The sequence below is a fragment of the Chiloscyllium plagiosum genome, unplaced genomic scaffold (genome assembly GCF_037043375.1).
Source record: "Chiloscyllium plagiosum isolate Xiang-an unplaced genomic scaffold, Cpla_swu_hap1 HiC_scaffold_6, whole genome shotgun sequence".
Lineage (NCBI taxonomy): Eukaryota > Metazoa > Chordata > Chondrichthyes > Orectolobiformes > Hemiscylliidae > Chiloscyllium > Chiloscyllium plagiosum.
Window position 1 is genome coordinate 123922486 of NW_028270144.1, and position 277063 is coordinate 124199548.

The 277063-nt window shown below is 44.6% G+C and overlaps 1 protein-coding gene across 3 annotated transcripts; it reads left to right on the forward strand.

The window, feature by feature from the left end:
* The first annotated feature begins 964 nt into the window (after positions 1-964).
* gucy2f (guanylate cyclase 2F, retinal) lies at positions 965-241848 on the forward strand. Of its 3 annotated transcripts, XM_043692449.2 has the most exons (20): positions 965-1577; positions 3572-4387; positions 14176-14244; positions 17555-17856; positions 25603-25957; positions 32236-32320; positions 34368-34464; positions 38863-38997; positions 41250-41330; positions 43924-44100; positions 49153-49309; positions 50268-50417; positions 55772-55920; positions 60670-60833; positions 61418-61610; positions 66831-67005; positions 71374-71472; positions 74090-74184; positions 81798-81883; positions 240225-241848. In XM_043692449.2, exons 2-20 carry the CDS (start codon positions 3643-3645, stop codon positions 240307-240309), a joined length of 3399 nt encoding a protein of 1132 aa, XP_043548384.2. In that variant the 5' UTR covers positions 965-1577; positions 3572-3642; the 3' UTR covers positions 240310-241848. The 3 variants fall into 3 exon arrangements, with proteins under 3 accessions (XP_043548384.2, XP_087844547.1, XP_043548385.2); XM_087988421.1 differs by lacking the exon at positions 240225-241848 and having other exon boundaries at positions 81798-81887; XM_043692450.2 differs by lacking the exon at positions 14176-14244 and having other exon boundaries at positions 967-1577.
* Positions 241849-277063: the final 35215 nt, after the last annotated feature.

Genomic DNA, 277063 nt, shown 5'->3' on the forward strand with positions numbered 1-277063 from the left:
TCTGTAATGAGCAGGTAATCTGGTTTTGTAATATTGACTAAGGGAGGAATATTTGCAAGCTAGCAGAAACTCCAGGTGGCACGACCTTTATGCTGAACAAATAATAATGAAACCTTCTCACCAACATTTCGCCATCCCCTTGAATTTCCACCCGTTTTCCACCTCCTCCCATCCCCTCCCATTCCCTTTACTGCTGTAAATGAATAACCGACTATGCCAGAAATAAACAGAGCCCTTGTCTCTGCAAGAGGCAACTTGGAGATTGAGATTAATCTTGGCTTTCCCGCGGTATTCGAGACTGTCCGTTTTAAACACGGACATTGTGTCTGACCGGATTTTGATGAGAGAACCGTGAAACATTCAGGAAGGAAAGGGGCCAGAGAAAGTCAACAGTCTTTAAACCATCCAGTGGACTGTGGAGTCCCAGCCGGACCTCAGACCAAGTGAAGCTTGAAGAATTTAATAATCTTTATCTAAACAATGCTGTAAATATACTGCTCTTCAACCGTGCGATCTGCAATATCCCCACTTCAGTGCATTTAGTCTAACAAAAATGTAGTCAGAATTAACATATTCATGCTTCTAAAAAAGCTGTGGGTACAATCAGAAACTTTCTTCATCTGAATCCAATCTGAAAGCCATCTGAATTTCAAGCTGAAAGCAGATCGACGACGATTACTGAGGAAACATGCGGGAACCAACAATAGCATTTACTACTAAGCAAACAGCAACTTTTCCTCCGAGTGTCCAGTTCAAATTCCACTCTTCCCTCACGATACCTGGCTACGTCTCCAACTCCTAACTAGCTTCACCTCTCTCTCTCTCTCTCTGTCTCCGAAATGGCACCGCAATTGGATTAGTAGCTATTTTTAAAAGTACATGATCTCTCCCGAGTGGAGATTAGATCCGTCTCAGAAGGCGCAGTGTAATTGGAGGTCACTTTCGGCAGGTAATCGCGGGAAGAATCTCCAAGCAGCAGAGAGTGAGACAGGGTGGTGAAGGATTGAAATGCTTTCAAGAACTTTAAATAAGCGACTACCCTAAACACTGATTCTTCAAGACTACCCCATAACTACCGCGTGTATTTCTGCAAGAGGGGAACGCGCTCACGGTGACCATAAGGGCCATGGTGGGGACTGTCCATGGTGCTGAAATACATGTGCCGCTGCCCGCGGTCCTGAAATCAGTGAAGCCGAGCAACAGTCGCACTGGGAATGTACTATTCATTTCGACAGCTCATGAAAAATGCTCTCTCCGAATAAGCAGCGTCGAAGGTGATGGATTAGCCTTGGAGGCAAAAAAGATGTTTCTTTTCCTCGCTTAGTGGAGGAACCAAATCGAAATACAAGCAGAGCATGTATCTTGTTCATTAAGGTGACATCTATCGAAGTCGTGTCATAAGGGAAAGAGTGATAACACATTAATGAGGCTGATGACATTTTTGTTATATTTCATTTAAAGTTGACTTTTTTTAACCCACGGTTAAAACTGGGAGAAAGTGGCAGTCCTGCACAGCTCCAACAAAAGTGTGAGACAAAGAAACTAGACTCTGCGCATCAATCCATCTCCACGGATTGGTAAGTTAATCCTTTGATAAGTGTAGCTGGAGGCAGCTTTTCTGAGTCTTTGTTACACAATTCTGTAAGTTGGATTGTTCAGGTCTCATCCATTTGTCTTTGTAATATTTATGGATCATTAGTAAAACATCTTCTGAATCATTCAATAAAGCTGAGCTGACAAAGCTTTATTAGTAACCACATTTCACCAATAATTACATCTCCTCTGAATTAAGAGTTTTATTAGAGCCATAGAGATGTACAACATGGAAACAGATTCTTCGGTCCAACTCGTCCATGCCAACCAGATATCCTAAATTAATCTAGTCCCATTTGTCAGCATTGGTCCATATCCCTCGAAACTCTTCCCACTGATATACCCATCCAGAGGCCTTTTAAATGTTGTAATTGTACCACTTCCTCTGGCAGTTCATTTCATGCACACATCACTTTATGCATGAAATATTTGCCCCTTAGATCCTTTAAAAATGTTTTTCCTCTCACCTTAAACCTATGCCCTCTACTTCTGGCATCTCCCACCCTGGAGAAAAAACTTTGACTATTCACCCTATTCATTCATGGTTTTATAAACCTTTATCAGGTCACCCCTCAGCCTCTGATGCTCCAGGGGAAATAGCCTCAGCTTATTATGCCTCTTCATATAGCTCAAACCCTCCAATCCTGGCAATATCCTTATATATCCTTCCTGAATCCTTTCAGGTTTTGTTACATTTTTCAAAACACCAGTAATCTATTGGAGCACTTGGGCAAATGGCTGACAGCCCAGGCTACAACAAAAGTATGAATTTCTTAAGAAGCTTTAAATATGGCACAACAATTTCATTACAGAAACTGAAGCTTTTTGTATCAAAAACACCAGAGTTTCTCTGCAAGATTTAAATGTGAACGTTTTTGATAAAATATTGATTTACAGATCAAAATGTCTCTATTGAATAGATACTGATCTTTAATACCGCCTTGTTGACTGATTTAGGATGAGCTGTGCTGATAGATTTGACCGAGGTTAGAAGCAGGTAATTTATATTGGACCTAAGTATGCTCCAGTCTCCATTTACACCTCTCCCACTTCACATTATCAATTAGCCAAGTAATTTCAAAGTCTCTTGTCTTTATTTTTAAGTACATACATTCCTCTTGTTGAAAATCATAAAACATCATTTTTGGGGGATATATATTACCAGCTGATTGCAATGTCTCAAGGTCACTTAACAGCTATAAATACATATAATACATACCTTTATTATCCGTAGCAATGTGCCTTATGTCTTTGCTCACTGCTCTTAACTGATTTGCATGGAACAAGGTTATTTTAATTAATATTTGTCACCCTACTCTTTTGGATGTGCTGCTGTTTACTTTCCATCCATCTATTGTTCCATATTGACTATTTGGCTAAAATTCAAACTTTAGTTGGATTAAACAGACATTGGATTTCTTCTCATTATTTGGATATCTTGAAATCCATTGGCATCGCTGCAAATTTCCGCTGAATCTCATGGTTGTTTGGAACAGAATTGGAGAATTTGGTGCCCTTATCCATTGATCAAACAGTGTGTAATATTGTCATCAGTTATCAAGTCAGCCAGTGGTTGAAAGTATGTTTAAAAGAACATCTGATAGTTCACACCTAGACATGACTGTATTTAGAAGGTCAAAGTTAAGTTTCAAAATTTGACCTAAGTTTCAAAATTTCAAAATCAGTCTCTTATATTGTAGTCCCAAAGCTCTCACCTAAAATGCCATTGAGACTGATGGGTCAATTGAAGATTTCAAAACTGATTTTGGTAGCTTATTGTGAGGTAAGTGTATTAAGAGATTTCCAGCACTTCACTCTCGACCCTTAAGCTCAGATCAGCTATGATCTAGTTGAATATTGGCACAATTTTGAGAAACTCTTGTTGCTATGTAATCACTGATCAATGATTACAGTAACATTAGGTATAATGATATTGAATGCATCTTTTTTGATTCAAATATGTTACTCATTTCTTCAGGGGCAGAGGTCACTATTCTTCGTGAATGAATCCGCCTTGTTTAGGATCCAGCTCTAAATGCTTCCAGGAAAATGCTGAGTCCCTGTTGGACAATAACAGGTTGTCTACTGGAGTTCATTAATTGTCCTCAATGCTACCACACACCAAAGCAAAGGTTCTTTATGAAGTTAAAGTTTTTTCCATCATTATGGTGGTTACTTCTGGGTTCATTAGTGTTTCCTCACTGTGCGCACACTTTAGTTTTCAAAGTTGGTGTTGTTGGACCATGGAACTGTGACCCAATTTTTTCCAAGGCTCTTCCAGGTATGGCAGCCAAGCTGGCAGTTGATCGAATTAACAAACATAGTTCCTTACACAACAGGTATAAGCTCGAACATGTGGTGCTTCAGGATGATTGCCAGACTTCAAAGGCACTCAGTAACTTTGTGGAGTTTGAAGAACATGCGTCCATATTTTTGGGTCCAGTGAACCCAGGCTATTGTGAGGCAGCTTCACTTTTGGGCAAGAACTGGGATAAGGGAATCTTTTCATGGGCCTGTGTTAACTTTCAACTTGATAATGCCAACAGCTACCCTACGTTTGTGAGGACCTTACAATCACCTGTCAGGGTTTTGTTTAGTGTGATGAAGCATTTTCTCTGGGCTCATATTGGTATCGTATCTTCAAATGAAAATATCTGGGTAGACACTGCCAACAAAGTATCCAATGCTCTCAGGTACAATGGACTTCCAATTGGAATTGTCACCTCGATGGGATTCACTGATGAAGATATGATGAAAACCTTAACAAAGATTAAAAATGTTCCTGACCTTCGAAGTAAGTTTCTGTTAAAGATAAGTTCCTTGGCCATATGTAAATGTGTGTATGTCTCTATCCATTGAAGAATCAGGTAACACATGAAAAGAGTATAAGACATACTGCTTCAAATTTGCTTAATTTCTACTTATTGATAGACGGCTCATTGGTTCAAATCAAAGAATGCAAAATATACTCGCAAGTATAACACTATTAATTATTGCAGCATTATTCATGTTTTTGATTGTGCAAAGGCATGTAGGTGCGAACGTTTACAGACGGTCACACACATACATACAGACACAGACATAAAAACAGAAGTAGTCTTGAAACAATTTTCATATAGATTGGAAAAGAGGCTCTAATATAATCACAAAGAATATCAATCTAAATATCCAAACACTTCTGAGGTAAAGAGTGTTTGACGGTAGAGACTTCAAACCAAGCAAACAAGTTCATGGTCCACAGGAGCACAGTGTTCCCTGACTTCCTGTATGCATTTGGAAGAAGACCATAAGATCATAAGACATAGGAGCAGAAATTAGGCCATTTGGCCCATTGGGTCTGCTCTGCCATTTGATCATAGTTGAGAGGTTTTTCGATCCAATTTTCCACTTTCTCCCTGTAACGTTTGATCCCCTTGGCAATCAAGAGCATATCTATCTCTGTTTTAAATATACTCAATGACCTACCCTTCACAGCCTTCTGTGGCAATGAATTCCACAGATTCCCCACTGTTTGGCTAAAGAAGGTTCTCCTTATCTCCATTCTAAAGGGTCTTCCTTTTACTCTAAGGCAGTGCCCTTGGTTCTCGTCTCTCCTGCTAATGGAAACATCTTCCCAACATCCACTCTGTCCAGGCCATTCAGTATTCAGTAAGTTTCAATCAACTCCCCCTCATTCTTTCAAATTCCATTGAATACAGTTCCAGAGTCCTCAAACGTTACTGGACTATGTACAGCAGACACCTCAAGTTCTTGAACAAAATATCATCAGCGACAACTTTACAAAATCCTGCAAAATTCACTGGCAGGATAGATGCTCCAACATCAGTGTCTTCTCTCAGCCCGACATCCCCTACATTGGTTAATATCAAACAGATGTATTGGGTGGTCTATTTTTTGTTTACATTCCTGACTGAAGTCTCCTAAATCAAAGTCTCTGCTTTGAGCTTTACAAAGATATTGCAAGGATTGGAAGGTTTGAACTATAGGGAGAGGCTGAATAGACTGGGGCTGTTTTCCCTGGAGTGTCAGAGGTTAAGCAGTGACATTATAGAGGTTTGTAAAATCATGAAGGGCATGGATAGGTGAGTAGCCAAGCTTTTTTTTCCTGGGGTAGGGGAGTCCAAAACTAGATGGCATAGGTTTAGGGTGAGAGGGGAAAGGGACTTAAGAGGCAACTTTTTCATGCAGAGGGTGGTGCATGTATGGAATGAACTGCCAGAGGAAGTGGTGGAAGCTGGTACAATTGCAACATTTAAAAGGCATCTGGATGGGTATATGAATAGGAAGAGTTTAAGGGATATGGACGAAATGCCAGCAAATGAGACTAGATTAATTTCGGATATCTTATAATTGTGGATGAGTTGGAGTGCAGAGTCTACGCTATAAATCTTTATGACTCAATTGGAGGATTTGAGCTATAGGGAGAGGCTGAACAGGCTGGGGCTGTTTTCCCTGGAGTGTCGGAGGCTGAGGGGTGACCTTATAGAGGTTTACAAAATTATGAGGGTCATGGATAGGATAAATAGACAAAGTCTTTTCCTTGGGGTCGGGGAGTCCAGAACTAGAGGGCATAGGTTTAGGGTGAGAGGGGAAAGATATAAAAGAGACCTACGGGGCAACTTTTTCATGCAGAGGGTGGTACATGTATGGAATGAACTGCCAGAGGGAGTGTAGAGGCTGGTACAATAGCAACATTTAAGAGGCATTTTGATGGGTATATGAATAGGAAGGGTTTGGAGGGATATGGGCCGGGTGATGGCAGGTGGGACTAGACTGGGTTGGGATATCTGGTCAGCATGGACAGGTTGGACCGAATAGTCCATTTCCATGCTGTACATCTCTATGACTCTATGACTGTATAACTCTATATCTCTATGGCAAGCACTTACTGCGGGTGCAGAGGAAACACTTGATGATGTCCTCAAAACCTCCCTGATAAAATACAACATTCCTACTGAATTGTGGAATTTCCTATCCACAACTACTCACGAAGAAGTATCTGTGAAGTTGCCAGCCATTCCAAGCAGCTCCAAAAGGCCCAGGCCCAGGTGGAGGCTGAGTGCAGGCGGAGGCCGAGTGCAGGTGGAGGCCAAGTGCAGATGGAGTTCGAGTGCAGTTGGAGGCCGGGTGCAGGTGTGGATAGGAAATTCCACAATTCAGTGGGAATGTTGTATTTTATCAGGGAGGTTTTGAGGACATCATCAAGTGTTTCCTCTGCACCCCAAGTAAGTGCTTGCCATAGAGATATAGAGTCATACAGTCATAGAGTCATAGAGATGTACAGCATGGAAATGGACCATTCGGTCCAACCTGTGGAGGCCGAGTGCTGGTGGAGGCCCAGGTGCAGGTGGAGGCCGAGTGCAGGTGGAGGCCGAGTGCAGGTGGAGGCCCAGGTGCAGGTGGAGGCCGAGTGCAGGTGGAGGCCGGGTGCAGGTGGAGGCCCGGGTGCAGGTGGAGGCCCGGGTGCAGGTGGATACCCAGGCCCATGTGGAGGCCCAGGCCCAAGAGGAGGCCGAGTGCAGGTGGAGGCCGAATGCAGGTGGAGGACCAGGCCCAGGTGAAGGCCCAGGTGCAGATGGAGGCCGAGTGCAGATGGAGGCTGAGTGCAGGTGGAGGCCAAGTGCAGGTGGAGGCCGAGTGCAGGTGGAGGCCCAGATGCAGGTGGAGGCTCAGGTGCAGGTGGAGGCCGAGTGCAGGTGAAGGCCCAGGTGCAGGTGGAGGCTCAGGTGCAGGTGGAGGCCGAGTGCAGGTGGAGGCCCAGGCCCAGGTGAAGGCCCAGGTGCAGATGGAGGCCGAGTGCAGATGGAGGCTGAGTGCAGGTGGAGGCCAAGTGCAGGTGGAGGCCGAGTGCAGGTGGAGGCCCAGATGCAGGTGGAGGCTCAGGTGCAGGTGGAGGCCGAGTGCAGGTGAAGGCCCAGGTGCAGGTGGAGGCTCAGGTGCAGGTGGAGGCCGAGTGCAGGTGGAGACGCAGGTAAAGGTGGAGGCCGAGTGCAGGTGGAGGCCAGGTGCAGGTGGAGGCTGAGTGCTGGTGGAGGCCCAGACCCAGGTGGAGGCCGAGTGCAGGTGGAGGTCCAGGTGCAGGTGGAAGCCGAGTGCTGGTGGAGGTCCAGGCCCTGGTGGAAGCCGAGTGCAGGTGGAGGCCCAGGTGCAGGTGGAGGCTGAGTGCAGGTGGAGGCCCAGGCGCAAGTGGAGGCCGAGTGTAGGTGGAGGCCCAGACCCAGGTGGAGGCCCAGACCCAGGTGGAGGCTGAGTGGAGGTGGAGGGCCAGACCTAGGTGGAGGCCGAGTGCAGGTGGAGGCCAGGTGCAGGTGGAGGCCGAGTGCAGGTGGAGGCCCAGACCCAGGTGGAGGCTGAGTGCAGGTGGAGGCCCAGACACAGGTGGAGGCCGAGTGCAGGTGGAGGCCCAGGCGCAGGTGGAGGCTGAGTGCAGGTGGAGGCCAGGTGCAGGTGGAGGCCGAGTGCATGTGGAGGCCCAGACCCAGGTGGAGGCCGAGTGCAGGTGGAGGTCGAGTGCAGGTGGAGGCCCAGGTGCAGGTGGAGGCCGAGTGCAGGTGGAGGCCGAGTGCAGGTGGAGGCCGAGTGCAGGCTGAGACACGGGATCAGTGTGTGACTGAGACACGGGATCAGTGTGTGACTGAGACACGGGATCAGAGTGTGACTGAGACACGGGGTCAGAGTGTGACTGAGACACGGGGTCAGAGCCAGGTGGAGGCCGAGTGCAGGTCGAGGTCCAGGTGCAGGTGGAGGCCCAGGTGCAGATGGAGGCCCAGGTGTAGGTGGAAGCCGAATGCAGGTGGAGGCCCAGACCCAGGTGGAGGCCGAGTGCAGAAGCCGAAGGAGCCTGTGAAAACGCAAACGGCACTCACAACCATGTCAGCAAACATGACCTTTTCCTCCATTGTAGCAGGGTATACAGATTCAGAATTAGAGTGTCTAATTACCTCAGGACCTACAACTCCAGAGTTGAAGCAGTTTGCCCCTAGTTCAGAGAGTCTGTCAAGATGAAGAAGAAACAGTAAAAATGTTAATTCAGTCTTTTTATTTTATATATGTTAACTTTGTCCCTTATTCAACCTCATCATATTAGTGTATTCAAGACTTGTTATGATCCTCACTAAACTTAATATTGGACATGCTAGGTCCCAGTCTAAAACCTCTCCTGATGGAATGTTGATTTTGCCTTCCTTTTTGTTAATCCAGAAGGTCAGTTACTGAACCTGTTTAGAAGAGGCTATACTGTACTTTTAACAAAAGAATATAAAAGTTTATTATCCAAAAGAAAAGAAAAAACTACATTGCACTAGATGAGAGAAAAAAAGAAAGATCTCATTGCAAACATCAGAAAAAATGATTTATTCTTTCATCCCAATAATATCCTCATAGACACTCAAGCCTCGTTGAAGAGTCACCCTCATCTCCACAATAATGTTTTTCGCTCAACTGGGAAAGTTGTAATCATTTTTGCTTTGGCAAATTGCTTCATATTCACTTGGTACAATTTTCTTAAGTTAATGTCCCTTGTCAAGATCCTTAAAGCAACTGCTAACTCAGGTCATCATCGTTTGACATACATTCCAGGATGCCTTCCTCTCTGAAATCTCCATAACCTTCAGATTCTAGACCTTTCTTCTCACTGACTTCTCAGCAACTCAAAACCCCTCCCTCATCCTGATGCTTGGAGAGTGCTCAAGGGCAGCACATCTGCTGTTTTGAGCTACCTCTGAACCTACTCTGGCCTCTCCCATCTCTCACTGTCTATGGTAGTCTTAAAATCTAAGTCAGCAAACACATTAGCAATTAGCTCCCTCGATTTATTGCTGGGTCATTTAGCTGAATCACATGGCTTCTCATCATTACTGCTTTGAACTGACTGTTTAAAAAGTCCAGGCGAAAGTGAGGACTGCAGATGCTGGAGATTAGAATCGAAAGTGTGGTGTTGGAAAAGCACAGCAGGTCAGGCAGCATCCGAGGAGCAGGAAAATCGATGTTTCAGGCAAAAGCCTTTCATCAGGAAGGAAAGTCTTTCTGACCTTTATAAATGCCAAATCAGATCTTCGCAGATTTGAAAACTAAACCCATTTCTTTCCTCCGTTTTAGAAGTGAAGTTTATAATGGTAATAATATGAGATTTTATTCCAGATTGCTTGGGCTAAGGTCATGTCAATGTCCTGCTTACAGTTGATTCATGACGAGGGATCTTGAGGTATTTATTCATTCATTGCGGAAGTGTCTATATTGAAATAGTGCAACTGCTATACTGTGTTATAATTACACACGGGGCCCCTGGGGGAATAGTTATATTCTGAAAGCAAAGGCTGATTAAAAGAATGAGCTAATAGCTTGTAGGAAAAATGCAATCATATACCCTGGATGACAAAAGTTATTTCAGTCAAAAAGATAAAGGAAACATATTAAAGGTGAAATATGGAATCAGGCCCTTGAGGAACATAAAGGAATCTGGAAAGAATTTAAACAAGGAATTAAGAGGGCAAAGAGGGGCCATGAAATGTCCCTGGTGAGTAGAATTAAGGACAATGCCAAGATTCTTTACAAAAACATCAGGAACAAGAGGGTAGCTAGGGAGAGGGTAGGTCCACTCAAAGATAAAGGAGGGAAATTATGCATGGAACTAGCAAATGTGAGTGAGGTCCTTAAGCATACTTTGCATTGGTATTCGCCAAGGAGAGTACACAAATGATGGCATGATTAGGAAGAGTATGTTGATATTTTAGGGCATGTCAATATTAACAAAGGGACCTGTTGGTTGTTTTGAAAAATGTTCAGGTAGATAAATCCCCAGAAATCTATCCCAGGATGCCGAAGGAGTCAAGGGAGGAAATTACTGGAGCCTTGACAGAGATCTTTGGTACAATTACAACATTGATAAGGTATCTGGATGGGTATATGAATAGGAAGAGTTTACAGGGATATGGGTCAAATGCTGGCAAATGGGACTGGATTCACTTAGGATATCTCATTGGCAAAGGGCCCGTTTCTGTGCCCTATTTCTCTATGACTCTATCATTGTATTCTCTTTAGCCATAGGCAAAGTTACAGAAGACTGGACAATAGTCAATGCTATTCCTTTGTTTAAAAACAGCGATAGCAACAATCCAGGGAATTACAGGCTGGTGAGCCTTACATCAGTGGTAGGGAAATTTTTGGAGAAGATTCTTAGGGCCAGGATTTACTTGCATTTGGAAAAGAATGGACTTATTAGGGATAGTCAGCATGGCTTTGTGTCGGGGAAGTCTTACAAATTTGATTGAGGTTTTTGAGGAAGTTGATGAAGATGATTGATAAGGATAGGTTAGTGGATGTTGTCTACATGGACTTTAATTAAACATTTGACAAGGTCCGTTATGGTGGGCTGTTTGAGAAAATGAAGACACATGGGATCCATGGTGAGCTGATAAGGTGAGTATAAAATTGACTTGGTGATGGAAGATAAAGGGCTGTTGTGGAGGATGTTTTTTGACTGGCCAATAATGTTCTGCAATAATCAGTGCTGGGATATCTGTTGTTTGTGATATGCATGTACATAAATGAGTTGGATAAAAATGTAGGTAGTCTGAATTGTAGAATAAAATAGAATAGAATATCCTTTATTGCCAATTCATTGATATGAGAATTGGTGGAGTTATGTATTATGTGGAAGGTCAAAGAAAACAATAAAATATAGATCCATGGAAAGTTGGGAGGAGAAATGACAGATGGAGTTTAATCTGGATAGGAGTGAGGTGATCCATTTTAGGAGGTCAAATGCAAGAGGAAAGTATACAGCATATGGAGGTACATTTAGGAGCATTGACATAGAGAGGGATCTTAGGGTCCAAGTCCATAGCATCCTGAAAGTGGCAACTCAAGTGGATAAAGTGTTAAACAAAGTGTACGGCATGCTTGCCTTTATTGGTTCAGCATTGAGTATAAAAGTTGGCTAGTCGTGTTGCAGCTGTATAACACGTTGAGAAGGTGAGATTTTTGTGGGGACCTCAGCTAGTGTGTGCTTTTCCAGCACCACTCTAATCCTGACTCTAATCTCCAGCATCTGCAGTACCCATTTCCGCCCATGCTTTTGAAGTCATTGTGCACTGCAAATCAGCCAACTGAGCTAGGTGAAGCCCAGTTGGGAAACACAGTGGTGATGAAAGATGAGTAATACACAATTGTTAATTTTGGAACTTGGATTTTTAAAATGCAATGGATTTTAGTTCGTTCTAAAAGATAGTTGCTAAAGGTGAAATACATCAGCATATGACTTCAGCCAACTGCTTAGCAGACCCATATGTTGTTAATGGATAAAATGCTTATAATCTGGGTTAATGACAAGCACAGTAAACACATTAAGACAGTAAGTTTCATTTTGACTTCAGAATAGCAAGATAGTTAAGAAGAATTTGGAGCACAGTCTAGAAGATAGAAGAGCTCCTCCGAGTAGAGAACCACTTTATCCCAGTTTGGGGGAACCAGTCACCGCAGCGGAAGTTGCTTCTAGCCAGTGGAGTTTCTAAGCCAGGAGAGTCAGAAAAGATGTGACAAAAAAAAGCTTCAGCAATTCCAGTGACTCCAGGGAAAGACATCAGGAAGCACCAGTTAAGTACAAATTAAAAAGGAGCGAGATGGTAATATTTCTCTGAGGTTGAGTCTCTGTAATAGATGGTGTTCGGCATCAGATTGAAGCTTTGTTTTAATTTTGTATTCAGCTCTTTCCAACGACCTTCTACACATATGTAGCTATGTTCATTTATTTCTTCATTTGGGTAAGAAACTTAGGTTCTGTTGTTAAGGGACGTTTGCAGCTTCATGTGAATATCTTTCAATAATTATGTACCGTGTTAACTATCTGCAAAATATTAAGTATTTAATCTATGAACCAGACTGATTCCTGGGATGGCAGGGTTGACATATGAAGAGAGGTTGAGTCAGTTAGGATTATATTCACTGGAAGAAAATGAATTTTTCAGGAAAGGCTTATGCCCGAAATGACAATTCTCTTGCTCCTCGGATGCAGCTTTTCCATTGCCACACTCTCTTATATTCATTGGAGTTCAGAAGAAACCTATTAAATTCTAAAAGAACTAAAGAGGCTAAATGCAGAAAGGATGTGCTTGATGGTGGTGGAGTCTACAACTAGGGGTCACGGCTAAAGGATACAGGGAAAACATTTTGGGACAGAGATGATGAGAAACTTCTTCCTCCAGAGAGTGAATTTGCTCCCAAAGAAAGCAATTGAAGCCAAAACATTTTATGAATTCAAGAAAGAGTTGGGTATAAAACTTGAGGATTAAGGGATCAAATGAAATGGGGAAAAGTGGGAACAGGCTATTGAGTTGGGCGATCAGACACGATTGTAATGAATGACGGAGATGCCTCAAAGGGCCGAATGGCCTACTCTTGCTCCTTTTTTCTTTGTTTCTATGAAGCCAGGTTTCATTCTGCAATCTAAATTAGATTAGATTAGACTAGATTACTTACAGTGTGGAAATAGGCCCTTCGGCCCAACATGTCTACACCGACCCTCTGAAGAGGGACCCACCCAGACCCATTCCCCTACATTTACCTCTTCACCTAACACTACGGGCAATTTAGCATGGGCAATTCACCTAATCTGCACATCTTTGGACTGTGGGAGGAAACTGGAGTACCTGGAGGAAACCCATGCAGACACGGGGAGAATGTGCAAACTCCATACAGACAGTTGCCCGAGGTGGGACTTGAACCCAGGTCCCTGGCGCTGTGAGGCAACAATGCTAACCACTGAGCCACCGTGCTGCCCCTTAATACATTAACAAACATAATTTAAGAATGCAACCGTTTTCTGACCAGGAATTGAATCCGGGCCGCGGCGGTAAAAGTGCCAAATCCTAACCACTAAACCACCAGGGAATCTTAAGATCAACCCAAGTTATTTACTTCATAGTGTTATAGTCCCAGACAATTACCTTTATGTGATATTATTGTTCGGAACCAGTAATATTTTTGCTTATAGTTGACAAAGTTTGAAAACCCAGCTACATACTAAAAGAATAAAGCCACAATATTCCTCAATTTTGAACTAAAATGAAAATAAACTTTACTGCAATAAATTAGAAAAATAGAACAATCGACAAGATATGAGTACCCTAACATCCAGAATTAACTTGAGGTACACATGGGTCCGTAGGCAAACTGTAATTAGATGTGGTCAAGATTTCTCAGAAATCCACCACACGTTAAATGACACTGTGAATCAGCAAATCGTATTAAAGCTGGCCTTCCTCACAAGGAATTTAAATTCTTCACTTTCTGAGATCTAACCTCAGTTGCCCAAGGCAGGAATTGAACCCGGGTCTCTGGCGTTGTGAGGTAGCAGTGCTAACCACTGTGCCACCCTAAATGATCCAGTGTTACCATTAGTTGGGACCATAACAACAGTTCGAAGAAACAGTTTTTGAATTTCAATATACAATTATGACATGAACCCTTGCCACTGAGTTATTTTTCCTCATGAATGACACATAATTTTGTTTGATGATGGATATCACGGTCTCTTTAAATGCTAATTAGTAAAATTTCATTTGTTCTCTTTCTGACTCTCAACAGCTTTCTTGCTCCTGAAGAAGAATCTGGCTCTTGATGGATCTAGTTCAATGAACGCCCCACTACTCTTTAGTAATGCTACCAAATACCTCTGTGTTGGCCAAGGCTTTTTTATTGAGGCGAGGGAGTGGGAAGGGTTAATCATTTGAGGCCTTCATCTGAGGGTCATCTGGGCTTCTCCAACCACGGTCATTGGAGACGAGTCAAGTTGTGATTCTGAGTGGAATTTTCTACTTTCCCAGTCTTGCTGTTGTTTTAGATTAGATTAGATTCCCTACAGTGTGGAAACAGACTCTTCGGCCCAACCAGTCCACACTGACCCTCTGAAGAGTAACCCACCCAGCCCCATTTCCCTTCTGACTAATGCACCTAACACTATGGGCAATTTAGCATGGCCAATTCACCTGACTTGTACATCTTTGTGACTCTGGGAGGAAACCGGAGCACCCAGAGAAAACCCACGCAGACATGGGGAGAATGTGCAAACTCCACACAGACAGTTGCCCGTGGCTGGAATCGAACCTGGGACCCTGGTGCTGTGAGGCAGCAGTGCTAACCACTGTGCCACCGTGCCACTCCATTAGAATAATTGGCATAGACTGAGAAATGAAACTCTTTTGCTTTGTAATGTTCATTATCACATTACCTGTTGAGGCACTGGGGACTGTTAAACTTTTCTTAATTGGCATTTTTCGGAAAAGAATTAGGCCAATCAAGCCTCGTTAGATCATGACTGATCATCTACCTCAACAACATTTCCCCATACCATCTCCAAATCACAGAATCTACATCACAGAGGAGACCATTCAGTCTGTTGTGCCTGTACTGACTCTTCAAATGATGATGGTTACATAGTCCTGCATGGTTACCTGGTGCCAATCTCCTGCTATTTCCCATATCCCTGCACACTATCTGCATCCAGATAATTAACCAATGCCTTAAGTGCCTCAATTAAACCTACCTCCAATACATTTCCAGGCCATACCCCAATTACTTGCTGTGTGAACAAAGTTTTTTCTCACAACATTCTTGCTTCTTTTGTGGAACAGTTGAAATCTATGCCCCCTTGATTTTGTTCCATTTACGAGTGAAAACAGCATCTCCCTATCCATTCTACCCAGCCCACTCATCCTCTGATGTCATTAGTCAACGGAAATCTAATAAATTTTGTCTTGGGCCTGCTCAGTGATTGAGTTTTCACAGCCCTATGGGTTGCAGAGATTTGCTGCACTATGAGTGAGCAAACCTCTCCTAGTTTCGGCCTGAAATTATCTATCATGGGATTACATCTCTGGCTTTGAACTCTGTAGCCAAGGGGAACATTTTACTATTTCCACCCTGTCACTTCCTGTGAGAATTTTGTAAGTTTCAATGAGGTCACCCCCATTCTGCAAAACTTTGAGAGAATAGAGATCCAGTTTTTCAATCTTTCCATCGCAGTGATTAATCTGGTAAACCTTTGGTGCACTATGGCATGTATTTCCTCACTTAGATAAGGAAACTAAAACTGCACACAATACTCCAGGGTGAGGTCTCACCAAGGCTTAATTTTAAATTGATTCCTGGGATTATAAAGGCATAAGACATAAGAGCTGAAAATGTGTTGCTGGAGAAGCGCAGCAGGTCAGGCAGCATTCAGGGAACAGGAGAATCGACGTTTCGGGCATAAGCCCTTCTTCAGGCTTATGCCCGAAACGTCGATTCTCCTGTTCCCTGGATGCTGCCTGACCTGCTGCGCTTCTCCAGCAACACATTTTCAGCTCTGATCTCCAGCATCTGCAGACCTCACTTTCTCCATAAGACATAAGAGCCAAAGTAGGCCTTTCAGCCCATTGGCTCTGTTCCACCATTCAATGAGATCATGGTTGATCTAGTAATCCCTAAATCCACTTTCTTGCTTTTACCACATAACCCTTGATTCCCTTCCTGATTAAAAATCTGCCTTTCTCAGCCTAACTATTCTTAAAGGACCAGAATCAACAGCTCTCTGCTGTAAAGAATTCCAAACATTCTTCCTCATCTCTGTCTTAAATGTGTGACCCTTAAACTGAAATGGTGCCCTCTGGTCCTGGACTCTCCCAAAAGGATTAAGGATCTCTCCTACCCTGTCAAATCCCCAAGAATCTTGTTTGTTTCAAAAAGATCATTCTTCCATATTCCATGAGTACACATCCAACCTACTCGACCTCTCCTTTTACAACAATCCCTCCATCATGAGGTATCAGCCCTAATGAACCTGCTCTGGACTGCCTCCACTGCTGATATATACTTCCTTAGATAAGGGGCCAAAACTGTTCATTGAAAAGGTTCAGAAAAGATTTACAAGGATATTGTCAGGGTTGAGGATTTGAGCTATAGGGAGAGGTTGAATAGGCTGGGGCTGTTTACCTTGGAGCATCAGAGGCTGAGGGGTGACCTTATAGAGGTTTATAAAATCATGAGGAGCATGGATAGAATAAATAGACAAAGTCTTTTCCCTGCGGTTGGGGAGTCCAGAACTAGAGGGCGTAGGTTTAGGGTGAGAGGGGAAAGATATAAAAGGGTCCTAAGGGGCAACATTTTCACATAGAGAGTGGTACATGTATGGAATGAGCTGCCAGTGGAAGTGGTGGAGGCTGGTACAATTACAGTGTTTAAAAGGCATCTAGATGGGTACATGAATAGGAAGGGTTTAAAGGGATATGGTTCAAGTTTAGAGTGGTGCTGGAAAAGCACAGCAGGTCAGGCAGCATCCAAGGAGCAGGGAAATCAATGTTTCGGGCAGGAATGAGGCAGGGAGCCTCTGGGGTGGAGAGATAAATGGGAGGGGAGGTGGGGCTGGGGAGAAGGTAGCTAAGAGTGCAATAAGTGGATGGAAGTGGGGATGAAGATGATAGGTCAGAGAGGAGGGTGTAGCGGACAGGTGGGAAGGAAGATTGGCAGATAGGACAGGTCACTCTCTCTTTTACTCATCACTAGCTAGGCCAATATTTGTTGTTAAGAGGGTGGTTGTGTGCCACCTTCTGAACCCAGAGCAGTCCATGTGGAGAAGGTCATCTCCCCCTTGCCCAGCGCTGGTGGTGAGGAGTTCCAGAACTTTGGTGTCAGTAATGATGAAGGAGAAACTGATATCTGTTGATGCAGGGATATTGTGTGATTCTCTGGGGCATTTTGGAGGGTGATTGTTTTAACAATCCACATTGTCTTTGTTATTCTATGTGGTAGAGGTTGTGGGTTTTGAAACGAAAAAGTCTCGACCAATGCATTCTGTAAATATACCGGTGGTGGTGGGAGTGAATGTCCAAGGTGGTGTTCAGCACTGATAGACATGGATGTATTTCTATTGCTGTCTGTTCTGTTTGTCTCTATTAGGAAATGCTAATGTGGCCATTCTGTATTCCAGTTATTATCATGTGCATGCACTCAGTCCTCATTGGAGGTGAGGAGCAGGCAGTCTTCCTGCAGAAAGCCCATGACATGGGGCTGACCGACGGGAGGTTCGCTTTTGTACCATATGACACCTTACTTTACAGTCTTCCTCACAAGAATACATCTTACTCCGTGCTGAGGAACAACAGCAAGCTGCAAGAGGCTTATGATGCTGTTTTGACAATAACAATGGCGTCAGAAGAGATGAGCTTCCATGAGGCATTCTTAAAGGCACAAGAGAACGGTGAAATAGAGACATTCCAGCAACCGAAGCAGGTATGCCCAATAAGTCAATTGTTTCTAAGCAAATTAGTCAATATCTGATAGCATTGCTGAAGGTTAGCAAGAGGGCACCGTCTTGCTATGGGCCACATTTCCGATAACATGCTGAGCAAGCAGCAGTGGCAAATTCTGCTGGAATTACTGCACATAAAGTCCTGCTGTTCCCATCGTCGCTATTCATGTCTTCATTTATTTGAGTGAAACCCCCAATTCGCCCATTGTGATTTCAATGCCCACTTGGCTGCCATTTTCAGGGAAGATTATCAGAGTAGCCACAATCTCATTGGTGCAGCCTCAATGGGCCAAATGGCCAGCTTCTGCTCCTACATCTTGTGGTCTTAAGTAGACGAATGCTTGAAGAAAATGCAAACACGCCTAAATGAATGCAAAAAATATCCTAAGAAACAGAAAGCATCCACAATTTATATCTTGGAATGGAAATAGCATACTGCATGTGCATGGTCTGCCATGCTGCTTACTGGGCTATTAGCACATGTGAGCTCATTGTTATTACTGCTTAATTTGTCATTTGATAATGGTAAGTGATGACTTAAATTCAGGAAGCAAGGATGTGCAAATGCTTTGGAGAAATGAGAAATGAGAAAAACAAGAAGTCCCTTGTAGGAATGGTGTACAACCTCCCTAACAGTAACCACCTGATAAGGTGGAGTGTAAAGCAAAAAATAATGAGAGTTTGTCCAAAAGGTATGGCAATAATTATGAGAGATTTTAGTCGACAAAGTGACTGGAGCTAACCAGGGAGCAGACTATACTAGACCTGGTATTTTGCAATCAGATAGGATTTAGGTAGCAGCAATCATAACATAATTGAATTTTACATTCAGTTTAGGGGCGAATGGAATGGGTCTGAGAACAGTTTTCAAAAATATAAGCAAGGGCAATTATAGAGATTGTGAAAGCAGAGTTGGCTAAAATGCATTGGCAAATTGGATTAAAGGAGGTCAGAAGAGATATAGTGGCCGACACTGAAGAGGATATTTCCAAAAATACTGAATAGATACCTTCCAAAGAGTAAGAAAAATTCCTCGAGTTGAACCCACCATCCAGGGTTAACTAGAAATGTTAAAGAGCTAGTGTCAACATTAAAGAAAATCATTTAATTATGCAAAGATAGGTGGGATGTCTGAAAATTAGACAGCATATAAAAAGAAGCAACAAATTAATGAGGGAAATAATAGAGTGAGAGAAAGCTAGCCAGAAATATAAAGTAAATGGTAAGAGGTTATATTATTATTTGAAGAAGAAAATAGTTCTCAAAGTGAGCACTTATCCTATGAAATTCAAATTGGGGAACTAATCATGGAAAAGGAGGAATTTACAGATGAATTGAACAAGTTTTTTGCATCATTCTTCTCGAGGACACAAGTAATATCCTAGAAACAAAGATAATTCAGAAAATGGAAGCAAGGTGGGAACTCATGAAGATCACCAGAGACGTTTTACTGAGTAAATTGTTGGGACTGAGGGTCAGTAAATGTCCAGGTCCTGTTGGACTTCATTCCTGAGTCTTAAAATAGGTCTCCAGTGAGAGAGATTTTGCATTGATTTTAATTTTCCAAATGCCCTTGATTCAGGAATGGTCTCATTATATTGGAAGATAAAGATGGAGATTGCAGAATTCTGAAATGCAAAGGGATCTGGGGGTCCTCATGCATGAATCGCAAAAAGGTAGTGTGCAGTTCCAGTAATGAATTTCCCGCTGGGCAATTAGGAATGGGCAATACATGCTGGCCTAGTCAACAACATCCATGTTCCATGAACAAATAAAAAAATTCCTTTATTCAAAAAGTGAGAATGAGCAAGCAATTACAGATCTGGGTGGGTTGTGCTTCGGCAGGTCGGTGTGGACTTGTTGGGCCGAAGGGCCTGATTCCACACTGTAAGTAATCTAATCTAATCTAATTTGCTATCAGAAAAATGTTACAAGCAATCATTAAATGAATTACAGCAGGGCAAATATATAACAGGGCAGCATAGTGGCCCATTGGTTAGCGCTGCTGCCTCACAACACCAGGGACCTGGGTTCAAGTCTAGCCTTGGGTGACTGTCTGTGTGAAACTGTGTGGGTTTCCTCCCACAGTCCAAAGGTGTGCAAGTTAGGTGGATTGGCATGGCCATGCTAAATTGCACTGTAACGTCTAGGGATGTGCAGGCTAGGTGGATTGGCTATGGGAAATGCAGGGTTACAGGGATGGAGTGGGTCGGGAAGGTTGCTTTTCAGAGGGTTGGTGTAGACTCAGTGGACTGAATGGCCTGCTTTCACACTATCGAGATTCTAATGACGTTCAAGATAATCAGGCAGAGCCATCATGGTTTTGTGAAAGTGAAAGCATGCTTGACCAATCCTTTAGAGATCTTTGAGGATGTGACACATGCTGTAGGAGAAAGCAGAGAATATACTGTAGGTAGATTTCCAGACATTTGATAAAGTGTCATATCTCAGGTTATTGTTGAAAATAAAAACTCATGTGGGGGTAGTATATTGGTATGAATATAATATTGACTGGCGAACAGAAGCAGACAATAGGCATAAATGGGTTTTTAATAGGTTGGCAGTTTTTAATGAGTGGTGTACCACAGGGATTGGTGCTGGTTCCTTAACTGTTTATAACTTTTATAAATGTCTTAGATGATGGGACAAATTTGCTGATGACACAAAGATATGAAGATAGAACATAGAACATAGAACATAGAAAAGACCAGCACAGAACAGGTCCTTCGGCTCATGATGTTGTGCCGAGATTTAATCCTAATGTAAAATATAGTAACTTAACCTATGCACCCCTCAACTCACTGCTATCCATATGCATGTCCAGCAGTCGCTTAAATGTCCCCAATGACTCTGCTTCCACCACCACAGCTGGCAACGCATTCCATGCATTCACAACTCTCTGCGTAAAGAACTACCTCTGACGTCTCCTTTATACCTTCCTCCTAATATCTTCAAACTATGACTTCTCGTACCAGTCAACCCTGCCCTGGGGAAAAGTCTCTGGCTGTTGAGTCTATCTATTCCTCTTATTATTTTGTAGACTTCAATCAGGAAAATAAGTTGTGAAGAAGACATAAGGAAATTACAAGAATGTGAAAATACGTGCAACAATGTGGCAAATGGAGTTTAATGTGAAATTGTCCATTTTGGCGGGAAAAATACATATTAAATAATGAGAGATTGCTGAGCTCTTGGAGGCAGAGGGATCTGGTGCAGGAATCACAAAAGATTGGTTTATAGAGGCAGCAAGTAACTAGAAAAGAATGTTAGGTTTATTGTGAGAGGAATTGAATACAAGAATAGAGAGGTGATGCTTCATTTATACAAGGTATTGTTGAGACCACGTCTTGAGTAATATGTGAAGTATTGCTGTTCACTGCCTCCGTATATACCTGGATAATGCTTCTCTCTAACTCACCTTCAATAGGGAGTCCCTCCCTTACACTCTATTTCACCCTCTTAAGTTGCAAGCAGAGTTAACCTCATATGCAGCAATTCCTACTTTAAAATATAACCTATAATTCCCAGAGTAGTATTATTTCATGTGCCAGGGGAGATGCAGAAACTGAGATTGTTCTCAAAGTGTTTCAAATTCTTTTGACAGAGTAGGTAGTGAGAAATTGATACCATTAACAGGAAGCACAATGATTTTAAAATAACTATAAAGAGCCAGTGGGGAGATAAAGAGAAATTATGATTCGGAGTTATTGTGATCTGGAATGCTCTGTCTGAAGAGGGCATGGAAGGAGATTACACTGTAACTTTCAAAGGCTATTGGATAAATATTTGAAAAAGAAAATAAAATACGGGCTAAAGGTAAAGGAGAAATGGGACTAAATAGTAACTGTACCAAAAGAACTTTCACATGTAAGATGGGCTGAGTGGTTGTTTTTTTTCTGCTGAAAATTTACAAAATACAAGTTGAGGTAACCCATTCAGACCCTTGAGGTGGCTATGCTATTTCATAAACCATAGCTGATTTGTTTATGTTTTAACTTTTCTAACTACTCCCTATAACCCTCCAGTCCCCTGCCTAGCAAGAACCTACCTGCCTTTGTCCTTAAAATATTCAATAGCCCACCCCTACCACCGTTTTTAGGCAGAGTCCCAATTTCATTGATTTGGAACAGATTTCTAATCAGATGATGTGGCGATAAATTCTTGAGAATAATCTCCGGAAGCTTCAGGAAGCAAAACAGCCAGAGTTTGCATAAGCTAGTGACCAAGTGGTGTGAAATTGACCTGAGTGTGTAAATCAGGCAGGATCTGTGAAGGCTTCCACAGCTGAATAATCTGACAACATAGTTTCAGCCAAATGTACTTATTGCTACGGAGGAACTGATAAGCCTATAAATTTGATTTTTTTGTAACATGTAGCTCGGTACAGTGAAAAGTTTCGTTTTGTGTGCAGTACAGACAGATCATGCCATACAAAGTGCGTTGGGGTAATAGAACAGAGTGAGGAATACAATGTTACAGCTGCAGAGAAGGTGCACAAAGAGCAAGATCAACATTAAATTTAAAATTGGAGAGGTCCTGTCAGAAGTTTAATAACAGCATGGAAGAAGCTGTTCTTGAATCTGTTTGTATGTGTATACAAACTTTTATATCTTCTTCCTCATGGAAGAGGGTGGAAGAGAGGATGACTGGGTTGGCGGGGGTCTTTGATGATGTTGCTTGCTTTCCAGCGGCAGCAGGAAGTGTAGATGGAGTCAATGGATGGAAGGCTGGTTTGTGTGATGGACTGGGCTGTGTTCACGACTCTCTGAAGTTTCTTATAGTCTTGGGAACAGCAGTTGCCAAACCACACCGTGATGCAACCAGTTCTGAGGAAGGGTCACACGACTCGAAACATTAACTCCAATTTCACTTGGCAGATGCTGCCACACCTGCTGGATCTTGTCCAGCGATTTCTATTCTTGTCTCAATAGTAAAACTTAAACTGCTTGAGTAGGCTGGAAGTTCCTTCCCTGTTGTACATCATTTGCCTAGTGAGGTTTTTACAATCCCACAACTTCCACGGACATTCTCCGGCAGCAATCCCTAGGATTCAATTTACTACCCATACAAAAAAAAACACATGTCTTTTGAGCCAGTACTGCCAGTCAGTTAGATTGTGTCTGGTTGGTATCTCCACTCCACTTCTGTCCTTTCCTTCCACATCATTGGTGAGCTTGTCTAATGAAAGCCCATTGAACTCAATGTTGATATTGACAAAGGCTCCCAGTCTACGCAGCCTTTTAGAGAACAGATTTTCATATAAAATAAAACAAAGGAATATGGATGCTGGAAATCCAAAACAAAACCGTGGCACAGTGGTTAGCACTGCTGCCTCACAGTGCCGGAGACCAGGGTTCAATTCCCGCCTCAGGCGACTGACTGTGTGGAGTTTGCACGTTCTCCCTGTGTCTGCGTGGGTTTCCTCTGGGTACTCCGGTTTCCTCCCACAGTCCAAAAGATGTGCAGGTCAGGTGAATTGGCCATGCTAAATTGCCCGTAGTGTTAGGTAAGGAGTAAATGTAGGGGTACGGGTGGGTTGCGCTTCGACGGGTCGGTGTGGACTTGTTGGGCCAAAGGGCCTGTTTCCACACTGTAATGTAATGTAATCTAAAAAACCAGAAATCACTGAAGAAACACAGGGGCATGGATAGGGTAAATTGGCAAAGTCTTTTCCCTGGGGTCGGGGAGTCCAGAACTAGAGGGCATAGGTTTAGGGTGAGAGGGGAAAGATATAAAAGAGACTTAAGGGGCAACTTTTTCACACAGAGGGTAGTACGTGTATGGAATGAGCTACCAGAGGAAGTGGTGGAGGCTGGTACAATTGCAACATTTAAGAGGTATTTGGATGGGTATATGAATAGGAAGGGTTTAGAGGGATATGAGCCAGGTGCTGGCGGGTGGGACTAGATTGAGTTGGGATATCTGGTTGGCATGGACGGGTTGGACCGAAGAGTCTGTTTCCATGCTGTACATCTCTATGATTCTATGACTATGTCTGTGAAGACAGAGACACAGAGTTAATGAGACAGACCAGAAAGCTTGACCGTCTCTTTTTCTCATATAGGTAGCAAAATTGAACTCTTGGGATTAATGCCAGAAAATGTCCATGAAAGCTGCTGAACTGATGTGAAAGCCTAAATGGGCAATAGATGTACGACAGGGATAGAACCTCTAGTCTTCTTCACACAGCTTCCCTGAAATGACCTGAAGCTTCCTGACCTCCCCCATGCTTGGCCAGCTCTCATTTTAAGGTTTTGCCTCCTTGCTGAAGACCACTATCCTTCTGCCACCTCCCCAAACCGCAACTCCATGGCCAGAAAAAAATACTTTATCTGGTCTAAGAAAAATAAACAAACAGTGACATTCACAGCTGACCTTGGACAAACCAGTGTGGGGGAGCTCACTGCATGGGCGCAGCTCAGTGGTTACTTTTAAAGTGTAACCTTATCTTTGTTGTAAATTTACGATAATGCGTAGAGTGGGTCCTTCACTGAAATTGGAAAGGGCTCAGAAATAATTTACAAGGATGTTCCCCGGTTTGGAATGTTTGCAGTGAAGGGAGAGGCTGAATAGGCTGGGGCTATTTTCCCTGGAGTGTTGGAGGCGGTAGAGTGACCTGATAGAGGTTTATGAAATCATGAGGGGTATGGATACGGTAAGTAGACAAGGTCTTTTTCCTGGGGTGGGGGAATCCAGAACTAGAGGGCATAGGTTTAAGGCGAGGTGGAAAAGTTTAAAAGGGAACTAAAGGGCAACCTTTTCACACAGATGGTGGTGGGTATGGATTGAGCTGCCAGAGGAACTGGTGGAGGCTGGTACAATTACAACATTTAAAAGGCATCTGGATGGGTACGTGAATAGGAAGGATTTAGAGGGTTAAGAGCCAAATGTTGGCAAATGGGATGAGATTAATTTAGGATATCTGGTTGGCAAGGACAAGTTGGATCGAAGGGTCTATTTCCATGCGATACATCGCTATGACTCTATGACTCTCTACCCAATCAAAAACTTGTTGTACATCTTAATTGGTTCATCCTTTAATCTTCTTTATTTAATGGACTAGAATAGTGTCATAGATATGTACAGTTCAGAAACAGACCCTTTGTTTCAAATCATCCATGCTGACTAGTTATCCTAAACTAATCTCGTCCCATTTGCCAGCATTTGGCCCACATCCCTTCAAACCCTTCCCATTCATGGACCCATTGAGATGCCTCTTAAATGTTGTAATTGTACCAGCCTTCACCACTTCCTCTGGCAGCTCATTCCATACACGCACCACATTCTATGTAAACAAATTGCCCCTTAGGTCCCTTTTATATCTTTCACCTCTCCATTTTCCACATGATTTAACCCTTTTCACCTCAATAACCTTCCATAACAGCCTCCAGCTCTGCATGTCAGTCCAATACATTAACCATTAGGATGCCAAACGTGACCCAAATAAGGCTGAAGCAGAGGATTAGAGTCTTATTCCAGTTTGTAACACTATCTGTTAAGGTAAAGAGAAAGAGATATGGTCGTGCAGTGGCACTGCTGCTGGGCTCATAATCCAGTGATCCACGGCTAATACTCTGGGCAAGTGGGTTCAAACCCCACCATGGTCGGTGGTGGAACTTAACGGAGCAGACTCAATAGGCTGAATGGACTATTTCAATTCTCCTGTCTTACAGAAGCCAAACCATGGGCTCACCTTCATACCTAAATTCAATCGGTTTCATTCACAGGTTTCACCTCTCTTTGGAACAATTTACAATGGCATATACTTTATTGCCAAAGCCATGGAGAATGTTCGGCGAGCCGGGGCCCATGTTTCAGGAATGACTCTTGCCAACTCCACCAGGAACCTGAAATTCGCTGGATTTAATCAGCAGGTTGGAACTAACGGCCAAGGGGAAGGGGTAGTGAACTACGTCATCTTGGACACTGATGGAAGAAGTCACCATCTGGTGCCCACCTACACCATTAACATGGCAATGGAAATAGTACAAGGCAGCAGTAATACCATTCACTTCCCCGGGGGCTCACCTCCAGGCGCCGATTCCAGCTGTTGGTTTGATCCAGATGTCACTTGCACAGGAGGTAATCTTGCAAATTCATTTGGGCTTTCATAAAAAGAAAACTGTCTTACAATTTGGTCTGAAAGGCACTAACTATGGCCAATTCCATGCATTTAAGATGGCTCACACTACTGTGGCCCTTCATTAAACATGAACGCTGATACTGAAGTCTCGGGATTGCCTTAAAGTCCATAGTTTTGATTTGATGTAAATGCAAAGTTAAAACTGGCATTGAAGACAGACATAACAGATCAACTCAAGGGGTTTGGCAAGATAGACATACAGGTCACAGTCCTTGAACAATCTCTTCAAGCTAAAATGGGACATTTAAGGGGAGGTGGTAGAATTGTGGCAAGGTCACTGGACTAGTAATCCAGATTAATCTACCCAGGAGCTGGGTTTGAATTCCACATTGCAGATAGTGAAATTTGAATTCAATAAAAAAATTTGGAATAAAAAGCAGGTCTAATAATGACTGCTGTGGATTTTGTAAATCCCGTTTGGATCATTAATACCCTTTAGGAAAGAAAATCTTACCTCGTCTGACCCACATGTGACTCCAGAACCACAGCAATGTGGGTGAGTCTCCATTGACCTCTGGGTAACACATGAAGGGAAATAAATGCTAGTCTAGCCAACTCCATCCAGCAGCCAGCACAATCCACTACCCATCTCCATCCAGCAGCCAGCTCCATCCACCAGCCAGCTCCATCCACTACCCATCTCCATCCACTACCCATCTCCATCCACCAGCCAGCTCCATCCACTAGCCAACTCCATCCACCAGCCATCTCCATCCACCAGCCAGCTCTATCCACCAGCCAGCTCCATCCACTACCCATCTCCATCCACTACCCATCTCCATCCAACAGCCAGCTCCACCCACCAGCCAGCTCCATCCACCAGCCAGCTCCATCCACCAGCCAGCTCCATCCACCAGCCAGCTCCACCCACCAGCCAGCTCCATCCACCAACCAGATCCATCCACCAGCCAGCTCTATCCACTAGCCAGCTCCATCCACCAGCCAGCTCCACCCACCAGCCAGCTCCATCCACCAGCCAGCTCCATCCACCAGCCAGCTCCATCCACTAGCCAGCTCCATCCACCAGCCAGCTCCACCCACCAGCCAGCTCCATCCACCAGCCAGCTCCATCCACCAGCCAGCTCCACCCACCAGCCAGCTCCATCCACTACCCATCTCCATCCACTAGCCCAGCTCCATCCACTACCCATCTCCATCCAGCAGCCAGCTCCATCCACCAGCCAGCTCCATCCACTACCCATCTCCATCCAGCAGCCAGCTCCATCCACCAGCCAGCTCCATCCACTACCCATCTCCATCCACCAGCCATCTCCATCCAACAGCCATCTCCATTCACCAGCCAGCTCCATCCACTACCCATCTCCATCCAGCAGCCATCTCCATCCACCAGCCAGCTCCATCCACTACCCAGCTCTATCCACCAGCCAGCTCCATCCGCCAGCCAGCTCCATCCACCAGCCAGCTCCATCCAACAGCCAGCTCCATCCACCAGCCAGCTCCATCCACTAGCCAGCTCCATCCACCAGCCAGCTCCATCCACCAGCCAGCTCCACCCACCAGCCAACTCCATCCACCAGCCAGCTCCACCCACCAGCCAGCTCCATCCACTACCCATCTCCATCCACTAGCCCAGCTCCATCCACTACCCATCTCCATCCAGCAGCCAGCTCCATCCACCAGCCAGCTCCATCCACTACCCATCTCCATCCACTACCCATCTCCATCCACCAGCCAGCTCCATCCACCAGCCAGCTCCATCCACTAGCCAACTCCATCCACCAGCCATCTCCATCCACCAGCCAGCTCCATCCACCAGCCAGCTCCATCCACTACCCATCTCCATCCACTACCCATCTCCATCCAACAGCCAGCTCCACCCACCAGCCAGCTCCATCCACTACCCATCTCCATCCACCAGACAGCTCCACCCACCAGCCAGCTCCATCCACCAGCCAGCTCCATCCACTAGCCAGCTCCATCCACCAGCCAGCTCCATCCACCAGCCAGCTCCACCCACCACCCAGCGCCATCCACCAGCCAGCTCCATCCACCAGCCAGCTCTATCCACTAGCCAGCTCCATCCACCAGCCAGCTCCACCCACCAGCCAGCTCCATCCACCAGCCAGCTCCATCCACTAGCCAGCTCCACCCACCAGCCAGCTCCATCCACCAGCCAGCTCCATCCACCAGCCAGCTCCATCCACCAGCCAGCTCCACCCACCAGCCAGCTCCATCCACTACCCATCTCCATCCACTAGCCCAGCTCCATCCACTACCCATCTCCATCCAGCAGCCAGCTCCATCCACCAGCCAGCTCCATCCACTACCCATCTCCGTCCACCAGCCATCTCTATCCAGCAGCCATCTCCATTCACCAGCCAGCTCCATCCTCTACCCATCTCCATCCAGCAGCCATATCCATCCACCAGCCAGCTCCATCCACTACCCAGCTCTAACCACCAGCCAGCTTCATCCAACAGCCAGCTCCATCCACCAGCCAGCTCCATCCACTAGCCAGCTCCACCCACCAGCCAGCTCCACCCACCAGCCAGCTCCATCCACCAGCCAGCTCCATCCACCAGCCAGCTCCACCCACCAGCCAGCTCCATCCACTACCCATCTCCATCCACTAGCCCAGCTCCATCCACGACCCATCTCCATCCAGCAGCCAGCTCCATCCACCAGCCAGCTCCATCCACTAGCCATCTCTATCCAGCAGCCATCTCCATCCACCAGCCAGCTCCATCCACTACCCATCTCCATCCACCAGCCATCTCCATCCAGCAGCCATCTCCATTCACCAGCCAGCTCCATCCACTACCCATCTCCATCCAGCAGCCATCTCCATCCACCAGCCAGCTCCATCCACTACCCAGCTCCATCCGCCAGCCAGCTCCATCCACCAGCCAGCTCCACCCACCAGCCAGCTCCATTCACCAGCCAGCTCCATCCACTAGCCAGTGACACCTACACTCCATGAACGAGTGAATCCTATGGTCCCTCCAAGGGACCCTGCAATCCAGAATGGAGGCCTCTCGACTTGTCCTACATCAGCTTCCTACATGGTGTGGACCTCCTCCCACTGCAAGTAAAATACCAGCATCAGTGAGATCAAGCCCTTATGTGACCAGCAGGAGGAGATGCATTTATTGTGGGGACACCACAACCATGGGATTCACAAATAGAGTCAATAATGAATTCAGGAGAAATATCTTCTCTCAGTCTGGTTAGTTAAGTTATAAGTCAAATTAAGTGCACCAATTGTTTCAATATTGTGTGTGCTGAGAGACTGGGAATGCTGTGGTGAGTAACTCACTTCCTGACTACAAGGCACAGATCAAGAGTGTAACTGTCTTCACTTGTCTGAATGAGTGCAGCTCCAAACAGCACTCATCGAGCCATAGAGATGTACAACACGGAAACAGACCCTTCGGTCCAACGCATCCATGCCGACAAGGTATCCTAGATAAATCTAGGCCCATTTGCCAGCATTAGGCCCACATCCCTCTAAACCCTTGCTATTCATATACCCATCCAGATCTCTTGTAATTGTACCAGCCTCCACCACTTCCTCTCTAGCAGCTCAATCCATACACGCACCACCCTCTGCATTAAAATGTTGCCTCTTAGGTCCCTTTTAAATCTTTTCCCTTTCACCTTACACCTATACCCTCTAGTTTTGGACTCCCTCACTCAGGAAACTCAACACAGCCCTTCAGAACGTTCCTATGAAAGAGCAAAGCAAGAAATATATGAGAAGTGTAATGGCCACAATATACTCACTCTTACCTTAGGACCACCAAATTCAATTAACAACAAGATTCAAGCCCCATATATTTCAAGATTGGATATTTACTCGAATTAGAATAAGGAATGGGCCAGGGGAGTGGCATTAATTGGTAGCTTTTTCAGAGGCTGGATAGTTACCCATTGCTTCTGTGCTAAATGATTCAACCCAGTGCTGGCTGCACTTTGAACAAAGGAGTTGGGAACTCGAAGAGGCAAGCAGTGGAAAAGAGAGACAGAAATTCAAAATCCTTAGATGGATGCATTCTTGAGATTCCTTGGAGACAAACAGTAAAGCTGAGAACAAGTGTCCTGAATGTGTGCAGTAAAAGACAGGCAGAATGTAGGCTCCTACTGTTAACATAGATTCATCATTCATTGGCCATCCCAGTGCATTCGACTCTGGACCCAGGAAGACAGTCATGTCTTCTCAGTTACAGCTAATGACTTTTAAAGAATGGAATGTGCCATCCTTACCCTGTCTGACCTTCTTAGAATCACAGAGTCATACAGCCTGGAAACAGGTCCAACCAGTCCATGCCAACCATAATCCCAAACTAAGCCAGTCCCACCTGCCTGCTCTTGGCCCATATCCCTCCAAACCTTCCCTGTTCATCCAGATGTCTTTTAAATGTTGTCTAGGAATGCACGCCACACTCAAACTACTTGTTGTAAAAACATTGCCCCTCGTCCTTTTTAAATATTTCTGCTCTCATCTTAAAAATATGCCCCTGGTTTTGAACATCCCCAATGCCTGATGAAGGGGTTATCTCCAAAATGTCGATTCTCCTGCTCCTCGGATGCTGCCTGACCTGCTGTCCTTTTCCAGCACCACATTCTCAACTCTGATGTCCAGTACCTGCAGTCCTCACTTTCTCCTAGTTTGAACACCCCTACCTAAACGACCCTTCTCATTCTACCTATCCATGCCCCTCATGATTTTATAAATCTCAATGAGGTTACCCCTCAATCTCTTATGCTCCAGTGAAAAAAGTCCCAGTCTTGTGAAATCCAGTCCTATAGCAATGTGATTGACCCCTATCTGCCCTCTGAAATGGCCCAGGCTAGTCACTCAGTTGAAAGGCAATTAGGAATGGACAAGAAATGCTGGCTTTTCTAGTGATGTCCAATGGGACATAATTCTTGACTTCCTTTATGCTCAGTGTTCATTACATTGAGTTAAGCCTTTGCATGCCATCTGACTGATTATTACCTCTGAGTTAAAAAGTCAAGGGTTCAAGTCCCACCCCTTAGACCTGAGCCAAGAGATCCAGGCTGAAGCCACCAGTGGGGTACTGAGGGTCAGCCCAACTGCCATTTGGATGAGGGATTAATAGGAGTTTGCACAGGATCCAAAGCAGTTCTCAACAAAGAGCAGGCAGCTCTCTCCATTCTCCAGACCATTATTTATCCAAGGGCAGCATGGTGGCTCAGTGGTTAGCACTGTTGCCTCACAGCACCAGGGTCCCAGGTTCGATTCCAGCCTCAGGTGACTACCTGTGTGGAGTTTGCACATTCTCCCCGTGTCTGCGTGGGTTTCCTCTGAGTGCTCCGGTCTCCTCCCACAATCCAAAGATGTGCAGTTCAGGTGAATTGGCCATGCTAAATTGCCCATAGTGTTAGGTGCATTAGTCAGAGGGAAATGGGTCTGGGTGGGTTACTCTTCAGAGTTCCAGTGTGGAGTTGTTGGGCTGAAGGGCCTGTTTCCACACTGTAGGGAATCTAATCTAATCTAAAAAAAAGATATAACTAAGGTGGATTATTGGTCATTTATCACAGTTCTGTATGCGGGAGCAAGTTCGGTGCCATATCTTGCCGCAGTGCGTCAGAGCTGACACTCCAAAAAATCATTAACACTGAAGCACTTGGGTGTTTTGAACAGGGGAAAGGTGCTACAGCAATGCAAGTTCTTCCTCTTAACCTCCTGATGTTTCTCTTTTCACCTCATCATGATGCTGTGCCTTTACCTTAATTAGCCATCAAACAGAAGAGTGCATTTCCACAGAATCCCCACAGTGTGGATGCAGGCTGTTCAGCCCATCAAGACCACACTTTCATCCAAAGAGCATCCCACCCTGACTCACCCTCCTAAACTATCCCTGTACCTCTGCAGTTGCCATGGCTAATCCATCCAGCCTGCACATTTCGGGACTGTAGGAGGCAATTGAAGCAGCCGGAACATTCCTGGGCAGACAGAAGGAGAACATGCAAACTCCACACTGACAGTCGCATGAGGGTGGAACTGAACCTGGGTCCCCGATGCTGTGGGGCAGCAGTGCTAACCACTGAGCTACTGTGCCATCATACATTCTGTTTACATGTTGACTTGAGACTGTCTCTGACTGTAGAGGAATCAGTGTTAGATGTGCCAGTGATGAAGACTATGTGGTGAACTAGTGGTCCTGCCCTGGAATTACAATTTCCTGTGCATTCATGTTCATCGTGATCTATCTCTCCTCTCTCTCTTCAGGCATTGAGTTAACAACTGTCATACTGGCTTTTGGATTAATCTGTGCTCTTGTATTATGTGGACTTAGCCTCACCTACATCATCAGGTAAGATATTTTCAACATTTTTAGTACTGGCTGGATATACAATTATGAAGGGAGGTTGTTTCCACTGGTGGGTGAAACTAGGACTTGGGGGCAGAGCCTCAAAATAAAGGGGGAGCAGATTCAGGACTGAGTTGAGGAGGAACGTCTTCACCCAAAGAGTTGTGAATCCATGGAATCCTCTGTCCAGTGAAGCAGTTGAGGCTTCCTCATTGAATGTTTTTTAAGGCCAAGATAGATAGAACAGTAAAGGAATTAAGGGTTATGGAGAATGGGCAGGTCAGTGGAGCTGAGTCCATGAAACGATCAGCCATGACCTTATTGAATGGTGGAGCAGGCTCGAGGGGCCAGATGGCCTACGCCTGGCCCTGGTTCTTATGTTGTTGTCTTTCTCACTAACTCACTCTCCACTGAGTCGGGGCAGTGACTTTAAATGCGACCTATATTCTAGAGATTGCAGCACATTCCAACATATAGATTAGGAGCAGGAGTAGATCACTTTAGACTGTTCAGCCATTCATAAGATCATGACAGGTCCTAATTGCTCCCCATTCCCACCTTCCCCGATCACCTTTCATCCCTCAGCTTATCAACAATATATCTCCCACAACCCTGAAAATATTCAAAGACTCTGCTTTCTCTTCCTTTTGAAGAAGAGTTTCAAAGACTCAAAGGCTTCCCCTCTCCTCACAGGAGACTGAGGAGGGACATGATTGAGATGTATAAAACTGTGAGGGCACAGATTGGGTAGATGGGAAGACATTTTACCTTTTGGTGGAGGGATCAATGACCACGTGCCGAGATTTAAGGTAAGGGGCAGAGGTTTAGTGAAGACCTGAGGAAAACCCTTTTCCTGAGAGGGTGGTGTGAATCTGGAACTCACTGCCTGTAAGGGTTGGAGAAGCAGAAACCTTCGTTACTTTGAAATAATATATAGATGTGCTTTTGTGATGCCAAGGCATACAAGGCTATAGGCCAAGAACTGGAAAATGGCATTGGAATAGTTGGGTGATTATTTTGGACTGGTGCAGCCACAATGGGCTGAAGGGCCTATTTCTGGGAGAAGGAAGAAGAATGGGGTTGAGAAACATATCAGCCATGATTGCATGGTGGAGCAGGCTCAATGGCCTGAATAGCCTGAATCCTGCTTCCATATCTTATGGTCAATTTGCCAGATATTTACCCACTAATTCAACCTACCTGCATACACTTTTGTAGCCTCTTTAAAACTTACTTTCTTCTAGCTATTTGTGTTTTCTGTGAATTTTGCGCCAATACCTCTGTCCCTTCAACTTAGTCACAGAGTCATAGATCCATAGAGATGTACAGCACAGACCCTTCAGTCCAACTTGTCCATGCCTACCAGATACCCCAATCTAATCTAGTCCCATTTGCCAGCACTTGGCCCATATCCCTCTAAACCCTTCCTATTCATATATCCATCCAGATGCCTTTTAAATGTTGTAATTGTACCAGCCTCCACCACTTCCTCTGGCAGCTCATTCCATACACGTACCACCCTTTGTGTGAAAAAGTTGCCCCTTAGCTCCCTTTTAGATCTTTCCCCTCCTCACCCTAAACCTGTGCCCTCTAGTTCTGGAATCCCCCACCCCAGGGAAAAGACCTGGGCTATTTATCCTATCCATGCCCCTCATGATTTTATAAACCTCTATAAGGTCACCCTAGTCCTTTACACAAATTGTTAAAAATTGAGGTGCTGGTACTGGTCCCTGTGGATCACCACTTGCTACATCTTTAACATCCTGAAAATGACCCAGTTACTCTCTGCATTCTGTTAGCCAGGCCATCTTCCATACATGCCAACATTTACCCCCTATGCAATGAGCTTTGATTTTCGGTAATAATCTTTGGTTGGTGCCTTATCAAATGCCTTCTGGAAATCTAAGTGTTGTATATCTGCTGGTTCCCTCTTATTCACAACATAAGGAAGTTTCACAAAGAGCTACAGTAAACGGTTCAGCATAATACTCCTTTCACAAAGGCAAGGTTTGCAGTGCAGTAATACAGACTGAAACTCTTCTCACTCCAGACGCCGAATCCAGATGATCCAGATGGTGAAAGGGCCAAACAAGATCATAATGACCCTTGAAGATCTCACCTTCATCAATCCACAGCTCAGCAAGAAGGTTGGTGTATTGCGTTGGTTCTGACTCCTGATGCTGCTTTGCAGTATGGTGCTGGAAAGAATATGAACATTTCTATCCATTGTATGGAAACAGGCCATTTGGCCTAACTGGTCAATACTTGTGCTTATACTCCACATGCTGGGTTTGTTATAGGGCGAAGATACCCATTGGGATTAACAAATTCAACTTTTGTTTTCTTTTTTGAGTTAATAAAAATCAGGGACAATCCCTCTCTGGCACAGTGGCTCAGTGGTTAGCACTGCTGCCTCACAGTACCAGGGAACTGGAGTTGGTTCCAATCTTGGGCGACTGTCTGTGGAGTTTGCACATTCTCCCTGTGTCTGTGTGGGTACCCTCTGGATGCTCCAGTTTCCTCCCACAATCCAAAGATGTGCAGGTTAGGTGAATTGGCCATGCTAAATTGCCCATAGTGTTCAGGGATGTGTAGGTTAGGTGCAGTTGTCAGGGGTAAATGTACAGTAATAGGGTAAGAGGTTGGTCTAGGTGTGTTATTCTTCAGAGGGTCAGTGTGAACTTGTTCAGCCAAAATGGCCTGTTTCCATACTGTAGGGATTCTATGATTCTCCATGGTCATGTCTTGACCAATCAGATTCAACTTGCCAACTAACTAGATCCATCTCTCACAGAATATAGATTGTTGTTACTTTTGAAATTTGGCATTCTTGCATTTGTCCTGATGAGTGCAAGATGAAAAGCTCCAACAAACAGTCTGCCTCCTGTTTCAACAATACTTATTTTTCTTTTGTTGATCTTGCAATGTGAGCATCACTGGCAATAGTAATATTTAATGTTGAGTGTGGTGCTGGAAAAGCACATCAGGTCAGGCAGCATCCGAGGAGCAGGAGAATCGACGTTTTGGGCAAAAGCCCTTCATCAGGAATGCTCTTTCCTACATTGATTCTCCTGCTCCTCGAAACCTGCCTGACAGGCTGTGCTTTCCCAGCACCACATTCTCAAATCTAATCTCCAGCATCTGCAGTCCTCACTTTTGCATAGTAACATTTAATGTTCACCCATGATTGCCTTTGAGCTGCCTTCTTTAACCATTGCCATCCATGTGCAGTTTGTACACCCAGGAAGGTGACCCAGCAATATTGAAGGGACTGTGACATACATCCACATTAGGAAGCTAAGTGGTTTGGAGATGGTGGTGCTCCCATGTATTGGCTGCCCTTGTCCTTCCAAATGGTAGAAGTTACAGGTTTGGGGGGTGAAGTCAAAGGATCCTTGGTGAGTTACTGCAGCGTATTGTTTGGATGGTACACACTGCTGTGACTGTGCATTGGTATTAGAGAGAGAATAAGATGGTGGGTGAGGTGCCAATTCTTGAACCCATCCAGCTTTCAATTTTTGCTGAAAATTGTACATTTTCATCCCATGCCCCTGGAACCCATTTTATTAGTTTCTGAATGTAATAAAGGGGCAAGGTCCACATGGCTGAAGAATGATCTCAGATGTTGAGTCCATTCATTGCTTCAGTGATTCGAAGCTTAGGTTTGAGGGGGGTTTGAGGGAAGGTGAGGTAGGAATGTGATTACAATCATAAGGATGGCAGGACATGCTGATGGGTTGAGATAGAGGGGGTTTAGAGAAGGTACCGTGCAGTTGGGCCAATTACCTGGTTTCTATGGAAAGGTCCATAATCCTCTGTTCTTTCTGGTGGTGAGATTGAAGGCAGGAAGGGGATTTAATCAGTGGGAGGGCGGATGATGATAATCCTACCTAACCCCTGATCAAGCTGAGACCCTGGAGTAGATAATTAGTGACCATGTACAGACATCATTGCCACTGCAGCTGGTATTAATTCAGTTCCAGGCAGGCCTGTATCCACTGCAAGCTTAGAAATGTTCAGAATGAAAGAGGGAATGAAGGTGAAGGAAAGTTTGAGATTTCCAGCTGTTTGGGCTCCTGAGAATAAATGTGTTGGAGTAGGAGGCAGTGGGATGGATGTTTAGATGAGAGTTTAGGAAGGTGGAATAGCCTTTCCCTCTTTGTGCCGTTACCCTTTTCTGGTCGATTATTCTGCAACTTATTAACATCGGAATGCAAATCTCAGTAAGCCCTCACTCTATAATGAACCATCTGCCACTATTTGGGTCAATTTTGTCCATCCTTTCCGAAGAATGATGTTAGTGAACCAGATGGGTTTCACTGTAATCTGATAGCTTCTGATCCCCACTCCCTTCATTCCAGATGTATTGAATGAACTGCATTTAAATTCGAGACGGGTGGTGATGTCCAAGTTTGGAGTTCAGTCAATATGGGCAAACTGTTTCTAATGGCCGGACGGCCAGTTGTTAGAGGCTCAACTGGAGGTTCAGCAGCAAAAGAACAGGAAGGAGAAAGAAGGGATTTTTTTCATGCTGCAAGTTATGATTATCTGCAAAGTACTTCCTGAAAGTCTGGTGGAAACAGATGAGAAAGGAATCGGATATATAACCCAAAAGAGGAAATAAAAACATCTCAGGACTTTGGGGAAAGTGGATTAACTGGAACCAAAAACAGAAATTGCTGGAAACACTCAGCAGGTCTGACAGCAGCTGTGGGGAGAGTTAACGTTTCAGGTCTAGTGACCCTTCTTCAGAACTGGACTGAAAGCATTCATTCTGCTTTCTCTCCACAGATGTTGCCAGACCTGCTGAGCATTTCCTGCAATTTTTATATTTGCTTCTGATTTCCAGCATCCATAATTCTTTGAGGATTTTTTTGGATTTATTAAAAAGCTCTTCTAAAGAGCACTGTGAAGTATATGGCCTCCTAGTAGAGTCATAGAGATGTACAGCACAGAAACAGACCCTTTGGTCCAACTCATCCATGCTGACCAGATATCCCAACCCAATCTAGTCCCACCTGCCAGCACCCGGATCATATCCCTCCAAACCCTTCCTATTCATATACCCATCCAGATGACTTTTAAATGTTGTAATTGTATCAGCCTCCACCACTTCCTCTGGCAGCTCATTCCATACACGTACCACCCTCTGCATGAAAAGGTTGCCCCTTAGGTCTCTTTTACATCTTTCCCCTCTCACCCAAAACCTATGCCCTCTAGTTCTGGACTCCCCCATCCCAGGAAAAAGACCTTGTCTATTTACCCTATCTATGCTCTTCATGATTTTATAAACCTCTGTAAGGTCACCCCTCAGCCTCCGACGCTCCATGGAAATGTGCTTTTTCATTGTATTTTGGACCTTAATGTCCACTTTCTGAAGTGAATGCATTAGTTTGACCGTGAAAATGTGTCACACCAACATGGTTCATGGTTAAGGTCAACACAGTGCTTAATGAAAGGTGACTGACTGATCACTGGTAGCTGCAGTCAGTCACAGTCTTCAGGTGATGCTTCGATCTTTTATGGTGAACACGGACCTTCTGCAAGATCAGGAGGATTAGACTTTGGACACAAGGAGGTTGTTGATGCGGAAATGAGAACAGATCTTCTGGAGATTTTGTTTTGCTCTTTTCTTTGTTCCAGTCAAGTCACGGACAAAGCCATTCCCCATCCAGCCCACGCATAGAATCCCTACACTATGGAAGCAGGGCATTCAAACCATCGTGCCCACGCCAACTCTCTGAAGAAATTCCCACCCAATCCCTGTAACGCTGCATTTCCCATGGTTAATACACCTAGCCGGCACATCTTTGGACTGTGGGAGGAAACCAGAGGAAACTCACACAGACATGGAGAGAATGTGTAACTCCATGCAGACAGTCACCCAAAGTTGGAATCAAACGCACGTCCCTGGCGGTGTTTGGCAGCAGTGCTAACCCACTGATCCACCATGCCGCCCTCTGACACCCGCACAGGGTAGAAACTATGAGGTCAACCATTAACCACCCTACTGGTGCACAGCAACACAACAGCAACTTTAAATCTCCATAATTGTCTGGGATTGTCAAGAACCTAAAGATTTAATCTCTGGGATGCTGCTAGGAGTCACACCCCATCCCAACATAGGGACATATTGGCTGAGGCAGAATCCTGGAACTCCTAACAGCACTATTGGTGTGTACCTTTGTTACAAAGTCGCAATGGTTCAAGAAGTTAAAACTCACACAACGCCAGTTTATAGACCAACATGTTTAATAGGAAGCACTAGCTTTCGGAGCGCTGATCCTTCATAAGGTAGTTGTGCCGAAAGCTAATGCTTCCAATTAAACTGGTTGGACTATAAACTGGTGTTGTGTGATTTTTAACTTTATCCACCCCAGTCCAACACCGGCATCTCCAAATTATGGTTCAAGAAGGCAGCTCACCACCACCTTCTCAAGGGGCAACCGGGGAAGTGTAGCAAATGTCAACCTTGCCAGTAGCAACCCCCACCTGAAAAACTACTTTTTATTAAAATTCATGTATCTTTTTATATCTCAATCTAGAAAATAAATCTGGACGAGTTGAGTGATGGAAGAAGTGTATCTGAAAGGAAAAGTCTCATATCTGGAGCTCACTCAATTTCGGACAAAAGCCTCAGTACAGTTAACCATGAGAATTCTAATGTAGCACTGTATGAGGTAAATTCCTCTTGCTCTCAGGCTGTTGGTTTGCAGAATGTTACAAATATGTTTATGAGCATGTATTTCACTCTGGAATGCCCTATTGGTGATAATCTTTTGATATTAGATTGAATTTTGCAACAGGAACTAGGCTGAGGCTTTCGATACCCATCATTATTAAGGAGTAAATCAGATGGTAATCTCCCTTATCCACATACATCTGATTAAAATGGGCACAAAATTTGAATTTTCTATTTTAGTTTCCCTGTCCCTCCATAAGCCTCATCATAACTGCATCTCTCGGAGAAGCTCAGCACTCAAATACATTGCTGCCACTGAGTTATCATACCTGTATATCAGTGAGATGGCTGCATCTGCTTCTCTCTGCAGTGTCTGAGAGAAGAGATAAGCTGGACTTGCTTTCCTTAGAGCACAGAAGGCTGAGGGAGAGTCTGATTGAGATGTACACGTTAAACATTAGAGGAAGTGGAACACTTGTCCACTGTGGGGTTAGCTCTAAGGAAGGGCCACTGCACTCAAAATATTATCTCTAATTTCTTTCCACGGATGCTGCTGAGCTTTTCCAGCAATTTCTGTAATTGTTGTTGTAGTGTAAGCTCATTTTCAACAACATGATAAGTCTTAATTATTGCCAAACCACGTCTCTCCTGAAAACTAACTTTATCAGTGTGGAGTTTCATTCCTTTACCTACATCTCAGATTCCCTGTCGTGTGCTGCATTGTTAAAAACTCTCAAATGATTCCAACTTCCTCTGATTGAACCCACAAACCCGGCAAGTACAGTTGTAATGAATAGCAAATCCTGAACTCCATTCTCACCTTAACTTCAAGTGATATTTTGTGCCACCTTTTTCTGAGCTCTTAGCAATCTAGCATAATATCTTCCAAACTTCAAGCCATAAATCACCGGGATGTATCAATACATTAAATAATAACCCTTGTTGAGCAGGGTTGGCCTTCTGGGTAGATGACTGACCCTGCTGAGGGAAGCAGATATATATACAGCCTCTGATATACCTTTTCTCTTGAAAAGAAAAACATTAGAACTGTGCAGCGCATTCATATGATGAGAATTATATAATATTAAAATTTAATTGGAGTTGATGGGAGGATGTGATTACTAATCCATTTTTAAATGGTTCATTTCAACCAATGATGTTTGAGAAGCACTGACTAAATGTTATGCTGAAGGTGACGTCTTAGTCAGCTCAAGGCAGATTTTGACATTGTCCAATCGTGTAAAATGGATGAGAAAGGGACATTTTATCTCACAACTCTCACAAAGCTTTCAGTGCTGAAGTGTCTCTCTTGCTTCTTAGTAACCAGAACTGGATGTAGTAGTCAAGGTGAAGCCTTATTAGATGCCATCAAATTGATATCTATTCTACACCACTGACTACTTAGCCCAGTGTTTGAACATACAAATAAATAAATTAGGAGCAGTATTGTTCATTTGGCCATCAAGCCCATCGTTCAATGCGATTAAGGATGATCTGTTTGTGTTTCAAATTCTATGTTTTTACCTATCCCTAATAATCATTGAGCCCCCTGCCTGACAAGACTCTACCCACCTTTGCCTTATAAACAGTCAATGATCCAATAGCCGAGGAAGGGAGTTCTAAAGTTGCACGACCCTCTGAGAGAAAAACATTTGTCATCACCTCTGTCCTAACAGGGTGTCCCCTGGTTCTGGACTGAGTCACAACAGGAAACATCCCTTCCATGTCCACTTTGCCAAGACCATTCAAGATCTTATACACTTCAATCAAGTCACTCCTCACTCTTCTAAGCAGACACAAGCCCCATCTGCCCAAACTTTGCTCATAAGAAAATCCACTCATCACAGACACCAATCTAGTAAATGTCCTCTGAACCTAACATCCTAAGATTCTGTCTGTTACTGCTCTGTAATTGATGGTATGTGCTTAGAATAACATCTATAAGATTGTTGGTCCTTGTTTTGCTTTCTGTTTGGATTATTTACCATTTATTTTTCAGCTATGTCTCAGTGTATTTAATTTCCATTCTCAGATGCAATAGAAGGAATCAGCAATTCTGGGATGAATACAGAAAAGTGGAGTTGAGGGTTATCAGATCAGCCATCATCTCATTGAATGGCAGAATGGACTCAATGGGCCGAATGGCCTGCTTCTGCTCCCATGTCTTTTGGACTTTTGTTAATTTCAGTTCACGTTTTCATTTGAAAGATGGTTTGCACTGTGTGAAATGTATGTTTCTTGTTTGAACAGGGGGATTGGGTCTGGCTAAAGAAATTTGCATCTGGAAGTCTCTGTGAGGTACAGAAATCTACAACAAACATACTGAGAAAGGTAAATCCATGGACATAGGGGTACATGCCCTGTAACTGAGCCTACACAGATATTTTAAAATTCTCATTTCTTTAATCAGTTCTCTTCTTGGCATTATCAGTCCCTGTCTCTGAATTCCTTCTCCAAGCCTATAACCGTCCATGTTTCTCCAATAGTGGTCTTTGGTCCATCTCTCACTTGCTTCTGTTTATGACTATGCCTGGCTGGAAGCCCTGCAATTCCCTCACTTCATCTCTCCACCTCTTCCTCCTCCTTTAAGGATCTTCTTAAAACCTGCTCTTTGATCAGTTCTCTTCCGCTAACCAAAGAAAAAGTTTCTGTGTGCCGATTCAGTAAGGTTACTCGTTTTTTTCAATAGTCTCTGCGGGAATTCAGTACAGTGGGAATGGATGTAGTGCAGTTGCATGCTCCTCCTGTAGAATGTGGAAGGTAAGGGTCACCATCTCAGAGAAGTGCACCCGACTCCAGCTTCTCGGAAACCGCGTTAGGGAACTGGAGCTGGAATTGTATGAAGTTCGGATCATTCGGGAGGCAGAGGGGGTAATAGAAAGGAATTACAGGGAGGTAGTCTCACCTCAGGGACAGGAAAAAGGTAGATGGGTTACAGTTGAGAGTGTGTTGCTGGAATGCACAGCAGGTTAGGCAGCATCCAAGGAGCAGGAAAATCAACGTTTCAGGCCAGAGCCTTTCATCAGGAATGAGGCTGGGAGCCTGGGGGGTGGAGAGATAAATGGGATGGGGGTGGGGGCTGGGAGTCTCAGCTACCTTCTCCCCAGCCCAATAGCAGCAGAGGGATAGAAGAACAGATTGGACACAGATCTTAGAAAGATGCAGATGTAACAGTTGTTGTTATGGTTGACTTCAACTTCCCCAATATTGATTGGAGCCTCCTTAGTGCGGATGGTCTGGATGGAGCGATTTTGTCAGGTGTGTCCAGGAGGGATTCCTGACTCAACATGTAGATAGGCTGACTTGGGGTGAGGCCATATTGGATTTGGTGCTTGACAACGAGCCAGGCCAGGTGTCAGAGCTCTGAGTGGGAGAACATTTTGGTGACAGTGACCACGAGTGTCTCATAATCATGGAGAGGGAGAGGAACTGACAGTATGAGAAGGTATTTAATTGGGGGAGGTGAAATTATACTGCTATTAGGCAGGAGCTGTGGAGATTAAGTAGGAACAGTTGTTCTATAGGAAATGCACAACAGAAATGTTGAGGCTGTTTAAGGCACACTTGTTGTGAGTCATAGGGTCATAGAGATGTACAGCATGGAAACAGACCCTTCGGTCCAACCCGTCCATGCCGACCAGATATCCCAACCCAATCTAGTCCCACCTGCCAGCACCCAGCCCATATCCCTCCAAACCCTTCCTATTCATATATCCATCCAAATGCCTCTTAAATGTTACTATTGTACCAGCCTCCACCACATCTTCTAGCAGTTCATTCCATACATGTACCACCCTCTGCGTGAAAAAGTTGCCCTTTAGGTCTCTTTTATATCTTTCCCCTCTCACCCTAAACCTATGCCCTCTGGTTCTGGACTCCCCGACCCCAGCAAAAAGACTTTGCCTATTTATCCTATCCATGCTCCTCATAATTTTGTAAACCTCTATAAGGTCACCCCTCAGCCTCCGACGCTCCAGGGAAAACAGCCCCAGTCTGTTCAGCCTCTCCCTGTAGCTCAAATCCTCCAACCCTGGCAACATCCCTGTAAATCTTTTCTGAACCCTCTCAAGTTTCACGTGCAAAGGTCCTTCAACGTTGCCACCCTAGTTGATAGGGTTGTTAAGAAGGCATATGGCCTGTTGGCTTTCATTAACAGGAGGATTGTGTTTAAGAGCCGTGAGGTTTAGCTGCAGCTCTATAAAACCCTGGTTAGACTACACTTGGAATATTGTGTTCAGTTCTGATTGCCTCAATATAGAAAGGATGTAAATGCTTTAGAGAGGGTGCAGAGGAAATTTACTAGGATGCTGCCTGGATTGAAGGGCTTGTTTTATGAAGAGAGGTTGAGTGAGTTAGGGCTTTTCACACTGGAGAAAAGAAGGACGTGAGGTGACTTGATAGAGGTGTACAAAGTAATGAGAGGCATAGATAGAGTAGATAGCGAGAGACTTTTCCCTAGGGCAGAAATGGCTGTCATGATTGGAGGAAGGTAGAGGGGAGATGTCAGAGGCAGGTTCTATACGCAGAGAGTGGTGGGTGCGTGAAATGCCCTGCCAGTGGTGGTAGTAGAGTCAGAGACATTAGGGACATTTAAGTGACTGCTGAACAAGCACAATGACGGCAGTAAATTGAGGGGTGTGTAGGTTTAGTTGATCTTAGATTAAGATAAATGCTCGGCACAACATCATGGGCTGAAGAGCCTGTACTGTGTGTACTGTTCTATGTTCTATGTTCTAAATGTATGCTACAGATGCCTGCAACCCAACTGTACACACATGCTCACAAATGTATAGTACATAAATGTACAGTCATCCCTCTGCACACCCAGAGACAGATGTGCTCCAGTATTGAACCAGTGAGCTGTTTGCAGTTCCAGGTCATCCGTATTCAATTCTAATGCACATTGTTCACCTTGTTTTTGAAGATGAGAGACTTGCGTAATGAGAACGTGAACCCTTTTCTGGGCTTCCTCTGTGACAGCGGAGTGTTGGCCATTGCGAGTGAGCACTGCTCCCGGGGAAGTCTTCACGATCTCCTCAGAAATGATGATGTGAAGCTTGACTGGATGTTCAAGTCCTCCCTCCTAATGGATTTAATCAAGGTAATTTCTCAGGGAGCTGCATTGAGGGGAAATTGAGAGGGAAACCATCAGTGAATGACCATTTGTGGAACAACCTGACGGAGGAATTGCCCTGGTCTTGATTAAAAAGTTTTTGTTGCAATATTCTTTCGAAATTTCTAGCTTGATCATTTATGCTGGTACTAGATCAGAAAAGAGGAAGTAAAATAAGAGAGGGAGTGACAGAAAAACAATGTAAGACCTTCCATAGTAGCCCAAAGTGCTTCACCAACAGTAAAGTGATGGCAAATGAATCACAGTTATATACAGGGAGAAATGTGATAACTAATTTGCAAGACCCAAAAACAGTAAGTGATAATTTGGCCTCATTCCTGATGAAGGGCTTTTGCCTGAAACATCGATTTTCCTGTTCCTCGGTGTCTCAGAGGTCTCTGGTCTCAGGGAACATTGACCAGAATGATTCCAGAGTGGAGAGAGTTTAGCAACAGGGCTAAGAACCTTGGAGAAAGGAAATCGAGGGAAAGTTTGACTTAGGTGCACAATATTATTGCAGGTTTGGATAAGATGGACAAAAAGAAATGAGTTGTGGCTAAGTGGTTAAGGTGATGGATTAGAAATCCATTAGATTCGCTCCTGCATAGATTCAAATCCTGCTGATGATCATCTGCAGTGCTGCTGCTTTGTGGGCGGCACGGTGGCTCAGTGGTTAGCACTGTTGCCTCAGTGTCAGGAACTGGGTTCGATTACAACCTTGGGTAACTGTCTGTGTGGAGTTTGCACATTCTCCCTGTGTCTGCGTGGATTTCCTCTGGGTGCACTGGTTTCCTCCTACAGTCCAAAGATGTGCAGGTTAGGGTGGATTATTCTGCCAAATTGCCCATAGTGTCCAGGGATGTTCTGGCTGGATGGATTAGCTGTGGGAAATGCAGGGTAGTGAGTCTGGATGGGATGCTCTTTGAAGGGTCAGTGTGGACTCGTTGGACCAAATGGCCTGTTTCCAAGCTGCAGGGATCATATGAAATCACTGTTCCTCTGAGTTGATGGCACAAGGATTTAAGATTTGAATGAATGATTTAATTGTCACATGTATCTGGGAAAATACAGTGTAAAGTAGCTTGTCACCACAGTTGGGTGCTGTTTTGGATTTCAAAATGAATAAAATGAAATTGCAGGTGTGCTGCAGCCAATACCCCTCTGCCATTCCAGGAGACCAGCCATTGGGGTCTATACACCAGGGGTCACGGCCAACACTGCTTCAGCCTCCCCACAATGTCAGGGTGATGGAGAAATGAAAAAGACAAAGAGAAAAGATGAAAAGAAGAGAGAGGAAAAGAATGTGGCCAGCCTGGGGTGGATCGACCTGAACACTGCTTCCCATGCAGGCACCCATCATCCTGGTGACAAGAGCATGTCAGAAGCTGGGAATTCTCCAACCTTCCACAAACCTGCCCTTTATCTACAAGACACAAGTCAGATGTATGATGGGCTCCCACTTGCCTGGATAGGTGCAGCTCCAACAACACTGAAGAAGCTCGATTCCATCCAGAACAAGGGAGCCCACTTGATTGGCCCCACATCCACAAATTTCCACTCCCTCTGTCACCGACGCTCAGTAGCAGCAGTGTATACTATTGACAAGATGCCCTGCAGAAATTCAATAAAGAGCCTCGACAGCAGCTTCCAAAACCACAGGTATCAGATCTTGTGGTGGGAGAGCATTTTGGTGATAGTGACCACAACTGCCTCACATTCTACATAGCTATGGAGAAGGAGAGGATTAGGCAAAATGGGAGGATATTTAATTGGGGAAGAGGAAACTATAATGCGATTAGACATGAGTTAGGAAGCATGGACTGGGAGCAATTGTTCCATGGTAAAGGCACTATAGACATGTGGAGACTGTTTAAGGAACAGTTGTTGCGAGTGATGAATAAATATGTCCCTCTGAGACAGGCAAGAAGGGGTAAGATAAAGGAACCTTGGATGACGAGAGAGGTGGAGCTTCTCGTCAAAAGGAAGAAGGTAGCTTACATAAGGTGGAGGAAGCTCGGGTCAAGCTCAGCTCTAGAGGATTACAGGCAGGCGAGGAAGGAGCTTAAAAATGGTCTGAGGAGAACCAGGAGGGGGCACGAGAAAGGCTTGGCAGAACAGATTAGGGAGAACACAAAAGTATTTTACACTTATGTGAGGAATAAGAAAATGGTCAAAGAAAGAGTAGGGCCGATCAGGGATAGCATAGGGAACTTGTGTGTGGAGTCTGAGGAGGCAGGGGAAGGCCTAAATGAGTTTTTTGCTTCGGTCTTTATGAAATAAATGAACTTTGTAGTGAATGAAACCTTTGAAGAGCAGGTGTACATGCTGGAATGGATAGAGATAGAGGAAGCTGATGTGCTGAAAATTTTGTCAAACATTAAGATTGACAAGTCGCCAGGCCCGGACCAGATTTGTCCTCGGCTGCTTTGCAAAACGAGAAATGCAATTGCTTCGCCACTTGCGAAGATCTTTGCACCCTCGCTCTCCACTGGAGTCGTACCTGAGGACTGGAGAGAGGCAAATGTAATTCCTCTCTTCAAGAAAGGAAATAGGGAAATCCCCGGCAAATACAGACCAATAAGTCTTACATCTGTTGTCTGCAAGGTATTAGGAAGGATTCTGAGGGATAGGATTTATGACCATCTGGAAGAGCATAGCTTGATTAAATGCAGTCAACACAGCTTTGTGAGGGGCAGGTCATGCCTCACAAACCTTATCGAGTTCTTTGAGGATATGGCTAGAAAAGTTGATGAGGGTCGAGCTGTGGATGTGGTGTATATGGACTTCAGCAAGACATTTGATAAGGTTCCCCATGGTAGGCTCATTCAGAAGGTCAGGAGGAATGGGATACAGGGGAAATTAGCTGTCTGGATACAGAATTGGCTGGTCAACAGAAGACAGCGAGTGGTAGTAGAAGGAAAGTATTCTGCCTGGAAGTCAGTGGTGAGTGGTGTTCCACAGGGCTCTGTCCTTGGGCCTCTACTGTTTGTAATTTTTATTAATGACTTGGATGAGGGGCTTGAAGGATGGGTCAGCAAGTTTGCAGACGACACGAAGGTTGGAGGTGTCATTGACAGTATAGAGAGCTGTTGTAGGCTGCAGCGGGACATTGACAGGATGCAGAGAGGTGGCAGATAGAGTTCAACCTGGATAAATGCGAGGTGATGCATTTTGGAAGGTCGAATTTGAAAGCTGAGTACAGGATTAAGGATAGGATTCTTGGCAGTGTGGAGAAACAGAGGGATCTTGGTGTGCAGGTACATAGATCCCTTAAAATGGCCACCCAAGTGGACAGGGTTGTTAAGAAAGCATATGGTGTTTTGGCTTTCATTAACAGGGGGATTGAGTTTAAGAATCATGAGAGCTTGTTGCAGCTCTATAAAACTTTGGTTCGACCGCACTTGGAATACTGCGTCCAGTTCTGGTCACCCTATTATAGAAAAGATGTGGATGCGTTGGAGAGGGTTCAGAGGAGGTTTACCAGGATGCTGCCTGGACTGGAGGGCTTATCTTATGAAGAGAGGTTGACTGAACTTGGACTTTTTCATTGGAGAAAAGGAGGAGGAGAGGGGACCTAATTGAGGTATACAAGATAATGAGAGGCATAGATAGAGTCGATAGCAAGAGACTATTTCCCAAGGCAGAAATGGCTAACTCGAGGGGTCATAGTTTTAAGCTGGTTGGAGGAAAGTATAGAGGGGATGTCAGAGGCGGGTTCTTTACACAGAGAGTTGTGAGAGCATGGAATGCATTGCCAGCAGCAGTTGTGGAAGCAAGGTCATTGGGGACATTTAAGAGACTACTGGACATGCATATGGTCACAGAAATTTGAGGGTGCATACATGAGGATCAATGGTCGGCACAACATTGTGAGCTGAAGGGCCTGTTCTGTGCTGTATTGTTCTATGTTCTCTACGTTCTAAACACTTCCATCTAAGGACAAGGACAGCAGATACATGGGAACACCAACCCTAAAAGTTCCCCTCTAAGCCATTCACCATCCTGACTTGTAAATATATCACCATTCCTTCATTGTCACTGGGTCAACATCCTGGAATTCCCTCCCCAAGAGCATTGTGGGTCTACCTACAGCACATGGACTGCAGCGGCTCATGAAGGCAGCTCACCCCCACCTTCCCAAGGGGCAATGAGGGATGGGCAATAAGTATCAGCCCAGCCAGTGGTGCTCACGCCCTATGACTACGGTTACTTGGAGTTGTTGGAGACTGCCATAATAGTAGCATTTGTTTATTATGCCTTTAGTGTAATAAAATATCTCAAGGTGATTGACAGGGTCATAATCGGATAAAATTGGACCCTTATCCACCTTATAAATGGTGATGGTGGAGGTAGCTCAGTTCATTCAGGAAGCCTGGTTTGCTGTTGGAGCATGAACATTATAGCCTGAGGCTTTGGAGAGTGACAGTAGGGATTCCAATGTGGTTCCCTTCACTTGGTGCATTAGGAATCTCTCTCACCCTTACTGCCTGCCATTGATATGTGCTGGAAGGAGCTGCAGAATTATTCAAAGTGTTTGGCTGTGTTATCAAAGCACCTTGTTTGGTCATTGAGTCCTCAGGTAGCACTTAAACCTAGCACTTCTTCCCTGTAGGAACATAGCAGCGAGAGTATGCCAATCAGACCCTTGACCAGGCTACACCATTCTAGATCATGCTTAATCTTCTAGCTCAAAGCCATATCTTCATACAAATCCCATATCCCATGTTGTCATTAGCAACTAGACATCTATCAATCTCTGTCTTGAACAAGTTAATGACTGAGCATCCTTGAAGGCAGGATACTACTTGCTATGATGAAGACCCCCAGATTTTAGTGCAGGTAATCAACAGTTGGGACAAACTGGTAGTCTTTAAGGAATATCTTAAAAGAGGAGGAAGAGGCAGTGAGGTATTTAGGATGAAATTCCAGAGGGGAAGGCCAGGCACAAATGGTGGGGCAATGAAAAGGGACAATGCAGAAGGCAGACTGGTGTCGTTGGGCTGTCTGATCTCACAATGCCCCGTGTTTATTCATGGACAGGGAATGAAGTATCTACACCACCGGGAATTTCCTCACGGACGCTTGAAATCGCAAAACTGCCTGGTGGACGGAAGGTTTGTGCTGAAGATTGCTGACTACGGTTACTTGGAGTTGTTGGAGACACAGAAAGTTCCACAAGGGAAACAGCCAGCAGAAGGTGAGCTAAGGAACATGGGAAGCACTTTTAACACCAGTCACTTCGAGAAAAGGCTACAGGCTGTTGTAGGGGTGAGACAGCGCGGGCAAAAAAAATGACCCTATCGCCACATCTAATTGGTCAACATCCCTACCACCCACCCTCACCCTTGAAATCTTGCAAATTATTCTTTTAATTTGGGGCGTTGGAAAACAAGTGTTCAGAGACCTGTAATAGCCTCTCTGAATAGAAAACAACGTCTATCTCCCACCAATGGCTCGCAGTGTCTCCTCTTACTCAAAAGATTGAGGGGGTCAAGCCTCATTTCGGAAATCTAACTGGACCATTGATGTCCTTGGGAAACCTCTGTCTGTGCTGGCTGACACATCTACGCCTCTTGGTTTGCTCTTCATATCCTCTGAATTGACACCACACGGTCACTTCACTGGAAAGACAGACAGAATGAATTGCCTCTATCCCGAGAGCAACTTTCATAACAGAACGTTGAGCTCCTTCAGTTTTATAGTTATGTTTGCTGCTTGGATCTTAACTTTCTCTCAGTTCCATTCACCTCTCAGTCCTTTGCTTTCTGATCTACTTTGGCTCCTTGTCTGGAAACACCACATTTAATCATTCTCACCTTTGATTCAAATCCCTCACCCTCCCTATCTCTGTAACCTTGTCTAGGCCAGGGTTAAGACCATAAGATACACGAGCAGAATTAGACCACTTAGCCCATTGAGTCTGCACCACCATTTGATAAAGGCTGATATGTCTCTCAGTCCCATTATCCTGCCTTCCCCCCTGTACGAATCAAGAACCTATCTATCTCTGTCTTTGTTTTTACTGTGTTAAAGTTACTACATTAATGCAATTTGTTGTTGTTTGCCTCTGAGCAACTGAATGTCTAGCATGCTTTGCAGTTTGGTAGATCTACTGAAATAAAGAAAATACACTGTCCACTTCTTTCTATTCTCAGAATTATTCTGGACAGCTCCTGAGTTCCTGAGAGATCCCGAGTTATCCAAGAAGGCAACGCTGAAAGGAGACTCTTACAGTTTTGCCATCATTTTACAGGAAGTCGTGGTGCGGGGGTCTCCTTACTGCATGTTAGGCCTTAGCCCTGAAGGTGGGTTCAGTGTTATACTCCAGCATTCCTTCACAGTGATAAGGAATCTGTGTAAATATTGACGGGTTACCTGTTTCCATTTACAAGTACGTTTCCAGGGATGGGGGTTTCGAGCTATAGGGAAAGGCTGAATAGATTGTGGCTGATTTCCCTGGAGCGTCGGAGGCTGCGGGGTGATCATATGGAGGTTTATATAATAATGAGGGGTAAGGATCGGGTGAATAGACAAGGTAAATACCCTATCGGGTAAATACCCTAGGATAGGGTATTTCAAAACTAGAGGGCAAAGGTTTAAGATGAGAAGGGAAAAATTTAAAAAGGGTCTAAGGGGCAACTTTTTCATGCAGCAGGTGGTGTGTGTACAGAACGAGCTGCCAGAGGAGGTGCTGGAGGCTGGTACAATAACAACATTTTAAAGGCATCTGGATGGGTACATGAATAGGAAGGGTTTGGAGGAATATGGACCAAACACAAGCAAGTGGGACAAGTTTAGTTTGGGAAACTTGCTCGGCGTAGACGAGCTGGACTGAAGCATCTGTTTACATGCTGTATGACTCTGTGACTTAAAAAAGTAAATATGAAAATGAAAAGTGTATATTAGATAGAGATTTCAAGGGAAGTTTAGGCTCTGGAGTTGGGTTGGTCACTTATGAGGTTTAATGTTTCAAATTTAGTGCCAGGTTTACATTCTTGAGATGGTTAGCAGGAGTTGGGAACATTCCTAGCCAAGCTTCAGTGTACTGTCATGGCTGATAGCCCAGATAACCATTAGAGTGTTGAAACAGCTATACTCCTACCTGCTTGACAGCTCTGTCTGTCTGATTCCTCTCAATTTCACAATGCTTGTTGTTTAAAAGTTTAGGTGGTTTCAGATACCAAAATTTTAACGTGCATTGATGATTGATATTTCTGTTGCACTGTTATGGACAGGATTTGGTTTGCAAAATAGTGAAAAGTTATGAATGAATCATTTCTGTTTTTTAAAGATTTATTTTTACATAATCAACTGTCACCATAGTGCTCACTACTTCTGCACAGCAGGCAGTAGGTGAGTAGGTATGAAAGAATCATACCTTTACAGGATGGGGCATGACCTATAAGACCATAAGACACTGGAGCAGAAATTAGGCCATTCAGCCCATCGAGCCTGCTTCGCCATTCGATCATGACTGATAAATTAAAGCTTGAGATATATTTCCCTCCCCACCCCTATCCGCTTTCCATAAAGACCGTTCTCTCCGTGACTACCTGGTCAGGTCCATGCCCCCCCCCCCCGCCACCAACTCATCCTCCCCTCCTGGCACCTTCCCCTGCCACTGCAGGAATTGCAAAACCTGTGCCCACACCTCCCCCACTCACCTCCGTCCAAGGCCCCAAAGGCCACATCGATCAAAGTTTCACCTGAGCTTCCACATGTCATTTATTGTATCTGTTGCTCCCGATGTGGTCTCCTCTACATTGGGAGACGGGACGCCTACTTGCAGAGCACTTCAGAGAACATCTCTGGGACACCCGCACCAACCAACCTCACTGCCCCGTGGCTGAACACTTCAATTCCCTCTCCCACTCTGCCAAGGACATGCAGGTCTTGGGCCTCCTCCATCACCACTCCCTTACCACCCGACGCCTGGAGGAAGGCCTCACCTTCCGCCTCGGGAACCTCTAACCCCATGACATCAACGTGGATTTCACCAGTTTCCTCATTTCCCTTCCTCTCCACCTTATCCCAGTTCCAACTTTCCAGCTCAGCACCGCCCTCATGACTTGTCCGATCTGTCCATCTTCCTTCCTACCTATCCTCTCCACCCTCCCCTCCGACCTATCACCTTTGCCCCCACCTCCATCCACCTATTGCACTCTCAGCTACCTTCCCAGCAGCCCCACCTCCCTCCCATTTATCTCTCCACCCCTGAGGCTCCCAGCCCCATTCTTGATGAAGGGCTTTTGTCTGAAACGTCGATTTTCCTGCTCCTCGGATGCTGCCTGACCTGCTGTGCTTTTCCAGTACAAAATTGCCCGTAGTGTTAGGTGAAGGGGTAAATGTAGGGGAATGGGTCTGAGTGGGTTGCTCTTCGGAGGGTCGGTGTGGACTTGTTGGGCCGAAGGGCCTGTTTCCACACTGTAAGTAAGCTAATTTTAAAAAAACACTCATAACTCTAATCTCCAGCATCTGCAGTCCTCACTTTCGCTTACCTGATAAATTTATCAGAGATGGAAATGTGTTGCTGGAAAAGCGCAGCAGGTCAGGCAGCATCTAGGGAACAGGAGAATCGACGTTTCGGGCATTAGCCCTTCTTCAGGAATGAGGAAAGTTGGTCCAGCAGGCTAAGATAAAAGATAGGGAGGAGGGACTTGGGGGAGGGGCGTCGGAAATGTGATAGGTGGAAAGAGGTCAAGGTGAGGGTGATAGGTCAGACTGGGGTGGGGGCGGAGAGGTTGGGAAGAAGATTGCAGGTTAGGAAGGCGGTGCTGAATTTGATGGATTTGACTGAGACAGGCTGGGGGGAGGGGTAAAGAGGAAACTGGTGAAATCCGAGTTCATCCCAAGGGATGAACTATCTATCTCCTTCTTAAATATACTCAGTGACCTGGCCTCCACAGCCTTCACTGGCAGTGAATTCCATAGATTCCCCACCCTCTGGCTGAAGATGTTTCTCCTTATCTCAGTTTTAAAAGGTCTTCCCTTTACTCTAAGGCTGTGCCCTCGGGTCCCAGTCTTTCTTACCAATGGAAACATCTTCCTAACATCTACTCTGTCCAGGCTATTCAGTATTCTCTAAGTTTCAATTAGATCCCCCCTCATCCTTCTAAGCTCCAATGAGTATAGACCCTGAGTCCTCAAACGTTCCTCATATGTTAAGCCTGTCTAAAGACCTGTCATGTGGATTGTTGATTGTAGCATTATACACTGACATCGGAAGTGCAATTGGGTCATGGAATGGGAAAGTGACATCTTTGGTACATGGGTGGGGGGGTATGACAGGCCTTGAGGAGTAACATATTTTGGCATAGCATGGATAGCTGGCCAAGGAGGGTTAGAATGGAATACACCTCGGTATGGGGGCCAAGAGGGATGCATCAGGTATTTGAAGCTGCATACCGTACTGATTGTAACAAGGTCAGCCAGGTGGACCTCAGAGAATGTGAATCCAATCAGGGAGCCCTAGCTGACAGATAAGAACAGGAGTGCCAGGGAGCTGGATCAGTGTCAAGGACTCTCCAAGTGTAAATAAAGGGTGACTTGATGATGGGATACTGGCCTTAGTGGAGTTATTTTACATGGCTTGACACAGAAAGGATGGTGAGCTATGATTCCCTCATGTAGGCATTGATTCATGTCGGACAGTGTGGTTCTGGACAAGTGTAGCAGGTCAGGCAGCATCTGAGGGGCAGGACAGTTGACATTTCGGGCATGCGCCCCTCATTAGGCATGTCATGTGGCGTCTGTGATGTCATGAATGCAGCCTCTTAAAAACCTGGCCGTGATGATAGAAAAATAGGAGCAGGAGGAGGCCATTCGGCCTTTCGAGCCTGCTCCACCATTCAATATGATCACAACTGATCATCCAACTGTTCCTGTTTTCTCCCCATACTCTTTCATCTCTTTAGCCCTAAGAACTATATCTAATTCTTTCTTGAAATTATTCAATATTTTGGCCTCAACCGCTTTCTGTGGCAGAGAATTGCTGGGTTGGGAAACTTGCTGAATGACTGCTGAGGTTTAGGGTACAGAATGGTCAGGAATGGCCTTGGAATTCTATCTGAAAATTGGAAATGTCAGGAATGTGATTGGGAATGGGGTCCCAGCCTCCACTGTTAACATGTTCCTGTGTCAACCTGACTTGAGGACAGTCTAGCTGTTGGACTACATTATAAATTCTGTGACCAGCCAGGTTTCTCTGGATGACAGCAAACCTGGCAGTTAAAGGGAGGTGATGACTGCTGGATCGAGTGTGAAAGGATCTAGCGCAGGATCTCCCCCAGACTCCCTCCCAGTCACCATCAAACATCCCCTACAGCCTCAGTCTCTAATAAACTGACCCTGGTGATCTCTAACCTCAACATATCCCTCCCAATGACTCCTCCAGTACTGTCTGTGGTCATTATGATGGAGACCTCCAACTCCCCAGGTACCTCTGAGCTCTGTCCATCCTTTCTTTTTCCTCCCTCAGTCAGAGACTCAGACATGTTTCCATCCGCTCATTAGCCCCAACCCCTGAGGTCTCTATTCCTTTCATAATGAGCTCTGCTGTGTAGTACAATTCTATATGACCCCTCAGTTGGTTTTTGTCCAGTGAATGTGACCTGAGTTGAGGGAGTACTCAATGAATGGCAGGACATGAGGAAGCTCAAAGGAACAGAGAGATCTTGAGTCGCTTGTCCTCAGATCCCTGAAGGTGGCCGGACTGGTTAATAGGGTAACTAAAGCATTTGGAATGCTTGCCTTTATTAGTTGTGGGATAGATTCTAAGAGCAGGGAGGTTATGTTGGAATTGAACAGGACTTTGGTGAGGCCACAGCTGGAGTGCTGTGTGCAGTTCTGGTCATTACACAATAGGAAGGACGTGATTGTATTGGAGAGGGTACAGAGGACACTTGTCAGGATATGTCAGGAATGGAACAGTTTAGCTATGAAGAGGCTGGATAAGCTCAGATTGTTTTTTTTTAGAGCAGAGAAGGTTGAAAGGGCACCTGATTGAGATATATAAGGTGAGAAATGGCTTGGAGAGGGTGAATAGAACAGAAAGCAATTAAATAAAACAAGTAACTGCAGATGCTGGAAATCTGAAACAAAAGCAGAAATTACATGAGAAACTCAGCAGATCTGGCAGCACTTGTGCAGAGAAAGCAAAGTGAGTCCAGTCAACCTTCTTTAGAAGGGATTCCTTCCGAAGAAGGGTCACCAGACTCAATATTAATTCAGCTTTCTCTCCAAAAATGCTGCCAGACTTACTGAGTTCCCCCAGCAATCTCTGGATAGAAAGCAGCTGTTCTCCTGAGTTGGAGGGTCAGTAATAAGGGGGGGGGGGGGCACACTTTGAAAGGCAAGATGGTTGGAGAGGATTTGAGGAAAACGATCTTCACCTGGAGGGTGGTGGGATTCTGGAATGCACTGCCTGGGAGGGTAGTTGAGACGGGAAACCTCACAACCTTTAAAAAAGTGCTTGGATGAGCTCTTCAAATGTCATAATAATCAAGGCTATGGGCCAAGTGCAGGAAAGTAAACTCGTAGATTTAAAGTAGTTTTGGTAGTACAGGCTTAATGGGCCAAAGGATCTCTTCTGTACTGTATGATTCAATAATTGAGTCATTTGATACTTTCCAGTAATGACTAATTGTTGGTTTCTTTGTAGAGATTATTAGGAAGGTGAAGAAGCCACCCCCTATGTGTCGACCCACTGTCTCTCCGGACCAAGCCCCATTGGAGTGCATTCAATTGATGAAACAGTGCTGGAGTGAACTACCTGAGAGGAGACCGACCTTTAACGAGATCTTTGACCGAGTGAGTAGATCACACCCGAGCCCTGAACACGGAAGAAGTGCTGAGTGTGAGATTTCTGAAGGTGGTAGAGGTTGTAGAAAAACATTGCCAGGGTGGGATGGATCTTTGAGAATGCTGGTGGCCTTTCTTTGACAGCGGGCCTGGTAGATGGATTCTACAGATGAGAGGTTGGCCTTTGTGATTGTCTGGGCCAAGTTCACCACTCTCTGTAACAGTCTCCGATCTTGAATGGTGCAGTTGCCATACCAGGTAGTGATACATCCAGACAGAATGCTCTTGATGGCGTACCAATGAAGGTTGACAAGGGTATTCACCGTCATGCCAAATTTTCTCAGCTGCCTGAGGAAGAAGAGACGTTGTTGGGTCTTTGTAACCAGTGCGTCCAAATGAAGAGTCTAAGAAAGCTTGTTGTGGATGACCGCTCCCAGGAGCTTGACACTTTCCACTCACTCCATCCCTCTGCTGTTAATGTGTAGGGGGGCATGCGTAACATCCTGGTAAAAGTCAGTAATGAGTTTCTTGGTTTTGCCGGCATTGAGAACTAGGTTGTTCTCAGTGCACCATTTTTCCAGGTTTTCTATCTCCTGTCTGTTGTCTGTTTCATCACCATCTGAGATTCGACCGACTATGGTGGTGTCATCAGCGAACTCGTAAATGGCATTAGTCTGATATTTGGTGACATAGTAATGGGTATACATGGAGTACAGTTAGGGGGCTGAGTACACACCCCTGGGGGGCTCCAGTGTTGACTGTTAGTGAGGATGAAATATTGTCCCCAATCTTCACTAATTGTGGCCAGTGGGTCAGGAAACTGAGGATCAAGTTGCAGAGAGTGGAGCTTAGTCCGAGATCAGTATGTTTAGTAATCAGTCTCGAGAGGATAATAGTGTTGAAGGCGGGTAAACTGACCATTTTCCACTTACTTTCAGTTTTCACTTTTCTTGCCCATTGGGAGGGCAGGTAGATAGTCATTAGGTTGGCTGGGGTCCTTCAGTAGCTGTTAATGGACCATTTAAGGGCTTTAGTTACTGGTGAGTTGGAATTGCCCCAATGCTGCTGTTAAACAACACTTAATTGATGAGGAAATGGGAAGCCAACCTCACCCAATTATTTCACCATCTCCCCATTTTTCCACTCCCCAGGGAGTGGAAAAGCATGTCCTTGATCCCCAGTGTTATTCCTGGGATTCGATTGATAAGAGTTCAAGTAGACTGAGCCGATAGAAGGCTTTATGGCATCGTGGTTGTGTCCTTTCCTCTGAGCCTGGGCTCAAATCCCACCTGCTTCAGAGGTGCATAATAACATCTCTGATCAGGTTAAAGACCAGGCCTATAGCCTCTCAAGTTTATAAGAGTGATCACGCTGAAACGTGTAAGATTCTAAGGGAACTTGATGGGGCTAGGCTGTTTCCCAAGACTGGAGAATCTAGTACTAAATGCTATTGTCTCGCAATAAACATTTTGGATGGTAAAGTGAAGCTTTGGAGGGTGCAGACTCAATGGGCCAAATGGCCTGATGAAGGAATTGATTAGCCCATCTTTTAAGGTAGAGAACACTATAAGATGCTCTGTAGGTGTGATTCAAGTATTCCCCAAGACGTTAGAGATAAAAATTAATTGTGATTTTGGTTTAAATCTTTTAATGGCATCAGTTGACCCTCTTATTAAATGTGGCAACTGTCCTTTGATGTTAATCATTAGATCTAATAGAAAAATACGGCCCTTATTTAGAACGACTGCATTAATCTCTTCGTATAAATGACTTAGTGTTACAGAGGAAGTCCTGGTCCCCACTCCTCCATTATCTTTGCCTTTCAGCAGACCGTGTGACATCTAACTGTCTATTCAGACCCTGGCTAACTATAGAATACTGATTAAACTGTGGCTCAGCATTATTGTGCAGGGATAGAAATAAGCTATTTAACCCCTTGAGCTTATTCTGTGACTCAATTCTGCTACTCATGTTCGACCTGTATCTAAATCCCGTGTCTCCATGTCCTCAGTCTCTTTACTGAACAAAAATCCATCAATCTTGGTATTAGCACCTCAACAGTTTTTAAGAAGAGAAAGAGTCCTCGATTTCCACTTCCTTTTGTGTGCCTGATGTCAACAACCTGGCTCCATTTTTAGATTATGCCTGTTGTTCGAGAACTTGTGCAACAGAGGAACTGGTTTCTCCTTTTAAAGAATTCTGAAATCATTTTAAACACAGGTCGTTCTGCTTTAACCCATGTTTCATTAATGCAAACTCGCTATAAAGCGAATTGGGGACAATGTTTCTTTAGCGCAAACCTTTAAAGCTTCTATTGATTATAATGTGATTCCAGCCCCATTAGTTTAAATGGTGCTGCTATTATGCGATTTTTTTATAACACAGGATTGCACAAGAATGGAACTACCACATTATAGCTGAACTGACTGCACCTCAACAGGGGCAGCACGGTGGCCCAGTGGTTAGCACTGCTGCCTCACAGCACCAGGGACCCGGGTTTGATGCCAGCCTCAGGCAACTGTCTGTGTGGAGTTTGCACATTCTCCCTGTGCCTGCGTGGGTTTCCTCCGGGTGCAGCGGTTTCCTCCCACAGTCACAAAGACCTGCAGGTCAGGTGAATTGGCAAAGCTAAATTGCCCATAGTGTAGGTGCATTAGTTAGGGGTAATATAGGGTCTGGGTGGTTTACTCTTCGGAGTCCAGTGTGGACTCATTGGGCCGAAGGGCCTGTTTCTACACTGTAAACTTACAAAATACAAATTTAATCTGCACAAACTATTCTTATCATTTAATCCCTTTAGCCCCAGTATCAAGTGAATCTGTACTCCCTGGGGTGACACATCCAGAACATAGGCCTTGTCATGAGGCAGACCAGACTCTCTCAAAAATGTAGCCTCGACCCTAACTTATCTTCTTTTGAAGAGAAATGTTAAGTGTCTATCCAAGATGCAACGCGACTGATCAAACTACTCAATGTTAAACAAAACGCAATTTATTTAAACACTAGTTAAAATACAATCAAAGGAAGAGGAATTTATAATAAGTTAAATCTACTGGAAACTTAACAGAATAATAGATACAGTAACTATTCTTAATTAACTGTTCCAATATAGTAACATCCCATAAACACACCCCCTTGGCAAAAAAGCAAAATTCAGACACAGATTCTCACATGCAGTTCTCCAATCCAGGAGGAAACAACATCAAGAGGAAGTTCAGAGACAGTAGCAGCCAGGAGACATTCAAATTGAAGCTTCCAACTCTGTTGAGAGTCCAATAGCTTTAGGTGCTACTCAGAAATCCTGATCTGTGAGAGCTGGTTGCACCCATTAAAGCTGTTAAACAAAAACCCAAGGCCTCCCAAGCTGTTTAGCCCAGACTGCTCAGTACCTCTGCCTTACAACCTCTCTTCAACAAAACCAGGACAAAATAACCTCTAAAAGCCACAGCATTGTCACAGACTCCAGAAGGGAACCTGAATGAGGGACCCATTATCTTGGTGACATACTGCAGGTTGCTCAGGGAGCCTGTGTTGCTGTGGTCATTTGTATGTTTTACATTGAAGTGGACAGTGATAGTACAGTGCTCCATACTCTTTCTAACACATGGCTGTGACCAGGACTCTAACCTGTTCCTAATGTCTGCCATTGGAGTATGTTGGAAGGATGTACAAGGAGGATCTGTCTGGGTGCATGTCCCTTAACCATCAAGCATTGGGTGGGTTTCAAACCCAGGGCATCTGGATCAAATGAAGGGATGTTATCCCACTGCACTGCAAGAACAGCCAAGAAATTTAAATTCAATAAATGTGTCATAAAAAGAGAGTATGAATGGCAGCAATCCATGAAACTAACAGATTGTAATTAAAAATCCAACTGATTGACTAATGTCCTTTAGAGAATTATCTGCCATAATGACTTAGTGGTTAGCATTGCTGTCTCACATCACCAGGGACCTGGGTTCAATTCTACCCTTGAATAACTGCCTGTGTGGCATTTGTATGTTCTCCCTGTGTCTGGGTGCTCTGGTTTCCTCCCACGGTCTGAAGATGTGCAGGTTAAACGGATTGGCCATGCTAAATTATCCATAGTGTGCAGGCTAAGATAGGTTGAGGTGGGATGTTCTATGGAGGGTCAGTGTGAATTTGATGGGCTGAATGGCCTGCTTCCACACTGTAGGGATTCTTTGATTACCTGGTGTAACTCCAAACCCACAGCAATGTATCTGACTCCTAACTGCCCTCTGAAATAGGCTTGCACACTACTCAGCTAGCTCACTGCCATATTCTCAAGGGAAATTTGAGATTCATTTTGAAAAAAAAATGTTTTAAATAACTGAAGCATTACTTCTGGCTTTTTGTATCCAACAACTCTTGAGAGAACCATAAAGTTCCACTGGACTTGAGTATTCGTGTGTTCCTGCTTTTCACCAACAGTGAGCAATGGTTGCTGACTTAGCCCCAGGAACCACACAACAAATGTATCAAAGGAACTAGTTGCTTCTATTTGCCTGTTCCTATTGGCAGGTGACTCAATCAATATCCCATTACTGTTTGAGGAAGCCTCCTCTGCACAAACCAAACTACTACATTGTCTGACATTGCAACAGGGTCTACACTTTAAGAAGCATGCCATTGGGTGTAATGAGTTTAAGCTTATCCTGAGGGTGTGAAGGGAGCCAGATAAATGCAAGTCTTGCCTTTCTAATGATTATCCCAGAGAATGGATATTTGATGGACTCCTTGTTGTCTCTCCCGCAGTTCAAAACCATAAACAAGGGGAAAAAGACAAATATCATTGACTCAATGCTTCGAATGCTTGAACAGTACTCCAGCAACCTCGAGGATTTAATCCGTGAACGTACTGAAGAACTAGAGGTCGAGAAACAGAAAACTGAGAAACTTCTGTCGCAGATGTTACCTCCGTGAGTAAATTACATACTAAGCAATCGCTCGAGCTGAGGTTTCCCATGGACTTTGCCAGTGCTGAAGGTGCAAGAATGTGCACTCTCACTGTCAATGTTTCTATGAAGATTCAGGGAATGCTCATGATAATAGAAGGATGTGCTGAAGAAACTCAACAGGTCTGGCAGCATTTTGTGAAAAGTAGAGAGATAGAGTTAATGTTTCCAATCTGGGATGTCTGTTCCTTTCTGCCCCCCTCCCCCAACCTGATTTTTTTAAGCGAGTTTCCCAGTTCATTTTAGAGTAGGTAAGAAACTCTGACATGCTTGTGTTTAGTACAATGATAAAGTTGGTTTCATCATCCAACTATGTAAGCATCAGAAAACTAGCTTAAAACAAGGAACTGGAGATCTGAAGCCAAAGCAGAAACTGCTGGAGAAACTCAGCAGGTCTGGCAGCATTTGTAAGTGAGGGAACAGAGTCAACGTCTTGAATCCAATGATCCTTCAACAGAAGCCAAACTAGCAATTTAATTTCCTATTGCAAAATCTAAAGGTTGTAATTGTCTATCATCATGTTACTTTTCATTCTCTTTCTCTTCCAGATCTGTTGCTGAAGCTTTGAAAACGGGTGGGAATGTAGAACCTGAATATTTTGACCAGGTGACCATCTACTTTAGTGACATTGTTGGCTTCACAACCATATCGGCATTGAGTGAGCCTATACAGGTCATTGACCTCTTGAACGACCTCTACACTTTGTTCGATGCTGTTTTAGGCAATCACGATGTTTACAAGGTAAGGAATCCTCTGGCGACATTTGAGACAGGAATGTCAATGTGGTTAGGGATCAAAGAAGAGCTAGTCCCATTGGTGCTGCCTCTGAGACTGCCTTCACTGTCGCTCAGTGGTTAGCAAGCTTGTGTTTGAAGTTAGAAGTTAGAATGCAAGTGCTAGGTAATGATGTACATTGAATGAGCTGCTGCAGGCTCAATGGGCCAAATAGCCTCCTGTGCCATTACAAGTGAGATTGCTAATATGCTCCCTCTGGTTTTCCAAATGTTTACTTGAGGACAGAACTTAAGGTAATCATTAAAAAGAAATATAAGAAAAAAATCTTCACAGGGTGATTAAAATGGAGAAGTGCAATTTAGGAGAGAGAACATGGTATACATTGAGCTCCCTGGCAGTGAGGGGAGGTGATGGTCTAATGGTACTATCACAAGTAATCCAGAAACCCAGGCAATGTTTAGGGGACCTGGGTTCAAATCCCTACCATAGCAGATGGTGGAATTTGAATTAAAAATTCTGGAATTCAGAGACAAATGATGTCCATGCCAACCCGCTGGGGTGGGAAAATCCATCGAGTTCATTACCAGCCTTTTAGGGAAGGATGACTCCAAACCTAAGTGGTAGATTCCTAGTTTGGGTTCAGGAATTACATTTTTAAATAAAGAAATGAGGAAGTGTGGCACTATCAGAGCTGCCACCTTCTGGATTACACATTCAGTTAAGGCCAATCCACACAAACATACACACCCACACTCACACTCACAACCATGAACACCGACCCATACACTCTCACATACGTTAAAGAAAAATCCCCAGCTACTATTTTGGAAAAGCAGGGGAATTCTCTCTGGTTTACTGACCTAATAACCACGAAGATCAAATAGTCGACTCTATGATCACAAAACCCTGAGTGGTGCACTGATTGGCTGCTGTATTTCTTATATTACATCAATGATGCAATTCCAAAGTATTTCATTAACCTTTTCATTGGACCATCTTGTGACACAGTGGTAGTGTTCCTATCACTGGTCCAGGATCAAGTGCCACTGCTCCAGAGGCGTGTAATAACATTTCTGAACAGATTGATCAGAAAAACAGGTTAAATAAAAAGACATCGTGCACTTTGGGACATCTTTAGGTTATGAAATGTGTTCTCTAATCTTGGTTCTTTCAAGCAACACTCAAATTCCCTCTCCAAACTTGCACATTCCCGTTTTAATCATCCTGTGAAGAGTTTTTTTGCTGTAATTCTTTTTCACAATTATCTTAAATTTTGGCTTCACATGAACATTTGGAAAACTAATGGAAACAAGTTAGCAATCACAATTGTTATGCCACAGAAGGAGACCATTTGGCCCATTGTGCTTATCCAATGAACATCATTAATAATCGCCAATCTCCTGCCTTTTCTCCACACCTTTGCACGCTATTTCTATTGAAATAAGCAACCAATAATCCCTCAGTTTGAACATCACCCTTAAACCTCCTGGTCTTCAATGAAGAAAACAAAGCTCTGTCTGCTTAAGTCTCTCTTCATAATTCTAACCTCTTACTCTCTGAGAACACTGCTTTGAAGTTCTTCCAGAATGTATTGGCTCCTTACTGAAATATTGTTTCAGGGAACATAAAAATCCCTTGCTCATTTTTTATGTGTGACCCATGATATTCCAACAAACAAAGACATGAACATGGTTGAGGAGCAGGAGTGGGTATCTGTTCTCTCACTTAGTACGATCTTGGCAGATTCACTTGTTGCCTCAACTATTCATTCCCACTTCCATCAATAATATTTCAGCCTCTTGCTGACCAGGCATCTATCCATTTCTTACTTAATAATATTCAAACGTTCTGCATTTGAGGAAGAGAATTCCAGACACACAACCCTCTGAGAGAAAAGCATTTGCCTCATCTCTGTCTAAACGGTTCAATTCAATTCCTCTCCACATCCGCTCTGTGAAGACCCCCCTCACTGTTTCAGATGGTTCAATCAAGTTGCCCATTACTCTTCTGAACTCCAGTAAATAGAAGCCTAGTCTGTCCAAACTTTCCTCATAAGACAATCCATCCAACTTTGACAGCAAGTGTCAGGGGGTTGATGGATCATGGTGAATGTCACACGGAGTTTGAATCTGCCTTTAGTTGAAGATCAACAAGGGTTGCTGGTATAACATGATCAGGAATTGGAAACATTTCCCTATATTTTGCTTTTGGCCTCAAGGTTACTTTAGCCAATATTAAAGATTAGATAATGCATGAAAGATCTGAGATATAACCTTAGCTTGTGAAATAAAATAGATAAATAATAGCAAGGAGGCCATTTAGCCCATTGAGTCCATGCCAGCCAAAAATAAACAATCCAGCCTAACCTCACATTCCAAATGTTGGTCTTTAACATTGTAGATTACAGCACCTCAAACTCACATCTTGTGTATTTTAAAAATGTAATGAGGGTTTAAAATGCAAATTGCTCAGTGGTTGTGGTTTGATTATCAATTTCTGGAGCTCTCTTTGGGTAATTTGTAGCCTGTTTTAATCAGGAAGTTTTTCCTCGATTTATGAGAGACCAGGGTCTGACTCGGGTAGGTTCCATCTCTCTGCTGGACAGACTATTCTCTCTTCTTCTCAGAGTCTTGCTTGTCATTGGTTTAGTCACTATTACATCATTATAAGACCACAAAACACTGGAGCAGAAGTAGGCCATTCAGCCCATCAAGTCTGCTCCAGCATTCAATGAGATTTCAGCTGATCTGACAATCCTCAACTCTACTTTCCTGCCTTTTCCCCATGACCTTCGACTCCCTTCCTGATTAAAAAATCAGCCTTGCATATACTTAATGACTCAGCCTCGAAGCCCTCTCTGTGGTAAAGAAAATTCATAGATTCACTACTGTCTGAGTGAAAAAAAAAATTCTATTTCTCCATCTTAAATGTGTGACACCTTATTCTGAGATTGTACCCTCTGGTCCTAGACCCTCCCACAAGGGAAACAATCTTTTCACATCTAATTTGTCAAATTATCTAAGAACCTTGTATGTTTCAATAATTTTACCTCTTATTCTTCTATACTACAATGAATACAGGGTCTAGATTAGAGTGGTGCTGGAAAAGCACAGCAGTTCAGCCAGCATCCGAGGAGCAGTAAAATCGATGTTTCGGGCAAAAGCCCTTCATCAGGAATACAGGCAGAGAGCCTGAAGGGTGGATAGACTCTGGTTTCCAGCATCTGCAGTCATTGTTTTTACTCTGCAATGAATACAGGCCCAATCTAGTCAATCTCTCCTCATCAGACAGTCCTTCCATACTTGGTATCAGCCTGGTGAAAATTGTGTGGACTGCCTCCAGTGCCATTGTATCATGCAAATGACTATTTCATTATCATAACCATTCACTCATTCTGTGTGATACACACACATACACACACTCTCTCTCTCTCTAATTATTACATCCTTCTAATTCTTCCACTGAGCAACTGAATCCAGTGGGGGCTGGTTAGCTCAGGTGGTTGGCTGGCTAGCTTGTAATGCAGTGTGACATGTAAAGTGTGGGTCCAATTTCCTCACTGACTGAGGTTACAATGAAGGGTATGCCTTATGTCTGAGGTGTGCTAACCCTTAGGTTAAAGCACCACTGGTCATCTGTCGAATGAGAGAAAAGCTCTATGGCAGCTCTACATTTTAGTTTAATTGTATGCTCCCGAGTTATTGACCTTTCCATAAAGGGGTGCATGTTTTCCCATCCACTCTGTCTATGTGTATCATCACTTGCCATCCCTCAGTTGTTGCTAGCTCCCAGTTAGAAACTGGTTGCTGATTGAGTCTTTAGCCAGAGTTTGATCTGTGCTGACTCTCTACACTGACAAAGTGCGGCACCATCAGAGGTGACATTCTCTTGAGTAAGGCTGCATCGTAGTGATATCTCCAAAATACACTGAAATGAAGAATGATGGAAACCCAACAAACCCTTAAACATGAAGAAAATGAAAACCTTTAATGGATGGTGTCAGCAAATACTCTCTTCACAGATGACAATGGTCTTTTATTTCCATTTGCTGAGAGAAGGTTATTGGACAAGATACAAACCTGATTATCAAATATGAAGGTGGGTTCTTTAACACCTCACTGACCTCCCTTAATAACCAACCATTCAAAGATAAATTCTGACTGTGCGTGCTCATCTCTGATTTCTTCAAACCACACACTTACATAATCATACAATCCCTACAGAGTGGAAGCAGGCCATTCAGCCCATCAAGTCCATACTGACCCTCCAAACAGCATTCCCCCCCACCCCCACCCTAACCCTACATTTCCATAGCCAATCCACCTAACCTGCACGTCTTTGGACTGTGGGAGGAAACTGGAGCACCTGGATGAGACCCACACAGACACGGGGAGAATGTGCAAACTCCACACAGACAGTCGTCTGAGGCGGGAATCAAACTTGGGTCCTCAGTGCTGTGAGGCAGCAGTGGTAACCACTGTGCCACCGTGCTCAGATGGTGTTATAAAAAACGCTTTAAAAACTATTATTTTTTAAACAGCTTTTATTTATCTTTTTTTCCCTGTTTGTTCATTTTAAAGGCTTGAAAGGTTTTTATTATGCTTTATTTCAATTTATTTTCCAGGCGTTCAAGAGAGACGGAGAGAGAGAGAGAGAGAGAGATTGAGAGAGAGAGATTGAGAGAGATTGAGAGAGAGAGATTGAGAGAGAGAGATGGAGAGAGAGAGACGGAGAGAGGGAGATTGAGAGAGAGGGAGACGGAGAGAGGGAGACGGAGAGAGGGAGACGGAGAGAGGGAGACGGAGAGAGGGAGACGGAGAGAGGGAGACGGAGAGAGGGAGACGGAGAGAGGGAGACGGAGAGAGGGAGACGGAGAGGGGACAGAGAGAGAGACAGACAGACAGAGAGAGACAGATAGAAAGAGAGAGAGACAGAGAGACAGAGAGACAGAGACAGAGACAGAGACAGAGACAGAGAGAGAGAGAGAGAGACAGAGACAGAGACAGAGACAGAGAGACAGAGACAGAGAGACAGAGAGACAGAGACAGAGAGAGAGAAAGAGACAGAGACTGGGTGGTTGGGATGGAGGGTCAGTGAAATTCTAGAGCTTAGATGCACAATGTAGGTGAAATCATGGCTGCGGATGGTAAAAACAGGGATAATTGTGTCCGTTGCAAAGTACTGGAGAATTAGATAAATTCTGGCATATCCTTCAATTGTTTGCAGGTCGAAACCATTGGTGATGCTTACATGGTGGCATCAGGTCTCCCGAAGAGAAACGGCAATAAGCACGCTGCTGAGATAGCCAATATGTCCCTGGACATCCTCAGCTCAGTGGGTACCTTCAAAATGAGACACATGCCTGATGTCCCCATCAAGATAAGGATAGGGATGCATTCAGGTGAGGGCGTTGGCTCAGAGCTGTTTGTGAATGGGATTCCTGAGTAACCACTGTTTTGAAATGAGTGAGGTCCTGGGAGAGATTTTCTCATGATCAAATTTTGGGATCCCACAGCGTGGACTAGGACATCGATATTAATTTGTGATAGATAAAGTTAATTATTAATAACTTTCTCAAAATGAAATACAAGAGGGCTTTCGATGTTCGTCTTCAATACTCGATGTTCAGGGTATGGGAGAAAAGGTCGGAGAACAGTGTTAAGTTGTAACGGTCATTCAAAGAGCTGGTGCAGACAAGGTGGGCTGAATGGCCTCGTTCTACATCAGAATAAGTCTGTGATTCCGCGAATATTGATTTTGTTTCTCCCATCCATCCTCTCTGCAACCAACCTGCCCCTAGTTTCCACCAGAGTGGTGGGGGTGAGCCTTACCCACTTCTTTTAAGCCCAATTCTGCCTCACGACATGTTCCCCCGAACCATTGGGCACTCCTTCAGACAGTGAATAACGGAATCAAAACCCTATCATTTATTGGACCTTGCAGCTTGTCAAGTTTGATCTGCAATCCAACAAGATCATGGCACATTCCCCCACCTGAGCTCCATCTTCCTGCATTATCCCAATATCCACGCATCCTCTCCGTATCAGTCTCTACTGTACGTACTCAAAAACTGAGGTTTCACTTCCCTCTGAGGTAGAGGTGGTCAGAACTGGGAGATAACAGGCACAGCATCACAACAAACAGGCTCTCTGGAAATTCTCGTCTATTTATGGGAGCTTGCTGTGTACAAATTGGCCACTGGGTATCTTGCAGTTCAAAAGTATTCCATTGGCTGCAAGGGGCTTTGTGAAATAAGTTTGAACAGCATTCCATATCAACAGGCTTGTGTGGTAATGCCCTTATAAAACCATCAGACATCAAAGCAGAAATTAGGCCATTCAGCCCATCAAATCTGCTCTGCCATTCAATCATGACTGTCATGTTTCTCAACCCCACTCTCCCTCTTTCTTCCGGTAACTCTTGATCCCCTTGATACTCAAGAATCCATCTGAGTCCGTCATAACTACACTCAATGACCTGGCCTCCACAGCCTTCTGTAGCAGTGAATTCCATAGATTCACTATTTTCTGGCTGAAGAAGTTTCTCCTTATCTCTGTTCTAAAGGGTCTTCCCTTTACTTAAAGATTGTGCCCTTGGGTCTTAGTCTCTCCTACCAATGGAAGCATCTTCCCAACATCCACTCTGTCCAGGCCATTCAATATTCTGTATGTTTCAATTAGATCCCCCCCATCCTTCTAAACTCGATCGAGTATAAACCCAGAGTGCTTACATGTTCCTCATATGTTAACCTTTTCATTCCTGGAATCATTCCCGTGAACCTCCTCTGAACACGCTCCAGGGCCAGTACATCCTTCCTGAGATATGGGGCCCAAACCTGCGCACGATACTCCAAATGTGGTCTGAGCAGAGCATTACAGAGCTTCAGAAGCACATCCCTGCTTTTATATTCAAGTCCTCTCAAAATAATTGCCAACATTGCATATGCCTTCCTAACTACGGACTCAACTTTGAGAAACTCCTGGACTAGACTCTCAAGTCTCTTTGCACTTCAGACTTCTGAATTTTCTCCCCATTTAGAAATTTGTCCATGCTTCTATTCTTCTGTCCTTACAATTTCTCACGTTCTACTCCATCTGCCACTTTGTCCATTCTCTAAATCCTGCAGCCTCCTGCCTCGTCAATGCTACCTGTCCCTCTACTTATCTTTGTATCATCTGCAAACTCAGCCAGAATGCCCTCAGTTCCTTCATCGAGATTGTTAATGTATAAAGTGAAAAGTTGTGTTCCCAACAAGGAGTCTTGCTGAACACCACTTGTCACCAGCTGCCATGCCTGAGATGATCCAGGAGGGGGCATACTTTCTTCTCCAAACTTCACAAGGAAACCTTGCACCCTTCCATGGCTGCAATCCAATCACAACTATCTCTGGGCTATCTGTCCTTCCCTGCTCGCCATTTGTCAGACCTAGGGGTCCCCTGTCCCTTGGAATCATGATACTGTCTGAATTTTCACTCCCATCGTCCAGGCATTCACTGATCTATGGTGAGTCTAAGTGGGGGTATGGGACTGGGTATGGAATTGAGGGCTGCAAGTTAAAATCTCTCCCTGGCCTCACCATGACTCTACCCTACACCACACATGGAATAATCCCACTCCGAGGTAAAATGGAGGCAAAGAACTGTCAGTTTATGTAATGGATGGGTTAAGCATCAAGTGAAAAGCTAGCTCCTATAAGACTCAAAATTAAACGTCATTTATAGAGGCCAAGAGTCAGACACCATGGAAACAGATCCTTCGATACAACTCTTGCATGCTGACCAAGTTTTCCAAAGTAAACTAGCCCCATTTGCCTGCATTTTGGATAGTGAGGAGGGCTGTTGTCGGCTGCAAAGGGACTTAGATATGATGCAGAGCTGGGCTGAGGAGTGGCAGATGGAGTTCAACCCTGTCAAGTGTGAGGTTGTCCATTTTGGAAGGACAAATAAGAATGCGGAATACAGGGTTAACGGTAGGGTTCTTAGTAAGGTGGAGGAGCAGGGGGATCTTGGCGTCTATGTTCATAGCTCTTTGAAAGCTGCCACTCAGGTGGATAGAGCTTGTAAGAAGGCCTATGGTGTATTAGCGTTCATTAGCAGAGGGATTGAATTCAAGAGTCGTGAGGTGATGTTGCAGCTGTATAGGACCTTGGTAAGGCCACATTTGGAGTACTGTGTGCAGTTCTGGTCGCCTCACTTTAGGAAAGATGTGGAAGCTTTGGAGAGGGTGCAGAGAAGATTTACCAGGATGTTGCCTGGAATGGAGAATAGGTCGTACGAGGATAGGTTGAGAGTGCTAGGCCTTTTCTCATTGGAACGGCGAAGGATGAGGGGTGACTTGATAGAGGTTTATAAGATGATCAGAGGAATAGATAGAGTAGACAGTCAGAAACTTTTTCCCCGGGTACAACAGAGTGTTACAAGGGGACATAAATTTAAGGTGAAGGGTGGAAGGTATAGGGGGATGTCAGGGGTAGGTTCTTTACCCAGAGAGTAGTGGGGGCATGGAATGCGCTGCCTGCGGGAGTGGCAGAGTCAGAATCATTGGTGACCTGAAAGCGGCAATTGGATAGGTACATGGATGGGTGCTTAAGCTAGGACAAATGTTCGGCACAACATCGTGGGCCGAAGGGCCTGTTCTGTGCTGTATTGTTCTATGTTCTATGTTCTATCCCTTAAACTATTCCTTCACTCAGAGCTCTGTTGGGTAGGACTCTGGTCTCTGAGTTTAAACTTCATGGGTTCAGGTCCCACTTTGGAAACATGAATATAAAATCTGGGCTGCTAGTGCTAGCACTGAAAACAAAGTGCTGGAGAAACTCAGCAGGACCGACAGTAAAGTGAAAAACAGAGTTATATGTTTCAGACTTGAAATGTTAACTCCATTTCTCTCTCCACTGCCAGAGCAGCTGAGTTACCCCAGCATTCAGTATTTTGTTTTTATGAGTCTGCTTTTTGGCCAGTGACAATTTCTCATTACTGTACATTGAAGTTCCATGTGCCCTCACAGGAGGATGTAAAAGACCCCACCATACAATTTTGAAGATCAGGTGAGCTCGGCTGGTATCCTCATCAATCTTTACCCTCCAAAGAGTATGCCAAAAAAAAAAAAGCTGATTCCAAATTCCTGACATTTTGCTGTTTGTGGAGCCATCCTGTGTACAAATTGGCCACTGGGTTTCCTACACTTCAGCAGTGATGACACTTCACAAGTATTTCATTGGCTATAAAGGGTGGCTCAGCGGTTAGCATTGCTGCCTCACAGTGCCAGGGACCCAAGTTCGATTCTAACCTCAGGCGACTCTCTGTGTGGAGTTTGCACATTCTCCCAGTGTTTCCTCCCACAAACCAAAGATGTGGAGGTTAGGAGAATTGGCCATGCTAAATTGCCTATAGTGTTCAGTGATGTGTAGATGAAGTGCATTAGTCAGGGCGAAATGTAGGAGAATGGGTCTGGATGGCTTACTCTTCAGAGGGTTGGTGTGGACTTGCTGGGCCGAAGGATCACACTGCAAGGAATTCTAATTCTAAAAAACTTTGTGACATCCTGAGCATTGAAAGGGGTTACAAAAAATAATGGAAGTCCCTGTCTTTTTTCACATGCCTTAGATAAAATTCCACAGTTGTCTCTTTTAACAAAAACATGGAGTGGGAAACATGTTCTTTAGCGCCACCAGATCTAGACGTTGTGGTATTACCCTCACTCGCTCAGAGTGCAGTCTTTACAAAGATGATGAAAGCTTTCAACCTTTCCTCTCTTGCCTCCCTCACAGGGCCATGTGTGGCAGGAGTGGTGGGACTAACCATGCCCAGATACTGCCTCTTTGGAGATACAATTAACACAGCTTCACGCATGGAATCCACAGGCCTGCGTAAGTACTGTCCAGTCAGAATAACATCTTAGGCTTCCCATATTAATTAGCTGAGGTTCCAAACAAAGACTGATTATTTATTCTGATTATTGTTCTAACTTTAAACATGCCTTCACCCACTCCATCAGACACAGCCTTACCTTCTCACTTGTATCGGCAATTTCATACCTGTAGGAGGAGGCCATTCAGTCAATTATACCTGTACGGGCTTTGTGAGACAACTGTCTAATCACTCCTATTCCTCCATTTCTAGCTCACAGGTCAGGTGTTCAAGTAGATAGCACCTTCCAAAACCGTGTTCACTACCATTTTAGAGGGACAGGAACAACAGATACATGTAAATGCCACTATCTGCAAGTTTCCCTCCAAACTATTCTCCATCTTGACTTGGAAATATAGCTGGGTCAAAATCCTGCAATTTCTCTGTTGGGGGTCAATGTACACCAAGTATTATTTAAATCTGTTGTCAAATTTAGTCTGGTATTTCATGTTTAAACAGCAGAGGATTTAAAACATTTCTTTGATCATGGCAACTGAGTAGACCTTATCTAACCGTCAAAATATTTATGTTAACTCGATCGATTGATAACTCCCACACTGCAGGTTAGGACTTTTGGAGGAACCAAAATGGGGTGAGTTTGAACTCAGTGCTACGTTCAAATGGCCCTGCAGAGTTAAGGTTTCTGTTCTGTGTGAATTATGCCATCATTCAATCCCCCCTGAGCAAAGATTGGATCAGCCAGAAATGGGACAGGATTTCTGCATCAGCATCCTGATGCCATTTTCTAATGGGTCATAAAGTTTTCCCAGATCTCTGAAAATATCTGCCCCTTAAAGAGAGATGAGCACTTGTGTCTTCCAGTGACTGGGGAGTGAATAGAAGCCACTGAGATCAAAAGAGGAACATTGAAAATGAGTGGGAGCCATTGAGAATGAATGGTAATCGTTGGGAATAGGTAGGGGCTATTGAGAGTGGGTGGGGGTCATTGGGAATGAGTGGGGCTATTGGGAATGAATGGGAACTATTGCTAGTGAGTGGAGGCCATTATGAATGACTGGGGACATCTTGAAAATAATTGGGAACTCTTGGAAATGGAAATGGGCTATTGGAAATGAATGGGAGTCATTCGGAATGAGTGAAGACCATAGAAATATGTGGGGATCATTGGGAATGAGTAGGCTTTACTGAAAATGCATGGGGGTAATTGGGATTAGATGGAGGCCATACAGAATGAGTGGGGGGAGCCATTGGGAATGAGGGGGCTCTGTTGAAAATGTGTAGAAATCATTGTTTATGAGTGGGTCTATTGGGAATGGATGGGCACCATTGGGAGTGCATTGAAATTGCTTTATATTGGGGGGGAGGGGGGGGGGGAATAACTACACAATCAGAACATAAGAACATGAACTAAGATTAGTCACCATCCATTCAGAAAAACTTTTATAAAGAGGGTTAACTGGGAGAAGACTGCTCCATCACGAGCGAGCTAAAATAGCGTTGTGGCCACATTACTCAATAAACTATCCAGAGAATGTGAATTCCAAATCCATTCCAAAGAAATTCTAGATGTAACCAAAAAATATCAGTAAAACCCAGTCATGAATTGGACAGACTATCACAAAAACCCAACTGGTACATTCTTACCTTTAGAAAAGGGCGGTCAGCAGTCCTTGCAAAGTCTGGTTTATTTCACAGGGGAGATATTAAACAGACCCCCTGTCTGCCTTATCAGGAATACGTAAAAGATCCTGTGACACTATTTCAGATCAGAGTCGGTGTGGAAGGGTGGGAGAAGGTGATATGTGGGTCAATGTCTATCGCTCACCAGACATCACTAAAACAAACTGTCTGCTTTTTAATCTAATCTCTCTCCGTGTTCTATATAAACTGGTTGCCACGTGGCAACAGTGACCACCTTGCACACAGTACCCCATTGCGGCTACGATGTGCTTTGGGATGGCCTGAGTTCCCACAAAAAGGTGCTACACAAATGCAGGCTTTTTTTTCCCCAAGCAACCTGACAAGAGCCTTGTAAGAAGGAAGAAAAGTATTTCTTACCATCTATTTAATTGTTGTGGCCAAAGACCCCTATTTCTATTGTGCAGGATAGGGGACTCTGCGACCCCCCATCAGGCACTCTGCTTCCCTTCCCAAGAACAAAGACACGGAGGAGTTCGTCCAAAACTATTTATTCAATTCTGCAGAACCGGGTGTTACCTCAATGGCTTCCCACGAGGCACACACACAGATTGTAATCCCCGCACGTTATATACATGTAGGAGTGGGCTGGGCCTTCTACTGTCTCAGCCAATGAGTGTTAAAGTTCCCCACTGTCCTCCTGATGGATGAGATTATTTGGTTATTCACCCAGCCAATCAGTGTTCGAGTTCCCCGCTTCTCCCTTATATGGATGATGACGTACAGCCGTGGTTGTGGGCGGTCCCTCAGCCACGAGGAAAGCTGTTTCCATTGTTCCATTCATGAAAATCTGGGGGAATGTCTGCTCATGCTTACTACAAGGTAGAGAAGACTAAAATGGTGGCTTTGTACTTACTATGTGCTTACTACAACAGTTAATGAGTTAAAAATTACACCACCCCCTACACTGTGTTGCAGCTTATCGAATTCACGTCAACCAGAGCACAGTGAGGATTCTCCGGAGTTTGAACGAAGGTTATCGAATACAGGTCCGAGGGAAAACCGAGTTGAAGGTGAGGGAGATCATTTCGCCACAATTTGCAAACATTGCATCTTTGTGAGCCCTTTGTTTCTTGTTCAGGAATTACCCCACATACAACACACTCCACTTGTCAAAATGGGGGATATACATGTTGGGGATTGAACTATTTTCTGATAGCTACAGCGTTAAGATACCTGGTACAGTCCTTGCACAGCAGAACAAAACCCTCAGCTGTGCTCCACAAGTGGACTCCTACCTCAGAGTAATGACATTTCGATGTCCCCTGTCTGCATATTAGAGATAAACACCCAATAAACACCATAAATTCCCAGACCCTTGGGAATATTAATGGCCCATAAACCAGTAAATACTTTTCACCAGCTTCTCAGAAATGTTAAAGACCCGACACCCACATTCGACAGGATAAACATTATCTGCAAGATACCCTGCAAACATTGTGAAAAAACACTACATCGGGCAAACAGGAAGAAAACTGACCAGATGAGTGCAGGAACGTCAGCTTGCCACTGCCAGATACTCCCGGTACTCTCTCATTTCCAACCACACAGACAATAAAGGACACAAATTAGAACATAGAACATAACAGCACAGTTACAGAACATTAGAACATTAAAGGCTGAGGGACTTGAGGTGAAAACAGCCTCAAATCCCTCAGCTTTTCCTCATAAGACCTTCCCCCATACCAGGCAACATCCTGGTATACCTCTTCTGAACCCTTTCCAATGTTTCCACATCCTTCCGATAACGTGGTGACCAGAACTGTATGCAATATTACAAGTGCAGCCATACCAGAGTTTTGTACAGCTGCAGCATGACCTCACAACTCCGAAATTCAATCCCTTTACTAATAAAAGCTAACACGCCTTCTTAACAACCATATTAATCTGGGTGGTAACTTTCAGGGATCTATGTACATGGACGCTAAGATCTCTGTTCATCTACACTACCAAGAATCTTACCATCAGCCCAGTACTCTTTATTCCTTTTACTCCTTCCAAAGTGAATTGCCTCACACTTTTCCACATTAAACCATGTCTCAGCCCAGCTCTGCAGCTTATCTGTGTCCCTCTATAACTTGTAACATCCTTCAGCACTATCCACAACTCCACCAACCTTGGGGTCATCCCCAGATTTACTAACCCATCCTTCAATGTTCTCATCCAGGTCATTTATAAAAATGATAAACAGCAGTGGACCCCAAACAGATCCTTGTGGTACTCCACTAGTAATTGAACCCCAGGATGAACATTTCCCATCAACCACCATCCTCTGTCTTCTTTCAGCTAGCCAATTTCTTATCCAAACTATTAAATCACCCTCACTCCCATGCCTCCTTATTTTCTGCAATAGCCTACCGTGGGGAACCTTATCAAACACTTTACTGAAATCCACACACAACAAATCAACCGCTTTACCCACATCCAGTTTGGTCAGCTTCTCAAAGAACTCAATAAGGTTTGTGAGGCATGACCAACCCTTCACAAAACCGTGTTGACTATCCCTAATCAACTTATTCCTTCCCAGATGATTATAAATCCTATCTCTTATAACCTTTTCCAACATCTTACCCACAAACGAAGTAAGGCTGACGAGCCTATAATTACCAGGATTGCCCCTGCTTCCCTTCTTGAACAAGGGAACAACATTTGCTATCCTCTAGTCTTCTGGCACTACTTCAGTCAACAATAACGACGTAAGGATCAAAGCCAAAGGCTCTGCAATCTCCTCCCCGGCTTCCTAGAAAATCCTCGGATAAATCCCATCTAGCCCAGGGGACTTATCCATTTTCACACTTTCCCGAATTGCTAACACCTCTTCCTTGTGAACCTCAAACCCATCTAGTCTAGTAGCCTGGATCTCAGTATTCTCCTTGACAACATTGGCTTTTTCTAATGGGGAAAATTCTACTGGGACAACGTAGCCATCCGAGCACAGGCAAAACAGAGACATGCCAGAGAATTCCTTGAAATCTGGCACTCCAACCGGAACTCAATCAATAGGCACATTCAACCTGACCCTGTAAACAAACCACTCAGAGACCGAACTGCAAGTACCAAACTTTATCAAAGATGTGCTGATGATGTCACCTAGTGAGGCAATGAAACATTTAGAGAAAAACACACTGACCCAGCAAACAAATCCACTACTTCATCCACAACTCAAGCTACAAATCTTCTCAAGAACTCTAAGGAAAGGTTTTAAAATTTAGATTTTACTGTCATGTGCACTCCAGGGAACAAATACAGGAGCTCAGTGAAACAATGTCACCATTTTCAGGGGCCACCTTCGCATATAAAAGATGGGATTAAAAACAAAAATCAGAAATAAAGGAAACAGCAAAAAGAAAAGGAAACAGCCAGGTCACACTCCCCGCCTCCACCGTGAGTCCTCGCTCTCAGAGGAACAAAGCTACAAAGTCCATCCCTTGATCTGCAAACACTCAGGACCCCAAATCCTTGCAGCTGGAACACCACTCCCTCTGCCGTCAGGTACCTGGGCCCAGTCACGGTCTGGAGCCACACCTCTGGAACTGTGTCACCATTCATTGGCGCATCTTGCCACCACCGACATCATTGCCACCATGAGTCTGTGCTGGCCAAGTCTCAGTAACACAGTCACTGAGTCTGGAACTCAGCACAATCTCAACGCTGGGCCCATCACATCAAAGCAACCGGTGCCTCACTCTGGCTTACGGCACTGGCACCACCACCTTCTGGGACTGCCAGTTCAGCAAAGAAACCCACCGCTGCCAACCCCCCCGGGAAGGAACCGCTGCCACTACTTCCGACACTCTGAGGGAACGCTCCCGATACTCCTGACATTCCAAGGGAATGCTCCCAACACTCCGAGGGAATGCTCCCGATACACCCGACATTCCAAGGGAACACTCCCGACATTCCGAGGGAAGCTCCTGATACTCCAGACACTCCGAGGGAACACTCCCGACACTCTGAGGGAATGCTCCTGACACTCCAAGGGAACACTCCCGACATTCCAAGGGAACGGTCCCGACACTCCGAGGGAATGCTTGTGACACTCCGAGGGAGCGCTCCTGTCACTCCGAGGGAGCGCTCCTGTCACTCCGAGGGAACACTCCCGACATTCCGAGGGAATGCTCCCAACACTCTGAGGGAACGCTCCCGACATTCCGAGGGAATGCTCCTGACGCTCTGAGGGAATGCTCCTGATGCTCCGAGGGACCAACACTCTGAGGGACCACTCCCACTCCCTTGAGTAGGCATTAGCAACAGTCCAGAGAAGTTGCACTCAATTGATAGCAGGAAACGAGGGACTGTCTTATGAGGAGAATAAATGTTTATTTGTTTTCCTCCAAAAAGACATAAGCTGTGGTGTATTTTGACAATGTGCAGCAATAACAAACTCTGGAGATTCGAAACCAGTGAAGGAAAACAAAGAGAAAGATCATGTGACATTACATCACTTCCTGTGATGATGTATGCTGTTCATTAGCATATCACATGGTCTGAGTCAATTGGGCATGTACTTGTTGGAATATAAAAGAATGAGAGGTAAGCGTTTTGAAACATACAAGATTCTTGGGGACTTGACAGGATAGATGTGGAGAGGTTGTTTTCCCTTTGTGGGAGAGTCTAGGACCCAGAGGACATCATCACAGAATAACAGGGCTACACATTTGAGACAGAGATAAGGAGGAATTTCTTCTTTCAGAGGGTTGTGAATCTGTGGAATTCTTTCCCACAGGAGGCATAAGAGGCTGGGCATTTAAGTATTTTCAAGGTGCAATACTCTGATTTTTAAGCAGGAAGGGATCAAGGGTTTTGGTGTTAAAGCAGGAAAGTAGATTTGAGGATTATCAGATCAATAGTGATCTCATTGAGTCTGCTCTGCCATTCAATAGGCTGAATGGACTACTTCTGCTCATATATATTATGATCTTAGGGCGTTTGGCCCCTTAGTGTCTGTGGATTACAGGAGATCCTGTACCCAACAACCCATTTGGGACCATAGCAGATAACAACCTGGAATGGATTCACACAGGTCTAAGTTAGAAAGTGGGCTACAGTCATGTAAAAGTCATGTTACTACACTAAATATCCAGAGAATGTGAGTTCCAAACTCACTGTGCATCAAAAACATCAGGCAGCCAAATCAGGAATTGATAAAGCCAGCCATCATTTGGCAGATTGTCACAAAACCAACTGCTTTGCTCCTATCCTTAAAGATGGAAGCCGATATCCTCGCAAAATCTGGTTTGCATATGACTCTAGCCCTCGTGGTTATCTCTTACTCAGCTCACTGAAGATGCCTTGTCAAGTATACAGTTGTCTGGATTAGTGGTGCTGGAAGAGCACAGCAGTTCAGGCAGCATCCAAGGAGCAGCGAAATTGATGTTTCGGGCAAAAGCTCTTCATCATTATTCCTGATGAAGGTCTTTTGCCTGAAACGTCGATTTCGCTGCTCCTTGGATGCTGCCTGAACTGCTGTGCTCTTCCAGCACCACTAATCCAGAATCTGGTTTCCAGCATCTGCAGTCATTGTTTTTACCTCAAGTATACAGTTGTATCGAACCAAAACTAGAGATTCCAAAAGAAAGCCAGTCCCAGCTCAGGGCAGGATAATAAACGCCAGGTTGTATTGCGAAAATTGAAGGTAATCAGCATCAGGTTAGTAGAGTTAATTCATTTGGAATTGGACATGATGTAAAAAGAGGTCAGCACCTTCAATGAGCAGCAGATATCTTAGATCCATTCTGATATCTTAGATTTCCAAATAGACATTTGTCCCTTTCAGTGAGTGCCGTTGTAGCAGGGTCGATTGATAATGGTGTTCTTTCATTGTTTGTTGTAGGCAGAATACAGACCGTACGCAACCATCCCACACTTACTAGATTGGGTTGGGATATCTGGTTGGCATGGACGGATTGGACCGAAGGGTTTGTTTCCATGCTGTACATCTCTATGACTCTATCTACTGTTTGATCTTATTCTGTGATTAGGTAATACTTGCTGAACCATCCGGAGTGTGCCACTATCAATACTAACAATCAATGAAAGATAACCCGTTGAGCACACTCCATGACTCACATACATCTGCTAAAACTGACATCCATTCAAAAATAGGAACTTGTTCTCTACAAACAAATGGGATATGTTCAAGCGTTGCACTTTTTTAAAAAAAGTAATTGGGCTTGAGGGGCCAAATGGCCTGTTGATCTCTTCATGCCTCAAATAATCTGCATGCTTTTTCTTGTAGTATAAATTGTGATTATTTGAAATTTGGCATTCTTGCATTTTTCCTGATGGGTATAAGTCATAGAGATGTACAGCACGGAAACAGACCTTTCGTTCCAACTTGTCCATGCCGACCAGATATCCCAACCCAATCTAGTCCCAACAGCCAGCCCCATATCCCTCCAAACCCTTCCTATTCATATACCCATCCAGATGCCTCTTAAATTTTGCAATTGTACCAGCCTCCACCATTTCCTCTGGCAATTCATTCCATACACGTACCACCCTGTGTGTGAAAAAGTTGCCCTTTGAGTCCCTTTTATATCTTTTCCCTATCACCCTAAACCTGTGCCCTCTAGTTCTGAACTCCCCGACCCCAGGGAAAAGACTTTACCTATTTATCCTATCCATGCCCCTCATAATCTTGTAAACCTCTTTAAAGGTCACCCCTCAGCATCCGACGCTCCAGGGAAAACAGCCCCAGCCTATTCATCGTCTCCCTATAGCTCAAATCCTCCAACCCCGGCAACATCCTTGTAAATCTTTTCTGAACCCTTTCAAGTTTCATAACATCTTTCCACCAAAGTATTTATTTTATCACCAATACTGGCTATGTCTGATGTTCCTTTGAGACCACTAACTCATAAGTGGCATGGCAGAAAAGCAAGAATATGAAGCACCTAATAAACTGTTAAACACTTATATTTCCACTTAACCAGCACAATTGTCAAACAACAAAATCACAGCATGAAAGGGGCCTCTTTAGCCCATTGTACCTGTGCAAGTTCTAGCTCCTCAAATGGAACAGTGTGGATTAGTTATGTTCTTCAATGTCTTTTACTCTTGAGAGGTCTCTGTGGTTCTGAGAAAACTCCATTTACAGATTGCAGAATTAGCAAAACACATTCACACTTTACACTGAGTTGCAACACAGTGCTGATCATACAGCACATTCACTGATTAAACACATCTACAGATTATACCAGCGCTTGGATCTGGATGGGATGAGACCAAGAACATAGCATGTTGAAAGCTTGAATCACTAACTCTGTTTCTCTGCACAGACATGACTTGCACTGCTCAGTATTTCTGGCTTCTTTCGTTTATGTTTCAGAATGTTACAGCCCATCTTGTTTATACCTGCTGTTTACTGCAGCAGCCTAAAACTACCCTTCTATCTGCATTTACCTCTTCCTCAAATGTTTATTCATTTACTCCTAAAAGATACAAACTGTGATGTTTTTCAACAATTTGCAGTGATAACAAATCATGGAGATTGGAAACCCACAAAGGAAAACAAAGTTAATATTACAAGTTGGTGTGAGGGAAAGATCATGTGACATTGCATCACTTCCTGTGATGATGTATGCAGTCTCATTAGCATATCACATGATCTGACTTAATCCTTTACACTACAGTCATCATATCATTAGTGGCTGTGTCTTCAATCCTCTTGTTCCTTTGTTCTCTTACAAAACCTTTCTTAAGATCATAGAATCCCTTCAGTGTGGAAACAGGCAGTCCATCAAGTCCACATTCCACCCAGACTCATCCCCTATTCCTGCCTAATTCTCCTAACTTGCACATCTGGGACACTAGAAGGCAGTTTAGCATGGCCAGTCAACCTAACCTGCCTACCTGTGAAGAAACCCACCCAGGCGCAGGGAGAATGTGCAAACTCCACACAGCCAGTCACCTGAGGGTGGAACTGAACCCAGGTTCCTTGCACTGTGAGGTAGCAGTGCTAACCACTGAGCCACTGTGCAAACCCATTACTCATCTTTAAAGGACTGGTTAACATCAACTTCTTTGACTAAGTGGTGGTTGATCACATCTTCTAACAGGAGCGATGATGGCCGAATCTGATTATTGTGAGGCTATTAATCAAGAGAACCAGGTAATGTTCTGGGTCCTGGGTTTGAATCCCACCAAGGTGAAATAAAAGCCAAGTCTCCAGGGCCTAATGATGACTATGGAAGCATTGTTTGTTGCAGTTAAAAACCCATTTGTTTCACTAATGCCCTTTAGGGAGGAAACTGTTACCCTTACCTGGTCTGGCCTACAAGAGACTCCAGACCCAAAGCAATATGGGTGACTTTTAATTGCTCTCTGGGTATTTAGGGATGAGCAATAAATGCTGATCCATCCAGCAACTCCCACATCCTGTGAATGAATTTTTTAAAAGGTCTCATTCTTTGACTCAGTCAATGCGCTCCTGTGAAATACCTTGGAGTATTCTTTTTTTTTAAATTGAAGTTGCTATTCAAATGCAAGTCTTGTTGTTGGAGCAGTGTCAGCTTATGGAAAGATCCATGACTGATATCTGCTTGACTCTTTGTGCATGTCAATTTTCTAAGGTCTGTTCTTGTGCTAAGTCAATGGAAAACCCAAACATTTGCTCTTATTTCAGGGCAAAGGTATAGAAGAAACCTACTGGCTTGTCGGAAAGGATGACTTTACTGCCCCTTTACCTGAGCCTCCAGCAATCAAACCAGGGTAAGGAGATCTCAATAGTGGGTTCGGAGATACCTCTCTGTGTTCAAAGCTGTTGCAATAAGTCAAATGGCTCATTGTTGCAGTATGAACTGGGCAGATGACTGCTGACTGGGGTTTCTGACAAAGGATCCCAACAGAATCTTTCAGACTTATGAGCCCCCTCAACCATCCAGAGGCTGTCAGATCAGATCCCCAACTCAACGTCCTATGTGGTGTTTGCTTTTGTTGATGTTTATAAAAGTCTGGATGCCCTGGAATTTATTGAGTGCCACAGAGAAAAATTTCTATCCACACCAATCACTCTTCTGACAACACGGACATGCTCTCATCCTTAGGCAGGAGAAGGAATCATAGAATCCCTACAGTCTGGAAGCAAGCCATTTGGCCCATAACAACCTTCCAACGAGCGTCCCACCCAGACCTACCCCATTTCTGTAACCCCACATTCCCCATGGCTAATGCATCTAGCCTGCAAATCCCTGGACACTGTGGCCAATCCACCTAACCTGCACGTTTTTGGACTGTGGGAGGAAACCCACATAGACACAGGGAGAATGAGGAAACTCCACACAGACAGTTGCCTGAGGATGGAATAGAACCAAAGTGTCTGATGTTGTGAGGAAGCAGTGCTAACTTCTGAGCCACTGTGCTGCCCCAAGTGCAGAGTGGAGTGGAAAGAAAATCTCTTGCCCTGTTAGCACCCAAGAGTTAGGAAAAGAATAATACTGTTCTGTTAGCCGTTATTTTGGGTTCCGGTTGGAAAGAATCCTGGAGACATTTAGATCCGTTCCTGAAAGGATATAGTGTGAAGTCGGATGGAGGTGGTTCATCTCTGGAATGGTTTCTGCTTAATTGGGCCCATTGCCTTTTACAGTAGCTCAAAATGCTCTTACATGGTCATCAAGAGTCAGACAACATCAGAGCTGGTAAGGCAACATTAAGGAGCAGTTACAAAGAATGTAACCACCTTGTCATAAAACAGCAAGATCTCTGAGGTCAGAGACAAGCTGAGTGTATCTGATGGTTTGGAAAGGTGACATAGGCTTTGAGTGTTAATTCAGGTTAAACAGAGGAATAATAAATCAAAGCAAATCACTGGTGGAGATGAGAAGTTCTGAAGAACATAGCGAAAGGTGGAAAGATTAAACAAGATGGGCTGAATGGCCTACTGAACGTGTGTCTTATGATGGTTGAGGCTGAGGTGAAGTTGCCTTTGATCATCATTGATGCAGTTTAGAAAAGACTGTGAATGAATAGCTGCTTTCACTGGGAATATTTAGCATCGAGAAATTGCTAAATATTTGCCTGAAAATCGATCTTCCTGCTCCTCAGATGCTGCATGAATTGCTGTGCTCTTCCAGCACTAATCCAGAATCTGGTTTCCATCTGGATTGGTGTGGTGCCCATCTGGATTCTAAACATGAATCACAAAAAGCCATTCAACCCATTGTGTCTGCTTTTCACACAAGCATCGTTGCCTAGTACCAAACTCCTGCCTTTTGTACACTATTTCTAACCAAGTAACCATCCGATGGCTTGGATCAATGTTTCTGACACCACATTCATGATAACTCCATCCTCTCCCTGTGACAGAAATAGAGTGCAGCAGGAAGATAGTCAAATCTACAGCACAAAGCAAAGACATTTTTCATCAGAGTTTAAACGAAGGTAGATGTATAAGTGATTCAGCCTGTTACTTTCCAACTCACTGGAGTAGTGGGTGACCCCGTGATCTCAAACATCTGAGAACGAACCTACACTTATGTGCTGTCACCCCAAGTCTCTGACTTGAGATCGTGTAGATGTGGTTAACTGCTGGAATGTTAAATCACACAATTAAAGCTGATATATTTCATACCCCATGCCATATGTACCTTGAGTTTCATTTTCACTGGTTGGGACAGCGCCTACTGTGTGGGAAGGTAAACTAGACACTGTGTAAGATGGTAAAAACAATGTCTGCAGATGCTAGAAACCAGATTCTGGATCAGTGGTGCTGGAAGAGCACAGCAGTTCATGCAGCATCTGAGGAGCAGTAAAATCGACATTTCGGGCAAAAGCTCTTCGATGAGCAGCTGACAAGTACTGGTCAGCTGGTCAGTGGTTAACCACTAAGTTCAAAGGGGTGTGGGTTCGAATCTCGTGTCAAAGACTTGAGCACATAATCCACGCTGACACCCTCAGAGTAATATTGAGGGAATGCTGCACTGCCAGATGTGCTGTCTTTTGGATGAGGTATGAACCCAAGTCACTGTTTACTCTTTCAGCTGAAAGAAAAAATGGAGAAAGTGAGGAGTGCAGGTGCTGGAGATCAGAGTCAAGAGTGCAGTGCTGGAATAGCACAGCAGGTCAGGCAGTATCCGATTCTTCTGCTCCCCGGATGCTGCCTGACCGGCTGTGTTTTTCCAGCACCACACTCTCGACTCTGAAGCAAAAGATGGCACAGTTTCCATTTTAAATCCTCCCTCTGTCATGAGTATTTATTTCTCTATCAAGATAAATTTTAAAAAGAATAGATTGTGCAGTCTTTTATCTTGTTGCTGTTTGTCAGAATTTTCTTTCTGCAGTTTGCGGGCTAACCAAAGGGTGGCTTGATGGCACAGTGGTTAGCACTACTGCCTCACAGCACCAGAGATCTGGGTTCAATTCCTGCCTCAGGCAACTGTGTGGAGTTTGCACATTCTCCCTGTGTCTGTGTGGGTTTCCTCTGGGTGCTCCGGTTTACGGTTAGGTGAATTGGCCATGCTAAATTGCCAGTTGTGTGAGGTGTAGGGGAATGGGTCTGGGTGGATTGTGCTTTGGCGGGTCGGTGTGGACTTGATGGGCCTGTTTCCACACTGTAAGTAATCTAATCACTATCGGAAGTATTTTATTGCCTGCAAAGTTCTTTAGGACACCCTTGACACTATACATACCACAAATTACTTCTTTATGCCTCATACTGCATATGATTTATTCAAACTTGACATTGTGTGTTATTGTCAATGAGCAAAGGATGTTTCGCCTGGCTGGACAGTAACACCCATACACTGTTTCAGACAAAGGGATTGACCACTCAAGACTGAAATGAAACGGAATTCCTTTTCACTCAAAGTTTAAACGAAGGTAGATGTATTAACGATTCAACATTTTACTTTCCAACACACTGGAGTCGTGGGTGACCCCATGATTGCAAACTTCTGACAAGGAAGTGGTATATATCTTGAGGATCTCCTACTCAAGGAGTTTGTGGAGGGTCAGTTCTGGACTATATTCAAGGCAGATATAGATAGTGCGGATTTTTAGGTATTAAGGGATGGTGTGGGAAAATGGCATTGATGTAGAAGATGAGCTGTAATATACTTGAATGATAAAGCAGATTCAAAGAGCGAAACAAATCACCTCCTCATGCTAAATTCTCTGGGTTTATCGCCTTTGATTTTTTTAAATACAATTTTCCATTCATGGGGTTGGAGTGTCAACGGTTAGGCCAATGTTGCCCAACATTACCATAACTGCCCAGGATTATTGCTGATCCCTAACTGCCTAGCTTTTATTACTAATCCCTTACTGCCCAGCGTGTATTGCTGATCCAGAACTGCCCAGCATTTATTGCTGATCCCTAACTGCCCAGCGTTTATTGCTGATCCCCAACTGCCCAGATTTTATTAATGATCCCGAACTGCCCATCATTTATTACTGATCCCTAACTGCCCAGGATTATTGCTGATCCCTAACTGCCCAGCGTTTATTACTGATCCCTAACTGCCCATCATTTATTACTGATCCCTAACTGCCCAGGATTATTGCTGATCCCTAACTGCCCAGTGTTTATTACTGATTCTGAACTGCCCAGCATTTCTTGCTGATCCCTAACTGACCAGCATTTATAGCTGATCCCTAATTGACCAGCATTTATTACTGACCCCTAACTGCCCAGCATTTATTGCTGATCCCTAACTGCCAAGCATTTATTGCTGATCCCTAACTGCCCAGCTTTTATTACTGATCCCTAACTGCCCAGCATTTTTTCTGATCCCTAACTGACCAGCATCTTTTCTGACCCTTAACTGCCTAGCATTTATTACTGATCCCTAACTGCCCAGCATTTATTGCTGATCCCTAACTGACCAGCGTTTTTTCTGATCCCAAACTGCCCAGCGGTTATTACTGATCCCTAACTGCCCAGCATTTATTGCTGATCCATAACTGACCAGCATTTATTCTGATCCCTAACTGCCCATCATTCATTGCTGATCCCTAACTGCCCAGCATTTATTACTGACCCCTAACTGCCCAGCATTTATTACTGATCCCTAACTGCCCAGCATTTACTCCTGATCCCTAAATGCCCAGCATTTATTGCTGCTCCTTAACTGTCCAGCGTTATTGCTCTTCCCTAACTGCCCAGCGTTTTTTCTAATCCCTAACTGACCAGCATTTTTTCTGACCCTTAACTGCCCAGCATTTATTACTGATCCCAAACTGCCCAGCATTTCGTACTGATCCCTGACTGACCAACATTTTCTCTGATCCCTAACTGCCCAGCATTTATTACTGACCCCTAACTGTCCAGCATTTATTACTGATCCCTAATTGCCCAGAATTTATTAGTGATCCCTAACTGGCCAGCGTTTATTACTGATCCCTAACTGCCCAGCGTTTATTGCTTATTTCTAATTGCCCAGCATTTTTTCTGACCCTTAACTGCCCAGCATTTATTGCTGATCCCTAACTGACCAGCATTTTTTCTGATCCCTAACTGCCCAGCGTTTATTACTGATCACTAACTGCCCAGCAATGATTGCTGATCACTAACTGACCAGCATTTTTTCTGATCCCTAACTGCCAAAGCATTTATTGCTGATCCCTAACTGCCCAGCATTTCTTCTGATCTCTTACTGCCCAGCATTTATTGCTGATCCCTAACTGCCCAGCGTTTATTACTGATCCCGAACTGCCCAGCATTTATTGCTGATCCCTTACTGCCCAGCATTAATTACTGATCCCTAACCGCCCAGCACTTATTGCTGACCCTTAACTGCCCAGCATTTATTACTGACCCCTAACTACCCAGCATTTATTGCTGACCCCTAATTGCCCATCGTATATTAGTGACCCCTAACTGCCCAGCATTTATTGCTGTTCCTAACTGCCCAGCGTTTATCACTGACCCCTAACTGCTCAGCATTTATTGCTGATCCCTAACTGTCCAGCATTATTGCTGATCCCTAACTGCCCAGCATTTATTACTGACCCCTAACTGCCCAGCATTTATTGCTGACCCCTAACTGCCCAGCATTTATTACTGACCCCTAACTGCCCAGCGTTTATTACTGATCCCTAACTGCCCAGCATTTATTGCTGATCCCTAACTGCCCAGCATTTATTGCGGCTCCTTAACTGCCCAGCGTTATTGCAGATCCCTAACTGCCCAGCGTTTATTGCTTATCACTAACTGCCCAGCATTTTTTCTGATCCCTAACTGACCAGCATTTTTTCTGATCCCTAACTGCCCAGCATTCATTGCTGATCCCTAACTGCCCAGCATTTATTACTGACCCCTAACTTCCCAGCATTTATTGCTGATCCATAACTGACCAGCATTTCTTCTGATCCCTAACTGCCCACCATTTATTGCTGATCCCGAACTGCCCAGCATTTATTACTGATCCCTAACTGCCCAGCATTTATTACTGACCCCTAACAGTCCAGCATTTATTACTGATCCCTAATTGCCCAGAATTTATAACTGATCCCTAACTGCCCAGCGTTTATTACTGATCCCTAACTGCCCAGCGTTTATTGCTTATTTCTAATTGCCCAGCATTTTTTCTGATCCCGAACTGACCAGCATTTTTCTGACCCTTAACTGCCCAGCATTTATTGCTGATCTCTAACTGCCCAGCATTTTTTCTGATCCCTAACTGACCAACATTTTTTCTGACCCTTAACTGCCCAGCATTTATTACTGATCCCTAACTGCCCAGCAATGATTGCTGAGCCCTAACTGACCAGCATTTTTTCTGATCCCTAACTGCCCAGCATTTGTTGCTGATCCCTAACTGCCCAGCATTTATTGCTGATCTCTTACTGCCCAGCGTGTATCACTAATCATGAACTGCCCAGCATTTATTGCTGATCCCTAACTGCCTAGCGTGTATTACTGTTCCCGAACTGCCTAGCATTTATTGCTGATCCCTAGCTGCCCAGCGTTTATTACTGATCCTGAACTGCCCAGCATTTGTTGCTGATCCCTAACTGGCAAGCATTTCTTGCTGATCCCTAACTGCCCAGCGTATATTACTGATCCCTCACTGCCCAGCATTTATTCCTGATCCCTAACTGCCCAGCATTTATTACTGACCCCGAACTGCCCAGCAATTATTGCTCATCCCTAACTGACCAGCAATTATTGCTGATCACTAACTGCCCAGCATTTATTACTGAACCCGAACTGCCCAGAATTTATTACTCATCCCTAACTGCCCAACATTTATTGCTGATCCCTAACTGCCCAGCGTTTATTACTGATCCCGAACTACCTAGCATTTATTGCTGATCTCCAGCTGCCCAGCATTTAGTACTGACCCCTAACTGCTCAGCATTTATTGCTGATCACTAACTGCCTAGCATTTATTACTGACCCCTAACTGCCCAGCGTTTATTACTGACCCCTAACTGCCCAGCAATTATTGCTGATCACTAACTGACCAGCATTTTTTCTGATCCCTAACTTCTCAGCATTTATTGCTGATCCCTAACTGCCCAGCATTTCTTCTGATCTCTTACAGCCCAGCATTTATTGCTGATCCCTAATTGCCCAGCATTTATTACTGATCCCTAACTGCCCTGCATTTATTACTGATCCCTAACTGCCCAGCATTTATTACTGACCCCTAACTGCCCAGCATTTATTGCTGTCCCCTAACTGCCCAGCGTTTATTACTACCTAGCATTTATTACCGATCCCTAACTGCCCAGCATTTCTTCTGATCTCTTACTGCCCAGCATTTATTGCTGATCCCTAACTGCCCAACGTTTATTACTGATTCCGAACTGCCCAGCATTTATTGCTCATCCCTAACTGCACAGCGTGTATTACTAATCCTGAACTGACCAGCATTTATTGCTTGTCCCTAACTGCCCAGCACTTTTTTCTGATCCCTAACTGCCCAGCGTTTATTACTGATCCCTATCTGCCTAGCAATTATTGCTGACCACTAACTGACCAGCATTTTTTCTGATTCCTCACTGCCCAGCATTTATTACTGATCCCTAACTGCCTAGCGTTTATTACTGATCCCGAATTGCCCAGCATTTATTGCTGATCCCTAACTGCCCAGCGTTTATTACTGATCCCGAACTGCCTAGCATTTATTGCTGATCCTGAGCTGCCCAGCTTTTATTACTGATCCCGAACTGCCCAGCATTTTTTGCTGATCCATAACTGACCAGCATTTCTTCTGATCCCTAACTGCCCACCATTTATTGCTGATCCCGAACTGCCCAGCATTTATTGCTGATCCCTAACTGCCCAGCGTTTATTACTGATCCCTAACTGCCCAGCATTTTTTCTGATCCCTTCCAGACCAGCATTTTTTCTGATCCCTAACTGACCAGCAATTATTGCTGATCACTAACTGCCCAGCATTTCTTCTGATCTCTTACTGCCCAGCATTTATTGCTGATCCCTAACTGCCCAGCGTTTATTACTGATCCCGAACTACCTAGCATTTATTGCTGATCTCCAGCTGCCCAGCATTTAGTACTGACCCCTAACTGCTCAGCATTTATTGCTGATCACTAACTGCCTAGCATTTATTACTGACCCCTAACTGCCCAGCGTTTATTACTGACCCCTAACTGCCCAGCAATTATTGCTGATCACTAACTGACCAGCATTTTTTCTGATCCCTAACTTCTCAGCATTTATTGCTGATCCCTAACTGCCCAGCATTTCTTCTGATCTCTTACAGCCCAGCATTTATTGCTGATCCCTAATTGCCCAGCATTTATTACTGATCCCTAACTGCCCTGCATTTATTACTGATCCCTAACTGCCCAGCATTTATTACTGATCCCTAACTGCCCAGCATTTATTGCTGTCCCCTAACTGCCCAGCGTTTATTACTACCTAGCATTTATTACCGATCCCTAACTGCCCAGCATTTCTTCTGATCTCTTACTGCCCAGCATTTATTGCTGATCCCTAACTGCCCAACGTTTATTACTGATTCCGAACTGCCCAGCATTTATTGCTCATCCCTAACTGCACAGCGTATATTACTAATCCTGAACTGCCCAGCATTTATTGCTGATCCCTAACTGCCCAACATTTCTTCTGATCTCTTACTGCCCAGCATTTATTGCTGGTCCCTAACTGACCAACGTTTATTGCTGATTCCGAACTGCAGCAATTATTGCTGATCCCAAACTGCCCAGCGTGTACTACTAATCCTGAACTGCCCAGCATTTATTGCTGATCCCTAACTGCCCAGCATTTATTGCTGATCACTAACTGACCAGCATTTTTTCTGATCCCTAACTGCCCAGCATTCCTTCTGATCTCTTACTGCCCAGCATTTGTTGCTGATCCCTAACTGCCCAGCGTTTATTACTGATCCCACACTGCCCAGCATTTATTGCTGATCCATAACTGACCAGCATTTCTTCTGATCCCTACCTGCCTACCATTTATTGCTGCTCCCGAACTGCCCAGCATTTATTGCTGATCCCTAACTGCCCAGCATTTATTACTGACCCCTAACTGTCCAGCATTTATTACTGATCCCTAATTGCCCAGCATTTATTGCTGATCCCTAACTGCCCAGAGTTTATTGCTGATCCCTAACTGCCCAGCATTTATTGCTGATCCCTAACTGCCCAGCATTTATTGCAGCTCCTTAACTGTCCAGCGTTATTGCAGATCCCTAACTGCCCAGCGTTTATTACTTATCTCTAACTGCCCAGCATTTTATCTGATCCCTAACTGACCAACATTTTTTCTGACCCTTAACTGCCCAGCATTTATTACTGACCCCTAACTGCCAAGCATTTTTTCTGATCCCTAACTGACCAGCATTTTTTCTGACCCTTAACTGCCCAGCATTTATTACTGATCCCTAACTGCCCAGCATTTATTGCTGATCCCTAACTGACCAACATTTTTTCTGACCCTTAACTGCCCAGCATTTATTACTGACCCCTAACTGCCCAGCATTTATTGCCGATCCCTAACTGCCCAGCATTTCTTCTGATCTCTTACTGCCCAGCATTTATTGCTGATCCCTAACTGCCCAGCGTTTATTACTGATCCCGAACTGCCCAGCATTTATTACTGATCCCTAACTGCCCAGCATTTGTTCTGATCTCTTACTACCCAGCATTTATTGCTGATCCCTTACTGCCCAGCATTTATTACTGATCCCTAGCTGCCCAGCAATTATTGCTGACCCCTAACTGCCCAGCGTTTATTACTGACCCCTAACTGCCCAGCATTTATTGCTGTTCCTAACTGCCCAGCGTTTATCACTGACCCCTAACTGCTCAGCATTAATTGCTGTTCCCTAACTGCCCAGCATTTATTGCTGATCCCTAACTGCCCAGCTTTTATTGCTTATCTCTAACTGCCCAGCATTTGTTCTGATCCCGAACTGACCAGCATTTATTGCTGATCCCTACTGCCCAGCTTTTATCACTGATCCCTAACTGCCCAGCATTTATTGCTGACCCCTAACTGCCCAGCATTTATTACTGACCCCTAACTGCCCAGCATTTATTACTGACCCCTAACTGCCCAGCATTTATTGCTGATCCATAACTGACCAGCATTTCTTCTGATCCCTAACTGTCCAGCATGTATTGCTGACCCCTCACTGCCAGGCATTTATTACTGATCCCTAATTGCCCAGAATTTATTGCTGATCCCTAACTGCCCAGCATTTATTGCTGCTACTTAACTGTCCAGCGTTATTGCAGATCCCTAACTGCCCTGCGTTTATTGCTTATCTCTAACTGCCCAGCATTTTTTCTGATCCCGAACTGACCAACATTTATTCTGACCCTTAACTGCCCAGCATTTATTACTGACCCCTAAATGCCGAGCATTTATTGCTGATCCCTAACTGTCCAGCATTTCTTCTGATCTCTAACTGCCCAGCATTTCTTACTGACCCCTAACTGCCCAATGTTTATTACTGAATCCGAACTGCCCAGCATTTTTTGCTGATCCCTAACTGCCCAGCATTTATTGCTGATCCCTAACTGCCCAGCATTTATTGCTGATCCCTAACTGCCCAGCATTTATTGCTGGTCCCTAACTGCCCAGCGTTTATTACTGATCCCGAACTGCCTAGCATTTATTGCTGATCCCGAGCTGCCCAGCGTTTATTACTGATCCTGAACTGCCGAGCATTTCTTGCTGATCCCCAACTGCCCAGCGTTTATTACTGATCTCTCACTGCCCAGCATTTATTGCTGATCCATAACTGACCAGGATTTCTTCTGATCCCTAACTGCCCAGCATTTCTTCTGATCCCTAACTGCCCAGCATTTCTTCTGATCCCTAACTGACCAGCATTTTTTCTGATCCTTAACTGCCCAGCGTGTATTACTAATCCTGAACTGCCCAGCATTTATTGCTGCTCCCTAACTGCCCAGCGTTTATTACTGATCCCGAACTGCCTAGCATTTATTGCTGATCCCGAGCTGCCCAGCGTTTTTTACTGATCCTGAACTGCCGAGCATTTGTTGCTGATCCCCATCTGCCCAGCGTTTATTACTGATCCCTCACTGTCCAGCATTTATTGCTGATCCATAACTGACCAGCATTTCTTCTGATCCCTAACTGCCCAGCATTTCTTGCTGATCCCTAACTGCCCAGCATTTATTACTGACCCCTAACTGTCCAGCATTTATTACTGATCCCTAATTGCCCAGAATTTATTACTGATCCCTAACTGCCCAGCGTTTATTACTGAACCCTAACTGCCCAGCATTTATTGCTGATCCCTAACTGCCCAGCATTTATTGCTGCTCCTTAACTGTCCAGCGTTATTGCAGATCCCTAACTGCCCAGCGTTTATTGCTTATCTCTAACTGCCCAGTATTTTTTCTGATCCCGAACTGACCAGCATTTTTTCTGGCCCTTAACTGCCCAGCATTTATTACTGATCCCTAACTGACCTACATTTTTTCTGACCCTTAACTGCCCAGCATTTATTACTGACCCCTAACTGCTCAGCATTTATTGCTGATCCCTAACTGACCAGCATTTTTTCTGATCCCTAACTGCCCAGCGTTTATTACTGATCCCTAACTGCCCAGCAATTATTGCTGATCACTAACTGACCAGCATTTTTTCTGATCCCTAACTTCTCAGCATTTATTGCTGATCCCTAACTGCCCAGCATTTCTTCTGATCTCTTACTGCCCAGCATTTATTGCTGATCCCTAATTGCCCAGCATTTATTACTGATCCCTAACTGCCCTGCATTTATTACTGATCCCTAACTGCCCAGCATTTATTACTGACCCCTAACTGCCCAGCATTTATTGCTGTTCCCTAACTGCCCAGCGTTTATTACTACCTAGCATTTATTACCGATCCCGAACTGCCCAGCATTTCTTCTGATCTCTTACTGCCCAGCATTTATTGCTGATCCCTAACTGCCCAACGTTTATTACTGATTCCGAACTGCCCAGCATTTATTGCTCATCCCTAACTGCACAGCGTGTATTACTAATCCTGAACTGACCAGCATTTATTGCTTGTCCCTAACTGCCCAGCACTTTTTTCTGATCCCTAACTGCCCAGCGTTTATTACTGATCCCTAACTGCCTAGCAATTATTGCTGACCACTAACTGACCAGCATTTTTTCTGATTCCTCACTGCCCAGCATTTATTACTGATCCCTAACTGCCCCGCGTTTATTCCTGATCCCGAATTGTCCAGCATTTATTGCTGATCCCTAACTGCCCAGCATTTCTTCTGATCTCTTACTGCCCAGCATTTGTTGCTGATCCCTAACTGCCCAGCGTTTATTACTGATCCCACACTGCCCAGCATTTATTGCTGATCCATAACTGACCAGCATTTCTTCTGATCCCTACCTGCCTACCATTTATTGCTGCTCCCGAACTGCCCAGCATTTATTGCTGATCCCTAACTGCCCAGCATTTATTACTGACCCCTAACTGTCCAGCATTTATTACTGATCCCTAATTGCCCAGCATTTATTGCTGATCCCTAACTGCCCAGCATTTATTGCTGATCCCTAACTGCCCAGCGTTTATTGCTGATCCCTAACTGCCCAGCATTTATTGCAGCTCCTTAACTGTCCAGCGTTATTGCAGATCCCTAACTGCCCAGCGTTTATTGCTTATCTCTAACTGCGCAGCATTTTTTCTGATCCCTAACTGACCAACATTTTTTCTGACCCTTAACTGCCCAGCATTTATTACTGATCCCTAACTGCCCAGCATTTTTTCTGATCCCTAACTGACCAGCATTTTTTCTGACCCTTAACTGCCCAGCATTTATTACTGATCCCTAACTGCCCAGCATTTTTTCTGATCCCTAACTGACCAACATTTTTTCTGACCCTTAACTGCCCAGCTTTTATTACTGACCCCTAACTGCCCAGCATTTATTGCTGATCCCTAACTGACCAGCATTTTTTCGATCCCTAACTACCCAGCATTTATTACTGATCCCTAACTGCCCAGCATTTGTTCTGATCTCTTACTGCCCAGCTTTTGTTGCTGATCCCTAACTGCCCAGCGTTTATTACTGATCCCGAACTGCCCAGCATTTATTACTGATCCCTAACTGCCCAGCATTTCTTCTGATCTCTTACTACCCAGCATTTATTGCTGATCCCTTACTGCCCAGCATTTATTACTGATCCCTAACCGCCCAGCATTTATTGCTGACCACTAACTGCCCAGCATTTATTACTGACCCCTAGCTGCCCAGCAATTATTGCTGACCCCTAACTGCCCAGCGTTTATTACTGACCCCTAACTGCCCAGCATTTATTGCTGTTCCTAACTGCCCAGCGTTTATCACTGACCCCTAACTGCTCAGCATTAATTGCTGTTCCCTAACTGCCCAGCGTTTATTGCTTATCTCTAACTGCCCAGCCTTTGTTCTGATCCTGAACTGACCAGCATTTATTGCTGATCCCTACTGCCCAGCTTTTATCACTGATCCCTAACTGCCCAGCATTTATTGCTGATCCCTAACTGCCCAGCATTTATTGCTGACCCCTAACTGCCCAGCATTTATTACTGAACCCTAACTGCCCAGCATTTATTGCTGATCCATAACTGACCAGCATTTCTTCTGATCCCTAACTGTCTAGCATGTATTGCTGACCCCTCACTGCCAGGCATTTATTACTGATCCCTAATTGCCCAGCATTTATTGCTGATCCCTAACTGCCCAGCATTTATTGCTGCTACTTAACTGTCCAGCGTTATTGCAGATCCCTAACTGCCCTGCGTTTATTGCTTATCTCTAACTGCCCAGCATTTTTTCTGATCCCGAACTGACCAATATTTTTTCTGACCCTTAACTGCCCAGCATTTATTACTGACCCCTAAATGCCGAGCATTTATTGCTGATCCCTAACTGCCCAGCATTTCTTACTGACCCCTAACTGCCCAATGTTTATTACTGAATCCGAACTGCCCAGCATTTTTTGCTGATCCCTAACTGCCCAGCATTTATTGCTGATCCCTAACTGCCCAGCATTTCTTCTGATCCCTAACTGACCAGCATTTTTTCTGATCCTTAACTGCCCAGCGTGTATTGCTAATCCTGAACTGCCCAGCATTTATTGCTGGTCCCGAGCTGCCCAGCGTTTATTACTGATCCCGAACTGCCTAGCATTTATTGCTGCTCCCGAGCTGCCCAGCGTTTATTACTGATCCCTCACTGCCCAGCATTTATTGCTGATCCATAACTGACCAGCATTTCTTCTGATCCCTAACTGCCCAGCATTTCTTGCTGATCCCATCTGCCCAGCATTTATTACTGACCGTTACTGTCCAGCATTTATTACTGATCCCTAATTGCCCAGAATTTATTACTGATCCCTAACTGCCCAGCGTTTATTACTGAACCCTAACTGCCCAGCATTTATTGCTGATCCCTAACTGCCCAGCATTTATTGCTGCTCCTTAACTGTCCAGCGTTATTGCAGATCCCTAACTGCCCAGCGTTTATTGCTTATCTCTAACTGCCCAGCATTTTTTCTGATCCCGAACTGACCAGCATTTTTTCTGGCCCTTAACTGCCCAGCATTTATTACTGACCCCTAACTGCCAAGCATTTATTGCTGATTCCTAACTGACCAGCATTTTTTCTGATCCCTAACTGCCCAGCGTTTATTACTGATCCCTAACTGCCCAGCAATTATTGCTGATCACTAACTGACCAGCATTTTTTCTGATCTCTTACTGCCCAGCATTTATTGCTGAACCCTAATTGCCCAGCATTTATTACTGATCCCTAACCGCCCAGCACTTATTGCTGACCCCTAACTGCCCAGCATTTATTACTGACCCCTAACTGCCCAGCATTTATTGCTGTTCCCTAACTGCCCAGCGTTTATTACTACCCAGCATTTATTGCTGATCACTAACTGCCTAGCATTTATTGCTGATCCCTAACTGCCCAGCATTTATTGCTGCTCCTTAACTGTCCAGCATTTATTACTGACCCCTAACTGACCAACATTTTTTCTGACCCTTAACTGCCCAGCATTTATTACTGACCCCTAACTGCTCAGCATTTGATGCTGATCCCTAACTGTCCAGCATTATTGCTGATCCCTAACTGCCCAGCGTTTATTACTGATCCCTAACTGCCCAGCATTTATTGCTGATCCCTAACTGTCCAGCATTTTTTGCTGATCTCTAACTGCCCAGCATTTATTACTGATCTAAAACTGCCCAGGGTTTATTACTGATCCCTAACTGACCAGCATTTCTTCTGACCCCTAACTGCCCAGCATTTATTGCTGATTCCTAACGAAACACCATTTTTTCTGATCCCTAACTGCCCAGCGTGTATTACTGATCCTGTACTGCCCAACATTTATTGCTGATCTCCAGCTGACCAGCTTTTCTTGCTGATCCCTAACTTCCCAGCATTTGTTACTGATCCCTAACTGCCCAGCATTTATTGCTGATCCCTAACTGCCCAGCATTTATTGCTGATCCATAACTGACCAGCATTTTTTCTGATCCCGAACTGCCCACCATTAATTGCTGATCCCTAACTTCCCAGCATTTATTACTGATCCCTAACTGCCCAGCATTTATTGCTGATCCCTAACTGCCCAGCGTTTATTGCTGATCCCTAACTGCCCAGCATATATTACTGATCCCTAACTGCCCAGCACTTATTACTGATCCCTAATTGCCCTGCTATTTTTACTGATCCCTAACTGACCAGCATTTATTGCTGATCCCTAACTGCCCAGCGTATATTGCTGATCCCTAACTGCCAGCGTATATTACTGATCCTGAACTGCCCAGCATTTGTTACTGACCCCTAACTGCCCAGCGTTTATTACTGATCCGGAACTACCCAGCATTTATTGCTGTTCCCTAACTGCCCTGCATTTATTACTGATCCAGAACTGCCCAGCGTTATTACTGCTCCCTAACTGCCCAGAATTTATTGCTGATCCCTTACTAACCAGCATGTTTTCTGATCCCTAACTGCCCAGCGTTTATTACTGATCCCTAACTGCCCAGCATAGTGGGCGGCACGGTGGCACAGCGCCTGAGACCCGGGTTCAATTCCCGCCTCAGGCGACTGACTGTGTGGAGTTTGCACGTTCTCCCCGTGTCTGCGTGGGTTTCCTTCGGGTGCTCCGGTTTCCTCCCACAGTCCAAAAAGATGTGCAGGGTCAGGTGAATTGGCCATGATAAATTGCCCGTAGTGTTAGGTAAGGGGTAAATGTAGGGGTATGGGTGGGTTTCGCTTCGGCGGGTCGGTGTGGACTTGTTGGGCCGAAGGGCCTGTTTCTACACTGTAATGTAATCTAATCTAATCTAATCATTTATTGCTGCTCCCTAACTGTCCAGTGTTATTGCTGATCCCTAACTGCCCAGCGTTTATTACTTATCTCTAACTGCCCAGCATTTTTTCTGATCCCTAACTGCCCAGCGTTTATTACTGATCCCTAACTGCCCAGCATTTATTGCTGATCCCTAACTGCCCAGCATTTATTGCTGATCCGTAACTGACCAGCATTTTCTCTGATCCCTAACTGCCCAGAATGTATTGCTGGCACCTAACTGCCCGGCATTTATTGCTGATCCCTTACTGCCCAGCATTTATTACTGACCCTTACTGCCCAGCCTTTATTACTGATCCCTAACTGCCCAGCATTTATTACCAATACCCAAGTGCCCAGCATTTATTACCGATGCCTAACTGCCCAGAATTTATTACTCATCCCTAACTGCCCAACATTTATTGCTGATCCCTAACTGCCCAGCATTTATTGCTGATCCCTAACTGCCCAGCATTTCTTCTGTTCCCTTACTGCCCAGCATTTATTGCTGATCCCTAACTGCCCAGCATTTATTACTGATCCCGAACATCCCAGCGTTTATTACTGATCCCTAACTGCCCAGCATTTATTGCTGATCCCTAACTGTCCAGCATTTTTTGCTGATCCCTAACTGCCCAGCATTTATTACTGAACCCGAACTGCCCGGCATTTTTTACTGACCCCTAACTGTCCAGCGTTATTGCTGATCCCTAACTGTTCAGCATATATTGCTTGTCCCTAACTGCCCAGGGTTATTGCTGATCCCTAACTGCCGGCGTTTATTACTAACTCCTAACTGCCCAGTGTTTATTGCTGATCCCTAACTGCCCAGCAATTATTGCAGATCACCAACTGACCAGCATTTCTTCTGATCCCTAACTGCCCAGCATTTTTTCTGATCCCTAACTGACCAGCATTTATTACTGACCCCTAACTGCCCAGCATTCATTGCTGATCCCTAACTGCCCAGCATTTATTACTGACCCCTAACTGCTCAGCATTTGTTGCTGATCCCTAACTGTCCAGCATTATTGCTGATCCCTAACTGCCCAGCGTTTATTACTGATCCCTTACTGACCAGTGTTTATTACTGATCCCTAACTGACCAGCATTTCTTCTGACCCCTAACTGCCCAGCATTTATTGCTGATTCCTAACGAAACATCATTTTTTCTGATCCCAAACTGCCCAGCGTGTATTACTGATCCTGTACTGCCCAGCATTTATTGCTGATCTCTAACTGACCAGCTTTTCTTGCTGATCCCTAACTGCCCAGCATTTGTTACTGATCCCTAATTGCCCTGCTATTTTTACTGATCCCTAACTGCCCAGCATTTATTGCGGATCCATAACTGACCAGCATTTTTTCTGATCCCGAACTGCTCAGCATTTATTGCTGATCCCTAACTTCCCAGCATTTATTACTGACCCCCTAACTGCCCAGCACTTATTACTGATCCCTAATTGCCCTGCTATTTTTACTGATCCCTAACTGCCCAGCATTTATTGCTGATCCCTAACTGCCCAGCGTTTATTGCTGATCCCTAACTGCCCAGCGTATATTACTGATCCTGAACTGGCCAGCATTTGTTACTGACCCCTAACTGCCCAGCGTTTATTACTGATCCGGAACTACACACCATTTATTGCTGTTACCTAACTTCCCAGCATTTATTACTGATCCAGAACTGCCCAGCGATACTACTGCTCCCGAACTGCCCAGAATGTATTGCTGATCCCTTACTAACCAGCATGTTTTCTGATCCCTAACAGCCCAGCGTTTATTACTGCTCCCTCACTGCCCAGCATTTATTGCTGCTCCCTAACTGTCCAGTGTTATTGCTGATCCCTAACTGCCCACCGTTTATTACTTCTCTCTAACTGCCCAGCATTTTTTCTGATCCATAACTGCCCTGCGTTTATGACTGATCCCTAACTGCCCAGCCTTTATTACTGATCCCTAACTGCTCAGCATTTATTACCGATAACTAAGTGCCCAGCATTTATTACCGATCCCTAACTGCCCAGAATTTATTACTCATCCCTAACTGCCCAACATTTATTGCTGATCCCTAACTGCCCAGCATTTATTGCTGATCCATAACTGACCAGCATTTTTTCTGATCCCGAACTGTCCACCATTTGTTGCTGATCCCTAACTTCCCAGCATTTATTACTGACCCCTAACTGCCCAGCACTTATTACTGATCCCTAATTGCCCTGCTATTTTTACTGATCCCTAACTGCCCAGCATTTATTGCTGATCCCTAACTGCCCAGCGTTTATTGCTGATCCCTAACTGCCCAGCGTATATTACTGATCCTGAACTGCCCAGCATTTGTTACTGACCCCTAACTGCCCAGCGTTTATTACTGATCCGGAACTACACACCATTTATTGCTGTTTCCTAACTTTCCAGCATTTATTACTGATCCGGAACTGCCCAGCGTTATTACTGCTCCCTAACTGCCCAGAATGTATTGCTGATCCCTTACTAACCAACATGTTTTCTGATCCCTATCTGCCCAGCGTTTATTACTGCTCCCTAACTGCCCAGCATTTATTGCTGCTCCCTAACTGTCCAGTGTTATTGCTGATCCCTAACTGCCCAGCGTTTATTACTTATCTCTAACTGCCCAGCAATTTTTCTGATCCCTAACTGCCCAGCGTTTATTACTGATCCCTAACTGCCCAGCATTTATTGCTGATCCCTAACTGCCCAGCATTTATTGCTGATCCGTAACTGACCAGCATTTTCTCTGATCCCTAACTGCCCAGAATGTATTACTGGCACCTAACTGCCCAGCATTTATTGCTGATCCCTTACTGCCCAGCATTTATTACTGACCCTTACTGCCCAGCCTTTATTACTGATCCCTAACTGCCCAGCTTTTGTTACCGATCCCTAACTGCCCAGAATTTATTACTCATCCCTAACTGCCCAACATTTATTGCTGATCCCTAACTGCCCAGCATTTATTGCTGATCCCTAACTGCCCAGCATTTCTTCTGTTCCCTTACTGCCCAGCATTTATTGCTGATCCCTAACTGCCCAGCATTTATTACTGATCCCGAACTGCCCAGCGTTTATTACTGATCCCTAACTGCCCAGCATTTATTGCTGATCCCTAACTGCCCAGCATTTATTGCTGATCCCTAACTGCCCAGCATTTATTACTGAACCCGAACTGCCCAGAATTTATTACTCATCCCTAACTGCCCAACATTTATTGCTGATCCCTAACTGCCCAGCATTTATTGCTGATCCCTAACTGCCCAGCATTTCTTCTGTTCCCTTACTGCCCAGCATTTATTGCTGATCCCTAACTGCCCAGCATTTATTACTGATCCCGAACTGCCCAGCGTTTATTACTGATCCCTAACTGCCCAGCATTTATTGCTGATCCCTAACTGCCCAGCATTTATTACTGAACCCGAACTGCCCGGCATTTTTTACTGACCCCTAACTGTCCAGCGTTATTGCTGATCCCTAACTGTTCAGCATATATTGCTTGTCCCTAACTGCCCAGGGTTATTGCTGATCCCTAACTGCCCAGCAATTATTGCAGATCACCAACTGACCAGCATTTTTTCTGATCCCTAACTGCCCAGCATTTTTTCTGATCCCTAACTGACCAGCATTTATTACTGACCCCTAACTGCCCAGCATTCATTGCTGATCCCTAACTGCCCAGCATTTCTTCTGTTCCCTTACTGCCCAGCATTTATTGCTGATCCCTAACTGCCCAGCGTTTATTACTGATCCCTAACTGCCCAGCATTTATTGCTGATCCCTAACTGTCCAGCATTTTTTGCTGATCTCTAACTGCCCAGCATTTATTACTGATCTAAAACTGCCCAGGGTTTATTACTGATCCCTAACTGACCAGCATTTCTTCTGACCCCTAACTGCCCAGCATTTATTGCTGATTCCTAACGAAACACCATTTTTTCTGATCCCTAACTGCCCAGCGTGTATTACTGATCCTGTACTGCCCAACATTTATTGCTGATCTCCAGCTGACCAGCTTTTCTTGCTGATCCCTAACTTCCCAGCATTTGTTACTGATCCCTAACTGCCCAGCATTTATTGCTGATCCCTAACTGCCCAGCATTTATTGCTGATCCCTAACTGCCCAGCATTTTTTCTGATCCCGAACTGCCCACCATTAATTGCTGATCCCTAACTTCCCAGCATTTATTACTGATCCCTAACTGCCCAGCATTTATTGCTGATCCCTAACTGCCCAGCGTTTATTGCTGATCCCTAACTGCCCAGCATATATTACTGATCCCTAACTGCCCAGCACTTATTACTGATCCCTAATTGCCCTGCTATTTTTACTGATCCCTAACTGACCAGCATTTATTGCTGATCCCTAACTGCCCAGCGTTTATTGCTGATCCCTAACTGCCAGCGTATATTACTGATCCTGAACTGCCCAGCATTTGTTACTGACCCCTAACTGCCCAGCGTTTATTACTGATCCGGAACTACCCAGCATTTATTGCTGTTCCCTAACTGCCCTGCATTTATTACTGATCCAGAACTGCCCAGCGTTATTACTGCTCCCTAACTGCCCAGAATTTATTGCTGATCCCTTACTAACCAGCATGTTTTCTGATCCCTAACTGCCCAGCGTTTATTACTGATCCCTAACTGCCCAGCATAGTGGGCGGCACGGTGGCACAGCGCCTGAGACCCGGGTTCAATTCCCGCCTCAGGCGACTGACTGTGTGGAGTTTGCACGTTCTCCCCGTGTCTGCGTGGGTTTCCTTCGGGTGCTCCGGTTTCCTCCCACAGTCCAAAAAGATGTGCAGGGTCAGGTGAATTGGCCATGATAAATTGCCCGTAGTGTTAGGTAAGGGGTAAATGTAGGGGTATGGGTGGGTTTCGCTTCGGCGGGTCGGTGTGGACTTGTTGGGCCGAAGGGCCTGTTTCTACACTGTAATGTAATGTAATCTAATCTAATCATTTATTGCTGCTCCCTAACTGTCCAGTGTTATTGCTGATCCCTAACTGCCCAGCGTTTATTACTTATCTCTAACTGCCCAGCATTTTTTCTGATCCCTAACTGCCCAGCGTTTATTACTGATCCCTAACTGCCCAGCATTTATTGCTGATCCCTAACTGCCCAGCATTTATTGCTGATCCGTAACTGACCAGCATTTTCTCTGATCCCTAACTGCCCAGAATGTATTGCTGGCACCTAACTGCCCGGCATTTATTGCTGATCCCTTACTGCCCAGCATTTATTACTGACCCTTACTGCCCAGCCTTTATTACTGATCCCTAACTGCCCAGCATTTATTACCAATACCCAAGTGCCCAGCATTTATTACCGATGCCTAACTGCCCAGAATTTATTACTCATCCCTAACTGCCCAACATTTATTGCTGATCCCTAACTGCCCAGCATTTATTGCTGATCCCTAACTGCCCAGCATTTCTTCTGTTCCCTTACTGCCCAGCATTTATTGCTGATCCCTAACTGCCCAGCATTTATTACTGATCCCGAACATCCCAGCGTTTATTACTGATCCCTAACTGCCCAGCATTTATTGCTGATCCCTAACTGTCCAGCATTTTTTGCTGATCCCTAACTGCCCAGCATTTATTACTGAACCCGAACTGCCCGGCATTTTTTACTGACCCCTAACTGTCCAGCGTTATTGCTGATCCCTAACTGTTCAGCATATATTGCTTGTCCCTAACTGCCCAGGGTTATTGCTGATCCCTAACTGCCGGCGTTTATTACTAACTCCTAACTGCCCAGTGTTTATTGCTGATCCCTAACTGCCCAGCAATTATTGCAGATCACCAACTGACCAGCATTTCTTCTGATCCCTAACTGCCCAGCATTTTTTCTGATCCCTAACTGACCAGCATTTATTACTGACCCCTAACTGCCCAGCATTCATTGCTGATCCCTAACTGCCCAGCATTTATTACTGACCCCTAACTGCTCAGCATTTGTTGCTGATCCCTAACTGTCCAGCATTATTGCTGATCCCTAACTGCCCAGCGTTTATTACTGATCCCTTACTGACCAGTGTTTATTACTGATCCCTAACTGACCAGCATTTCTTCTGACCCCTAACTGCCCAGCATTTATTGCTGATTCCTAACGAAACATCATTTTTTCTGATCCCAAACTGCCCAGCGTGTATTACTGATCCTGTACTGCCCAGCATTTATTGCTGATCTCTAACTGACCAGCTTTTCTTGCTGATCCCTAACTGCCCAGCATTTGTTACTGATCCCTAATTGCCCTGCTATTTTTACTGATCCCTAACTGCCCAGCATTTATTGCGGATCCATAACTGACCAGCATTTTTTCTGATCCCGAACTGCTCAGCATTTATTGCTGATCCCTAACTTCCCAGCATTTATTACTGCCCCCTAACTGCCCAGCACTTATTACTGATCCCTAATTGCCCTGCTATTTTTACTGATCCCTAACTGCCCAGCATTTATTGCTGATCCCTAACTGCCCAGCGTTTATTGCTGATCCCTAACTGCCCAGCGTTTGTTACTGACCCCTAACTGCCCAGCGTTTATTACTGATCCGGAACTACACACCATTTATTGCTGTTACCTAACTTCCCAGCATTTATTACTGATCCAGAACTGCCCAGCGTTACTACTGCTCCCGAACTGCCCAGAATGTATTGCTGATCCCTTACTAACCAGCATGTTTTCTGATCCCTAACAGCCCAGCGTTTATTACTGCTCCCTCACTGCCCAGCATTTATTGCTGCTCCCTAACTGTCCAGTGTTATTGCTGATCCCTAACTGCCCACCGTTTATTACTTCTCTCTAACTGCCCAGCATTTTTTCTGATCCATAACTGCCCTGCGTTTATGACTGATCCCTAACTGCCCAGCCTTTATTACTGATCCCTAACTGCCCAGCATTTATTACCGATAACTAAGTGCCCAGCATTTATTACCGATCCCTAACTGCCCAGAATTTATTACTCATCCCTAACTGCCCAACATTTATTGCTGATCCCTAACTGCCCAGCATTTATTGCTGATCCATAACTGACCAGCATTTTTTCTGATCCCAAACTGTCCACCATTTGTTGCTGATCCCTAACTTCCCAGCATTTATTACTGACCCCTAACTGCCCAGCACTTATTACTGATCCCTAATTGCCCTGCTATTTTTACTGATCCCTAACTGCCCAGCATTTATTGCTGATCCCTAACTGCCCAGCGTTTATTGCTGATCCCTAACTGCCCAGCGTATATTACTGATCCTGAACTGCCCAGCATTTGTTACTGACCCCTAACTGCCCAGCGTTTATTACTGATCCGGAACTACACACCATTTATTGCTGTTTCCTAACTTTCCAGCATTTATTACTGATCCGGAACTGCCCAGCGTTATTACTGCTCCCTAACTGCCCAGAATGTATTGCTGATCCCTTACTAACCAACATGTTTTCTGATCCCTATCTGCCCAGCGTTTATTACTGCTCCCTAACTGCCCAGCATTTATTGCTGCTCCCTAACTGTCCAGTGTTATTGCTGATCCCTAACTGCCCAGCGTTTATTACTTATCTCTAACTGCCCAGCAATTTTTCTGATCCCTAACTGCCCAGCGTTTATTACTGATCCCTAACTGCCCAGCATTTATTGCTGATCCCTAACTGCCCAGCATTTATTGCTGATCCGTAACTGACCAGCATTTTCTCTGATCCCTAACTGCCCAGAATGTATTACTGGCACCTAACTGCCCAGCATTTATTGCTGATCCCTTACTGCCCAGCATTTATTACTGACCCTTACTGCCCAGCCTTTATTACTGATCCCTAACTGCCCAGCTTTTGTTACCGATCCCTAACTGCCCAGAATTTATTACTCATCCCTAACTGCCCAACATTTATTGCTGATCCCTAACTGCCCAGCATTTATTGCTGATCCCTAACTGCCCAGCATTTCTTCTGTTCCCTTACTGCCCAGCATTTATTGCTGATCCCTAACTGCCCAGCATTTATTACTGATCCCGAACTGCCCAGCGTTTATTACTGATCCCTAACTGCCCAGCATTTATTGCTGATCCCTAACTGCCCAGCATTTATTACTGAACCCGAACTGCCCAGAATTTATTACTCATCCCTAACTGCCCAACATTTATTGCTGATCCCTAACTGCCCAGCATTTATTGCTGATCCCTAACTGCCCAGCATTTCTTCTGTTCCCTTACTGCCCAGCATTTATTGCTGATCCCTAACTGCCCAGCATTTATTACTGATCCCGAACTGCCCAGCGTTTATTACTGATCCCTAACTGCCCAGCATTTATTGCTGATCCCTAACTGCCCAGCATTTATTACTGAACCCGAACTGCCCGGCATTTTTTACTGACCCCTAACTGTCCAGCGTTATTGCTGATCCCTAACTGTTCAGCATATATTGCTTGTCCCTAACTGCCCAGGGTTATTGCTGATCCCTAACTGCCCAGCAATTATTGCAGATCACCAACTGACCAGCATTTTTTCTGATCCCTAACTGCCCAGCATTTTTTCTGATCCCTAACTGACCAGCATTTATTACTGACCCCTAACTGCCCAGCATTCATTGCTGATCCCTAACTGCCCAGCATTTATTACTGACCCCTAACTGCTCAGCATTTGTTGCTGATCCCTAACTGTCCAGCATTTTTGCTGATCCCTAACTGACCAGCGTTTATTACTGATCCCTAACTGCCCAGCATTTATTGCTGATCCCTAACTGTCCAGCATTTATTGCTGATCTCTAACTGCCCAGCATTTATTACTGATCTCTAACTGCCCAGCGTTTATTGCTTATCTCTAACTGCCCAGCATTTTTTCTGATCCCGAACTGACCAGCGTTTTTTCTGATCTCTTACTGCCCAGCATTTATTGCTGATCCCTAACTGCCCAGCATTTATTACTGATCCCGAACGGCCCAGCATTTATTACTGACCCCTAACTGCCCAGCATTTATTGCTGACCCCTAACTGCTAAGTGTTTATTACTACCCCTAATTGCCCAGCATTTATTGCTGTTCCGTATCTGCCCAGCGTTTATCACTGTCCAGCATTATTGCTGATCCCTAACTGCCCAGCGTCTATTACTGATCCCGAACTTACCAGCATTTATTGCTGATCACTAACTGACCAGTATTTTTTATGATCCCTAACTGCCCAGCATTTATTGCTGATCTCTAACTGACCAGCATTTCTTCTGACTCCTAACTGCCCAGCATTTATTGCTGATTCCTAACTAAACACCATTTTTTCTGATCCCTAACTACCCAGCGTGTATTACTGATCCTGTACTGCCCAGCATTTATTGCTGATCTCTAACTGACCAGCTTTTCTTGCTGATCCCCAACTGCCAGCATTTGTTACTGATCCCTAACTGCCCAGCATTTATTGCTGATCCATAACTGACCAGCATTTTTTCTGATCCCGAACTGTCCACCATTTGTTGCTGATCCCTAACTTCCCAGCATTTATTACTGACCCCTAACTGCCCAGCACTTATTACTGATCCCTAATTGCCCTGCTATTTTTACTGATCACTAACTGCCCAGCATTTATTGCTGATTCCTAACTGCCCAGCGTTTATTGCTGATCCCTAACTGCCCAGCGTATATTACTGATCCTGAACTGGCCAGCATTTGTTACTGACCCCTAACTGCCCAGCGTTTATTACTGATCCGGAACTACACACCATTTATTGCTGTTACCTAACTTCCCAGCATTTATTACTGATCCAGAACTGCCCAGCGTTATTACTGCTCCCTAACTGCCCAGAATGTATTGCTGATCCCTTACTAACCAGCATTTTTTCTGATCCCTAACTGCCCAGCGTTTATTACTGCTCCCTAACTGCCCAGCATTTATTGGTGCTCCCTAACTGTCCAGTGTTATTGCTGATCCCTAACTACCCAGCGTTTATTACTTCTCTCTAACTGCCCAGCATTTTTTCTGATCCCTAACTGCCCAGCGTTTATTTCTGATCCCTAACTGCCCAGCATTTATTGCTGATCCCTAACTGCACAGCATTTATTGCTGATCCGTAACTGACCAGCATTTTCTCTGATCCCTAACTGCCCAGAATGTATTACTGGCACCTAACTGCCCAGCATTTATTGCTGATCCCTAACTGCCCAGCGTTTATTACTGACCCTTACTGCCCAGTCTTTATTACTGATCCCTAACTGCCCAGCATTTATTACCGATACCTAAGTGCCCAGCATTTATTACCGATCCCTAACTGCCCAGAATTTATTACTCATCCCTAACTGCCCAACATTTATTGCTGATCCCTAACTGCCCAGCATTTATTGCTGATCCCTAACTGCCCAGCATTTCTTCTGTTCCCTTACTGCCCAGCATTTATTGCTGATCCCTAACTGCCCAGCATTTATTACTGATCCTGAACTGCTCAGCATTTATTACTGATCCCGAACTGCCCAGCGTTTATTACTGACCCCTAACTGCCCAGCATTTATTGCTGATCCCTAACTGTCCAGCATTTTTTGCTGATCCCTAACTGCCCAGCATTTATTACTGACCCCTAACTGCCCAGCATTTATTGCTTATCCCTAACTGCCCAGCGTTTATTACTGATCCCGAACTGCCTAGCATTTCTTGCTGATCCCTAACTGCCCAGCGTTTATTACTGATCCCTCACTGCCCACCATTTATTGCTGATCCATAACTGACCAGCATTTCTTCTGATCCCTAACTTCCCAGCATTCATTGCTGACCCCTCACTGCCCAGCATTTATTATTGATCCCTAATTGCCCAGCATTTTTGCTGATCCCTAACTGCCCAGCATTTATTGCTGCTACTTAACTGTCCAGCGTTATTGCAGATCCCTAACTGCCCTGCGTTTATTGCTTATCTCTAACTGCCCAATGTTTATTACTGAATCCGAACTGCCCAGCATTTATTGCTGATCCCTAACTGCCCAGCATTTATTGCTGATCCCTAACAGCCCAGCATTTCTTCTGATCCCTAACTGACCAGCATTTTTTCTGATCCTTAACTGCCCAGCGTGTATTACTAATCCTGAACTGCCCAGCATTTATTGCTGGTCCCGAGCTGCCCAGCGTTTATTACTGATCCTGAACTGCCGAGCATTTGTTGCTGATCCCCAACTGCCCAGCGTTTATTACTGATCCCTAACTGCCCAGCGTTTAATACTGATCCCTCACTGCCCAGCATTTATTGCTGATCCATAACTGACCAGCATTTATTGCTGATCCCTAACTGTCCAGCATTTCTTGCTGATCCCTAACTGCCCAGCATTTATTACTGATCTCTAACTGCCCAGTGTTTATTACTGATCCCTAACTGACCAGCATTTCTTCTGACCCCTAACTGCCCAGCGTTTATTGCTGATTCCTAACGAAACACCATTTTTTCTGATCCCTAACTGCCCAGCGTGTATTACTGATCCTGTACTGCCCAGCATTTATTGCTGATCTCTAACTGACCAGCTTTTCTTGCTGATCCCTAACTGCCCAGCATTTGTTACTGATCCCTAACTGCCCAGCATTTATTGCTGATCCCTAACTGCCCAGCATTTATTGCTGATCCATAACTGACCAGCATTTATTCTGATCCCGAACTGTCCACCATTTGTTGCTGATCCCTAACTTCCCAGCATTTATTACTGACCCCTAACTGCCCAGCACTTATTACTGATCCCTAATTGCCCTGCTATTTTTACTGATCCCTAACTGCCCAGCATTTATTGCTGATCCCTATCTGCCCAGCGTTTATTGCTGATCCCTAACTGCCCAGCGTATATTACTGATCCTGAACTGCCCAGCATTTGTTACTGACCCCGAACTGCCAGCGTTTATTACTGATCCGGAACTACCCAGCATTTATTGCTGTTCCCTAACTGCCCAGCATTTATTACTGATCCAGAACTGCCCAGCGTTATTACTGCTCCCTAACTGCCCAGAATTTATTGCTGATCCCTTACGAACCAGCATGTTTTCTGATCCCTAACTACCCAGCGTTTATTACTTATCTCTAACTGCCCAGCATTTTTTCTGATCCCTAACTGCCCAGCGTTTATTGCTGATCCCTAACTGCCCAGCGTGTATTACTAATCCTGAACTGCCCAGCATTTATTACTGATCCCTAACTGCCCAGCATTTATTGCTGATCCCTAACTGACCAGCAGTTTCTCTGATCCCTAACTGCCCAGCGTTTATTGCTGATCCCTAACTGCCCAGCATTTCTTCTGTTCCCTTACTGCCCAGCATTTATTGCTGATCCCTAACTGCCCAGCATTTATTACTGATCCTGAACTGCCCAGCATTTATTACTGATCCCGAACTGCCCAGCGTTTATTACTGACCCCTAACTGCCCAGCATTTATTGCTGATCCCTAACTGTCCAGCATTTTTTGCTGATCCCTAACTGCCCAGCATGTATTGCTGAACCCGAACTGCCCGGCATTTATTACTGATTCCTAACTGACCAGCATTTATTGCTGATCCCTAACTGCCCAGCATTTTTTACTGACCCCTAACTGTCCAGCGTTATTGCTGATCCCTAACTGTTCAGCATATATTGCTTGTCCCTAACTGTCCAGGGTTATTGCTGATCCCTAACTGCCGGCGTTTATTACTAACTCCTAACTGCCCAGTGTTTATTGCTGATCCCTAACTGCCCAGCAATTATTGCAGATCACCAACTGACCAGCATTTTTTCTGATCCCTAACTGCCCAGTATTTTTGCTGATCCCTAACTGACCAGCATTTATTACTGACCCCTCACTGCCCAGCATTCATTGCTGATCCCTCACTGCCCAGCATTTATTACTGATCCCTAACTGCCAAGCATTTCTTGCTGATCCCCAACTGCCCAGCGTTTATTACTGATCCATAACTGACCAGCACTTCTTCTGATCCCTAACTGCCCAGCATTTATTGCTGATCCCTAACTGCCCAGCATTTATTACTGACCCCTAACTGCCCAGCATTTATTGCTTATCCCTAACTGCCCAGCGTTTATTACTGATCCCGAACTGCCTAGCATTTCTTGCTGATCCCTAACTGCCCAGCGTTTATTACTGATCCCTCACTGCCCACCATTTATTGCTGATCCATAACTGACCAGCATTTCTTCTGATCCCTAACTTCCCAGCATTCATTGCTTAACCTTCACTGCCCAGCATTTATTATTGATCCCTAATTGCCCAGCATTTTTGCTGATCCCTAACTGCCCAGCATTTATTGCTGCTACTTAACTGTCCAGCGTTATTGCAGATCCCTAACTGCCCTGCGTTTATTGCTTATCTCTAACTGCCCAATGTTTATTACTGAATCCGAACTGCCCAGCATTTTTTGCTGATCCCTAACTGCCCAGCATTTATTGCTGATCCCTAACAGCCCAGCATTTCTTCTGATCCCTAACTGACCAGCATTTTTTCTGATCCTTAACTGCCCAGCGTGTATTACTAATCCTGAACTGCCCAGCATTTATTGCTGGTCCCGAGCTGCCCAGCGTTTATTAATGATCCTGAACTGCCCAGCGTTTATTGCTGATCCCTAACTGCCCAGCATTTCTTCTGATCTCTTACTGCCCAGCATTTATTGCTGATCCCTAACTGCCCAGCGTGTATTACTAATCCTGAACTGCCCAGCATTTATTACTGATCCCTAACTGCCCAGCATTTATTGCTGATCCCTAACTGACCAGCATTTTCTCTGATCCCTAACTGCCCAGCATTTATTACTGATCCCTAACTGCCCAGCAATTATTGCTGATCACTAACTGACCAGCATTTTTTCTGATCCCTAACTGCCCAGCATTTAGTGCTGATCCCTAACTGCCCAGCATTTATTCTGATCTCTTACTGCCCAGCATTTATTGCTGATCCCTAACTGCCCAACGTTTATTACTGATTCCAAACTGCCCAGCATTTATTGCTGATCCCTAACTGCCCAGCATTATTGCTGACCCCTAACTGCTCAGCATTTATTGCTGATCCCTAACTGCCCAGCATTTATTGCTGATCACTAACTGCCTCGCATTTATTGCTGATCACTAACTGCCTAGCATTTGTTGCTGATCCTTAACTGTCCAGCATTATTGCTGATCCCTACTGCCCAGCGTGTATTACTGATCCCTAACTGCCCAGCATTTATTGCTGACCACTAACTGCCCAGCATTTATTGCTGACCCCTAACTGCCCAGCGTTTATTACTGATCCCTAACTGCCCAGCATTTTTTATGATCCCTAACTGCCCAGCATTTATTGCTAATCCCTAACTGACCAGCATTTCTTCTGACCCCTAACTGCGCAGCATTTATTGCTGATTCCCAACTAAACTGCATTTTTCCTGATCCCTAACTGCCCAGCGTGTATTACTGATCCTGTTCTGCCCAGCATTTCTTGCTGATCCCTAACTGCCCAGCATTTATTGCTGATCCATAACTGCCCAGCATTTTTTCTGATCCCTAACTTCCCAGCATTTCTTACTGACCCCCAACTGCCCAGCACTTATTACTGATCCCTAATTGCCCCGCGATTTTTACTGATCCCTAACTGCCCAGTATTTATTGCTGATCCCTAACTGCCCAGCCTTTATTGCTGATCCCTAACTGACCAGCGTATATTACTGATCCTGTACTGCCCAGCATGTGTTTCTGACCCCTAACTGCCCAGCGTTTATTACTGATCCGGAACTACCCAGCATTTGTTGCTGTTCCCTAACTGCCCAGCAGTTATTACTGATCCAGAACTGCCCAGCGTTATTACTGCTCCCTAACTGCCCAGCATTTATTGCTGATCCCTTCCTAACCAGCATTTTTTCTGATCTCTAACTGCCCAGCGTTTATTACTGATCCCGAACTGCCCAGCATTTATTGCTGCTCCCTAACTGTCCAGTGTTATTGCTGATCCCTAACTGCCCAGCGTTTATTACTTATCTCTAACTGCCCAGCATTTTTTCTGATCCCTAACTGACCAGCATTTTTTCTGTCCCTTAATATTGCCCATAATTTATTACTGACCCCTAACTGCCCAGCATTTATTACTGACCCCTAACTGCCCAGTACTTATTGCTGATCCCTAACTGACCAGCATTTTTTCTTATCCCTAACTGCCCAGCGTTTATTACTGATCCCAAACAGCCCAGCATTTTTTATTGACCCCTAACTGCCCAGCATTTTTTCTGATCCCTAACTGCCCAGCGTTTATTACTGCTCCCTAACTGCCCAGCATTTATTGCTGCTCCCTAACTGTCCTGTGTTACTGCTGATCCCTAACTGCCCAGCGTTTATTACTTATCTCTAACTGCCCAGCATTTTTTCTGATCCCTAACTGCCCACCGTTTATTACTGATCCCTAACTGCCCAGCATTTATTGCTGATCCCTAACTGCCCAGCATTTATTGCTGATCCGTAACTGACCAGCATTTTCTCTGATCCCTAACTGCCCAGAATGTATTACTGGCACCTAACTGCCCAGCATTTATTACTGATCCCTTACTGCCCAGCATTTATTGCTGATCCCTTACTGCCCAGCATTTATTACTGACCCTTACAACCCAGCCTTTATTACTGATCCCTAACTGCCCAGCATTTATTAACGATACCTAAGTGCCCAGCATTTATTACCGATCCCTAACTGCCCAGAATTTATTACTCATCCCTAACTGCCCAACATTTATTGCTGATCCCTAACTGCCCAGCATTTATTGCTGATCCCTAACTGCCCAGCATTTCTTCTGTTCCCTTACTGCCCAGCATTTCTTGCTGATCCCTAACTGTCCAGCATTTTTTGCTGATCCCTAACTGCCCAGCATTTATTACTGAACCCGAACTGCCCGGCATTTATTACTGATCCCTAACTGACCAGCATTTATTGCTGATCCCTAACTGCCCGGCATTTTTTACTGACCCCTAACTGTCCAGCGCTATTGCTGATCCCTAACTGTTCAGCATATATTGCTTGTCCCTAACTGCCCAGGGTTATTGCTGATCCCTCACTGCCGGCGTTTATTACTAACTCCTAACTGCCCAGTGTTTATTGCTGATCTTAACTGCCCAGCAATTATTGCAGATCACCAACTGACCGGCATTTTTCTGATCCCCAACTGCCCAGCATTTTTTCTGATCCCGAACTGACCAGCATTTATTACTGACCCCTAACTGCCCAGCATTCATTGCTGATCCCTAACTGCCCAGCATTTATTACTGACCCCTAACTGCCCAGCATTTATTGCTGATCCCTAACTGCACAGCGTGTATCACTAATCCTGAACTGCCTCGCATTTATTGCTGATCCCTAACTGCCCAGCGTTTATTACTGATCCCTAACTGCCCAGCATTTCTTCTGATCTCTTACTGTCCAGCAATATTGCGGATCCCTAACTGCCCAGCGTTTATTGCTTATCTCTAACTGCCCAGCGTTTTTTCTGATCCCGAACTGACCAGCATTTTTTCTGATCCCTAACTGCTCAGCATTTATTGCTGATCCCTAACTGCCCAGCATTTCTTCTGATCACTTACTGCCCAGCATTTATTGCTGATCCCTAACTGCCCAGCGTTTATTACTGATCACGAACGGCCCAGCATTTCTTCTGATCTCTTACTGCCCAGCATTTATTGCTGATCCCTAACCGCCCAGCACTTATTACTGACCCCTAACTGCCCAGCATTTATTACTGACCCCTAACTGCCCAGCATTTATTGCTGACCCCTAACTGCCCAGCGTTTATCACTGCCCAGCATTTATTGCTGATCACGAACTGCCTAGCATTTGTTGCTGATCCCTAACTGTCCAGCATTATTGCTGATCCCTAACTGCCCAGCGTTTATTACTGATCCCTAACTTACCAGCATTTATTGCTGATCACTAACTGACCAGCATTTTTTATGATCCCTAACTGCCCAGCATTTATTGCTGATCTCTAACTGACCAGCATTTCTTCTGATTACAAACTGCCCAGCATTTATTGCTGATTCCTAACGAAAAATTTTTCTGATCCCAAACTGCCCAGCATGTATTACTGATCCTGTACTGCCCAGCATTTATTGCTGATCTCTAACTGACCAGCTTTTCTTGCTGATCCATAACTGCCAGCATTTGTTACTGATCCCTAACTGCCCAGCATTTATTGCTGATCCCTAACTGCCCAGCATTTATTGCTGATCCATAACTGACCAGCATTTTTTCTGATCCCGAACTGCCCACCATTTATTGCTGATCCCTAACTTCCCAGCATTTATTACTGACCCCTAACTGCCCAGCACTTATTACTGATCCCTAATTGCCCTGCTATTTTTACTGATCCCTAACTGCCCAGCATTTATTGCTGATCCCTAACTGCCCAGCGTTTATTGCTGATCCCTAACTGCCCAGCGTATATTACTGATCCTGAACTGCCCAGCATTTGTTACTGACCCCTAACTGCCCAGCGTTTATTACTGATCCGGAACTACACACCATTTATTGCTGTTACCTAACTTCCCAGCATTTATTACTGATCCAGAACTGCCCAGCGTTATTACTGCTCCCTAACTGCCCAGAATGTATTGCTGATCCCTTACTAACTAGCATGTTTTCTGATCCCTAACTGCCCAGCATTTATTGCTGCTCCCTAACTGTCCAGTGTTATTGCTGATCCCTAACTGCCCAGCCTTTATTACTTATCTCTAACTGCCCAGCATTTTTTCTGATCCCTAACTGCCCAGCGTTTATTACTGATCCCTAACTACCCAGCATTTATTGCTCATCCCTAACTGCCCAGCATTTATTGCTGATCCGCAACTGACCAGCATTTTCTCTGATCCCTAACTGCCCAGAATGTATTACTGGCACCTAACTGTCCAGCATTTATTGCTGATCCCTAACTGCCCAGCGATTATTACTGACCCTTACTGCCCAGCCTTTATTACTGATCCCTAACTGACCAGCATTTATTACCGATACCTAAGTGCCCAGCATTTATTACCGATCCTTAACTGCCCAGAATTTATTACTCATCCCTAACTGCCCAACATTTATTGCTGATCCCTAACTGCCCAGCATTTATTGCTGATCCCTAACTGCCCAGCATTTATTACTGATCCCGAACTGCCCAGCGTTTATTACTGACCCCTAACTGCCCAACATTTATTGCTGATCCCTAACTGCCCAGCATTTCTTCTGTTCCCTTACTGCCCAGCATTTATTGCTGATCCCTAACTGCCCAGCATTTATTACTGATCCCGAACTGCCCAGCGTTTATTACTGACCCCTAACTGCCCAGCATTTATTGCTGATCCCTAACTGTCCAGCATTTTTTGCTGATCCCTAACTGCCCAGCATTTATTACTGAACCCGAACTGCCCGGCATTTATTACTGATTCCTAACTGACCAGCATTTTTTCTGATCCTTAACTGCCCAGCGTGTATTACTAATCCTGAACTGCCCAGCTTTTATTGCTGATCCCGAGCTGCCCAGTGTTTATTACTGATCCTGAACTGCCGAGCATTTGTTGCTGATCCCCAACTGCCCAGCGTTTATTACTGATCCCTAACTGCCCAGCATTTATTGCTGCTCCCTAACTGTTCTGTGTTACTGCTGATCCCTAACTGCCCAGCGTTTATTACTTATCTCTAACTGCCCAGCATTTTTTCTGAACCCTAACTGCCCACCGTTTATTACTGATCCCTAACTGCCCAGCATTTATTGCTGATCCCTAACTGCCCAGCATTTATTGCTGATCCCTAACTGCCCAGCATTTATTACTGAACCCGAACTGCCCGGCATTTATTACTGATTCCTAACTGACCAGCATTTTTTCTGATCCTTAACTGCCCAGCGTGTATTACTAATCCTGAACTGCCCAGCGTTTATTACTGATCCCTCACTGCCCAGCATTTATTACTGATCCCTAACTGCCCAGCGTTTATTACTGATCCCTCACTGCCCAGCATTTATTGCTGATCCATAACTGACCAGCATTTCTTCTGATCCCTAACTGCCCAGCATTTCTTGCTGATCCCTAACTGCCCAGCATTTATTACTGACCCCTAACTGTCCAGCATTTATTACTGATCTCTAACTGCCCAGTGTTTATTACTGATCCCTAACTGACCAGCATTTCTTCTGAACCCTAACTGCCCAGCGTTTATTGCTGATTCCTAACGAAATGCCATTTGTTCTGATCCCTAACTGCCCAGCGTGTATTACTGATCCTGTACTGCCCAGCATTTATTGCTGATCTCTAACTGACCAGCTTTTCTTGCTGATCCCTAACTGCCCAGCATTTGTTACTGATCCCTAACTGCCCAGCATTTATTGCTGATCCCTAACTGCCCAGCATTTATTGCTGATCCATAACTGACCAGCATTTATTCTGATCCCGAACTGTCCACCATTTGTTGCTGATCCCTAACTTCCCAGCATTTATTACTGACCCCTAACTGCCCAGCACTTATTACTGATCCCTAATTGCCCTGCTATTTTTACTGATCCCTAACTGCCCAGCATTTATTGCTGATCCCTAACTGCCCAGCGTTTATTGCTGATCCCTAACTGCCCAGCGTATATTACTGATCCTGAACTGCTCAGCATTTGTTACTGACCCCTAACTGCCCAGCGTTTATTACTGATCCGGAACTACCCAGCATTTATTGCTGTTCCCTAACTGCCCAGCATTTATTACTGATCCAGAACTGCCCAGCGTTATTACTGCTCCCTAACTGCCCAGAATTTATTGCTGATTCCTTACTAACCAGCATGTTTTCTGATCCCTAACTGCCCAGCGTTTATTACTTATCTCTTACTGCCCAGCATTTATTGCTGATCCCTAACTGCCCAGCGTGTATTACTAATCCTGAACTGCCCAGCATTTATTACTGATCCCTAACTGCCCAGCATTTATTGCTGATCCCTAACTGACCAGCATTTTCTCTGATCCCTAACTGCCCAGCGTTTATTACTGATCCCTAACTGCCCAGCAATTATTGCTGATCACTAACTGACCAGCATTTTTTCTGATCCCTAACTGCCCAGCATTTAGTGCTGATCCCTAACTGCCCAGCATTTATTCTGATCTCTTACTGCCCAGCATTTATTGCTGATCCCTAACTGCCCAACGTTTATTACTGATTCCAAACTGCCCAGCATTTATTGCTGATCCCTAACTGCCCAGCATTATTGCTGACCCCTAACTGCTCAGCATTTATTGCTGATCCCTAACTGTCCAGCATTATTACTGATCCCTAACTGCCCAGCATTTATTGCTGATCACTAACTGCCTCGCATTTATTGCTGATCACTAACTGCCTAGCATTTGTTGCTGATCCTTAACTGTCCAGCATTATTGCTGATCCCTACTGCCCAGCGTGTATTACTGATCCCTAACTGCCCAGCATTTATTGCTGACCACTAACTGCCCAGCATTTATTGCTGACCCCTAACTGCCCAGCGTTTATTACTGATCCCTAACTGCCCAGCATTTTTTATGATCCCTAACTGCCCAGCATTTATTGCTAATCCCTAACTGACCAGCATTTCTTCTGACCCCTAACTGCGCAGCATTTATTGCTGATTCCCAACTAAACTGCATTTTTCCTGATCCCTAACTGCCCAGCGTGTATTACTGATCCTGTTCTGCCCAGCATTTCTTGCTGATCCCTAACTGCCCAGCATTTCTTGCTGATCCCTAACTGCCCAGCATTTATTGCTGATCCATAACTGCCCAGCATTTTTTCTGATCCCTAACTTCCCAGCATTTCTTACTGACCCCCAACTGCCCAGCACTTATTACTGATCCCTAATTGCCCCGCGATTTTTACTGATCCCTAACTGCCCAGTATTTATTGCTGATCCCTAACTGCCCAGCCTTTATTGCTGATCCCTAACTGACCAGCGTATATTACTGATCCTGTACTGCCCAGCATGTGTTTCTGACCCCTAACTGCCCAGCGTTTATTACTGATCCGGAACTACCCAGCATTTGTTGCTGTTCCCTAACTGCCCAGCAGTTATTACTGATCCAGAACTGCCCAGCGTTATTACTGCTCCCTAACTGCCCAGCATTTATTGCTGATCCCTTCCTAACCAGCATTTTTTCTGATCTCTAACTGCCCAGCGTTTATTACTGATCCCGAACTGCCCAGCATTTATTGCTGCTCCCTAACTGTCCAGTGTTATTGCTGATCCCTAACTGCCCAGCGTTTATTACTTATCTCTAACTGCCCAGCATTTTTTCTGATCCCTAACTGACCAGCATTTTTTCTGTCCCTTAATATTGCCCATAATTTATTACTGACCCCTAACTGCCCAGCATTTATTACTGACCCCTAACTGCCCAGTACTTATTGCTGATCCCTAACTGACCAGCATTTTTTCTTATCCCTAACTGCCCAGTGTTTATTACTGATCCCAAACAGCCCAGCATTTTTTACTGACCCCTAACTGCCCAGCATTTTTTCTGATCCCTAACTGCCCTGCGTTTATTACTGATCCCTAACTGCCCAGCATTTATTGCTGCTCCCTAACTGTCCTGTGTTACTGCTGATCCCTAACTGCCCAGCGTTTATTACTTATCTCTAACTGCCCAGCATTTTTTCTGATCCCTAACTGCGCACCGTTTATTACTGATCCCTAACTGCCCAGCATTTATTGCTGATCCCTAACTGCCCAGCATTTATTGCTGATCCGTAACTGACCAGCATTTTCTCTGATCCCTAACTGCCCAGAATGTATTACTGGCACCTAACTGCCCAGCATTTATTACTGATCCCTTACTGCCCAGCATTTATTGCTGATCCCTTACTGCCCAGCATTTATTACTGACCCTTACAACCCAGCCTTTATTACTGATCCCTAACTGCCCAGCATTTATTAACGATACCTAAGTGCCCAGCATTTATTACCGATCCCTAACTGCCCAGAATTTATTACTCATCCCTAACTGCCCAACATTTATTGCTGATCCCTAACTGCCCAGCATTTATTGCTGATCCCTAACTGCCCAGCATTTCTTCTGTTCCCTTACTGCCCAGCATTTCTTGCTGATCCCTAACTGTCCAGCATTTTTTGCTGATCCCTAACTGCCCAGCATTTATTACTGAACCCGAACTGCCCGGCATTTATTACTGATCCCTAACTGACCAGCATTTATTGCTGATCCCTAACTGCCCGGCATTTTTTACTGACCCCTAACTGTCCAGCGCTATTGCTGATCCCTAACTGTTCAGCATATATTGCTTGTCCCTAACTGCCCAGGGTTATTGCTGATCCCTCACTGCCGGCGTTTATTACTAACTCCTAACTGCCCAGTGTTTATTGCTGATCTTAACTGCCCAGCAATTATTGCAGATCACCAACTGACCGGCATTTTTTCTGATCCCCAACTGCCCAGCATTTTTTCTGATCCCAAACTGACCAGCATTTATTACTGACCCCTAACTGCCCAGCATTCATTGCTGATCCCTAACTGCCCAGCATTTATTACTGACCCCTAACTGCCCAGCATTTATTGCTGATCCCTAACTGCACAGCGTGTATCACTAATCCTGAACTGCCTCGCATTTATTGCTGATCCCTAACTGCCCAGCGTTTATTACTGATCCCGAACTGCCCACCATTTATTGCTGATCCCTAGCTGCCCAGCGTTTATTACTGATCCCTAACTGCCCAGCATTTCTTCTGATCTCTTACTGTCCAGCAATATTGCGGATCCCTAACTGCCCAGCGTTTATTGCTTATCTCTAACTGCCCAGCGTTTTTTCTGATCCCGAACTGACCAGCATTTTTTCTGATCCCTAACTGCTCAGCATTTATTGCTGATCCCTAACTGCCCAGCATTTCTTCTGATCACTTATTGCCCAGCATTTATTGCTGATCCCTAACTGCCCAGCGTTTATTACTGATCACGAACGGCCCAGCATTTCTTCTGATCTCTTACTGCCCAGCATTTATTGCTGATCCCTAACCGCCCAGCACTTATTACTGACCCCTAACTGCCCAGCATTTATTACTGACCCCTAACTGCCCAGCATTTATTGCTGACCCCTAACTGCCCAGCGTTTATCACTGCCCAGCATTTATTGCTGATCACGAACTGCCTAGCATTTGTTGCTGATCCCTAACTGTCCAGCATTATTGCTGATCCCTAACTGCCCAGCGTTTATTACTGATCCCTAACTTACCAGCATTTATTGCTGATCACTAACTGACCAGCATTTTTTATGATCCCTAACTGCCCAGCATTTATTGCTGATCTCTAACTGACCAGCATTTCTTCTGATTACAAACTGCCCAGCATTTATTGCTGATTCCTAACGAAAAGTTTTTCTGATCCCAAACTGCCCAGCGTGTATTACTGATCCTGTACTGCCCAGCATTTATTGCTGATCTCTAACTGACCAGCTTTTCTTGCTGATCCATAACTGCCAGCATTTGTTACTGATCCCTAACTGCCCAGCATTTATTGCTGATCCCTAACTGCCCAGCATTTATTGCTGATCCATAACTGACCAGCATTTTTTCTGATCCCGAACTGCCCACCATTTATTGCTGATCCCTAACTTCCCAGCATTTATTACTGACCCCTAACTGCCCAGCACTTATTACTGATCCCTAATTGCCCTGCTATTTTTACTGATCCCTAACTGCCCAGCATTTATTGCTGATCCCTAACTGCCCAGCGTTTATTGCTGATCCCTAACTGCCCAGCGTATATTACTGATCCTGAACTGCCCAGCATTTGTTACTGACCCCTAACTGCCCACCGTTTCTTACTGATCCGGAACTACACACCATTTATTGCTGTTACCTAACTTCCCAGCATTTATTACTGATCCAGAACTGCCCAGCGTTATTACTGCTCCCTAACTGCCCAGAATGTATTGCTGATCCCTTACTAACTAGCATGTTTTCTGATCCCTAACTGCCCAGCATTTATTGCTGCTCCCTAACTGTCCAGTGTTATTGCTGATCCCTAACTGCCCAGCCTTTATTACTTATCTCTAACTGCCCAGCATTTTTTCTGATCCCTAACTGCCCAGCGTTTATTACTGATCCCTAACTACCCAGCATTTATTGCTCATCCCTAACTGCCCAGCATTTATTGCTGATCCGCAACTGACCAGCATTTTCTCTGATCCCTAACTGCCCAGAATGTATTACTGGCACCTAACTGTCCAGCATTTATTGCTGATCCCTAACTGCCCAGCGATTATTACTGACCCTTACTGCCCAGCCTTTATTACTGATCCCTAACTGACCAGCATTTATTACCGATACCTAAGTGCCCAGCATTTATTACCGATCCTTAACTGCCCAGAATTTATTACTCATCCCTAACTGCCCAACATTTATTGCTGATCCCTAACTGCCCAGCATTTATTGCTGATCCCTAACTGCCCAGCATTTATTACTGATCCCGAACTGCCCAGCGTTTATTACTGACCCCTAACTGCCCAACATTTATTGCTGATCCCTAACTGCCCAGCATTTCTTCTGTTCCCTTACTGCCCAGCATTTATTGCTGATCCCTAACTGCCCAGCATTTATTACTGATCCCGAACTGCCCAGCGTTTATTACTGACCCCTAACTGCCCAGCATTTATTGCTGATCCCTAACTGTCCAGCATTTTTTGCTGATCCCTAACTGCCCAGCATTTATTACTGAACCCGAACTGCCCGGCATTTATTACTGATTCCTAACTGACCAGCATTTATTGCTGATCCCTAACTGCCCAGCATTTTTTACTGACCCCTAACTGTCCAGCGTTATTGCTGATCTCGAACTGTTCAGCATATATTGCTTGTCCCGAACTGTCCAGGGTTATTGCTGATCCCTAACTGGCGGCGTTTATTACTAACTCCTAACTGCCCAGTGTTTATTGCTGATCCCTAACTGCCCAGCAATTATTGCAGATCACCAACTGACCAGCATTTTTTCTGATCCCTAACTGCCCAGCATTTTTGATGATCCCTAACTGACCAGCATTTATTACTGACCCCTAACTGCCCAGCATTCATTGCTGATCCCTAACTGCCCAGCATTTATTGCTGACCCCTAACTGCCCAGCATTTATTGCTGATCCCTAACTCACCAGCATTTATTGCTGATCCCTAACTGCACAGCGTGTATCACTAATCCTGAACTGCCCAGCATTTATTGCTGATCCCTAACTGCCCAGCGTTTATTACTGATCCCTAACTGCCAAGCATTTCTTGCTGATCCCTAACTGCCCAGCGTTTATTACTGATCCCCCACTGCCCAGCATTTATTGCTGATCCATAACTGACCAGCACTTCTTCTGATCCCTAACTGCCCAGCATTTATTGCTGATCCCTAACTGCCCAGCATTTATTGCTGACCCCTAACTGCCCAGCATTTATTACTGACCCCTAACTGCCCAGCATTTATTACTGAACCCTAATTGCCCAGCATTTATTGCTGATCCCTAACTGCCCAGCAATTATTGCTGATCACTAACTGACCAGCATTTTTTCTGGACCCTAACTGCCCAGCATTTATTGCTGATCCCTAACTGCCCAGCATTTCTTCTGATCTCTTACTGCCCAGCATTTATTGCTGATCCCTAACTGCCCAGCGTGTATTACTAATCCTGAACTGCCCAGCATTTATTACTGATCCCTAACTGCCCAGCATTTATTGCTGATCCCTAACTGACCAGCATTTTCTCTGATCCCTAACTGCCCAGCAATTATTGTTGATCACTAACTGACCAGCATTTTTTCTGATCCCTAACTGCCCAGCATTTAGTGCTGATCCCTAACTGCCCAGCATTTATTCTGATCTCTTACTGCCCAGCATTTATTGCTGATCCCTAACTGCCCAACGTTTATTACTGATTCCAAACTGCCCAGCATTTATTGCTGATCCCTAACTGCCCAGCATTATTGCTGACCCCTAACTGCTCAGCATTTATTGCTGATCCCTAACTGTCCAGCATTATTGCTGATCCCTAACTGCCCAGCGTTTATTACTGATCCCTAACTGCCCAGCATTTATTGCTGATCACTAACTGCCTCGCATTTATTGCTGATCACTAACTGCCTAGCATTTGTTGCTGATCCTTAACTGTCCAGCATTATTGCTGATCCCTAACTGCCCAGCGTGTATTACTGATCCCTAACTGCCCAGCATTTATTGCTGACCACTAACTGCCCAGCATTTATTACTGACCCCTAACTGCCCAGCATTTATTGCTGACCACTAACTGACCAGCATTTTTTATGATCCCTAACTGCCCAGCATTTATTGCTAATCCCTAACTGACCAGCATTTCTTCTGACCCCTAACTGCGCAGCATTTATTGCTGATTCCCAACTAAACTGCATTTTTCCTGATCCCTAACTGCCCAGCGTGTATTACTGATCCTGTTCTGCCCAGCTTTTCTTGCTGATCCCTAACTGCCCAGCATTTATTGCTGATCCATAACTGCCCAGCATTTATTGCTGACCCATAACTGACCAGCATTTTTTCTGATCCCTAACTTCCCAGCATTTCTTACTGACCCCCAACTGCCCAGCACTTATTACTGATCCCTAATTGCCCCGCGATTTTTACTGACCCCTAACTGCCCAGTATTTATTGCTGATCCCTAACTGCCCAGCCTTTATTGCTGATCCCTAACTGACCAGCGTATATTACTGATCCTGTACTGCCCAGCATGTGTTTCTGACCCCTAACTGCCCAGCGTTTATTACTGATCTGGAACTACCCAGCATTTGTTGCTGTTCCCTAACTGCCCAGCAGTTATTACTGATCCAGAACTGCCCAGCGTTATTACTGCTCCCTAACTGCCCAGCATTTATTGCTGATCCCTTACTAACCAGCATTTTTTCTGATCTCTAACTGCTCAGCATTTATTACTGATCCCGAACTGCCCAGCATTTATTGCTGCTCCCTAACTGTCCAGTGTTATTGCTGATCCCTAACTGCCCAGCGTTTATTACTTATCTCTAACTGCACAGCATTTTTTCTGATCCCTAACTGACCAGCATTTTTTCTGTCCCTTATTATTGCCCATAATTTATTACTGACCCCTAACTGCCCAGCATTTATTACTGACCCCTAACTGCCCAGTACTTATTGCTGATCCCTAACTGACCAGCATTTTTTCTTATCCCTAACTGCCCAGCGTTTATTACTGATCCCAAACAGCCCAGCATTTTTTACTGACCCCTAACTGCCCAGCATTTATTGCTGATCCCTAACTGCCCAGCATTTATTGATGATCCCTAACTGCCCAGCATTTATTGCTGATCCCACCTGACCAGCATTTATTTATGATCCCTCACTGCCCAGCATTTTTTCTGATCCCTAACTGACCAGCATTTTTTCTGACTCTTAATATTGCCCATCATTTATTACTGACCCCTAACTGCCCAGCATTTATTACTGACCCCCATCTGCCCAGCATTTGTTGCTGATCCCTAACTGCCCAGTATTTATTACTGACACCTAACTGCCCAGCATTTATTGCTGATCCCTAACTACCCAGCCTTTATTACTGATCCCTAACTGCCCAGCATTTATTATCAATTCCTAACTGCCCATCATTTATTACTGACCCCTAACTGCCCAGCATTTTTTACTGACCCCCATCTGCCCAGCATTTGTTGCTGATCCCTAACTGCCCAGTATTTATTACTGACACCTAACTGCCCAGCATTTATTGCTGATCCGTAACTACCCAGCGTTTATTACTGATCCCTAACTGCCCAGCCTTTATATCTTATCCCTAACTGCCCAGCATTTATTATCAATTCCTAACTGCCCAGCATTTATTGCTGATCCCTAACTGTCCAGCATTTATTGCTGACCGGAACTGACCAGCATTTTCTCTGATCCCTAAGTGCCTAGCATTTATTGATGATCCCGAACTGCCCAGCGTTTATTACTAATCCTGAACTGCCCAACATTTATTGCGGATCCCTAACTGCCCAGCGTTTATTACTGATCCCTAACTGCCCAGCGTTTATTACTGATCCCAAACAGCCCAGCATTTATTGCTGATCCCTAACTGACCAGCATTTTTTGAACCCTAACTGCCCAGCATTTATTGCTGATCCCTCACTGCCCAGCTTTTTGTCTGATTCCTAACTGACCAGCATTTTTTCTGACCTTAATATTGCCCATCATTTATTACTGACCCCTAACTGCCCAGTATTTATTACTGACCCCCATCTGCCCAGCATTTGTTGCTGATCCCTAACTGCCCAGTATTTATTACTGCCACCTAACTGCCCAGCATTTATTGCTGATCCCTAACTGTCCAGCATTTATTATCAATTCCTAACTGCCCAGCATTTATTGCTGATCCCTAACTGCCCAACATTTATTGCTGATCCCAAACTGCCCAACATTTATTGCTGATCCGTAACTGACCAGCATTTTCTCTGATCCCTAACTGCCTTGCATTTATTGCTGATCCCTAACTGCCCAGCGTTTATTACTGATCCCTAACTGACCAGCATTTATTGCTGATCCTTAACTGCCCAGCATTTATTGCTGACCCCTAACTGCCCAGCATTTATTACTGACCCCTAACTGCCCAGCATTTATTACTGATCCCTAATTGCTCAGCATTTATTGCTGATCCCTAGCTGCCCAGCAATTATTGCTGATCACTAACTGACCAGCATTTTTTCTGGTCCCTAACTGCCCAGCATTTATTGCTGATCCCTAACTGCCCATCATTTATTCTGATCTCTTACTGCCCAGCATTTATTGCTGACCCCTAACTTCCCGGCATTTATTACTGACCCCTAACTGCCCAGCGTTTATTACTGATCCCTAACTGCCCAGCATTTATTGCTGGTCACTAACTGACCAGCATTTTTTATGATTCCTAAATGCCCAGCATTTATTGCTAATCCCTAACTGACCAGCATTTCTTCTGACCCCTAACTGCGCAGCATTTATTGCTGATTCCCAACTAAACTGCATTTTTTCTGATCCCTAACTGCACAGCGTGTATTACTGATCCTGTTCTGCCCAGCTTTTCTTGCTGATCCCTAACTGCCCAGCATTTGTTCCTGATCCCTAACTGCCCAGCATTTATTGCTGATCCATAACTGCCCAGCATTTATTGCTGACCCCTAACTGCCCAGCATTTATTACTGACCCCTAACTGCCCAGCATTTATTACTGATCCCTAATTGCTCAGCATTTATTGCTGATCCCTAGCTGCCCAGCGTGTATTACTAATCCTGAACTGCCCAGCATTTATTACTGATCCCTAACTGCCCAGCATTTATTGCTGATCCCTAACTGACCAGCATTTTCTCTGATCCCTAACTGCCCAGCGTTTATTACTGATCCCTAACTGCCCAGCATTTATTGCTGATCCCTAACTGCCCAACATTTATTCTGATCTCTTACTGCCCAGCATTTATTGCTGATCCCTAACTGCCCAACGTTTATTACTGATTCCAAACTGCCCAGCATTTATTGCTGATCTCTAACTGTCCAGCATTTTCACTGACCCCTAACTGCTCAGCATTTATTGCTGATCACTAACTGCCCAGCATTTATCACTGACCCCTAACTGCTCAGCATTTATTGCTGATCCCTAACTGTCCAGCATTATTGCTGATCCCTAACTGCCCAGCGTTTATTACTGATCCCTAACTGCCCAGCATTTATTGCTGTTCACTAACTGCCTCGCATTTATTGCTGATCGCTAACTGCCTAGCATTTGTTGCTGATCCCTAACTGTCCAGCATTATTGCTGATCCCTAACTGCCCAGCGTGTATTACTGATCCCTAACTGCCCAGCATTTATTGCTGACCACTAACTGCCCAGCATTTATTACTGACCCCTAACTGCCCAGCATTTATTACTGACCCCCATCTGCCCAGCATTTGTTGCTGATCCCTAACTGCCCAGTATTTATTACTGACACCTAACTGCCCAGCATTTATTGCTGATCCCTAACTACCCAGCCTTTATTACTGATCCCTAACTGCCCAGCATTTATTATCAATTCCTAACTGCCCATCATTTATTACTGACCCCTAACTGCCCAGCATTTTTTACTGACCCCCATCTGCCCAGCATTTGTTGCTGATCCCTAACTGCCCAGTATTTATTACTGACACCTAACTGCCCAGCATTTATTGCTGATCCGTAACTACCCAGCGTTTATTACTGATCCCTAACTGCCCAGCCTTTATATCTTATCCCTAACTGCCCAGCATTTATTATCAATTCCTAACTGCCCAGCATTTATTGCTGATCCCTAACTGCCCAGCATTTATTGCTGACCGGAACTGACCAGCATTTTCTCTGATCCCTAAGTGCCTAGCATTTATTGATGATCCCGAACTGCCCAGCGTTTATTACTAATCCTGAACTGCCCAACATTTATTGCGGATCCCTAACTGCCCAGCGTTTATTACTGATCCCTAACTGCCCAGCGTTTATTACTGATCCCAAACAGCCCAGCATTTTTTACTGACCCCTAACTGCCCAGCATTTATTGCTGATCCCTAACTGCCCAGCATTTATTGCTGATCCCTAACTGACCAGCATTTTTTGAACCCTAACTGCCCAGCATTTATTGCTGATCCCGAACTGCCCAGCATTTATTGCTGATCCCTCACTGCCCAGCATTTTTTCTGATTCCTAACTGACCAGCATTTTTTCTGACCCTTAATATTGCCCATCATTTATTACTGACCCCTAACTGCCCAGTATTTATTACTGACCCCCATCTGCCCAGCATTTGTTGCTGATCCCTAACTGCCCAGTATTTATTACTGACACCTAACTGCCCAGCATTTATTGCTGATCCCTAACTGTCCAGCATTTATTATCAATTCCTAACTGCCCAGCATTTATTGCTGATCCCTAACTGCCCAACATTTATTGCTGATCCCTAACTGCCCAACATTTATTGCTGATCCGTAACTGACCAGCATTTTCTCTGATCCCTAACTGCCTAGCATTTATTGCTGATCCCTAACTGCCCAGCGTTTATTACTGATCCCTAACTGACCAGCATTTATTGCTGATCCTTAACTGCCCAGCATTTATTGCTGACCCCTAACTGCCCAGCATTTATTACTGACCCCTAACTGCCCAGCATTTATTACTGATCCCTAATTGCTCAGCATTTATTGCTGATCCCTAGCTGCCCAGCAATTATTGCTGATCACTAACTGACCAGCATTTTTTCTGGTCCCTAACTGCCCAGCATTTATTGCTGATCCCTAACTGCCCAGCATTTATTCTGATCTCTTACTGCCCAGCATTTATTGCTGATCCCTAACTGCCCAGCGTGTATGACTAATCCTGAACTGCCCAGCATTTATTACTGATCCCTAACTGCCCAGCATTTATTGCTGATCCCTAACTGACCAGCATTTTCTCTGATCCCTAACTGCCCAGCGTTTATTACTGATCCCTAACTGCCCAGCATTTATTGCTGATCCCTAACTGCCCAGCATTTATTCTGATCTCTTACTGCCCAGCATTTATTGCTGATCCCTAACTGCCCAACGTTTATTACTGATTCCAAACTGCCCAGCATTTATTGCTGATCTCTAACTGTCCAGCATTTTCACTGACCCCTAACTGCTCAGCATTTATTGCTGATCACTAACTGCCCAGCATTTATCACTGACCCCTAACTGCTCAGCATTTATTGCTGATCCCTAACTGTCCAGCATTATTGCTGATCCCTAACTGCCCAGCGTGTATTACTGATCCCTAACTGCCCAGCATTTATTGCTGACCACTAACTGCCCAGCATTTATTACTGACCCCTAACTGCCCAGCGTTTATTACTGATCCCTAACTGCCCAGCATTTATTGCTGGTCACTAACTGACCAGCATTTTTTATGATCCCTAAATGCCCAGCATTTATTGCTAATCCCTAACTGACCAGCATTTCTTCTGACCCCTAACTGCGCAGCATTTATTGCTGATTCCCAACTAAACTGCATTTTTTCTGATCCCTAACTGCCCAGCGTGTATTACTGATCCTGTTCTACCCAGCTTTTCTTGCTGATCCCTAACTGCCCAGCATTTGTTCCTGATCCCTAACTGCCCAGCATTTATTGCTGATCCATAACTGCCCAGCATTTATTGCTCATCCATAACTTCCCAGCATTTCTTACTGACCCCCAACTGCCCAGCACTTATTACTGATCCCTAATTGCCCTGCGATTTTTACTGATCACTAACTGCCCAGTATTTATTGCTGATCCCTAACTGCCCAACCTTTATTGCTGATCCCTAACTGACCAGCGTATATTACTGATCCTGTACTGCCCAGCATATGTTTCTGACCCCTAACTGCCCAGCGTTTATTACTGATCCGGAACTACCCAGCATTTGTTGCTGTTCCCTAACTGCCCAGCAGTTATTACTGATCCAGAACTGCCCAGCGTTATTACTGCTCCCTAACAGCCCAGCATTTATTGCTGATCCCTTACTCACCAGCATTTTTTCTGATCTCTAACTGCCCAGCGTTTATTACTGATCCCTAACTGCCCAGCATTTATTTCTGCTCCCTAACTGTCCAGTGTTATTGCTGATCCCTAACTGCCCAGCGTTTATTACTTATCTCTAACTGCACAGCATTTTTTCTGATCCCTAACTGACCAGCATTTTTTCTGTCCCTCAATATTGCCCATAATTTATTACTGACCCCTAACTGCCCAGCATTTATTACTGACCCCTAACTGCCCAGTACTTATTGCTGATCCCTAACTGACCAGCATTTTTTCTTATCCCTAACTGCCCAGCGTTTATTACTGACCCCTAACTGCCCAGCATTTATTGCTGATCCCACCTGACCAGCATTTATTTATGATCCCTCACTGCCCAGCATTTTTTCTGATCCCTAACTGACCAGCATTTTTTCTGACTCTTAATATTGCCCATCATTTATTACTGACCCCTAACTGCCCAGCATTTATTACTGACCCACATCTGCCCAGCATTTGTTGCTGATCCCTAACTGCCCAGTATTTATTACTGACACCTAACTGCCCAGCATTTATTGCTGATCCCTAACTACCCAGCGTTTATTACTGATCCCTAACTGCCCAGCCTTTATTACTGATCCCTAACTGCCCAGCATTTATTATCAATTCCTAACTGCCCATCATTTATTACTGACCCCTAACTGCCCAGCATTTATTACTGACCCCCATCTGCCCAGCATTTGTTGCTGATCCCTAACTGCCCAGCATTTATTGCTGACCGGAACTGACCAGCATTTTCTCTGATCCCTAAGTGCCTAGCATTTATTGATGATCCCGAACTGCCCAGCGTTTATTACTAATCCTGAACTGCCCAACATTTATTGCTGATCCCTAACTGCCCAGCGTTTATTACTGATCCCTAGCTGCCCAGCATTTATTACTGATCCCAAACAGCCCAGCATTTTTTACTGACCCCTAACTGCCCAGCATTTATTGCTGATCCCTAACTGCCCAGCATTTATTGCTGATCCCGAACTGCCCAGCATTTATTGCTGATCCCTCACTGCCCAGCATTTTTTCTGATTCCTAACTGACCAGCATTTTTTCTGACCCTTAATATTGCCCATCATTTATTACTGACCCCTAACTGCCCAGTATTTATTACTGACCCCCATCTGCACAGCATTTGTTGCTGATCCCTAACTGCCCAGTATTTATTACTGACACCTAACTGCCCAGCATTTATTGCTGATCCCTAACTGTCCAGCATTTATTATCAATTCCTAACTGCCCAGCATTTATTGCTGATCCCTAACTGCCCAACATTTATTGCTGATCCCTAACTGCCCAACATTTATTGCTGATCCGTAACTGACCAGCATTTTCTCTGATCCCTAACTGCCTAGCATTTATTGCTGATCCCTAACTGCCCAGCGTTTATTACTGATCCCTAACTGACCAGCATTTATTGCTGATCCTTAACTGCCCAGCATTTATTGCTGACCCCTAACTGCCCAGCATTTATCACTGACCCCTAACTGCCCAGCATTTATTACTGATCCCTAATTGCTCAGCATTTATTGCTGATCCCTAGCTGCCCAGCAATTATTGCTGATCACGAACTGACCAGCATTTTTTCTGGTCCCTAACTGCCCAGCATTTATTGCTGATCCCTAACTGCCCAGCATTTATTCTGATCTCTTACTGCCCAGCATTTATTGCTGATCCCTAACTGCCCAGCGTGTATTACTAATCCTGAACTGCCCAGCATTTATTACTGATCCATAACTGCCTCGCATTTATTGCTGATCCCTAACTGCCCAGCGTTTATTACTGATCCCTAACTGACCAGCATTTATTGCTGATCCTTAACTGACCAGCATTTCTTCTGTTCCCTAACTGCCCAGCATTTATTACTGACCCCTAACTGCCCAGTACTTATTGCTGATCCCTAACTGACCAGCATTTTTTCTTATCACTAACTGCTCAGCGTTTATTACTGATCCCGAACTGCCCAGCATTTATTGCTGCTCCCTAACTGTCCAGTGTTATTGCTGATCCCTAACTGCCCAGCGTTTATTACTTATCTCTAACTGCCCAGCATTTTTTCTGATCCCTAACTGACCAGCATTTATTCTGTCCCTTAATATTGCGATAATTTATTACTGACCCCTAACTGCCCAGCATTTATTACTGACCCCTAACTGCCCAGTACTTATTGCTGATCCCGAACTGACCTGCATTTTTCTTATCCCTAATTGCCCAGCGTTTATTACTGATCCCAAACAGCCCAGCATTTTTTACTGAACCCTAACTGCCCAGCATTTATTGCTGATCCCTAACTGCCCAGCATTTATTGCTGATCCCACCTGCCCAGCATTTATTTCTGATCCCTCACTGCCCAGCATTTTTTCTGATCCCGAACTGACCAGCATTTTTTCTGACTCTTAATATTGCCCAGCGTTTATTACTGATCCCTAACTGCCCAGCCTTTATTACTGATCCCTAACTGCCCAGCATTTGTTGCTGATCCCTAACTGCCCAGTACTTATTACTGACACCTAACTGCCCAGCATTTATTGCTGATCCGTAACTACCCAGCGTTTATTACTGATCCCTAACTGCCCAGCCTTTATTACTGATCCCTAACTGCCCAGCATTTATTATCAATTCCTAACTGCCCAGCATTTATTGCTGATCCCTAACTGCCCAGCGTTTATTACTGATCCCTAACTGCCCAGCGTTTATTACTGATCCCAAACAGCCCAGCATTTTTTACTGACCCCTAACTGCCCAGCATTTATTGCTGATCCCTAACTGCCCAGCATTTATTGCTGATCCCTAACTGACCAGCATTTTTTGAACCCTAACTGCCCAGCATTTATTGCTGATCCCTAACTGCCCAGCATTTTTTCTGATTCCTAACTGACCAGCATTTTTTCTGACCCTTAATATTGCCCATCATTTATTACTGACCCCTAACTGCCCAGTATTTATTACTGACCCCCATCTGCCCAGCATTTGTTGCTGATCCCTAACTGCCCAGTATTTATTACTGACACCTAACTGCCCAGCATTTATTGCTGATCCCTAACTGTCCAGCATTTATTATCAATTCCTAATTGCCCAGCATTTATTGCTGATCCCTAACTGCCCAACATTTATTGCTGATCCCTAACTGCCCAACATTTATTGCTGATCTGTAACTGACCAGCATTTTCTCTGATCCCTAACTGCCTAGCATTTATTGCTGATCCCTAACTGCCCAGCATTTATTACTGATCCTTAACTGACCAGCATTTATTGCTGATCCTTAACTGCCCAGCATTTATTGCTGACCCCTAACTGCCCAGCATTTATTACTGACCCCTAACTGCCCAGCATTTATTACTGATCCCTAGCTGCCCAGCAATTATTGCTGATCACTAACTGACCAGCATTTTTTCTGGTCCCTAACTGCCCAGCATTTATTGCTGATCCCTAACTGCCCAGCATTTCTTCTGATCTCTTTCTGCCCAGCATGTATTGCTGATCCCTAACTGCCCAGCGTGTATTACTAATCCTGAACTGCCCAGCATTTATTACTGATCCCTAACTGCCCCGCATTTATTGCTGATCCCTAACTGACCAGCATTTTCTCTGATCCCTAACTGCCCAGCGTTAATTACTGATCCCTAACTGCCCAGCAATTATTGCTGATCACTAACTGACCAGCATTTTTTCTGATCCCTAACTGCCCAGCATTTATTGCTGATCCCTTACTGCCCAGCATTTATTCTGATCTCTTACTGCCCAGCATTTATTGCTGATCCCTAACTGCCCAACGTTTATTCCTGATCCCTAACTGTCCAGCATTATTGCTGATCCCTAACTGCCCAGCGTTTATTACTGATCCCTAACTGCCCAGCATTTATTGCTGATCACTAACTGCCCAGCATTTATTGCTGATCACTAACTGCCTCGCATTTATTGCTGATCACTAACTGCCTAGCATTTGTTGCTGATCCCTAACTGTCCAGCATTATTGCTGATCCCTAACTGCCCAGCGTGTATTACTGATCCCTAACTGCCCAGCATTTATTGCTGACCACTAACTGCCCAGCATTTATTACTGACCCCTAACTGCCCAGCATTTATTGCTGATCACTAACTGACCAGCATTTTTTATGATCCCTAACTGCGCAGCATTTATTGCTGATTCCCAACTAAACTGCATTTTTCCTGATCCCTAACTGCCCAGCGTGTATTACTGATCCTGTTCTGCCCAGCTTTTCTTGCTGATCCCTAACTGCCCAGCATTTGTTCCTGATCCCTAACTGCCCAGCATTTATTGCTGATCCATAACTGCCCAGCATTTATTGCTGTTCCATAACTGACCAGCATGTTTTCTCATCCCTAACTTCCCAGCATTTCTTACTGACCCCCAACTGCCCAGCGTTTATTACTGATCCCTAACTGACCAGCATTTATTGCTGATCCTTAACTGCCCAGCATTTATTGCTGACCCCTAACTGCCCAGCATTTATTACTGACCCCCATCTGCCCAGCATTTGTTGCTGATCCCTAACTGCCCAGTATTTATTACTGACACCTAACTGCCCAGCATTTATTGCTGATCCGTAACTACCCAGCGTTTATTACTGATTCCTAACTGCCCAGCCTTTATTACTGATCCCTAACTGTCCAGCATTATTGCTGATCCCTACCTGCCCAGCGTTTATTACTGATCCCTAATTGCCCAGCATTTATTGCTGATCACTAACTGCCTAGCATTTATTACTGACCCCTAACTGCCCAGCATTTATTACTGATCCCGAACTGCCCAGCGTTTATTACTGATCCCTAACTGCCCAGCATTTACTGCTGATCCCTAACTGCCCAGCGTTTTTTGCTGATCCCTAACTGCCCAGCGTGTATAACTGATACTGAACTGCCCAGCATTTTTTACTGATCCCTAACTGCTCAGCATTTATTGCTGATCCCTAACTGTCCAGCGTTTATTACTGATCCCTAACTGTCCAGTGTTATTGCTGATCCCTAACTGTCTAGCGTTATTGCTGTTCCTTAACTGCCCAGGCCTATTACTGATCCCTAATGGCCCAGCATTTATTGCTGATCCCTAACTGACTAGCATTTTTTGATCCCTATCTGTCCAGCATTTATTGCTGATCTCTAACTGCTCAGTGTATATTACTGAACCCGAAGTGCCGAGCATTTATTACTGAACCCTAACTGCCCAGCATTTATTACTGACCCCTAACTGCCCAGCATTTATTACTGATCCCTAACTGTCCAGCGTTATTACTGACCCCTAACTGCCCAGCGTTTATTGATGATCCCTAACTGACCAGCATTTTGTCTGATCCCGAACTGCCCAGCGTTTATTACTGATCTCTAACTGCCCTTGCTGATCCTGAACTGCCCAGCATTTATTGCTGAACTAAACTGACCAGCAATTTTTCTGGCACTTTACTGCCCAGTGTTTATTACTGACCACTTACTGCCCAGCGTTTGTTACTGATCCCTTACTGCCCAGTATTTATTGCTGATCCCTGACTGCCCAGCATATATTACTGACCCCTAACTGACCAGCATTTCCTGCTGATCCCTAACTGCCCAGCATTTATTACTGACCCCTAACTGCCCAGCACTTATTACTGACCCCTAACTGCCCAGCATTTATTACTGATCCCTAACTGCCCAGCATTTATTGCTGATCCCTCACTGACCAGCATTTTTTCTGATCCCTAACTACCCAGCGTGTATTACTGATCCTGTACTGCTCAGCATTTATTGCTGATCCCTAACTGACCAGCATTTCTTGCTGATCCCTAACTGCCCAGCATTTCTTACTGATCCCTAACTGCCCAGCATATATTGCTCATACCTAACTGACAAGCATTTTTTCTGATCCCGAACTGCCCAGCATTTATTGCTCATACCTAACTGACCAGCATTTATTACTGACCCCTCACTGCCCAGCATTTATTACTAATCCCTAATTGCCCAACGTTTATTACTGATCCCTAACTGCCCAGCATTTATTGCTGATCACTAACTGCCCAGCGTTTATTGCTGATCTCTAACTGTCCAGCGTCTATTACTGATCCCTAACTGCCCAGCATTTATTACTGACCCCTAACTGCCCAGCATTTATTACTGATCCCTAATTGCCCCGCGTTTATTACTGATCCCTAACTGCCCAGCATTTATTGCTGATCCCTAACTGCCTAGCGTGTATTACTGATACTGAACTGCCCAGCATTTTTTACTGATCCCTAACTGCTCAGCATTTATTGCTGATCCCTAACTGCCCAGCGTTTATTACTGATCCCTAACTGTCCAGTGTTATTGCTGATCCCTACCTGTCCAGCGTTTATTGCTGATCCCTAACTGCCCAGCATTTATTGCTGATCCCTAACTGACCAGCATTTATTACTGATCTCTTGCTGCCCAGTGTTTATTATTGATCCTGAACTGCCCAGCATTTATTGCTGAACTAAACTGACCAGCATTTTTTCTGGCCCCTTACTGCCCAGTGTTTATTACTGACCTCTTACTGCCCAGCGTTTGTTACTGATACCTTACTGCCCAGTATTTATTGCTGATCCCTAACTGCCCAGCATTTATTACTGACCCCTAACTGCCCAGTACTTATTGCTGATCCCTAACTGACCAGCATTTTTTCTTATCCCTAACTGCCCAGCGTTTATTACTGATCCCAAACAGCCCAGCATTTTTTACTGACCCCTAACTGCCCAGCATTTATTGCTGATCCCTAACTGCCCAGCATTTATTGCTGATCCCTAACTGCCCAGCATTTATTGCTGATCCCTAACTGCCCAGCATTTATTGATGATCCCTAACTGCCCAGCATTTATTTATGATCCCTCACTGCCGAGCATTTTTTCTGATCCCTAACTGACCAGCATTTTTTCTGACTCTTAATATTGCCCATCATTTATTACTGACCCCTAACTGCCCAGCATTTATTACTGACACCCATCTGCCCAGCATTTGTTGCTGATCCCTAACTGCCCAGTATTTATTACTGACACCTAACTGCCCAGCATTTAATGCTGATCCCTAACTACCCAGCGTTTATTACTGATCCCTAACTGCCCAGCCTTTATTACTGATCCCTAACTGCCCTGCATTTATTATCAATTCCTAACTGCCCAGCATTTATTGCTGATCCCTAACTGCCCTGCATTTATTGCTGATCCCTAACTGCCCAGCATTTATTGCTGACCGGAACTGACCAGCATTTTCTCTGATCCCTAACTGCCTCGCATTTATTGCTGATCCCGAACTGGCCAGCGTTTATTACTAATCCTGAACTGCCCAACATTTATTGCTGATCCCTAACTGCCCAGCGTTTATTACTGATCCCTAACTGCCCAGCGTTTATTACTGATCCCAAACAGCCCAGCATTTTTTACTGACCCCTAACTGCCCAGCATTTATTGCTGATCCCTAACTGCCCAGCATTTATTGCTGATCCCTAACTGACCAGCACTTTTTGAACCCTAACTGCCCAGCAATTATTGCTGATCCCGAACTGCCCAGCATTTATTGCTGATCCCTCACTGCCCAGCTTTTTGTCTGATTCCTAACTGACCAGCATTTTTTCTGACCTTAATATTGCCCATCATTTATTACTGACCCCTAACTGCCCAGTATTTATTACTGACCCCCATCTGCCCAGCATTTGTTGCTGATCCCTAACTGCCCAGCGTGTATTACTGATCCCTAACTGCCCAGCATTTATTGCTGACCACTAACTGCCCAGCATTTATTACTGACCCCTAACTGCCCAGCATTTATTGCTGATCACTAACTGACCAGCATTTTTTATGATCCCTAACTGCGCAGCATTTATTGCTGATTCCCAACTAAACTGCATTTTTCCTGATCCCTAACTGCCCAGCGTGTATTACTGATCCTGTTCTGCCCAGCTTTTCTTGCTGATCCCTAACTGCCCAGCATTTGTTCCTGATCCCTAACTGCCCAGCATTTATTGCTGATCCATAACTGCCCAGCATTTATTGCTGTTCCATAACTGACCAGCATGTTTTCTCATCCCTAACTTCCCAGCATTTCTTACTGACCCCCAACTGCCCAGCGTTTATTACTGATCCCTAACTGACCAGCATTTATTGCTGATCCTTAACTGCCCAGCATTTATTGCTGACCCCTAACTGCCCAGCATTTATTACTGACCCCCATCTGCCCAGCATTTGTTGCTGATCCCTAACTGCCCAGTATTTATTACTGACACCTAACTGCCCAGCATTTATTGCTGATCCGTAACTACCCAGCGTTTATTACTGATTCCTAACTGCCCAGCCTTTATTACTGATCCCTAACTGTCCAGCATTATTGCTGATCCCTACCTGCCCAGCGTTTATTACTGATCCCTAATTGCCCAGCATTTATTGCTGATCACTAACTGCCTAGCATTTATTACTGACCCCTAACTGCCCAGCATTTATTACTGATCCCGAACTGCCCAGCGTTTATTACTGATCCCTAACTGCCCAGCATTTACTGCTGATCCCTAACTGCCCAGCGTTTTTTGCTGATCCCTAACTGCCCAGCGTGTATAACTGATACTGAACTGCCCAGCATTTTTTATTGATCCCTAACTGCTCAGCATTTATTGCTGATCCCTAACTGTCCAGCGTTTATTACTGATCCCTAACTGTCCAGTGTTATTGCTGATCCCTAACTGTCTAGCGTTATTGCTGTTCCTTAACTGCCCAGGCCTATTACTGATCCCTAATGGCCCAGCATTTATTGCTGATCCCTAACTGACTAGCATTTTTTGATCCCTATCTGTCCAGCATTTATTGCTGATCTCTAACTGCTCAGTGTATATTACTGAACCCGAAGTGCCGAGCATTTATTACTGAACCCTAACTGCCCAGCATTTATTACTGACCCCTAACTGCCCAGCATTTATTACTGATCCCTAACTGTCCAGCGTTATTACTGACCCCTAACTGCCCAGCGTTTATTGATGATCCCTAACTGACCAGCATTTTGTCTGATCCCGAACTGCCCAGCGTTTATTACTGATCTCTAACTGCCCTTGCTGATCCTGAACTGCCCAGCATTTATTGCTGAACTAAACTGACCAGCAATTTTTCTGGCACTTTACTGCCCAGTGTTTATTACTGACCACTTACTGCCCAGCGTTTGTTACTGATCCCTTACTGCCCAGTATTTATTGCTGATCCCTGACTGCCCAGCATATATTACTGACCCCTAACTGACCAGCATTTCCTGCTGATCCCTAACTGCCCAGCATTTATTACTGACCCCTAACTGCCCAGCACTTATTACTGACCCCTAACTGCCCAGCATTTATTACTGATCCCTAACTGCCCAGCATTTATTGCTGATCCCTCACTGACCAGCATTTTTTCTGATCCCTAACTACCCAGCGTGTATTACTGATCCTGTACTGCTCAGCATTTATTGCTGATCCCTAACTGACCAGCATTTCTTGCTGATCCCTAACTGCCCAGCATTTCTTACTGATCCCTAACTGCCCAGCATATATTGCTCATACCTAACTGACAAGCATTTTTTCTGATCCCGAACTGCCCAGCATTTATTGCTCATACCTAACTGACCAGCATTTATTACTGACCCCTCACTGCCCAGCATTTATTACTAATCCCTAATTGCCCAACGTTTATTACTGATCCCTAACTGCCCAGCATTTATTGCTGATCACTAACTGCCCAGCGTTTATTGCTGATCTCTAACTGTCCAGCGTCTATTACTGATCCCTAACTGCCCAGCATTTATTACTGACCCCTAACTGCCCAGCATTTATTACTGATCCCTAATTGCCCCGCGTTTATTACTGATCCCTAACTGCCCAGCATTTATTGCTGATCCCTAACTGCCTAGCGTGTATTACTGATACTGAACTGCCCAGCATTTTTTACTGATCCCTAACTGCTCAGCATTTATTGCTGATCCCTAACTGCCCAGCGTTTATTACTGATCCCTAACTGTCCAGTGTTATTGCTGATCCCTACCTGTCCAGCGTTTATTGCTGATCCCTAACTGCCCAGCATTTATTGCTGATCCCTAACTGACCAGCATTTATTACTGATCTCTTGCTGCCCAGTGTTTATTATTGATCCTGAACTGCCCAGCATTTATTGCTGAACTAAACTGACCAGCATTTTTTCTGGCCCCTTACTGCCCAGTGTTTATTACTGACCTCTTACTGCCCAGCGTTTGTTACTGATACCTTACTGCCCAGTATTTATTGCTGATCCCTAACTGCCCAGCATTTATTACTGACCCCTAACTGCCCAGTACTTATTGCTGATCCCTAACTGACCAGCATTTTTTCTTATCCCTAACTGCCCAGCGTTTATTACTGATCCCAAACAGCCCAGCATTTTTTACTGACCCCTAACTGCCCAGCATTTATTGCTGATCCCTAACTGCCCAGCATTTATTGCTGATCCCTAACTGCCCAGCATTTATTGCTGATCCCTAACTGCCCAGCATTTATTGATGATCCCTAACTGCCCAGCATTTATTTATGATCCCTCACTGCCGAGCATTTTTTCTGACCCCTAACTGCCCAGCATTTATTACTGACACCCATCTGCCCAGCATTTGTTGCTGATCCCTAACTGCCCAGTATTTATTACTGACACCTAACTGCCCAGCATTTAATGCTGATCCCTAACTACCCAGCGTTTATTACTGATCCCTAACTGCCCAGCCTTTATTACTGATCCCTAACTGCCCTGCATTTATTATCAATTCCTAACTGCCCAGCATTTATTGCTGATCCCTAACTGCCCTGCATTTATTGCTGATCCCTAACTGCCCAGCATTTATTGCTGACCGGAACTGACCAGCATTTTCTCTGATCCCTAACTGCCTCGCATTTATTGCTGATCCCGAACTGGCCAGCGTTTATTACTAATCCTGAACTGCCCAACATTTATTGCTGATCCCTAACTGCCCAGCGTTTATTACTGATCCCTAACTGCCCAGCGTTTATTACTGATCCCAAACAGCCCAGCATTTTTTACTGACCCCTAACTGCCCAGCATTTATTGCTGATCCCTAACTGCCCAGCATTTATTGCTGATCCCTAACTGACCAGCACTTTTTGAACCCTAACTGCCCAGCAATTATTGCTGATCCCGAACTGCCCAGCATTTATTGCTGATCCCTCACTGCCCAGCTTTTTGTCTGACCTTAATATTGCCCATCATTTATTACTGACCCCTAACTGCCCAGTATTTATTACTGACCCCCATCTGCCCAGCATTTGTTGCTGATCCCTAACTGCCCAGTATTTATTACTGACACCTAACTGCCCAGCATTTATTGCTGATCCCTAACTGTCCAGCATTTATTATCAATTCCTAACTGCCCAGCATTTATTGCTGATCCCTAACTGCCCAACATTTATTGCTGATCCCTAACTGCCCAACATTTATTGCTGATCCGTAACTGACCAGCATTTTCTCTGATTCCTAACTGCCTAGCATTTATTGCTGATCCCTAACTGCCCAGCGTTTATTACTGATCCCTAACTGACCAGCATTTATTGCTGATCCTTAACTGACCAGCATTTCTTCTGATCCCTAACTGCCCAGCATTTATTACTGACCCCTAACTGCCCAGTACTTATTGCTGATCCCTAACTGAGCAGCATTTTTCTTATCCCTAACTGCCCAGCGTTTATTACTGATCCCGAACTGCCCAGCATTTATTGCTGCTCCCTAACTGTCCAGTGTTATTGCTGATCCCTAACTGCCCAGCGTTTATTACTTATCTCTAACTGCCCAGCATTTTTGCTGATCCCTAACTGACCAGCATTTTTTCTGTCCCTTAATATTGCCCATAATTTATTACTGACCCCTAACTGTCCAGCATTTATTACTGACCCCTAACTGCCCAGTACTTATTGCTGATCCCTAACTGACCAGCATTTTTTCTTATCTCTAACTGCCCAGCGTTTATTACTGATCCCAAACAGCCCAGCATTTTTTACTGACCCCTAACTGCCCAGCATTTATTGCTGATCCCTAACTGCCCAGCATTTATTGCTGATCCCTAACTGCCCAGCATTTATTATCAATTCCTAACTGCCCATCATTTATAACTGACCCCTAACTGCCCAGCATTTATTACTGACCCCCATCTGCCCAGCATTTGTTGCTGATCCCTAACTGCCCAGTATTTATTACTGACACCTAACTGCCCAGCATTTATTGCTGATCTGTAACTACCCAGCGTTTATTACTGATCCCTAACTGCCCAGCCTTTATTACTGATCCCTAACTGTCCAGCATTATTGCTGATCCCTAACTGCCCAGCGTTTATTACTGATCCCTAACTGCCCAGCATTTATTGCTGATCACTAACTGCCCAGCATTTATTACTGACCCCTAACTGCCCAGCATTTATTACTGATCCCTAATTGCCCCGCGTTTATTACTGATCCCTAACTGCCCAGCATTTACTGCTGATCCCTAACTGCCCAGCGTTTTTTGCTGATCCCTAACTGCCCAGCGTGTATAACTGATACTGAACTGCCCAGCATTTTTTACTGATCCCTAACTGCTCAGCATTTATTGCTGATCCCTAACTGCCCAGCGTTTATTACTGATCCCTAACTGTCCAGTGTTATTGCTGATCCCTAACTGTCTAGCGTTATTGCTGTTCCTTAACTGCCCAGGCTTATTACTGATCCCTAATGGCCCAGCATTTATTGCTGATCCCTAACTGACTAGCATTTTTTGATCCCTATCTGTCCAGCATTTATTGCTGATCTCTAACTGCTCAGTGTATATTACTGAACCCGAAGTGCCGAGCATTATTACTGAACCCTAACTGTCCAGCATTTATTACTGACCCCTAACTGCCCAGCATTTATTACTGATCCCTAACTGTCCAGCGTTATTACTGACCCCTAACTGCCCAGCGTTTATTGATGATCCCTAACTGACCAGCATTTTGTCTGATCCCGAACTGCCCAGCATTTATTACTGATCTCTAACTGCCCTTGCTGATCCTGAATTGCCCAGCATTTATTGCTGAACTAAACTGACCAGCAATTTTTCTGGCCCTTTACTGCCCAGTGTTTATTACTGACCACTTACTGCCCAGCGTTTGTTACTAATCCCTTACTGCCCAGTATTTATTGCTGATCCCTCACTGACCAGCATATTTTCTGATCCCTAACTGCCCAGCATTTATTGCTGATCCCTAACTGACCAGCATTTCCTGCTTATCCCTAACTGCCCAGCATTTATTACTGACCCCTAACTGCCCAGCACTTATTACTGACCCCTAACTGCCCAGCATTTATTACTGATCCCTAATTGCCCAGCATTTATTGCTGATCCCTCACTGACCAGCATTTTTTCTGATCCCTAACTACCCAGCGTGTATTACTGATCCTGTACTGCTCAGCATTTATTGCTGATCCCTAACTGACCAGCATTTCTTGCTGATCCCTAACTGCCCAGCATTTCTTACTGATCCCTAACTGCCCAGCATATATTGCTCATACCTAACTGACAAGCATTTTTTCTGATCCCGAACTGCCCAGCATTTATTGCTCATACCTAACTGACCAGCATTTATTACTGACCCCTCACTGCCCAGCATTTATTACTAATCCCTAATTGCCCAACGTTTATTACTGATCCCTAACTGCCCAGCATTTATTGCTGATCACTAACTGCCCAGCGTTTATTGCTGATCTCTAACTGTCCAGCGTCTATTACTGATCCCTAACTGCCCAGCATTTATTACTGACCCCTAACTGCCCAGCATTTATTACTGATCCCTAATTGCCCCGCGTTTATTACTGATCCCTAACTGCCCAGCATTTATTGCTGATCCCTAACTGCCTAGCGTGTATTACTGATACTGAACTGCCCAGCATTTTTTACTGATCCCTAACTGCTCAGCATTTATTGCTGATCCCTAACTGCCCAGCGTTTATTACTGATCCCTAACTGTCCAGTGTTATTGCTGATCCCTACCTGTCCAGCGTTTATTGCTGATCCCTAACTGCCCAGCATTTATTGCTGATCCCTAACTGACCAGCATTTATTACTGATCTCTTGCTGCCCAGTGTTTATTATTGATCCTGAACTGCCCAGCATTTATTGCTGAACTAAACTGACCAGCATTTTTTCTGGCCCCTTACTGCCCAGTGTTTATTACTGACCTCTTACTGCCCAGCGTTTGTTACTGATACCTTACTGCCCAGTATTTATTGCTGATCCCTAACTGCCCAGCATTTATTACTGACCCCTAACTGCCCAGTACTTATTGCTGATCCCTAACTGACCAGCATTTTTTCTTATCCCTAACTGCCCAGCGTTTATTACTGATCCCAAACAGCCCAGCATTTTTTACTGACCCCTAACTGCCCAGCATTTATTGCTGATCCCTAACTGCCCAGCATTTATTGCTGATCCCTAACTGCCCAGCATTTATTGCTGATCCCTAACTGCCCAGCATTTATTGCTGATCCCTAACTGCCCAGCATTTATTTATGATCCCTCACTGCCGAGCATTTTTTCTGATCCCTAACTGACCAGCATTTTTTCTGACTCTTAATATTGCCCATCATTTATTACTGACCCCTAACTGCCCAGCATTTATTACTGACACCCATCTGCCCAGCATTTGTTGCTGATCCCTAACTGCCCAGTATTTATTACTGACACCTAACTGCCCAGCATTTAATGCTGATCCCTAACTACCCAGCGTTTATTACTGATCCCTAACTGCCCAGCCTTTATTACTGATCCCTAACTGCCCTGCATTTATTATCAATTCCTAACTGCCCAGCATTTATTGCTGATCCCTAACTGCCCTGCATTTATTGCTGATCCCTAACTGCCCAGCATTTATTGCTGACCGGAACTGACCAGCATTTTCTCTGATCCCTAACTGCCTCGCATTTATTGCTGATCCCGAACTGGCCAGCGTTTATTACTAATCCTGAACTGCCCAACATTTATTGCTGATCCCTAACTGCCCAGCGTTTATTACTGATCCCTAACTGCCCAGCGTTTATTACTGACCCAAACAGCCCAGCATTTTTTACTGACCCCTAACTGCCCAGCATTTATTGCTGATCCCTAACTGCCCAGCATTTATTGCTGATCCCTAACTGACCAGCACTTTTTGAACCCTAACTGCCCAGCAATTATTGCTGATCCCGAACTGCCCAGCATTTATTGCTGATCCCTCACTGCCCAGCTTTTTGTCTGATTCCTAACTGACCAGCATTTTTTCTGACCTTAATATTGCCCATCATTTATTACTGACCCCTAACTGCCCAGTATTTATTACTGACCCCCATCTGCCCAGCATTTGTTGCTGATCCCTAACTGCCCAGTATTTATTACTGACACCTAACTGCCCAGCATTTATTGCTGATCCCTAACTGTCCAGCATTTATTATCAATTCCTAACTGCCCAGCATTTATTGCTGATCCCTAACTGCCCAACATTTATTGCTGATCCCTAACTGCCCAACATTTATTGCTGATCCGTAACTGACCAGCATTTTCTCTGATTCCTAACTGCCTAGCATTTATTGCTGATCCCTAACTGCCCAGCGTTTATTACTGATCCCTAACTGACCAGCATTTATTGCTGATCCTTAACTGACCAGCATTTCTTCTGATCCCTAACTGCCCAGCATTTATTACTGACCCCTAACTGCCCAGTACTTATTGCTGATCCCTAACTGAGCAGCATTTTTCTTATCCCTAACTGCCCAGCGTTTATTACTGATCCCGAACTGCCCAGCATTTATTGCTGCTCCCTAACTGTCCAGTGTTATTGCTGATCCCTAACTGCCCAGCGTTTATTACTTATCTCTAACTGCCCAGCATTTTTGCTGATCCCTAACTGACCAGCATTTTTTCTGTCCCTTAATATTGCCCATAATTTATTACTGAACCCTAACTGTCCAGCATTTATTACTGACCCCTAACTGCCCAGTACTTATTGCTGATCCCTAACTGACCAGCATTTTTTCTTATCTCTAACTGCCCAGCGTTTATTACTGATCCCAAACAGCCCAGCATTTTTTACTGACCCCTAACTGCCCAGCATTTATTGCTGATCCCTAACTGCCCAGCATTTATTGCTGATCCCTAACTGCCCAGCATTTATTATCAATTCCTAACTGCCCATCATTTATTACTGACCCCTAACTGCCCAGCATTTATTACTGACCCCCATCTGCCCAGCATTTGTTGCTGATCCCTAACTGCCCAGTATTTATTACTGACACCTAACTGCCCAGCATTTATTGCTGATCTGTAACTACCCAGCGTTTATTACTGATCCCTAACTGCCCAGCCTTTATTACTGATCCCTAACTGTCCAGCATTATTGCTGATCCCTAACTGCCCAGCGTTTATTACTGATCCCTAACTGCCCAGCATTTATTGCTGATCACTAACTGCCCAGCATTTATTACTGACCCCTAACTGCCCAGCATTTATTACTGATCCCTAATTGCCCCGCGTTTATTACTGATCCCTAACTGCCCAGCATTTACTGCTGATCCCTAACTGCCCAGCGTTTTTTGCTGATCCCTAACTGCCCAGCGTGTATAACTGATACTGAACTGCCCAGCATTTTTTACTGATCCCTAACTGCTCAGCATTTATTGCTGATCCCTAACTGCCCAGCGTTTATTACTGATCCCTAACTGTCCAGCGTTTATTACTGATCCCTAACTGTCCAGTGTTATTGCTGATCCCTAACTGTCTAGCGTTATTGCTGTTCCTTAACTGCCCAGGCTTATTACTGATCCCTAATGGCCCAGCATTTATTGCTGATCCCTAACTGACTAGCATTTTTTGATCCCTATCTGTCCAGCATTTATTGCTGATCTCTAACTGCTCAGTGTATATTACTGAACCCGAAGTGCCGAGCATTTATTACTGAACCCTAACTGTCCAGCATTTATTACTGACCCCTAACTGCCCAGCATTTATTACTGATCCCTAACTGTCCAGCGTTATTACTGACCCCTAACTGCCCAGCGTTTATTGATGATCCCTAACTGACCAGCATTTTGTCTGATCCCGAACTGCCCAGCATTTATTACTGATCTCTAACTGCCCTTGCTGATCCTGAATTGCCCAGCATTTATTGCTGAACTAAACTGACCAGCAATTTTTCTGGCCCTTTACTGCCCAGTGTTTATTACTGACCACTTACTGCCCAGCGTTTGTTACTAATCCCTTACTGCCCAGTATTTATTGCTGATCCCTCACTGACCAGCATATTTTCTGATCCCTAACTGCCCAGCATTTATTGCTGATCCCTAACTGACCAGCATTTCCTGCTTATCCCTAACTGCCCAGCATTTATTACTGACCCCTAACTGCCCAGCACTTATTACTGACCCCTAACTGCCCAGCATTTATTACTGATCCCTAATTGCCCAGCATTTATTGCTGATCCCTCACTGACCAGCATTTTTTCTGATCCCTAACTACCCAGCGTGTATTACTGATCCTCTACTGCTCAGCATTTATTACTGATCCCGAACTGCCCAGCATTTATTGCTGATCCCTAACTGACCAGCATTTATTACTGACCCCTCACTGCCCAGCATTTATTACTAATCCCTAATTGCCCAATGTTTATTACTGATCCCTAACTGCCCAGCATTTATTGCTGATCACTAACTGCCCAGCGTTTATTGCTGATCTCTAACTGTCCAGCGTGTATTACTGACCCCTAACTGCCCAGCATTTATTACTGACCCCTAACTGCCCAACATTTATTACTGATCCCTAATTGCCCCGCGTTTATTACTGATCCCTAACTGCCCAGCATTTATTGCTGATCCCTAACTGCCCAGCGTGTATTACTGATACTGAACTTCGCGGCATTTTTTACTGATCCCTAACTGCTCAGCATTTATTGCTGATCCCTAACTGCCCAGCGTTTATTACTGATCCCTAACTGTCCACTGTTATTGCTGATCCCTAACTGTCCAGCATTTTTTCTGATCGCGAACTGCCCAGCGTTTATTACTGATCCCAAACTGCCCAGCATTTATTGCTGATCCCTAACTGACCAGCATTTATTACTGATCTCTTGATGCCCAGTGTTTATTATTGATCCTGAACTGCCCAGCATTTATTGCTGAACTAAACTGACCAGCATTTTTTCTGGCCCCTTACTGCCCAGTGTTTATTACTGACCCCTTACTGCCCAGCGTTTGTTACTGATACCTTACTGCCCAGTATTTATTGCTGATCCCTAACTGCCCAGCATTTATTACTGACCCCTAACTGCCCAGTACTTATTGCTGATCCCTAACTGACCAGCATTTTTTCTTATCCCTAACTGCCCAGCGTTTATTACTGATCCCAAACAGCCCAGCATTTTTTACTGACCCCTAACTGTCCAGCATTTATTGCTGATCCCTAACTGCCCAGCATTTATTGATGATCCCTAACTGCCCAGCATTTATTGCTGATCCCACCTGACCAGCATTTATTTATGATCCCTCACTGTCCAGCATTTTTTCTGATCCCTGACTGACCAGCATTTTTTCTGACTCTTAATATTGCCCATCATTTATTACTGACCCCTAACTGCCCAGCATTTATTACTGACCCCCATCTGCCCAGCATTTGTTGCTGATCCCTAACTGCCCAGTATTTATTACTGACACCTAACTGCCCAGCATTTATTGCTGATCCCTAACTACCCAGCGTTTATTACTGATCCCTAACTGCCCAGCCTTTATTACTGATCCCTAACTGCCCTGCATTTATTATCAATTCCTAACTGCCCAGCATTTATTGCTGATCCCTAACTGCCCATCATTTATTGCTGACCGGAACTGACCAGCATTTTCTCTGATCCCTAAGTGCCTAGCATTTATTGATGATCCCAAACTGCCCAGCGTTTATTACTAATCCTGAACTGCCCAACATTTATTGCGGATCCCTAACTGCCCAGCGTTTATTACTGATCCCTAACTGCCCAGCGTTTATTACTGATCCCAAACAGCCCAGCATTTTTTACTGACCCCTAACTGCCCAGCATTTATTGCTGATCCCTAACTGCCCAGCATTTATTGCTGATCCCTAACTGACCAGCATTTTTTGAACCCTAACTGCCCAGCATTTATTGCTGATCCCGAACTGCCCAGCATTTATTGCTGATCCCTCACTGCCCAGCATTTTTTCTGATTCCTAACTGACCAGCATTTTTTCTGACCCTTAATATTGCCCATCATTTATTACTGACCCCTAACTGCCCAGTATTTATTACTGACCCCCATCTGCCCAGCATTTGTTGCTGATCCCTAACTGCCCAGTATTTATTACTGACACCTAACTGCCCAGCATTTATTGCTGATCCCTAACTGTCCAGCATTTATTATCAATTCCTAATTGCCCAGCATTTATTGCTGATCCCTAACTGCCCAACATTTGTTGCTGATCCCTAACTGCCCAACATTTATTGCTGATCACTAACTGACCAGCATTTTTTCTGGTCCCTAACTGCCCAGCATTTATTGCTGATCTCTAACTGCCCAGCATTTCTCTGATCTCTTACTGCCCAGCATTTATTGCTGATCCCTAACTGCCCAGCGTGTATTACTAATCCTGAACTGCCCAGCATTTATTACTGATCCATAACTGCCTAGCATTTATTGCTGATCCCTAACTGCCCAGCGTTTATTACTGATCCCTAACTGCCCAGCGTTTATTACTGATCCCTAACTGACCAGCATTTATTGCTGATCCTTAACTGACCAGCATTTCTTCTGTTCCCTAACTTCCCAGCATTTATTACTGACCCCTAACTGCCCAGTACTTATTGCTGATCCCTAACTGACCAGCATTTTTTCTTATCACTAACTGCTCAGCATTTATTACTGATCCCGAACTGCCCAGCATTTATTGCTGATCCCTAACTGTCCAGTGTTATTGCTGATCCCTAACTGCCCAGCGTTTATTACTTATCTCTAACTGCCCAGCATTTTTTCTGATCCCTAACTGACCAGCATTTTTTCTGACTCTTAATATTGCCCATCATTTATTACTGACCCCTAACTGCCCAGCATTTATTACTGACCCCCATCTGCCCAGCATTTGTTGCTGATCACTAACTGCCCAGTATTTATTACTGACACCTAACTGCCCAGCATTTATTGCTGATCCCTAACTACCCAGCGTTTATTACTGATCCCTAACTGCCCAGCCTTTATTACTGATCCCTAACTGCCCAGCATTTATTATCAATTCCTAACTGCCCATCATTTATTACTGACCCCTAACTGCCCAGCATTTATTACTGACCCCCATCTGCCCAGCATTTGTTGCTGATCCCTAACTGCCCAGTATTTATTACTGACACCTAACTGCCCAGCATTTATTGCTGATCCGTAACTACCCAGCGTTTATTACTGATCCCTAACTGCCCAGCCTTTATTACTGATCCCTAACTGCCCAGCATTTATTATCAATTCCTAACTGCCCAGCATTTATTGCTGATCCCTAACTGCCCAGCATTTATTGCTGACCGGAACTGACCAGCAATTTCTCTGATCCCTAAGTGCCTAGCATTTATTGATGATCCCTAACTGCCCAACATTTATTGCTGATCCGTAACTGACCAGCATTTTCTCTGATTCCTAACTGCCTAGCATTTATTGCTGATCCCTAACTGCCCAGCGTTTATTACTGATCCCTAACTGACCAGCATTTATTGCTGATCCTTAACTGACCAGCATTTCTTCTGATCCCTAACTGCCCAGCATTTATTACTGACCCCTAACTGCCCAGTACTTATTGCTGATCCCTAACTGAGCAGCATTTTTCTTATCCCTAACTGCCCAGCGTTTATTACTGATCCCGAACTGCCCAGCATTTATTGCTGCTCCCTAACTGTCCAGTGTTATTGCTGATCCCTAACTGCCCAGCGTTTATTACTTATCTCTAACTGCCCAGCATTTTTGCTGATCCCTAACTGACCAGCATTTTTTCTGTCCCTTAATATTGCCCATAATTTATTACTGAACCCTAACTGTCCAGCATTTATTACTGACCCCTAACTGCCCAGTACTTATTGCTGATCCCTAACTGACCAGCATTTTTTCTTATCTCTAACTGCCCAGCGTTTATTACTGATCCCAAACAGCCCAGCATTTTTTACTGACCCCTAACTGCCCAGCATTTATTGCTGATCCCTAACTGCCCAGCATTTATTGCTGATCCCTAACTGCCCAGCATTTATTATCAATTCCTAACTGCCCATCATTTATTACTGACCCCTAACTGCCCAGCATTTATTACTGACCCCCATCTGCCCAGCATTTGTTGCTGATCCCTAACTGCCCAGTATTTATTACTGACACCTAACTGCCCAGCATTTATTGCTGATCTGTAACTACCCAGCGTTTATTACTGATCCCTAACTGCCCAGCCTTTATTACTGATCCCTAACTGTCCAGCATTATTGCTGATCCCTAACTGCCCAGCGTTTATTACTGATCCCTAACTGCCCAGCATTTATTGCTGATCACTAACTGCCCAGCATTTATTACTGACCCCTAACTGCCCAGCATTTATTACTGATCCCTAATTGCCCCGCGTTTATTACTGATCCCTAACTGCCCAGCATTTACTGCTGATCCCTAACTGCCCAGCGTTTTTTGCTGATCCCTAACTGCCCAGCGTGTATAACTGATACTGAACTGCCCAGCATTTTTTACTGATCCCTAACTGCTCAGCATTTATTGCTGATCCCTAACTGCCCAGCGTTTATTACTGATCCCTAACTGTCCAGCGTTTATTACTGATCCCTAACTGTCCAGTGTTATTGCTGATCCCTAACTGTCTAGCGTTATTGCTGTTCCTTAACTGCCCAGGCTTATTACTGATCCCTAATGGCCCAGCATTTATTGCTGATCCCTAACTGACTAGCATTTTTTGATCCCTATCTGTCCAGCATTTATTGCTGATCTCTAACTGCTCAGTGTATATTACTGAACCCGAAGTGCCGAGCATTTATTACTGAACCCTAACTGTCCAGCATTTATTACTGACCCCTAACTGCCCAGCATTTATTACTGATCCCTAACTGTCCAGCGTTATTACTGACCCCTAACTGCCCAGCGTTTATTGATGATCCCTAACTGACCAGCATTTTGTCTGATCCCGAACTGCCCAGCATTTATTACTGATCTCTAACTGCCCTTGCTGATCCTGAATTGCCCAGCATTTATTGCTGAACTAAACTGACCAGCAATTTTTCTGGCCCTTTACTGCCCAGTGTTTATTACTGACCACTTACTGCCCAGCGTTTGTTACTAATCCCTTACTGCCCAGTATTTATTGCTGATCCCTCACTGACCAGCATATTTTCTGATCCCTAACTGCCCAGCATTTATTGCTGATCCCTAACTGACCAGCATTTCCTGCTTATCCCTAACTGCCCAGCATTTATTACTGACCCCTAACTGCCCAGCACTTATTACTGACCCCTAACTGCCCAGCATTTATTACTGATCCCTAATTGCCCAGCATTTATTGCTGATCCCTCACTGACCAGCATTTTTTCTGATCCCTAACTACCCAGCGTGTATTACTGATCCTCTACTGCTCAGCATTTATTACTGATCCCGAACTGCCCAGCATTTATTGCTGATCCCTAACTGACCAGCATTTATTACTGACCCCTCACTGCCCAGCATTTATTACTAATCCCTAATTGCCCAATGTTTATTACTGATCCCTAACTGCCCAGCATTTATTGCTGATCACTAACTGCCCAGCGTTTATTGCTGATCTCTAACTGTCCAGCGTGTATTACTGACCCCTAACTGCCCAGCATTTATTACTGACCCCTAACTGCCCAACATTTATTACTGATCCCTAATTGCCCCGCGTTTATTACTGATCCCTAACTGCCCAGCATTTATTGCTGATCCCTAACTGCCCAGCGTGTATTACTGATACTGAACTTCGCGGCATTTTTTACTGATCCCTAACTGCTCAGCATTTATTGCTGATCCCTAACTGCCCAGCGTTTATTACTGATCCCTAACTGTCCACTGTTATTGCTGATCCCTAACTGTCCAGCATTTTTTCTGATCGCGAACTGCCCAGCGTTTATTACTGATCCCAAACTGCCCAGCATTTATTGCTGATCCCTAACTGACCAGCATTTATTACTGATCTCTTGATGCCCAGTGTTTATTATTGATCCTGAACTGCCCAGCATTTATTGCTGAACTAAACTGACCAGCATTTTTTCTGGCCCCTTACTGCCCAGTGTTTATTACTGACCCCTTACTGCCCAGCGTTTGTTACTGATACCTTACTGCCCAGTATTTATTGCTGATCCCTAACTGCCCAGCATTTATTACTGACCCCTAACTGCCCAGTACTTATTGCTGATCCCTAACTGACCAGCATTTTTTCTTATCCCTAACTGCCCAGCGTTTATTACTGATCCCAAACAGCCCAGCATTTTTTACTGACCCCTAACTGTCCAGCATTTATTGCTGATCCCTAACTGCCCAGCATTTATTGATGATCCCTAACTGCCCAGCATTTATTGCTGATCCCACCTGACCAGCATTTATTTATGATCCCTCACTGTCCAGCATTTTTTCTGATCCCTGACTGACCAGCATTTTTTCTGACTCTTAATATTGCCCATCATTTATTACTGACCCCTAACTGCCCAGCATTTATTACTGACCCCCATCTGCCCAGCATTTGTTGCTGATCCCTAACTGCCCAGTATTTATTACTGACACCTAACTGCCCAGCATTTATTGCTGATCCCTAACTACCCAGCGTTTATTACTGATCCCTAACTGCCCAGCCTTTATTACTGATCCCTAACTGCCCTGCATTTATTATCAATTCCTAACTGCCCAGCATTTATTGCTGATCCCTAACTGCCCATCATTTATTGCTGACCGGAACTGACCAGCATTTTCTCTGATCCCTAAGTGCCTAGCATTTATTGATGATCCCAAACTGCCCAGCGTTTATTACTAATCCTGAACTGCCCAACATTTATTGCGGATCCCTAACTGCCCAGCGTTTATTACTGATCCCTAACTGCCCAGCGTTTATTACTGATCCCAAACAGCCCAGCATTTTTTACTGACCCCTAACTGCCCAGCATTTATTGCTGATCCCTAACTGCCCAGCATTTATTGCTGATCCCTAACTGACCAGCATTTTTTGAACCCTAACTGCCCAGCATTTATTGCTGATCCCGAACTGCCCAGCATTTATTGCTGATCCCTCACTGCCCAGCATTTTTTCTGATTCCTAACTGACCAGCATTTTTTCTGACCCTTAATATTGCCCATCATTTATTACTGACCCCTAACTGCCCAGTATTTATTACTGACCCCCATCTGCCCAGCATTTGTTGCTGATCCCTAACTGCCCAGTATTTATTACTGACACCTAACTGCCCAGCATTTATTGCTGATCCCTAACTGTCCAGCATTTATTATCAATTCCTAACTGCCCAGCATTTATTGCTGATCCCTAACTGCCCAACATTTATTGCTGATCCCTAACTGCCCAACATTTATTGCTGATCCGTAACTGACCAGCATTTTCTCTGATCCCTAACTGCCTGGCATTTATTGCTGATCCCTAACTTCCCAGCGTTTATTACTGATCCCTAACTGACCAGCATTTATTACTGATCCTTAACTGCCCAGCATTTATTGCTGACCCCTAACTGCCCAGCATTTATTACTGACCCCTAACTGCCCAGCATTTATTACTGATCCCAAATTGCTCAGCATTTATTGCTGATCCCTAGCTGCCCAGCAATTATTGCTGATCACTAACTGACCAGCATTTCTTCTGGTCCCTAACTGCCCAGCATTTATTGCTGATCCCTAACTGCCCAGCATTTATTCTGATCTCTTACTGCCCAGCATTTATTGCTGATCCCTAACTGCCCAGCGTGTATTACTAATCCTGAACTGCCCAGCATTTATTACTGATCCCTAACTGACCAGCATTTTCTCTGATCCCTAACTGCCCAGCGTTTATTACTGATCCCTTACTGCCCAGCATTTATTACTGATCGCTAACTGCCCAGCATTTATTCTGATCTCTTACTGCCCAGCATTTATTGCTTATCCCTAACTGCCCAACGTTTATTTCTGATTCCAAACTGCCCAGCATTTATTGCTGATCTCTAACTGTCCAGCATTTTCACTGACCCCTAACTGCTCAGCATTTATTGCTGATCACTAACTGCCCAGCATTTATCACTGACTCCTAACTGCTCAGCATTTATTGCTGATCCCTAACTGCCCAGCGTTTATTACTGATCCCTAACTGCCCAGCATTTATTGCTGATCACTAACTGCCTCGCATTTATTGCTGATCACTAACTGCCTAGCATTTGTTGCTGATCCCTAACTGTCCAGCATTATTGCTGATCCCTAACTGCCCAGCGTGTATTACTGATCCCTAACTGCCCAGCATTTATTGCTGACCACTAACTGCCCAGCATTTATTACTGACCCCTAACTGCCCAGCGTTTATTACTGATCCCTAACTGCCCAGCATTTATTGCTGGTCACTAACTGACCAGCATTTTTTATGATCCCTAAATGCCCAGCATTTATTGCTAATCCCTAACTGACCAGCATTTCTTCTGACCCCTAACTGCGCAGCATTTATTGCTGATTCCCAACTAAACTGCATTTTTTCTGATCCCTAACTGCCCAGCGTGTATTACTGATCCTGTTCTGCCCAGCTTTTCTTGCTGATCCCTAACTGCCCAGCATTTGTTCCTGATCCCGAACTGCCAAGCATTTATTGCTGATCCATAACTGCCCAGCATTTATTGCTGATCCATAACTGACCAGCATTTATTCTCATCCCTAACTTCCCAGCATTTCTTACTGACCCCCAACTGCCCAGCACTTATTACTGATCCCTAATTGCCCTGCGATTTTTACTGATCCCTAACTGCCCAGTATTTATTGCTGATCCCTAACTGCCCAGCCTTTATTGCTGATCCCTAACTGACCAGCGTATATTACTGATCCTGTACTGCCCAGCATGTGTTTCTGACCCCTAACTGCCCAGCGTTTATTACTGATCCGGAACTACCCAGCATTTATTACTGATCCGGAACTACCCAGCACTTGTTGCTGTTCCCTAACTGCCCAGCAGTTATTACTGATCCAGAATTGCCCAGCGTTATTACTGCTCCCTAACTGCCCAGCATTTATTGCTGATCCCTTACTAACCAGCATTTTTTCTGATCTCTAACTGCCCAGCGTTTAGTACTGATCCCTAACTGCCCAGCATTTATTGCTGCTCCCTAACTGTCCAGTGTTATTGCTGATCCCTAACTGCCCAGCGTTTATTACTTATCTCTAACTGCACAGCATTTTTTCTGATCCCTAACTGACCAGCATTTCTTCTGTCCCTTAGTATTGCCCATAATTTATTGCTGGCCCCTAACTGCCCAGCATTTATTACTGACCCCGAACTGCCCAGTACTAATTGCTGATCCCTAACTGACCAGCATTTTTTCTTATCCCTAACTGCCCAGCATTTATTACTGACCCCTAACAGCCCAGCATTTATTGCTGATCCCACCTGACCAGCCTTTATTTATGATCCCTCACTGCCCAGCATTTTTTCTGATCCCTAACTGACCAGCATTTTTTCTGACTCTTAATATTGCCCATCATTTATTACTGACCCCTAACTGCCCAGCATTTATTACTGACCCCCATCTGCCCAGCATTTGTTGCTGATCCCTAACTGCCCAGTATTTATTACTGACACCTAACTGCCCAGCATTTATTGCTGATCCGTAACTACCCAGCGTTTATTACTGATCCCGAACTGCCCAGCCTTTATTACTGATCCATAACTGCCCAGCATTTATTATCAATTCCTAACTGCCCATCATTTATTACTGACCCCTAACTGCCCAGCATTTATTACTGACCCCCATCTACCCAGCATTTGTTGCTGATCCCTAACTGCCCAGTATTTATTACTGACACCTAACTGCCCAGCATTTATTGCTGATCCGTAACTACCCAGCGTTTATTACTGATCCCTAACTGCCCAGCCTTTATTACTGATCCCTAACTGCCCAGCATTTATTATCAATTCCTAACTGCCCAGCATTTATTGCTGATCCCTAACTGCCCAGCATTTATTGCTGACCGGAACTGACCAGCATTTTCTCTGATCCCTAAGTGCCTAGCATTTATTGATGATCCCGAACTGCCCAGCGTTTATTACTAATCCTGAACTGCCCAACATTTATTGCTGATCCCTAACTGCCCAGCGTTTATTACTGATCCCTAACTGCCCAGTGTTTATTACTGATCCCAAATAGCCCAGCATTTTTTACTGACCCCTAACTGCCCAGCATTTATTGCTGATCCCTAACTGCCCAGCATTTATTGCTGATCCCTAACTGACCAGCATTTTTTGAACCCTAACTGCCCAGCATTTATTGCTGATCCCGAACTGCCCAGCATTTATTGCTGATCCCTCACTGCCCAGCATTTTTTCTGATTCCTAACTGACCAGCATTTTTTCTGACCCTTAATATTGCCCATCATTTATTACTGACCCCTAACTGCCCAGTATTTATTACTGACCCCCATCTGCCCAGCATTTGTTGCTGATCCCTAACTGCCCAGTATTTATTACTGACACCTAACTGCCCAGCATTTATTGCTGATCCCTAACTGTCCAGCATTTATTATCAATTCCTAACTGCCCAGCATTTATTGCTGATCCCTAACTGCCCAACATTTATTGCTGATCCCTAACTGCCCAACATTTATTGCTGATCCGTAACTGACCAGCATTTTCTCTGATCCCTAACTGCCTAGCATTTATTGCTGATCCCTAACTGCCCAGCGTTTATTACTGATCCCTAACTGACCAGCATTTTTTGCTGATCCTTAACTGCCCAGCATTTATTGCTGACCCCTAACTGCCCAGCATTTATTACTGACCCCTAACTGCCCAGCATTTATTACTGATCCCTAATTGCTCAGCATTTATTGCTGATCCCTAGCTGCCCAGCAATTATTGCTGATCACTAACTGACCAGCATTTATTCTGGTCCCTAACTGCCCAGCATTTATTGCTGACCACTAACTGCCCAGCATTTATTACTGACCCCTAACTGCCCAGCATTTATTACTGATCCCTAATTGCTCAGCATTTATTGCTGATCCCTAGCTGCCCAGCAATTATTGCTGATCACTAACTGACCAGCATTTATTCTGGTCCCTAACTGCCCAGCATTTATTGCTGATCCCTAACTGCCCAGCATTTATTCTGATCTCTTACTGCCCAGCATTTATTGCTGATCCCTAACTGCCCAGCGTGTATTACTAATCCTGAACTGCCCAGCATTTATTACTGATCCATAACTGCCTAGCATTTATTGCTGATCCCTAACTGCCCAGCGTTTATTACTGATCCCTAACTGCCCAGCGTTTATTACTGATCCCTAACTGACCAGCATTTATTGCTGATCCTTAACTGACCAGCATTTCTTCTGTTCCCTAACTGCCCAGCATTTATTACTGACCCCTAACTGCCCAGCATTTATTACTGATCCCTAATTGCTCAGCATTTATTGCTGATCCCTAGCTGCCCAGCAATTATTGCTGATCACTAACTGACCAGCATTTATTCTGGTCCCTAACGGCCCAGCATTTATTGCTGATCCCTAACTGCCCAGCATTTATTCTGATCTCTTACTGCCCAGCATTTATTGCTGATCCCTAACTGCCCAGCGTGTATTACTAATCCTGAACTGCCCAGCATTTATTACTGATCCATCACTGCCTAGCATTTATTGCTGATCCCTAACTGCCCAGCATTTATTACTGATCCCTAACTGTCCAGCGTTATTACTGACCCCTAACTGCCCAGCGTTTATTGATGATCCCTAACTGACCAGCATTTTGTCTGATCCCGAACTGCCCAGCATTTTTAACTGATCTCTAACTGCCCTTGCTGATCCTGAATTGCCCAGCATTTATTGCTGAACTAAACTGACCAGCAATTTTTCTGGCCCTTTACTGCCCAGTGTTTATTACTGACCACTTACTGCCCAGCGTTTGTTACTAATCCCTTACTGCCCAGTATTTATTGCTGATCCCTCACTGACCAGCATATTTTCTGATCCCTAACTGCCCAGCATTTATTGCTGATCCCTAACTGACCAGCATTTCCTGCTTATCCCTAACTGCCCAGCATTTATTACTGACCCCTAACTGCCCAGCACTTATTACTGACCCCTAACTGCCCAGCATTTATTACTGATCCCTAATTGCCCAGCATTTATTGCTGATCCCTCACTGACCAGCATTTTTTCTGATCCCTAACTACCCAGCGTGTATTACTGATCCTGTACTGCTCAGCATTTATTACTGATCCCGAACTGCCCAGCATTTATTGCTGATCCCTAACTGACCAGCATTTATTACTGACCCCTCACTGCCCAGCATTTATTACTAATCCCTAATTGCCCAATGTTTATTACTGATCCCTAACTGCCCAGCATTTATTGCTGATCACTAACTGCCCAGCGTTTATTGCTGATCTCTAACTGTCCAGCGTGTATTACTGATCCCTAACTGCCCAGCATTTATTACTGACCCCTAACTGCCCAGCATTTATTACTGATCCCTAATTGCCCCGCGTTTATTACTGATCCCTAACTGCCCAGCATTTATTGCTGATCCCTAACTGCCCAGCGTGTATTACTGATACTGAACTTCGCAGCATTTTTTACTGATCCCTAACTGCTCAGCATTTATTGCTGATCCCTAACTGCCCAGCGTTTATTACTGATCCCTAACTGTCCAGTGTTATTGCTGATCCCTAACTGTCCATCGTTTATTGCTGATCCCTAACTGTCCAGCATTTTTTCTGATCCCGAACTGCCCAGCGTTTATTACTGATCCCAAACTGCCCAGCATTTATTGCTGATCCCTAACTGACCAGCATTTATTACTGATCTCTTGATGCCCAGTGTTTATTATTGATCCTGAACTGCCCAGCATTTATTGCTGAACTAAACTGACCAGCATTTTTTCTGGCCCCTTACTGCCCAGTGTTTATTACTGACCCCTTACTGCCCAGCGTTTGTTACTGATACCTTACTGCCCAGTATTTATTGCTGATCCCTAACTGCCCAGCATTTATTACTGACCCCTAACTGCCCAGTACTTATTGCTGATCCCTAACTGACCAGCATTTTTTCTTATCCCTAACTGCCCAGCGTTTATTACTGATCCCAAACAGCCCAGCATTTTTTACTGACCCCTAACTGTCCAGCATTTATTGCTGATCCCTAACTGCCCAGCATTTATTGATGATCCCTAACTGCCCAGCATTTATTGCTGATCCCACCTGACCAGCATTTATTTATGATCCCTCACTGCCCAGCATTTTTTCTGATCCCTGACTGACCAGCATTTTTTCTGACTCTTAATATTGCCCATCATTTATTACTGACCCCTAACTGCCCAGCATTTATTACTGACCCCCATCTGCCCAGCATTTGTTGCTGATCCCTAACTGCCCAGTATTTATTACTGACACCTAACTGCCCAGTATTTATTACTGACACCTAACTGCCCAGCATTTATTGCTGATCCCTAACTACCCAGCGTTTATTACTGATCCCTAACTGCCCAGCCTTTATTACTGATCCCTAACTGCCCTGCATTTATTATCAATTCCTAACTGCCCAGCATTTATTGCTGATCCCTAACTGCCCAGCATTTATTGCTGACCGGAACTGACCAGCATTTTCTCTGATCCCTAAGTGCCTAGCATTTATTGATGATCCCGAACTGCCCAGCCTTTATTACTAATCCTGAACTGCCCAACATTTATTGCGGATCCCTAACTGCCCAGCGTTTATTACTGATCCCTAACTGCCCAGCGTTTATTACTGATCCCAAACAGCCCAGCATTTTTTACTGACCCCTAACTGCCCAGCATTTATTGCTGATCCCTAACTGCCCAGCATTTATTGCTGATCCCTAACTGCCCAGCATTTATTGCTGATCCCTCACTGCCCAGCATTTTTTCTGATTCCTAACTGACCAGCATTTTTTCTGACCCTTAATATTGCCCATCATTTATTACTGACCCCTAACTGCCCAGTATTTATTACTGACCCCCATCTGCCCAGCATTTGTTGCTGATCCCTAACTGCCCAGTATTTATTACTGACACCTAACTGCCCAGCATTTATTGCTGATCCCTAACTGTCCAGCATTTATTATCAATTCCTAACTGCCCAGCATTTATTGCTGATCCCTAACTGCCCAACATTTATTGCTGATCCCTAACTGCCCAACATTTATTGCTGATCCGTAACTGACCAGCATTTTCTCTGATCCCTAACTGCCTGGCATTTATTGCTGATCCCTAACTTCCAAGCGTTTATTACTGATCCCTAACTGACCAGCATTTATTGCTGATCCTTAACTGCCCAGCATTTATTGCTGACCCCTAACTGCCCAGCATTTATTACTGACCCCTAACTGCCCAGCATTTATTACTGATCCCAAATTGCTCAGCATTTATTGCTGATCCCTAGCTGCCCTGCAATTATTGCTGATCACTAACTGACCAGCATTTCTTCTGGTCCCTAACTGCCCAGCATTTATTGCTGATCCCTAACTGCCCAGCATTTATTCTGATCTCTTACTGCCCAGCATTTATTGCTGATCCCTAACTGCCCAGCGTGTATTACTAATCCTGAACTGCCCAGCATTTATTACTGATCCCTAACTGCCCAGCATTTATTGCTGATCCCTAACTGACCAGCATTTTCTCTGATCCCTAACTGCCCAGCGTTTATTACTGATCCCTAACTGCCCAGCATTTATTGCTGATCCCTAACTGCCCAGCATTTATTCTGATCTCTTACTGCCCAGCATTTATTGCTTATCCCTAATTGCCCAACGTTTATTCCTGATTCCAAACTGCCCAGCATTTATTGCTGATCTCTAACTGTCCAGCATTTTCACTGACCCCTAACTGCTCAGCATTTATTGCTGATCACTAACTGCCCAGCATTTATCACTGACCCCTAACTGCTCAGCATTTATTGCTGATCCCTAACTGCCCAGCGTTTATTACTGATCCCTAACTGCCCAGCATTTATTGCTGATCACTAACTGCCTAGCATTTGTTGCTGATCCCTAACTGTCCAGCATTATTGCTGATCCCTAACTGCCCAGCGTGTATTACTGATCCCTAACTGCCCAGCATTTATTGCTGACCACTAACTGCCCAGCATTTATTACTGACCCCTAACTGCCCAGCGTTTATTACTGATTCCTAACTGCCCAGCATTTATTGCTGGTCACTAACTGACCAGCATTTTTTATGATCCCTAAATGCCCAGCATTTATTGCTAATCCCTAACTGACCAGCATTTCTTCTGACCCCTAACTGCGCAGCATTTATTGCTGATTCCCAACTAAACTGCATTTTTTCTGATCCCTAACTGCCCAGCGTGTATTACTGATCCTGTTCTGCCCAGCTTTTCTTGCTGATCCCTAACTGCCCAGCATTTGTTCCTGATCCCGAACTGCCAAGCATTTATTGCTGATCCATAACTGCCCAGCATTTATTGCTGATCCATAACTGACCAGCATTTATTCTCATCCCTAACTTCCCAGCATTTCTTACTGACCCCCAACTGCCCAGCACTTATTACTGATCCCTAATTGCCCTGCGATTTTTACTGATCCCTAACTGCCCAGTATTTATTGCTGATCCCTAACTGCCCAGCCTTTATTGCTGATCCCTAACTGACCAGCGTATATTACTGATCCTGTACTGCCCAGCATGTGTTTCTGACCCCTAACTGCCCAGCGTTTATTACTGATCCGGAACTACCCAGCATTTATTACTGATCCGGAACTACCCAGCACTTGTTGCTGTTCCCTAACTGCCCAGCAGTTATTACTGATCCAGAATTGCCCAGCGTTATTACTGCTCCCTAACTGCCCAGCATTTATTGCTGATCCCTTACTAACCAGCATTTTTTCTGATCTCTAACTGTCCAGCGTTTATTACTGATCCCTAACTGCCCAGCATTTATTGCTGCTCCCTAACTGTCCAGTGTTATTGCTGATCCCTAACTGCCCAGCGTTTATTACTTATCTCTAACTGCACAGCATTTTTTCTGATCCCTAACTGACCAGCATTTCTTCTGTCCCTTAGTATTGCCCATAATTTATTGCTGACCCCTAACTGCCCAGCATTTATTACTGACCCCGAACTGCCCAGTACTAATTGCTGATCCCTAACTGACCAGCATTTTTTCTTATCCCTAAATGCCCAGCATTTATTACTGACCCCTAACAGCCCAGCATTTATTGCTGATCCCACCTGACCAGCATTTATTTATGATCCCTCACTGCCCAGCATTTTTTCTGATCCCTAACTGACCAGCATTTTTTCTGACTCTTAATATTGCCCATCATTTATTACTGACCCCTAACTGCCCAGCATTTATTACTGACCCCCATCTGCCCAGCATTTGTTGCTGATCCCTAACTGCCCAGTATTTATTACTGACACCTAACTGCCCAGCATTTATTGCTGATCCGTAACTACCCAGCGTTTATTACTGATCCCGAACTGCCCAGCCTTTATTACTGATCCATAACTGCCCAGCATTTATTATCAATTCCTAACTGCCCATCATTTATTACTGACCCCTAACTGCCCAGCATTTATTACTGACCCCCATCTACCCAGCATTTGTTGCTGATCCCTAACTGCCCAGTATTTATTACTGACACCTAACTGCCCAGCATTTATTGCTGATCCGTAACTACCCAGCGTTTATTACTGATCCCTAACTGCCCAGACTTTATTACTGATCCCTAACTGCCCAGCATTTATTATCAATTCCTAACTGCCCAGCATTTATTGCTGATCCCTAACTGCCCAGCATTTATTGCTGACCGGAACTGACCAGCATTTTCTCTGATCCCTAAGTGCCTAGCATTTATTGATGATCCCGAACTGCCCAGCGTTTATTACTAATCCTGAACTGCCCAACATTTATTGCTGACCCCTAACTGTCCAGCGTTTATTACTGATCCCTAACTGCCCAGTGTTTATTACTGATCCCAAATAGCCCAGCATTTTTTACTGACCCCTAACTGCCCAGCATTTATTGCTGATCCCTAACTGCCCAGCATTTATTGCTGATCCCTAACTGACCAGCATTTTTTGAACCCTAACTGCCCAGCATTTATTGCTGATCCCGAACTGCCCAGCATTTATTGCTGATCCCTCACTGCCCAGCATTTTTTCTGATTCCTAACTGACCAGCATTTTTTCTGACCCTTAATATTGCCCATCATTTATTACTGACCCCTAACTGCCCAGTATTTATTACTGACCCCCATCTGCCCAGCATTTGTTGCTGATCCCTAACTGCCCAGTATTTATTACTGACACCTAACTGCCCAGCATTTATTGCTGATCCCTAACTGTCCAGCATTTATTATCAATTCCTAACTGCCCAGCATTTATTGCTGATCCCTAACTGCCCAACATTTATTGCTGATCCCTAACTGCCCAACATTTATTGCTGATCCGTAACTGACCAGCATTTTCTCTGATCCCTAACTGCCTAGCATTTATTGCTGATCCCTAACTGCCCAGCGTTTATTACTGATCCCTAACTGACCAGCATTTTTTGCTGATCCTTAACTGCCCAGCATTTATTGCTGACCCCTAACTGCCCAGCATTTATTACTGACCCCTAACTGCCCAGCATTTATTACTGATCCCTAATTGCTCAGCATTTATTGCTGATCCCTAGCTGCCCAGCAATTATTGCTGATCACTAACTGACCAGCATTTATTCTGGTCCCTAACTGCCCAGCATTTATTGCTGATCCCTAACTGCCCAGCATTTATTACTGACCCCTAACTGCCCAGCATTTATTACTGATCCCTAATTGCTCAGCATTTATTGCTGATCCCTAGCTGCCCAGCAATTATTGCTGATCACTAACTGACCAGCATTTATTCTGGTCCCTAACTGCCCAGCATTTATTGCTGATCCCTAACTGCCCAGCATTTATTCTGATCTCTTACTGCCCAACATTTATTGCTGATCCCTAACTGCCCAGCGTGTATTACTAATCCTGAACTGCCCAGCATTTATTACTGATCCATAACTGCCTAGCATTTATTGTTGATCCCTAACTGCCCAGCGTTTATTACTGATCCCTAACTGCCCAGCGTTTATTACTGATCCCTAACTGACCAGCATTTATTGCTGATCCTTAACTGACCAGCATTTCTTCTGTTCCCTAACTGCCCAGCATTTATTACTGACCCCTAACTGCCCAGTACTTATTGCTGATCCCTAACTGACCAGCATTTTTTCTTATCACTAACTGCTCAGCGTTTATTACTGATCCCGAACTGCCCAGCATTTATTGCTGCTCCCTAACTGTCCAGTGTTATTGCTGATCCCTAACTGCCCAGCGTTTATTACTTATCTCTAACTGCCCAGCAATTTTCTGATCCCTAACTGACCAGCATTTTTTCTGTCCCTTAATATTGCCCATAATTTATTACTGACCCCTAACTGCCCAGCGTTTATTACTGATCCCAAACAGCCCAGCATTTTTTACTGACCCCTAACTGCCCAGCATTTATTGCTGATCCCTAACTGCCCAGCATTTATTGCTGATCCCACCTGCCCAGCATTTATTTCTGATCCCTCAATGCCCAGCATTTTTTCTGATCCCTAACTGACCACCATTTTTTCTGACTCTTAATATTGCCCATCATTTATTACTGACCTCTAACTGCCCAGCATTTATTACTGACCCCCATCTGCCCAGCATTTGTTGCTGATCACTAACTGCCCAGTATTTATAACTGACACCTAACTGCCCAGCATTTATTGCTGATCCCTAACTACCCAGCGTTTATTACTGATCCCTAACTGCCTAGCCTTTATTACTGATCCCTAACTGCCCAGCATTTATTATCAATTCCTAACTGCCCATCATTTATTACTGACCCCTAACTGCCCAGCATTTATTACTGACCCCCATCTGCCCAGCATTTGTTGCTGATCCCTAACTGCCCAGTATTTATTACTGACACCTAACTGCCCAGCATTTATTGCTGATCCGTAACTACCCAGCGTTTATTACTGATCCCTAACTGCCCAGCCTTTATTACTGATCCCTAACTGCCCTGCATTTATTATCAATTCCTAACTGCCCAGCATTTATTGCTGATCCCTAACTGCCCAGCATTTATTGCTGACCGCAACTGACCAGCAATTTCTCTGATCCCTAAGTGCCTAGCATTTATTGATGATCCCGAACTGCCCAGCGTTTATTACTAATCCTGAACTGCCCAACATTTATTGCTGATCCCTAACTGCCCAGCGTTTATGACTGATCCCTAACTGCCCAGCGTTTATTACTGATCCCAAACAGCCCAGCATTTTTTACTGACCCCTAACTGCCCAGCATTTATTGCTGATCCCTAACTGCCCAGCATTTATTGCTGATCCCTAACTGACCAGCATTTTTTGAACCCTAACTGCCCAGCATTTATTGCTGATCCCTCACTGCCCAGCATTTTTTCTGATTCCTAACTGACCAGCATTTTTTCTGACCCTTAATATTGCCCATCATTTATTACTGACCCCTAACTGCCCAGTATTTATTACTGACCCCCATCTGCCCAGCATTTGTTGCTGATCCCTAACTGCCCAGTATTTATTACTGACACCTAACTGCCCAGCATTTATTGCTGATCCCTAACTGTCCAGCATTTATTATCAATTCCTAATTGCCCAGCATTTATTGCTGATCCCTAACTGCCCAACATTTGTTGCTGATCCCTAACTGCCCAACATTTATTGCTGATCACTAACTGACCAGCATTTTTTCTGGTCCCTAACTGCCCAGCATTTATTGCTGATCTCTAACTGCCCAGCATTTCTCTGATCTCTTACTGCCCAGCATTTATTGCTGATCCCTAACTGCCCAGCGTGTATTACTAATCCTGAACTGCCCAGCATTTATTACTGATCCATAACTGCCTAGCATTTATTGCTGATCCCTAACTGCCCAGCGTTTATTACTGATCCCTAACTGCCCAGCGTTTATTACTGATCCCTAACTGACCAGCATTTATTGCTGATCCTTAACTGACCAGCATTTCTTCTGTTCCCTAACTTCCCAGCATTTATTACTGACCCCTAACTGCCCAGTACTTATTGCTGATCCCTAACTGACCAGCATTTTTTCTTATCACTAACTGCTCAGCATTTATTACTGATCCCGAACTGCCCAGCATTTATTGCTGATCCCTAACTGTCCAGTGTTATTGCTGATCCCTAACTGCCCAGCGTTTATTACTTATCTCTAACTGCCCAGCATTTTTTCTGATCCCTAACTGACCAGCATTTTTTCTGACTCTTAATATTGCCCATCATTTATTACTGACCCCTAACTGCCCAGCATTTATTACTGACCCCCATCTGCCCAGCATTTGTTGCTGATCACTAACTGCCCAGTATTTATTACTGACACCTAACTGCCCAGCATTTATTGCTGATCCCTAACTACCCAGCGTTTATTACTGATCCCTAACTGCCCAGCCTTTATTACTGATCCCTAACTGCCCAGCATTTATTATCAATTCCTAACTGCCCATCATTTATTACTGACCCCTAACTGCCCAGCATTTATTACTGACCCCCATCTGCCCAGCATTTGTTGCTGATCCCTAACTGCCCAGTATTTATTACTGACACCTAACTGCCCAGCATTTATTGCTGATCCGTAACTACCCAGCGTTTATTACTGATCCCTAACTGCCCAGCCTTTATTACTGATCCCTAACTGCCCAGCATTTATTATCAATTCCTAACTGCCCAGCATTTATTGCTGATCCCTAACTGCCCAGCATTTATTGCTGACCGGAACTGACCAGCAATTTCTCTGATCCCTAAGTGCCTAGCATTTATTGATGATCCCGAACTGCCCAGCGTTTATTACTAATCCTGAACTGCCCAACATTTATTGCTGATCCCTAACTGCCCAGCGTTTATTACTGATCCCTAACTGCCCAGCGTTTATTACTGATCCCTAACTGCCCAGCCTTTTTATACTGACCCCTAAATGCCCAGCATTTATTGCTGATCCCTAACTGCCCAGCATTTATTGCTGATCCCTAGCTGACCAGCATTTTTTGAACCCTAACTGCCCAGCATTTATTGCTGATCCCTCACTGCCCAGCATTTTTTCTGATTCCTAACTGACCAGCATTTTTTCTGACCCTTAATATTGCCCATCATTTATTACTGACCCCTAACTGCCCAGTATTTATTACTGACCCCCATCTGCCCAGCATTTGTTGCTGATCCCTAACTGCCCAGTATTTATTACTGACACCTAACTGCCCAGCATTTATTGCTGATCCCTAACTGTCCAGCATTTATTATCAATTCCTAATTGCCCAGCATTTATTGCTGATCCCTAACTGCCCAACATTTGTTGCTGATCCCTAACTGCCCAACATTTATTGCTGATCTGTAACTGACCAGCATTTTCTCTGATCCCTAACTGCCTAGCATTTATTGCTGATCCCTAACTGCCCAGCATTTATTACTGATCCTTAACTGACCAGCATTTATTGCTGATCCTTAACTGCCCAGCATTTATTGCTGACCCCTAACTGCCCAGCATTTATTACTGACCCCTAACTGCCCAGCATTTATTACTGATCCCTAATTGCCCAGCAATTATTGCTGATCACTAACTGACCAGCATTTTTTCTGGTCCCTAACTGCCCAGCATTTATTGCTGATCTCTAACTGCCCAGCATTTCTCTGATCTCTTACTGCCCAGCATTTGTTGCTGATCCCTAACTGCCCAGTATTTATTACTGACACCTAACTGCCCAGCATTTATTGCTGATCCCTAACTGTCCAGCATTTATTATCAATTCCTAATTCCCCAGCATTTATTGCTGATCCCTAACTGCCCAACATTTGTTGCTGATTCCTAACTGCCCAACATTTATTGCTGATCTGTAACTGAACAGCATTTTCTCTGATCCCTAACTGCCTAGCATTTATTGCTGATCCCTAACAGCCCAGCATTTATTACTGATCCTTAACTGACCAGCATTTATTGCTGATCCTTAACTGCCCAGCATTTATTGCTGACCCCTAACTGCCCAGCATTTATTACTGATCCCTAATTGCCCAGCAATTATTGCTGATCACTAACTGACCAGCATTTTTTCTGGTCCCTAACTGCCCAGCATTTATTGCTGATCTCTAACTGCCCAGCATTTCTCTGATCTCTAACTGCCCAGCATTTATTGCTGATCCCTAACTGCCCAGCGTTTATTACTGATCTCTAACTGCCCAGCATGTATTACTGATCCCTAACTGCCCAGCATTTATTACTGATCCCTAATTGCCCCACGTTTATTACTGATCCCTAACTGCCCAGCATTTACTGCTGATCCCTAACTGCCCAGCGTTTTTTGCTGATCCCTAACTGCCCAGCGTGTATAACTGATACTGAACTGCCCAGCATTTTTTACTGATCCCTAACTGCTCAGCATTTATTGCTGTTCCCTAACTGCCCAGCATTTATTGCTGATCCCTAACTGTCCAGCATTATTGCTGATCCCTAAATGCCCAGCGTTTATTACTGATCCCTTACTGCCCAGCATTTATTGCTGATCACTAACTGCCTAGCATTTATTGCTGATCCCTAACTGTCCAGCGTAATTGCTGATCCCTAACTGCCGAGCGTTTATTGCTGATCCCTAACTGCCCAGCATTTATTACTGATCCCTAACTGTCCAGCATTTATTGCTGATCACTAACTGCCTAGCATTCATTGCTGATCCCTAACTGTCCAGCGTTAATGCTGATTCCTAACTGCCCAGCGTTTATTACTGACCCCGAAACTGCCCTGTGTTTATTACTGATCCCTAACTTGCCAGCATTTATTGCTGATCACTAACTGACCAGCATTTTTTCTGATCCCGAACTGCCCAGCATTTCTGGCTGATCCCTAACTGACCAGCATTTATTACTGACCATAACTGCCCAGCATTTATTACTGATCCCTAATTGTCCCGCGATTTTTACTGATCCCTAACTGCCCAGCATTTATTGCTGATCCCTAACTGCCCAGCGTTTATTGCTGATCCCTAACTGCCCAGCAAATATTACTGATCCCTAACTGCCCAGCATTTGTTACTGACCCCTAACTGCCCAGCGTTTATTACTGATCCCTAACTGCCCAGCATTTATTGCTGATCCCTAACTGCCCAGCTTTTATCACTGACCCCTAACTGCTCAGCATTTATTGCTGATCCCTAACTGTCCAGCATTATTGCTGATCCCTAACTGCCCAGCGTTTATTACTGATCCCTAACTGCCCAGCATTTATTGCTGATCACTAACTGCCTAGCATTTGTTGCTGATCCCTAACTGTCCAGCATTATTGCTGATCCCTAATTGCCCAACGTTTATTACTGATCCCTAACTGCCCAGCATTTATTGCTGATCACTAACTGCCCAGCGTTTATTGCTGATCTCTAACTGCCCAGTATTTATTGCTGATCCCTAACTGTCCAGCATTTTCACTGACCCCTAACTGCTCAGCATTTATTGCTGATCCCTAACTGCCCAGTATTTATTGCTGATCCCTAACTGTCCAGCATTTTCACTGACCCCTAACTGCTCAGCATTTATTGCTGATCCCTAACTGCCCAGCATTTATCACTGACCCCTAACTGCTCAGCATTTATTGCTGATCCCTAACTGTCCAGCAATTTTGCTGATCCCTAACTGCCCAGCGTTTATTACTGATCCCTAACTGCCCAGCATTTATTGCTGATCACTAACTGCCTAGCATTTGTTGCTGATCCCTAACTGTCCAGCATTATTGCTGATCCCTAACTGCCCAGCATTTATCACTGACCCCTAACTGCTCAGCATTTATTGCTGATCCCTAACTGTCCAGCATTCTTGCTGATCCCTAACTGCCCAGCGTTTATTACTGATCCCTAACTGCCCAGCATTTATTGCTGATCACGAACTGCCTAGTATTTATTACTGACCCCTAACTGCCCAGCATTTATTACTGATCCCTAATTGCCCCGCGTTTATTACTGATCCCTAACTGCCCAGCATTTACTGCTGATCCCTAACTGCCCAGCGTTTTTTGCTGATCCCTAACTGCCCAGCGTGTATAACTGATACTGAACTGCCCAGCATGTATTGCTGATCCCTAACTGCTCAGCATTTATTGCTGATCCCTAACTGTCCAGCGTTTATTACTGATCCCTAACTGTCCAGTGTTATTGCTGATCCCTAACTGTCTAGCGTTATTGCTGTTCCTTAACTGCCCAGGCTTATTACTGATCCCTAATGGCCCAGCATTTATTGCTGATCCCTAACTGACTCGCATTTTTTGATCCCTATCTGTCCAGCATTTATTGCTGATCTCTAACTGCTCAGTGTATATTACTGAACCCGAAGTGCCGAGCATTTATTACTGAACCCTAACTGCCCAGCATTTATTACTGACCCCTAACTGCCCAGCATTTATTACTGATCCCTAACTGTCCAGCGTTATTACTGACCCCTAACTGCCCAGCGTTTATTGATGATCCCTAACTGACCAGCATTTTGTCTGATCCCGAACTGCCCAGCGTTTATTACTGATCTCTAACTGCCCTTGCTGATCCTGAATTGCCCAGCATTTATTGCTGAACTAAACTGACCAGCAATTTTTCTGGCCCTTTACTGCCCAGTGTTTATTACTGACCACTTACTGCCCAGCGTTTGTTACTGATCCCTTACTGCCCAGTATTTATTGCTGATCCCTCACTGACCAGCATATTTTCTGATCCCTAACTGCTCAGCATTTATTGCTGATCCCTAACTGCCCAGCATTTATTACTGACCCCTAACTGACCAGCATTTCCTGCTGATCCCTAACTGCCCAGCATTTATTACTGACCCCTAACTGCCCAGCACTTATTACTGACCCCTAACTGCCCAGCATTTATTACTGATCCCTAACTGCCCAGCATTTATTGCTGATCCCTCACTGACCAGCGTTTTTTCTGATCCCTAGCTACCCAGCGTGTATTACTGATCCTGTACTGCTCAGCATTTATTGCTGATCCCTAACTGCCCAGCATTTCTTGCTGATCCCTAACTGCCCAGCATTTCTTACTTATCCCTAACTGCCCAGCATATATTGCTCATACCTAACTGACAAGCATTTTTTCTGATCCCGAACTGCCCAGCATTTATTGCTGATCCCTAGCTGACCAGCATTTATTACTGATCCCTAACTGCCCAGCATTTATTGCTGATCACTAACTGCCCAGCGTTTATTGCTGATCTCTAACTGTCCAGTGTGTATTACTGATCCCTAACTGCCCAGCATTTATTACTGACCCCTAACTGCCCAGCATTTATTACTGATCCCTAATTGCCCCGCGTTTATTACTGATCCCTAACTGCCCAGCATTTATTGCTGATCCCTAACTGCCCAGCGTGTATTACTGATACTGAACTGCCCAGCATTTTTTACTGATCCCTAACTGCCCAGCGTTTATTACTGATCCCTAACTGTCCAGTGTTATTGCTGATCCCTAACTGTCCAGCGTTTATTGCTGATCCCTAACTGTCCAGCATTTTTTCTGATCCCGAACTGCCCAGCGTTTATTACTGATCCCTAACTGCCCAGCATTTATTGCTGATCCCTAACTGACCAGCATTTATTACTGATCTCTTGCTGCCCAGTGTTTATTATTGATCCTGAACTGCCCAGCATTTATTGCTGAACTAAACTGACCAGCATTTCTTCTGGCCCCTTACTGCCCAGTGTTTATTACTGACCCCTTACTGCCCAGCTTTTGTTACTGATACCTTACTGCCCAGTATTTATTGCTGATCCCTAACTGCCCAGCATTTTTTACTGATCCCTAACTGCCCAGCGTTTATTACTGATCCCTAACTGTCCAGTGTTATTGCTGATCCCTAACTGTCCAGCGTTTATTGCTGATCCCTAACTGTCCAGCATTTTTTCTGATCCCGAACTGCCCAGCGTTTATTACTGATCCCTAACTGCCCAGCATTTATTGCTGATCCCTAACTGACCAGCATTTATTACTGATCTCTTGCTGCCCAGTGTTTATTATTGATCCTGAACTGCCCAGCATTTATTGCTGAACTAAACTGACCAGCATTTTTTCTGGCCCCTTACTGCCCAGTGTTTATTACTGACCCCATTACTGCTCAGCGTTTGTTACTGATACCTTACTGCCCAGCATTTATTGCTGATCCCTAACTGCTCAGCGTTTATTACTGATCCCTAACTGCCCAGCATTTATTGCTAATCCGTAACTGCCCAGCATTTATTGCTGATCCCTAACTGCCCAGCATTTATTACTGATCCCTAACTGCCCAGCATTTATTCCTAATCCGTACCTGACCAGCATTTATTACTGATCCCTAACTGCCCAGCGTTTATTACTGATCCCTAACTGCCCAGTACTTATTGCTGATCCCTAACTGCCCAGCATTTATTACTGACCCGTAACTGCCCAGCATTTATTACTGATCCCTAACTGCCCAGCATTTATTGCTGATCCCTAACTGCCCAGCATTCATTACTGATCCCTAACTGACCAGCATTTATTACTGACCCCTAACTGCCCAGTGTTTATTGCTGATCCCTAACTGCCTAGTACTTATTGCTGATCCATAACTGCCCAGCATTTATTACTGACCCGTAACTGCCCAGCATTTATTACTGATCCCGATCTGCCCAGCATTTATTGCTGATCCCTAACTGCCTAGCATTTATTACTGACCCCTAACTGACCAGCATTTCCTGCTGATCCCTAACTGCCCAGCATTTATTACTGACCCCTAACTGCCCAGCACTTATTACTGTCCCCTAACTACCCAGCATTTATTACTGATCCCTAACTGCCCAGCATTTATTCCTGTCCCTCACTGACCAGCATTTTTTCTGATCCCTAACTACCCAGCGTGTATTACTGATCCTGTACTGCTCAGCATTTATTGCTGATCCCTAACTGCCCAGCATTTCTTGCTGATCCCTAACTACCCAGCATTTCTTACTGATCCCTAACTGCACAGCATTTATTGCTCATCCCTAACTGACAAGCATTTTTTCTGATCCCGAACCGCCCAGCATTTATTGCTGATCCCTAACTGACCAGCATTTATTACTGACCCCTCACTGCCCAGCATTTTTTCTGATCCCTAACTGACCAGCTTTTTTTCTGACTCTTAATATTGCCCATCATTTATTACTGACCCCTAACTGCCCAGCATTTATTACTGACCCCTAACTGCCCAGTACTTATTGCTGATCCCTAACTGACCAGCATTTTTTCTTATCCCTAACTGCCCAGCGTTTATTACTGATCCCAAACAGCCCAGCATTTTTTACTGACCCCTAACTGCCCAGCATTTATTGCTGATCCCGAACTGCCCAGCATTTATTGCTGATCCCACCTGCCCAGCATTTATTTCTGATCCCTCACTGCCCAGCATTTTCTCTGATCCCTAACTGACCAGCATTTTTTCTGACTCTTAATATTGCCCATCATTTATTACTGACCCCTAACTGCCCAGTATTTATTACTGACCCCCATCTGCCCAGCATTTGTTGCTGATCACTAACTGCCCAGTATTTATTACTGACACCTAACTGCCCAGCATTTATTGCTGATCCTTAACTATCCAGCGTTTATTACTGATCCCTAACTGCCCAGCCTTTATTACTGATCCCTAACTGCCCAGCATTTATTATCAATTCCTAACTGCCCATCATTTATTACTGACCCCTAACTGCCCAGCATTTATTACTGACCCCCATCTGCCCAGCATTTGTTGCTGATCCCTAACTGCCCAGTATTTATTACTGACCCCCATCTGCCCAGCATTTATTGCTGATCCGTAACTACCCAGCGTTTATTACTGATCCCTAACTGCCCAGCCTTTATTACTGATCCCTAACTGCCCAGCATTTATTATCAATTCCTAACTGCCCAGCATTTATTGCTGACCGGAACTGACCAGCATTTTCTCTGATCCCTAAGTGCCTAGCATTTATTGCTGATCCCGAACTGCCCAGCGTTTATTACTAATCCTGAACTGCCCAACATTTATTGCTGATCCCTAACTGCCCAGCGTTTATTACTGATCCCTAACTGCCCAGTGTTTATTACTGATCCCAAACAGCCCAGCACTTTTTACTGACACCTAACTGCCCAGCATTTATTGCTGATCCCTAACTGCCCAGCATTTACTGCTGATACCTAACTGACCAGCATTTTTTGAACCCTAACTGCCCAGCGTTTATTACTTATCTCTAACTGCCCAGCATTTTTTCTGATCCCTAACTGACCAGCTTTTTTTCTGTCCCTTAATATTGCCCATAATTTATTACTGACCCCTAACTGCCCAGCATTTATTACTGACCCCTAACTGCCCTGTACTTATTGCTGATCCCTAACTGACCAGCATTTTTTCTTATCCCTAACTGCCCAGCATTTATGACTGATCCCAAACAGCCCAGCATTTTTTAATGACCCCTAACTGCCCAGCATTTATTGCTGATCCCTAACTGCCCAGCATTTATTGATGATCCCTAACTGCCCAGCATTTATTGCTGATCCCACCTGACCAGTATTTATTTCTGATCCCTCACTGCCCAGCATTTTTTCTGATCCCTAACTAACCAGCATTTTTTCTGACTCTTAATATTGCCCATCATTTATTACTGACCCTTAACTGCCCAGCATTTATTACTGACCCCCATCTGCCCAGCATTTGTTGCTGATCCCTAACTGCCCAATATTTATTACTGACACCTAACTGCCCAGCATTTATTGCTGATCCGTAACTACCCAGCGTTTATTACTGATCCCTAACTGCCCAGCCTTTACTCCTGATCCCTAACTGCCCAGCCTTTATTTTCAATTCCTAATTGCCCATCATTTATTACTGACCCCTAACTGCCCAGCATTTATTGCTGATCCTTAACTGCCTTGCATTTATTGCTGATCCCTAACTGACCAGCATTTTTTTGATCCCTATTACAACACAGCATTTTTTACTGACCCCTAACTGCCCAGCATTTATTGCTGATCCCTAACTGCCTTGCATTTATTGCTGATCCCTAACTGACCAGCATTTTTTTGAACCCTAACTGCCCAGCATTTATTGTTGATCCCTAACTAAATAGCATTTATTGCTGATCCCTCACTGACCAGCATTTTTTCTGATCCCTAACTGCCCAGCATTTATTGCTGATCCCTAACTGCCCAGCATTTGTTACTGATCCCTAACTGCCCAGCATTTATTACTAACCCCTAACTGCCCAGTACTTATTGCTGATCCCTAACTGACCAGCATCTTTTCTTATCCCTAACTGCCCAGCGTTTATTACTGATCCCAAACAGCCCAGCATTTTTTACTGACCCCTAACTGCCCAGCATTTATTGCTGATCCCGAACTGCCCAGCATTTATTGCTGATCCCACCTGCCCAGCATTTATTTCTGATCCCTCACTGCCCAGCATTTTCTCTGATCCCTAACTGACCAGCATTTTTTCTGACTCTTAATACTGCCCAGCATTTATTACTGACCCCCATCTGCCCAGCATTTGTTGCTGATCACTAACTGCCCAGTATTTATTACTGACACCTAACTGCCCAGCATTTATTGCTGATCACTAACTGCCCAGCGTTTATTACTGATCCCTAACTGCCCAGCCTTTATTACTGATCCCTAACTGCCCAGCATTTATTATCAATTCCTAACTGCCCATCATTTATTACTGACCCCCATCTGCCCAGCATTTGTTGCTGATCCCTAACTGCCCAGTATTTATTACTGACACCTAACTGCCCAGCATTTATTGCTGATCCGTAACTACCCAGCATTTATTACTGATCCCTAACTGCCCAGCCTTTATTACTGATCCCTAACTGCCCAGCATTTATTATCAATTCCTAACTGCCCAGCATTTATTGCTGACCGGAACTGACCAGCATTTTCTCTGATCCCTAAGTGCCTAGCATTTATTGCTGACCCGAACTGCCCAGCGTTTATTACTAATCCTGAACTGCCCAACATTTATTGCTGATCCCTAACTGCCCAGCGTTTATTACTGATCCCTAACTGCCCAGCATTTATTGCTGATCCCACCTGCCCAGCATTTATTTCTGATCCCTCACTGCCTAGCATTTTCTCTGATCCCTAACTGACCAGCATTTTTTCTGACTCTTAATATTGCCCATCATTTATTACTGACCCCTAACTGCCCAGCATTTATTACTGACCCCCATCTGCTCAGCATTTGTTGCTGATCACTAACTGCCCAGTATTTATTACTGACACCTAACTGCCCAGCATTTATTGATGATCCCTCACTGCCCAGCATTTTTTCTGATCCCTAACTAACCAGCATTTTTTCTGACTCTTAATATTGCCCATCATTTATTACTGACCCCTAACTGCCCAGCATTTATTACTGACCCCCATCTGCCCAGCATTTGTTGCTGATCCCTAACTGCCCAGTATTTATTACTGACACCTAACTGCCCAGCATTTATTGCTGATCCGTAACTACCCAGCGTTTATTACTGATCCCTAACTGCCCAGCCTTTATTACTGATCCCTAACTGCCCAGCCTTTATTATCAATTCCTAATTGCCCATCATTTATTACTGACCCCTAACTGCCCAGCATTTATTGCTGATCCCTAACTGCCTTGCATTTATTGCTGATCCCTAACTGACCAGCATTTTTTTGATCCCTATTACAACACAGCATTTTTTACTGACCCCTAACTGCCCAGCATTTATTGCTGATCCCTAACTGCCTTGCATTTATTGCTGATCCCTAACTGACCAGCATTTTTTTGAACCCTAACTGCCCAGCATTTATTGTTGATCCCTAACTAAATAGCATTTATTGCTGATCCCTCACTGACCAGCATTTATTGCTAATCCGTAACTGCCCAGCATTTATTGCTGATCCCTAACTGCCCAGCGTTTATTGCTGATCCCTAACTGCCCAGCATATATTACTGATCCTGAACTGCCCAGCATTTGTTACTGACCCCTAACTGCCCAGCATTTATTGCTGATCCATAACTGACCAGCATTTTTTCTGATCCCGAACTGCCCAGCATTTATTGCTGATCCCTAACTTCCCAGCATTTATTGCTGACCCCTAACTGCCCAGCATTTATTGCTGATCCCTAACTGCCCAGCATTTGTTACTGACCCCTAACTGCCCAGCGTTTATTACTGATCCCTAACTGCCCAGCATTTATTGCTGATCCCTAACTAAACAACATTTTTTCTGATCCCTAACTGCCCAGCGTGTATTACTGATCCTGTACTGCCCAGCATTTATTGCTGATCTCTAACTGCCAAGCTTTTCTTGTTGATCCCTAACTGCCCAGCATTTGTTACTGATCCCTAACTGCCCAGTATTTATTGCTGATCCCTAACTGTCCAGCATTTTCACTGACCCCTAACTGCTCAGCATTTATTGCTGATCCCTAACTGCTCAGCATTTATCACTGACCCCTAACTGCTCAGCATTTATTGCTGATCCCTAACTGTCCAGCATTATTGCTGATCCCTAACTGCCCAGCGTTTGTTACTGATCCCTAATTGCCCAGCATTTATTGCTGATCACTAACTGCCTAGCATTTGTTGCTGATCCCTAACTGTCCAGCATTATTGCTGATCCCTAATTGCCCAACGTTTATTACTGATCCCTAACTGCCCAGCATTTATTGCTGATCACTAACTGCCCAGCGTTTATTGCTGATCTCTAACTGCCCAGCATGTATTACTGATCCCTAACTGCCCAGCATTTATTACTGACCCCTAACTGCCCAGCATTTGTTACTGATCCCTAATTGCCCCGCGTTTATTACTGATCCCTAACTGCCCAGCATTTACTGCTGATCCCTAACTGCCCAGCGTTTTTTGCTGATCCCTAACTGCCCAGCGTGTATAACTGATACTGAACTGCCCAGCATTTTTTACTGATCCCTAACTGCTCAGCATTTATTGCTGATCCCTAACTGCCCAGCGTTTATTACTGATCCCTAACTGTCCAGTGTTATTGCTGATCCCTAACTGTCTAGCGTTATTGCTGTTCCTTAACTGCCCAGGCTTATTACTGATCCCTAATGGCCCAGCATTTATTGCTGATCCCTAACTGACTAGCATTTTTTGATCCCTATCTGTCCAGCATTTATTGCTGATCTCTAACTGCCAAGCTTTTCTTGTTGATCCCTAACTGCCCAGCATTTGTTACTGATCCCTAACTGCCCAGTATTTATTGCTGATCCCTAACTGTCCAGCATTTTCACTGACCCCAAACTGCTCAGCATTTATTGCTGATCCCTAACTGTCCAGCATTTATCACTGACCCCTAACTGCTCAGCATTTATTGCTGGTCCCTAACTGTCCAGCATTATTGCTGATCCCTAACTGCCCAGCGTTTGTTACTGATCCCTAACTGCCCAGCATTTATTGCTGATCACTAACTGCCTAGCATTTGTTGCTGATCCCTAACTGTCCAGCATTATTGCTGATCCCTAATTGCCCAACGTTTATTACTGATCCCTAACTGCCCAGCATTTATTGCTGATCACTAACTGCCCAGCGTTTATTGCTGATCTCTAACTGCCCAGCATGTATTACTGATCCCTAACTGCCCAGCATTTATTACTGACCCCTAACTGCCCAGCATTTGTTACTGATCCCTAATTGCCCCGCGTTTATTACTGATCCCTAACTGCCCAGCATTTAATGCTGATCCCTAACTGCCCAGCGTTTTTTGCTGATCCCTAACTGCCCAGCGTGTATAACTGATACTGAACTGCCCAGCATTTTTTACTGATCCCTAACAGCTCAGCATTTATTGCTGATCCCTAACTGCCCAGCGTTTATTACTGATCCCTAACTGTCCAGTGTTATTGCTGATCCCTAACTGTCTAGCGTTATTGCTGTTCCTTAACTGCCCAGGCTTATTACTGATCCCTAATGGCCCTGCATTTATTGCTGATCCCTAACTGACTAGCATTTTTTGATCCCTATCTGTCCAGCATTTATTGCTGATCTCTAACTGCTCAGTGTATATTACTGAACCCGAAGTGCCGAGCATTTATTACTGAACCCTAACTGCCCAGCATTTATTACTGACCCCTAACTGCCCAGCATTTATTACTGATCCCTAACTGTCCAGCGTTATTACTGACCCCTAACTGCCCAGCGTTTATTGATGATCCCTAACTGACCAGCATTTTGTCTGATCCCGAACTGCCCAGCGTTTATTACTGATCTCTAACTGCCCAGTGTTTATTACTGATCCCTAACTGCCCAGCATTTATTGCTGATCCCTAACTGACCAGCATTTATTACTGATCTCTTGCTGCCCAGTCTTTATTTTTGATCCTGAACTGCCCAGCATTTATTGCTGAACTAAACTGACCAGCATTTTTTCTGGCCCCTTACTGCCCAGTGTTTATTACTGACCCCTTACTGCCCAGCGTTTATTACTGATCCCTTACTGCCCAGTATTTATTGCTGATCCCTAACTGACCAGCATTTTTTCTGATCCCTAACTGCCCAGCATTTATTGCTGATCCCTAACTGCTCAGCGTTTATTACTGATCCCTACCTGCCCAGTATTTATTGCTAATCCGTAACTGCCCAGCATTTATTGCTGATCCCTAACTGCCCAGCGTTTATTGCTGATCCCTAACTGCCCAGCATTTATTACTGACCCCTAACTCACCAGCATTTCTTGCTGATCCCTAACTGCCCAGCATTTATTACTGATCTCTAACTGACCTGCGTTTGTTACTGATCCCTTACTGCCCAGTATTTATTGCTGATCCCTCACTGACCAGCATTTATTATTGACCCCAACTGCCCAGCATTTATTACTGACCCCTAACTGCCCAGCATTTATTGCAGATCCCTAACTGCCCAGCATTCTTTCTGAGCCCTAACTGCCCAGCGTATATTACTGATCCCTAACTGCCCAGCATTTATTACTGACCCCCAACTGACCAGCATTTATTGCTGATCCCTAACTGCCCAGCGTTTATTACTAATCCTGAACTGCCCAGCATTTATTGCTGATCCCTAACTGCCCAGCATTTATTACTGATCTCTAACTGACCTGCATTTTTCTAATCACTAACTGTCCAGTGTTATTGCTGATCCCTAATGTCCAGCATTTATTATTGACCCCAACTGCCCAGCATTTATTACTGACCCCTAACTGCCCAGCATTTATTGCAGATCCCTAACTGCCCAGCATTTATTACTGACCCCTAATTGCCCAGCATTTATTGCTGATCCCTAACTGCCCAGCGTTTTTTGCTGATCCCTAACTGCCTAGCCTGTATTACTGACCCCTAACTGCCCAGCATTTGTTACTGACCCCTAACTGCCCAGCATTTATTACTGATCCCTAATTGCCCAGCGTTTTTTGCTGATCCCTAACTGCCTAGCCTGTATTACTGACCCCTAACTGCCCAGCATTTGTTACTGACCCCTAACTGCCCAGCATTTATTACTGATCCCTACCTGCCCAGCATTTATTGCTGATCCCTAACTGCCCAGCGTTTATTACTGATCCCTAACTGCCCAGCATTTATTCCTAATCCGTAACTGACCAGCATTTATTACTGATCCCTAACGGCCCAGCGTTTATTACTGATCACGAACTGCCCAGTACTTATTGCTGATCCCTAACTGCTCAGCGTTTATTACTGATCCCTAACTGCCCAGCATTTATTGCTAATCCGTAACTGACCAGCATTTATTACTGATCCCTAACTGCCCAGCGTTTATTACTGATCCCGAACTGCCCAGTACTTATTGCTGATCCCTAACTGCTCAGGGTTTATTACTGACCCCTAACTGCCCAGCATTTATTACTGATCCCTAACTGCCCAGCATTTATTACTGACCCCTAACTGACCAGCATTTCCTGCTGATCCCTAACTGCCCAGCACTTATTACTGATCCCTAACTGCCCAGCACTTATTACTGACCCCTAACTGCCCAGCATTTATTGCTGATCCCTAACTGCCCAGCATTTATTGCTGATCCCTCACTGACCAGCATTTTTTCTGAGCCCTAACTACCCAGCGTGTATTACTGATCCTGTACTGCTCAGCATTTATTGCTCATCCCTAACTGACAAGCATTTTTTCTGTTCCCGAACTGCCCAGCATTTATTGCTGATCCCTAACTGACCAGCATTTATTACTGACCCCTCACTGCCCAGCATTTATTACTGATCCCTAATTGCCCAACGTTTATTACTGATCCCTAACTGCCCAGCATTTATTGCTGATCCCTAACTGCCCAGCGTTTGTTACTGATCCCTAACTGCCCAGCATTTATTGCTGATCACTAACTGCCTAGCATTTGTTGCTGATCCCTAACTGTCCAGCATTATTGCTGATCCCTAATTGCCCAACGTTTATTACTGATCCCTAACTGCCCAGCATTTATTGCTGATCACTAACTGCCAAGCGTTTATTGCTGATCTCTAACTGCCCAGCATGTATTACTGATCCCTAACTGCCCAGCATTTATTACTGACGCCTAACTGCCCAGCATTTGTTACTGATCCCTAATTGCCCCGCGTTTATTACTGATCCCTAACTGCCCAGCATTTACTGCTGATCCCTAACTGCCCAGCGTTTTTTGCTGATCCCTAACTGCCCAGCGTGTATAACTGATACTGAACTGCCCAGCATTTTTTACTGATCCCTAACTGCTCAGCATTTATTGCTGATCCCTAACTGCCCAGCGTTTATTACTGATCCCTAACTGTCCAGTGTTATTGCTGATCCCTAACTGTCTAGCGTTATTGCTGTTCCTTAACTGCCCAGGCTTATTACTGATCCCTAATGGCCCAGCATTTATTGCTGATCCCTAACTGACTAGCATTTTTTGATCCCTATCTGTCCAGCATTTATTGCTGATCTCTAACTGCCAAGCTTTTCTTGTTGATCCCTAACTGCCCAGCATTTGTTACTGATCCCTAACTGCCCAGTATTTATTGCTGATCCCTAACTGTCCAGCATTTATCACTGACCCCTAACTGCTCAGCATTTATTGCTGGTCCCAAACTGTCCAGCATTATTGCTGATCCCTAACTGCCCAGCGTTTGTTACTGATCCCTAACTGCCCAGCATTTATTGCTGATCACTATCTGCCTAGCATTTGTTGCTGATCCCTAACTGTCCAGCATTATTGCTGATCCCTAATTGCCCAACGTTTATTACTGATCCCTAACTGCCCAGCATTTATTGCTGATCACTAACTGCCCAGCGTTTATTGCTGATCTCTAACTGCCCAGCATGTATTACTGATCCCTAACTGCCCAGCATTTATTACTGACCCCTAACTGCCCAGCATTTGTTACTGATCCCTAATTGCCCCGCGTTTATTACTGATCCCTAACTGCCCAGCATTTAATGCTGATCCCTAACTGCCCAGCGTTTTTTGCTGATCCCTAACTGCCCAGCGTGTATAACTGATACTGAACTGCCCAGCATTTTTTACTGATCCCTAACTGCTCAGCATTTATTGCTGATCCCTAACTGCCCAGCGTTTATTACTGATCCCTAACTGTCCAGTGTTATTGCTGATCCCTAACTGTCTAGCGTTATTGCTGTTCCTTAACTGCCCAGGCTTATTACTGATCCCTAATGGCCCAGCATTTATTGCTGATCCCTAACTGACTAGCATTTTTTGATCCCTATCTGTCCAGCATTTATTGCTGATCTCTAACTGCTCAGTGTATATTACTGAACCAGAAGTGCCGAGCATTTATTACTGAACCCTAACTGCCCAGCATTTATTACTGACCCCTAACTGCCCAGCATTTATTACTGATCCCTAACTGTCCAGCGTTATTACTGACCCCTAACTGCCCAGCGTTTATTGATGATCCCTAACTGACCAGCATTTTGTCTGATCCCGAACTGCCCAGCGTTTATTACTGATCTCTAACTGCCCAGTGTTTATTACTGATCCCTAACTGCCCAGCATTTATTGCTGATCCCTAACTGACCAGCATTTATTACTGATCTCTTGCTGCCCAGTCTTTATTTTTGATCCTGAACTGCCCAGCATTTATTGCTGAACTAAACTGACCAGCATTTTTTCTGGCCCCTTACTGCCCAGTGTTTATTACTGACCCCTTACTGCCCAGCGTTTATTACTGATCCCTTACTGCCCAGTATTTATTGCTGATCCCTAACTGACCAGCATTTTTTCTGATCCCTAACTGCCCAGCATTTATTGCTGATCCCTAACTGCTCAGCGTTTATTACTGATCCCTACCTGCCCAGCATTTATTGCTAATCCGTAACTGCCCAGCATTTATTGCTGATCCCTAACTGCCCAGCGTTTATTGCTGATCCCTAACTGCCCAGCATTTATTACTGACCCCTAACTCACCAGCATTTCTTGCTGATCCCTAACTGCCCAGCATTTATTACTGATCTCTAACTGACCTGCGTTTGTTACTGATCCCTTACTGCCCAGTATTTATTGCTGATCCCTCACTGACCAGCATTTATTATTGACCCCAACTGCCCAGCATTTATTACTGACCCCTAACTGCCCAGCATTTATTGCAGATCCCTAACTGCCCAGCATTCTTTCTGAGCCCTAACTGCCCAGCGTATATTACTGATCCCTAACTGCCCAGCATTTATTACTGATCTCCAACTGACCAGCATTTCTTGCTGATCCCTAACTGCCCACCATTTATTACTGACCCCTAACTGCCGAGCGTTTATTGCTGATCCCTAACTGCCCAGCGTTTATTACTAATCCTGAACTGCCCAGCATTTATTGCTGATCCCTAACTGCCCAGCATTTATTACTGATCTCTAACTGACCTGCATTTTTCTAATCACTAACTGTCCAGTGTTATTGCTGATCCCTAATGTCCAGCATTTATTATTGACCCCAACTGCCCAGCATTTATTACTGACCCCTAACTGCCCAGCATTTATTGCAGATCCCTAACTGCCCAGCATTTATTACTGACCCCTAATTGCCCAGCATTTATTGCTGATCCCTAACTGCCCAGCGTTTTTTGCTGATCCCTAACTGCCTAGCCTGTATTACTGACCCCTAACTGCCCAGCATTTGTTACTGACCCCTAACTGCCCAGCATTTATTACTGATCCCTAATTGCCCAGCGTTTTTTGCTGATCCCTAACTGCCTAGCCTGTATTACTGACCCCTAACTGCCCAGCATTTGTTACTGACCCCTGACTGCCCAGCATTTATTACTGATCCCTACCTGCCCAGCATTTATTGCTGATCCCTAACTGCCCAGCGTTTATTACTGATCCCTAACTGCCCAGCATTTATTCCTAATCCGTAACTGACCAGCATTTATTACTGATCCCTAACGGCCCAGCGTTTATTACTGATCCCGAACTGCCCAGTACTTATTGCTGATCCCTAACTGCTCAGCGTTTATTACTGATCCCTAACTGCCCAGCATTTATTGCTAATCCGTAACTGACCAGCATTTATTACTGATCCCTAACTGCCCAGCGTTTATTACTGATCCCGAACTGCCCAGTACTTATTGCTGATCCCTAACTGCTCAGGGTTTATTACTGACCCCTAACTGCCCAGCATTTATTACTGATCCCTAACTGCCCAGCATTTATTACTGACCCCTAACTGACCAGCATTTCCTGCTGATCCCTAACTGCCCAGCACTTATTACTGATCCCTAACTGCCCAGCACTTATTACTGACCCCTAACTGCCCAGCATTTATTGCTGATCCCTAACTGCCCAGCATTTATTGCTGATCCCTCACTGACCAGCATTTTTTCTGAGCCCTAACTACCCAGCGTGTATTACTGATCCTGTACTGCTCAGCATTTATTGCTCATCCCTAACTGACAAGCATTTTTTCTGTTCCCGAACTGCCCAGCATTTATTGCTGATCCCTAACTGACCAGCATTTATTACTGACCCCTCACTGCCCAGCATTTATTACTGATCCCTAATTGCCCAACGTTTATTACTGATCCCTAACTGCCCAGCATTTATTGCTGATCACTAACTGCCCAGCGTTTTTTGCTGATCCCTAACTGCCTAGCCTGTATTACTGACCCCTAACTGCCCAGCATTTGTTACTGACCCCTAACTGCCCAGCATTTATTACTGATCCCTAACTGCCCAGCATTTATTCCTAATCCGTAACTGACCAGCATTTATTACTGATCCCTAACTGCCCAGCATTTATTGCTGATCCCTAACTGCCCAGCGTTTATTACTGATCCTTAACTGCCCAGCATTTATTCCTAATCCGTAACTGACCAGCATTTATTACTGACCCCTAACTCCCCAGCGTTTATTGCTGATCCCTAACTGCCCAGCGTTTATTACTAATCCTGAGCTGCCCAGCATTTATTGCTGATCCCTAACTGACCAGCATTTATTACTGATCTCTAACTGACCTGCATTTTTCTGATCCCTAACTGTCCAGTGCTATTGCTGATCCCTAATATCCAGCATTTATTATTGATCCCAACTGCTCAGCATTTATTACTGACCCCTAACTGCCCCGCATTTATTGCAGATCCCTAACTGCCCAGCATTTATTACTGACCCCTAATTGCCCAGCATTTATTGCTGATCCCTAACTGCCCAGCGTTTTTTGCTGATCCCTAACTGCCTAGCCTGTATTACTGACCCCTAACTGCCCAGCATTTGTTACTGACCCCTAACTGCCCAGCATTTATTACTGATCCCTAACTGCCCAGCATTTATTGCTGATCCCTAACTGCCCAGCGTTTATTACTGATCCCTAACTGCCCAGCATTTATTCCTAATCCGTAACTGACCAGCATTTATTACTGACCCCTAACTGCCCAGTACTTATTGCAGATCCCTAACTGCCCAGCATTTATTACTGACCCCTAATTGCCCAGCATTTATTGCTGATCCCTAACTGCCCAGCGTTTTTTGCTGATCCCTAACTGCCTAGCCTGTATTACTGACCCCTAACTGCCCAGCATTTGTTACTGACCCCTAACTGCCCAGCATTTATTACTGATCCCTAACTGCCCAGCATTTATTGCTGATCCCTAACTGCCCAGCGTTTATTACTGATCCCTAACTGCCCAGCATTTATTCCTAATCCGTAACTGACCAGCATTTATTACTGATCCCGAACTGCCCAGTACTTATTGCTGATCCCTAATTGCTCAGCGTTTATTACTGATCCCTAACTGCCCAGCATTTATTGCTAATCCGTAACTGACCAGCATTTATTACTGATCCCTAACTGCCCAGCGTTTATTACTGATCCCGAACTGCCCAGTACTTATTGCTGATCCCTAACTGCTCAGGGGTTATTACTGACCCCTAACTGCCCAGCATTTATTACTGACCCGTAACTGCCCAGCATTTATTACTGACCCCTAACTGACCAGCATTTCCTGCTGATCCCTAACTGCCCAGCACTTATTACTGATCCCTAACTGCCCAGCACTTATTACTGACCCCTAACTGCCCAGCATTTATTGCTGATCCCTAACTGCCCAGCATTTTTTCTGATCCCTAACTGCCCAGCACTTATTACTGATCCCTAACTGACAAGCATTTTTTCTGTTCCCGAACTGCCCAGCATTTATTGCTGATCCCTAACTGACCAGCATTTATTACTGACCCCTCACTGCCCAGCATTTATTACTGATCCCTAATTGCCCAACGTTTATTACTGATCCCTAACTGCCCAGCATTTATTGCTGATCACTAACTGCCCAGCGTTTATTGCTGATCTCTAACTGCCCAGCATTTATTACTGACCCCTAACTGCCCAGCATTTATTACTGATCCCTAATTGCCCCGCGTTTATTACTGATCCCTAACTGCCCAGCATTTATTGCTGATCCCTAACTGCCCAGCGTGTATTACTGATACTGAACTGCCCAGCATTTTTTGCTGACCCTAACTGCTCAGCATTTATTGCTGATCCCTAACTGCCCAGCATTTATTACTGATCCCTAACTGTCCAGTGTTATTGCTGATCCCTAACTGTCCAGCGTTTATTGCTGATCTCTAACTGTCCAGCATTTTTTCTGATCCCGAACTGCCCAGCGTTTATTACTGATCTCTAACTCCCCAGTGTTTATTACTGATCTCTAACTCCCCAGTGTTTATTACTGATCCCTAACTTCCCAGCACTTATTGCTGATCCCTAACTGACCTGCATTTATTACTGATCTCTTGCTGCCCCGTGTTTATTATTGATCCTGAACTGCCCAGCATTTATTGCTGAACTAAACTGACCAGCAATTTTTCTGGCCCCTTACTGCCCAGTGTTTATTACTGACCCCTTACTGCCCAGCGTTTGTTACTGATCCCTTACTGCCCAGTATTTATTGCTGATCCCTCACTGACCAGCATTATTTCTGATCCCGAACTGCCCAGCATTTATTGCTGATCCCTAACTGCCCAGCATTTATTACTGACCCCTAACTGACCAGCATTTCCTGCTGATCCCTAACTGCCCAGCACTTATTACTGACCCCTAACTGCCCAGCACTTATTACTGATCCCTAACTGCCCAGCATTTATTGCTGATCCCTCACTGACCAGCATTTTTTCTGATCCCTAACTACCCAGCATTTATTACTGATCCTGTACTGCTCAGCATTTATTGCTGATCCCTAACTGCCCAGCGTTTATTACTGATCCCTAACTGTCCAGTGTTATTGCTGATCCCTAACTGTCTAGCGTTATTGCTGTTCCTTAACTGCCCAGGCTTATTACTGATCCCTAATGGCCCAGCATTTATTGCTGATCCCTAACTGACTAGCATTTTTTGATCCCTATCTGTCCAGCATTTATTGCTGATCTCTAACTGCTCAGTGTATATTACTGAACCCGAAGTGCCGAGCATTAATTACTGAACCCTAACTGCCCAGCATTTATTACTGACCCCTAACTGCCCAGTGTTTATTACTGACCCCTTACTGCCCAGCGTTTATTACTGATCCCTTACTGCCCAGTATTTATTGCTGATCCCTAACTGACCAGCATTTTTTCTGATCCCTAACTGCCCAGCATTTATTGCTGATCCCTAACTGCTCAGCGTTTATTACTGATCCCTACCTGCCCAGCATTTATTGCTAATCCGTAACTGCCCAGCATTTATTGCTGATCCCTAACTGCCCAGCGTTTATTGATGATCCCTAACTGACCAGCATTTTGTCTGATCCCGAACTGCCCAGCGTTTATTACTGATCTCTAACTGCCCAGTGTTTATTACTGATCCCTAACTGACCAGCATTTATTACTGATCTCTTGCTGCCCAGTGTTTATTATTGATCCTGAACTGCCCAGCATTTATTGCTGAACTAAACTGACCAGCATTTTTTCTGGCCCCTTGCTGCCCAGTGTTTATTACTGACCCCTTACTGCCCAGCGTTTATTACTGATCCCTTACTGCCCAGTATTTATTGCTGATCCCTAACTGACCAGCATTTTTTCTGATCCCTAACTGCCCAGCATTTATTGCTGATCCCTAACTGCTCAGCGTTTATTACTGATCCCTACCTGCCCAGCATTTATTACTGATCCCTAACTGCCCAGCATTTATTCCTAATCCGTAACTGACCAGCATTTATTACTGATCCCTAACTGCCCAGCGTTTATTACTGATCCCGAACTGCCCAGTACTTATTGCTGATCCCTAATTGCTCAGCGTTTATTACTGATCCCTAACTGCCCAGCATTTATTGCTAATCCGTAACTGACCAGCACTTATTGCTGATCCCTCACTGACCAGCATTTCTTCTGATCCCTAACTACCCAGCGTGTATTACTGATCCTGTACTGCTCAGCATTTATTGCTGATCCCTAACTGCCCAGCGTTTATTACTGATCCCTAACTGTCCAGTGTTATTGCTGATCCCTAACTGTCTAGCGTTATTGCTGTTCCTTAACTGCCCAGGCTTATTACTGATCCCTAATGGCCCAGCATTTATTGCTGATCCTTAACTGACTAGCATTTTTTGATCCCTATCTGTCCAGCATTTATTGCTGATCTCTAACTGCTCAGTGTATATTACTGAACCCGAAGTGCCGAGCATTAATTACTGAACCCTAACTGCCCAGCATTTATTACTGACCCCTAACTGCCCAGCATTTATTACTGATCCCTAACTGTCCAGCGTTATTACTGACCCCTAACTGCCCAGCGTTTATTGATGATCCCTAACTGACCAGCATTTTGTCTGATCCCGAACTGCCCAGCGTTTATTACTGATCTCTAACTGCCCAGTGTTTATTACTGATCCCTAACTGCCCAGCATTTATTGCTGATCCCTAACTGACCAGCATTTATTACTGATCTCTTGCTGCCCAGTCTTTATTTTTGATCCTGAACTGCCCAGCATTTATTGCTGAACTAAACTGACCAGCATTTTTTCTGGCCCCTTACTGCCCAGTGTTTATTACTGACCCCTTACTGCCCAGCGTTTATTACTGATCCCTTACTGCCCAGTATTTATTGCTGATCCCTAACTGACCAGCATTTTTTCTGATCCCTAACTGCCCAGCATTTATTGCTGATCCCTAACTGCTCAGCGTTTATTACTGATCCCTACCTGCCCAGCATTTATTGCTAATCCGTAACTGCCCAGCATTTATTGCTGATCCCTAACTGCCCAGCGTTTATTGCTGATCCCTAACTGCCCAGCATTTATTACTGACCCCTAACTGCCCAGCATTTATTACTGATCCCGTATGGCCCAGCATTTATTGCTGATCCCTAACTGCCCAGCATTTATTACTGACCCCTAACTGACCAGCATTTCCTGCTGATCCCTAACTGCCCAGCACTTATTACTGATCCCTAACTGCCCAGCACTTATTACTGACCCCTAACTGCCCAGCATTTATTGCTGATCCCTAACTGCCCAGCATTTATTGCTGATCCCTCACTGACCAGCATTTTTTCTGATCCCTAACTACCCAGCGTGTATTACTGATCCTGTATTGCTCAGCATTTATTGCTCATCCCTAACTGACAAGCATTTTTTCTGTTCCCGAACTGCCCAGCATTTATTGCTGATCCCTAACTGACCAGCATTTATTACTGACCCCTCACTGCCCAGCATTTATTACTGATCCCTAATTGCCCAACGTTTATTACTGATCCCTAACTGCCCAGCATTTATTGCTGATCACTAACTGCCCAGCGTTTATTGCTGATCTCTAACTGCCCAGCATTTATTACTGACCCCTAACTGCCCAGCATTTATTACTGATCCCTAATTGCCCCGCGTTTATTACTGATCCCTAACTGCCCAGCATTTATTGCTGATCCCTAACTGCCCAGCGTGTATTACTGATACTGAACTGCCCAGCATTTTTTGCTGATCCCTAACTGCTCAGCATTTATTGCTGATCCCTTACTGCCCAGCATTTATTACTGATCCCTAACTGTCCAGTGTTATTGCTGATCCCTAACTGTCCAGCGTTTATTGCTGATCTCTAACTGTCCAGCACTTATTACTGACCCCTAACTGCCCAGCATTTATTGCTGATCCCTAACTGCCCAGCATTTATTGCTGATCCCTCACTGACCAGCATTTTTTCTGATCCCTAACTACCCAGCGTGTATTACTGATCCTGTATTGCTCATCCCTAACTGACAAGCATTTTTTCTGATCCCTAACTGCCCAGCATTTATTGCTGATCCCTAACTGCTCAGCGTTTATTACTGATCCCTACCTGCCCAGCATTTATTACTGATCCCTAACTGCCCAGCATTTATTCCTAATCCGTAACTGACCAGCATTTATTACTGATCCCTAACTGCCCAGCGTTTATTACTGATCCCGAACTGCCCAGTACTTATTGCTGATCCCTAATTGCTCAGCGTTTATTACTGATCCCTAACTGCCCAGCATTTATTGCTAATCCGTAACTGACCAGCACTTATTACTGACCCCTAACTGCCCAGCATTTATTGCTGATCCCTCACTGACCAGCATTTCTTCTGATCCCTAACTACCCAGCGTGTATTACTGATCCTGTACTGCTCAGCATTTATTGCTGATCCCTAACTGCCCAGCGTTTATTACTGATCCCTAACTGTCCAGTGTTATTGCTGATCCCTAACTGTCTAGCGTTATTGCTGTTCCTTAACTGCCCAGGCTTATTACTGATCCCTAATGGCCCAGCATTTATTGCTGATCCTTAACTGACTAGCATTTTTTGATCCCTATCTGTCCAGCATTTATTGCTGATCTCTAACTGCTCAGTGTATATTACTGAACCCGAAGTGCCGAGCATTAATTACTGAACCCTAACTGCCCAGCATTTATTACTGACCCCTAACTGCCCAGCATTTATTACTGATCCCTAACTGTCCAGCGTTATTACTGACCCCTAACTGCCCAGCGTTTATTGATGATCCCTAACTGACCAGCATTTTGTCTGATCCCGAACTGCCCAGCGTTTATTACTGATCTCTAACTGCCCAGTGTTTATTACTGATCCCTAACTGCCCAGCATTTATTGCTGATCCCTAACTGACCAGCATTTATTACTGATCTCTTGCTGCCCAGTCTTTATTTTTGATCCTGAACTGCCCAGCATTTATTGCTGAACTAAACTGACCAGCATTTTTTCTGGCCCCTTACTGCCCAGTGTTTATTACTGACCCCTTACTGCCCAGCGTTTATTACTGATCCCTTACTGCCCAGTATTTATTGCTGATCCCTAACTGACCAGCATTTTTTCTGATCCCTAACTGCCCAGCATTTATTGCTGATCCCTAACTGCTCAGCGTTTATTACTGATCCCTACCTGCCCAGCATTTATTGCTAATCCGTAACTGCCCAGCATTTATTGCTGATCCCTAACTGCCCAGCGTTTATTGCTGATCCCTAACTGCCCAGCATTTATTACTGACCCCTAACTGCCCAGCATTTATTACTGATCCCGTATGGCCCAGCATTTATTGCTGATCCCTAACTGCCCAGCATTTATTACTGACCCCTAACTGACCAGCATTTCCTGCTGATCCCTAACTGCCCAGCACTTATTACTGATCCCTAACTGCCCAGCACTTATTACTGACCCCTAACTGCCCAGCATTTATTGCTGATCCCTAACTGCCCAGCATTTATTGCTGATCCCTCACTGACCAGCATTTTTTCTGATCCCTAACTACCCAGCGTGTATTACTGATCCTGTATTGCTCAGCATTTATTGCTCATCCCTAACTGACAAGCATTTTTTCTGTTCCCGAACTGCCCAGCATTTATTGCTGATCCCTAACTGACCAGCATTTATTACTGACCCCTCACTGCCCAGCATTTATTACTGATCCCTAATTGCCCAACGTTTATTACTGATCCCTAACTGCCCAGCATTTATTGCTGATCACTAACTGCCCAGCGTTTATTGCTGATCTCTAACTGCCCAGCATTTATTACTGACCCCTAACTGCCCAGCATTTATTACTGATCCCTAATTGCCCCGCGTTTATTACTGATCCCTAACTGCCCAGCATTTATTGCTGATCCCTAACTGCCCAGCGTGTATTACTGATACTGAACTGCCCAGCATTTTTTGCTGATCCCTAACTGCTCAGCATTTATTGCTGATCCCTAACTGCCCAGCATTTATTACTGATCCCTAACTGTCCAGTGTTATTGCTGATCCCTAACTGTCCAGCGTTTATTGCTGATCTCTAACTGTCCAGCACTTATTACTGACCCCTAACTGCCCAGCATTTATTGCTGATCCCTAACTGCCCAGCATTTATTGCTGATCCCTCACTGACCAGCATTTTTTCTGATCCCTAACTACCCAGCGTGTATTACTGATCCTGTATTGCTCATCCCTAACTGACAAGCATTTTTTCTGTTCCCGAACTGCCCAGCATTTATTGCTGATCCCTAACTGACCAGCATTTATTACTGACCCCTCACTGCCCAGCATTTATTACTGATCCCTAATTGCCCAATGTTTATTACTGATCCCGAACTGCCCAGCGTTTATTACTGATCTCTAACTCCCCAGTGTTTATTACTGATCTCTAACTCCCCAGTGTTTATTACTGATCCCTAACTTCCCAGCATTTATTGCTGATCCCTAACTGACCAGCATTTATTACTGATCTCTTGCTGCCCCGTGTTTATTATTGATCCTGAACTGCCCAGCATTTATTGCTGAACTAAACTGACCAGCAATTTTTCTGGCCCCTTACTGCCCAGTGTTTATTACTGACCCCTTACTGCCCAGCGTTTGTTACTGATCCCTTACTGCCCAGTATTTATTGCTGATCCCTCACTGACCAGCATTTTTTCTGATCCCTAACTGCCCAGCATTTATTGCTGATCCCTAACTGCCCAGCATTTATTACTGACCCCTAACTGACCAGCATTTCCTGCTGATCCCTAACTGCCCAGCACTTATTACTGACCCCTAACTGCCCAGCACTTATTACTGATCCCTAACTGCCCAGCATTTATTGCTGATCCCTCACTGACCAGCATTTTTTCTGATCCCTAACTACCCAGCGTGTATTACTGATCCTGTACTGCTCAGCATTTATTGCTGATCCCTAACTGCCCAGCGTTTATTACTGATCCCTAACTGTCCAGTGTTATTGCTGATCCCTAACTGTCTAGCGTTATTGCTGTTCCTTAACTGCCCAGGCTTATTACTGATCCCTAATGGCCCAGCATTTATTGCTGATCCTTAACTGACTAGCATTTTTTGATCCCTATCTGTCCAGCATTTATTGCTGATCTCTAACTGCTCAGTGTATATTACTGAACCCGAAGTGCCGAGCATTTATTACTGAACCCTAACTGCCCAGCATTTATTACTGACCCCTAACTGCCCAGCATTTATTACTGATCCCTAACTGTCCAGCGTTATTACTGACCCCTAACTGCCCAGCGTTTATTGATGATCCCTAACTGACCAGCATTTTGTCTGATCCCGAACTGCCCAGCGTTTATTACTGATCTCTAACTGCCCAGTGTTTATTACTGATCCCTAACTGCCCAGCATTTATTGCTGATCCCTAACTGACCAGCATTTATTACTGATCTCTTGCTGCCCAGTCTTTATTTTTGATCCTGAACTGCCCAGCATTTATTGCTGAACTAAACTGACCAGCATTTTTTCTGGCCCCTTACTGCCCAGTGTTTATTACTGACCCCTTACTGCCCAGCGTTTATTACTGATCCCTTACTGCCCAGTATTTATTGCTGATCCCTTACTGCCCAGTATTTATTGCTGATCCCTAACTGACCAGCATTTTTTCTGATCCCTAACTGCCCAGCATTTATTGCTGATCCCTAACTGCTCAGCGTTTATTACTGATCCCTAACTGCCCAGCATTTATTACTGACCCGTAACTGCCCAGCGTTTGTTACTGATCCCTTACTGCCCAGTATTTATTGCTGATCCCTAACTGCCCAGCATTTATTACTGACCCCTAACTCACCAGCATTTCTTGCTGATCCCTAACTGCCCAGCATTTATTACTGATCTCTAACTGACCTGCGTTTGTTACTGATCCCTTACTGCCCAGTATTTATTGCTGATCCCTCACTGACCAGCATTTATTATTGACCCCAACTGCCCAGCATTTATTACTGACCCCTAACTGCCCAGCATTTATTGCAGATCCCTAACTGCCCAGCATTCTTTCTGATCCCTAACTGCCCAGCGTATATTACTGATCCCTAACTGCCCAGCATTTATTACTGACCCCTAACTGCCCAGCGTTTATTGCTGATCCCTAACTGCCCAGCATTTATTACTGATCTCTAACTGACCTGCATTTTTCTGATCCCTAACTGTCCAGTGTTAATGCTGATCCCTAATGTCCAGCATTTATTATTGACCCCAACTGCCCAGCATTTATTACTGACCCCTAACTGCCCAGCATTTATTGCAGATCCCTAACTGCCCAGCATTTATTACTGACCCCTAATTGCCCAGCATTTATTGCTGATCCCTAACTGCCCAGCGTTTTTTGCTGATCCCTAACTGCCTAGCCTGTATTACTGACCCCTAACTGCCCAGCATTTGTTACTGACCCCTAACTGCCCAGCATTTATTATTGATCCCTAATGCCCGGCGTTTTTTGCTGATCCGTAACTGCCTAGCCTGTATTACCGACCCCTAACTGCCCAGCATTTGTTACTGACCCCTAACTGCCCAGCATTTATTACTGATCCCTAACTGCCCAGCATTTATTGCTGATCCCTAACTGCCCAGCATTTATTACTGATCCCTAACTGCCCAGCATTTATTCCTAATCCGTAACTGACCAGCATTTATTACTGATCCCTAACTGCCCAGCGTTTATTACTGATCCCGATCTGCCCAGTACTTATTGCTGGTCCCTAACTGCTCAGCGTTTATTACTGATCCCTAACTGCCCAGCATTTATTGCTAATCCGTAACTGACCAGCATTTATTACTGATCCCTAACTGCCCAGCGTTTATTACTGATCCCGAACTGCCCAGTACTTATTGCTGATCCCTAACTGCTCAGCGTTTATTACTGATCCCTAACTGCCCAGCATTTATAGCTAATCCGTAACTGACCAGCATTTATTGCTGATCCCTAACTGCCCAGCATTTATTAATGACCCCTAACTGCCCAGCATTTATTACTGACCCGTAACTGCCCAGCATTTATTACTGATCCCGAACTGCCCAGTACTTATTGCTGATCCCTAACTGCTCAGCGTTTATTGCTGATCCCTAACTGCCCAGCATTTATTAATGACCCCTAACTGCCAAGCATTTATTACTGACCCGTAACTACCCAGCATTTATTACTGATCCCTAACTGCCCAGCATTTATTGCTGATCCCTAACTGCCCAGCATTTATTACTGACCCCTAACTGACCAGCATTTCCTGCTGATCCCTAACTGCCCAGCACTTATTACTGATCCCTAACTGCCCAGCACTTATTACTGACCCCTAACTGCCCAGCATTTATTGCTGATCCCTGACTGCCCAGCATTTATTGCTGATCCCTCACTGACCAGCATTTTTTCTGATCCCTAACTACCCAGCGTGTATTACTGATCCTGTACTGCTCAGCATTTATTGCTCATCCCTAATTGACAAGCATTTTTTCTGTTCCCGAACTGCCCAGCATTTATTGCTGATCCCTAACTGACCAGCATTTATTACTGACCCCTCACTGCCCAGCATTTATTACTGATCCCTAATTGTCCAATGTTTATTACTGATCCCTAACTGCCCAGCATTTATTGCTGATCTCTAACTGCTCAGTGTATATTACTGAACCCGAAGTGCCGAGCATTTATTACTGATCCCTAACTGCCCAGCATTTATTACTGACCCCTAACTGCCCAGCATTTATTACTGATCCCTAATTGCCCAGCGTATATTACTGATCCCTAACTGCCCAGCATTTATTGCTGATCCCTAACTGCCCAGCGTGTATTACTGATACTGAACTGCCCAGCATTTATTACTGATCCCTAACTGTCCAGTGTTATTGCTGATCCCTAACTGTCCAGCGTTTATTGCTGATCTCTAACTGTCCAGCATTTTTTCTGATCCCGAACTGCCCAGCGTTTATTACTGATCTCTAACTCCCCAGTGTTTATTACTGATCTCTAACTCCCCAGTGTTTATTACTGATCCCTAACTTCCCAGCATTTATTGCTGATCCCTAACTGACCAGCATTTATTACTGATCTCATGCTGCCCCGTGTTTATTATTGATCCTGAACTGCCCAGCATTTATTGCTGAACTAAACTGACCAGCAATTTTTCTGGCCCCTTACTGCCCAGTGTTTATTACTGACCCCTTACTGCCCAGCGTTTGTTACTGATCCCTTACTGCCCAGTATTTATTGCTGATCCCTCACTGACCAGCATTTTTTCTGATCCCTAACTGCCCAGCATTTATTGCTGATCCCTAACTGCCCAGCATTTATTACTGACCCCTAACTGACCAGCATTTCCTGCTGATCCCTAACTGCCCAGCACGAATTACTGACCCCTAACTGCCCAGCACTTATTACTGATCCCTAACTGCCCAGCATTTATTGCTGATCCCTCACTGACCAGCATTTTTTCTGATCCCTAACTGCCCAGCATTTATTACTGATCCTGTACTGCTCAGCATTTATTGCTGATCCCTAACTGCCCAGCATTTCTTGCTGATCCCTAACTGCCCAGCATTTCTTACTGATCCCTAACTGCCCAGCATTTATTGCTCATCCCTAACTGACAAGCATGTTTTCTGATCCCGAACTGCCCAGCATTTATTGCTGATCCCTAACTGACCAGCATTTATTACTGACCCCTCACTGCCCAGCATTTATTACTGATCCCTAATTGCCCAGCGTTTATTGCTGATCCCTAACTGCCCAGCGTTTATTACTGACCCCTAACTGCCCAGCGTTTATTGCTGATCCCTAACTGCCCAGCGTTTATTACTAATCCTGAACTGCCCAGCATTTATTGCTGATCCCTAACTGCCCAGCATTTATTACTGATCTCTAACTGACCTGCATTTTTCTGATCCCTAACTGTCCAGTGTTATTGCTGATCCCTAATGTCCAGCATTTATTATTGACCCCAACTGCCCAGCATTTATTACTGACCCCTAACTGCCCAGCATTTATTGCAGATCCCTAACTGCCCAGCATTTATTACTGACACCTAATTGCCCAGCCTTTATTGCTGATCCCTAACTGCCCAGCGTTTTTTGCTGATCCCTAACTGCCTAGCCTGTATTACTGACCCCTAACTGCCCAGCATTTATTACTGATCCCTAATTGCCCAGCGTTTTTTGCTGATCCCTAACTGCCTAGCCTGTATTACTGACCCCTAACTGCCCAGCATTTGTTACTGACCCCTAACTGCCCAGCATTTATTACTGATCCCTAACTGCCCAGCATTTATTGCTGATCCCTAACTGCCCAGCATTTATTCCTAATCCGTAACTGACCAGCATTTATTACTGACCCCTAACTGCCCAGCGTTTATTTCTGATCCCGAACTGCCCAGAACTTATTGCTGATCCCTAACTGCTCAGCGTTTATTACTGATCCCTAACTGCCCAGCATTTATTGCTAATCCGTAACTGACCAGCATTTATTACTGATCCCTAACTGCCCAGCGTTTATTACTGATCCCGAACTGCCCAGTACTTATTGCTGATCCCTAACTGCTCAGCGTTTATTACTGATCCCTAACTGCCCAGCATTTATTGCTAATCCGTAACTGACCAGCATTTATTGCTGATCCCTAACTGCCCAGCGTTTATTGCTGATCCCTAACTGCCCAGCATTTATTACTGACCCCTAACTGCCCAGCATTTATTACTGATCCCTAACTGCCCAGCACTTATTACTGACCCCTAACTGCCCAGCATTTATTACTGATCCCTAACTGCCCAGCATTTATTGCTGATCCCTCACTGACCAGCATTTGTTCTGATCCCTAACTACCCAGCGTGTATTACTGATCCTGTACTGCTCAGCATTTATTGCTCATCCCTAACTGACAAGCATTTTTTCTGTTCCCGAACTGCCCACCATTTATTGCTGATCCCTAACTGACCAGCATTTATTACTGACCCCTCACTGCCCAGCATTTATTACTGATCCCTAATTGCCCAACGTTTATTACTGATCCCTAACTGCCCAGCATTTATTGCTGATCACTAACTGCCCAGCGTTTATTGCTGATCTCTAACTGCCCAGCGTGTATTACTGATCCCTAACTGCCCAGCATTTATTACTGACCCCTAACTGCCCAGCATTTATTACTGATCCCTAATTGCCCCGCGTTTATTACTGATCCCTAACTGCCCAGCATTTATTGCTGATCCCTAACTGCCCAGCGTGTATTACTGATACTGAACTGCCCAGCATTTTTTACTGATCCCTAACTGCTCAGCATTTATTGCTGATCCCTAACTGCCCAGCATTTATTACTGATCCCTAACTGTCCAGTGTTATTGCTGATCCCTAACTGTCCAGCGTTTATTGCTGATCTCTAACTGTCCAGCATTTTTTCTGATCCCGAACTGCCCAGCGTTTATTACTGATCTCTAACTCCCCAGTGTTTATTACTGATCTCTAACTCCCCAGTGTTTATTACTGATCCCTAACTTCCCAGCATTTATTGCTGATCCCTAACTGACCAGCATTTATTACTGATCTCTTGCTGCCCCGTGTTTATTATTGATCCTGAACTGCCCAGCATTTATTGCTGAACTAAACTGACCAGCAATTTTTCTGGCCCCTTACTGCCCAGTGTTTATTACTGACCCCTTACTGCCCAGCGTTTGTTACTGATCCCTTACTGCCCAGTATTTATTGCTGATCCCTCACTGACCAGCATTTTTTCTGATCCCTAACTGCCCAGCATTTATTGCTGATCCCTAACTGCCCAGCATTTATTGCTCATCCCTAACTGACAAGAAGGTTTTCTGATCCCGAACTGCCCAGCATTTATTGCTGATCCCTAACTGACCAGCATTTATTACTGACCCCTCACTGCCCAGCATTTATTACTGATCCCTAACTGCCCAGCGTTTATTGCTGATCTCTAACTGTCCAGCATTTATTACTGACCCCTAACTGACCAGCATTTCCTGCTGATCCCTAACTGCCCAGCACTTATTACTGACCCCTAACTGCCCAGCACTTATTACTGATCCCTAACTGCCCAGCATTTATTGCTGATCCCTCACTGACCAGCATTTTTTCTGATCCCTAACTACCCAGCGTGTATTACTGATCCTGTGCTGCTCAGCATTTATTGCTGATCCCTAACTGCCCAGCATTTCTTGCTGATCCCTAACTGCCCAGCATTTCTTACTGATCCCTAACTGCCCAGCATTTATTGCTCATCCCTAACTGACAAGAAGGTTTTCTGATCCCGAACTGCCCAGCATTTATTGCTGATCCCTAACTGACCAGCATTTATTACTGACCCCTCACTGCCCAGCATTTATTACTGATCCCCAACTGCCCAGCATTTATTGCTGATCACTAACTGCCCAGCATTTATTGCTGATCTCTAACTGTCCAGCGTGTATTACTGATCCGTAACAGCCCAGCATTTATTACTGACCCCTAACTGCCCAGCATTTATTACTGATCCCTAACCGCCCAGCATTTATTGCTGATCCCTAACTGCCCAGCGTGTATTATTGATACTGAACTGCCCAGCATTTTTTACTGATCCCTAACTGCCCAGCGTTTATTACTGATCCCTAACTGTCCAGCATTATTGCTGATCCCTAACTGTCCAGCGTTTATTGCTGATCCCTAACTGTCCAGCATTTTTTCTGATCCCGAACTGCCCAGTGTTTATTACTGATCCCTAACTGCCCAGCATTTATTGCTGATCCCTAACAGACCAGCATTTATTACTGATCCCTAACTGCCCAGTGTTTATTATTGATCCTGAACTGCCCAGCATTTATTGCTGAACTAAACTGACCAGCATTTTTTCTGGCCCCTTACTGCCCAGTGTTTATTACTGACCCCTTACTGCCCAGCGTTTGTTACTGATACCTTACTGCCCAGTATTTATTGCTGATCCCTCACTGACCAGCATTTTTTCTGATTCCTAACTGCCCAGCGTTTATTGCTGATCTCTAACTGTCCAGCGTGTATTACTGATCCCTAACTGCCCAGCATTTATTACTGATCCCTAATTGCCCCGCGTTTATTACTGATCCCTAACTGCCCAGCATTTATTGCTGATCCCTAACTGCCCAGCGTGTATTACTGATACTGAACTGCCCAGCATTTATTGCTGATCCCTAACTGCTCAGCATTTATTGCTGATCCCTAACTGCCCAGCGTTTATTACTGATCCCTAACTGTCCAGTGTTATTGCTGATCCCTAACTGTCCAGCGTTAATTGCTGATCCCTAACTGTCCAGCATTTTTTCTGATCCCCAACTGCCCATCGTTTATTACTGATCCCTAACTGCCCAGCATTTATTGCTGATCCCTAACTGACCAGCATTTATTACTGATCTCTTGCTGCCCAGTCTTTATTATTGATCCTGAACTGCCCAGCATTTATTGCTGAACTAAACTGACCAGCATTTTTTCTGGCCCCTTACTGCCCAGTGTTTATTACTGACCCCTTACTGCCCAGCGTTTGTTACTGATACCTTACTGCCCAGTATTTATTGCTGATCCCTCACTGACCAGCATTTTTTCTGATCCCTAACTGCCCAGCATTTATTGCTGATCCCTAACTGCTCAGCGTTTATTGCTGATCCCTAACTGCCCAGCATTTATTGCTGATCCCTAACTGCCCAGCATTTATTGCTGATCCCTAACTGCCCAGCATTTATTGCTGATCCCTAACTGCCCAGCATTTATTACTGATCCCTAACTGCCCAGTGTTTATTACTGATCCCTAACTGCCCAGTACTTATTGCTGATCCCTAACTGCCCAGCATTTATTACTGACCCGTAACTGCCCAGCATTTATTACTGATCCTGAACTGCCCAGCATTTATTGCTGATCCCTAACTGCCCAGCATTCATTACTGATCCCTAACTGACCAGCATTTCTTGCTGATCCCTAACTGCCCAGCATTTATTACTGACCCCTAACTGCCCAGCATTTGTTACTGATCCCTAATTGCCCCGCGTTTATTACTGATCCCTAACTGCCCAGCATTTAATGCTGATCCCTAACTGCCCAGCGTTTTTTGCTGATCCCTAACTGCCCAGCGTGTATAACTGATACTGAACTGCCCAGCATTTTTTACTGATCCCTAACTGCTCAGCATTTATTGCTGATCCCTAACTGCCCAGCGTTTATTACTGATCCCTAACTGTCCAGTGTTATTGCTGATCCCTAACTGTCTAGCGTTATTGCTGTTCCTTAACTGCCCAGGCTTATTACTGATCCCTAATGGCCCTGCATTTATTGCTGATCCCTAACTGACTAGCATTTTTTGATCCCTATCTGTCCAGCATTTATTGCTGATCTCTAACTGCTCAGTGTATATTACTGAACCCGAAGTGCCGAGCATTTATTACTGAACCCTAACTGCCCAGCATTTATTACTGACCCCTAACTGCCCAGCATTTATTACTGATCCCTAACTGTCCAGCGTTATTACTGACCCCTAACTGCCCAGCGTTTATTGATGATCCCTAACTGACCAGCATTTTGTCTGATCCCGAACTGCCCAGCGTTTATTACTGATCTCTAACTGCCCAGTGTTTATTACTGATCCCTAACTGCCCAGCATTTATTGCTGATCCCTAACTGACCAGCATTTATTACTGATCTCTTGCTGCCCAGTCTTTATTTTTGATCCTGAACTGCCCAGCATTTATTGCTGAACTAAACTGACCAGCATTTTTTCTGGCCCCTTACTGCCCAGTGTTTATTACTGACCCCTTACTGCCCAGCGTTTATTACTGATCCCTTACTGCCCAGTATTTATTGCTGATCCCTAACTGACCAGCATTTTTTCTGATCCCTAACTGCCCAGCATTTATTGCTGATCCCTAACTGCTCAGCGTTTATTACTGATCCCTACCTGCCCAGTATTTATTGCTAATCCGTAACTGCCCAGCATTTATTGCTGATCCCTAACTGCCCAGCGTTTATTGCTGATCCCTAACTGCCCAGCATTTATTACTGACCCCTAACTCACCAGCATTTCTTGCTGATCCCTAACTGCCCAGCATTTATTACTGATCTCTAACTGACCTGCGTTTGTTACTGATCCCTTACTGCCCAGTATTTATTGCTGATCCCTCACTGACCAGCATTTATTATTGACCCCAACTGCCCAGCATTTATTACTGACCCCTAACTGCCCAGCATTTATTGCAGATCCCTAACTGCCCAGCATTCTTTCTGAGCCCTAACTGCCCAGCGTATATTACTGATCCCTAACTGCCCAGCATTTATTACTGACCCCCAACTGACCAGCATTTATTGCTGATCCCTAACTGCCCAGCGTTTATTCCTAATCCTGAACTGCCCAGCATTTATTGCTGATCCCTAACTGCCCAGCATTTATTACTGATCTCTAACTGACCTGCATTTTTCTAATCACTAACTGTCCAGTGTTATTGCTGATCCCTAATGTCCAGCATTTATTATTGACCCCAACTGCCCAGCATTTATTACTGACCCCTAACTGCCCAGCATTTATTGCAGATCCCTAACTGCCCAGCATTTATTACTGACCCCTAATTGCCCAGCATTTATTGCTGATCCCTAACTGCCCAGCGTTTTTTGCTGATCCCTAACTGCCTAGCCTGTATTACTGACCCCTAACTGCCCAGCATTTGTTACTGACCCCTAACTGCCCAGCATTTATTACTGATCCCTAATTGCCCAGCGTTTTTTGCTGATCCCTAACTGCCTAGCCTGTATTACTGACCCCTAACTGCCCAGCATTTGATACTGACCCGTAACTGCCCAGCATTTATTACTGATCCCTACCTGCCCAGCATTTATTGCTGATCCCTAACTGCCCAGCGTTTATTACTGATCCCTAACTGCCCAGCATTTATTCCTAATCCGTAACTGACCAGCATTTATTACTGATCCCTAACGGCCCAGCGTTTATTACTGATCACGAACTGCCCAGTACTTATTGCTGATCCCTAACTGCTCAGCGTTTATTACTGATCCCTAACTGCCCAGCATTTATTGCTAATCCGTAACTGACCAGCATTTATTACTGATCCCTAACTGCCCAGCGTTTATTACTGATCCCGAACTGCCCAGTACTTATTGCTGATCCGTAACTGCTCAGGGCTTATTACTGACCCCTAACTGCCCAGCATTTATTACTGATCCCTAACTGCCCAGCATTTATTACTGACCCCTAACTGACCAGCATTTCCTGCTGATCCCTAACTGCCCAGCACTTATTACTGATCCCTAACTGCCCAGCATTTATTGCTGATCCCTCACTGACCAGCATTTATTGCTGATCCCTCACTGACCAGCATTTTTTCTGAGCCCTAACTACCCAGCGTGTATTACTGATCCTGTACTGCTCAGCATTTATTGCTCATCCCTAACTGACAAGCATTTTTTCTGTTCCCGAACTGCCCAGCATTTATTGCTGATCCCTAACTGACCAGCATTTATTACTGACCCCTCACTGCCCAGCATTTATTACTGATCCCTAATTGCCCAACGTTTATTACTGATCCCTAACTGCCCAGCATTTATTGCTGATCCCTAACTGCCCAGCGTTTGTTACTGATCCCTAACTGCCCAGCATTTATTGCTGATCCCTAACTGCTCAGCGTTTATTGCTGATCCCTAACTGCCCAGCATTTATTGCTGATCCCTAACTGCCCAGCATTTATTGCTGATCCCTAACTGCCCAGCATTTATTGCTGATCCCTAACTGCCCAGCATTTATTACTGATCCCTAACTGCCCAGTGTTTATTACTGATCCCTAACTGCCCAGTACTTATTGCTGATCCCTAACTGCCCAGCATTTATTACTGACCCGTAACTGCCCAGCATTTATTACTGATCCTGAACTGCCCAGCATTTATTGCTGATCCCTAACTGCCCAGCATTCATTACTGATCCCTAACTGACCAGCATTTCTTGCTGATCCCTAACTGCCCAGCATTTATTACTGACCCCTAACTGCCCAGCATTTGTTACTGATCCCTAATTGCCCCGCGTTTATTACTGATCCCTAACTGCCCAGCATTTAATGCTGATCCCTAACTGCCCAGCGTTTTTTGCTGATCCCTAACTGCCCAGCGTGTATAACTGATACTGAACTGCCCAGCATTTTTTACTGATCCCTAACTGCTCAGCATTTATTGCTGATCCCTAACTGCCCAGCGTTTATTACTGATCCCTAACTGTCCAGTGTTATTGCTGATCCCTAACTGTCTAGCGTTATTGCTGTTCCTTAACTGCCCAGGCTTATTACTGATCCCTAATGGCCCTGCATTTATTGCTGATCCCTAACTGACTAGCATTTTTTGATCCCTATCTGTCCAGCATTTATTGCTGATCTCTAACTGCTCAGTGTATATTACTGAACCCGAAGTGCCGAGCATTTATTACTGAACCCTAACTGCCCAGCATTTATTACTGACCCCTAACTGCCCAGCATTTATTACTGATCCCTAACTGTCCAGCGTTATTACTGACCCCTAACTGCCCAGCGTTTATTGATGATCCCTAACTGACCAGCATTTTGTCTGATCCCGAACTGCCCAGCGTTTATTACTGATCTCTAACTGCCCAGTGTTTATTACTGATCCCTAACTGCCCAGCATTTATTGCTGATCCCTAACTGACCAGCATTTATTACTGATCTCTTGCTGCCCAGTCTTTATTTTTGATCCTGAACTGCCCAGCATTTATTGCTGAACTAAACTGACCAGCATTTTTTCTGGCCCCTTACTGCCCAGTGTTTATTACTGACCCCTTACTGCCCAGCGTTTATTACTGATCCCTTACTGCCCAGTATTTATTGCTGATCCCTAACTGACCAGCATTTTTTCTGATCCCTAACTGCCCAGCATTTATTGCTGATCCCTAACTGCTCAGCGTTTATTACTGATCCCTACCTGCCCAGTATTTATTGCTAATCCGTAACTGCCCAGCATTTATTGCTGATCCCTAACTGCCCAGCGTTTATTGCTGATCCCTAACTGCCCAGCATTTATTACTGACCCCTAACTCACCAGCATTTCTTGCTGATCCCTAACTGCCCAGCATTTATTACTGATCTCTAACTGACCTGCGTTTGTTACTGATCCCTTACTGCCCAGTATTTATTGCTGATCCCTCACTGACCAGCATTTATTATTGACCCCAACTGCCCAGCATTTATTACTGACCCCTAACTGCCCAGCATTTATTGCAGATCCCTAACTGCCCAGCATTCTTTCTGAGCCCTAACTGCCCAGCGTATATTACTGATCCCTAACTGCCCAGCATTTATTACTGACCCCCAACTGACCAGCATTTATTGCTGATCCCTAACTGCCCAGCGTTTATTACTAATCCTGAACTGCCCAGCATTTATTGCTGATCCCTAACTGCCCAGCATTTATTACTGATCTCTAACTGACCTGCATTTTTCTAATCACTAACTGTCCAGTGTTATTGCTGATCCCTAATGTCCAGCATTTATTATTGACCCCAACTGCCCAGCATTTATTACTGACCCCTAACTGCCCAGCATTTATTGCAGATCCCTAACTGCCCAGCATTTATTACTGACCCCTAATTGCCCAGCATTTATTGCTGATCCCTAACTGCCCAGCGTTTTTTGCTGATCCCTAACTGCCTAGCCTGTATTACTGACCCCTAACTGCCCAGCATTTGTTACTGACCCCTAACTGCCCAGCATTTATTACTGATCCCTAATTGCCCAGCGTTTTTTGCTGATCCCTAACTGCCTAGCCTGTATTACTGACCCCTAACTGCCCAGCATTTGATACTGACCCGTAACTGCCCAGCATTTATTACTGATCCCTACCTGCCCAGCATTTATTGCTGATCCCTAACTGCCCAGCGTTTATTACTGATCCCTAACTGCCCAGCATTTATTCCTAATCCGTAACTGACCAGCATTTATTACTGATCCCTAACGGCCCAGCGTTTATTACTGATCACGAACTGCCCAGTACTTATTGCTGATCCCTAACTGCTCAGCGTTTATTACTGATCCCTAACTGCCCAGCATTTATTGCTAATCCGTAACTGACCAGCATTTATTACTGATCCCTAACTGCCCAGCGTTTATTACTGATCCCGAACTGCCCAGTACTTATTGCTGATCCCTAACTGCTCAGGGCTTATTACTGACCCCTAACTGCCCAGCATTTATTACTGATCCCTAACTGCCCAGCATTTATTACTGACCCCTAACTGACCAGCATTTCCTGCTGATCCCTAACTGCCCAGCACTTATTACTGATCCCTAACTGCCCAGCACTTATTACTGACCCCTAACTGCCCAGCATTTATTGCTGATCCCTAACTGCCCAGCATTTATTGCTGATCCCTCACTGACCAGCATTTTTTCTGAGCCCTAACTACCCAGCGTGTATTACTGATCCTGTACTGCTCAGCATTTATTGCTCATCCCTAACTGACAAGCATTTTTTCTGTTCCCGAACTGCCCAGCATTTATTGCTGATCCCTAACTGACCAGCATTTATTACTGACCCCTCACTGCCCAGCATTTATTACTGATCCCTAATTGCCCAACGTTTATTACTGATCCCTAACTGCCCAGCATTTATTGCTGATCCCTAACTGCCCAGCGTTTGTTACTGATCCCTAACTGCCCAGCATTTATTGCTGATCACTAACTGCCTAGCATTTGTTGCTGATCCCTAACTGTCCAGCATTATTGCTGATCCCTAATTGCCCAACGTTTATTACTGATCCCTAACTGCCCAGCATTTATTGCTGATCACTAACTGCCAAGCGTTTATTGCTGATCTCTAACTGCCCAGCATGTATTACTGATCCCTAACTGCCCAGCATTTATTACTGACCCCTAACTGCCCAGCATTTGTTACTGATCCCTAATTGCCCCGCGTTTATTACTGATCCCTAACTGCCCAGCATTTACTGCTGATCCCTAACTGCCCAGCGTTTTTTGCTGATCCCTAACTGCCAGCGTGTATAACTGATACTGAACTGCCCAGCATTTATTACTGATCCCTAACTGCTCAGCATTTATTGCTGATCCCTAACTGCCCAGCGTTTATTACTGATCCCTAACTGTCCAGTGTTATTGCTGATCCCTAACTGTCTAGCGTTATTGCTGTTCCTTAACTGCCCAGGCTTATTACTGATCCCTAATGGCCCAGCATTTATTGCTGATCCCTAACTGACTAGCATTTTTTGATCCCTATCTGTCCAGCATTTATTGCTGATCTCTAACTGCCAAGCTTTTCTTGTTGATCCCTAACTGCCCAGCATTTGTTACTGATCCCTAACTGCCCAGTATTTATTGCTGATCCCTAACTGTCCAGCATTTATCACTGACCCCTAACTGCTCAGCATTTATTGCTGGTCCCTAACTGTCCAGCATTATTGCTGATCCCTAACTGCCCAGCGTTTGTTACTGATCCCTAACTGCCCAGCATTTATTGCTGATCACTATCTGCCTAGCATTTGTTGCTGATCCCTAACTGTCCAGCATTATTGCTGATCCCTAATTGCCCAACGTTTATTACTGATCCCTAACTGCCCAGCATTTATTGCTGATCACTAACTGCCCAGCGTTTATTGCTGATCTCTAACTGCCCAGCATGTATTACTGATCCCTAACTGCCCAGCATTTATTACTGACCCCTAACTGCCCAGCATTTGTTACTGATCCCTAATTGCCCCGCGTTTATTACTGATCCCTAACTGCCCAGCATTTAATGCTGATCCCTAACTGCCCAGCGTTTTTTGCTGATCCCTAACTGCCCAGCGTGTATAACTGATACTGAACTGCCCAGCATTTTTTACTGATCCCTAACTGCTCAGCATTTATTGCTGATCCCTAACTGCCCAGCGTTTATTACTGATCCCTAACTGTCCAGTGTTATTGCTGATCCCTAACTGTCTAGCGTTATTGCTGTTCCTTAACTGCCCAGGCTTATTACTGATCCCTAATGGCCCAGCATTTATTGCTGATCCCTAACTGACTAGCATTTTTTGATCCCTATCTGTCCAGCATTTATTGCTGATCTCTAACTGCTCAGTGTATATTACTGAACCCGAAGTGCCGAGCATTTATTACTGAACCCTAACTGCCCAGCATTTATTACTGACCCCTAACTGCCCAGCATTTATTACTGATCCCTAACTGTCCAGCGTTATTACTGACCCCTAACTGCCCAGCGTTTATTGATGATCCCTAACTGACCAGCATTTTGTCTGATCCCGAACTGCCCAGCGTTTATTACTGATCTCTAACTGCCCAGTGTTTATTACTGATCCCTAACTGCCCAGCATTTATTGCTGATCCCTAACTGACCAGCATTTATTACTGATCTCTTGCTGCCCAGTCTTTATTTTTGATCCTGAACTGCCCAGCATTTATTGCTGAACTAAACTGACCAGCATTTTTTCTGGCCCCTTACTGCCCAGTGTTTATTACTGACCCCTTACTGCCCAGCGTTTATTACTGATCCCTTACTGCCCAGTATTTATTGCTGATCCCTAACTGACCAGCATTTTTTCTGATCCCTAACTGCCCAGCATTTATTGCTGATCCCTAACTGCTCAGCGTTTATTACTGATCCCTACCTGCCCAGTATTTATTGCTAATCCGTAACTGCCCAGCATTTATTGCTGATCCCTAACTGCCCAGCGTTTATTGCTGATCCCTAACTGCCCAGCATTTATTACTGACCCCTAACTCACCAGCATTTCTTGCTGATCCCTAACTGCCCAGCATTTATTACTGATCTCTAACTGACCTGCGTTTGTTACTGATCCCTTACTGCCCAGTATTTATTGCTGATCCCTCACTGACCAGCATTTATTATTGACCCCAACTGCCCAGCATTTATTACTGACCCCTAACTGCCCAGCATTTATTGCAGATCCCTAACTGCCCAGCATTCTTTCTGAGCCCTAACTGCCCAGCGTATATTACTGATCCCTAACTGCCCAGCATTTATTACTGACCCCCAACTGACCAGCATTTATTGCTGATCCCTAACTGCCCAGTGTTTATTATTGATCCTGAACTGCCCAGCATTTAATGCTGAACTAAACTGACCAGCATTTTTTCTGGCCCCTTGCTGCCCAGTGTTTATTACTGACCCCTTACTGCCCAGCGTTTATTACTGATCCCTTACTGCCCAGTATTTATTGCTGATCCCTAACTGACCAGCATTTTTTCTGATCCCTAACTGCCCAGCATTTATTGCTGATCCCTAACTGCTCAGCGTTTATTACTGATCCCTACCTGCCCAGCATTTATTGCTAATCCGTAACTGCCCAGCATTTATTGCTGATCCCTAACTGCCCAGCATTTATTGCTGATCCCTAACTGCCCAGCATTTATTACTGACCCCTAACTCACCAGCATTTCTTGCTGATCCCTAACTGCCCAGCATTTATTACTGATCTCTAACTGACCTGCGTTTGTTACTGATCCCTTACTGCCCAGTATTTATTGCTGATCCCTCACTGACCAGCATTTATTATTGACCCCAACTGCCCAGCATTTATTACTGACCCCTAACTGCCCAGCATTTATTGCAGATCCCTAACTGCCCAGCATTCTTTCTGAGCCCTAACTGCCCAGCGTATATTACTGATCCCTAACTGCCCAGCATTTATTACTGACCCCCAACTGACCAGCATTTCTTGCTGATCCCTAACTGCCCACCATTTATTACTGACCCCTAACTGCCGAGCGTTTATTGCTGATCCCTAACTGCCCAGCGTTTATTACTAATCCTGAACTGCCCAGCATTTATTGCTGATCCCTAACTGCCCAGCATTTATTACTGATCTCTAACTGACCTGCATTTTTCTAATCACTAACTGTCCAGTGTTATTGCTGATCCCTAATGTCCAGCATTTATTATTGACCCCAACTGCCCAGCATTTATTACTGACCCCTAACTGCCCAGCATTTATTGCAGATCCCTAACTGCCCAGCATTTATTACTGACCCCTAATTGCCCAGCATTTATTGCTGATCCCTAACTGCCCAGCGTTTTTTGCTGATCCCTAACTGCCTAGCCTGTATTACTGACCCCTAACTGCCCAGCATTTGTTACTGACCCCTAACTGCCCAGCATTTAATACTGATCCCTAATTGCCCAGCGTTTTTTGCTGATCCCTAACTGCCTAGCCTGTATTACTGACCCCTAACTGCCCAGCATTTGTTACTGACCCCTGACTGCCCAGCATTTATTACTGATCCCTACCTGCCCAGCATTTATTGCTGATCCCTAACTGCCCAGCGTTTATTACTGATCACTAACTGCCCAGCATTTATTCCTAATCCGTAACTGACCAGCATTTATTACTGATCCCTAACGGCCCAGCGTTTATTACTGATCCCGAACTGCCCAGTACTTATTGCTGATCCCTAACTGCTCAGCGTTTATTACTGATCCCTAACTGCCCAGCATTTATTGCTAATCCGTAACTGACCAGCATTTATTACTGATCCCTAACTGCCCAGCGTTTATTACTGATCCCGAACTGCCCAGTACTTATTGCTGATCCCTAACTGCTCAGGGTTTATTACTGACCCCTAACTGCCCAGCATTTATTACTGATCCCTAACTGCCCAGCATTTATTACTGACCCCTAACTGACCAGCATTTCCTGCTGATCCCTAACTGCCCAGCACTTATTACTGATCCCTAACTGCCCAGCACTTATTACTGACCCCTAACTGCCCAGCATTTATTGCTGATCCCTAACTGCCCAGCATTTATTGCTGATCCCTCACTGACCAGCATTTTTTCTGATCCCTAACTACCCAGCGTGTATTACTGATCCTGTACTGCTCAGCATTTATTGCTCATCCCTAACTGACAAGCATTTTTTCTGTTCCCGAACTGCCCAGCATTTATTGCTGATCCCTAACTGACCAGCATTTATTACTGACCCCTCACTGCCCAGCATTTATTACTGATCCCTAATTGCCCAACGTTTATTACTGATCCCTAACTGCTCAGCATTTATTGCTGATCACTAACTGCCCAGCGTTTATTGCTGATCTCTAACTGCCCAGCATTTATTACTGACCCCTAACTGCCCAGCATTTATTACTGATACCTAATTGCCCCGCGTTTATTACTGATCCCTAACTGCCCAGCATTTATTGCTGATCCCTAACTGCCCAGCGTTTATTACTGATCCCTAACTGCCCAGCATTTATTCCTAATCCGTAACTGACCAGCATTTATTACTGATCCCTAACTGCCCAGCATTTATTGCTGATCCCTAACTGCCCAGCGTTTATTACTGATCCTTAACTGCCCAGCATTTATTCCTAATCCGTAACTGACCAGCATTTATTACTGACCCCTAACTCCCCAGCGTTTATTGCTGATCCCTAACTGCCCAGCGTTTATTACTAATCCTGAGCTGCCCAGCATTTATTGCTGATCCCTAACTGACCAGCATTTATTACTGATCTCTAACTGAACTGCATTTTTCTGATCCCTAACTGTCCAGTGCTATTGCTGATCCCTAATGTCCAGCATTTATTATTGATCCCAACTGCTCAGCATTTATTACTGACCCCTAACTGCCCCGCATTTATTGCAGATCCCTAACTGCCCAGCATTTATTACTGACCCCTAATTGCCCAGCATTTATTGCTGATCCCTAACTGCCCAGCGTTTTTTGCTGATCCCTAACTGCCTAGCCTGTATTACTGACCCCTAACTGCCCAGCATTTGTTACTGACCCCTAACTGCCCAGCATTTATTACTGATCCCTAACTGCCCAGCATTTATTGCTGATCCCTAACTGCCCAGCGTTTATTACTGATCCCTAACTGCCCAGCATTTATTCCTAATCCGTAACTGACCAGCATTTATTACTGATCCCTAACTGCCCAGCGTTTATTACTGATCCCGAACTGCCCAGTACTTATTGCTGATCCCTAATTGCTCAGCGTTTATTACTGATCCCTAACTGCCCAGCATTTATTGCTAATCCGTAACTGACCAGCATTTATTACTGATCCCTAACTGCCCAGCGTTTATTACTGATCCCTAACTGCCCAGTACTTATTGCTGATCCCTAACTGCTCAGGGGTTATTACTGACCCCTAACTGCCCAGCATTTATTACTGACCCGTAACTGCCCAGCATTTATTACTGATCCCCAACTGCCCAGCATTTATTGCTGATCCCTAACTGCCCAGCATTTATTACTGACCCCTAACTGACCAGCATTTCCTGCTGATCCCTAACTGCCCAGCACTTATTACTGATCCCTAACTGCCCAGCACTTATTACTGACCCCTAACTGCCCAGCATTTATTGCTGATCCCTAACTGCCCAGCATTTTTTCTGATCCCTAACTGCCCAGCACTTATTACTGATCCCTAACTGACAAGCATTTCCTGCTGATTCCTAACTGCCCAGTACTTATTACTGATCCCTAACTGACAAGCATTTTTTCTGTTCCCGAACTGCCCAGCATTTATTGCTGATCCCTAACTGACCAGCATTTATTACTGACCCCTCACTGCCCAGCATTTATTACTGATCCCTAATTGCCCAACGTTTATTACTGATCCCTAACTGCCCAGCATTTATTGCTGATCACTAACTGCCCAGCGTTTATTGCTGATCTCTAACTGCCCAGCATTTATTACTGACCCCTAACTGCCCAGCATTTATTACTGATCCCTAATTGCCCCGCGTTTATTACTGATCCCTAACTGCCCAGCATTTATTGCTGATCCCTAACTGCCCAGCGTGTATTACTGATACTGAACTGCCCAGCATTTTTTGCTGACCCTAACTGCTCAGCATTTATTGCTGATCCCTAACTGCCCAGCATTTATTACTGATCCCTAACTGTCCAGTGTTATTGCTGATCCCTAACTGTCCAGCGTTTATTGCTGATCTCTAACTGTCCAGCATTTTTTCTGATCCCGAACTGCCCAGCGTTTATTACTGATCTCTAACTCCCCAGTGTTTATTACTGATCTCTAACTCCCCAGTGTTTATTACTGATCCCTAACTTCCCAGCATTTATTGCTGATCCCTAACTGACCAGCATTTATTACTGATCTCTTGCTGCCCCGTGTTTATTATTGATCCTGAACTGCCCAGCATTTATTGCTGAACTAAACTGACCAGCAATTTTTCTGGCCCCTTACTGCCCAGTGTTTATTACTGACCCCTTACTGCCCAGCGTTTGTTACTGATCCCTTACTGCCCAGTATTTATTGCTGATCCCTCACTGACCAGCATTATTTCTGATCCCGAACTGCCCAGCATTTATTGCTGATCCCTAACTGCCCAGCATTTATTACTGACCCCTAACTGACCAGCATTTCCTGCTGATCCCTAACTGCCCAGCACTTATTACTGACCCCTAACTGCCCAGCACTTATTACTGATCCCTAACTGCCCAGCATTTATTGCTGATCCCTAACTGCCCAGCGTTTATTACTGATCCCTAACTGTCCAGTGTCATTGCTGATCCCTAACTGTCTAGCGTTATTGCTGTTCCTTAACTGCCCAGGCTTATTACTGATCCCTAATGGCCCAGCATTTATTGCTGATCCCTAACTGACTAGCATTTTTTGATCCCTATCTGTCCAGCATTTATTGCTGATCTCTAACTGCTCAGTGTATATTACTGAACCCGAAGTGCCGAGCATTAATTACTGAACCCTAACTGCCCAGCATTTATTACTGACCCCTAACTGCCCAGTGTTTATTACTGACCCCTTACTGCCCAGCGTTTATTACTGATCCCTTACTGCCCAGTATTTATTGCTGATCCCTAACTGACCAGCATTTTTTCTGATCCCTAACTGCCCAGCATTTATTGCTGATCCCTAACTGCTCAGCGTTTATTACTGATCCCTACCTGCCCAGCATTTATTGCTAATCCGTAACTGCCCAGCATTTATTGCTGATCCCTAACTGCCCAGCGTTTATTGATGATCCCTAACTGACCAGCATTTTGTCTGATCCCGAACTGCCCAGCGTTTATTACTGATCTCTAACTGCCCAGTGTTTATTACTGATCCCTAACTGCCCAGCATTTATTACTGATCTCTTGCTGCCCAGTGTTTATTATTGATCCTGAACTGCCCAGCATTTAATGCTGAACTAAACTGCCCAGCATTTTTTCTGGCCCCTTGCTGCCCAGTGTTTATTACTGACCCCTTACTGCCCAGCGTTTATTACTGATCCCTTACTGCCCAGTATTTATTGCTGATCCCTAACTGACCAGCATTTTTTCTGATCCCTAACTGCCCAGCATTTATTGCTGATCCCTAACTGCTCAGCGTTTATTACTGATCCCTACCTGCCCAGCATTTATTACTGATCCCTAACTGCCCAGCATTTATTCCTAATCCGTAACTGACCAGCATTTATTACTGATCCCTAACTGCCCAGCGTTTATTACTGATCCCGAACTGCCCAGTACTTATTGCTGATCCCTAATTGCTCAGCGTTTATTACTGATCCCTAACTGCCCAGCATTTATTGCTAATCCGTAACTGACCAGCACTTATTACTGACCCCTAACTGCCCAGCATTTATTGCTGATCCCTCACTGACCAGCATTTCTTCTGATCCCTAACTACCCAGCGTGTATTACTGATCCTGTACTGCTCAGCATTTATTGCTGATCCCTAACTGCCCAGCGTTTATTACTGATCCCTAACTGTCCAGTGTTATTGCTGATCCCTAACTGTCTAGCGTTATTGCTGTTCCTTAACTGCCCAGGCTTATTACTGATCCCTAATGGCCCAGCATTTATTGCTGATCCTTAACTGACTAGCATTTTTTGATCCCTATCTGTCCAGCATTTATTGCTGATCTCTAACTGCTCAGTGTATATTACTGAACCCGAAGTGCCGAGCATTAATTACTGAACCCTAACTGCCCAGCATTTATTACTGACCCCTAACTGCCCAGCATTTATTACTGATCCCTAACTGTCCAGCGTTATTACTGACCCCTAACTGCCCAGCGTTTATTGATGATCCCTAACTGACCAGCATTTTGTCTGATCCCGAACTGCCCAGCGTTTATTACTGATCTCTAACTGCCCAGTGTTTATTACTGATCCCTAACTGCCCAGCATTTATTGCTGATCCCTAACTGACCAGCATTTATTACTGATCTCTTGCTGCCCAGTCTTTATTTTTGATCCTGAACTGCCCAGCATTTATTGCTGAACTAAACTGACCAGCATTTTTTCTGGCCCCTTACTGCCCAGTGTTTATTACTGACCCCTTACTGCCCAGCGTTTATTACTGATCCCTTACTGCCCAGTATTTATTGCTGATCCCTAACTGACCAGCATTTTTTCTGATCCCTAACTGCCCAGCATTTATTGCTGATCCCTAACTGCTCAGCGTTTATTACTGATCCCTACCTGCCCAGCATTTATTGCTAATCCGTAACTGCCCAGCATTTATTGCTGATCCCTAACTGCCCAGCGTTTATTGCTGATCCCTAACTGCCCAGCATTTATTACTGACCCCTAACTGCCCAGCATTTATTACTGATCCCGAATGGCCCAGCATTTATTGCTGATCCCTAACTGCCCAGCATTTATTACTGACCCCTAACTGACCAGCATTTCCTGCTGATCCCTAACTGCCCAGCACTTATTACTGATCCCTAACTGCCCAGCACTTATTACTGACCCCTAACTGCCCAGCATTTATTGCTGATCCCTAACTGCCCAGCATTTATTGCTGATCCCTCACTGACCAGCATTTTTTCTGATCCCTAACTACCCAGCGTGTATTACTGATCCTGTATTGCTCAGCATTTATTGCTCATCCCTAACTGACAAGCATTTTTTCTGTTCCCGAACTGCCCAGCATTTATTGCTGATCCCTAACTGACCAGCATTTATTACTGACCCCTCACTGCCCAGCATTTATTACTGATCCCTAATTGCCCAACGTTTATTACTGATCCCTAACTGCCCAGCATTTATTGCTGATCACTAACTGCCCAGCGTTTATTGCTGATCTCTAACTGCCCAGCATTTATTACTGACCCCTAACTGCCCAGCATTTATTACTGATCCCTAATTGCCCCGCGTTTATTACTGATCCCTAACTGCCCAGCATTTATTGCTGATCCCTAACTGCCCAGCGTGTATTACTGATACTGAACTGCCCAGCATTTTTTGCTGATCCCTAACTGCTCAGCATTTATTGCTGATCCCTTACTGCCCAGCATTTATTACTGATCCCTAACTGTCCAGTGTTATTGCTGATCCCTAACTGTCCAGCGTTTATTGCTGATCTCTAACTGTCCAGCACTTATTACTGACCCCTAACTGCCCAGCATTTATTGCTGATCCCTAACTGCCCAGCATTTATTGCTGATCCCTCACTGACCAGCATTTTTTCTGATCCCTAACTACCCAGCGTGTATTACTGATCCTGTATTGCTCATCCCTAACTGACAAGCATTTTTTCTGTTCCCGAACTGCCCAGCATTTATTGCTGATCCCTAACTGACCAGCATTTATTACTGACCCCTCACTGCCCAGCATTTATTACTGATCCCTAATTGCCCAATGTTTATTACTGATCCCGAACTGCCCAGCGTTTATTACTGATCTCTAACTCCCCAGTGTTTATTACTGATCTCTAACTCCCCAGTGTTTATTACTGATCCCTAACTTCCCAGCATTTATTGCTGATCCCTAACTGACCAGCATTTATTACTGATCTCTTGCTGCCCCGTGTTTATTATTGATCCTGAACTGCCCAGCATTTATTGCTGAACTAAACTGACCAGCAATTTTTCTGGCCCCTTACTGCCCAGTGTTTATTACTGACCCCTTACTGCCCAGCGTTTGTTACTGATCCCTTACTGCCCAGTATTTATTGCTGATCCCTCACTGACCAGCATTTTTTCTGATCCCTAACTGCCCAGCATTTATTGCTGATCCCTAACTGCCCAGCATTTATTACTGACCCCTAACTGACCAGCATTTCCTGCTGATCCCTAACTGCCCAGCACTTATTACTGACCCCTAACTGCCCAGCACTTATTACTGATCCCTAACTGCCCAGCATTTATTGCTGATCCCTCACTGACCAGCATTTTTTCTGATCCCTAACTACCCAGCGTGTATTACTGATCCTGTACTGCTCAGCATTTATTGCTGATCCCTAACTGCCCAGCGTTTATTACTGATCCCTAACTGTCCAGTGTTATTGCTGATCCCTAACTGTCTAGCGTTATTGCTGTTCCTTAACTGCCCAGGCTTATTACTGATCCCTAATGGCCCAGCATTTATTGCTGATCCTTAACTGACTAGCATTTTTTGATCCCTATCTGTCCAGCATTTATTGCTGATCTCTAACTGCTCAGTGTATATTACTGAACCCGAAGTGCCGAGCATTTATTACTGAACCCTAACTGCCCAGCATTTATTACTGACCCCTAACTGCCCAGCATTTATTACTGATCCCTAACTGTCCAGCGTTATTACTGACCCCTAACTGCCCAGCGTTTATTGATGATCCCTAACTGACCAGCATTTTGTCTGATCCCGAACTGCCCAGCGTTTATTACTGATCTCTAACTGCCCAGTGTTTATTACTGATCCCTAACTGCCCAGCATTTATTGCTGATCCCTAACTGACCAGCATTTATTACTGATCTCTTGCTGCCCAGTCTTTATTTTTGATCCTGAACTGCCCAGCATTTATTGCTGAACTAAACTGACCAGCATTTTTTCTGGCCCCTTACTGCCCAGTGTTTATTACTGACCCCTTACTGCCCAGCGTTTATTACTGATCCCTTACTGCCCAGTATTTATTGCTGATCCCTAACTGACCAGCATTTTTTCTGATCCCTAACTGCCCAGCATTTATTGCTGATCCCTAACTGCTCAGCGTTTATTACTGATCCCTACCTGCCCAGTATTTATTGCTAATCCGTAACTGCCCAGCATTTATTGCTGATCCCTAACTGCCCAGCGTTTATTGCTGATCCCTAACTGCCCAGCATTTATTACTGACCCCTAACTCACCAGCATTTCTTGCTGATCCCTAACTGCCCAGCATTTATTACTGATCTCTAACTGACCTGCGTTTGTTACTGATCCCTTACTGCCCAGTATTTATTGCTGATCCCTTACTGCCCAGTATTTATTGCTGATCCCTAACTGACCAGCATTTTTTCTGATCCCTAACTGCCCAGCATTTATTGCTGATCCCTAACTGCTCAGCGTTTATTACTGATCCCTTACTGCCCAGTATTTATTGCTGATCCCTTACTGCCCAGTATTTATTGCTGATCCCTAACTGACCAGCATTTTTTCTGATCCCTAACTGCCCAGCATTTATTGCTGATCCCTAACTGCTCAGCGTTTATTACTGATCCCTAACTGCCCAGCATTTATTACTGACCCGTAACTGCCCAGCGTTTGTTACTGATCCCTTACTGCCCAGTATTTATTGCTGATCCCTAACTGCCCAGCATTTATTACTGACCCCTAACTCACCAGCATTTCTTGCTGATCCCTAACTGCCCAGCATTTATTACTGATCTCTAACTGACCTGCGTTTGTTACTGATCCCTTACTGCCCAGTATTTATTGCTGATCCCTCACTGACCAGCATTTATTATTGACCCCAACTGCCCAGCATTTATTACTGACCCCTAACTGCCCAGCATTTATTGCAGATCCCTAACTGCCCAGCATTCTTTCTGATCCCTAACTGCCCAGCGTATATTACTGATCCCTAACTGCCCAGCATTTATTACTGACCCCTAACTGCCCAGCGTTTATTGCTGATCCCTAACTGCCCAGCATTTATTACTGATCTCTAACTGACCTGCATTTTTCTGATCCCTAACTGTCCAGTGTTAATGCTGATCCCTAATGTCCAGCATTTATTATTGACCCCAACTGCCCAGCATTTATTACTGACCCCTAACTGCCCAGCATTTATTGCAGATCCCTAACTGCCCAGCATTTATTACTGACCCCTAATTGCCCAGCATTTATTGCTGATCCCTAACTGCCCAGCGTTTTTTGCTGATCCCTAACTGCCTAGCCTGTATTACTGACCCCTAACTGCCCAGCATTTGTTACTGACCCCTAACTGCCCAGCATTTATTATTGATCCCTAATTGCCCGGCGTTTTTTGCTGATCCGTAACTGCCTAGCCTGTATTACCGACCCCTAACTGCCCAGCATTTGTTACTGACCCCTAACTGCCCAGCATATATTACTGATCCCTAACTGCCCAGCATTTATTGCTGATCCCTAACTGCCCAGCATTTATTACTGATCCCTAACTGCCCAGCATTTATTCCTAATCCGTAACTGACCAGCATTTATTACTGATCCCTAACTGCCCAGCGTTTATTACTGATCCCGATCTGCCCAGTACTTATTGCTGGTCCCTAACTGCTCAGCGTTTATTACTGATCCCTAACTGCCCAGCATTTATTGCTAATCCGTAACTGACCAGCATTTATTACTGATCCCTAACTGCCCAGCGTTTATTACTGATCCCGAACTGCCCAGTACTTATTGCTGATCCCTAACTGCTCAGCGTTTATTACTGATCCCTAACTGCCCAGCATTTATAGCTAATCCGTAACTGACCAGCATTTATTGCTGATCCCTAACTGCCCAGCATTTATTAATGACCCCTAACTGCCCAGCATTTATTACTGACCCGTAACTGCCCAGCATTTATTACTGATCCCGAACTGCCCAGTACTTATTGCTGATCCCTAACTGCTCAGCGTTTATTGCTGATCCCTAACTGCCCAGCATTTATTAATGACCCCTAACTGCCAAGCATTTGTTCCTGACCCGTAACTACCCAGCATTTATTACTGATCCCGAACTGCCCAGCATTTATTGCTGATCCCTAACTGCCCAGCATTTATTACTGACCCCTAACTGACCAGCATTTCCTGCTGATCCCTAACTGCCCAGCACTTATTACTGATCCCTAACTGCCCAGCACTTATTACTGACCCCTAACTGCCCAGCATTTATTGCTGATCCCTAACTGCCCAGCATTTATTGCTGATCCCTCACTGACCAGCATTTTTTCTGATCCCTAACTACCCAGCGTGTATTACTGATCCTGTACTGCTCAGCATTTATTGCTCATCCCTAATTGACAAGCATTTTTTCTGTTCCCGAACTGCCCAGCATTTATTGCTGATCCCTAACTGACCAGCATTTATTACTGACCCCTCACTGCCCAGCATTTATTACTGATCCCTAATTGTCCAATGTTTATTACTGATCCCTAACTGCCCAGCATCTATTGCTGATCTCTAACTGCTCAGTGTATATTACTGAACCCGAAGTGCCGAGCATTTATTACTGATCCCTAACTGCCCAGCATTTATTACTGACCCCTAACTGCCCAGCATTTATTACTGATCCCTAATTGCCCAGCGTATATTACTGATCCCTAACTGCCCAGCATTTATTGCTGATCCCTAACTGCCCAGCGTGTATTACTGATACTGAACTGCCCAGCATTTATTACTGATCCCTAACTGTCCAGTGTTATTGCTGATCCCTAACTGTCCAGCGTTTATTGCTGATCTCTAACTGTCCAGCATTTTTTCTGATCCCGAACTGCCCAGCGTTTATTACTGATCTCTAACTCCCCAGTGTTTATTACTGATCTCTCACTCCCCAGTGTTTATTACTGATCCCTAACTTCCCAGCATTTATTGCTGATCCCTAACTGACCAGCATTTATTACTGATCTCATGCTGCCCCGTGTTTATTATTGATCCTGAACTGCCCAGCATTTATTGCTGAACTAAACTGACCAGCAATTTTTCTGGCCCCTTACTGCCCAGTGTTTATTACTGACCCCTTACTGCCCAGCGTTTGTTACTGATCCCTTACTGCCCAGTATTTATTGCTGATCCCTCACTGACCAGCATTTTTTCTGATCCCTAACTGCCCAGCATTTATTGCTGATCCCTAACTGCCCAGCATTTATTACTGACCCCTAACTGACCAGCATTTCCTGCTGATCCCTAACTGCCCAGCACTTATTACTGATCCCTAACTGCCCAGCATTTATTGCTGATCCCTCACTGACCAGCATTTTTTCTGATCCCTAACTGCCCAGCATTTATTACTGATCCTGTACTGCTCAGCATTTATTGCTGATCCCTAACTGCCCAGCATTTCTTGCTGATCCCTAACTGCCCAGCATTTCTTACTGATCCCTAACTGCCCAGCATTTATTGCTCATCCCTAACTGACAAGCATGTTTTCTGATCCCGAACTGCCCAGCATTTATTGCTGATCCCTAACTGACCAGCATTTATTACTGACCCCTCACTGCCCAGCATTTATTACTGATCCCTAATTGCCCAGCGTTTATTGCTGATCCCTAACTGCCCAGCGTTTATACTGACCCCTAACTGCCCAGCGTTTATTGCTGATCCCTAACTGCCCAGCGTTTATTACTAATCCTGAACTGCCCAGCATTTATTGCTGATCCCTAACTGCCCAGCATTTATTACTGATCTCTAACTGACCTGCATTTTTCTGATCCCTAACTGTCCAGTGTTATTGCTGATCCCTAATGTCCAGCATTTATTATTGACCCCAACTGCCCAGCATTTATTACTGACCCCTAACTGCCCAGCATTTATTGCAGATCCCTAACTGCCCAGCATTTATTACTGACACCTAATTGCCCAGCCTTTATTGCTGATCCCTAACTGCCCAGCGTTTTTTGCTGATCCCTAACTGCCTAGCCTGTATTACTGACCCCTAACTGCCCAGCATTTATTACTGATCCCTAATTGCCCAGCGTTTTTTGCTGATCCCTAACTGCCTAGCCTGTATTACTGACCCCTAACTGCCCAGCATTTGTTACTGACCCCTAACTGCCCAGCATTTATTACTGATCCCTAACTGCCCAGCATTTATTGCTGATCCCTAACTGCCCAGCATTTATTCCTAATCCGTAACTGACCAGCATTTATTACTGACCCCTAACTGCCCAGCGTTTATTTCTGATCCCGAACTGCCCAGAACTTATTGCTGATCCCTAACTGCTCAGCGTTTATTACTGATCCCTAACTGCCCAGCATTTATTGCTAATCCGTAACTGACCAGCATTTATTACTGATCCCTAACTGCCCAGCGTTTATTACTGATCCCGAACTGCCCAGTACTTATTGCTGATCCCTAACTGCTCAGCGTTTATTACTGATCCCTAACTGCCCAGCATTTATTGCTAATCCGTAACTGACCAGCATTTATTGCTGATCCCTAACTGCCCAGCGTTTATTGCTGATCCCTAACTGCCCAGCATTTATTACTGACCCCTAACTGCCCAGCATTTATTACTGATCCCTAACTGCCCAGCACTTATTACTGACCCCTAACTGCCCAGCATTTATTACTGATCCCTAACTGCCCAGCATTTATTGCTGATCCCTCACTGACCAGCATTTGTTCTGATCCCTAACTACCCAGCGTGTATTACTGATCCTGTACTGCTCAGCATTTATTGCTCATCCCTAACTGACAAGCATTTTTTCTGTTCCCGAACTGCCCACCATTTATTGCTGATCCCTAACTGACCAGCATTTATTACTGACCCCTCACTGCCCAGCATTTATTACTGATCCCTAATTGCCCAACGTTTATTACTGATCCCTAACTGCCCAGCATTTATTGCTGATCACTAACTGCCCAGCGTTTATTGCTGATCTCTAACTGCCCAGCGTGTATTACTGATCCCTAACTGCCCAGCATTTATTACTGACCCCTAACTGCCCAGCATTTATTACTGATCCCTAATTGCCCCGCGTTTATTACTGATCCCTAACTGCCCAGCATTTATTGCTGATCCCTAACTGCCCAGCGTGTATTACTGATACTGAACTGCCCAGCATTTTTTACTGATCCCTAACTGCTCAGCATTTATTGCTGATCCCTAACTGCCCAGCATTTATTACTGATCCCTAACTGTCCAGTGTTATTGCTGATCCCTAACTGTCCAGCGTTTATTGCTGATCTCTAACTGTCCAGCATTTTTTCTGATCCCGAACTGCCCAGCGTTTATTACTGATCTCTAACTCCCCAGTGTTTATTACTGATCTCTAACTCCCCAGTGTTTATTACTGATCCCTAACTTCCCAGCATTTATTGCTGATCCCTAACTGACCAACATTTATTACTGATCTCTTGCTGCCCCGTGTTTATTATTGATCCTGAACTGCCCAGCATTTATTGCTGAACTAAACTGACCAGCAATTTTTCTGGCCCCTTACTGCCCAGTGTTTATTACTGACCCCTTACTGCCCAGCGTTTGTTACTGATCCCTTACTGCCCAGTATTTATTGCTGATCCCTCACTGACCAGCATTTTTTCTGATCCCTAACTGCCCAGCATTTATTGCTGATCCCTAACTGCCCAGCATTTATTACTGACCCCTAACTGACCAGCATTTCCTGCTGATCCCTAACTGCCCAGCACTTATTACTGACCCCTAACTGCCCAGCACTTATTACTGATCCCTAACTGCCCAGCATTTATTGCTGATCCCTCACTGACCAGCATTTTTTCTGATCCCTAACTACCCAGCGTGTATTACTGATCCTGTGCTGCTCAGCATTTATTGCTGATCCCTAACTGCCCAGCATTTCTTGCTGATCCCTAACTGCCCAGCATTTCTTACTGATCCCTAACTGCCCAGCATTTATTGCTCATCCCTAACTGACAAGCATGTTTTCTGATCCCGAACTGCCCAGCATTTATTGCTGATCCCTAACTGACCAGCATTTATTACTGACCCCTCACTGCCCAGCATTTATTACTGATCCCTAATTGCCCAGCATTTATTACTGATCCCCAACTGCCCAGCATTTATTGCTGATCACTAACTGCCCAGCATTTATTGCTGATCTCTAACTGTCCAGCGTGTATTACTGATCCGTAACAGCCCAGCATTTATTACTGACCCCTAACTGCCCAGCATTTATTACTGATCCCTAACCGCCCAGCATTTATTGCTGATCCCTAACTGCCCAGCGTGTATTATTGATACTGAACTGCCCAGCATTTTTTACTGATCCCTAACTGCCCAGCGTTTATTACTGATCCCTAACTGTCCAGCGTTATTGCTGATCCCTAACTGTCCAGCGTTTATTGCTGATCCCTAACTGTCCAGCATTTTTTCTGATCCCGAACTGCCCAGTGTTTATTACTGATCCCTAACTGCCCAGCATTTATTGCTGATCCCTAACAGACCAGCATTTATTACTGATCCCTAACTGCCCAGTGTTTATTATTGATCCTGAACTGCCCAGCATTTATTGCTGAACTAAACTGACCAGCATTTTTTCTGGCCCCTTACTGCCCAGTGTTTATTACTGACCCCTTACTGCCCAGCGTTTGTTACTGATACCTTACTGCCCAGTATTTATTGCTGATCCCTCACTGACCAGCATTTTTTCTGATTCCTAACTGCCCAGCGTTTATTGCTGATCTCTAACTGTCCAGCGTGTATTACTGATCCCTAACTGCCCAGCATTTATTACTGATCCCTAATTGCCCCGCGTTTATTACTGATCCCTAACTGCCCAGCATTTATTGCTGATCCCTAACTGCCCAGCGTGTATTACTGATACTGAACTGCCCAGCATTTATTGCTGATCCCTAACTGCTCAGCATTTATTGCTGATCCCTAACTGCTCAGCATTTATTGCTGATCCCTAACTGCCCAGCGTTTATTACTGATCCCTAACTGTCCAGTGTTATTGCTGATCCCTAACTGTCCAGCGTTAATTGCTGATCCCTAACTGTCCAGCATTTTTTCTGATCCCCAACTGCCCATCGTTTATTACTGATCCCTAACTGCCCAGCATTTATTGCTGATCCCTAACTGACCAGCATTTATTACTGATCTCTTGCTGCCCAGTCTTTATTTTTGATCCTGAACTGCCCAGCATTTATTGCTGAACTAAACTGACCAGCATTTTTTCTGGCCCCTTACTGCCCAGTGTTTATGACTGACCCCTTACTGCCCAGCGTTTGTTACTGATACCTTACTGCCCAGTATTTATTGCTGATCCCTCACTGACCAGCATTTTTTCTGATCCCTAACTGCCCAGCATTTATTGCTGATCCCTAACTGCTCAGCGTTTATTGCTGATCCCTAACTGCCCAGCATTTATTGCTGATCCCTAACTGCCCAGCATTTATTGCTGATCCCTAACTGCCCAGCATTTATTGCTGATCCCTAACTGCCCAGCATTTATTGCTGATCCCTCACTGACCAGCATTTTTTCTGATTCCTAACTGCCCAGCGTTTATTGCTGATCTCTAACTGTCCAGCGTGTATTACTGATCCCTAACTGCCCAGCATTTATTACTGATCCCTAATTGCCCCGCGTTTATTACTGATCCCTAACTGCCCAGCATTTATTGCTGATCCCTAACTGCCCAGCGTGTATTACTGATACTGAACTGCCCAGCATTTATTGCTGATCCCTAACTGCTCAGCATTTATTGCTGATCCCTAACTGCCCAGCGTTTATTACTGATCCCTAACTGTCCAGTGTTATTGCTGATCCCTAACTGTCCAGCGTTAATTGCTGATCCCTAACTGTCCAGCATTTTTTCTGATCCCCAACTGCCCATCGTTTATTACTGATCCCTAACTGCCCAGCATTTATTGCTGATCCCTAACTGACCAGCATTTATTACTGATCTCTTGCTGCCCAGTCTTTATTTTTGATCCTGAACTGCCCAGCATTTATTGCTGAACTAAACTGACCAGCATTTTTTCTGGCCCCTTACTGCCCAGTGTTTATTACTGACCCCTTACTGCCCAGCGTTTGTTACTGATACCTTACTGCCCAGTATTTATTGCTGATCCCTCACTGACCAGCATTTTTTCTGATCCCTAACTGCCCAGCATTTATTGCTGATCCCTAACTGCTCAGCGTTTATTGCTGATCCCTAACTGCCCAGCATTTATTGCTGATCCCTAACTGCCCAGCATTTATTGCTGATCCCTAACTGCCCAGCATTTATTACTGATCCCTAACTGCCCAGTGTTTATTACTGATCCCTAACTGCCCAGTACTTATTGCTGATCCCTAACTGCCCAGCATTTATTACTGACCCGTAACTGCCCAGCATTTATTACTGATCCTGAACTGCCCAGCATTTATTGCTGATCCCTAACTGCCCAGCATTCATTACTGATCCCTAACTGACCAGCATTTCTTGCTGATCCCTAACTGCCCAGCATTTATTACTGACCCCTAACTGCCCAGCATTTATTACTGACCCGTAACTGCCCAGCATTTATTGCTGAACCCTAACTGCCCAGCATTTATTGCTGAACCCTAACTGCCCAGCATTTATTACTGACCCCTAACTGACCAGCATTTCCTGCTGATCCCTTACTGCCCAGCATTTATTACTGATCCCTAACTGCCCAGCATTTATTGCTGATCCCTCACTGACCAGCATTTCTTCTGATCCCTAACTACCCAGCGTGTATTACTGATCCTGTACTGCTCAGCATTTATTGCTGATCCCTAACTGCCCAGCATTTCTTGCTGATCCCTAACTACCCAGCATTTCTTACTGATCCCTAACTGCCCAGCATTTATTGCTCATCCCTAACTGACAAGCATTTTTTCTGATCCCGATCTGCCCAGCATTTATTGCTGATCCTTAACTGACCAGCATTTATTACTGACCCCTCACTGCCCAGCATTTATTACTGATCCCTAATTGCCCAACGTTTATTACTGATCCCTAACTGCCGAGCATTTATTGCTGATCCCTAACTGCCCAGCGTGTTTACTGATCGTGAACTGCCTAGTATTTATTACAGATCCCTAACTGCCCCGCTTTTATTGCTGATCCCTTACTAACCAGCATTTTTTCTGATCCCTAACTGCCCAGCGTGTATTACTGATCCTGTACTGCCCAGCATTTATGGCTGATCCCTAACTACCAGCATTTCTTGCTGATCCCTAACTGCCCAGCATTTATTGCTGATCCCTAACTGACCAGCATTTTTTCTGATCCCGAACTGCCCAGCATTTATTACTGACCCCTAACTGACCAGCATTTTTCTGATCCCTAACTGTCCAGTGCTATTGCTGATCCCTAACTGCCCAGCGTTTATTACTGACCCCTAACTGCCCAGCATTTATTACTGATCCCTAACTGCTCAGCATTTATTGCTGATCCCTAACTTACCAGCATTTATTGATGATCCTTAACTGCCCAGCATTTATTACTTATCTCTGACTGACCAGCATATTTTCTGATCTCTAACTGACCAGCATTTATTCTGACCCTTAACTGTCCAGCATTTATTACTGATCCCTTAACTGCCCAGTGTTTATTACTGATCCCTAACTGTCCAGCGTTTATTACTGATCCCTAACTGACAAGCATTTTTTCTGATCCCGAACTGCCCAGCATTTATTGCTGATCCCTAACTGACCAGCATTTATTGCTGATCCCTAACTGCCCAACGTTTATTACTTATCTCCGCCTGACCAGCATATTTTCTGATCCCTAACTGACCAACATTTTTTCTGACCCTTAACTGTCCATCATTTATTACTGACCCCTAACTGCCTAGCGTTTTTTTCTGATCTGGAACTGCCTAGCATTTATTGCTGATCCCTATCTGCCCAGCATTTTTTGCTGATCCCTCACTGTCCAGTATTATTTCTGATCCCTAACTGCCCAGAGTTTATTACTGACCCCTAACTACCCAGCGTTTATTAGTGATCCCTAACTTCCCAGTATTTATTGCTGATCCCTAACTGCCCAGCATTTATTACTGATCCCTATCTGGCCAGCATTTTTTCTGATCCCTAACTGCCCAGCGTTTACTACTGATCCCTAACTGACCAGCATTTTTTGCTGATCCCTAACTGACCAGCATTTATTGCTGCTCCCTAACTGTCCAGTGTTAATGCTGATCCCTAACTGCCCAGCATTTATTACTTATCTCTAACTTCCCAGCATATTTTCTGATCCCTAACTGACCAACATTTTTTCTGATCCTTAACTGTCTAGCAGTTATTACTGACCCCTAACTGCCCAGCGTTTATTTCTGATCCGGAACTGCCTAGCATTTATTGCTGATCCCTATCTGCCCAGCATTTTTTGCTGATCCCTAACTGCCCAGCATTTATTACTGATCCCTATCTGGCCAGCATTTTTCTGATCCCTAACTGTCCAGCATTTATTGCTGACCCCTAACTGTCCAGCATTTATTGCTGACCCCTAACTGCCCAGCATTTATTGCTGATCCCTTCCTAACCAGCAGTTTTTCTGATCCCTAACTGCCCAGCGTTTATTACTGATCCCTAACTGACCAGCATTTATTGCTGCTCCCTAACTGTCCAGTGTTAATGCTGATCCCTAACTGCCCAGCATTTATTACTTATCTCTAACTTCCCAGCATTTATTGCTGATCCCTATCTGACCAGCATTTTTTCTGATCCCTAACTGCGCAGCATTTATTACTGATCCCTAACTGCGCAGTATTTATTGCTGATCCCTAACTGCCCAGTATTTATTGCTGGTCCCTAACTGCCCAGCATTTAGTCCTGACCCCTAACTGCCCAGCATTTATTACTGATACCTAATTGCCCAGCGGTAATTACTGATCCCTAACTGCCCAGCATTTATTGCTGATGACTAACTGCCCAGCATTTATTGCTGACACCTAACTGCCCAGCGTTTATTACTGATCCCTAACTGCCCAGCCATTTATTGCTGATCCCTAACTGCCCAGCGTTTATTACTTATCCCTAACTGACCAGCAATTTTTCTGATCCCCAACTGGCCAGCATTTTTTCTGACCCTTAACTGCCCAGCGTTTATTACTGATCCCGAACTACCCAGCATTTATTGCCATTCCCTAACTGCCCAGCATTTATAGCTGATCCCTAACTGTCCAGTGTTATTGATGATCCCTAACTGCCCAGTATTTATTGCTGAACCCTAACTTCCCAGCATTTATTACTGATCCCTATCTACCCAGTATTTATTGCTGATCCCTAACTGCCCAGCATTTATTACTGATCCCTCACTGACCAGCATTTTTTCTGATCCCTAATTGACCAGCATTTTTTCTGATCCCTAACTGCCCCGTGTTAATTACTGACCCCTAACTGCCCAGCATTTATTACTGATCCCTAACTGCCCAGCGTTTATTACTTATCTCTGACTGACCAGCATATTTTCTGATCCCTAACTGACCAACATTTTTTCTGCCCCTTAACTGTCCAGCAGTTATTACTGACCCCTAACTGCCCAGCGTTTATTTCTGATCCGGAACTGCCTAGCATTTATTGCTGATGCCTATCTGCCCAGCATTTTTTGCTGATCCCTAACTGCCCAGCATTTATTACTGATCCCTAACTTCCCAGCATTTATTACTGACCCCTAACTGCCCAGCACTTATTACTGACCCCTAACTACCCAGCATTTATTACTGATCCCTAACTGCCCAGCATTTATTGCTGATCCCTCACTGACCAGCATTTTTTCTGATCCCTAACTACCCAGCGTGTATTACTGATCCTGTACTGCTCAGCATTTATTGCTGATCCCTAACTGCCCAGCATTTATTACTGATCCCTATCTGGCCAGCATTTTTTCTGATCCCTAACTGTCCAGCATTTATTGCTGACCCCTAACTGCCCAGCATTTATTGCTGATCCCTTACTAACCAGCAGTTTTTCTGATCCCTAACTGCCCAGCGTTTATTACTGATCCCTAACTGACCAGCATTTATTGCTGCTCCCTAACTGTCCAGTGTTAATGCTGATCCCTAACTGCCCAGCATTTATTACTTATCTCTAACTTCCCAGCATTTATTGCTGATCCCTATCTGACCAGCATTTTTTCTGATCCCTAACTGCGCAGCATTTATTACTGATCCCTAACTGCGCAGTATTTATTGCTGATCCCTAACTGCCCAGTATTTATTGCTGGTCCCTAACTGCCCAGCATTTAGTCCTGACCCCTAACTGCCCAGCATTTATTACTGATACCTAATTGCCCAGTGGTAATTACTGATCCCTAACTGCCCAGCATTTATTGCTGATCCCTAACTGCCCAGCATTTATTGCTGATCCCTAACTGCCCAGCGTTTATTACTTATCCCTAACTGACCAGCAATTTTTCTGATCCCCAACTGGCCAGCATTTTTTCTGACCCTTAACTGCCCAGCGTTTATTACTGATCACGAACTACCCAGCATTTATTGCCATTCCCTAACTGCCCAGCATTTATAGCTGATCCCTAACTGTCCAGTGTTATTGATGATCCCTAACTGCCCAGTATTTATTGCTGAACCCTAACTTCCCAGCATTTATTACTGATCCCTATCTACCCAGTATTTATTGCTGATCCCTAACTGCCCAGCGTTTATTACTGATCCCTCACTGACCAGCATTTTTTCTGATCCCTAATTGACCAGCATTTTTTCTGATCCCTAACTGCCCCGTGTTAATTACTGACCCCTAACTGCCCAGCATTTATTACTGGTCCCTAATTGCCCAGCGTTTATTACTGAACCCTAACTGCCCAGCGTTTATTACTGATCCCTGACTGCCCAGCATTTATTGCTGATCCCTAACTGTCCAGTGTTATTGCTGATCCCTAACTGCCCAGCGTTTATTACTTATCTCTACTGCCCAGCATTTTTTCTGATCCCTAACTGACCAGCATTTTTTCGACCCTTAACTGCCCAGCATTTATTACTGATCCCTCACTGACCAGCACTTTTTTCTGACCCTTAACTGCCCAGCATTTATTACTGACCCCTAACTGCCCAGCATTTATTACAGATACCTAATTGTCCTGCAGTTATTACTGATCCCTAACTGCCCAGCATTTTTTCTGATCCCTGACTGCCCAGCATTTATTACTGATCCCTAACTGCCCAGCATTTATTGCTGCTCCCTAACTGTCCAGTGTTAATGCTGATCCCTAACTGCCCAGGGTTTATTACTTATCTCTAACTTCCCAGCAATTTTCTGATCCCTAACTGACCAGCATTTTTTCTGACCCCTAACTGCCCAGCATTTATTGCTGATCCCTAACTGACCAGCACTTTTTCTGACCCCTAACTGTCCAGCATTTATTGCCGATCCCTAACTGACCAGCATTATTTCTGATACCTAACTTCCCAGCGTCTATTACTGATCCCGAACTACTGAGCATTTATTGCTGATCCCTAACTGCCCAGCATTTATTGCTGCTCCCTCACTGTCCAGTGTTATTGCTGATCCCTAACTGCCCAGCATTTATTACTGATCCCTAACTGCCCAGTATTTATTGCTGATCCCTAACTGCCCAGCATTTAATACTGATCCCTAACTGCCCAGCATTTTTTCTGATCCCTAACTGCCCAGCGTTTATTACTGATCCCTAAGTGCCCAGTATTTATTGCTGATCCCTAACTGCCCAGCGTTTATTACTGATCCCTAAGTGCCCAGTATTTATTGCTGATCCCTAACTGCCCAGCGTTTATTTCTGATCCCTAACTGACCAGCATTTTTTATGATCCCTAACTGCCCAGCATTTTTCTGACCCCTAACTGTCCAGCGTTTATTACTGATCCCTAACTGCCCAGCATTTCTTGCGTATCCCTATCTGCCCAGCATTTATTACTGATCCCTATCTGCCCAGCATTTATTACTGATCCCTATCTGCCCAGCGTTTATTACTGATCCCTAACTGCCCAGCATTTATTACTGATCCCTAACTGCCCAGCATTTATTACTGACCCTTAACTCACTAACATTCATTACTGATCCCTAACTGACCAGCATTTATTACTGACCTCTACCTGCCCAGTATTTATTACTGATCCCTAACTGACCAGCATTTATTGCTGATCCCTAACTGCCCAGCGTTTATTACTGACCCCTAACTGCCCAACATTTATTATTGACCCCTAACTGCCCAACATTTATTATTGACCCCTAACTGCCCAACATTTATTGATGATCCCTATTTCACCAACATTTATTACTGACCCCTAACTGCCCAGAGAGTAGTTAAAAGTCAATCACATTGCTATAGGTCTGGCAATGGTTTCATGGTCATCACTAGACTCTTAATTCCAGGTTTTAAAAAAATAAACTGAAATTCCAAAACTGCCAAGGCTGGCTGTGTACCCTGGTCCCCAAAACAGTGACAGTGATAATATCAGCAGGTCATCACCTCCTCTGACAGTCTTGTAGCGCAGTGATGAAACATTGTTAAAAGGAACCACAGTTTTATCTCCTGCAATGTTCAGGTTGATAATGCAAGAAACCAAACTTGGGTCAGGAACACCAATTTATTCAGCTTGAGATGACCTGATAGATTGAGCATAGAGATGCAGTCAGTTATCTTACTTAGAAGTTTTAGTTCTCTTAGAATTAAATCTTAAATCTCAGACCAGGCAGGGTCAGGGTTTGGTCATGGGAATGCAGCAAAGGTCAGAAATCTCCATAACCCCCTCTCAATGAAATGTGTGATAAAACCATAAGACCATAAGACGCAGGAGTGGAAGTAAGGCCATTCGGCCCATTGAGTCCACTCCGCCATTCAATCATGCCTGATGGGCATTTCAACACTACTTACCCGCACTCTTCCCGTAGCCCTTAATTCCTTGCGAGATCAAGAATTTATCAATCTCTGCCTTGAAGACATTTACGGGCCTCCACTGGGTTCCGTGGCAATGAATTCCACAGGCCCACCACTCTCTGACTGAAGAAGTGTCTCTTCATTTCCGTTTTAAATTGACCCCCTCTAATTCTAAGGCTGTGTCCACTGGTCCTAGTCTCCCCGCCTGACGGAAACAACTTCCCAGCATCCACCCTTTCTAGGCCATGCATTATCTTGTAAGTTTCTATTAGATCTCTCCCCAACCTTCTAAACTCTAATGAATCCAATCCCAGGATCCTCAACCGATCATCGTATGTTAGGCCTACCATTCCAGGGATCATCTTGTGATATAAGCATGAACGTACAAACATAGGAAACAGTAGTAAAAGGAAACTATTCAGTTCCTGGACCCTGTTCTAGCATTCAGTAAGATCATTGTTGATCTGTTAGCTTTTCAAATTCCTATTCCCACCCACCATACCATGATGACCAGAGGTCATTTCATGTGTTTTATGAAATACAGAGATGATTTGATCAGGGTATCCATAATAATGCAGAATAATTCTGATATAGCCTAGCTCAGCATGAAGTGGACCCAATGAGCAGATAGCTAGGTCCCCATTCATGAGGTTGACATTAAGCTTGATCCAGTAGCTTGTGGTTCTATAAGAATCCCAACACGTGTACTGACCAGCGAACATAGACTTTTGATAGATAGCCATACAGAACAATTGGCAGATGTCTCAACTTATAGAACGAGGAAAAGGAGCTTGTTTGATTGCTCCATTTCAGCAATAAATCTGAGCACAGGATGGAGTTTATTAAGCTGTGTAAAGAGATTCTTGATGGTTCTATGCCACCGGTACTTTGCCCAAATGTTCTATGACCAAACAAGAGTCTATCCTCACCTCACATCAGCACATACACTTTCCCATTCACCAATGGTCTGAATGAGTAATCTTAACAGACCTTTCCTGTCCTTGATCCATAGCCAGAGAATCTAGTGATTACAACGTGACTGTTGCCTCAGCTGAGACACGTTAGCTCCACAGACATTAGGAAATGAGCCTGGGACTTCAGACCTTGCACAATTCAGTGTCCCTCTTAACGTCCATCAAAAGAATTTAATTTGAAATGAAACATTTGTTCAATAGAACCTTTCAATACCTGAAGACTAGCCAATAGACAATTTTTAAAGTGTGATCACTGTAATGTAGGAAATGCAACAGATATACACACAGCAACTCCCACTAAAAACACTGTGATAAAGGATGAGATCTTGGTATTGTTTGGTTATGTTGGTTGAGGGATAATTATTTCCCAAGATAGTGGGGATAACTATCTTGCTGTTTTCTTCCTAAGTCATACCAATAACTCGTCCAAAAGATGTATTAACAACGATCAATACCAGTAACATTCCATCTCACTGACTGTTCTTCAGACAATGCAGCACTCCCTCAGCATGACAATGGAATGCCAGCCTCTATAAGGTGATTGAACCCTAGATTGGGACTTCAAACCCATAATTCTCAGCTTTGGCGGTTGAGAGGGCATCAGAAGGGGCAAAGTTTGAGACATGAGCAAAGCAGAGATGTGGGCACAACAGCGGTTACGACTGGCTTACTCTGGTGGATCCATACACCGGGTGGGAGTCCCATGTTTGGACCCAAGTACACAAGAGTCATAGAGTCATAGAGATATTGCAGCTGTCTAAATATCTTCCACAGAATTAATGGTCACGGTTTGCAACTGGATGAGATTGGAGAGGTCAGAAGGTTAAAAGCACAGCAGCTCTTTCCAGCGAAGGAGTAACTGAGGTAGTGTGATGCTGGTGCATGTGAATGTTTGCAATGTGTACGATGGAATTTTCTTTGGTTTGCATTGCATTTCCTTTCCTTCCTCTTTGAACAGTGATGTTTTGTGGTAGTGATGGGAGAGCTTTTGCTTAATTCTGGTTTCATTTCTCTTTCTGTCCCGTGCTATGTGAAGTGTATAAATTTATTTTATTCTTCGGTGGGATGTGGATGTCACTGGCTGGGCCAGCATTTACTGCATGTCTCTAGTTGCCCTTGATAAGGTGGTGGTGAGCTGCCTTCTTGGACCACTGTGGTCCATGTGCTGTGGGTTGACGCACAATGCCATAAGGGAGGGAATTCCAGGATTTTGACCCAGCAACATTGAAAGAATGGCAACATAATTCAAAGTCAGGATGGTGAGTGGCTTGGAGGGGAACTTTCACAGGGTGGTGGTCCCCTGCATTGCTGCCTTTGTCCTTCTAGATATAAATGGACCATGGGTTTGGAAGATGCTCTCTAAAGATCTTTGGTGAATTTCTGCAGTGCATCTTGGAGGTAGTACACAAGCTATTTACTGAGCACCGGTGGTGGAGGGAGTAGATGCTTGTGGATGTGGTGCCAATCAAGTGGGCTGCTTCATCCTGGATGGTGTCAAGTTTCTTGAGTGTTGTTGGAGCTGAATTCATCCAGACAAGTGGGGAGTATTCCATCACACTCCTGACGTGCTTTGTAGATCGTGGATAGGCTTTGAGAGTGAGGAGGTGAATTAGTCGCTGTAGTATTCCTAATCTCTGACCTGCTCTTGTAGCCAATGTGTTTATGTGGTGATTCCAGTTGAATTTCTGGTCAATAATAGCCCCCAGGATATTGATAGTGGGAGATTTGTATTTATATATAACACCCAAAAGTGGCATCTCTCTCAAAAGGGTTTTATTACCTTGTAACAACCAGCACCTCCATGAAAGTGCAGAGGGTTCAGAGGCATGGACTGATCGTAAAATGTCTGTGCAGCATTCCAAATGTTCTCAACCAAATGCACTGTTGTTCTGCTGACATACACCTCCCTAAGGCCTGTTGAATTTTTGACTTGCAAAACTTTTGGTGGTAGAATGACACAGCTCCTGAGAGACGTATCAAGGACATGAAAGGGAATAGTGTGCTGGAGTTTTAATTCTAATAAACCTTCTCAGCTTTTACTCTCCAAAGGAAGAAAGCTCACCTATTATTTTGCAGGATGTTTTACTCTGCTTATGAACAGGCTCCGATAGTGACATGCTGAAAAAGGTTTGGCTCATAGTATTACAGAGCTATACAACACAGAAACAGACCCTTCAGTCCAACTAGTTCATGCTGATCAGACACACCAATCTCACCTAGTCCCATTTGCCAGCACTTGACCCATATCCCTCTAAACCCTTCCTATTCATATACCCATCCAGATGTCTTGTAAATGTTGTAATTGTACCAGCCTCCACCACTTCCTCTGGCAGCTCATTCCATACACACACCACTCTCTGTGTGAAAACATTGCCCCTTCAGTCCCTTTTAAATCTTTCCCTTCTCACCTTAAACCTATACTTTCTAGTTTTGGACTCCCCTACCCTGGGGAAAAGACCTTGTCTATTTACCCTATCCACGCTCCTCATGATTTTATAAACCATCAACAAGGTCACCCCTCAGCCTCTGACACTCCGGGGAAAACAGCCCCAGCCTATTCAGCCTCTCCCTATAGCTCAAATCCTCCAATCCTGGTAACATCCTTGGAAACCTTTTCTGAACTCATTCAAGCTTCACAACATTTTTTCTACAGCAGGGAGTCCATATCGCTCCCTAAAAGTTATCCGCTGTCGAATTTCTGACAGCTCAGAGATAGGTGCAGATAGGTCACCTGCTGGACTGGCTCCTTACCTCCCCCACTTTTAAACCCACCAGCAGGAGGTGCTCAACCAAGCTCAATGACGTCATTATCACTGGCAAACATGTTCTGTGGCCAAAGTACTCTTTGTCAAACCCTCATCAACCTTCTCTGCTACCTCATTTAAAAGTGAGTTAAACCCATTTTTGTCCCTAAAGTCTTCACGTTTGCTTTCCTTTTCCTCAATGAATCCAAATTACAATCACTAGATTCCCAATGCTAGTGGCATCCTCAGTGCCCGAGTTAAACTGGGTTTACCTTTACACCTTTTTTTTAAACAAGGTGGCAATGTTTGGAATTTGGAATGGGAACATTTGCAATTCTGTGCCCTTGTGTCCATGGAGGACTGAAGGATTACAGCCACTGCCTCAGTAATTTCCAGTTATAATTCCCTCACGATCTTTGGATTCATCTCAACCTAGCCTGGTTAGGGGTAGGGACTGAAATTGCTGGACCAGATATACAACCCCCTCCACTCCTTTGCTGCCCTGAGCTGTGGTCCTGCTGATGTCTCAACTTTCAGTTCCGGCAGCCTTTCCAAAACCGCCTCCTCCTCACTGCATGAGCCATCTAAGGACAAGGAGGTCAGTGTGAGTTTGGAATGAATCATTTCAAAGGTGAGTAATAGGAATCTTGGGGGAAGTCTGGTGGGCTAATCATCCGATCTGCGCTTGGGCACCACCCCCCCCTCTTGTCCAGGAGATTACCCCACATGCCCGAAACGTCGATTCTCCTGTTCCTTGGATGCTGCCTGACCTGCTGCGCTTTTCCAGCAACACATTTTCACCACATGCAGTAAGGACAGGATATTACATTGAGAGAGGTTACTTGTATTACCATGAAGGACCTGCATGGTAGGGAGGGAGGGACTGAAAGGGCAAGTATTGAGACTGCTCTGCTTCCATAGGTGGCTGCTGGGGAAAGGTAAAGGTGATTGAGAAGTGAGCTGGGCTGTTGGGATGGTCCCAGCAACATGCTGAAAGGGAAAGGAATGGGCATGCCGAGTGGCAACATCATGATGGGAGGTAGTCGGAATACTGGAAGATGATCCATCGAACTGAGGAAGCTGGGTACACTGAGAGGGGAGAGAAGGGGTCAGGGCAGAAAGGCAGGGTATGGAATGGGTAGTCCCTTCAGAGTCCCAGTCAAAGGGATTGAGGGAAAAGCCAAAAGTACTGGTAGGTTAGAGTCGATAAAATGTGGAGCTGGAAAGGCACAGCAAGTCAGATAGTACTGGGGGAGCAGGAAGGTCAACTTTTTGGGTCAGGACTGCGAAGTTAGTTTGATCATTGCGGAGGTGCTTGCTAGTATTTATCCAGGAATGCCAGTCCTGTTTCTCTCTCCACAAACCTGCTGAGTATTCCCAGTATGTTCTGTTTTAATTCCGGTTTACGGTCTCGGTGAGGTATGGTGCCTTGGTTTCTGTAGTGTCTGCTTTCTCGGTTTCACTTCCTTCTCCCCTTTGATTCTTTCCACAGGGAAGACTGGCAAAAGACGGTGACAGAAGAAATTACGATGATGTTCAGGAAAGTAAACAGGAAGGCTGACAAACACAGGGCTTGAACAAGGAGAGCGAGGTGTTAAAGTGAGAGCACTGCCCAGTTGGAATCACCTTCGCTGTCAAAGCCAAGGGCTTTTTGAAGAAGCTCAGCTCAATCTCTTGGAAGCTCATCGCTATAATGAGATCGAAGCAGATCTCTTTAATTCTGTTCCACCCAGCACAGCAGCTCTTCTATTTAAAGGGCAGGGGGAGGAACAGAGGTCATGTATCTCTTAAATTGCTCCATGCCATTGGACAGTGGCAGGTTTAAAGAAGCTGCACTGCTACACAGGTTTCAAGTCTGGTTAGCAAATATACTCCACAGTAGTTCTGTTTCCAAACATTATACCTGTCCAGCTTTTAAGTTCCTTATCCTGAGACTTTCTAATTGCTATGTATCTGTGGACGGTGTACCCTTGTTTTGTCTGCTGAGGTGAAAAGAAAAAGAATGGGAAATGACCGACTGGCCAGTCCCAGTTCGGTCAAAGGTCCACCTATGTATCCTTCTACCATTTATGGACAGAATATGCTGGAGAAACAATGAAAGTCACTTGTAGAATGTGATCTGAGCAATGGGAAAGCCTTCACCTCCTCACCCCACACCTCACTCACCCATCAGCACCCTAAAGAACAACCCAAAGTAACTTTCACACAAGCTCCTGTTCAACAGTTTCCTCATTTCCCCTTCCCCCACCTCACCTTAGTTCCAAACTTCCAGCTCAGCACTGTCCCCATGACTTGTCCTACCTGCCTACCTCCTTTTCCACCTATCCACTCCACCCTCTCCTCCCTGACCTATCACCTTCATCCCCTCCCCCACTCACCTATTGTACTCTATGCTACTTTCTCCCCACCCGCACCCTCCTCTAGCTTATCTCTCCGCGCTTCAGGCTCTCTGCCTTTATTCCTGATGAAGGGCTTTTGCCCGAAACGTCGATTTCGCTGTTCCTTGGATGCTGCCTGAACTGCTGTGCTCTTCCAGCCCCACTAATCCAGATTCTGAACTGGAAGCTGAGTAAATAGCCAGTCTTACAGCAACGCCCTAGCTTTGGCTATGCCAGATTTACCATGGGTACGCTACACTGCACGTCAGCATGAGGCAGATTGTCCTGCTGTTTCAGGGGAGCAGTGGACCATGGGCACTTCAAGTCCATGACTCCCCCTCACACCCCTCTCTTTCCAAATTTGGGATTTACCCAACAAGGTGCATTGGAGTTGTGCAGTAAGACGGCGAGGTGGAATGAGGTGAGATGTTTCTTCCCCAAATGCGGAATAAGAGAGGGGCTGGCATTAGGGCAGGCTTGTTAACTCCTTTTAAAACTGGTATTGACACACCAGGCTCGGGGTGCGAGTGAGGAGAAAGAAGACTGGGAGAAGTCAGGGGACGGTAGGGGAGAGAAATGATGGTGTACGCTCCTTCCTAATTGACGAACGATATCGAATATAAGATTACCTGCTCAAGAATGGAGGAAAAATGGGGAAGATGGGTTACAAAAGGAAAATATATGTATATATTTTTAGCCAATAAAGTATCACTCAAGATGGGTGAGTTTAGAATACAATCTATGAGGTTATGTTCTTACTTCATGAAACACGTGCACATTTGGAGATTGCACTCTTTACATCTGAACTTAATGAATTAGAGAGAGGAAGCACAATAGACTGGGTGGTCCTTTGTACAGTTTACAGTAATATAGACTCTTTTGAACCTCTACATGTTTTGCTATCTATTTGGAAATACTAAAACATTTCTCCATTCTTTCTGAAGGAAGTATTGATGTTAGTTACTTAGTTTTTTGTATTCATTCACAGAATGAGGGCATCACTGCTGAGGCCAGCATTTATTGCCCCTCCCTAATTGCCCAGAGGATATTTAAGAATCAACCACATTGCTGTGGGTCTAGAGTCACATGTAGGCCAGACCAGGTAAGGATGACAGTTTCCTTCCCTGAAGGGCATCAGTGAAACAGATGGGTTTTCCCTGACAATCAATTCACGGTCAGCATTAGACTCAATTCCAGATTTTGAACCCAGGATTTGAACCTATGGCAGGATTTGAACCCAGGCCCTCAGAATATTACCTGGGTCTCGGGATTAACAGCCCAGTAATAATACCACTGCACCATTGCCTCCCCTTAAACAAAATACAAAACACTCAATACTTGGGTGTCAGCTATGCCTTACACTGTAGCACCCTCACCACTGTATCATACGGTCATAGAGTGATACAGCACAGAAACAGACCCTTTAGTCCAACCAGTCCACACCAAACGTAATCTCAAACTAAACCAGTCTCACCTCCCGATGCTTGGCCCATATCCCTCCAAACATTTCTTATTCATGTACTTATTCAAATGTCTTTAAATGTTATAACTGTATCCATATCCATCCCTTCCTCTAACAGTTCATTCCTCGTCTTGAAATCCCCTACCCTACGGAAAAGGCAACAGCTGTTCACCTTGACTATACTCCTCATGATTTTATAACCTCTATACAGTCACCCCTCAACCTCCTATGCTCCAGTGAAACAAGGCCCAGCCAATCCAGCCTTTCCTTATAACATAAACTCTCCAGTCCTGGCAATATCCTGGTAAATTTTGTATGTTGGTTTGCTCGTTGAGCTGGAAGGTTAATTTTCATTTTCATCACCACACTAGGTAACATCTTCAATGAGCAGGAAAATCAGCATTTCAGGCAAGACCCCTTCATCAGGAATAGAGGCAGGGAGTCTCTAATGGGGAGGGGGGGGGAACTGGGGACAAGTTGGCAAAGAGTACAATAGGTGAATGGGGGTGGGGATGGAGGTGATAGTCAGAGACGAGGGTGGGGGAAGGTAGCAAAGAGTACAATAGGTGAATGGGGGTGATAGGTGAGAGAGGAGAGTGGGGAGAAGGTAGCAAAGAGTACAATAGGTGAATGGGGGTGGGAATGGAGGTGATAGGTCAGAGGGGAGGGTGGGGGAAGGTAGCAAAGAGTACAATAGGTGAATGGGGGTGGGGATAGCGGTGGTAGTCAGAGGGGAGGGTGGGGAGAAGGTAGCAAAAAGTATAATAGGTGAATGGGGGTGGGGATGGAGGTGATAGGTCAGAGGGGAGGGTGGGGGAAGGTAGCAAAGAATACAATAGGTGAATGGGGGTGGGGATGGAGATGATAGTCAGAGACGAGGGTGGGGGAAGGTAGCAAAGAGTACAATAGGTGAATGGGGGTGGGGATGGAGATGATAGGTCAGAGAGGAGGGTGGGGGAAGGTAGCAAAGAGTACAATAGGTGAATGGGGGTGGGGATGGAGGTGATAGGTCAGAGAGGAGGGTGGGGGAAGGTAGCAAAGAGTACAATAGGTGAATGGGGGTGGGGATGGAGGTGATAGGTCAGAGAGGAGGGTGGGGGAAGGTAGCAAAGGTTGCTACCTTCCCCCACCCTCCTCTCTGACTCTTTGCTACTTCCTCCGAGTCCCCCCCACGTATCTCTCCACCCTGGAGGCTTCCTGTCTCTATTCTTGATGAAGGGCTTTTGCCCAAACGTTGATTTTCCTGCTCCTCGGATGCTGGCTGACCTGCTGTGCTTTTCCAGCACCACTCTAATCTAAACTCTGGTTTCCAGCATCTGCAGTCCTCACTTTTGCCTAACATATTCAGTGAGCCTCTGGACGAAGTATTGCTGATGATTTCTGCTTTCTATTTATATGTTTGGGTGATGTCATTTCCTATGGTGATGTCATTTCCTGTCCTTTTTCTCAGGGGGTGGTAAATCGGGTCCTAGTTAATAGAAATATAAATAGAAAGCAGGAATCATCAGCACTGCTTCATCCTGAGGCTCACTGAAGATGTTATTTAGTATGGTGACGAAACATCTGAAAAAGAACCTTTCAGCTCAGCGAGCAAGCCTACACCCAGAACCTCAACCTGAGCTACAAATCTTCTCAAAACTTGTTAATCCTAGTAAATCTTCTATGATCAATCTCCAGGTTAGTAATGTCCTTCCTAGAGCAGGGCGACCAGAACTGGACATGAAAGAGACCTCCCCAATGTCTTGTACAGCCTCAACATGACAATCAAACTCCTATACTCAAAGATCTGAGCAATGAAGGCTCAGTGGGATGTGGATTCAAGTTCCATTCCAGCAACCTAAAAGCAAAGGGGCAGATGTCCATGTCAGAAATGATTTCAGGAATAAAGTAAAATTTGCACAACAGGGCTGGAAATTTGTAGTTCTCCCTCAAATGGAGCCACACAGAAACGCCCCAGAGAAAGGATGAAGTTTCGTCTGTGACCCACACTCATGGCTTGTGGCAGGTCTAGGGAAGGTTTGTATTTCATGACATATAGTATTTTCATTGGGTTGTGTGAGCTTTGGAACCCGTTGGAAAAAGCATCCAGTAAGAGAGTTAGGGATCTGCTGAGAGCTTGGGAAAATTCTGAAAGGTCCGTGTTAAATATTTTTGACAACTTCAAATGTCATTATTAGATACTGTCTTATACGTTAGATGTGCCTTTATTGAATTGATAGAATCTATAGTTTATAGAATCCATACAGTGTGGAAACAGGTCATTTGGCCTATTGAGTCCACACCAAGCCTCCGAAGAGTATCCCATCCAGACCCACACGTCCACATATCCCTGTAACCCTGCATTTCCCATTGCTACCCCACCGAGCCTGCACATCCCTGAACATTATGGACATTTTCCCATAGCCAATCCATTTAGTCTGCGCATCTTTGGACTGTGGGAGGAAGCCAGAGGAAACCCACGCAGACACGGAGAGAATGTGCAAACTCCACAGAGACAGTCACCCAAGAGTGGAATCAAACTGAGGAGCCTGGATCTCTGAGGCTGCTGTGCTAACCACTGAGCCACCACCATGCTGTCTCAGTTGGCTATACTGTTAATGCATGGTTCAGATTAACATCGATGACACCAGTTCGATCTCCACTTTGGCAAAGCAGGCACAGGGCCCATGACCTCACCTACCCAATGGTAAAAACATAGCATAAACCATGACTCAGTGACTTTTGAACAATTCAGGATGTTATCAGGAGTAGAGATATTCTTTAAAAACAAACACTCTTTCATGGGCTGTGGCCATCAGTGCAACATCAGCATTTGATTCCTATCTAATTGTCTCAGAGGTGAGTGTCTTACTTAGATATTTTAAAGGGTTGCTGAGGCTCTGTAGGCCTGACCAGGAAGGAGGCAGAATTCCACCCCTAAAGAACATTCGTGGAGGTTTTACAATAATCAGCAACATTTGATGGCCACTGTTACTGAAATTAGCTTTACATTCCAGTTTGACTTTTATTTTTATTAATTTAATTTCAAATTTCATCTGTTGTCATCAAGCTGCAAATTCTAACACTTTCCAGATGAATAATTTTCTCAGCCATTGCATGTCGGAATTTCATTTGCTCTGTGAATTTTTAAATGTTTAAAAATATTAGCTATAGTGGATGCTTCAGGTATTGCGAATATGAAACAATTATGTTAATAACATGGGTTGGCTTCTTGGGAAATTGTGGATGTCTGCTTATTTTTTAAGCCACCCAAGCTCTCTTTTGATGGATAGGCCATCCACTTTGTTCTTTCAGTTTAAATAGGCTCCTTTGTCTAAAGGTTCATTTTGGCTGAGTTTCAAAAGTTATGAAGCATATTAGATTAGATTCCCTACAGTGTGGAAACAGGCCCTTTGGCCCAACCAGTCCACACTGACCCTCCGAAGAGTAACCCACCCAGACCCATTTCCCACTGACTAGTGCACCTAACACTATGGGCAATTTAGCATGGCCAATTCACCTGACATGCACATCTTTGGACTGTGAGAGGAAACTGGAGCACCCAGAGAAAACCCACACAGACACAGGGAGAATGTGCAAACTCCACATTGACAATTGCCTGAGGCTGGAATCGAACCTGGGACCCTGGTGCTGTGAGGCAGCAGTGCTAACCACCGTGCCACCCCTGTTATAACTCAGAATAGGCTGAAAACAAGATTTTGTAGATGCTGGAGTTCTGATATAAAGACAGAAATTGCTGGAGAAGCACAGTAGGTCTGGCAGGATTGTGGAAAGAGGTACAATTATTGTTTTCAGTCTGAAGTGGGTCTTTATTAGAACTCATTGGTTTCAAAGAAGAGTCAGGAAACTTGAAATGTTAACTATGTTTTTCTCTCTCTACAAATAATGCCAGACCTGTTAAGTTTCTCCATCACTGCTTTTAGTTTCACCTTAGAATGGGCTTTGTTCAGGCAACTAGGAGTATTGTTTGAATGTCAGAAACTCAATTTTTCTGTTGTATCAAATGAAAGAAGTTGCAGGGCATCATTTTGAAGAAGAGTAATGTATCTCTGGTGTTCTGTTCAATCAGCGTGATATTGATGGCACCCATCAAGCCTGTGACCCCTCCCATCCAGAAGAAGAAAGGCTGCATACACGGGGACCTCTACCACCTACAAATTCCCTTCCCAGCCACTCACCATCCTGACTTATGTTGCAACATGATTGCGTTGGTAATCAAGCCCTACAATTCCATGAGCCTTACAATCAAGCCCTACAATTTCTTTCTCGTCACAACTATTATCTGGAACAAAGAAATGAATTTCATCAGAATTCTTCAATAAATGCGAGCTGATCCACTTTGTAGCAAAAATCAGAAGGCAGATTACTATTTTAATGGCTGTAAATTGAGAGAGGGGAACGTTCAATGACACCTGGGTACACCACTCATTGAAAGTAAGCGTGTAGGTGCAACAGGCAGGAAAGAAGGTAGGCTGTATTTTGGCCTTCATAGCGAGAGGATCCAAGTACAGGTACATCGATGTCTTGCTGCAATTATAAAAGGTAATTATGAGGCCACACTTGGGATATTGGGTGCATTATTGGTCTCCTTACCTGAGGAAGGATATTCTTGCTACAGAGGCAGTGCAATGAAGGGTTACCAAATGGATTCTTGGGATGCATGTGAGGAGAGATTGTGTCAGTTAGGATTGTATTCACTGGAGTTTATGAGAATGAGGTGGGAGTCTCATAGAAATCTGTAAAATTCTAACGGGGTAGATGCAGAAAAGCTGTTCCCGATGGTGAGGGTATCCACAACCAGGGATCATAGTTTAAGGATAAGGGGCAAACCTTTTAGGTTCAAGATGAGAAGAAATTTCTTCACCTGGAGAGTGGGGAGTCTGTGAGTTCACGACCACAGAAAGTGGTTAAGACCAAAACAAGAAAGAGGCAGGCAAATCTCTTGCTGTTAAAGGAATCAAGGGATGTGGGGGGGGGCGGGGGGGGGGGGGAAGGGGGGAATGGCAGGGTTAGGGTATTGAATGCAATGATCAGCCCTGATCACTTTGAATGATAGAGCATGTTTCAGGGGTCAAATGACCTACTCTTCTATGTTTCTATATAATTCCCTTCCTAACATCCCTGTAGGTCTAAATTCTTCAGCCAGAGAGTGGTGAGTCTGTGGAATTCACTGCCACAGAAGGCTGTAGAGGCCAGATCATTGAGTATTTTTAAAACAGTGATGGATAAGTTCTTGATTGCCAAGGGGATCAAGGTTACCGAGAAAAAGCAGGAAAATGGGGTTGAAAAAGCTATCAGCCATGATTGGATGGCAGACCAGACTCAATGGGCCAAATGGCCTAATTTCTGCTCCTATGTCTTATGGTCTTATCTAACAGTAACATGTAGACTGTGTAACTACTATCACCTTCACCAGGACAACTAGGGTTGAGCTGTAAGTGCTGGCGTGGACGGTGATGCCTATACCCATGAATAAATAAAGAAAATCACAAAAATGGATTGATTTGTTCATTATCACACATTGTACTTTGGTATCCGTTTTTTAGTTTTCAAGTTACAGAGACAGTGCTCCCCTGAAAAGAACTGAGTTTACCTGGTGCCCACCACCATTCCTGGTAATCATGGGCCAGCCTAAGCATCCTGTTAATGCTCTCAGCTCTCTTCCAGGCACAAAGACGAGTCAGCCAGCATATCCTGAGCTGATGCCACTTATTATTTCATCACATCCCCCACCGCATGGTTCATACCATGTCAGACTCCAGCAATCCACCTGTAAGCCCTGCTCAGGAAACACCTTTACGTTATTTCACAGAATGTCAGAACGTTTGCCCTCTCTAACATGACCCTGCTCTCACCAACACCTTCTCAAAGAAGACTAGGGACAGGGAGTAAAGGAAAGCTCCCCACCCCCTCCAACGACAATGTTCAGGCCTCAAAATGGAGTACACACTGGGAATAAGTCTGGGAAGCACTGTGTCGCAGATTAAATTGATTTAATGGACACTTCTGCGGAGGTTAATAAAATACAAAGAACTGTGGATGCTGGAAATCTAAAACAAAAACAGAAATTGCTGGAGAAACTCAGAGATGCTGGAGCATCTGTGGACAGAAAGCAGAGTTAACGTTTCAGGTCCGGTGACCTTTCTTCCAAGCTGGACTTGAAACATTAAATCTGCTTTCTCTCCAGGAGCAAGTGAAGGACTCAAGGGTTAGGGTCTTCATCCTCCCAAGACTGTAAATGTTTCTGCCCACTAGCCCACATTACATCGTTGTTGTGGGCGGTGCTAATGGTGCTCCTTGTTAACCCTTTCATACAACGACAGAATGTGTGCTTTCGATAGCAGCATGAGTAACGGGCACTGTGATCCATGCACGCATGCGTTCACACAGCGGTGCCAAGAATGAAGGGCGGGAACAGAGTTTAACAGGAATATTGTATGAAGAAATAAATAAAGATCAATTACATCCTGTTTTCTGTTCTAAGGTGCCCATATTTCAGATGCTAGTGTTACTAATACTTGCTAGAACTCGTAGAGTCATAGAATCTGTGCAGTGTGGAAGCAGGCCATTCAGCCCATTGAGTCTACACTGACCCTCTGAGGAGCATCACACCCAAAGACATCCCCCTACCCTATCGCTATCACCCCACATTTCCCATGGCTACACTATGGGCCTTACCTTTGCTGAACTGGAAGAGATCTTTTCCTTCCAGATCATATACTGAATGAGTACTCGTTGACTGGATTCTCTGTAATAGTAGAAGGTGTTGCCATGGTGATTAATTGGATGGATTGTTTCTGGAGGCAAATTTGACAGCAATATTCCAATTTTATACTTGCATGTGTGGTGCTCCATCTAGTGGCCACAAATGCAGCCACACCTCAACAGAACACTGAAAGAAAATGTGAATTGCAAAGGCTGGAGATCAGAAACAAACCAAAGAGAAATTGCTGGTGAAGCTCAGTAGGTCTGGTGGCAACTGTGGAGAAACAGAATTAACATTTCGAGTCCAGTATGACTCTAGGTACAGCACAGAAAAACAGACCCTTCCATCCAACTCGTCCATGCTGACCAGATAAACTAAATTATTCTAATCCCATTTTCCAAGAATTGACCCATATCCCTCTAAACCCAAGCGAAAGTGAGATTAGATTATATTACTTACAGTGTGGAAACAGGCCCTTCGGCCCAACAAGTCCACACCGACCCGCCGAAGCGCAACCCACCCATTCCCCTACATTTACCCCTTTACCTAACACTACAGGCAATTTAGTGAGAATTTCTGAGTCATTCCTGATGAAGGGCTCCTGCACGAAACATTGATTTTCCTGCTCCTTGGATGCTGCCTGCCTTGCTGTGCTTTTCCAGTACCACTCTAATCTTGACTCTTCCCTCTAAGCCCTTCCTATTCATATATTCATCCAGATGTCTTTTAAATGTTGTAATTGTACCAGCCTCCACCACTTCCTCTGGCAGCTCATTCCATACACGCACCACCCTCTGCGTGGAAAAGTTGCCCGTTAGGTCCATTTTAACTCTTTCCCCTCTCACCTTAAACCTATGGCCTCTAGTCCTGGACTCCAGTCTTCTTCACTTTCGAAACATTGACTCTTTTTCTCTCTCTCCAAGGATGCTGCCAGTTTCTTTAGCATCTTCTGCGTTCATTTCAGATTTCAGCATCCGCTGTATCTTGCTTGTATTTGGATGTTAAGAGATAACTGGCCCTTTCAGGACTGAGCTCGATAGAGCAATTTCAGGTGAGTAATTCAAGGAGCAAAATGTGAGTAAAGGTCAAGGTGCACATCTTGGATGGCCAAACTGAATGAGAAAGCAAGTTTGAGTAGCTGTGTAGCCTACCCCCGAATCTCCAAACACCTCCAATTTCTATTCTTTTTAATTAAAACAATTGCAATCTCTTGGAACCAATAGAGGTCCAGGTTTGTGTTGAGTTGATGGGCTGAATGCCTTCCTTCTGTGCTGAACTATTCTGAGTCTTGCTTAATTCTCTGTTGGATAATAGTCAAAGATGTTAGCTTATTCCAGAGATTGCTACATTCTACTGGCATCCTAATGATAGGGGGAAGAGTTATTCTGATCATTAATTCCAATAAAATGAAAAACGTGAGGACATAATATGATAAAACATTGGAACATTAGTAGACCACGCAGCCCATCAGTCTTGCTCCATCATTCAATAAGCTAATGGCCAATCTAATCTAGAGTTTTGTTTTATTCACTCCTGGGACGTGAGCACCACTGGCCAGGCCAATACTTATCGCCCGTCCCTAGTTGCCCGTTGAAAGCATGGTGATGAGCTGGCTTCTTGAACTACTACGTGTGCTGTAGGTTGACCCACAATGCCCTTAGGGATGGGATTCCAGGATTTTGACCCGGTGAAACTGAAGGAACACTGATTATATTTCCAAGTCAGGATGGTGAGTGGCTCTGAGAGGAACTTGCAGGGGCAGGTGTTCCCATGTATCTGCTGCCCTTGTCCTTCTAGATTGCAGAGGTTTTGAGTTTTGAAGGTGCTGTTTAAGGAGCCTTCTGCTGTGCATCTTGTAGATAGTACACCCTGCTGCTACTGAGCGTCGGTGGCAGAGGAAGTGGATGTTTGTGAATGTTGTGTCAATCAATAGGCTCTTTGTCCAGATTGGTGTCAAGCTTCTTGAGTGTTCTTGGAGCTATGCTCCTTCAGGCAAACAGGTAAGTATTCCATCATGCTCCTAACTTGTGCTTTGTAAATTGAGGACATGCTTTGGGGAGTCAGGAAGAGAGTTACTCGCTGCAGGATTCCTAGCCTCTGACCTGCTCTTGTAGCCATTGTACTTATATGGTGAGTTCAGTTCAGTTTCTAGTCAATGGTAGCCCCCAGAATGTAGATAGTGGGAGATTCAGTAATGGTAATGCCATTGAATTTCAAGGGGCAATGGTTAGATTCTCTCTTCTTGGAGATGGTCATTGCCTGATGTTTGTGTGACACGAATGCTACTTACTACTTGTCAGCCCAAACCCGGATATTGTCCAGGAATTGCTGCAGTTGGACATGAGTTTCAGTATTTAAGGAGTCACAATTCACCCTCTGAATGAAGAAATTTCTCTCCATTTCAGTCTTAAGTGTCCTGCCCCTTATTTAATTGTTTCCATCTTGTGATTTATACCAGCAGGCCACCGAGATATTTCATTAGACCCCAACACGTTCTGTCTTGTCTATCGTTTTCCCTCTTTATTCTTTCATGAGATGGGAGAGTGACTGGGAAGACCATCATTTGTTGCCAATTCTTAATTGCCCTTTTGTGGTTTATTCAGCTATTTCAAAGGCAGATCTGCTGTGGACCTGGAGTTTCCTGTCAGCCAGACCAGGTAAGGACAGTCAATTCAAAAGGAGAGATCGCTGGAAAAGCTCAGCAGGTCTGGCAGGATCTGTGGACAGAAATCAGAGTTAATGTTTCCGGTCCAGTGACAAAACATAAAGTCTAATTTCTGTTCACAGATGCTGCCAGACCGGCTGGGCTTTTCCAGTAACTGTGTTTTTGTTTCTGATTTATAGCAATTCTTTTGATTTTTATTGAGGACTGTCCAAAAGATATTGGTGAACAGGTGGGTTTTTACAACAATCAATGATAGTTTCGTGGTTACTATTAGTGAGATGAGCTTTAATTAAAGTTTTGCTTCTTCATTTTGCAATTTTGAGATTTCATTTTGAAATTTATTTCTCCAACAAGTTGTTTCTTTTGACAGTGGCCCTCAGCACTGCCAGTCCAGGCTTGTCGGTAGCTGCCAAGTCAAAACATCGTAAGTTCAAGTCCCATTGCAGAAACATCACGTGTTGAAATAAATTGTCCTCAATAACACAAGGGTTGAGAATCTGAGGACACTGATTTAGGGTGAATGGCAGAAAAGCCAATGGAAATAAAAGGTAAATCTTATTTACACCGCAAGTGGTCAGGAGTAGGCCACTCAGCCCCTCGAGTCTGCTCCGCCCCCATTGAATAGGATCAGAGCTGATCCAACACTCCTCATGTCCATTTTCCTACCTTTTCCCCATAACCTTTGATTCCCCGACTGAATCTATCTTAGTCTTAAATATACACCCAGACTCTGCTCCTACAGCTCTCTGTGGCAACGAGTTCCAAAGGCTCAATCTTCTGAGAGAAGAAATTCCTCCTCATCTCAGTCTTAAAGTGGCACCTCTTAATTCTGTGACTGTGCCCTCTTACTCTCAACTCTCTCATGGGGAGAAACATTCTTTTAGTATTTACCATGTCAAGCCCCTTAAGAATCCCACATGTTTCAATGAGATCACCTCTCATTTCCCTAGTTCTCTAGTAGAGTCCCAACCTGTTTAGCCTTTGCTCATAAGACAGCACCTCTATACCAGGGATCATCCTAGTGAACCTTCTCTGAACTATGAAATTATATATTTTCTTAAATAAGGGGATCAATACTGCTCCCAGTGCTCCAGCTGTGATCTCACCAGCACCTTATACAGTTGCAGTCAGATTTCCCTACGCTTATACTCCAACCCCCTTGAAATTAGCCTTCCTAATTCCCTGCTGCCCCCGTGTGCTGGCTTTCTGTGTTTTGAGTTCAAGTCCCTTTGTATTGCAGCTTTCTGCAATTTTTCAGCATTTAAATAATACTCCGTTCTCCCTTCCAAAATGAACACCTTCACATTTTCCTAATTGCCAACTTTTTGCCAACTTACATAGCCTGTCAACATGCCTTTATAAACTGTTTGTGTTCCTCTCATAACTTGCTTTTCCACCTACTTTTGTGTCAGTACATTCGATTCCTCCCTCCCAAGTTATTAACGTATCTGCAAATATGTGTGCAGTGTGCAGGGAGAAGTGTGGGGAGCGGGGAGGGTTGCGTTGCATTTACAGATAACCAGGATGGACACAACGGCCGCTTTCCATGCTGTCACCATTCTACTGTACTGACACTCATTGTCGGCACATACTTCAGGTTGGAGCTCCCAAGGCAATGGTGAGGAACCGCTGTATTACCAGCCTTAATGGTTTACAAGGTCCAATAATTGAAAAGGGAAAGGGGAAAGGTCTCCCAAAACCGATTAATAATTATCCACAACCAACATCCCAAAAATAATCTGTTCATCTACTCATTGAATCATTGCTGCTCTTGGTCTGTGCAAATTGACTGCTATGTTTCCTACATTACAGGAGAAGCTTCACTTTAGAATTGCTTCATTAGCTGTTGAGTTGCTCTGAGGCTGTGGAAGGCACTGTGTAAATGCAAGCTTCCTTTATCAAATATGAAGAATGTTGACAGAGGATTATTTTTTTGTCTCCTGCAAACATTGTCACTCCACTAGATGGCAGCCCATACCCATCCTGAAGATCTGCATGACAGCTGTCTAAACCCAATACAAACCCCAGCTGAAGTTATCTAAATATCTCAGGCGACTCTGACATGGAGTGGTAATGCATTCAGACTTTAAATAGAAGCTGATCTATAAACAATACAGTGGATGAATTTAGTCAGGCAGCTGTCTGGCTGTCTGTGTCACATCAGGCTCTCTGTAAGCATTCCTGTAAGTGTTTTATTGTTCAAGGAACACAGGCATTACTGGCTGTGCCCAGCATTTATTGCCTGTCCCTGGCTGCCCCTTGAGAAGGTAGGGGTGAGCTGCTGTCTTGGACAGCTGCAGGCCATGTGCTGTACAATGCCCTTAAGGAGGGAATTCCAGGATTTTGACCCAGTGACACTGAAGGATATATTTCCAAGTCAGGATAGTGAGTGCCTTGGAGGGGAACTGTGTATCTGCTGGCCTTGCCCTTCTCGATGGAAGATGTTGCAAGTTTCAAAGACGTCGTTTCGGGAGCCTTGGTGAGTTATTGCTTCTTACAGATAAGTACACCGCTGCTACTGAGCATTGGTGATGGAGGAAGTGGATATTTGTGGATGTGGTGCCAATCTGTCTCAGATAGTATCGAGTTTCTCAAGGCAAGTGGGGAGTATTCCATCTGACTTGTGCCTTGTAGATGGCGGACAGGCTTTGGGGAGGATGAAGCTCTCAGGTGGTACGGTGGCTCAGTGGTTAGCGCTGCTGCCTTGTAGCGCCAGGGACCTGGGTTTGATCCCAGCCTCGGGTGACCATCTGTGTGGAGTTTGCACATTCTCCCTGTGTCTGCATAAGTTTCCTCTGGGTGCTCTGGTTTCCTCTCACATTTGAAAGATGTGCAGGTTAGGTGAATTGGCCATGGGAAATTGCCGTAGTGTTCAGGGGTGTGTAGGATAAATGCATTGGTCATAGGTAAACGTAGGGGAATGGGTCTAGGTGGGATACTCTTCAGGGGGTCGGTGTGGACTGGGCCGAAGGCCCTGTTTCCACACTTTGAGATTCTATGGATTCTTGCATTTGGAAGCAATGTCATGTCTTTTCAGAGGCCTCCCTCACAGATCCCACTTCCATCCTCCCGCTTCTCTTCCTCAGTAGTGCTGCAAATATCATCTTCTCAATGAAACATCCAACACACGTATCCAACAAAGTATTTGCACTGCAGTTCCATTGGCAGGATCTTAAACTTCATTTGACAGCAAAATGAGTGTTCAGAAATGTCATTACAAAGGTGACCGCAGCACGTGTTTTGGTGCACAGCAAGATTCCACAAAATGCAATGCATGATTTTCTTTTTAATTTGAAGTTAGTACAAGGTGAAGTATTGACTGTATCGTAGGGAGAAGTCATGATTTCTCTCATATCTCAAACCTCTCCACTGGGATCTAAGACAGCTCCAGAATAGGACAGAATAGAATAGCCTTTATTGTCACATAACTCGATGAGTACAGTCAATTCTTCTAAACCGCAATGGATGCGTTCTTGTGTACTGCTGTATTATTGAAAAATTGTGCCTTAGAAACAGTGCTTAAAGTGTTGGCGATATAATCACGTTACAGCCAACATTCGCGCATCAGAAAACAGCACCCCAATTCATCAATCACATTACAGGGAATTGGCATTGACGAAACACACGTTATAACAGAATGACCTGTATTGTGAAACATTTATACATGGCCAATTACAGCACTGACTCGGGAACAAAAGTACTTAGGCACGACCTCTCTAGTTACAAGATTTTAGACAGTAGAGAAATAAAATCCCAGCGTTACAGAAATATACGTTTGACACAGCAGACTGTGTTGGCCCCTTGTTTCTGGTCCACATCAGGCCCTGGCTCCACACAATGCCAGTGACACACCACACTGAGAGATCGCTGTGCCATACGGGGAGACCCCCACAGGAGGAAGCAGCTGTGCCAGGCTGAGAAGTCACTGCCCGATGACGAACCTATGCCCGAAACGTCGATTCTGCACCTCGATGCTGCCTGACCTGTTATGTTTTTCCAGCACCACACTCACGGCTGAGAGGTCACCGTGCCAGAGTCCAGCAGGTGGGATTTTGTAGGGCATCAGTAATGGTGCACTTAGTGCCTTATGCTGACAGCTAGGAGTGATGGATATGTACATGGGGTTGGGTGAAGGAAATGAATAAAACACTGTCTGTGGGGAACGAGAGCATTTGCTCTGACTCAGCAGTCCTCAGTGAAGGGAGGACGCGGTGAAAACTAATCAGCCACTATTAACTATTGAAACAATACCTCCTGCTGGAATATGTGGGTCAGGCTGTAGAACACACCGCAGTCAAACACACCTCAATCAGTAATCTCTGCTTAGAATTACCTGTGATGGTGCATTTTGTGAAGCACAGAGATAGAGAGTGGAACTGTTTCCCACCCTCAGTAGGTCAGCACATTCATAAAACATAGAACATAGCAGATCATAGAATATAGAACAGTACAGCACAGTACAGGCCCTTCGGCCCTCAATGTTGTACCTTTTATCCTACTCTAAGATCAAACTAACCTATGTATCCTTCATCTTGCTATCATCCATGTGCCTATCCAAGAGTCACTTAAATGACTGTCATGCATCTGACTCTACTACCACTGCTGGCAGTGCATTCCATGCACCCACCACTCTCTGTACAGAACCTACCTCTGACATCTCCCCTAAACCTTCCTCTAATTGCCTTAAAATGATGACCCCTCATGATGGCCATTTCCGTCCTGGGAAAAGTCTCTGTCTATCCACTCTAACTATGCCTCTCAACATCTTGTACCCCTCTATCAAGTCACCTCTCATCCTTCTTCGCTCCAATGAGAAAAGCCCTAGCTCCTCCAACCTTTCTTCATAAGACCATGGCCTCTAGTCCAGGCAGCATCCTGGTAAATCTCCTCTGCACCCTCTCTAAACCTTCCACATCCTTCCTAAATTCAGGAGAGATGGTGAAATTGAGCTCCCCTTAGTGAGGAATCTCACCACCTCTTAAAGGGAAATCTCACCCTCAGCTCCTCTTAAAGACGAATCTTACTCAGTTCCCCTTACAGACGAAAGTCTGCTGGCTCTCCTCAAAGTGGAACTGCAGTCCCAGCTCCCCACAATGAATCAGTATCATTGCGAGATGAGTAGGAGCAGGGATGTCTTGCTGCAGTTATACAGAGCCTTGGTGTGACCACACTTGGAACACTATATGCAGGTTTGGTCACCTTATCCGAAGAAAGATGGTATCGCTATAGAGGGAGTCCAGCGAAGGTTAACCAGGCCGATTCCAGGAGTGGCCACACTGACATATGAGGAGAGATTGAGTCAGTTAGGATTAGATTAGATTAGATGAGAGTTAGAGTTATTGTCACATGTTATAAAAATACGGTGAAAAGTGTTTTCTCGCACGTTCTGCACAAAGTGTCACCATGCTCTGGCACCATCTTGAAACACTGAACATAACGTTAAGATTTTACTGCTGCAGAGTTCAACTTTCTCTGTTATTCCTCCTCCGCTGTTCCTGCAGTCACTGCTCAACATTAACCAGGGTCTCAATAACGGCCTCTGGGGTCTTGGTTACACGCCACTGTCACTCCCGTGACCACCGCACCTGAACTGGAGGCATGGGCCTGGGGTTTGCATGTCCTCTGGACTTCCTACTCCCCATCCGATGCTCCTCCAGACGCTGCCACCGGTCAGTGGTCATCGAGGTCCTCCACCGTCCCTTACGTCAATGCTTCTGCTCCTTCAGGCGCCCGGGCCTAGCCGCGGATCTGAAGCCTTGGCTCCAGCTGTGAGTCCGGGCCGGGGGGAGTCAGCCCGGGACTTGTCCCTCACTTGATGGGAGACCCCGGGCTGGGGTGGAGCCGAGTCCGCCTCATCCTGGTGTAGTTGCTGCTGCCTCCAGAGGCCTCCTCCTTCACTTGGCCTCAGCCACACTCTCCAGGCTTTAATGAGAAAAAGGACGAGAAAAAATCAAGTGCGAAAAGAAGAAAAGAGACAGAAAAGAAAGAAAGCAGATGGGAGCAGAGGAGGCCCAGGCTCAGCCCTGTCACTCTGCCCCCATTTTAGATAACTATCTGCTGGAGTTCAGAAGAATGAAATTGGGGGATCTCCATAAAGTTCTAACCCTATAAAACAGTTACAAATCTAGACAGGGTAGATGCAGGAAGAATATTTCTGATAATAGAGCCAGGTGTCCCAGTCTAAGGAAACAAGGTACATTTCAGACTGAGATGAGAAGAGGTATTTTTCGCCCAGAGAGTGGTGAGCCTGTGGAATTCACTATCGCTGAAAGCAGTCATAGAGTCACAATGTCATGCAGCAAGGAAACAGACCCTTTGATCCAACCAGTCCATGCCAATCATAATAGAACATAGAACATAGAACATAGAAGAATACAGCGCAGTACAGGCCCTTGGGCCCTCGATGTTGCGCCGATCCAAGCCCACCTAAACTACACTAACCCACTATCCTCCATATACCTATCCAATGCCCTCTTAAATGCCCATAAAGAGGGAGAGTCCACCACTGTTACTGGCAGGGCATTCCATGAACTAACGACTCGCTGAGTGAAGAACCTACCCCTAACATCAGTCCTATATCTACCCCCCCTTAATTTAAAGCTATGCCCCCTTGTAATACCCGACTCAATACGCGGGAAAAGGTTCATACTGTCGACCCTATCTAACCCCCTAATCATCTTGTACACCTCAATCAAGTCACCCCTAAACCTTCTTTTCTCTAGTGAAAACAGCCCCAAGTGCCTCAGTCTTTCCTCATACGATTTTCCTTCCATACCAGGCAACATCCTGGTAAACCTCCTCTGCACCCGTTCCAATGCCTCCACATCCTTCCTATAGTATGGCGACCAAAACTGCACACAATATTCCAGATGCGGCCGTACCAGAGTCCTATACAACTGCATCATGACCTCAGGACTCCGGAACTCAATTCCTCTACCAATAAAAGCCAGTACGCCATATGCCTTCCTCACCGCACTATTTACCTGGGTGGCAACTTTCAGAGATCTGTGTACATGGACACCAAGATCCCTCTGCTCATCCACACTACCAAGTATCCGACCATTAGCCCAGTACCCCATCTTTTTGTTATTCTTCCCAAAGTGAATCACCTCGCACTTAGCTACATTGAATTCCATCTGCCACCTTTCTGCCCAGCTCTGCAGCTTCTCTATATCCTGCTGTAACCTGCCACATGCTTCCTCACTGTCAACAACTCCTCCGACTTTCGTATCATCCGCAAACTTGCTCACCCAACCTTCTAACCCCTCTTCCAGGTCATTTATAAAAATGACAAACAGCAATGGTCCCAAAACAGATCCTTGCGGAACACCGCTAGTGACGGCACTCCATGAAGAAACTTTGCCATCAACTACTACCCTCTGTCTTCTTCCATCCAGCCAATTCCTAATCCAAACCTCCAACTCACCCTCAATGCCATATCTCCGTATTTTCTGCAGTAGCCTACCATGGGGAACCTTATCAAACGCCTTACTAAAATCCATATATACCACATCTACCGCTTTCCCCTCATCAACCTCCTTCGTCACCTTTTCAAAGAATTCAATAAGGTTTGTGAGGCACGACCTGCCCTTCACAAAACCATGCTGACTATCCTTGATCACATTATTCCTATCCAGATGTGCATAAATCCTATCCCTTACAATTCTCTCTAAGACTTTGCCCACAACAGAAGTGAGACTCACCGGCCTATAGTTACTAGGGCTATCCCTACTCCCCTTTTTGAACAAGGGAACCACATTTGCTATCCTCCAGTCTTCTGGGACTACTCCTGTAGACAAAGAGGACATAAAAATCAAGGCCAATGGCTCTGCAATCTCCTCCCTTGCTTCCCAGAGAATCCTAGGATAAATGCCATCAGGCCCAGGGGACTTATCTATTTTCACCTTTTCCAGGATTTCCAACACCTCTTCTCTACATACCTCAAAGCCATCCATTCTACTTATTTGTGCCTCAGTATTCTCATCGACAACAATGCCCTGTTCGTGAGTGAATACTGAAGAAAAGTATTCATTCAGTGTCTCCCCAATCCCAAACTATAACTAGTCCCACCCGCCTGTTCCTGGCCCATATCCCTTCAAACCCTTCCTATTTACATACTTATCTAAGTACTTTTAAATGTTGTGTTTATGTCCAAATCCACCACTTCCTCAGGAAGTTCATCAGACACATGATCCACTCTCAGTGTAAAGTCGTTGCCCCTTATGTCTTTTTTAAATCTCTCACTCCTCTCACCTTAAACATGTGCCCCTAGTCTTGAAATCCCCCATCCTCAGGGAAAAGACAACTACCATTAACTCCATCCAAACCCCTCATTGTTTTATAAACTTCTATAAAGTCACCTCTCAACTTGCCACGCTCCAGTGAAAGGCGTTCCAGCCTGTCTTTGTAACTCATATCTTCCATACTCGGCAACACCCTGTCAAGGCCAGAACATTGTATGCTTCCTGCTTCCACACTGTGAGGGTTCTATGATTCTATGAAGGAATTGGATATAGCTCTTAGGACTAAAGGGATCAAAAACTATGGGGGTCAAACTGGGAACAGGCTGTTGAGTTGGATTATCAACCATGATTGTAACAAAGTGCCAGAGCAGGTTCTGACCTCTTGTTTTCTATGAGGAGAAAGCTCACCAAACTCCCTGAAAGAGGAATCTCACGGCCAGATCCATTAAAAGAGACATCTTAACCTCAGCTCCACCTTCTGTGTCTTAAGCTCCTGTTCCACTAGTCACCCAATGAAGGAGCAGCGCTCCAAAAGCTAGTGCCTCCAAATAAACCTGTTGGACTATAACCTGGTGTTGTGTGATTTTTAACTTTGTCCACCCCAGTCCAACACCAGCACCTCTCCATCATTACAAAGTCATCATAAGAAAGACTCCCACCATCTGGTGTTTTTCTGAAAAAATTGCCATTTCAGGTGCTTTTCCATGACCAATTTTGTACATTTCCCTTCCAAGGTGACGGTGACACTGAGTTGTCAGTCAGTCGGGGTGACTATGTGAAGACGAACACAGGTGAGACAGTTTCTCCTTTCACCTTGACTAATCGCTCTGTCTGCTGGTGATAATTTCACTCCCTCAGACTCACTATCTCTCCCAGGCTGGAAGTCTCCATGATATCATTCGCATCCACATCAGCACCCAACACTCCCTCTGTGATAAAGTGTCTAATACAACCACAAAGTCTACTTTGATTCCAATTCTAGACTCAGACAGAACCACACCAAACACAATCTTTGGAATGGACTGTGCATGCCATGCAATGTGCGTGATTCGCAAAATGGAGACAAAGAATATATTGGATTAGGGTTTGATTGTGGTGTCTTGATTCAGTTAGCAGTGTTCTCACCTCTCATGAGGTAATTGCTGACAGGTATTTTTGGGCAGCGAGTGGTTAGGATCTGGAATTCGTTTCCTGTGAGTGTGGGAGAGGCAGATTCAACTAGGGCTTTCGAAAGAGAATTGGATAATTGCCTGGAGAGAAAATATTTGTGGTGAAAAAGTGGGGGAATAGGCCTCGGTGGATTTTGGTGAAAACAAAAAGAAACAGGTTGCCGAAGCTTCTCATCTTGCTCTCATCAGGACCAATGCAAGAATGCCAAATTTCCAACGCCTTAATAGTTGCCTATGTCTTCCTATGGTTTGTGCGATGGCGATGCCCCAACTTATCAGAGTAGACTTGCCAACCAACCAGAAAAGATTGCTGAAAAGCAACCTTTCTTCTTGCTGTATAAATCGCTGTGATCATTTGAAATTTGGCGTTCTTGCATTCATCCTGACAGGAGCATGATGAAAAGCATCAACAATATAAGCCTGGCTTTTCAGTAATTCTGTATCATCAGGCGACTAGATGAATAGTTCATGCAGAGAGCCAATACTGATACAATGGGACAAATGCCCTCTTTCTGTGCCGGGATTCTTTAATCATTTGTAAATGTAACTTCAATACCAACTATGAACAACTTCGCTGATGTTCCAGCATGCACCGACAGTATGCCGGTTGCACAGAAATAATTTTTTTTTCAATAGGCAGAGCCCCTTCTGTCTGCTGAATTTGACAGGAGAAACAACGTGAATTTATTGATTATGATCTCACAGTACCTCAGAGCAATTCACAGCCAACGAGGTGTCTTTTGAAGTACAATCCCTGTGATTGTATAGGAAATACAACAGCCAACTTACCTACAGATAGCAATGCGATAATGGTCAGCTAATCTGTTTTAGTGACATTTGTTGGTAGTTGAATGTTAGTCAGAACACCAGGGATAACTCCTCTACTTGTCTTCAAATTTGTGACCATGGAATCTTTAACAGCCAGCTAAGATGGTAGATAGAGACACTGGCTCTCTCTCTCATCCAAGAGATGGAAAACAACTCCCTACCACCTGATGAAGGAGCAGCGCTCCGAAAGCTAGTGTGCTTCCAATTAAACCTGTTGGACTATAACCTGGTGTTGTGTGATTTTTAATTTTGTACACTCCAGTCCCACACCAGCATCTCCAAACCCTAACCTCTTGAGTGTGTCAATCGGTACACCAACAAGCAATTTAAGATGACCAGCCGATCTTGTAATGTGCTTCATTTACCCTTTCTGGAAGTGACAATCACATGGAGCCATTCTCTGCAAATAAAAGGAATATGATCACACCTTTTTTGAATGACCCAGAAGTTTGGTGAACCCCTTTAACTGTGCTATGGCAATAACTCCCAAGTCAGAGTTGACTTGCAAACGAATCCGTGTGCTTCTCTCCCATGCTATAAATTGTTGCGATAATTTGAAATTTGGCATTCTTGCATCTGTCCTGAGGGGAGCCACTGAAAGTTTCGGCAGCGTGGCCTCTCATTTCAGCAATACTCAAGTTCTGTACAACCAAGAGAGAAACGTATGTTTCTGTTTATCCTTACAAAATGGATATAAATCTGGCTTCAATTAAACAATCAAAATGTTCCTTTATTTACTTGCTTCTGAGACGACTTGACAGTAGTTCACCGACTGACCTGTGTTTCCCTAGCTTCCTGTAATGTGCAGACTAGCCTGTCTGAGCCGTCCACAAGGGGGGAGACATCACAGTGACCTTAGCAGTATCTGATTTATCATTTACCCACGGAACTGTCTCTTCCTGTCTTGGAGAGTGGTGACCTTACTTGTTAGACTTGGATACGTGCTCAGGCAGCAGGGTTGGGTGAGGGGGAGTTGATGTCTAACGAGGTCTCAGACATTTTAAAGTAAATACCGAGCATTATGCTTCATCAAACATCACTCAGCAGAGGAACGAATCTTGTTACGAGGTGTTAGAAAACTGGTGAAGGTTTATAACTTAGCTCTGCTCCAACCAGGAGCTCTCTGCCCTTCACATTTGCTCGGAAAACAAACAAGAGGGAAGTGTAGAATTCCAAAGCTGAAACAAGAAATAAGTCTTATCTGATTCTTTGGTAGTTGAAACTCCACTCCTCAGTTCTGTTTTCATTTTTGCAGGAGAAGGCTATTCTGCCCCTTGAGTCCATTCCATCCTTCAAGTTGATCACAGCTGATCCATGTCTTAACCCCTTTAACCCACCATGGTGCCACCCTCCACAGCTAACTAACATCTCCCAACCTTAGTTTGGAAGTTGTCAATTGACCTCCCAACTCAACAGGGTTGCAGGTGGGAGAGTTCCTGCTTTCAATGGCACATTCTGTATAGAACTGCCTCCTGATGTCACGGTTAGGACTATAGGAGCAGGAGTTGGCCATTCAGCCCAGCAAGCCAGTGCCACCATCCCAGACCATGGCTGCTCAATGGCATGCTCTCCATATCACTCAGATGGTGTAGAAGGCGTTTGGTATGCTTGCCTTAATTGGTCAGTGCATTGAGTTTAGGGGTTGGGATGTCATGTTGTGGCTATACAAGACATTGTTGAGACCACTTTTGGAAAACTGCATTCAGTTCTGGTCTCTCTCCTACAGGAAGGATGTTGTGAAGCTTGAAAGGGTGTGGAAAAGATTTACAAGGATGTTACCAGGAGAGTTTGAGCTAAAGGGAGAGGCTGAATAGGCTGGGGCTGTATTTCCCTGGAGTGTTGCAGGCTGAGGGGTTGTCCTTATAGAGGTTTATAAAATCATGAGGAGCGTGGATAGCGTGAGACAATCTTACTTTAGAAATCTTTGAGGAGACTTTTAATGGTCTTATGCGTGGATTAGAGAGGGGGGCCATGTGGAGAGATTGGACAAGATTTTGCGTAACAATGATGGCAAAACTGTCAGCTTTAACCATCTGCTCTGATTCTGATGTGGAGGTGCCAGTGTTGGACTGGGGTGGACAAAGTCAAAAATCACACGACACTGGGTTATAGTCCAACAGGTTTATTTGAAACTGCAAGCTTTCAGAGCTGCCTAAAATCATGGAGAGGGTAAACAGACAAGGTCTTTTTCCCGGCATGGGGGTGTCCTAAACTAGAGGGCAGAGGTTTAAGGTGAGACGGGAAAGGTTTAAAAGAGATCTAAGGGGCAACTTTTTCAGACAGAGGTTGGTATGGAATGAACAGCCAGAGGAAGTGGTGGAGGCTGGTACAATTACAACATTTAAAAGTCATCTAGATTGGTATGTGAATAGGAAGGGTTTAGGGTGAATATGGGCCAAATGTTGGCAAATGAGACTAGATTAATTTAGGATATCTGGTTGGCATGGATGAGTTGGGTCTGTTTCCGTGTTGTACATCTCTATGATTCTATGAGTCTAACAGCCGTGATCATAATAAATGTTGGAGCAGGTTCAAAGGGCCTGTATACCCAACTCCCGCTCCTATTTTGAATGTTTTTTATGAATTCTTCTTGTGTTTAAGTCAATACACCATTTGCTTTCCTAATTTCTTTCTACACTCAAAGTTATTTATGGATAAGGCCATCTAGGTCCCTTTGCACATCAACACTTTCCAAAACGGTCACCATTCGAGAAATATTCTGTATCTCTATCCCTCCTATCAAAGTGCATAACCTCACACTTACCCATCTGCCATGTTCTTGCCCACTCACTCAGTCTATCCAGTTGATGCCTCTTGGCATCATACTCACAGATCATGTTTCCACCAAGCTTGGTGCCATCCTCCATCTTAGAAACCTGTTCAACCTCTTTTTTTCTTAATGTTCCTCCACCAGAGGAAATAGTTTCTCTGTTTCAACTCTATTAACTCTTTTAATTATCTCGAGGACCTTAACTAAATCAACCTTCAATATTCTAAATGTAAGGAGAGGGACAAGCTTGGTTCTGCCAAGTTTAACCCTTGAAGCAAAAAAAACACCACTGCAGATTTTGGTAATTTCTGATTTTGTTAACTCTTTAAGCCCTGCTTCTAATTTAGTGAAGCAGCACCATACCCCCAGGCCAAGGCTCACCTTGCCTTCCTGCAGTGCAGTTTCCATCTTCCTAACCTCTTCTCCTTCAGGAGGCATCACTTGCTGGAGGTCTCCCAGTTGTCCTTCCTGTAGCAACACCCTCTGACCATCTGAACCAGCCTATCTTACTTTGTCCAACATTCCAGTATGCAGCATTTGATGCTCCATCCTTTCACATGGATTTTTTTTCTTTACTTGTTCAAGAGATGTGACAAAGCCGTTAATTGTTTCCCATTCCTAACTGCCCCTTGAATGGAATGGCTTACGAGGTCACATCAGAGAACAGTTAAGGTCAAAACACAATAGGACTTGAACGTAGATCAGTACAACACAGAAACAGGCCCTTCGGCCCACAATGTTGTGCCAAGCATGACACCAAATCATACTAATCCGTTCTGCCTGCCTTTGGTCAATCTCTCTCCACCCTTGCGTATTCATGTGCTCATCTAAAATCCCTTAAGCACCCCATCATAACTGCCTCCACCAGCACCTCTGGCAATGTGTTCCAGACACCTATCACTCTTTTGTACAAAACTTGCCCCTCATGTCTCCTTTGAACTTCTCCCCTTCACCTTAAATACACATCCCCTAGCATTAAATATTTCAACTCTGGGAAAAAGATTCTCACCACAAACCCAATTTATGCATCTCATAATTCTATAAAGTTCTATCAAGTCTCCCCTCAGCTCCAGAGAAAGCAACCCTAGTTTTTCTAGCCTCTCCTTGTAGTTCATACTCTCCAGTCTGCATCGTATCCTGGTAAACCTCTTCTGCATCATTGCTGGGAGTCTGGAGTCATGTGTAGGCCAGACCAGGTAATGATGGCAAATTTCTTTCCCTAAAGGAATTACTGAACCAAATGCAGTTTTATAACAATCAACGTCTGTTGTCACAGTTACCATTATTGAGATTGGTTTTATATTCCACATTTTAGTTGCATCCCCCTTCTGCTGCAGTCAAAATTCCTCCCACTCAATTCCATCCTTTTCCAGGATCTGATGCATCCTGTACTACCCCCACCGCATCGTCAATCTTCCAAAAGCCAAGCTTGGGTGTTAACTAACCACTGATCTATGACGAGTCCTTCCTACTGCATCATTCTTAGCTCCATTGGTATCACTCATGCCTCTGAATCAGAAGGTCATGACTTCAACCCCTGCTCCAGAAACTAATGCCTGGGTGCAGCACTGAAGGAGTCCCACTGGGGTACAGATACTGTCTTTTAGATGAGACATTAAAGCAAGGTTGGGTGGTCTCTGATAATAAAACTGGCAAATGCTGGAGAAACTCAGCAGGTCCGGTTGCAGCTGCAGAGAGAGAAACGAAGTTAACATTTCGAGTCCGATATGACTTCTCCAGAATCCATCAGCTGATGCAGTGTCAGTAAACAAGCTCCTGACACTGTTAAGTGAACATTTGTCTCTCAAAAGCAGTATCAATGAAACAGATTATCCCATCATTAATTACTTTGCTGTTCGTGGGAGCAAAACAACGAATGCTGGGGATTGCAGTGAGTCAGGCAGCGTCCATGGAGAGAGAGAACAAGCTAACATTTTGAGTCGAAATGAAGAGTCATCTGGACTTAAAACATTAGGAGTAGAGTGGTGCTGGAAAAGCACAGCAGTTCGAGACACCACCCATGCCCTTCACCTCCTCCAAGACTTCCGTTTCCCCGGTTCCCAATACCTCATCTTCACCACGGATATCCAATCCCTCCACACCTCCATCCGCCATGAACAGGGCCTCCAAGCCCTCCGTTTCTTCCTCTCCCAACGACCCCAGCAGTACCCTTCCACCAACACTCGCATTTGTTTGGCTGACTGGTCCTCACCCTTAACAATTTCTCCTTTGAATCCTCCCACTTCCTCCAGGCCAAAGGGGTAGCCATGGGCACCCGAATGGGCCCCAGCTATGCCTGTCTCTTTGTTGGCTTCGTAGAGCAGTTGATCTTCCGTAATTAGACCGGCACCACTCCCCACCTCTTCCTCCGCTACATTGATGACTGCATTGGCACCACCTCGTGCTCCCGCGAGGAGGTTGAGCAATTCATCAACTTCACCAACACATTCCACCCTGACCTTAAATTTACCTGGACCATCTCTGACACCTCCCTCCCCTTCCTGGACCTCTCCATCTCCATTAATGATGACCGACTTGACACTGACATATTTTACAAACCCACCGACTCCCACAGCTACCTGGATTACACCTCTTCCCACCCTACCTCCTGCAAAAATGCCATCCCGTATTCCCAATTCCTCCGCCTCCGCCGTATCTGCTCCCAGGAGGACCAGTTCCACCACAGAACACACCAGATGGCCTCCTTCTTTAGAGACCGCAGTTTCCCTTCCCACGTGGTTAAAGATGCCCTCCAACGCATCTCGTCCACACCCCACACCTCCGCCCTCAGACCCCACCCCTCCAACCGTAACAAGGACAGAATCCCCCTGGTGCTCACCTTCCACCCTACCAACCTTCGCATAAACCAAATCATCCGCCGACATTTCCGCCACTTCCAAAAAGACCCCACCACCAGGGATATATTTCCCTCCCCACCCCTTTCCACCTTCCGCAAAGACCGTTCCCTCTGTGACTACCTGGTCAGGTCCACGCCCCCCAACAACCCACCCTCCCATCCTGGCATCTTCCCCTGCAACCGCAGGAATTGCAAAACCTGCGCCCACACCTCCTCCCTCACCTCCATCCAAGGCCCTAAAGGAGCCTTCCACATCCATCAAAGTTTTACCTGCACATCCACCAATATCATTTATTGTATCCGTTGCTCCCGATGCAGTCTCCTCTACTTTGGGGAGACTGGATGTCTCCTAGCAGAGCGCTTTAGGGAACATCTCTGGGACACCTGCACCAATCAACCACACCGCCCCGTGGCCCAACATTTCAACTCCCCCTCCCACACAGCCGAGGACATGGAGGTCCTGGGCCTCCTTCACCGCCGCTCCCTCACCACCAGACGCCTGGAGGAAGAACGCCTCATCTTCCCCCTCGGAACACTTCAACCCCAGAGCATCAATGTGGACTTCACCAGTTTCCTCATTTCCCCTTCCCCCACCTCACCCCAGTTCCAACCTTCCAGCTCAGCACCGCCCTCATGGCCTGTCCTACCTGCGTATCTTCTTTTCCACCGATCCACTCCACCCTCCTCTCTGACCTATCACCTCCATCCCACCCCCACCCACCCATTGTACTCTTTGCTACCTTCCCCCCCCCCCTCCCTGTCCTATCACCTTCATCCCCACCCCCATTCACCTATTGTACTCTATGCTACTTTCTCCCCACCCCCACCCTCCTCTCACTTATCTCTTCACCCTTCAAGCTCTGCCTGTATTCCTGATGAAGGGCTTTTGCCCGAAACGTCGATTTTCCTGCTCCTCGGATGCTGCCTGGACTGCTGTGCTTTTCCAGCACCACTCTACTCCGGAATCTGGTTTCCAGCATCTGCAGTCATTGTTTTACCTAGTGGACTTAAAACATTAGCTTGCTCTCTCCCCATGAATGCTGCCTGAGCGTTGAGATCTCCAGCATATTTTATTTGGAGTACAGATTCCAGCATCTGCAGAAACTCACTCCAATAAATTTTTTAAATACATTCACGAGAGGAGGGCGTCTCTGCTAGGCCAGCATTATGGCTCATCCCTATTTCCCTACTTTGTAACAGTAACCACATTTCTAAAATGTTTCACTGGGATGTCCTGAAGTCAAGAAAGACATTAGATGAACACAACACGACTCTTTCTTATTCTTTTGCAATCCAAGTGCATTTTATTCTCAGGATTCCATGCTCGGTCCTACTCAGCAAGACGTTAAAGCTGAAATAAAGATACACACAGTTCATAAAGATCTGGACTCCAGAGACTAATATAAATTCATTGTTGTGTCCAAGGCGCTGATAAAACAACATTTCAATATTAACCAGGGTTCAGAGGTTACGCTTACTAAAGATTAAAGAATTTTTGTAGTTAATGCAATCCAGATGACTTCAACTTCTTGTCTTGCTCTGGTTTAATTTATTTTAATCTTTCATGGGATGTGGGCACACCACTTGCATTCAAACACACATGTCAGCTTGTGCACTAAGAGCAATAATAGGCCATTCAGCCCGTCGCCCATGCTCCACTATTCAATAAAATCATGGCTGATTTGTTTTGGTTCCGAATTTCATATCCACATTTATCCCTTTTAACACCTGATTTCTTGTCAAACAAGAATCCATCCACCTCCACCATAAAAATATTGAATTCCACTGCCTGCTGAGGAAGGGAGTTGCAAAGTTGCTGAGTGAGAGAAATTCCCCTCCTCTTTGACCTAATGGGCGACCCTTATTTTAAATTGTGCCCCTTCGTTCAGATTTACCCACAAGTGGAAACATCCTTTCAATGCCCACCTTGTCAAGATCTTAGACACTTCAATCAAATCACTCCTTGCTCTTCTAAACTTCAGCGTCGAGAGTGTGTTGCTGGAAAGGCACAGCAGGTCAGGCAGCACCCGAGGAGCAGGAGAATCAACGCTTCTCATCAGGCTCCGGCCCGAAACCTCGATTTTCCTGCTCCTCGGATGCTGCCTGACCTGCTGTGCCTTTCCAGCACCACACTCTCGACTCTGATCTCCAGCATCTGTAGACCTCAATCTCTTCTAAACTTCAGCGGAAATGTGCCAAGTCTGTCCTATCATTCCTCAGAAGACATCCCAACCATTCAAGGTATCCATTTAGTAAACCTCTCTGAATTACCTTCTTTGTATTTTCATCCTCCCTTCTATAGGGCGCTCAAACCTGCGTGCAGTATTTGATATGTGGTCTCACCAATGCCTTGCAATGCATTAACTTTCTTAATCACTTGCTGTATCTATGACCTAGTTTTATGTGATTACTGCCCAAGAACATTTAGATCCCCCTGCCCCTCAGAATTCTGCATTTGTTACTGAAGTTCAGCCCAATGCATCAGAGACCACAAACGTGGATCGTGATGAAATTGACAAGTGGCTTATTAAACAAAGCCATATGGTGGAAGAGAGATTGACCAGGCTGACCCAGAACTGATTCTCTGCACAGATGGCCAGAATGCTGTTCCCGCACCACAAGGTGCAGGCATGCTTTATAGGGGTTCAACCCAAAGGTGAGAATTGTAAAGCAGTTACAGTACAATGGTGAAAATTGTGAAGTGATTAAAACAAGAATAAACTGAATGGAAGTTAATCAAGGTTCCAGCAGTAGTAATTCACTTTTAATTGACACAGGAGATTCCAGCCATTTCCAAGTGGATGAGAATGTCTTCTAGAGGATTCTTCATTGTATTTCCTGTCCGTGCAAATATGTGTAAGTGTCCCTTCTCCTGGCATCCAGGTGTGTCCATTGTGTTCCTCCTGCGAGCAAAGTCTTCCTGGGCCTCTCAGTCTGCCTGTTGTTTATGGGTATCAGTTTCAGTGGGGAATGAGCCTGCCCTCAGGGCATTGGGACCACAGTGCTAATTGGGGCTGGGAGCTTGCTGTGCAGACTATTCGGGAAGTGTATTCTCTGGTCTGGGAATAGCTTGGCCAAGTCTGGTTTCTATGTTAGCCTGTTTGGCCAAGACTGAGGCACTGTGGGTGTGTTCTGTATGTGTTGGCAGGCCTGATTTCTATGTTTTACAGACCAGCTTCTGTGTTTTTTTATGTGGCCATGCTGTGAGTGGGCAGGGTGGCAATCTTTTTTCCCCACAGTTACCCATCCTAATGACGTTTGAATTGAATAGCTAGACTCACCATTTCAGAGGGCAGTTATAAGTTAACAAGATTGCTGTAGGTCTACACATGTAGGCTAGGTAAGAATGGCACATTTCTTTCCCTAGTGAACCAGATGCGTTTTACAACAATCAATCACAGGTTTGTGATAATTATTATCTAGTCTAGCTTTTAATTGAAGATCTATAGTAATTGAATTTAAAATTCACCAGCTACTGTGGTTGGATTTTAACCCATGTTACCAAAAACTCCTTTGTCTGTTTAACTGTCCTACTCTCTCTTTGGGCTCTACCTCTACCTCTATCATTTTCGCCTTACGGTCTCCCACCCCCAACACCCTGGCACCACCCTATCTTCTGCATAATAAAAGACTTTTTCCTCACTACCATCAGTTCTGAGAAAGGGTCACTGGATCCAAAACGTTAACTGATTTCTCTCCACAGATGCTGCCAGACCTGCTGAGCTTTTCCAGCAACTTCTGTTTTTGTGCCAAAGGCTCCTGAGACAATACCTTCCAAACTTATGACCATTTCTATTGAGAAGGACAAGGGCAGAAGTCACATGGAAGCAGCAGCCCCTGCAAGTTTCCCTCCAAGTCTCTCACTATCCTGACTTGAAAACATCACTGTTCCTTCACTGTCGCTGGATCAAAATCCTGGAATTCCCTCCTTAATGGAATTTTGGATGCAACAACATCAAATGGACCGCCATGGTTCAAGAGGTGATGGCCTTATCGTACTATTGCTAGATGATTAATCTGAGATCCAGGTAATGTTCCAAGGACCCAGGCTTGAATCCCACCATAAGTTTGTAATTCAAATTCTATAAAAATCTGGAATTAAGAGTCTAATGATGACCATAAAACTATCATCAATTGTCAGAAAAAAAACAATTGGTTCAGTCATGAATGAAATCTGTTGTCTTTCTCTGGTTTAGCTTACATCTGACTCCATTCACACTGATCCTCTGGGCAATTAGATGTAGGCAATAAATGCTGACCTAGCCAATGATGCTGTGAGAGAATAATGGAAAAAATAACCCAATGGCTTTACTACTACCCCACGATCTCCCCAAGTTCAGCCTGAGACACCATCTTTACTTCCCACTGCTTCAGGAAGACAGCCAACATAATCAAACCTTCCCACCTCGGTTATAACATCTTCAAAACTCTTTTGTTGGCAGAACATGCAAAAGGTTAAATACACAAGCCAATAGATTCAAGACCAGCTCCTTCACCCCTGTTATTAGACCTCTGAATGAACTGCTCAATGTTTCAATTTATATCTATTTCTTTCTTTTACTTTCCACTCTTCTTACCTCATTTTCTTTTCATCTGCCTCTTTCTCCCTTTCCCCTCTTTCTTGTCCTCCTTTCCTGTTCTTTTATTTTTCTCTGCTCTGTCCTCTTCCTTTACCTCCATCCCCGACTGCATTTACTTCCAGCTCAGCTGCCTCTAATCTTTAACCCCAGCTCCTCCCTTCACAATTAATCCCACCCTTTACTTGATTCAATTTATTGTAGTCACATGTACCTAAGTACAGTGAAAAGCTTTGTTTTGCAAACAGTACAGGCAAATCATAGCAAAGAAGGACGTGCAGGTCATAAACTGCTTAGACAGAGCGAGGTGTACAAAGGTGTAGCTGCACAGGAGATGCACATGTAAGACAGACAGAATTTATGTTTAAAAGTGCGGAACAATTATAAGAAATATGAGAATGAGATCTGCTGTCGAAAGGTCACAAAGGGTAGCCTGGTGTTGGTGCCTTCTTAAAAACTAGAAAACTTAGTTTAGCATTTGCTGTATTTAATGCATCTTAACATCGACATAGAATCACAGAGTCTAGAAGAAGGCTATTTGATCCATTGTGCTTTTGCTGGCTTTTGCAAGGCATAAAGCTTAAAAGGCACGTCACCCTTTCTCAGTAACTTATTACTATCTGTACAAATTAAGAAGATCCTATAATTAATGTGATACCAATCTTTATTCTGGTTAATATAGATACAATACTAATCTACATTTAAATCAAGTAAAGGATTAATTGTGAAGGGAGGAGCAGGGGTTAAAGATTAGAGGCAGCTGAGCTGAAAGTAAATGCAGTTGGAGATGAAGTTAAAGGAATAGGAATGGAGCAGAGAAAAATAAAAGAACAGAAAGGGAGGACTAGAAAAAAGGGAAAGCGAGAAAAATACAGATGAAAAGAAAATGAGGTAAGAAGAGTGGAAAGTAAAAGAAAGAAATAGATATTAATTAAAAGACGCTTTAAAGCATGTTTCGGTTATATTTGGGAAATAATATACACAAAGTACATCACTTCCATTTGAAGCAATACCATAGTATGTTATACCATATCTCTGAGCTGGAAAGGAAGGGGATTCCTGTGATGAGTAACTCAGCTGGTAAAACATAAAACTTCTAAGCTGACAGTCTCAGGTTTAAACCTTTGTTTAGATGTTACTTTCAACTCAGTTTCAGGAGAGGTCTTGTCGTACAGTGGTAGTGTCGCTGTTTCCTGACCTAGAAACTCTGGGTTCAATTCCCACTTCAGGATTCAATGGAAAGTGTTTTCATAATACACTCAAAAATGTTGATTATCAAACAATGGGGCAGTGGTGGTGTCCCTACCTCTGAGTCAGGAGACTATGTTCAAGTCCCACCTGCTCCACGGGTGTGTAATAACGTTGATTAGAAAATATCTACCAATGAAATGAGCAAGAAGAGATCTAGAGATTCAATCACACCTGCAGAGCCAGAATATGATTCAGTAATCCAATTCTTGAAGATGGTACCTGCCTGTTGACTGAGAATGGATCAGACTCACCTCTGATGTCACGCTCTCATGGTCAAATAGCTTTATCTTCAGCCAGTTTGAATTGAAATCCACTCAAGAATCAGCCATTGGCTCAACCATGATCCTTCATGGCTCCTTGATATGCTTGCTTTTATTGGTCAGTATAGGAATTGGGAGGTCCTGTTGCAGCTGTACAAGACATTGGTTAGGCTTTTTAGAATAGATTCCCTACAGTGTGGAAACAGGCCTTTCGGCCCAACAAGTCCACACCAACCCTCAGAAGAGCAACCCACCCAGACCCATTTCCCTCTGACTAAAGCACCTGACACTATGGGCAATTTAGCATGGCCAATTCACCTGACCTGCACATTGTTGGACTGTGGGAGGAAGCCCACATAGATACAGGGAGAATGTGTAAATTCCACACAGACAGTCACCCAATACTGGAATCGAACCTGGGACCCTGGTGCTGTGAGGCAGCAGTGCTAACCACTGAGCCACCATGCCACCTTGTGCAGTCTTTGGAATACTGCATTCAATCCTGGTCTCACTGCTATAGGAAGGATGTTGTTAAACTTGAAAAGGTTCAGAAAATATTTACAAGGATGTTGCCAAGGTCAGAGGGTTTGCGTTATAGGGAGAGGCTGAATGGGCTGGGGCTATTTTCCCTGGAATGTTGGAGGCTGAGGGGTGACCTTGAAGAGATTTATAAAGTCATGATGTGGAGGTGCCATTGTTGGACTGGGGTGGACAAAGTTCAAAATCACACAACACCAGGTTATAGTCCAACAGGTTTATTTGGGTCAAGATTAGAGTGGTGCTGGAAAAGCACAGCCGTCAGGCAGCTTCCAAGAAACAGGAAAATCGACATTTCTGATGAAGGGCTTTTGCCTGAAATGTCAATTTTCCTGCTCCTCAAATGCTGCCTGACCGGCTGTGCTTTTCCAGCACCACTCTAATCTTGACTCTAAACTCTAGCATCTGCAGTCCTCACTTTCACCTGGTTTATTTGGAAACACTAGCTTTAGGAGCACTGCTCCTTCATCAGGTGGTTGTGGAGAATAAGATCTGATGAAGGAGCAGCACTCCAAAAGCTAGTGCGTCCAAATAAACCTGTTGGACCATAACCTGGGGTTATGTGATTTTTAACTTTATAAAGTCATGAGAGGCATGGATAGAGTTATTGGCCAAGGTCTTTTTCCCAGGGTAGGGGAGTCAAAAACTAGAGGGAATTACTTTAAGGTGAGAGGGGAAAGATTTAAAAGGGAAGTAAGAGACAGCTTTTTCACACAGAAGGTGGTGAAGGCTGGTACAATTACAACATTTAAAAGGCATCTGGATGGGTGCTCCAATAGAGTCATAGAGTCATAGAGATGTACAGCATGGAAACAGACCCTTCTGCCGACCAGATATCTCAACCCAATCTTGTCCCACCTGCCAGCACCCAGCCCATATCCCTCCAAACCCTTCCTATTCATATACCCATCCAAATGCCTCTTAAATGTTGCAATTGTACCAGCCTCCACCACATCCTCTGGCAGCTCATTCCATACATGTACCATACGAAGGGTTGAGAGGGATATGGGCCAAGTGCTGGCAAATGGGACTTTTGGCATGGATAAGTTGGACCGAAGGGTGTGTTTCAGTGATGTATGACTCTTTGAATCCAAGGAGGGAAATAAATCAACAAATAAATCATTACGTGTGATTCTGAGTGATGAATATCCCCCAATGCAAGGTTACTGGGTAGCTGATCAAAGTGTCTCTGTTATTGTTACATGCTTACACTGAGGCACGGTGGCTCACTGGTTAGCACTGCTGCCTCACAGCACCAGGGTCCAAGGTTCAAATCCAGCTTCAGGCAACTGTCTGTGTGGAGTTTGTACATTCTCCCTGTGTCTGCGTGGATTTCCTCTGGGTGCTCCAGTTTCCTCCAAAGATTTGCAAGTCAGGTGAATTGGCCATGTTAAATCGCCCAGCGTGTTCAGTGCATTAGTCAGAGGGGTGTGGGTTGCTGTTCGGAGGGTCGGTGTGGACTTGTTGGGCCGAAGGGCCTGTTTCCACACTGTAGGGAATCTAAATCTAAATTCTGTCACTAAGTAACAAGAAAGAAGCAAGTGCATTTATATAGCACACTTCATTATCTCAGACTACCCCAAAGCAGTTTACAACTCATTAAACCCTACTGACCTCTGGCAATGTGGGAATTTATGTCACAGACTCACTTATCGCCCTTACCAATGAAGTCTGGTTAAACTGAAGTGTTTGTTCATTTTGTTGATATTTAACAAGATGGGAAAGGTTGCAATTCCTCTGAGTATTGCGACATCGTAAGAGCATTTGAGATGGTTTATTTTGTTCAATCTTATTGCCCCCCCACCCCACCTCCAGATAGTTTACAAATTAGTGTATGGAATAGTGAATTCACCAAAAATTTTTTTTTCTCTTCAACAGATGTTGAAGTGAGCAGTGGGTGATGATGGCAAGCCTAATGTTTTCTCTCCTTTCCTAGCTACCTTGACAAGGCAGTACTGGAATTGTGCTCTCAGTGTAATCTATGCGATTTCACAATAGTTTTTAGATTACTTTACAGTGTGGAAACAGGCCTTTCAGCCCAACAAGTCCACACCGACCCTCCGAAGAGCAACCCATCCAGATCCATTCCCTTACATTTACCCCTTCACCTAACACTACGGGCAATTTAGCATGGCCAGTTCACCTAACCTGCACATTTTTGGACTGTGGGAGGAAACCGGAGGAAACCCACGCAGACACAGGGAGAATGTGCAAACTCCACACAGACAGTTGCCTGAGGTGGGAATTGAACCGGGTCTCTGGCGCTGTGAGGCAGCAGTGCTAACCACTGTGCCACCGTGCCACCCACAAAGTGTTAGTAAGGACACTCTGGAGCAAAAATCAGAGACAATGAGGAATGGTGATATAATTGCCGTAAGTCAGGTTTCTGTGTGAGTTTGTAGGAGACAGGAGAGGGCCTTCCAAATAATTCCTGCCTTTCCTCCTGTAAGTGGCAGAGGTTTCAGGAGAGAGAGGGGCTGATAATTTCTGCTTATTTAAGGAGGGGTTGGAGACTGAGCACCCAGTAAGGAAACCCAGCAAAACTAAGTTAAAAATCACACAACACCAGGTTATAGTCCAACAGGTTTAATTGGAAGCACACTAGCTTTCGGAGCGACGCTCCTTCAT

Bases quoted from the DNA above. Each gene is read 5' to 3' on its own strand.
- gucy2f (XM_043692449.2), top strand. From the start codon at position 3,643: ATGCTGAGTCCCTGTTGGACAATAACAGGTTGTCTACTGGAGTTCATT. The intron at 34,465-38,862 runs GTTGGTGTATTG...ATCTCAATCTAG, and splicing joins ATCCACAGCTCAGCAAGAAG to AAAATAAATCTGGACGAGTT. The intron at 67,006-71,373 runs GTGAGGGCGTTG...CCTCCCTCACAG, and splicing joins AAGGATAGGGATGCATTCAG to GGCCATGTGTGGCAGGAGTG.